At 32.2% G+C, this 222,157-nt stretch overlaps 20 protein-coding genes, 1 long non-coding RNA gene and 5 pseudogenes across 24 annotated transcripts in view; 13 read left to right on the forward strand and 13 right to left on the reverse strand.

The window, feature by feature from the left end:
* Positions 1 to 3,931, forward strand: part of LOC132936462 (uncharacterized) — a 4,480-nt gene extending 549 nt beyond the window's left edge. Inside the window, exon 2 of the mRNA XM_061003197.1 lies at positions 1 to 3,931. This exon is cut by the window's left edge and continues 185 nt beyond it. Coding sequence (XP_060859180.1) covers positions 1 to 1,062 — 1,062 coding nt within the window. The 3' untranslated portion in view covers positions 1,063 to 3,931.
* A 19,253-nt stretch (positions 3,932 to 23,184) lies between these two features.
* On the forward strand, positions 23,185 to 24,585 carry LOC132950409 (uncharacterized). Its single transcript, XM_061021850.1, has 4 exons — positions 23,185 to 23,323; positions 23,847 to 24,006; positions 24,130 to 24,369; positions 24,462 to 24,585. The coding sequence occupies exons 1-4, from the start codon at positions 23,185 to 23,187 to the stop codon at positions 24,583 to 24,585; spliced, it is 663 nt and encodes a 220-aa protein (XP_060877833.1).
* Positions 24,586 to 24,862: 277 nt separating this feature from the next.
* LOC132950415 (uncharacterized) lies at positions 24,863 to 25,886 on the forward strand. The gene is made up of 3 exons (XM_061021862.1): positions 24,863 to 24,871; positions 25,014 to 25,233; positions 25,732 to 25,886. The coding sequence occupies exons 1-3, from the start codon at positions 24,863 to 24,865 to the stop codon at positions 25,884 to 25,886; spliced, it is 384 nt and encodes a 127-aa protein (XP_060877845.1).
* A 12,698-nt stretch (positions 25,887 to 38,584) lies between these two features.
* Positions 38,585 to 39,560, forward strand: LOC132950420 (piggyBac transposable element-derived protein 4-like). The gene is made up of 2 exons (XM_061021874.1): positions 38,585 to 39,330; positions 39,539 to 39,560. The coding sequence occupies exons 1-2, from the start codon at positions 38,585 to 38,587 to the stop codon at positions 39,558 to 39,560; spliced, it is 768 nt and encodes a 255-aa protein (XP_060877857.1).
* A 943-nt stretch (positions 39,561 to 40,503) lies between these two features.
* Positions 40,504 to 41,922, reverse strand: LOC132950429 (zinc finger MYM-type protein 1-like). The gene is made up of 2 exons (XM_061021886.1): positions 41,035 to 41,922; positions 40,504 to 40,989 (listed from the first exon to the last, which is right to left on the reverse strand). The coding sequence occupies exons 1-2, from the start codon at positions 41,920 to 41,922 to the stop codon at positions 40,504 to 40,506; spliced, it is 1,374 nt and encodes a 457-aa protein (XP_060877869.1).
* Positions 41,923 to 42,952: 1,030 nt separating this feature from the next.
* Positions 42,953 to 44,607, forward strand: LOC132950435 (piggyBac transposable element-derived protein 4-like). Its single transcript, XM_061021897.1, has 2 exons — positions 42,953 to 44,492; positions 44,564 to 44,607. Exons 1-2 carry the CDS (start codon positions 42,953 to 42,955, stop codon positions 44,605 to 44,607), a joined length of 1,584 nt encoding a protein of 527 aa, XP_060877880.1.
* Positions 44,608 to 53,719: 9,112 nt separating this feature from the next.
* On the forward strand, positions 53,720 to 54,979 carry LOC132950442 (zinc finger BED domain-containing protein 4-like). Its single transcript, XM_061021910.1, has one exon. The coding sequence runs from the start codon at positions 53,720 to 53,722 to the stop codon at positions 54,977 to 54,979; it is 1,260 nt and encodes a 419-aa protein (XP_060877893.1).
* Positions 54,980 to 57,061: 2,082 nt separating this feature from the next.
* On the forward strand, positions 57,062 to 57,958 carry LOC132950450 (uncharacterized). Its single transcript, XM_061021923.1, has one exon. It carries the CDS (start codon positions 57,062 to 57,064, stop codon positions 57,956 to 57,958), a length of 897 nt encoding a protein of 298 aa, XP_060877906.1.
* A 418-nt stretch (positions 57,959 to 58,376) lies between these two features.
* Positions 58,377 to 59,701, reverse strand: LOC132950456 (putative nuclease HARBI1). The gene is made up of 2 exons (XM_061021934.1): positions 59,459 to 59,701; positions 58,377 to 59,198 (listed from the first exon to the last, which is right to left on the reverse strand). Exons 1-2 carry the CDS (start codon positions 59,699 to 59,701, stop codon positions 58,377 to 58,379), a joined length of 1,065 nt encoding a protein of 354 aa, XP_060877917.1.
* A 409-nt stretch (positions 59,702 to 60,110) lies between these two features.
* LOC132934263 (uncharacterized) lies at positions 60,111 to 61,069 on the forward strand (annotated as a pseudogene).
* Positions 61,070 to 62,087: 1,018 nt separating this feature from the next.
* LOC132950463 (KRAB-A domain-containing protein 2-like) lies at positions 62,088 to 62,981 on the reverse strand. The gene has a single exon (XM_061021948.1). It carries the CDS (start codon positions 62,979 to 62,981, stop codon positions 62,088 to 62,090), a length of 894 nt encoding a protein of 297 aa, XP_060877931.1.
* Positions 62,982 to 70,932: 7,951 nt separating this feature from the next.
* Positions 70,933 to 73,054, reverse strand: LOC132950469 (uncharacterized). Its single transcript, XM_061021961.1, has 3 exons — positions 72,991 to 73,054; positions 71,617 to 72,372; positions 70,933 to 71,573 (listed from the first exon to the last, which is right to left on the reverse strand). Exons 1-3 carry the CDS (start codon positions 73,052 to 73,054, stop codon positions 70,933 to 70,935), a joined length of 1,461 nt encoding a protein of 486 aa, XP_060877944.1.
* A 3,027-nt stretch (positions 73,055 to 76,081) lies between these two features.
* LOC132937157 (uncharacterized) lies at positions 76,082 to 77,787 on the reverse strand. Its single transcript, XM_061003985.1, has 2 exons — positions 77,362 to 77,787; positions 76,082 to 77,139 (listed from the first exon to the last, which is right to left on the reverse strand). The coding sequence occupies exons 1-2, from the start codon at positions 77,569 to 77,571 to the stop codon at positions 77,005 to 77,007; spliced, it is 345 nt and encodes a 114-aa protein (XP_060859968.1). The 5' UTR covers positions 77,572 to 77,787; the 3' UTR covers positions 76,082 to 77,004.
* A 2,650-nt stretch (positions 77,788 to 80,437) lies between these two features.
* On the reverse strand, positions 80,438 to 81,735 carry LOC132950479 (putative nuclease HARBI1; annotated as a pseudogene).
* Positions 81,736 to 86,243: 4,508 nt separating this feature from the next.
* Positions 86,244 to 143,739, forward strand: LOC132934025 (uncharacterized; annotated as a pseudogene).
* LOC132936439 (uncharacterized) lies at positions 104,940 to 105,631 on the forward strand. The gene is made up of 2 exons (XM_061003171.1): positions 104,940 to 104,965; positions 105,122 to 105,631. Exon 2 carries the CDS (start codon positions 105,122 to 105,124, stop codon positions 105,629 to 105,631), a length of 510 nt encoding a protein of 169 aa, XP_060859154.1. The 5' UTR covers positions 104,940 to 104,965.
* On the reverse strand, positions 116,302 to 119,734 carry LOC132935706 (uncharacterized). The gene is made up of 2 exons (XM_061002322.1): positions 118,560 to 119,734; positions 116,302 to 117,957 (listed from the first exon to the last, which is right to left on the reverse strand). The coding sequence occupies exon 2, from the start codon at positions 117,892 to 117,894 to the stop codon at positions 116,404 to 116,406; it is 1,491 nt and encodes a 496-aa protein (XP_060858305.1). The 5' UTR covers positions 117,895 to 117,957; positions 118,560 to 119,734; the 3' UTR covers positions 116,302 to 116,403.
* LOC132935330 (uncharacterized) lies at positions 120,011 to 121,032 on the forward strand. Its single transcript, XR_009663216.1, has 5 exons — positions 120,011 to 120,140; positions 120,298 to 120,386; positions 120,451 to 120,583; positions 120,652 to 120,863; positions 120,941 to 121,032. It is a non-coding gene; the product is annotated as an uncharacterized LOC132935330 (long non-coding RNA).
* On the reverse strand, positions 124,005 to 125,185 carry LOC132935992 (uncharacterized). Of its 4 annotated transcripts, none has more exons than XM_061002640.1 (4): positions 124,693 to 125,183; positions 124,444 to 124,593; positions 124,264 to 124,350; positions 124,005 to 124,207 (listed from the first exon to the last, which is right to left on the reverse strand). In XM_061002640.1, the coding sequence occupies exons 1-4, from the start codon at positions 124,735 to 124,737 to the stop codon at positions 124,007 to 124,009; spliced, it is 483 nt and encodes a 160-aa protein (XP_060858623.1). In that variant the 5' UTR covers positions 124,738 to 125,183; the 3' UTR covers positions 124,005 to 124,006. The 4 variants fall into 4 exon arrangements, with proteins under 4 accessions (XP_060858623.1, XP_060858624.1, XP_060858625.1 ...); XM_061002641.1 differs by having other exon boundaries at positions 124,456 to 124,593; positions 124,693 to 125,180; XM_061002642.1 differs by lacking the exon at positions 124,264 to 124,350 and having other exon boundaries at positions 124,693 to 125,185.
* A 3,042-nt stretch (positions 143,740 to 146,781) lies between the features above and the next one.
* Positions 146,782 to 147,603, forward strand: LOC132950497 (uncharacterized). Its single transcript, XM_061021992.1, has one exon. It carries the CDS (start codon positions 146,782 to 146,784, stop codon positions 147,601 to 147,603), a length of 822 nt encoding a protein of 273 aa, XP_060877975.1.
* Positions 147,604 to 158,572: 10,969 nt separating this feature from the next.
* Positions 158,573 to 162,348, reverse strand: LOC132950502 (52 kDa repressor of the inhibitor of the protein kinase-like; annotated as a pseudogene).
* Positions 162,349 to 177,792: 15,444 nt separating this feature from the next.
* On the reverse strand, positions 177,793 to 178,473 carry LOC132950512 (piggyBac transposable element-derived protein 4-like). Its single transcript, XM_061022014.1, has one exon. The coding sequence runs from the start codon at positions 178,471 to 178,473 to the stop codon at positions 177,793 to 177,795; it is 681 nt and encodes a 226-aa protein (XP_060877997.1).
* A 664-nt stretch (positions 178,474 to 179,137) lies between these two features.
* LOC132950522 (uncharacterized) lies at positions 179,138 to 181,654 on the forward strand. The gene is made up of 4 exons (XM_061022025.1): positions 179,138 to 179,393; positions 180,244 to 180,387; positions 180,473 to 180,620; positions 181,277 to 181,654. The coding sequence occupies exons 1-4, from the start codon at positions 179,138 to 179,140 to the stop codon at positions 181,473 to 181,475; spliced, it is 747 nt and encodes a 248-aa protein (XP_060878008.1). The 3' UTR covers positions 181,476 to 181,654.
* A 903-nt stretch (positions 181,655 to 182,557) lies between these two features.
* On the reverse strand, positions 182,558 to 183,303 carry LOC132934419 (uncharacterized; annotated as a pseudogene).
* Positions 183,304 to 185,220: 1,917 nt separating this feature from the next.
* LOC132950532 (uncharacterized) lies at positions 185,221 to 185,700 on the reverse strand. Its single transcript, XM_061022036.1, has one exon. The coding sequence runs from the start codon at positions 185,698 to 185,700 to the stop codon at positions 185,221 to 185,223; it is 480 nt and encodes a 159-aa protein (XP_060878019.1).
* A 12,315-nt stretch (positions 185,701 to 198,015) lies between these two features.
* LOC132950540 (uncharacterized) lies at positions 198,016 to 201,905 on the reverse strand. The gene is made up of 7 exons (XM_061022048.1): positions 201,786 to 201,905; positions 201,534 to 201,690; positions 200,272 to 201,258; positions 199,053 to 199,125; positions 198,709 to 198,847; positions 198,277 to 198,526; positions 198,016 to 198,056 (listed from the first exon to the last, which is right to left on the reverse strand). The coding sequence occupies exons 1-7, from the start codon at positions 201,825 to 201,827 to the stop codon at positions 198,016 to 198,018; spliced, it is 1,689 nt and encodes a 562-aa protein (XP_060878031.1). The 5' UTR covers positions 201,828 to 201,905.
* Between the last annotated feature and the right edge of the window lie 20,252 nt (positions 201,906 to 222,157).

Genomic DNA, 222,157 nt, shown 5'->3' on the forward strand with positions numbered 1-222,157 from the left:
TATGATCTTAATACACTTCGGGAAGTCAACAGTTCTTTGAAAATAGCTGCTGATATACTGTTAAAGAAACGTACGTGGATTCAAGCTGCTTCTCTAAATTATATGCACGGAACTGATCATCGGCCAGAGCCAATACACAGTGGACATTTTATTGATTTGAGAATTGAACCAAAAGTATTGTTTACTTTTGAAGGTATGGCTGGTGGACCTTCATCTAGATCCAGGCCAAAAATTTGTATGCGTTTACGAGATAGAAACGATAACCGTTTCTTTCCCAGAAGCGACATAGTGCCAAAATCAGTTAAGACATTTGTACCAATTGGCGCTAAAGGTATTATTTATCCAGACAAGAATGAAAAAAATGAATTGATAACTGTTCAGACCATGATGCATAAAAAACTGGCACTTCTCTATTTGCCTACAACTGACAGCTATGATGTAAGTGTATTTACTCGTGTAGTTACATCTGACTCGTTTATACAAGAACCAATACGTGAATTTTTTCATAGTGATCCACGTCCTATAAGAGGAATAATATTTTTGAAAGTCGGTGCACCACATATCGATGGAATGATAAGGTTTATTGTGAAAATGGTATCTAACAACCAGTCTGAACCATTTGCGTTATCTGGAGGACATGTATCAAGCTTAGATTATGATAATCCACCAAAAAAAAATATTCCTGGTGTTTTGAAGGCAATTATATTTCGTGGAGATGGTATACGCTGTGTGTCAGATTTTATTGGCTCAACAACGGATGATGGAGTGCTTGAAGGATTAAAACATACTGCACTGTATGTTAATAAGACTTTTGGAAAATTGAACATTCATAAGACATTCATAATGATGTTCCAGTGTGTAGATAGACATTCATTGCCCATTGAAGATAATACTCATCTTGCAAAGACATTTCCAAATATCCCAATTTTTGGTATGCAAACGTGGGGAGAAATTGGGTTTAGGTCTTTTAAAACACATGAATTGAAATTTGCTCCTAAAAAGAGAAAGTTATCCATAATGCATTCAGTTAAAACCACATACATGATTGTTTCTATAGATTAATAATAATATAACAATAATACCTAATATTAATTTTACTTTAAATATTTTAAAGTATTTTAATAATTTTTCTTTGTTTATAGTGTCTTGAGTAACTTCTATTGTTTTCCTTATTAAACATTTTGTTTTATTTCTGATTTATATTAAATTGACAATTATTTTTATTTTCAATAATATGACTGTATAGAAGGTTAGGTTAAGTATCTATCGTCTGCAGTCTAGTTATGAAACAAAAAAATACCATTTTAAGTATAGATGCCTATTATTTTGCTGTTATTTTTTGATTTTGATTTTATGATTTTTATTTTAGAAAACTATTCATAATTGTGAAGAGTATTATTGATGTGTGTGTTTCATATTTATTAACCTACATAATATTTTATTATTATTGTTTTGAAAATTATTCTTTTCATTTAATGGATTGTAAAAAAGATGATTTTGCTACAATTTGTAATAAAAAAAAAAGGAATATATATATATACTGTATGTTCGAAAAAAAACTGGGTACAATCTATAACTCAGTTACCTACATTACTCAGTACCTTATACATATTTTAGAATTGTGTCTGCAGGAGATTGATTATCCAATAGTCTAGTTTTGTGTTCCGCAAACAGAATTAAAAAATATGTATAGGGTACCGAGTAATATGGGTAATTTAATTATAAAGTGTACTCTGTTTTTGAGGACACTGTATGTATATTGTTATAAGTAAAATAACTTTAAGATAACGTGATACCTGTATGTGTTGTCTTCGTCTTACAAATGCGTAACATAGCAAATTTTAAGCTCAGCAAAACACGTGTAGCTCTGTTAGTTTAAAAATTAGACCTAATTGACCTCTTTTAAAATCTAAAGGTAAGATTATTATTTGAGCAACCTCATGTGCTTTTTATTATATTTTAATTTTAACGCGAGTTATGAGTATTTTAAAATTATAAATTGTTTGTACATCTTAAAATACTCATAACTCGCTTTAAAATTAAAATATATTATAAAGCCCATGAGGTTGCCTAGATAATAATCTTACCTTTAGATTTTAAAAGAGGTCAATTCGCTCTAATTTTTAAATTAACGGAGGTACACATGTTCTGCTGAGCGTACAATTTCCTATGTTACGCACATGTAAGACGGAGACAATACATGCGGGTATCACGTCTTCTTAAATGGTTTTTTAATGTAAACAATTTTACTTAGAACATTTTTTGTGAACAATTTTAGTTCTTTTGATATAATTTTCACAACAATTCTGCATTCACTTTATATATAATTAGTTAAGCAGGTCTTGTTTAGTTATATACTTTTCCATAGGTTTAACTGTAAACACAATATTTAATTTTCATTTGTATTTATTTTATGTATAGGTATTTGGCTGTTTTAAATTTTTTTTATGTATTAATAATTTTATATACACATGCAACTGTAACTTAAAAATACAATTTCAAACAAATGTAGAAGTGTGGAATTCTAAGTATTGTAGTACAGTGAAACCTCTCCTAACAGACATCTCTAAATAGCGGACACCTCCGAATACTGAACAACATTTTAGTGACCAAGAGTGTCCTGTATTTAGAGATTTCACTGTATTTGTAAGTGAAATTAGATATGACATTTTATCACTTGTTATAATTTTATTCTTTAAGTTATGCATATCTTAATCATCAATGCTGTTAATTGTACTAAGACTAGCTAAATAATTAAAAACATGTTTTTATAGCTAGATTAATTATATTTAAGACATAATACACAAGTCTGACATAATCTTCATGTAATTTTTTGAAGTACAGTGATTCATGAGCTGATCTCAAAATGTATCATTCCCAAAGTAATTTTTATCTTGATCCTAATTGTTTTAAAAGACTATAGTGAATATACATTTGAAATTTTATGTTTAATATGCTCTAAAAGACTTAATAGTTATTACTTATTATACTCATGAAAATTTGTGTTTGATGTATTTAAAATCATATAATTGATATTTTATACTATTGCCAAATTATTAATATTATATGATAATTTATGTATATTAATATTTAAGTCATCATTTTATATTTTTGTTTATATTTTGATTAATTTTACAAATATTAAATTGTTATTTTATTTTATGAAACCATTATCTATTTATATTTTGATTCCCACCTAGTAGGTATACATCATACTAGATTTATAACTAATATTTATGTAATATTTTATATAATTGAATGTATATATATATTATGACACTTATGTATTCATTTTTGTTTGCATCCTATAAGACTTAAAAATGTTGGAATAATTATTAACAACTTCTAATTTTTACGAACTTATGTTATGTTATGTTATCTTTCTACAATTTTAACAATAATTATATTATTTTATTGAATTTTCATTTTTAAGTACCTATTTAAAAATACTCTGTATTACAAAATAATATAAAGCATGTTATAATTTAATTTAAAATCCAACTATAATTGTTCTTATTGCATAAGAATAGAATTTGTCAAAATATACCATTTTATTATTTCTTTTTGTATATAAATTGTGAATTACAAACATTGGTTTTATTAAGTCTTATATTTTGATTGAAAAATTTATGAAATTTCTAAAAAGTCTAATTCAATTGTATACAATTTTTTTTAAATACTTCGAAACCGTTGAAAGTAACAGGGTTAAGTAGCCTTTACTAATTATTTGGTCACAATTATTATGTTAAAATGTTATATACTCAAGCATAATAATTTTGTTTATTAAATATTATTGATTATTCTTCATTAGTTTTAGTTATTGTGAATACAACTAGTATACCTACCTTAAATATTGTTTTTACCTATCTAATTATTATTTTCTATGCTAAATTATTTATTGTTTATAGATTTAATAAACTACTCTTATAATTGTGTGATAATATTTATTATATATACAATTAGAAGTCTAACATAAAAATCTTATAAAAAAAAAAACTATTTATTTTTGATTTAAACAAAGTATGAAAAAAATAACATTAATAATTGATCAGTATAATGTCCTTGGAAATTTTATTCGTATTTATATAATCTATGGTTAACTGTCTATACATTATGCTGTTAAACATAAATTAAATTAAATAAACATATTCTGCACCTATAAGACATTATATTATTATTATTATTATTATTATTATGTTAAGTTATAGATTCATTTTTAATATAAATGTATTATTATTTTACTATTGAGTATATCAATTATGTAGGTATTTTTACCTAACCAACATTTTAACAAAAAATATACTTTTATTTGAGAAAAGGGATGCTCAAGATCATAGATAATAGTTATCATATTTTTAAATTGATAAATTATAACAATATACAGTTACGTCATCATTATTTTAATTCAATTTTTTAAAAAAAATTTTTGTGAAAAAAGTAATTAATTTTTTTTAAGTGGTATTATTTTACTTTTTTTTTTTACAAATAATTTTATATTATAAACTCTTAAGTAGTTTTATTAGAAAATAAATGTTCAAATAATACAAACAAACTAATCGTTTATTAAATTAACATTAAGTTTGAATCAGTAACTACTAACTTGTATTATTAATACTTGATGATGGGTACACATATATATATATAAATGTACAGCTCTCTAGCTGTATGTACAAAAATAATGAAAAAGTAAAATTCCAACAAAAACGAGAAATATTTCATTTCTATTGTCTAATTTGTCTAATCGTAAATATATATGTTCTGCTACAAATAGAATAATACCCAATACCTATCTATTAAAATGTATTCTACCATTAATATTCATAATGAATACAGCTATACCTAATTAATATTACCATTAATTAAATATAGATTTATTATATACTTAATTATATATTACCATATTAAATTTAATGAATGGTACTTGCTTAAATATAAAAAAAATGTTATTATTCATCAGCAAATGAATTGAATTGAAAATTGAGATAATAATTTTACTTTTTAAGTTCACTGATGTTTGTTTTGTATGTACAGCTATACAATTTAGAATATATTGTTATTAATCATGTATATATTTTTATCAAATGCCAATGTTAACCTATTTTAAAACAAAAAAAGTAATCTATTAGAGTTCATAGTTCATCATTCAAACATTTCGATTGGAAATATTCTTAAAAATATTAAGATAATTGTTACATCTGAGAGCTGTTTATTCTCACTTTACCAGTCACTAGTGAAATAGTAAAATAGAACTAATAAAGTCAAATAATCATGTTTCAAAAGTAAATTTACTTATACTGATAATATATTTTATAATTTATATTTAAACTAGTGCTAATACTAATTAGAAGTGTATTATGTAGGATTAAATTTTTCAATGATCACTTACCTAACCTATTTTAAATGCTTAAGACTGAAAATAATAGACTAAAAATATTCTTATGGAATTACAATTTTGATTATATATAGTATCTACTCTAACTACAACTTATTAAAAAGAAAGTTTTTATTGTTTTTTTTGTAGTACTCATTTTTTAAAACTTATAATTGACCTATTATACCTTTTTACCCATTATACTATTTGTACCCGTTGATACATTTTTTTCTGATAAGATTATATTATACAATTAGGTATTACATTAATTGTTGATGGCAGAAATGATACCGCATGATTACTTTTTGAAGATCAACTAAAACTGGCTATAATTATTAGTAAAAATGCAATAGAAAAGTTACCAGATAATATATATAGAGTGCCATCAGTCTAATAGTTTTTTTTATGAAGTAGATGTCATTTATGGATTTTATACCTATTCTAAGAGCAATTTAGGAGCATTTCGTAAGCATCAAGCAGCAGTTTTTGATCCTCAACTATGACCTTAATGACACTATGCTTTGTTTACCCACTGTTACTGTAGATTTACTCTTTATGTTGGCAAAATTAGCAACAAAAAAATGTAGAATAAGTTCAAATTTATTTTGATTTAAATTAAGTTTACTGCTAATTTTATTATCTACTACTTATGTATATATATGTATATATATGTATTATATAAAATTATAAACATATTATATATATTATATTTATAATATATAATTATATTATTATTCATTATGTTTTACATTGTAACACAATGGTTACATCTTTATACAGGTACTCTTTTTACAAGTATTTCAACAGCACATGCTATTATAAAATTTTGCTGTCTTTGAATACTATTTAATCCCCAAAAAGCTTGAAAAATTTCTTTTCTCTCGTCCTCAGAAAATTTGTGTACACATTTATTTTGACATTAAGCAGACAAACAAGGATTTGGTTGAAGTGTTTTTCCGGCACCAGATAGTTTTTCTTTTTGTTTACTATTTCTTTTGTTAGATTTCTGACTTTTCCTTAAACCACCTTTCCCAATTTGAATTGTTTCACCTATTCTACTGTTGTGCTCTCCTGTATTTTTATTTATAATTCCTTCATTACTATCATCTATAGTTATGAACTGGAAAATCTGAGGGGCTTCTTGAGAATGGTCAATCAAATGGCTTAAGTTGTAATCTGAATTTTCAACAATGTCATCCACGTAAATAAGAGAAGGGAACGATTCTGTAGAGCAGTTATTAGATTTAAATACATTACTACTAATAGCAACACTGGATATTTCAGAATGACAAGCTAATTTACTATATGAAGAAGAAAGTTCCTCAGCAATAATTGTTTTATCAACCCCCACATTATATTTTTGTCATAATTTCTTCAAATACAAGATTGTTTAAAAAAATAGTTTGTTCATTAGATTCTGTAGATGGCATTTTTTTCCGAGTTTGATATCTATAATAGGTATAAGGTATTGGCTGGTTTAATTGAGCTGCTTTTACCAACTTCATACTATGAGAACATTGACGAGAATCCATTTGTATGAACCTTATAGTAACTACCTATTATAAAAATAAATGTAAATGACTAATATTGTCTTTATAAAACAAGATGTTGCAAGGCATTGATCCAATACATGAATTATCTGACATGAAAACTTGTGTATCTTCAAGTATAAATCGGTCCACATAAAAATATATGTTAATTAGGTAGTTTATGTTTTTATATTATAAGTTATTATAAATGTCATTATACTATTAATGTGAATTAATTTTAAATTAGCCTAAGTAATTTATTTTTATAATTTTATTATAATTATTATTTGTAGAGAATCAATAATTAATTATACCTAAATACCTAATTAATATTACATTGAACATTGCTGTAATGGTATTATGTTCTTTCAAATGTTGAAACACGAATGACGGGTGATTGGAACGAAGAATGGATGTTTATTAACTAAAACTTACCATATTAATGAAAAACAAAAATAATGTATATGTAACCATACGATAACCAACGGCCTACACCCACGTGTTCCTCCCCCTATCGACATAAAAACCTACAAAACAAAAATAGCTAATGGCCTTAGTTGTCGGGCTCAAGATTAATTAAAAAAAATACCAACTGCCATTTGACCAAGATAAGATTAGATAGGTAGAAAATGTACGGCAATTCGACAAAGAACACAATAATAATTATGGAGGTTTATTTAAAATTCATAAGATTTAAAAATATCGAATTATGCAATTATATGTATTATGTTCAAAATATGCAAAAAAAAAAATATTTTATTTAATCGAGAATAATCCAAATCGTGGACATTTCTGACAATTAATCAATTTTGACTCAAGGAAAAAAACATGCAAATGCCTAGAAATTCTAGCCCTAACAAAATATTATATTTATAAACTTAATGCCTATAGGTCATAGCAGTGGCGTAATTTTGGCTGTAAAAGTGTAAACGCTGAGCAACAGTGCAAGTGCAACACCAATCTCGATTATTATTTATATTATAATAAAATAATATTTTTTCTATAACTGTGGTCTGTGGATGTGTGTCTATTGTTTTGTATTATTTAATATATTACTAAATTACATATTAAATTATTAAATAAAAAATGAAAAGACATTCAAATGCCTTTATTTCTTTTTTCCAAAAAAAAGTTAAAGAAACTGATCAGCAGAACAGCTTGTCAAAATGTGATCCAGATCAAGACCAACCTAGCAAAGAACTTGTGGTAATAAAGTTGAACTATTTTTTGAAATAATCTAAATGTTCATACATTTATATATTTCTAATTTCTATGTAAATTTATAAAATTATTTATATAAATTTAAAAATCAATAACACAAGGATATTTTCTTAGGAAAAACATAAAGAATTAGATCAATCTACATCAATGATTTCTGTGGAAATGAAGTTAATGATTAAAAATTAACATTTTTAATTCTTAAGTTTATTTGTATATTTTAATTTGGACATTGCTTCTATTTGGTTATTTAGTTGTATGCAAATATGCAAAATATGCTATTATTTATCAGCACATATTGTGATATGCTTGAAATATGCTACATAATATCATATTATAGCTTAATATACTAAAACACATGCTTTATTCTTCTTACATTTTAAGATTCAATGCTTAAGTAGCAATGCCCAGTACCATCAAAATGATATAGGTTTATTTGTTCATAAACATGCTTTGGCCTATGCTAACGAATGGTATACGAAGTATGATTCGAAACCCTTTTATCGTTAAGATCAATGAGGTACCTACCTGATAATAACCAGGAAGATTTGATGGAGTTACAAAATGATTGAAACTGTAAGAATACGTTTGAATCTGGCATGAATATCGAAGATTTTTGGTGTAAAAAAGCGATTGCGTACCCTATATTTCGAGAAATTGCATTAAGATATTTAGTCATGTTTCCGACAGCTAATTTGTACGAACAAGGATTTTCTGGACTACCTACTCTACATTAAAAATAAACAGAGAAATCGGTTGGACGCCACTAAAGACTTACGTGTAGCTTTGAGCAGTATCAACCCAAGAATATCTTTATTAGTGAACGAGACGCAAGCACAAAAATCGCATTAAATTGTTTTTATAATTTTTGTAATTTACCTTAAATAACTATAATAATGTAATGTACATTTTTTTAGAATATTAGTTTGTATTAAATTTTTAATTATTTTAAACTTTAATAAAAAAAAACAATTATAAGCATTATTAAAAGCCTCTTATAAAGAATTTCATTGTTTTTTATTTATTCATATAATAATAATCAAAATGTTGAAAAAAATGTGAAAAAAAATTGATTCTTATCTGTAAGAAAAAGAAGGTATAAAATTGAGATGGTCCGTGACGTATCGAAAGTTCTCCTAGTGGTCCGTAGTACCAAAAAGGTTGGGAACTACTGCTATAGGTAGTAGCGTTGTTTAAAATATAAAACAGCCGCGCTAATTTACAAGTTCCGAAACCTGGAACACCGCGTGACATTTTATTATACTCTGCAGATATAATAAAGAGATAACCCTAATGAAGGCTCTTAATATATTGTTACAATGACATTTGAAAAATATTAAAAATCAATATTCACAATTTTTTTCATAAGCATTTAAAGTTCGAATTTTGACAAAAAGCTTAAAAATCACGAAAATGTGCAAATTATTTTGAGTTAGAAGTTCCTAAATATTTTTCTTTTTAAATATAAGATTTTAAAATGTAATACAAGATTCCTTATAAGGTTATCTATCTAAATCGAAAAAAAAAAATAAAAAAAATATACCTATAAGAAAGTTAAATTAAATTTTTATGAGCGTTTGCTGTTTAAATTTTTACAACATTGGATATTCACTTGATTTCTCATGTAGCGATTTTCTTATTTTGTTCTAATTCAAATAGGAATAATCGTAAACTCTTGAGATTTATAACATATGTTTATTTCATCACGTTCTAAACATTTGGTTTTTTATTTTTTTCATTTGCTTATAAAAAATAATTGGATAGTGCTATTAAAAAAATTCACGCTGTTGCACAGATAAAGTTCTTCTTTACATGTTGTGAACATTTGGTAGTTCTACAACAAATATGGTGCGAGAAAAGTTGTCCCGCGCAAAACAGTTTTTGCTATGTTGTACATTTGTAAGACGGAGACAACACTTGCAGGTTTGACATCCTCTTAAGGATTTTTTTATATGAATTTAAATTAAAATAAGTAATTTTCAATCTTCCGTAAAATTATAAAAATGGTAAATAACTTATTAATTAACAATTTATTTTATATAGCTAAAACGAAATAAAAAATCATCAATTTCTATAATTTCTATTTTTATAACATTTTATCATAAAAAAGTTTAAAAATTACAAAGTTCATAATAGCCCTAGTCAAAGCCGCATTTAACGGGGGGCAAGGGGGGGGGGGGCAATTGCCCCGGGGCGGCAATTTTAAGGTGATTTGAAGGGTGGCAGATTTTTAGAAAATATATCATATTATAATATTATACGTTCTCCGTTACGAATTTCGTATTAAATTTTTAAAATAATTATTATTATATTAAAAATATTAATACCAATAATAATTGTATCTATCAACGATTCAATAATAACTAAATGCATCACAGTTGTCGCCTGTTTGCAGTTGCGGGCAATGCGGGCTGTATGATCTAATAATAATCGCAAAAATACGTATTTGACGATCATTTTAGTAATCTTATCATCGACTGTCGTCTATCGACGACCACAGTCTCGACGCAATTTCGGTAGACAACAGTGTTGTGTTTGTTAAATTTATGTTATTGTACTATACTATACTATGTCTGGTAAGCGAATTAAATTAAGTGGTGCAGCTTACCAAAAAGCAGCAAAAGAAAAAAGGTGGATAAGTGGAAGTCGCTCTGTTGTACAGTAGGTTACAACTGCAGGGCCGTCCCGAACTAAGATTCATGGGTGGGTGTATATCTATCAATTTGCCGACTCAAAAAATTTTTTTCTCGCTTCCCTCGAATGAAACTCTACACATTGTTATCAATTTATATTATCATTTTAGATTCTGAGCGAAGCGATGAATGTATTGATTTTACAATGATGAGTGTTTTTTTTTTATTTTTTTTTTTATTTTTGTGTCTGTCATCACCTTTTAGGACAGTAAAAGTGCTTGGATTTTCTTCAATAGTAACTTTTCTGATAGGAAAGTGAATCTAGTTGGTACTTTGGGGGGTCAAAAGTAAACATTTCCCAGTAGTTTTCACAAGCGACGTGAAAAACAAAAGAAAAATTAAGGAAAAACGGGAATTTTTACGCAAAATCTGTTTTCGAGAAAATCGATTTTGGTTTTTGGTGTAACTCTAAAACAAATGACCGTAGAGACATGCAATTTTGACTGAATGTTTATATTAGCATTTTCTATACACTATAAAATGTTGAAAATATTTTGACTCTTTTTGAGCTGTTTACGGTCATTGTCAGTTTTCAATTTTTTTAGTTTTTTTTTCTATAAATATCAATAAAATTTTATCTGTTGAGTAAAAAAGCTTGAAAATTTAAGAGAAGGCTCCTGGGTTATTGTTTCAAAGGCAGATAAAAAAAATTAAAAATCCTTAGTGACAGTTTTTATTTATAAGCATTTAAAGTTTAAATTTTGACAAAATACGGAAAAATCACGAAAAATCACGAAAAATAGCAAATTATTTTGAGTTGAGAATTCATAAAAATTTTTCTTTTTAAATCTAAGATTTGAAAATGTAATATAAGATTACTCATAAGTTTGTCTACCTTTATCAAAAAAAATATGTCAAGAAGAAACTTAAATTAAATTTTTATGAGCGTCTGAAATTTATATTTTTACAACATTTGATATTTACTCGATTTCTCATGTAACAATTTTCTTATTTTATTGTAATTAAAAAACGAATGACTGTAGATACTTGAAAATTTCACTGAATGTTTATATTAGCATTTTCTATACACCATAAAATGTTGAAAATATTTTGACTCTTTTTGAGCTGTTTACGGACATTGTCAGTTTTCAATTTTTTTAGTTTTTTTTTCTATAAATATCAATCAATTTTTATTTGTTGGGTAAAAAAGCGTGAAAATTTAATATAAAGCTCCTGATATATCGTTCTAATAGCAGTTGAAAAATATTAAAAATACATAGGCACAATTTTTTTTTATAAGCATTTAAAGTTCAAATTTTGACAACATTTATCAAATTTATAATTTATTAATTGTTTTGTGGTTAAAAATTTATAAAATGTTTAACTTTTTATGGCTAAGGATTGAAAATTTAAAACAAGGCTCCACGTAAATAGGTTATATATAAATTACTTTATTCACAATAATATCATCAAATATAGTTGGTAAAGTCATAGGCTGACTGACCGTTTTCGCTCAGAATCGTTTTTCTTATACAATTATATAATATCATTGAATTCAAATTTAACACCAACCATTACAGTGACCCACTTGTAACCTACTGTACAGCAGAGCGACATCCACTAATCACCTTTTTTTTCTTATCATTTCATACTTCATGTTTTTGAATTTTATTTATAAATTATAAATATATAATGAATAACCAGATAAAAGATTTTATTATAAAAAAAGGTATGTACAATATACTCATGATGGGTAGGTATTCAAATACAAATATTTTAACACATATTAAATATATATAAAACATAAAATAATTCTTATTAAATCTTATTAAAATTAACCTTGTAAACAAAAATCATAATAATATAAAACTAATATAACAATTACTTTGAAAAAAATTAACAGTTAAATTTGTATTCTACGTTCTTTTAAATTTGACCATTGTTGTGCTAATTTGTTAATATTCAATTGGTCTACAATATCTTTCTCTATTCCTAATATTACTAAGGAATTTAACCGGTCATCATTCATTGTCGATCTAAGAAATGTCTTCACTAATTTTAATTTACTGAATGTCCTCTCATTTGAGGCAACAGTCACTGGAGAAGTTAACGCCAAACGACATAATAAATTAGCACACGGTAAAATATGTTTGACTTCTTCAGACTTTTCCATTAAGGATTCAAAATTTTTTGAATCATCTTGTAACATGTTAAATAAAATCTCTAGTTGAGTTTGGGCTAAATCTAGATCTTTTAGATTAGAGCCTGTACTATCTATTTATAACATATTGTTATCGAGAATCGAGTAGCAAGCACATTCGCATGGAACGACAATATTTCATTGTCATTTTATTATTATTTTACTTATCAGTTAATACTGTTAATAGTTATTATTAAATTATGATATTCTTATAAAATTATAAATAAAGTAGTAATATTTATTTTCATAGGAGAATATTTTAACTCATAATTTGACTGTGCAATATAAAATATTTTTTCAAATACTTGAAATATTATTATGATATTATAATTATTGAATATTATTAAAATTGCCGACTCAATGGATCGCTAAGCTATGTGCCGACTGGGCCCAACTAGATGAGTCATGGGGGGGTGGCCCACCCCCTACACCCCCCCCCCCCCACCCGCGGGACGGCCCTGGTTACAAGTGGGTCACTGTAATGGATGGTGTGAAATTTGAATTCAATGATATAATATCATTGTATAAAAAAAACGATTCTGAGCGAAAACGGTCAGTCAGCCTATGATATTACCAAGTATATTTGATGATATTATTGTGAATAAAGTAATTTATGTATAACCTATAATAGTTAATAAATTATAAATTTGATAAATGTTGTCAAAATTTGAACTTTAAATGCTTATAAAAAAAATGTTGCCTATGTATTTTTAATATTTTTCAACTGCTATTAGAACGATATATCAGGAGCTTTATATTAAATATTCACACTTTTTTACCCAACAAATAAAATTTTATTGATATTTATAGAAAAAAAAACTAAAAAAATTGAAAACTGACAATGTCTGTAAACAGCTCAAAAAGAGTCAAAATATTTTTAAAATTTTATGGTGTATAGAAAATGCTAATATAAACATTCAATGAATTTTTCAAGTATCTACAGTCATTCGTTTTTTAATTACAATAAAATAAGAAAATTGCTACATAAGAAATCGAGAAAATATCAAAAGTTGTAAAAATATAAATTTCAGACGCTCATAAAAATGTAATTTAAGTTTCTTGTAGACATTTTTTTTTGATAAAGGTAGACAAACTTATGAGTTATTTTATATTACATTTTCAAATCTTAGATTTAAAAAGAAAAATTTTTATGAATTCTCAACTCAAAATAATTTGCTAATTTTCTTGATTTTTCCGTATTTTGTCAAAATTTGAACTTTAAATGCTTATAAATAAAAACTGACTAAAGATTTTTAATTTTTTTCATCTGCCTTTGAAACAATAACCTAGGAGCCTTCTATTAAATATTCGAGCTTTTTTACTCAACAGATAAAATTGTATTGATATTAATAGAAAAAAAAACTAAAAATTATTTAAATATTTTTCACTTATAGTAGACTCGACTCCTGACGTAACAACACGAGATCAACTCACAGTGTTTATGATAGCGAAAAAAGAGAGGTGAAAATCATATGATATTTTTTTTAAATATATAGAGGCGGCAATTTGGCTTAATGCGGCACTGGCCCTAGTACAATGAATAGATGGTATCTTATAAAGTTATAAGTATGAATAAAATATAATAAAACAAATAAAGATTAGTACATAAGTTCACATTTATTAATGAATATAAATATTTTTTAAAAATTTAACTATTTCATAAAGTAAAAAACAACAAGATATAAAAATTAGTTGACAAAAGATTTAAAAAACTGATAAATTTGACGTTTATTAAGTTTTTATTAAATTTTAAACAAGTAACCTAACCATACCTAACGTAACCATATAAAAAAAAATTCACCATAATACAATGCATTTAAATTAACACACATTATTTTAGATGGAAATGATATCATTAGTTTAATAATCATATTATATTCTATTTTATGTTTTAGTAACCTAGCACTTACCTAATATTTTATTAAAGAATCGATCCATAGACAATAGACAGTTTTTTTGTTCTTCTTTTCCTAATTTAATTTTCCGCTTTGCCGCCCAGCTTAAATATTGCCGCGACATATTAGTTATTGCCTAACAAACTTTCAAGACAATTATATTTAAAAGTCTAAACAATATTCATGAAAAATTATAAAAAGAAATTTCGAATATTAAGCATAATATTCATAATAATAAAATAATATAATTTTTTTTTTTTTTATTATAATATAAGATGTTCCTAGCCATGGCTATCTACATCTATTGATATTAGTTATAAGTTGCATTTTTAACATTTTGAATATGATAATTTAAGTAGTAATTATAATAAAAATGATAATAATAATAATAACTTAATAATAATATATAAATAATAATAATAATAATAATAGCAATGTAAAGGTATAACAGATAATAAATGGCAAGTTGTAAACTTAAGTTGACGCTACGAGTAGCAACAGCTGCTGTATGGAGCTGTTTAAACCAGAAGGTCATGTGGACGTCCACGTTTTAGTCTGCGTTGAGGCGGATGTACATGGAGCTGATAATGAAGTGAGCCAGGAGAGCTGAGTACGGTATGGAAGTTTTTTTATGAGGTTTTAATGTGGTCTGTGATTTCCTGGATCTGAAGGTCTTTGTGTAGGTTTACGTTCCTTATAAACCAAGGTGCGTTGGAAATAATTCGTAGCACTTTATTTTGAAAAATTTGAATTTTATTGATGTGAGTGGTCGCGCATTTCCCCCAGACCGGACACGCATAAGTGAGAAGTGGACGTAGAATTTGTTTAAATATTAGAAGAGAGCATTTTTTCTGTAATGGAGATTTTTTATTGAGAATAGGGTATAACATAGAAAGGCGCTGATATGCCTGTTGAAGTTTGGATGAGATATGGGGCTGCCATGTTAGCCGTTTATCCAATGTCAAGCCGAGGTATTTTACTGTCGAGCTCCATGGTATATTTACATTGTTAAATGTTAATTGTTCAGGGAAGTGGTAAGGACGAAGACTGAAAATAACTCCTGTGCTTTTTGACGCATTTATTTGAATACGCCATTTTTTACGCATTTTTATAATAAGATGATAATAAAATAACAAGATAATAATATTACCATATTATGGTAAGGCGATCAGTGACGTACTGACGGTTACACCTCGAAAAGCCACCAGACAAATAACCACCCGACATAAAAACACATGATAACGACAAAAAACCATTCGACAAAACACCATCACCAAAATACCACCCGACAAAAAACCACCGTACCACACTACCAACCGTAAATTTGCGAATGAAAATCGTACACTAATGAATCTTCAAAAAGCCACTCGACAAATAACCACCCGCCATAAAGCCACATGATAACGACAAAAAGCCATTCGACAACACGCCATCACCAAAATACCACCCGACAAAAAAACATCGTACCACACTACCAACCGTATATTTGTGTACAATAATGTTAGATAACCGACAAATTTATATCGACAAAAAGCCACCTAAATGAATTATCTATTATCAAAATGAATTAAGTGTCTGGCGCAATAATTATGAAAAAAGGTAGGCAAGTAGGTACTTACAAGACTTGAAGTCTTGACTTCCTACCATGCCGCCATTCCTTAAATTTAGTTTGTCTTTTCCTCCCACAACTATTGCTATTTGTACACACTACTATTTATAATCAATGATAATATACATATAATATTCTAATAAAGCCATAATATTATTCAAAAAAAAAAAAGTTAATAAAAGTTTAAAGTTTTTTACAAATTGTTGGGTAACGTTTTGAACTGTTGACCTACACCTAATTGTTAGAATAAAATTGATTAAGAGTATTGTTTTTTAAGTGTTATTTTTAATTTGAGACATAGTACGGGGATTTGGTTAATGCATGGAGACATTTGCATTTGTACATTTGGATTTTACTATTGACAGTAAACTATAGGTAGATTTAACTGCTCTCTATAGCTAAATAGGAAACACTATAATTTGGTTTGAGGAGCAGAATGAGAATGTAATAATTTTTATTCTAATAGTGATGGGTTCATGAATTCTCCAACAATATGACTACTTACCAGTTACCACTTCTAATAATTATTGTAATATGTATCCTAAATTTCTAACAAAATTTTCGAATATTATTAGTTTTATTAAAATTAATGTCGATAAGAAAGCTTGAAAATGTAATATAATGCTCCTAATATATTGTTCCAATAGCAGTTACAAAATATAAAAAATTCATTCATAATTTTTTTTATACATTTAAGTTTGAGTTTCGACAAAATACGTAAAAATCAGGTAAATTTGCAAATTATTTTTTTAGTTTTTTTTTTCTATAAATGTCGATAAAATGTTATTTGTTGGGTCAACAAGATTGAAAATGTAATACAAGGCTCCTGACATATTGTTACAAATTACAATAGCAGTTGAAAACTATTAAAAATACATAGGCACGTTTTTTTTTTTATAATCATCTAAAATTCAAATGTTGACAACATTTATCAAATTTGAAATGTACAAATTATTTTGTAGTAAAAAATGTATGAAATGTTCAACTTTTATAACTAAGATTTGAATATTTAAAATAAGGTTGCACATAATTAGTTAAATCTGTAACTAAAAAAATATATTATATTATAATATATACAATTATTTTTTATAGATATTTTAAGTTCAAATTTGGACGAAATTACATAATAAATGACCAAGAATAATGATTTTAATTATTTTATATTAGTATAGGTAAACGTTATTAATAATAAGTAATAATAATATATATATATATAATATAATATATCCTAAACTAACAAACCGTCTCCGCTCAGAATCGTTTTTTGTATACAATGATATTATATCATTGAATTCAAATTTAATACTATTCATTACACTGACGAGTGACCCACTGTACCTACAGGCGCTACAGCAGAGCAACAACTACTTACCCGCTTTTTTGGAATACATTTTAATATTTTATTTTAACGAATCTATAGTTGTTTCGCATCTACATAATTAATTATAGGTAAAACTTTTAACGCTTGATAATTGATAGTATACTTGTCCAAATTTCTTAAATTGTAAGATACAAGTAAAACTTTTGAAATCATAAATTATTTTTCTTAATTTATTTGCTACTAATTTTATATAGCCTTTTAATTTAAGATATTTTACATATTACACGTTTACACCTAAATATTTAATTTTTAAATAATTTTACAAAAGTTTTGCATGAGCATATTATATTTTGATTTAAATACACATTATCGTCAATACGTCGACCTGACTTACTTGGTAAATTAGAATTAGTGATACTGGTACAAAGACTATATACGTTTTTACCAAGTTCATTATAAAAAAATTATTATCTCAGATATAATGAAGTGTGTAACTTTTTACCAAATTAATAGTGAATTAAATTTAGAACGGTCTGAGGCGTCATTAATTATAATCCAGTACCGGCAGTACTTATATTTTTTAGATTCATTTTAGAATAAATTTGAATTACAACCATACCTATACAATAATGAGCCATGAAAAAATTAAGACATTATCCAATAAAATTCCATATTAATTGTATCTAGGAATCTTTCTCTTGATATTTTTTCATTATTTGGAAATATATTATTTTGAGAATCGGAGTCGGTGCGTTTTTTGGTACAAAAACATGTCTTACAGGAAACACTCTCCACGCCTTGTAGAATAGTCGGATTTCGTTCATTTTTTTTTTTTTATTTAAAAGTACAGAACATTTTGTAGGTCAGCTCAAAGCCCGATGTTGACAGTTGTAATTATAGAAGCTGGAATATGCATTTGAATAATGCGCAATATTTGTTATTTTTCAAACATATTTTTCTTCTATTATTTAAAGTAAAATAAATATTCGAGCTTTTACCAGCAAAAACTTCTCATCTTTCAGATAAAAAAAAAAATTACCAAAATCCGACGTATCAACGAAGCATGAGAGTTTTTCCTGTAAAAGCATTTTTGTTCATCAAAATAATGCTTCGACAATAATTTATAGCCATCGAAGTATACCACTGACTTGTGCATGTACGTGCGTAAATATCTTTATCTGAGCGTGTAATTAAAGCTCACTCACACAGTCACACTAATATTGATTTACATAGTTCTCACATGCATGCATATTCCGCGTGAGGTCGATACAACATGTGAATTGAATTGCCTAAATTTTACTCCTTAATAAATGACCGGCACCAACACCCTAAATAAAGTCTAAATCAAAAACCGTATTCACAACTCTTCTTTAAAATCGTGTATCAGGATGTTCAAAGAAAAATTGGCTTCTATAAATCAATGCCGATTATCATATTAATTAGGTATCTAAATTTATAAATATAAGTAACATAATCGTCATAATTATCTATATGTTATAATATTAATCTGTAATTTAATAATTTGTGCATTATATAATATCTTAGTAATAAAATATAAAAAATAATAACATTTTTTTCTTTTGGCTTCCACCAGTGTTTTTTGTGAAACAAAAGTGAAAGTGTAAATCGGCCCGCCAACTACAAAGGTAGGATCACCCTGATTCACAATAAGCTATACCTACGCTTGTGGTTTGTCTCGGTATAACAGTATAGTATAGACACGTTTGAAATAATAAGTATAACAGTATACTACGCTATTATTAGAATGAAAATACCAAGGTAATCAAAGCAAAGTTTAAAAAGTATCTTTGTGGTAATAGGTTTATAGAATTCTTCGTCATTGAGTAAGTATAATATAGATGTACTCGATAATGGATTTTGTGTTACCCATTTAGCAATATCCTTAATACCTATAAAATACCAAAAAAAAAAATTAAAATTGTTAATAATTAATTAATAGAATACATTTAAATTATATTAATAGCATGTACCTAAATTATATTTAAAAAAAAAAAAAAATAACTTTTATATATCCAGCTGTTGAACAACTTGTGTGCCATTCCAACCATAAAAATGCACGCTCTTATTTAAATAATAGTTTCTATACTTTATAAAAATGTAACAATAAAATAGTTTTTAAATTTGCCTCAGAAAAATGACACAAAATCAATTCGTTGAAAAAACTTTTTGAACGAAAATGTTATGATCCCGTAATGTATATTCTTACATAATTAAATAATTTCGTTAAATAAACGTTTTATTCAGTGACGTAGCCATGGGGGGGTGTTTTGGGAGTTAAAACACCCCCCACCTTGGCCAATTGTAACAAAAAGTAAACAAAATGTACTAAATGTTATCAGAAAAACGATTTAAAAATATACTTATATAATGAGGTATTAAAAAAATCTGAAAAGTTTGATATCAATATAAAAGTCCCTAGTTAGCAAACAATCAAGAGCATAGAACAAATGCGATAACAGACTAGGCTAAATCATACTATAGATACCCTTTATTTATTCCTTTTTTGGATAGTTTTAATCAACAATTGAATGGCAGACAAATAGCACACAAATCAATTCTGAGGGTTGCATGCAAAAACCGCACACTTTTGATTTCGACCACAAAAACTAAAAATGTCGATAGACAAAAACCCCACACTTTATCGGTCATGGTATAACTTAACTTATAAGTTATAGTGGGTTAAGATCACACACTATTTTGTGTGCTAAAAGATAAAAAGATACTATACAATATGCTTACACGTTTTAAAACAAAAAACAAATTAGTAAATACATAATAGTAATATTTTAGATTTTTAATTAAATTATATTTATTTTTAGGAGCACTTGTTTAAATCTTGTTTGTATTATATTGTACATAATATACATTATAAAGTAGGCATTGTAAAGACCTTTTTGGAGTCAAAATCATAAGTATGCGGTTTTTGGATACAACAATTTTAAATTTTTATGCGGTTTTAACTTTTAACCTATTGAAAGTGTGCGGTTTTGGTCTGTATTTTATCGCGAGTGTGCAGTTTTAGGAGTCAACGAATAAAAAATAAAGATAATAGTGATGAATTTTTCAAAGCACTTTTGAAAACTACGTAGTTGACATTAAAGCTGATGAGTGAAGACTATTCTACTTTGGAAAAAAATTTGCATTATGGAAAGAACAAATAACAACCAAACCAATAAAAAATATTTTAACTTGCTATGAAAACATATTATATTCTTCAATATACAGACTTTTAATTATGTTAGCTTCTTTACCAGTTATTACTGCAACTAGTGTAAGATCATTTTCGACCCTTAGGTGGTTGAAAAAATATTTGAGGAATACAATAAGTGAAAATCGACTTAATGGGTTAACATATTATACTGAACATTCACCGTGACTTGGAAGTATCTGTTGGAGAAGTTATAGACAATATGGCTAGAAAGAATCGTCACATTAGACTGATATGAATACTATTGTTTACCTACTATTTGCATTGAATCGTGGACATTTACCCCCGATTGTGTTCGATATAGTAGGACATTTCCCCCCATATAGGTATTTTTGATGTGGACATTTTCCACCCATTTTTTTTAAAAGTTTATTATTGACTAATAATATTTTATTTAAAAAAAACAAAAATAATACTTCATATTATTAAATAATAAATAATATTGTATTATTAAAATTAATATTATTAGTCAATAATAAACTTTAAAAAAAAATGGGGGGAAATGTCCACATCAAAAATATATAAGGAGGAAATGTTCTACTAGACCGAAAACATTCCGGGGAAATGTCCATTTACCATTTTGCATTATAATTATTTATGAAAAAAGTAAAACAATTTATTTTAAATAAATATTTGGAGGTTAAACGCATATTGAAATTTATAAAAACAATTTGTGGCTACATTGTATATAGTAAGTATAAAATCCTTCTCAAGTCAAATGTTATTACAAGAAAAAAACACCCCCCTAAAAAAAATCCTGGTTACGCCACTGGTTTCACTGTAATAATAATGGTAAATAGCAAATACCATTGATTATCAACTTCAATATTTTTTCTGGTAGGAAACTAAATCTAGCTGGTAGGTACTTTGAGAAGTATATTAGTAATAGGTAATTAAAAATGTTCAGTACTTTTTAAAAAATAGAGAAAAAAGTTTTCACAAAAACCAGTATTTTATTGTAAATTAAAAACAAATAATCGTAAAGATATTTAAAACTTGTACCTAATGTTTCTTTTAGCATTTTACATAGGTAGACCAACTTATGAGAAATCTTGTATTACATTTTCAAATCTTAAATATAAATAGAAAATTTTTTTATCAATTTCTAGCTCAAAATAATTTTCATATATATAAACATTTGAACTTTAAATCCTTATAAAAAAAATTGTGACTGGATTTGTAATATTATTCAAATTTCATTGTAACAATATATCAGGAGTCTTGTATTAAATTTTCAAGATTTTTTACCCGACAAATAAAATATTATTGATATTCATAGAAATAAAAACTAAAAAAAATTGAAACTGAAAATGCCCGTAAACGGGTCGAAACAAATCAAAATTTTATCGTTTATAGAAAATGCTAATTTATTTAAATAATTTTATATATCAACGGTCATTTGTTTTAGTTACACCAAAAACCAAAATCGATTTTGTCGAAAACCGATTTAGCGTGAAAATCCCAGGTTTTCCTTATTTTTTTTTTTTAAATTAATAAATAGCACATCTAGACACCTCTACTCTAGGATGGCCGCCACTGCCTACATAATAGTATAATTTTTAAACTATATTGACATTTTTAATCAATTGTTTTCTTCTATAATTGTCGATAAAAAAGATTTTGATCGGTCAAAAACTTTGAAAATTTAATACAAGGTTCTCTTAAATTTAGGTTAGGTTAGGTTAGGTTAGGTTAAATTTATAATCACTACCCGTATATCCGGTCTCTTAAGTATTATGTAAAGATTGATAAAATTAATCGATTTTTGATTACTAATAGGTATCGTTATTATAATAAGTATGTACCTACATAAATATACATACGAACTATATAATAATATATTGTATTTCAGTATATCAAAAAATTCAACTTATAAGCCAAAATTCAACCCAAATGACTTAGACTTATCGAGAAAATTAATCGCACATATTGTAATAGGTTCCAACATTGAAATGCGGGGGCATGAGATTCCTTGGAATTATCGAAAATTCCACTTATAGAAGTTCCATATATAATTATATAAAAATATAATTTACCAAGCTTTGCGATTGAGATCTAGTCATTTCACGTTTATGTGTTCTAAGTTTTTAACCGAATTGACCTATTCACTTTTATTCTTGTTTTCTCTCCATTCACTATAGTATTTAAAAATTTAAATTAGCTACTTAATAATTATATAATGGAATTCGTCACGACTGAAGGCTATAGATCAAACAGTAAAATTGTACATTGTAACAATGGGTATTTTTACAAAATTAAATGTACAAGAACAAATTCTAAATCATTGCAATGTATACAAACAGACTGTTCTGCAACCGGTATTTATGCTAAATTTTATTATATTTAAAACATTTTTTAGTGAATTAGATAGGTAAAAAAATAATCTAAGTTTATTTCTTGAGTTAGTAGATTGTAGGAGTTAGTAAATTTCTTAGCATTTTTAAAAGGACACTAGTGTGAAAGAAATCTGTTTCATTTTCTGGAAATGAAAAATTCACTATATATTTAGTATTTTTATAATGATTGTAACTATAGCCACTAAGTCATTTTTTCAACTAAAAGTAATTTTTTTATTAAGCCTGAAAGTCCCCTTTTTTCATTACCTATATGATAATTGTAATGTAATATTTTTTTAAAATAATTTAATTTAAATTAAAATAGTTGGTTTTAATAAATTCAATTTGAAAAAATGAAAGAGTCTACAGGCACCTAATTTAAATAGTAAATACACTCACCAATTTTAATTATTAAAATAGGTTTCTAATGTAATAAATATGATAATTTCTGTGGAAAAGTCTTGCACATTGACTTACAAATAGCTGTATTACCAATTTCTTAAAGGTCTCATCGTGGAAAATTTATTGTATGAGAAACGTACTCACACTACACATGGCCCTGACATGAACTATTTAGCCCTAGTGACTTTAAAGCAGAGTATTTTACGAAGGTGCGTGGAAGAATGTACTCCACTTCGGGTGATTTATGAAGAAGAGACATCAAGGTAGGTAGTAATTTTGTCTTTTCGTTTAACAATTATGAAGTGGCAGAAGCAGTACTTTTACTTTTAAAAAAATGTTGCACATACTTATTGTTTTTTTTTTTATCTTACACATCAACTGTTTAGAACACAAGGGTTAGAACATCGCCTAGAGTATACTTCTCTTTTGAGAACTATGGAGAGAACTAGAGCTGCAGCACAACCACAAATACCACGAGATCTGATGGAATACGCAGGTAATCTGGTAGATGCTCGATACGTTCATTTATTCAAAACTGCTAATGGACGAGAAATGTTCAGAGGGTTCGTCATGGGTCCTCCTGACACTGGATCAGCAGTCGTTTTCATATCTCCATCCCTGGAAAAGTAATTAATTTTAACTGTCAAGAACACAATGTTAGAATATAAATCTACTCCTCGGTATATTCAACATGTATCTTAATTTAAACAATTTTTAGCCTATTGACTTCTGCTCGAGAACTTCATATAGATGCCACATTTAAAAGCAGGCCCCTTGTTCCACAAACGGAACAACTGTTGATAATAATGGCCATGTACATGGACCAGGTAAACTTTGTTTAAACCTTAGTACATACCTAATGCTATATTTTAATACATTATACCAATATTTTATAAACTAAATACCTAACTATTTTATTTATTTTAACAGGCATTTCCCGTTGCATACGCATTAATGACCCGAAAAACTCAAATGGCGTACACAAGTGTATTGGACCATATTAAGACTTGTGTTCCGGGGATTAGTGCAAGTAATATTGTCACTGACTACGAAGTAGGGTTGAGCAATGCGTTGACCAACGTTTTTTCCGGAGTCAGATTACATAAATGCTGGTTCCATATGGCCCAAGTATGATTTCCTAAAAAATGTAACAATTTTAATTCTGTAAGATAAAATTTAGATACTTTGATTTGTGGAATTGTGCAGTTTAATGATTAAATAATATTAAAATTAAAACAAGTTTCTTAAACGCTTTCTTTTATATAAATAGGCACTCGAAAAGAATGCAAGAGACTTTGGCATACGGAGACAAATATACAGGACTGACAATGCACTGCATACTATGTTTCGTATGTCAAAAGCTCTTGCACTTTTGCCGGCAAACATGATAATTGAAGGCTTCGAAGTGGTGGTCAACGAGGCAAGGCTTTCTCCAAATACTGAGGTTGCAGAAAGATACATTACATATTTTAGAAATCAGTGGGTGGAACGTGAGTTATTCTAAAAGAATTAGTTTTACCTACCTATAATTTTATTTTTAAAATTTGTTTAATAATTAAAACTGTTTAAATAGGTAGTACATATGAGATTATTAAGATAATTAGTTACATTTTAGACTCACGAATAGAATTTCAAAATTCAATTTTTATAATAGACATTTATTTTACAGATAGTAAACATTTCAATTTTCATATTTCAATAATAAATTATGATAAAAATTGAGTTTTAATATCTATTTAGTCACAATTTATTCTTTTAATGAACCATTATAAATTAATGAATATATTGAGATTACTAAGTATCTAATTTTCAGAAGTAATTCAATAAAAATAAATCGTAACTTTGTTTTTTCTGTAAGTTTAAGTGTTCATATTCAGTCAAACCAGTTACAGATTTTTTTTTAACAAAATTACAAAAATTAAACACAAAGTTTATAACCCTACCTTAAGTACCTAGTCTTTATCCATAATAATATTAATTAACATTAGGTGTTGGACCGGAAACCTTTTGTGTACATGGCATGCCAAGGAGAACTAATAACGACCAGGAGATATTTCACCGCCATTTAAACACTATCATGAATAGTCCACGTCCTGGTATTTGGCATTTTACCAGGAAGTTAAATTTAACATCACTAAAATAATGAAATCAACATATTTACATTAATAAAAGTTATATTTTAATATTTTATATGTATAATCATTATTTTGATTACTCCAAAAAAATATTTTCAATATAAAAAATGTATTTGTTTTTATAAATACGTTAGTTTTAAAACACAAAACAAATACAATTTTCGAAAACTTTTTTACAATTAATGAGCAGGTTAGTCCATATGTTCCATACTTCCAAGATATTTTAGAAGATCTAAAATTTATTTAAAATGCAAATTCACTTTACTCAACCATTTATATGTAATTCAAGATACTTATGTTGTAATTACAAATAAAAATATAAATTTTTAAAGTTTTGGTCAAATAAAACATGTCTCCTGAACAATTTCAAAAAGTGGACTTGTGTCGTTGTTGCACGAAGCCCTTCATTTCCTTATTTTAATGGATGGACTTAAAATATAGCAGAATGTTATTATAGAAGTATGTCATGTTACAACACGTTCAATTAAGAAATTTGGAAGTGCTTTTTTGCTTTTTTCAAAAAAATGCTTATTTCAAGTTTTTCTGATAATCATTGCTTTTTTGACCAGTTTTTCTACTTTTTAATGATTTTCTCCTGCAAAGTTGTTTTTGATAGAATTAAAATTAAAAATAATTTTTATCTTATCTACGTTGTCGCGTAGTCCGTCGCCGTCCGCGGCATCGTTGCACTGTTAACAAAAATATTCCAACGCTCAAAATAGAACTGGATTTTGGAGAAACAAATTAATATAATTGAGTAAAGTTCATGTTTATCAGTCTATCACTAATTTCTCGGTAAATAATATTATTTGGCCGTCGTGGTTTTATAGGCGTGATAAATACAAATAATATTATGATTTCAAAGTTTAGTAGTCGATTGTCGTTCGCGTTCGTCGTGTTGCTTTCGTTGCCGTCTTTCTTTCGTCATCGTATGTGTGCGAATACTTCGACATTCAACGTCTTGTTTTCGTTCCTATGTTTTTTTCGTCATCGTTTGTATCCGAGTATTTAAGTAAATTATTTAGAATGGGAAAAGAAAAATCATCCACTTGTACTACTCTAAAAAGATACGTTTCTGAATTTGAATCTGACATTTTTTCCACAGACGGGCATGTTTTATACTGTAAAATGTGTGAAATAAAAATTAATTTTGAAAAAAAATATAATACATCCCAACTATGAAAACCGATAAACATCAAAAGAGTGTCAAACGTCAGAATGATCAAGAACAGAGAAAATTACAACAACTACTAACCAATCAAAGTTCAGCAAAATCTGATTCATCAAGGATTTATGTCAATGGTTTTCTAACAATACATTTAAAGTATTTTTAGAGAAATATACTGGTAAAAAAATTTTTATGGAAGCGACATTACGGAAGGGTTATATTGATGATATTTTTAATAGTACTATGGATAAAATGAAAATGGAAATAAGGCAAAATAAAATTTGGGTGTCGATTGACGAGACACAGTGAAAAAAACCATTGGTAACATTGACAATATTGTCTTATTAAACCAGTAGCGGCTCGCCAGGGGAGGCAAGTGAGGCTGAGCCTCACCTAACCATTGTACAGAAAAAGGAGGTTTATATATTATAGTTATAGTTATTTCCATTCGATTTTAAAAATATTATTTTCAATAATATAATGTACATTTTAAAATACAAAAATTTTTTGTTATTATGTATTATTTTAATGACAAAAATACAAAATAAATTTATTTTGTCTTAAATAATATGAATTATCATAGTACACATGATTACAAACTACATACGTCTTCGTCAGTACGAATGTTATCAAAAATCACGACGAAGACGTTCGTTGAGCGATATAACGATCTCGACGATAGCCGAAGAGTGCCGAGAGGCTAGTAATATTTAGCCGCAGACGAGATGGATGGCCGTACAATAAAAAAAAAAATAATGGTAGAGGGGGAAGTCGGAATTTTATTATGAAATGAGGCTGAACGATTCGGGCCTCAGAGTTTATCAACATTGTCCACATTTAGTCATTTGTCGAAGCGACGTAACTTCTACTAATTGAAACTGGGAGGTTGTCATAGTGGACATAATGTCGTGTAGTGTAAGTGTATACCTACCCACAATACTTTTATCACAAATTAAAGATATTGGTTCATATCAAAATATATCAATCAAATAACAATTAACATTATTATTATTCTATTTGCAATTTTATACTGCCTTACTCCCTTGTAGAAAGATTATCTTCCTTACCTACAATCTATATTGAGAAGGAGTTAATAAACAATTTATCAAAAAATGATGAAAAATTCTATGAAAAAATAATTGACAAATTTGCATTACTCAAAGACAGAATAATAGATTTAATTTACAAAACATAATATAAAAAAAGATTTATTTTTGTTTTTGTTTTAGTAAATAAGATTTATGTGATAAGTATTTTTTTTTATGTATATGACATTTGAAATAAATATTATATGGTTTATTATTTATATGTTTTTAAAGGTTATAGAATTGAATATTAATTGAGTTATATTAAAAGTTAACTAGAAAATCATTGTTATATTTTAACAGCATTTTTTCTCCAATACATTTTGAAAATATCTGCCTCACCCCTCATACAGTTCACGATCCGCCACTGGATTAACAATACTTTTTTATACTACCTAAATCCATACTGCGTTTTTATTTTTATTATTATTTGCATAAAACATTGTAATATTTTTATTTTACAAAAACACTTTTCATGAATTGACAATTTGTGATATTTTATTGACAACCAATTTCTTAATACTTGTATTTTGTTTTTTTTTGTTTTGCTATACATCATTTAAATTCCTACTATATATTATTTTAAAAGTGGGCAATAGATTCAATTAGTTCAGTTATTCTAATGATCAAGGCCGTCTAGACCCCACCCGAAATTTCTTCAATATGTTTTATTTTTAACCAAATATCAAAACCTAAACTTACAATATACCCGTATTGTAACTCCCTCCCCCCCCACCAACCCACCAAAAAAAACGATGATAAGATAATTGTCAATTTAGTGCTAATAAATGATATTTAATTAATTATTTCACGTATCAATTTAACAATATATTTGTCAATAATACAATGCTAATATTCATTTAACAATGGAAAACTGATGACTAAGTAATATTTGTTATTACGGTGATAAGATAATTGTCAATGTAATGACAAAATACATTAAATAAATTTAATTAACAGTTTCAACTATAATTTTAACAATATATTTGTCAATAATACAGTGCTATATTACTAGTATTATTGTCTCATTAACAATTTTATACTTGTTGGTTTGAAAATGATCTTATTAGCTGTATATCAGCAAGATTATTGTCAATCCAACATAGTTTTTTGTTAATACGATCGTGGTTTTTTTTTCAGTGCATGTGACATAGAAGGACGGTTTATTGCCAATGTTATAGTTGGAATTCTAAGACCCGATTGTCCAGGACACATGTTTTTACTGCATTCAGAAAAACTAGACAAAGCAAATCATTCAACTATCTGCAAGCTGTTTGAAAAAGCTATGGGAATTATATGGCCGGTGATATACAGTAGTGATGGGAACAACCAAATAATTGGGATAACCGAATAATAGCTATATTTTACTCTAAAAATCCGACTAATAGTTGGTTACAATTTCCACGACCAACTAACAACAAATTGCTAACTGACTATCGACTATTGATAAGCAACTAACAACTAATGGCCGTTGAAAACGACTAATAACTAAGGGCCGGGCCACACTATCCGTTTTCACCGGTCCGTTTGTCGCGTTGATCAACGGATGCATTTTTACCGGATTGTGGTTTGGCGGCCAGACCATCCGTTTTTGTAATCCGTTTATATTGTCGTAAAGTTTTCCCGCCAAATTTCAAAACATTATTCCCATTTCCCACCAAAATTATGTTAGTGATAGCGTTGTACCACATATCACACAACATATTTTGCATGACAAATTTAATTTAATTTGTCATGATATTTTGTGCTATGCACTGTAGGTACTTCATCGTCTTTTTTTTTCATTATTAACGTACATATTGTTTCAAAAAACAAATTAAACCTAGTTTGAACATCTTTTAACATGAATAAACAAAATAAAATTAAAATCATTTGCTTATTGGAAGCACAAGGTTTTTTAAATGAAGATAAGTCTCCTATAAACAGACGACATTGGGTGCATCCATTAAATCTGCAACGTGAAACACAATTTCAATATTTTTATTCAAATATACGGCAATACCCTGAAAAGTTTTTCGAATATTTTCGTATGAGTATAAAAACTTTTGATGAATTATTTGGACGAATACATGAAAGTATTACAAAGAAAATTACTGTACTCAGAATGCCTATCAGTGTAGAAGAAAGGTTATCAGTTACTTTGAGGTAAGTACCTACCTATTTATAAGTGCATTCAATTTATATAAGTATTTATAGTATACACTAATGTATTATAACCAGTGACTATTTTTTTGTGCACTACAACACACTTTGCAAATTAAGATTTTTTAAGGCATGGTTCCATGTTCAACCGTACTGCGGATGTAAGAAGATATTGTTATTTTTCAAATTGAGTTTTTGAAAACAAAGAATGTTTAAATTGTATTCATTATTGGGTCTAATGTATAATTAATTAAAAAAATATGCATTTTTGTATGCATTTTCAATATTCATATAAAATACTAAAAAGAATAATAATTCTCGATCACAAGGAATTGGTGTAAGAGATTACTTTGCTAATTATTTTATGGGACCTGGAGCTGTACCATTTCAGTATGCTAACATGTAACTTTTTAAAAACCATTGATTTTTACATTTTTAAATTAAAAATAAAGTAGGTAATTATACAAATTGTATAGATAGTTAAACTATAATAATAATCTTAAAACCTTTTATGATTTACAGAATACTGTATGTTTTATTTGATGCTTGAAGTAAATAAAAAAAGTATTAATATAAAATTGAATATGTATAGGTACATTGTGTATAACTATATGTCATTGTCAAATTTGTCATATTATGATGTAATAATATGAACTAATTTGTTTGATTTAATATAAAATATAAAATAAGGAGGTAGGTACCATCTTATTCTGTAATTATAATTTAGTGTTTATAATTTTCTTTGTTGTGTTAAATAAAGTAAAATTGTATTATTACTGTCTAGGCGTATTACTTATTAGGTGTTTTTTTAATTATAACTAACCTAACCTAGAGTATATTATGTAAAATAAGAATGATAATTATGTTTATGCAAATGAATTAAGATATTACTTGTATTCATTTTTCTATACAATATAAATATTAAATATGCATTTTTGTATAAAAACTATGTTTATAAAAAATATAGACTTAACTTAGTTGGTACTGTAAACTAATTGATTTATTATTATTTTTTACTCGATAGGTAATAGGTATATTATAATCTTTGCAGAATGATTTAAGATTTTAAATACCTATTTTATTTAATTAGACATAGTTAGACACAAACCACAAGAATGTAACTGTCTAAAGCTTAACTACCAAAACCATTTTGCGAAAAAAGTAATATAAAAGGATGGACTTTTAACTAAATATTTAGTTATAATTTAGAAAAAAAATGTATTATCACTAAATGTGTGACCTAAAACAGGTGTAAGATATAAAAAAAAATATTAATAACTAACTTTTCCTTAGCTAAGTCGAATTAATATTTGTCTCCACATTAGCATTAAACTTTTAGAGTTATATACACTTATGTTAATAGGTAGGTCACTTAAGTTAATTTTTTTCATCAAATTACCTAATACCCTCTCTCCTAAACATTAATTGTGTTAGTTAGTAAAAAATAAATATAATTATATTTGTTCAATAAAAAATTGTATAATTACCTGTTTCATCTTTTTCCTGTTGCTCTTTTTCGTTCCAATCAGGGTACATTATACAACCTACTTCGGCCCAACTTTTTTTTTTTATATTTGTGTTCATATATTCGCTGGAACCAATTTCCCACAAAGCACTTTGACCATGTACTGCTTGAATTAATTTATCAGAATCCATCATTAATTAATAACTTAAAAAACAATAAAAAAAAATATATATGTGGCCTGGCGCCTAGGAACTTTTCGCGCGGGATGCGTTAAAAACGGATAATGTGTCCACTATCATCAAAAACAACGTGTTTCAATAAATAAAACGTTATCCGGTATCCGTTTTCAACGCAGCATGTTGCGTTGCGATCCGGCTGACGGACGACGGAACGTTGCGCACCGGACAGTGTGGCCAATTATATTCATATCAATGTGTTTCGTTTTTATCAGCTAACGTATCCGTTTTCACCGGTTACCAACGGACCGGTGAAAACGGATAGTGTGGCCCGACCCTAATACCCGTCGGTAAACGACTAATGACTAATGACTAATGACCAATCAAAAACGACTAACGACTATTAGCTATTGGCAAACGACTAATGACTGGCGAAAACCGATTAACAACTAATAACTCGCGAAAACGGCTAACAACTAATGTTTATGAGAAATGACTAACGACTAATGCCTATCGAAAAACGACTACACGACTAACGAGTAACGAGTATCGAACAAATTAGTCCAATTATGAAGTTGTGAGCTTGTGAAGTTGTGAACTCTTGTTCAACTATTGCAGACATAACGTTTCTACTAACTCGCGGTTACTCGTTAGTCATTTTTCTTGATAGTTTAAGTTATAAAGTTGATCAGTATTCAGTGTTATATATTAAATTCTCTAGTTCTTACACATTGCATAGTACATACAGACATACAGTTAAAACAGACGTTTACGTGCTGTTTTATTTTTTTCATTGGGCAATTCCAAAAAATTACATAAAAGCGGAAGTGCTAAACGAAAAAAAAAGGAGAAAGAGTTGCTTAGAAAGGAAGGTCAAAACCCTAATCAAAAAAATTAAATTTTGTAAAATCAAGTAAGTACTCACATTGGTTATATTATATATTATATTGTATATTAACTAAAATTAAACTATATTTTATATAGATATCATTATTACATTTGATAGGTAGCAATTAGCAGTATAAAATAAGTAGGGTTTGTCAAATAAATATAGGTACTTAAAATATTTAAGACACAATTTGTGTTCTGAATGTGTCTATTATATTTATAATTTTTAACATTATTTGAAGTATAAAAACTTAACTTAAACACTTGTATAATTAGATGTACTTAATTGATAATTGATGTTGTTATAATATATTTATATTATAGATATATTATGCATTTTTTATATGCTAATATAACAGACAATTTTTCAAATCATACTAAGCTAGAAGGTAAATTGATGCATTAATTGTATTGTATTTAATTTTGGAATAATGTTAAGAGTTTAGAATTAGTTTAATTAAAAAACAAAATTATAATAATATAAAACATTAGATATATTATGTTTTAACTGAATAATTTTATAAATATACTTTCCACTTTTCATCTTTAGGTGACAATAATTTGAAAAAAATGTAGCAGTAGTGTAATTGAAAATGAAAGAGAAAATCGGCGAAACAAGATGGTGGTCCAAAGATGCAGCATTGACAAAGGTTTTTGGACAATTTAATGAACCCGAAAATGGATTGTATGTTGATCTCATAACTACATTAGATGAAATTGAAAACAATTTAGGTATAACTCCAGATGCTCGATTCAAGGCAAAAAATTTAAAAGAAGGTTTGTTAAAATATGAAACTATTTTAACTGCCCAAATGTACTTGCGAATTTTTAAAAAAACTACTCCTCTATCAAAATATTTACAAGGGCATGGAGTTAATATAATTGCAGCTTATCAAATGGTGAAACAAACTTTGAATGATTTACAAGACTGTGCCCGCCAATTTCAATGTATAAAAGAAGCAGCCAATATTTTTGTTGAATATACCAATAAAAAATTTGATGAAATGGAGAATAATACTTTAGAAATTCTAAATGAGTTACCTCATATTAGAGTAAGAAAAAAAAAAAAAGACAATTTACTGACTATGAATCAATAGATGATCCTATTACAGATCCATTACGTGCATTTGAAATCAATGTTTATAACCAAGTATTTGATACTGTTATTGAAAGTATTTCATCAAGATTTGAAAAACATGAACAACTATGTGCCGATTTTTCTTGTCTCGACCCAAACAATTTTCAACCAGATTTACCACTTCCAATAAATGCTTTAATAAAAGTATATGAAAAAATCAGAAATTTTATTCCGGACATAACTTACGATGATCTTAGAAATTAATATGTTGACTTAACATCTAAATGGAGAGAATTGAAAAAAACCATTGCTTGTGTGTATGATGAACTAAATAATCAAGTTACTGATGATGGTGATGATTCAGAAAATGGTAATCTATATTTATTTTTACATAAATATTAAAAAATAAAATCATCAATAATTATGTTATATTTTATTTTATGTTTTGTTCTAGGACTCAAAAGTGATGATGATATTATAGTATGTGTGCATAGTGCCAGTACCAAGTATTGTGTAACCTGCTGTTTTGAAGTGTTGGTGAAATATAATTTATACGCAAATACATATCGTGGTCTCCACTTTGCATATAAATGTATGCTTACTTTATCCATTACACAAGTAGAATGTGAACGTACATTTTCGAAATTAAAATTTGTAAACAATTATTTAAGAAATACAATAGGTCAGAATGTATTAGAGAGTATGTTGCTAATAATGTAGAGAAAGATATTCTCAACAAAATTGATTCCGAAGACATCATAAATAAATTAGGAGCTAGGAGCCCAGTATTTGGTAGAATGTTACTATTTTAAAATGAAAAACTGAATTTGATTAAATAGCAAAAAACTGTTTTGTTATACATTGTTGGTTATGTGTTGTGCTTTATTTTGATGTGGTACTTAATAAAATTCATATAGTAATGTATTTGCGAGCGAAGCGAGCGACTTTTTTTTTCATGTGTGGGGCCCCTTTGTAAAATTTCCCGGTAGGCCAAAATTGGGGGGCTATAATTGTGCGGAAAATAATTCAACGGGACGTAATTTTGCGGAAATTAAATTTGCGGAGCGTAATATTTTGGAATGTTTAATCACGGAATGTAAAACCTTAGATCGTAATATCTCGGACTGTATTATCGCGGAACGTAAGATTCCGGACCGTAGTATCACGGACCGTAAAGTGACGGAATATAAAATTTCTGACTGCAATATCCCGGACCGTAAAACCACGGACTGTAATATGACGGAAATTTATAGTGTGGAACGTAAAATACCGGAACGTAATATTACGGAAAATAATAATTGGTTCCTAAAATATTAAATGCTAATTGCCTCTAAGGTCCGCTAGGGGTCGCCATCGCTTCTAAGTTGGCGGCCGAGGCGGGCTATTGGAATAAGTACCCGATTTTCGACGACTGTGCTGTCCTAAGACGGAAGCCATAATATTATATTTCTAATTTATTCGTATGCTGTCAGTCAAGTGTACGTTACCGCAGCGCCATCACCTTTTGTTATCACGTTATCTGTTGGTTGTTATACCTACTTAATATTACCTACTTTATAAGCTTTTTTTTACCAAATGTTTAAATGTTTCTTTCGAAAATCGTTTGAAGGACTTGTTCAAAAAATTAAAAAAAGTTGTATCAACAGTGACAAGACACATTTTAAATTGTTCATTATTAAATTTGATTTCATATCCAAAGGTGAGCATTAACTAGTTAGTTAATTTTCTAATCAACTTGTGAATTTAACTAGTTTAATTGACAGTTTAAATAACTTAGCTTTCCTCAGTTTGTTTAAAAATAATCAGCATCAAGTTAAACATTTTTGAAATTTTTCGTTTTTATGGTTTCATACGTAAATATTAATACTAAAATAAAAGTAAAAATAAAAATAAAATAATCCAATACTAGAATAATACAAACATTTCTGTTATTTTTCTAGATAAAATAATTTTGTAAATGGATTTTTGTTATAATAAGTTAGATACGCATAATTGATAATAAGTATTATATGACCTTAAATTTTTATTTGGTATAATAAAATTAATATTTATTAATTTATTTATTATGATGTATAGAACGTAAGTATTTAAATAGGTATTTAATAATCATGTAAAGTAAAATAGATATAATTACTGTACATTACAATGAAAGTTCAATAACATTGTTTATTATAATAATTTAGGAAATTAGAAAGAACGCAGTCATTATTTATGTAATCCACATACTAACTAAAAAAAGTATATTAACTTTTTTTTTTAAACTGAGTTAAGTTAATATTTTGTCCCTATCAACTTTTAACATATCGAGTTAAATGTATGATTTCTTAACTGTTAACTGTCAACTTATCGATCTTATCCTCGCTTAACTGAACTTAGCTTAAGTTAATTGTTTTCATTAATTTACCCATCTTTGTTCATATCCGATGGATATACATGTTCAAATAGATGGATTAAATATTTTAGAAATTTGTAATACATATGCTTATTATTATGAGTAAATTAGATTTTTATCCTGATCCTATGGACCAAGAAAACATCTAATAAAATATCTTTTGAAAAACTCGGAAAACATTCTGAAACAGATTAAACAATTTAAAGCTTTCTATTGAAATTGCAGAGAGGTTAATTAGTCTATTGAACGTATTATAAAAAAATTATAATCGACTTATTTTATAAGTAATACCATCGATTATGAATACTAGTACCTATTTATAATACTAGTTATACCAATAGATTCCGTAAGATTTAAAGGGTGTTTATAGTTTACTTTTTCTACACCCAGGTAGCTAAAATACTGAAACGGCTAACCTAACTAGTATCAAAAACCAAATGCAAAAAATCGTTTTTTGATTCAGAACTATTGTAATAGGTATCACACTATGACATTTTTGTTTGCTAAATCACATATTATAAAATCTGCAAGTGTGATGATGGTGTGATGCGAACCGACTGTGTTTTACCTTACTTAATCTTCCTAGGTACCCAATGGCCAATCCTATACCATATGGTTATTTAAAAATAAATTTTCCATAATTTTGAAATTGAACTCTTAAACCTTTCAAAATTAGGTTTTAGATTCTGAGCGGAACAATGAATATTGTATTGATTTTAAAAAGATCCGTGTATTTTATGTAAATTATAGGTAGGTGTACATACACGATTTATATTTTAAAAATTGGATTTATTCTCAGTACTTATCAAAATTAAAAATAGTCAGGATAAACAACATCCCACCTCACATAATTCAAAATTCTAGCTATACCGCTGTACCAAAGAATATAAGTAGTGAAAGAAGATATCAAAAATAATAAGGTATCAACTTAGTTTTTGTTTTTTTAATGTGGTCACCTTGACGGACATTGACGGACAGTCACGAAAAAGTACTGCTATAGCAGTATTTTTGTTTGGTGATGCCAGTGGACACTTTTGAATAATACTGCTATAGCAGTACTGTAAAAACCGACCGAATAGTGACACTACTGCTATAGCAGTGTTTTTTTCAATGGTACCATATGAAAGAGCTAGTTGTACTGTCCCCATACAGCATAAAGGAATATTGGGCACTGACAAAATAAGGCCGATATAATATTATTTTTCTATAATTATGATGTTATAAATAGATATTAAATATTATCACGTTATTTCTATTGATAATTATATTTATACCGTACGGCGTTTCCATCATAATAATAATAAACGTGTTGTCTGTATTATAACGTACCTATGCACTATAAACTATCAACAAATATTACAATAATACGTCAGTAAACATTTACCGTTCGTGACGACGTGGTCTCTGCAGTTTTGTTATTTAAATTAAATTACATATTTGTATTCTGTGATGGATTCGGAAGAACGAAGAGTACAACACCTACTTGAGGTAAGTGAAAGTGACTACAATTCAGATTTTTCTATATTTGACGATTCAGATGATGACCCAAACTTTTGCCCACCTAATCAGCAACTCAAACAGCCCTAAATGTTCAGTTTGTCAGACGACGATAAATCAGTTGAGTTAACTTCCAGTGATGATAGCAGTGACGACGTATCTGACACAGACTCGTGGTGTGACATTTTAGAAAATATACCTGATTTTTCTTTTGATGCTTCTCGTTCAGGGGTTAAAATTAATGTACAAGAAACAGCTCCTAATAATCCTGTTGAAATTTTCGAAACACTTTGGACCAAAGAAATATATGATATCATTGTCCAGTCGACAAATAACTATGGTGAAAATAGCAAAAATAAAAATCGACCTCATTCTAAAAATGCTCGTAAATCTAATTTCAATAATACGAACATTGAGGAAATGAAACAGTTTTTTGGCCTATGTCTTTTATTAGGAACTGTAAAGTTTCCCTCAGTTCGAGATTTTTTTTCAAATAATCCTTTGTATTGCCACCCTATTGCAAAGCATGTCATGTCTGGAAGGAGATTTGAACAACTACTAAACTGCTTCAGTGTGGAGTACATTAGTGAAGACGTCATATTAGATGGACCCATGAAAAAAATAAATCCATTGTTTGATAAACTTATCAAAAATTTTCAAAATGCTTTTTTTCCAAACTAACAACTTTCTTTAGATGAGTCTTTACTCTTCGAGGCAGACTTAGTTTTAGGCAATATATAAAAAATAAAAAAGCCAGATATGGAATAAAGTTCTATGAGTTATGTACGCCAGATGGGTATGTTTTAAACATTGAAATGTACAAAGGAAAAACAAATGTGAATGCAACAACTATTGGTCAAACTTCTAAAATAGACAGTTTAATTTTAAGACTTATGGATCCTTATTTAGATATGGGCCATTGTTTGTTTATGGACAACTATTATAATAGTTTTAATCTTTCTAAAAAATTACTTGACCGACAAACCCATACTACTGGAACTCTCAGGAACAACATGAAAGGAAATCCAAAACAAATAACTAAAAAAAAAATTAAAAAAGGGGAACATGTTTGGAAACAAAAACAATCAGTGTATGTATCGAAATGGAAAGAAAAAAGGGATGTTCTATGTATTACAACAAAGTTTCAACCCTCCATGGTTTTAACAAAAAATAGATTTGGTCAAGAAAAAGTAAAGCCTGTTGAAATATCAAAGTATAATGAATACATGAGTGGAATTGATCGCGCTGACCAAATGGTAAACTATTATTCTAGTCCTCGAAAAACATTGGAGTGGTATAAAAAAGTTTTATTTCATTTACTTGACATCACAATCTGGAATACATTTTACTTATATAAAAACATTTTTAAATGTTATGATATGAGTTTCAAAGAATTTAGAGATTTAATTATAAAAATTTTTTTGCAAATTTCACCTACTGTAACTGCAACTGATTTATTCCATCTAAAAAATAAAAAAAATCGCAAACAACCAAATGAAGCACCAGACGATAAACATTATCAAGAACCTATCCCAGTACCTGAAAACTTCAAAAGAAGCAAGTATTTTAAAAATTGCAAGCAATGTACTAAAAATAAAACAAGAAAACAAACACAATTGCAGTGCAAAGAATGTACAGTACCACTCTGCGCAGGTAAATGTTTCGAAAGTTGGCATAAGTAATTGGCATTTACTTTTGTTATAAGTTTTTGTATAAGTATATATTTAATACATTTATTATTATTAATATGTTTGTATTTGCTGTAATAGGTGTTACAATATCTTAAAGTAGTATAGGTAAGGAAACCTATTTTTTTTTTACCTTTGTTAAAAGTTTGGTATATATTTAATACATTTATTATTATTAATATGATTTTATTTGCTGTAATAAATCTTATCATCTTTAAAATTATTATCTTTTTATTAATTACTTATTTATTCTTCATTGTTTGTACAAAATATGTGCTAAGAATAAAAAAAATTGTATTACTGCTATAGCAGTATTATAACATTTTTGTCATACGTACATCAAAATTTGATGTAATGGGACAGTACTGCCAGGGCCGGATCTTAACTTTTTAACACCCGGGGAAAATTAAAAATACGCCCTTTTCAGGAAATTTCAGGGAAATGACCAGAAGTAGTATTATTTTATTTTATGAAAAATCAAGCACACTCACATAGGTAGTAGTGTGAGCACCAACCATGTATAAAGCCGTTTGCAATATACTGGACCAATAAATTATTTATCACAAATTATTTGAACAATTGTAGCTTAAAAACCAAAAAAAATAAATTTTCATATGATCAAGTAATATTTTTAGAAGAACTTCTTAATGGTGTATTTAAAGCTAAATATGGTAAATATTTCTAAGTTTCAGGTTTAGAAAAAATAATATTGGTAATAATAACATTTATAAGTTATTTATTAACAAATCTTAATAATTTATTGCTTACTTTTAAGTTTTAACATAAAAAGGCAAAAAGCTTTATGTAAATAAACAATTATATTTTATACATTTTCAATTTTTGTTATTGTTACACTCAAAACTTCATAATTATTACATATTATGTATCTACTTAGGTACAGAAAAATTACAATAAAAGAAAAATATAACTAAGTACTGAAAATTGAAATAGTATAATGATTACCTATAACTTATGTATTAAATGAATAATATAATAAAATATATTATTCTACATTTTCCAAATTTCAAAAATGTTAAACTTAATATTTAAAACTTTATTTTTCTGGCTTTGATTGCAGAAAAATTATCAATAACTGAATCAAAATCAACTGTCTTTGTGATCTCTTTTTCGATTGACAGAAGTGACAAGTTAGTAAGTCTGTTTTGGTTCATCGTGGATCGTAAATACGTTTTTATTAATTTTAGTTTACTAAAACTTCGTTCACACGATGCGGTAGTACAGGGCAATGTTAGATACAAACGAATAGCAATACAAATATTTGGGAATATGTCAGTCATTGAGTATTCGTGTATTAACTCCAGAATATTTAATGGAGTTTGATTTTTAAGGTCAGGTAACATACCTAATGCAAGGTTTTTAAAGTTAATTATTTCCGAAGTAAAGTCTGAAGGTTTTAAATCGTTGTCATATTTTATGGCTAGGTCGGCAGCAGCTTTAATTAAATAATTTGAATCTCTTTCAACGAGGTCAGCTCCATTTAAAAATCCAAAGTCAGAAGATACTTGATTAAGCTTTTCAAATCTCCAGTTCATATTCATAATTAATACATCACAAACATTTTTAAAATTAATAATACAAGTTTTTTTTGAAGTCGCATTCCAGTCGTCTGTAGATTCTTCAAGATCCAATAGTTTTACTCGTTTTATTCTTTTTTGAGGAAAAACAGTTGCAATACCCATTTTTTTAGATAATTCTTCAGCACTTTGAAATAATGTTTCAAGTCTATTATTTCGCAAATCGGTGATTTCATTAATTAATCCTTTAATTAGATTTGCAGCTTTATTTATTGTTAATGATTTCGAATGTAGACAAACATTAACGCGATCAATGCTTGAAAGGATAGCATTCCAAATAGATAACAAGCAAATAAATTCATAGTCAATGAATAATAATAAACTTTTAGCCAAAAATATTGATTCAGCATTACCTATTTCAATTATATTATTAAGGGCATTTCTTACTTCGGGTAGTTGTGTAAAAACCGCTTTTATAGCTACAGATTTAGAAGACCATCTTGTATCAGAAAATGGTTTAAGTGTGAGTTTCAATGATTTCAATTCTTCCCAACGAGAAGGTGAACCCGAAAAAAAATTGAATAATTGTTGAATCTTGCCAAAAAAGTTTTTCATTTGAACATTTGATGATACAGCGTTGACACCAGCTAAATTTAAACTATGAGCAGTACATGGTATGAAAGTAGCTAAACTATTTTTTTCCATAATTTTTGCTTGCACACCTTTATATTTCCCTGCCATATTTGCTCCATTATCGTAAGCTTGGCCTCTGCAGTTTTGTATATTTAAATCATCATCAGATAACTGAGTTAATATTTCACTTGCTAAGCCTTTTCCAGTTTTTTCATGTGATAAAATAAATCCTAAAAAATGTTCTTCTATACAAACTTTCCCATTAGAAATATGTACATATCGGATAACTTGACTCATTTGTTCCCTTTTTCGAACATAATAGTAAAATATTTTGCAGACTTGATTTGATTTATTATTTTTTCTCTGACCTTTTTAGATAATAAATAAATAAATTCATCTTGAATGTGATGAGAAAAATAAGATACAGATCCTTTCTTATGGGATTCAATATGTTGCCTCAATACTCCATCAGATTTTCTTATTAAGCTAATGAGATTTAAAAAATGTCCCGCTGCTGGATTACCTATTTCTTCAGAATTTCCTCTTAAGGCTAGATTATTATTCGCACAATAAAGTAACACATCTAATATTATTTTCAAAACATGTCGCCATTTTTCTTGTTCTGATTTTATTTCTTTCTGTAAAGAGTCACCAATACCCCCTCCTTTCATTACTTTATTTTCAAGCATTTTCCATTCTTAAAAATGTTTTATGTGGTCTTGAAAATCTTCATGTTCTTTTAAGCGCTCCATTTTTTTCCAACACGAAAAACCTCTTTTGGGATCACAGGTTAACTGCCATATGTACCATATATGGTACACTGTTGTATTGCCAAGCAATTAATACAATTTATTACAATGTTTGTCCAATACGCTATACCACAATAATCATAAAATAAGATTTTTAGTTTATGCTTTTAGTATTTGAATGGTTATTATGTAATTATTTATACTAAAAAATTAATTATTTTAACATGTACCAAAAATGGTACACGATTAGTTTAATCATCATGACTAATAATAATCTAATAAATGTTAGTAAAGTACTTCCTAGATGGTACGCATAATGTCCATGTCTTGGAACTATTATCTTATCGCTCATTTAGACATGAAATTATTTTATTATTCTTTAGGTTTTTCCCTTTATATCTTGTTTATTATTTCTGATTATTATTATTATTTATGTCGTATACGGGCTATCGACAAACTATACACGGCCACACGGGTTTGTCTTAGTAGACGGTTGTATTTCATTGCGTTGTGTTGCCTCGTATCAATTTCAAATTCTTTTGTTTATTTTGTATATTTATAAAATATTGAAATCGAAAATGAATAGACAAGAAATAGAAGCTATGCTGGAATCAAATTCGGACTCATATTCGGAAGATTACGACGATACTGACGCTGATCCAAACTGGTCCTCGGAAAGTGAACCGGACGAAAATATTTACGAACGTGAATTATTGGATAATTGTAACGTAACTATTAATACGATTGGTAATAATTGGAATAACGATTTTTCTAATGGACAGCTAAATAGTCATATAATTTTTAATCCTGATGTAAATACTACTGGAATAAATCCAGATATAATTGAAACTATGTCTGATGCCAGTCCTATCGACTTTTTTTATCTTTTTTTTGACAAAGAAATTATTGACATGTTAGTGGTTGAAACAAACAGGTATGCTAATGCTAAAAAAAACACAGCAGGCTTATCTCGACATGCTAGAATTAGAAAATGGGTCGACACAAATGAGCAGGAAATTAAACTCTTTTTTGGTATTGTTATGTGGATGGGCATGGTGAAACTGCCATCAATTGCTCACTATTGGAAAAATTCTATATTATATTCTTGCAATATTCCAAAATGTATGTCCAGAAACAGGTTTGAAATTATTTTGAGTATGTTACACATTTCTGATAATGACAAAGCTCCTACTAATGATAGATTATACAAAATCCAAATATTGATTGATTTACTCGTCGAAAAGTTCAATAGTGCAGTAATTCCTGAAGAGTCAGTTTGTATCGATGAGTCTATGGTCCCTTACTTGGGTCGATTATCGTTTCGGCAGTATATTTCTAATAAACGTCATCGTTATGGAGTCAAAATCTTTAAGCTGTGTACACGGGACTTTTATACGTCAAAATATAAAATATATGCAGGAAAAGAAGCGACAATGGGTGATTCAGTTTCATGTAAAGTAGTAATGGAACTAATGGAACCATATCTCGATTTCGGTAGAACATTGTATGCAGATAATTGGTATAACTCCATTGACTTAGCGGAAAAATTATTGCAACGGAAAACACACTTAGTAGGAACTCTTAGATCAAATAGAAAAAGAAATCCTAAAGATGTAACACAAAAAAAACTTAACCGGGGTGAAATATTTGCAAAAAAGAGTGATCGCGAAATTATGGTACTAAAATGGAGAGACCGTAGAGATGTTCTTATGATAAGTACAAAACATTCAAACACGATGGAAGAAGTCATGGCTAAAAGAGGAATTAAAATAAAACCAAAAGTTGTTATCGACTATAACCGTGGTAAGGGCTACATCGATTTAACTGATCAAATGGGATCTTATAGTAGCTGTCTAAGAAGAGGTGTGAAGTGGTACCGTAAAGTTGCTATGGATATTATTTGCAACACATCATTATTGAATGCGTTTAGTATTTATAAAGGAGTCACTGGAAATTCTAAGACAATTACCCAGTTCAAAGACGACATTATTATTGGATTAATTCAGCAATCAAACAGTGTTCCAGAAGTTCCAGAATTATATGATGAACATAAGTTGGTAAACAATAAAAAAAGAGGTCGATGTAATCAATGCTACAAATACATTTCTCGAACAGAAGGTAATATACTTATACATAATTGTTATATTTTATTATATTAAATAAATACATTTTTGTAAACAAGAACGCAGATGGCAAGAAAGAAAACCTCTCGCGTATCAACGATTTGTCCTAAATGTGATTCCTATTTTTGTTTGGATTGTTTTTTTCGAATTCATGCATACAAAAAAAAAATAAAAATAAAATGTTACAAAATAAAATTTAAAAAAAAATGATTATGTTACAAAATAAAATTAAAAAAAAATATTGTAATTAATTGTTATATTATAGTAGAACATGTCATTAATAAAAATATTGATTAAAATGTTAAAAAATTATAAATTTGTTTCGCTATTTTTACTAAAACATTACTAGGAGGCCACACAAACATAACTCATAGGAAAATCACATTTACGTGTACCCATTTTGGCGCACGGTGTAACTAATGTCAATGAATCGAATGTACCTTATATGGTACATGTGGCTCGATAATAATGTTCAGCCGTGTACCAGAAATGGTACACATAGCAACATGTTATAAACATTAAAAAAAGCCATGGCAGTTAACCTGTTAAAGCAGTAAATTGTTTACCAAATAATATACAACAAAAGCAAAAAATTGCGTCATTTGGTTGAGAATATATCATCCATGATCTTTCAACACTTTCTCCATTAGGTAATTTTTTGTAAAACCAATGGTTTTTAAAAGGCTTATGTTCCATTTTTCCACGATCTGGGCCATGTTGAACAAGTATGCATCTTAACTTGTCATTTATGGTTGGCCACGATTGAGGATTATTAAATATTATTTCAGGAGGTTGTAACACATTTATTTCTTCATCAACAAGTGATTGTTTCTCAACTATATTATGCGATAAATCATGATCAACTAAAATATTTTCATCCAACTCTACAGTTTCTACAGGTATTTCTTGAAAACTAAATTCATTGATATTTGATGTTCCTTCAATCATGTTTGCATTTATTTCTTCATCAACAAGTGATTGTTTTTCAACTATACCATGTGATAAATCATGATCGACTAAAATATTTTCATCCAACTCAACAGGTATTCCTTGGAAAATCAATTCACTGGTATTTGATGTTCGTTCAACTTGACTACAACCACTAGCAATTTCAATTTGAATACGTTCATTTATTTTTTGAATTTCAGAAGCCCCATCTTCTAATGAATTGATTTCGTTTTTAACGTTGAACCATTTACTTTTAGATTTCTCCCATTGTGTTGCTAGTTCTTTGGCTTCTGCTTCTTTTTGCTTCTTTTTGTTTCGGAAATAGGAACCCGGTGGTCTTTTTGACATTTTGAACTTTAAAAATAAATAAGATGAAGAAAGGAGTTTAATAAAAACAACTATAAAAATAGAATATATGAGACTGCAGAAAAAAGCTTAAACAAAACAGAGGAGAAAGTACACCTTTCAAAAATATCTCTATAAATTCGAATCAACCAAATAAAACAAGTCGATTTATAAGTACATGAGAATGTGTGTTTAAAATGCATCAAAATGCATGTAAATGCCAAACCTTTGTAAAAATAGTTAAACTGTAAATATTTAAGTATAGAAATGTATCATAAAATGTATATAATAAAATTGATTATATACATTTTATTTAATGGAATGGCCGCAGAAAATTTGTAATAAATAAATTAAGAAAAATAATGTATGCATTTTAACATTTATCAGATGTCTTAGAATTTATGAAACAAAATAAACAAACATGTTCAGTGGAACCCATCTTTATCTTCTTGAAGAATAAATAAAAATAAAAAATAAGTTTCTTTTTAAATTATTTTATTATAATATGATGAATAGTTAAAACATGATAATTAATAAACCGATCTGACTTAAGTTACACATCGATAGGATAGTATTTTTGTTTTAATTTTGATGTACTTTTGTACTATCAAGTTTATCAAGAAAATAAATAGTATTTAAATAGTAAATGTAAATAACAATGTACTTGGTGTAATCTGTAACAATGCTTAATTTTGTTCTTTTTAATTTATCCAGTGGCTATAGTAATATTTATAAAAAAGTTCAGTTTGTAAAAAGGCATTGTTAAATATAAAGACTTTTATAAACCTACAAATAGGTATTTAATTTAATAAATAATCTAAAAAAATTAAATCAGTAGTAAGTAGCATTTTATGTTCTATTTAAAAAAATAAATAACTGTTAATTAAAAATTACATAACAATTAATTACAATTAATGAAGCCATTTTTAAGATCAAATTTTAAATAACTATTTACATAATTCATAAAAAAGATATACCTATATAATTTATTAATATGTATTTATATTATATATTTATATGCAAGAAAACAATGTAATTTACCATACTTCATTATATCACTAATTGGAGAGTAAATCTACACATCGAAAAATAAAATAAAAATTCCAAAAAAAGGTTGCCCTGCCATCTGCGACTTAATAAAGTTCCATAACAAATACTAGATATTCACAAATGTTCTTAACAAAAAAACTAATGACTACATGTCTACATACAGATTACTAAAACTAGTAATAACTAATATTGTTAATTTTGGTATTTTGGTTGTACTAACCTGAGTACTAATGACTGAGCACTGACGTCTTTTAACTGTTGCGGTGTCAAAATTAAAATGGAATTCAGCAAAAATGTATAAAATAAACTGATTTTATAAACTAATACGGGCTATATTATTATTAATATAACACATTAATATAACACGGACACACGAATCGATGAATCACAATACAATGATAATAAAATCAAATTCAACAATATTTTAATTTCCCACTTATTTGAACAATTAATATTTTATTTTAGATCTGCAACGACAGTCAACCCGCCGACAGTCGCGGACGGGTATTTCCACTGCAATACGTACCTATTTGTCCATTTAAAAATAACATTGTTATTACTTGTTAAAATTAAAAATAAAAATAATATTATTTTATTTACATACTCATTTTTACAAATTTCTATTAAAATATTATTTTGTAGTTATGTGACTTTTGTTTCAATGTTTTAAATTTAAATTTTTAAAATTTAAAACCTTTAAAATACGCCCACGAAAATTATACGCCCGGGGATAAATCCTCGACTCCCCCCCCCCCCCCTAGATCCAGCACTGAGTACTGCTATAGCAGTACTAAAAAACCTACTGCTATAGCAGTACTAAAACACTGTGTTATTTAGGCATGCTTTATCTTATTTTTGACAATCCTCACTGTCCGTCAATGTGTTAATGTGATTGAATATTGCTGGGTGGTATAGATTATAGGCTATAAAAGCTATACTCCGTTCACGTTATAGAATACCTTACTTGTATCGATTATTAGAAGTTATATTGTGATACCAGTGATGTAAGTTGAAACTTAAAATTACAAAATTAAGAAATACGACTAGGTATATTATAAAAACTATATTAATAATTAAATTATTAGGAAAATAATAATTAATTATTTCTAGAGGACGCTATACGCAGCTCATGTGGTGTCTCCGTCTTTCAAATGTAAAACATAGAAAAACTGTTTTGCACGGGTAAGAATCACTCAGACTGTAGTCCAAGCTAAGCAACCAGATTTTCACACTATAAAGAGGAGAACATATTTAACTGTGTAACGTTGATTTTATTTTTTCGATATCAGAACTAAAAAATAAGTTATTCAAGATCGAAAAACTCAAAAATAATAAATTTTTTAACAATAAAAACTTTTATCGTATTTGTGATATCGAAAAATTAAAAATAACGTTGCAGTCAATTTTCTCTTCTTTCTAGTGTGAACATTTGGTTCCTTAACTTGGACTACAGTCTGAGTGGTTCTTACCCGCGCAAAACAGTTTTGTTATGTTCTATATATTTTATAAGACGGGAACAGCACATGCGGGTGTAGAGTCCTCTTAAAAACTAAAAAACGATGATAATATGAAAATATGATAAATGGCCAGTGTTGAAATAAAAAGTAACATCAGAGCAAAAACCAAAAACCAAAAATATGATTAAAATATTAAAAACCGTAAATATAAGCCAACATATTATCAACAAACGCCGATTATCAAATTTATATATTGAATAATGGTAGAGTTTTATTATTATGTAACCCGTTCAGACGTTCTAATTTGAAGTTCGAAGAATCGGGCTGATATTAGAATTTGGAAATAACGTTGAAAAACTAAACAGTGCACTCAGTGCAGTCTTATTAATATTATACTCATATTATAAAAATATACACAACCACATTAATATATTATCAGCTCGTTAATAGACATAGCCGTATAATAGACGTCATACGATTCAATCGATTCGCATACGTCAGTGCTTCTCAACCTGGGGGCCGCGGCCCCCTAGGGGGCCGTGGCTATATGATTGGGGGGCCTTAATAAAAATAATGAAGACGATTGGGTAAAAAAACCATTTTCTATTTCTTTGAAATACGATCATATTTCATGGGCCGCAAAAGAGCAATTAATTGAAATTAGAGAAGACTCAACTCTTGAAACCGAGTTTAATGAAAAAGAACTTACCGAATTTTGGTTAAGACGACAGCAAGAGTATCCTGTAATTTCAAAAGCGGCTTTACTTATATTAATACCTTTCGCATCAACATATCTTTGTGAAACTGCATTTTCACAACTTCAAATTATAAAAAACAAACATAGATCCTACATTTCACAACAGTCTTTAGAATCAAACTTGCGTATTTCAGTTTCGAATATCACACCTGACATAAATATGTTATGCGAAAATATGCAAGCCCAACCGTCACATTAATAAAATTAATTCACATTTTTTATTATTATTATTTATTATTATTATTAACCTAGCCTTTGTTTGAAATCAAATCAACATTATTACTGAATATTTTTGTATTTCTTTATAGTTATTATTACCAATTCTTTTTTTGTTTATAATATATGTTTTTAAGTTTTATACACCTATACATTTTAATAATTTATTTGTGTGAAATTGTGAAATAAGTGCATGTAAGTATAGTATATTAGTATATCATTGAAAAAAATAATACTGATGACCTTTTTTTATTTATTTTTTGCTTTTACATCCATGGAAGGGAGCCTTGACAGTTTTACATTAAATTTAGGGGGCCCTATAACAAAAAAGGTTGAGAAGCACTGGCATACGTTATTGGTACTGCAAATTGTTAAGTGTGAATTTCTGGAGTTTTTTTCCGATTCAATTACAATACATTATATATATAATCATGTTCTTAAATGGTTTTATGTACAGGCATAATGGAAAAAAAATGGACCTAACCTAACCTTTAAATAGGTCTTTTAGTACTTATCAACACTGGTTACAACTTACTAGATAAGATACAATACAAATTATGTCTACTGGCTAGTAGGTCCTAGGTATACTATGTAATACAACCTTAGGTAATATAGGTACCTACTTAGCATTTTACTAATAGCTTAAGCACTTAATACTAATTAGATACTGAATAGTGAATAGGGTCTGCTATTTAGTTATTAGTTAAATAGATCCATGACAACAAAATATAAATACCTACACTTTATATTACAAAATGTCTTAAGTCATATGAAGTTATGTCTAGAATTGTGATAATGTTTGTATTGGCGTTGAATATTCTGTGTCTTTAGTTAGTACGTAGGTACCTAACTTATTATGATTAATTTTGAATTAATAATAAATATTATTTGATTTTCAAGGTATTTTTTTTTCAGTCGAACCTTCCCTGACATCTTCCTAATTAAACTTATGAATTTATTACGTACAAATCAAAACATTTCTAGACTAAAAAATGGTTGATTTGTTTATATTTATATTATAATATGGTTCAAAACTTCAAAATAATTATATTTATTTATGTGGTATATTTCAGATCTTAAACTAAATAGCTAGGTAGGTAGTTAATTAACCTCAAAAATGTATTTTCAATTTATCAAAAAGTCATGTTAGGAGGCACTCTTTGTGCTTTCCATTTAAGATGAAATTATATGTTCCCAACTGTCAGTAATTTTGTCAATAATAAATCATTTGTAGGAGACAAAAAAAAACCGAAGTTAATTCGACCATTTTGTAATTAGAAATACCTATGTTGAGAATCATTGGTTTATGGTATTATAAATTCCGTTATTTTACTTTCCGCAAAATTACGGTCCGTGATGTTACGTTCCTGGATAATACAGTCCAGGGAATTACTATCCATGATATTACATTCCGAATTTTTCTGGTTCCGTAAATTTACGTTCCGCGACATTATGGTTTGAACAACTTAATTCCGTTATTTTACGTTCCGCAGTGTTACGGTCCTTGATTTTACTTTCCGTATTTTTTATCATTCCGGTCAATTATTTTCCGTAAAATTACGGCCTCCCACCCATGACCCCAGCGATGATATTGTGTACTTTAAATATGCACCTATCACATCAGTAGATGTCGAACGGTCATTTTCGGCATATAAAACCATATTATCCAACCACAGGAGATCATTTGTATTTGAAAATATCAGAAAACATTTGATCATTCAATGCAATAATGACGGTAAGACTTAATTAATTATTATTTTTTCAAGTATTGAAAATGAAGTTTAATTTTTTTTATAATATAATATAAAAATAAAGATTAATTAATTAATTTTTAATTTTATTGTTTTTTTTTCAATAAATATTTTTGCTTAAATATAAGTTTTTTAAATGCTTATTTGAGTGCTTATAATGATGTTTTTAAGCGCTTTTTTTAATGATTTTAAGTGCTATAAGTCCCGAGCAATGGTTATTACTTATTACGAGGTAAAAAAGTCCTAGGAAAAAAAGTCCGTGGTTAAAAAGTCCGAGGTATAAAAACTAAAAAGTCCGTGGTTAAAAAGTATGAATTATAAAAATACATCGGTGAAAAAGTCCGAAACATAAAAGGAAAAATACTATGTGATGCACAATCAAACTTCCAATTAGTATTAATATAAATTAACTAAATTATTTACCTGACAAAATAAAATTTTTTTTTTAAATATTATTTTTTGACGACAAATAGTTAATTAAACTGATAAGTCATAATACTAGATAAACATTAATATCATTACATTTTTGTCGTTAAATATATTATATTTTATATGGCGATAGTTAAAAATCAATTTAATATATTATTTCGATTTTTATATAGGTTAAAGGTAATGATACTAAGTACATTTTATATTTTATATTATGACGATAGTTAATACCTCGGTTAATAATCAATTTAATTAAGATATTATTATCATTATAATAAAATATTATGTATATTTTATTTGTGTGTAATAATTATTTCGATTTTTTTTTAATTAATTATTTTAAATATTGTTATGTATATAATATAATATTCTGGACTTTTTAGGCTTCGGACTTATCTACGGCGGACTTTTTATGCCTTGGACCTTTTTTTCCTAGGACTTTTTTACTTCGGACTTTATTACCGCGATTCATTTCAAATATACTTGTTCACATGAACAACTTGTATCGGGTACAATGCTAAACATCAATTAATATTTTAGGGCCCCAATTAAATGACGGTTGGTGCCCAGGCACACCGCACACCCGGAACACCCCGTGCGCGCACGCCTATGTTATGGTAGTATGGTACAAAGCAAAGTAATAATATAAATATGATATCATTACATAAATATCAGTATCATTACCAAAAATATTTATTACAGTTATCGTTATTATCAGAAGTACCAACATTATTGAACGACAAACGTAAAAATCAAATCAACACAGTAAAAAATGTTATTACGAAAATACGAAAACGACAGCTAGGCCGCGATTGCGGCCGGGGCCCAGGGCTTTATTTCTGTCGAGGGGCTCCTATTCACCAGATTTATATAATAGTTGTAATTAATTTTTTTTTTAATTTTAACTTCTACATGTTGCCTTTTGTGCAAGTGCACATGTAAATACACTTAAATACTAATAGAAAATAGTTGACATAATTACTAAATATATTTGTTGTTTTATTAATTATTAGTTTATAATTAAATTGTAACAAACTTACAACTACTTACAATATTATTGATTTTATCAATTAAAAAATGTTATTATAAAATTACTTTTGTTTATTATTTCTTTAATTATATATTTATATAGTTACCCACATGTGATAACTTTTAGTTTTTTTATATCAAGATATAAATAATTATAAGGTTACTATACAATTGGTATAGACTAACTAGATCTAGTTAACCAAAAAAATTGATAAAAATTAAGTAAACATACATTTGTTTATATACATAATATAATATGATATTCTAAATTATAAAAAAATAATCTCTTTATCTAAGAGATTCACATAAAAATGGTATATTAGTACAATTATACAAAAAATGATAATGGGTAATAATGGAGCATATATATTTTTAGATAGATACTGTATATTTTGTCTACATTTAAAACATCTACAACTCGTGTTTTTATTTGACAAAATATTCATTAAGCGAATCTTTTGATTTATTTATTCTTGTGACAATTTCATATTTATTCCTGCAAAAGTGAATAAAAAAATTAAAAATGAATCGTAAAAGAAGTAGTGTTTGGAATCATTTTAGTATGAAATCAAATACGATAGCTAAATGCGGTTATTGTCCCCAAGAAATTAGCTATAGTGGAGGATCTACAGGAAATTTAATAAGGCACCTGAAGACCAAACATATTACTGTACCTTTAAATAGACAGTTGAGGGAGCAAAGAGACAACGTTGTACTAGCTCAAGAAAATGAAGATGATCCTATTGCTGTCACTCCGTCAAATGCCGAGAACGCTGAGAACATTGACGATGTACCTTCTTCGAGTAACGTTCAAAATCAACCAACTCTTTTAAATTATATTTCCTCGGTGGCCACTCAAAGAACAGCTACAGTGAGTTCTGCTTCAAGTATGCCAGTTGTAAGTACAGTCACATCATTATCAAGTCAAACATCTATGTCAAGTTACATCATAGCAAGTAAGCCAATTTCCATTTCTAAATCTAAAGCTATCGACCAACAAATTACTCGTTTCATTGTTAAGCATTTCCATCCTTTTTCTCTTGTTGAACAAGTCGAGTTTCGAAAGTTGATAAAAATGCTTGTGCCAAATTATACAGTTCCAACAAGAAAAACTGTTGCAAATAGCTTGTTGGTGCAGTTGTATGAAAGTGTGTATCAAAAAGTGAAATTAGATGTACAAAATGTTTCAGCTGTGAGTATCACAACAGACGCCTGGACATCTACTAACAATCAAAGTTTCATGTCAGTTACAGTACACTTTATAAATTCAGATACGCAATTATGTTCTCGTTTATTAGGTTGTTTTTCTTTTACCGAGAGACATACTGCTGATGAGTTGAGTAAATTTCTCTTGAACGTGGTGAATGATTGGGGGTTGGAAAATATGGTAGCCGCTGCTGTTACAGATAATGCAGCAAATATCAAGTCAGCAATTAATAATAATGGTTGGAGACATATCCCTTGTTTTGCCCATGTCTTGAATATTGCTGTACAAAAAGGTTTAGAATCAGTTCATCCTATAATAGCAAAGGTCAAAGGTATCGTTGAATATTTTAAACGAAGTACTTTAGCTCTTAATAAGCTCAAAAATCTTCAACAACAAATGGGATGCGAACAACTTAAATTAATCCAGGATTGTAAGACCAGGTGGAATTCCACGTTTCACATGATCCAAAGGATTCTCAAGGTGAAAGATTCTGTACTTGCAACTTTGGCTGTAACAAATAATGAACTGAACAACATTACCAGCCAAGAATGGGAATTGCTTTCTCAGTGCTGCAACGTTCTATCCATTTTCAATGATGTCACCGAAGAAGTGAGTGCTGAAAAAATAGTAACCATTTCAAAGGTAGTTTTATATTATGGATTTTTGGATGAACATTTAACATCAAACATTTATAAAAACGATACATTGCACGAAGTTGAAAAAATGGCAACCGAGATACAAAATGTTCTACGTACTTACTTTGGAAATCTTGAAGATAAATATGTTGTAGCCCAATCTATTATTCTTGATCCTCGCTTCAAAAAACAAGGGTTTTCTTCGGACAGCAAATTTTTAGTGGCCAAAACAGTGCTTAGTAGGAAACTTCAAAGCATTCGAATTGGAACTGAAAACACTGCAGCTGGCCCAAGTACTGCATATCCACAAACGGCACAAACAGCAACAACTTCATCATTATGGAAAACATTTGATAATAAAGTAAATTCATTGATTGGTCAAAATAATCCAACTGTTGCAGGAATAGTAGAATTGGATAAATATTTAGCTGAGACGCTAATACCACGCAGCATGGACCCATTGCAGTGGTGGTCAGAGCGTAAACACATTTATCCACGATTATTTGAAGTTGTAAAGAGAAGATTATGTATACCAGCAACATCTGTACCGAGTGAGAGAGTGTTTTCTAAAGCAGGTCAGGTGTTAACTGACTTTAGAAGTCGTTTGACAACTGACAAGGTTGAAAAAATTGTATTTGTTCAATGTAATCTAAAGTAAAGTAAACAAGTTGTTATTTGTATTTAAGATTTATAATATTATTATAGGTACCTACTAATATACAATTATTATTATCATACTCATTATTATTAGGTATTATTATTATCCTATTATACAATAGTTGTTTATATTAATTAATATTTTATTACTTATGTTCAGTTTTCAGTAATCAGTATTTATACTACACTACTAATGCTATTTTTTTTCTTATTAATATTATGACTTGTTTAAAAAATTAAATATGATATGATGTATAATGTTTAAATATACTTATACAAAATACAAACCAATGTGTCAATTTTTGATTTCCCTTTATTGAGATTCGGATCATGAGGGATCATAAAAATAATGTAAATAATGTAAATTTGTAAAAGGTACTGTTACTGTATTAATGTAATAATAAGTAATAACTAATAACTATAAACTATTTTACAAAATTATTTTGCAAAAATGCAAATTAAATTAAATACTAAATAATAAATAATAAATACTGATTAAGTGATAAACTGTGATTACTGAATACCTACTGATATCAGCTGATATCGTCGTACGACCATAGAACAATACGACGTACGTCTATCGCCCTTGGTGTATAATATTATCGTCAATTGTGTTCACTGATCAGTGCTCGCCTGGTTGATGGTTACTGTCAACTGTGTACTGTGAAGTATGTACAATGTAAACACTGTAAATTGTGACGAGTGTGACAGACCGAAACTATACTGGATCAACGAATCAACGAACCAGTATAATATAGGGTCTACACTACAACTACCTACCGGGTATAGACTATAGGTCAGTTAATCAGTTCACAAGACACAAATGAGTCAACTGATCAGAAGAGCCAATTAAACTATTGAACGAATCAATTTTTACATCGAATCTGAATCGGTTCGGATCTTTGTCGCGATTCGTTCAAAGTGAACGGGTCGTTCGCGAACGACACATCCCTAATTTATGTAGATAAGTGTCGCACAAAGTCCTTACTGCCGACCCAGAGGCATCGACCGACTCGGCTACACTTAAATAATATTTTATCGTGTTGTATTGCTCCACGCTCTGACTGAACAAAATGATAGCGCTAAGCACCACCACGCAAGGCACGGATGAGAGTGGGTCCCTTATACGTAACGTCAATATAAATAAGAATGAAAAACTCAAGGTAATATGTTCTAATGGCGAGCCAGAAGCACCGCCCTAATATTAATATGTAAGATTACAATGTTTTACATTCATATGAAATAGATGGGCGCCCACTAATGGATATACATAGGTAAAATTAACACGTAGGTACAAATGATACAAAATAATAATATAATGATACAATCACCGGTCTCCCTGGTACCCGCAATGTTGCCACTCGTTCACCTTCCGACTGCTTAATTGGTCCATACGGCGAGTCGACGCTGGTGGACTGGGAATCCCAACGATGGCCACTGACGGGTGGCGCACACTTATAATTCGGACGTCGCCGATACTCCACGCAACACAATGGCGACGGCCAACAACCAGATACCGGCCCGCGTACACCACGAGACAACGTACCACAGGTGATCGACGGGTAACTAATATGGACGGATCGACTTAACACACGCGAAACGCCACGGCCGATGAATACTTAACACGACACATTCACAACATCGATCACGCAGAAAAATAGTCTGTCGCGCAACACGCGGACGTGACAAAGGTGCCGGGGCCGTTGCAACAGTTGCAACGAACAGACAGAGGGTCACTAACTAGACGTTGACGGGTTCGCGGTGAGACGGCAGGCAGTGACCGAGATGGTACAGGCGGGGCGGGGGTATCGAATATTCTCGACGTGGAGTCTACCGTAATGACCGACGACAATTATTGTAGATAACAGGCCGGCGGCCAAATAACGTTATCGAGGATTTTACAGATATCCGACAATAAGATTATGAAAACCGATAATTTATTGTCAACTGGCCGTCTGGCCGTATTGAGTCAGTCTTCGCGTGATTTTTGTTGAAGTACAACGTTTTTATTTTACACGTTTAAAATAATACAAAGTTTAGTGGTGTCTTATTTGTTTTGTTTTGTTTATTTTTCCTGGGTGAAATGAATGACAATAAGTGGACGAAAGAAAATATAATTCGTTTAATCGAGCTATATGCAAATGAAAAATGTTTATGGGACACAAAGTCATCGGATCATAAAAATAAAATAAAACGGACCGATGCATTTATAAAAATTGCCAACGATCTTAATTTTGAAGAACAAGAGGTGAGAAAAAAAATGGATTCTCTTCTTACACAATATCGTAGAGAAAAAAAAGCATTAGTATTAAAATCAGGAATGTCAAGTGATGATTTAAAAACACCATGGTACGCTTATAAATATTTTTATTTTATGAACAACAAAAATGATCCTCGAAAAACGCGGTCTAACACTTATGAAGATGTGTATAGTGAAGAGGATTGCGATATACTTGATATTGAATCAGTTAATGAGGATAACGAAAATGACAATGAAAAAAAATCCGAATATTCGGAATACTCGAGTACAGAAAGTCCCAAAACCAAAAAGAAAAAACTATTTATATCACCAAAACCGGCAAAAAAAGTTCCGAGAAAAAAAAACCAAGAAGACGAACAAGTTGAAGAAGCTTATTCTATTATGACGTCATGTTACTCAAAACTACAAGATCAGCAACCAAGGGATGATTTAAAAGTTTATGGAGAATCCGTTGAATTTAGACTACGTAAAATACAAAATCCCATGAGCGTATGTCTACTGAAAAATCAAATAGATAATCTATTATTTCAAGCGGAAATGGATCAATATAAACAAGTTACTATTCCTGTGCAATCAACACCACTTTTGTCTGAATTTCAGCCAACAGCATCAAATTCGCCATCACCACAGTCAGCTACATCAGTGACACCACATCCTCATCAAATACAGTTACAAAACTACGACATGCAAAATCACTTTGAAAATTCTCAATTTTATTAAGTAAACTAAAAGATTAAAAATGTACCTAAGTTAACTTCATCTTTATTCTAATTCTTTATTTTTTAAGTACCTTGATATGCATTTCATATGATTTTATAAACATAATAAGTTTACATAATACAATTACATTTACATTAATTTTTAGTTATTAAAATTAAATTATATTTACCAAGTGAAAAATACGTATTTCTTTTTTTTTTTAAACATAATAAGTTTACATAATACAATTACATTTACATTAATTTTTAGTTATTAAAATTAAATTATATTTACCAAGTGAAAAATACGTATTTCTTTTTTTTTTTAAACATAATAATTTTATATAATACAATTACATTTACATTAATTTTTAGTTATTAAAATTAAATTATATTTACTAAGTGAAAAATACGTATTTCTTTTTTTTATTGCATTGCCTTTATGCATATTTATCTTGCCAAGGAACACTTCCGGTTTCACTTGTGAAGTATGTAGCGAACTCATATCTAATAGCTTTAGAATTTTCTCCTGATTTACGTCCAATTCGTTGAAGTGGTAAGCATGAAGAGTTTTCTGACTGTCTTCTCCATGTTCCTGGTGTAATTTCTCCAGAGCCATCATCAATGTCAACACTTCCTTGTGGAGTATAACAGTTTTTTGATGATTTGCTAGCTCTTAGAAAATTATGCAGGTAAGCACATGCAAGAGTAACTGAGGTTGCTTTTTCAGGACTTAATAATATGGGTTTTCTAAGTACCCTAAAAATAGAACTCATTATACCAAATACATTTTCTGATACTCGTCGTGCTCTGCTTAACCGATAGTTAAATATCCTCTCCTTACTTCCTTTTGTTTGATGTCCAGGGTAAGGTTTCATTACATTTTCACTTAGTGAAAATGCATCGTCGGCCACTATAACGTAGGGTACAGGATTATCTCTACCAGGTAAGCTTATTGGTTCAGGTAAATTAAGGGATTTATTTTCTAAACGTTTCCATAAGTCAGTATTTTTGAAGACTCCACCATCGGATATGCGGCCTTGACATCCAGCATTTATGTAAATGAATGAATAATTCGCATCAACCAGTGCCATCAAAACTATGCTAAAGTGGCCTTTATAATTAAAAAACTCACTTCCAGAGTTGATAGGTGCTTGTAATAGTATGTGCTTCCCATCTAAAGCACCTAAACAGTGCGGGAAGTTCCATTTTTCCTCGTAATCTGCAGATATTTTCAACCATTCATTTGTTTCAGTTGGCATCTGAAATACATTTCAAAGATATTTAGAATTTATAAAATATACTATACAACATTTATTTTTACTGTAAATTTTTGTGAACAATTTTTAAGTAGTTAGGTTTCGGTATGACTAACATTGTCTGTTAAAAATTTAATTTAAAATTTTTTTTTATTAAGTGTCGATAGGTACTAAACCAATTGATAGTGAATACAGTGTGTTTCAATAATAATTGTATCTTTATGTTACAGTATAAAATTTATTTAATTTAAAATTATTCTTACCTTGATGTAGTTTTTAAGACCAGATATTAATGCTTCACATACTTCTGGTACAATTTCTGATATTGATTGTTTGGATACTTTAAATGTGTACATTAAAGAATGATATGATTCACCAGAAGACAAAAATCTTAAAGTAATTGCTAGGCGAACTGATACTGAAATACTTTCACGAAAATTTGTATTTTCTTTTGCAACTTTGGGTCCAATTAAATTTATTAAAAACTCAAAATCGGTACTTGACATTCTTGTAAAATTATTAAACAAATCACTTGCGTGTAAATCCAAAATGAAACGCTCACCACTATAAGTTTTTCGACGTTGTAGTAGTTGTCTTACCCACCATCGTCTCTTACTTCTATACTTCATTTTATTTTTATAGTGGTTATGAATAATTATGAATGCAGCTCCTACACACATGACTTGCTCTAGAGACGCCATAATCGAAACTGTAGATTTATGTATTGAGCAAACATTTAAGCGAACAAATAAAATGTTTGTTACTTTGACAAACTATTTAAAAAACATTTGGCAAACGTTTGACAAACATTGGGCAAACGTTCAACAAACAATGTTTCCCCAAATGTTTGCTAGGTGTGGACGCGGCTTTAGAGATCATAAATGTTTTTTAAACAGGGATAAAACTTCGACTGGCATGGAAGCTGATGGTATAGCTGAGGGGTGTGTAAGAAGTGTCGAATTACATGGTTTGAAGTTTAAAAGATTAATTGGTAATATTGTAATTAATTAATTGTACAACATTAAATATAATTAAAAAAAAAAAATTACAGGTGATGGAGACAGTAGTGTTTCGAAACGGTTGTTGAAATTAGTTCCCTATGGCTCTCATCAATTAGTTAAAAAAATATAATGTCGTAACCACATTTTAAGGAATTACAGTACCAAATTATCAGCTCTAACAAAAAGTACAAAATATCCGACTTATCTAAGATATATAATTACGAAAAATATAACTAAATTTAGCATGGCTATTCGAAAAGCTATTCAATATCGTAAGGAGTTGGATATAAGTGAAGCAGATAGAATAAAAGGTTGTTATATTTTTTCTCGTAGAATAGTAAATAGGTAAATAGTTAGATATTATAATAATCAAAAATTATCAAAATTATTTTTATATGTTTAAGGTCTGAAAAGGATATTTTAAACAGTCCCTATCATATTTTCGGCCAGCATAAAAACTGTGACGTTTATTTTTGTAAAATACCCAAGAATATTGAGAATCATGTACCAGCTACAGAGAAATGTGGTATGATGCTGGAGATTTTATCTATTTTGAAAAGAGTGGTAGAAAATGCTGCTAGTCTTATACTCGATGTTACTAATAATGTGTGTGAACAATTTAATAGTATCATAAATAAATTCATCGCAGGAAAGCGAATAAACTTTTCATTAAAACAATCATATAATACACGTATTCAAGCTGCAATTATTTCATATAATACCAATGGAAATTTTCTAAGCGCAATTCATAAAAATGTTATTGAAAAAAGTCCAGGTAAAAAAATTTTAAATTTATCAATAATATTATTATTATGTTGTAACTTGTAACTGGAGTCTATAATCTATACATATAAAATAATAATGACCTTTATAGGTAAACTTAAATTAAAATAACCATATACTTACCAGTTACCTATTACCTTAACCCTTTGTCGACCGACGGTACATATAAGTACCATCACTTTTAAAATATATATAAAATCAATATGAAACAATTTGTACCTACGTTATTTCCCGTCGGTACTCTACAGTACCACTATATCTATCGAAAAAAAAAAGTAAGATATAATTCTATTTAATAACTACGTAATGTTAACTTTCCCTACGAGAAGAATTAAACACATGTTTGTAAAGGCTTAGAATAACAACAATTTATTAAGTAAATGAGGCAATCGGATAACGTCTGGTCAACCTCGCAACGGCGCGGGTCACCAATCGCTACGCAACGCGCGACCAACTAACTAGTGACAAAACAATTAATTAACAATATCAAAACTAACATCTCTTCTAGATATCATCAAGCACATACGCCGCCATCTAGGGGAGTTAACAGTAACGACTATTTTTGGATGGGATTTTCATGAAATCGGTATCGGGAGATTGCTCGTACAATATTATCGTTTATATTTATCAATAATCATTGTATTGAAATTATAAAACGGAAATTATGTTGGCATGTGTGTGTAGATTAATTATATTACTTGGTTAAAATGTTTTTATATAGATTTCATGTTTATACTACCTATATTGTTTTGTGTATTTGAAACGTAATTTTGATAATACTGACAAGAAAAAAAGGTCATTTGTGCGTATAATATTGATGTATACGTACCCGATTTTGAAATGTCGGAAAACTTAATCGGGTCTCGAAAAAAACCGTAACAACTATTAAAGTTTCCACACGCGGCCGTCCCGTATGTATATGTTACCGGAAAAGATGACATTCAGTCAGTGTTGACAATGACTAGTCAATAACGATAAGGCCTGATTTAGTAAGGAATTAACGTCAATAACTAGTCATTTATGACAATTCCTAATGAAAGAAGACATTGATGATAACATTAAAAATTAAGTTGAAAATCGAATAATATATTATAAATTATAATACTTATTAGCTATTATAAATCATAATCTTAATCTTTATTGTTACACGGTAAACTGCTATGACACTTAGAATTACATAATCTAGTAGATGCACGACAAGCACATCTATTGGTCTTACACTGTGTCTTACAGTGGCATCTCGTAAAACCTTGGAATTTAGAAATAAAGTTAAAGGCTGTTCGTTTATAGTATTATTAACAAACTCTCTTCCATTGTCTGAGTGCAGTATGGCTGGTGCTCTAAATGTTGTATAAATATCTAGTAAATTATGTGCAACTTCTTCCGCACGTTTTGTTTTTAATGGTTTAAGTACAACGAACTTTGTTAGGTGGTCTTGGTAATTCATTATAAATTGGAAATCATTTACGCTCTGTGATTGCATATCTATTAAATCTAGTTGAGCACGTGAGTTGTATGCCGAATGTAAAATAGGTTTTGATACAAGCCCTCTTTTTGGATTCGAAGATTTTTTATGGCTATTAGAACATAGACTTAAATAAACCATTATTGTTTCCTTTGTCACATTCGCGTATTTTAATTTAAGTTCAGCCATCATTCGGTCTCGGCCTCCGTGACCGATTGCTGTATGTGTAGAATGAATTATATCTAACAACTCTTCATTTTTTACATAATAACGCACACCCTCTGACGTATTGGTTATAGTTTTAATAAGACGATCTTTACCGTTGATAATAAGAATATCGTACTTACGAACATTCCTATAGTCTTTTGTACACTTTTTTACTCCAGCCGTAGATAGTGTAATTTTAGATTTTTTTATTTCTTCGATTCGTTCACAATATTCTTCATTATTCAAAAAAAAGTTGTTGTCGTTACGTTTCGATTCAATTAATAATATAATTGCGTTATCACATTTTATGAGCATTTCATTTAAATACATTTTTAAGGAGATTGTTGAAAAAAAAAACAATGTTATTAGTTATTACGTTACTATTCACTACTTCAATGCACAAACAGTACTGTACAGTGTACAGTCACTTTCGGGATGTGACCATAACGATATCAGCTACGATAGTTCTGTATAATCAATTTTATTATAAGTTATAAGCAATAAAAACAATAACATAAAACAGGATTTACCATATTATATACTATAATAACTAATAAGTAATAATATAGATAGCTATGTTTCATAATCAGATCGATCACCGATAAAGCGCGGTGTCGATATTTTTTTCGATAAGGATTTTAAACATTGTCTAATATAATACGGAAATGTTGATAAAACTACGAAATATCATGATATTTATATAGATCAGCAGCCAGGACCATATACAGAGGCGGTTCTTGCCAAGGATCACCTATGCGGCTAAGATTTGGTCTGATGGCACCAAGCTCGTTAAAAGCCAAAAGAAATTACTCTCCGCGCAAAGGCCCCACTGATAGGTTTTTACAAGCGCGTATGAAACGTCGTCAACGAACTGCCTAGCAGCAGTGGCAGGCACATTACCCCTCGATTTGGAAATACAATTCTAGGCCCTAAAGCGGGCGCACTCAAATCTTATGATAACAGCGGAAGCCTTCGCAGACAGGACTGATGATTTAATGACAGAATGGCAGACCCGATATGAAGCAACTGAGAAGGGCAGTTGGACTCAGAAGATGATTTCTTCGGTAAAGTATAGGTGCAACATACCGATGAATCTGGACCACTGGACCACTCAGTAACTAACCGGACACGGGGATTTCAGAGCCAAGCTCCACAGCTTCACGCTGGTTCCGGACCCTATATGCGCTTGTAACCGGAAGTCTGAAACCGTCAATCATGTTTTGAGGTTCTGTCCCAGAACCAAAGTTGCCCGGCTGAAACCCAAACGTGCCCTGAGACAGGAAGGCGTCGTATGGCCTCCAGCAGATGGAGCTTTCCTCAAGAGCAAGAAAACCTACGAAGCAATGGCAACCTTCACAAGAGACGCTTTAACAAACAGATCAGACCGATGAAAACAAAATAAGGACAGTTGATCTTATGGGTTAGGACGCTGCCACCGTCAGAGACGGATGGCGCTGCACTCGGAGTGTCTCGAATGAGTGCGTATGGAGTAAGCGTTAGAAGCTGTGAGACACGCTCATACGCCGGGGACGAGGAGTTCGGCCCTGCTGCGGGGGGCGTTCAGAATTCCGCATCATTATTCCCTGCTTGTCGTACGAGGCGACTAAAAGGGAATAGGCCAAGTCGGGGCTGGCGCCCGGGGCGCGGACGCACGGAAACCTCCGGGGACTAGGGCGTTGAGAGGTTCTGACCGCGACCTCGAGAAGAGCGGGTCGGTCACTTGGCTTAGAACACAGTGTAAGACCAATAGATGTGTTTGTCGTGCATTTACTAGATTATGTAATTCAAAGTGTCATAGTAGTTTACCATGTAGGTAACAATAAAGATTAAGATTATGATTTATAATAAATCGCTAATAAGTATTATAATTTATAATATATTGTTATTATTATTATTATTATAAAGATTAAGATTATGATTTATCCTAAATAGCTAATAAGTAATAAAATATATAATTCGATTTTCAACTTAATTTTTAGTGTTATCAATTTAGAGCTAGGATTCTAAAAAATACACTAAAAAAATGCAAAAATGACCTTAAAATTTTAAAAATTAACTTGAAAATGACCAAAAAATGTACTTAGATGAGCGAAAAAAATTTATTTTTAAAATAAATATTATTATTTTACCTATACAACACATATTAAAAAAGCTAAAAATAAACAAAAATTAGTTTAAATGCACCAAATGAACGTAAAAATGCAATAAAATGCAAAATAAAAATTACAAATTCTAAATTGTTATATCACGAAACAAATTTAATTTTTGGTTAGAATTGTATAGCATATCTCTATTTATCATCAATGCCTTCTTTTATTAGGAATTGTCATCAATGACTAGCTATTGACGTTAATTCCGGACTAAATCAGGCATTATCATTATTGACTAGTAATTTTCAACACTGACTCTATTTTCACAACTTTTCAGGAGGAGCAAAACTATGATGGTTATATAAATTCTAATTCTGTTTTAATTTCTAAAATTTTGGTATGCATTATTTTCTATCACCAATTAGTTGACTCTAAATATTATGTTATAGTTTTTTTTAAAAATATCACATGATCGTGTTTTTTAACTATATACGACCTTTAGAACGAAGTTGTACCTAGTCGTATCTGTACTTACGATTTTTTTCGTTGGAAATTTATATGACTTTATAATCGTATCTATACTTGCGACGTTTATCGTTGGAAATTTATATGAATAATTTATGATAGTAATAATATTATAATTTATTATATTAATATTTTATAATAAGTCATAACTAGGGCTAAGGACTTATAGGAGTTTGCATGTTTTTCAATAATCATTCAAAACATAGCTAAGTAATATAGAAATTTGTTTCATAGTACTAGGAGTTTAAAGCAATCAGTTTTATTTTGCATATTTTGCATATTCAGTTGTATTTTTATTTTAAGTGCATATTTCACATATTTTATTTAAACAAATTTAAAACAATACATGCATAACAGAGAAAAATATTTTATACATAGGTAGTGGTACCTACTAAAGAATATTTAATATATGAATTTTCTAGAAATTGGATAAAAATAGATTAAAATGATTAAATAATCGCTATACCGTGTATTTTCCCAATTATTTGTGTGTTGTGAAATTGGTCGATAAGGAATACGCCGAATACGGTCAGTTGATGTCAATTCGTCTATTCGTATCGTATGTGTGTTTGTCTTCCGTAGTTGCGTCTTGTGTGAATAAAAGTTTAAAATTAAAGACAAAAATACATTAAGTAAAGGCAAATTCATCTAGTCGCCTACAGTCGTATGTTTCAGAATTCGGTAGTTCAGTGTTTTTAGTTGATCACTCAGTGCTGTTTTGTAAACTTTGTGAAGTTAAAGTTAGTGCTGAAAAACGTAAAACCGAAAAACATATTAAGTCAGTAAACCGTATTGATAAATCAATAAAAAGTCAACAGCTTCTAGAATTTAATCCGCCAACTAAAAAATGTCAGTTTAACAAAGATTTATGTGAAGCTATGTTATTTACTAATATTCCTTTATACAAAATAGAAAATTTAAAATTTAAATCATTTTTACAAGAATATACAGGAAAAGAAATTCCAAAAGAGGCCACTCTTCGCAAAGGCTATGTAGATGACTGTTATCAAGGTACTTTAGCAAACATACGAAATTGCGTATCAAATAACAAAATATGGGTATCTATTGATTAGACGACCGACGTCGAAGGCCGCTTCGTAGCCAATATTATTATAGGAGTTTTACGTACTGACGGACCAAGTGAGATATTTTTGTCAAATACAGAAGAATTAGAAAAGGCAAACCATTAAACTATTTTTAAACTTTTTGATAAATCTATGAATATATTATGGCCACAAGGCGTACATCATGATAACGTTTTGTTATTTTTGTCGGACGCTGCGCCGTATATGGTGAAATCGGGAAAAGCAATTCAAGCACTTTACTCAAAGATGATACATGTAACATGTACCTATAGTACATGGATTTCATCGTGTGGCCGAAGAAGTACGTTCATATTTTAACATAGTTGACCAACTTATATCTAGTGTAAAAAAAGTACCTATTTTAAAAGCACCATCTCGATCTTGTAGATTTAAAAATGAAGCTCCTGACATCCCAATGCCACCACAGCTAATTTTAACTCGTTGGGGAACATGGTTGGATGCAGCTAATTATTATTGTGAAAATTTTGAAGTCATAAAAAATTTTATAAACAAGTCAGATGAAAATAACGCGAGCAGTATCAAAAAAGCTAAAGATATTTTTAACAACCCAGATTTGAAAGCAAACTTAGCATTTATTTCTTCAAACTATAGTTTTCTTTCAACTTATATTACACGTTTGGAAAAACAACACATGATGCTTTGAGTCTATTTCCGTCGTAAGAACTGTTAAAGAAAAATTGCTAAGTCCACAAGGAGAAAAAGGAAAAGCTATTTACAAGAAATTGGAAAATGTACTGTCAAAAAATAAAGGATTTGAAATTATTGAACAAATTTCAAATATTTTAGAAGGCATAGACAATTCTATGGAAAATCTTGAAGACTAAAATGTAAACAACTTAAAGTTCTATAAATTCACCCCAGTAACTTCTGTTGATGTCGAGCGTTCGTTTTCGAGATACAAAAATGTATTGGCGAACAATCGCCGCTCATTCACTTTTGAAAATATAAGAAAAATTTTAGTGACACAATGCATTTGGGTAAGATTTATAAAAATATTAAATTATAAAAACAATATGCATTTATATTTGAAATGTTTGTTTTTTTTTCTGTTACAGGCAAGTTTAAATAAGAAGCAATCAAAATAATAATTAATAATATATAACTATATAAGTTTGTAATATATAATGTTTTTTTTTCAAAAATTAAAAAATTTTAAGAGCATATATGATCATTTTTAAGTGCATAAATGCATGCATATTTTAAGGTTTTATAGGGCATGAAGTCCCTAGCCGTATTAATGATCCTAATTCCTGACCTGTTAACAGTTTAGTTCGTTTGAAATTGTCAACATTATTATAATAATTTAACAATGACTTCCGCCAACCATGTGTATATTAAATATAATTTACTTATTTAAAAACTAAAAGCTTTATCCTAAAAACCAAATGGGGGGCGGGAATTGAAACGAGACATCCCATTTTTGTGCATTGTTTTTGCAGAATGTGCACCAGCCAGGTTCCGACGTTTGAGCACAAATACTTCCAGCGCTATCCAAAGATTAAAAAGAAATTAGAACTATTCTAATAATATTAATATTTAAATGATGATTTATTACTGTGGAATGGAACATGGCCGTATTAATAATGTAAACATATAAGAATATCAAGACCATTGTCGGAGTAAATGAGAGATCAGTTAAATCTGATATGATCAGATATAATCATCAGAATATAATACTGATGCTGTATCATGAAATGTTTTTGTTTCAACCTTACATAGGTTAGGTTACATACCCTATTGTATAAATTCTAATGTAGGGGATAGTCAGGTAATGGAGTCACCAAACACGTTTTTATCATTTATCACTTGGATTATCAACAGATTATAAAAAATTCGAGTTTCTGATGTTATTTTCCACCCTTTTTAGAAAGTGATAACATAAAAAATATTAACTGTAATCGATTTGATTTGTTTAAGAATAAAGTTTGCTGTTATTAAGTAAGTAAAGAGTTTTTCGTAATATTATAAAGTTGTTTATTTTGGACCATTACAGATTTCATAATTTATAGTTTTACCTATATAAGTAATAATGTCGAAAAGAGGAAAATACAACAAGTGATCTGTAAAGGTCCTATAAAACTGCACAGATATACAATCTTGCAAAATCATTTGGGAGACCGGCAGTATTTGATCTTAATATCATTGATTATAAATACTATAGATCGCTCACTGGCCCTTATTTACGCGACGCGAAATATTGACGAAAAATGGATGTGTCCGTTAAAAGGTACGGTTTCGTTTACGCAGTCGACTGCATGACTGGTCTGAGCACCAGTAGTAGCACCAGACGACTGCACCGGTATTATATATGAAGCGCTGTCGTCGCACATTTGTTTCTTATGGGCGACGACAGCGCTCTATAACGGCCACATTTTTCCATGACAAATTTAATTTAATTTGTCATGCATTTTTGGTTAATATTTCGTGTCTTGTAAATACGGGCCAGTGAGCGATCTAAAGTATTTATAATCAATGCTAATATGGATCAACAGTTGGTAAACCATCTTTTACACTTAGAATCGTTATTTTTTGGTTTTACAATAGCGCATATAAGGAAATTAGCATTCTGAATTTCTGAAAAATGTTCACTGGTTCATACTTTTAGAAAAAAAAAAAACTGCTGTAAAAAAATGGTTTTATGGATTCATAAAAAAGGTAACTCACAACTTACTTTAAGACAGCCTGAAGCAATTTCTATGGCCAGAGCTAAAGGTTTTAATAAGAAAAATGTAATGGATCTTTTTAATATTTTAGAGAAAGTAGTTGATGAACATAAAATAAATTCAAGAACAATATATAATGTTGATGAAGCAGGTTTTACTACAGTACAAAAAAACTCAAAAAGTGATCTCTTTAAAAGGTAAACGACAAGTAGGAGCTTTAACAAGTGGAGAAACAGGAGTTAATACCACCATTGTTTGCTGTGTTAATGCATCTAGTGGATTCCAATGTTGTCAATTTTAATTGTCTGAGTGACCACGCCGGGTGTATATGAAAATACTATAAAATATTAAAATTAGGTACAACTAAGTCTGACCGCCAAATTCTGACTTCACTATCGATTTTGCATGCTTAACTACATAGGTACGTTCAAAAAATCAAAATTTGTTATAGGCGCTGCCTGCGGCAGTAATGTACAGTAAGCGCATGCGTACAAATGTAAAATCACTATCTGTGGAAGGATTAAAGGATTTAACCCTACAATGCATAGTGTTGCTTGTGAGCAACAATGTTTTTAATAGCTTCTAATACTTAAAATACTTCCCAAATGATGCCTGTACATTTATATCTAAGTATCTAATACAGTATGTATTCATTTTTTAGTACATACAATAAATATTGTTATTAATACTTTAATGATTAATTCAAATATTTCAATTTTTTATTTCGTTATCAGCATTATCAATTTTTTCGTCGAGGTACGCATTTTTGGATTACGATAAATCAATGTTATTTCATATTATAAAACCTTCAGGAAAAATTATTAAATGTTTCCTACACTGTTATAAAACAGTGAGTACAAAATAATTGTAGTGATGGTCAAACCAAGACCAAGACCAAGACTATGGCAGTCTTGGTCTTGGTCTTGGTCTTGCAGACCCGTTTATAGTCTTGGTCTTGGTCTTGGTCTTGCACCCCAAGTCTTGGTCTAGCTGCAAGACTCTTGCAATATTAAAAAAAAAATTTTTTCCCTATTTATGCTATGAGTTTGTAGAATTTGTTAATTGTTTATTATCTCTAAGATATAATTATATTAGTACATAGTTATATCAGTTATATATATAGAGAGAGAGAGCTTATCTTATATATAAAATTCTAACATAACAGTTATTTCATGTTGCACTTTTTTTAAAAAAATATTATGTTTGTTTTCATAATAATAATAAACTTTTTATAAATGTATTTTGTAAGTTTCTATTCAATAAAGTTACTAGTCAATCTAGATTGTGCAGCTTGGATCAAATCTGCAAGCCAACACTCGACAAAAAAATATTTATATGATGTTTAATGTTTATTAATTAATAATAATAAATATTTCCAATAGACCATTATATTATAATCTAAAAATCTTATTAATTTTATTTTTTAAGTAAGTTGTTACTTGGTTGAATGTTTATTGAACCAGATAACAAATATATAGTACCTAATTATCAATTTACTATGGTTAATTTAAAAAGAATATTACATTTTTCAAAAGTTATAGGTAGGTATTTGTTATAACTTACAAGTTATAAGTAAAAATAATTAGAATATTTACTTTAAAATTTAACAATCGTCAATCATAATTAAACTTTTCTTTATGCATATATTTACTAGTAGTATTCAATTTATAAATTTCTTTTGATATAATATATTGATGATGGACCAATCCTGTAAAAACAATTTAAATAATGATTTTAATAGTAATTATAATATATTATAAGATAATATAGTCTAAAAATTATTTTACATATTTAATTAAAAAAAAAAAATGTTGCTTCAAAATTCTAAACATGTATTATAACAAGCTGTAATTAAAGAGAAATATTAAAAAAAAAAATTATGAATATAATAGTAAATTTACAAAAGCTTTTTTGACCATGAGTTAATACAAAGTAGCCATTGTGCAGATTCGTTACTTAATCTATTCCGGTGCTTACGTATAACTAATGATACCTTAGAAAATAGTCTCTCTGCAGGAACTGAAGTGGCTGAAATCGATAAAAAGTCTCTTGCCATCTTAGCTAATACAGGGAACTGTAATTGATTTAGCTTCCACCACTGTAAAATGTCTACACTGCTTGCACTCCTCGGCTGACTTATGTATTTTTCCAATTCTTGCTTACTATTCTGAGAATTTGTGAAATTGATCGGAGTCGAATATAGCGCATTGAAGTCTATAATATCTTCATCGTTACCAATTAAGTCTTCTTCTTCTGGCACTTCTGACACTGGCTCTTCTTTAAAGTATAACTCATAGATTTCTTCAAATTTCCTCAGACTACTTTCTTTTAACTCTGTTCCCCAAGGCGTTAAATCAAATGTTTCTGCCTTATGCCTTGGATCTAGAATAAGCGAGATGCAGTAAATCCAGTTTGTTTTTTTATAATGTTTTAGGATTTTATCTCGTGCCGCTTGAAAACTCAAAAGTAGTTGCTCGTCTATTGCAGTTCTTAAAATGTTTTCATGTAATTGTGTTATGGTAGTTTCTATCTTGTCAACTAAAAGATTAAAAGAAACAACAACTTGTGGTATATTTTTCACCACCAAGTCTTGTTGAGAGACTTTTAAAATTGATTAAAAACTTGTGAACTTTTTCAAATATAAACCATTCATCTTTAGAGATTTGAAATTCTGTTAACTCAGGTAAAATACTGCTTAATGTAGTAATGCCTTTTTTGAGTTTTAATGCTACCCCAAGCATATCATGAGTTGAATTCCATCTGGTTGGGCAGTCCAGTATGGGGCTTAAAGTTTTTGATACACCCATTGTGTCACATATTGAACGAAACTTATTTTTCATCTTTTCGCTTCTTTTTATTTTGCTAAAAATAGAACGTAACTTCATTATAGCAGTGCTTGAGTCTTCTATCTGTACTACATAGTCCTCAGATATAGCTTCGTCATTATCCTGGTCAACTTCTATTTCATTTACACTCTCCATTTCTTCATCAATCTCCTGGTCCACTTCCATTTCATTTTCACTACCCATTTCATCTTCAATCTCATAATCAGTTTGTAATTTTAAATTTTTCATCAAGTCTTGAACACCTAAGTTTAAAATATGTACCATGCATCGAAAATGTTGATTTTCTGGATCGAAATCTGGGAGCAATTTTTCAAGTTCGGTCATAAATTTAGTGTTAGCAGATGCATTGTCAACAGTGATGCCTTGAACTTTGTTTTCCAAGTTGAACTCTACCAAACATTTGTGAAAAATATAAGAGATGTCTCGACCTGTGTGTTTACCATGAGAGGGTATAAAATCAAGGACCATTGATTGATAAATCCATTCATGAACTATAAAATGAATTGTAATACCATAGAAACTTTTACAAGCTATAGATGTCCAGCCATCAATTGTAAATGAAATTTTGGAAGAGCAATTTTGCAGCTGATCTTTAACACGAGCTCTGAGTTGTTCAAATCGGTCTTTAATTGACGTCGGAGAGTAGATCTTTTAGGAAATTTAAAATAGTCCTGTGTTTCATTATAATCAAAAAACGAAAATGGAAGATAATTCCATTAAGGTTTTGTATTGCTATTTGTCACAAAACCACTTTATATTCGTGGTATCCAATATTTATTATCTTGTTTTCAATAATTCAATAATTCATTATTTTCTCAATTCCTGGAACGTGTTGTAAATCAAATGAAATATTATGTTTTTATTATATTCCTAATAAATTATTTCTTTTAACCTACACTAAATGACGTGTTTTCTGGGAAAATTTTTAAAAAAAAATTACAATAAATATTGCAAGACTGCAAGACTCTTGCAGTGTGGGTCTTGTTTTGGTCTTGGTCTTGCAGGCTCAGTCTTGGTCTTGGTCTTGCTGCAAGACCAAGACAATTTTGCCCATCACTAAATAATTGACATTTTGTCGATTCGTACCATTGCAATAGTTCAGTTTTTACTTTGTTGCACGTGAGCAACACTATGCATTCCCATCATGTTATCATGATAATACACAATTGACATGGTAATGATAATCAATGTTAATTGTTTGGCATTTCACAAAGTAACATGATATCTATTATACTTGTAAAATCTTACGGTTTATTATTTATTTTATAAAATATAGGTACTGTTATGTGTAGTATTGTTATTTGTATTACCTAAGTGTTATTAATTAATTATTTAGTATGGCAAAAAAATTAGATGATGGGTACCTACATATTGCATTTATTAGATATACCATCTGATTCCGAAGATGGTTTTGAAAGTGATTCTGATGATGATCAAAAAAATTTATACAATGAATATAAAGATTTGTTAGATGAACCAGATATAACAACCTCCAAAGAGTTACTATCGCAGCAATTATCTTCTGATACTGTTCTTGACGAAGCTGTTGAATTCCCTGTCTTAGAACCCGATGTAGATAATGGTAATTCTTATAATATAAATTTGGCATCACCTTCGACATCCATTCAACCACCAATCATGCCCATAAGACAAAATATTTCAAACCCTAAAAAAACTAGGCAGTCTCGAACAACAGTAAAACCCATAACACCCATTGCACCCACCACTCCACCAGCACTTTCCATTCCACCAATTGAAGTAAAAAATGTTATTTGGACTGAAGGTAATTTTCCAGTAATAAACACAAACTTTCTTGGTAATTCTGATTTACCAAATGATATACTAGAACTAGAAACACCATTTCAAATATTTAAATATTTTTTTACAAATGATTTGATGGATCATATATGTTCTGAGACTTATAAATATGGTGTTCAAAAAAACTCTAGCACCCCCTTGAAAATTAATAATGAAGATTTGCAAAAATATATTGGTGTTCTTATAATCATGAGTGTAGTAACTACATCAAATGTGAGAAATTATTGGTCTCCAGTGTTAGGTAATGACCAAATAAAGAACACAATGAGTATAAATGTTTTTGAAAAAATAAGACCCAATCTTCATTTTAATGATAATTCGTTAACTTCTACCGGCCCTGACAGAGACAAAATATGTAAAATCAGACCACTAATTGAAACATTGATAAAAAGATTTAGTAGCATACCCATTGAAGAAAACTTAGCAGTTGATGAACAAATATGTAGTACTAAAGCCCGATATTCATATAAAGTTTATATGCCAAATAAACCTCATAAATGGGGCTATAAGTTTTTTGTTCTCAGTGGCGCTTCAGGCTTTGCATATAATTTAGAGTTTTTTGCTGGTCAGGAGAATAATACTGAAGGGACAAAAATAAGTGAGCCAGACTTAGGTGCTAGTGCTAATGTTGTTGTGCGCCTTGGTAGAGTTATACCTAAAAACCAAAATTTTAAATTATTTTTTGACAATTATTATACAACTTTACCACTGTTAGTATATTTAAAAAAGAGAAATATATTATCTTTGGGTACTGTAAAGAGAAATAGGTTAAAAAATGTGAAGTTGCCGGATGACTCTGATTTAATGAAACAACCTAGGGGTACTACTGCACATTGCATATCAAATGTTCTAGATACAGACATTGTTGCTGTTACTTGGAAGGATACAAAAATTGTTAGTCTACTCTCAAAATTTGCTGCTGTAGACCCAGTTATGAAAGTTAGTAGGTTTGATAGAAAACAGAAAAAAAGGGTGGAGGTTGACTGTCCAAATATTTTACAAGTATACAACAAACACATGGGTGGTGTTGATTTATTAGATGGGTTGCTAGGGCGTCATAAAATAAAGATGCGTAGTAGAAAGTGGTATATGAGAGTATTCCACCATTTGTTGGATGTTACTATAGTAAACTCATGGCTTCTTCATAAAAGAATCCAAGAACAAAAAGGAGATAGTAATGTGCTACCGTTGGTAAAATTTAGGGAAGACCTAGCTGTATCCCTCTGTAAAATTGGTACTTATACTCCAAAATGTGGGCGTCCATCTAATGATGTGCAAGAAGGTATTATAAAGAAAGCTAAAATGGGCACTAAAATAGGACAACATGCGCCACCAAAGGATGTAAGGACTGATAGAATAGATCACTGGCCAGTAGAAAATAATAAAAGGATGAGATGTAAGAAACCAGGCTGTAAAGGTTTTACCTTTATGATGTGTGGGAAATGTCAGGTTAGCTTATGTTGTGGAAAAGGACTGACATGTTTCACTAAATGGCATACAACATAAAAAATATTATTAGAACTCTTGTTATTTATACAATTTAGGTGTAGGTTAGTTATAATGCTAAAGGTATTGTTTTTTATTAAAAAAAAATATTCATTATGTTTTAATTCTACAAAAGTATGTAGGTAATTTGTTACTTATATTATTTAGTTTGTTAAATTTTGACAGGTCAGTCAATTCAAATTTTATTTTATGTTTATACTTAAGAGCTTACAATTTTTTATTATTTTTATTTCTATAACTTTTTTAGTTACATACCTTCCTATAGACGCCGTGCAAACCATGAAATAGCGCGCGCCGTAGTGGACCACTTACGAACTAATCGATAGCAACGAATGAAATGTGTATATTGTATAATATGTTAGTTACCTACCTAGGTTAGGCAGTAATTATTAAATTATGTTAGTTCTGACTTTAGACTATTGTTGTTTATCGTTGTTGCACATAATAATAGTATCATACCTACATATTGTACATATTAAAAACATAAATACCTTTTCACTTTATTTGTAAAAATAAATAACATATATTTCACAGGTTAACTAAGTCTTAATACATATATTTTTTTCCAACATCTAATAAATATAATAATAATATATGATTGTATAATATGACAACTTCTTATTTTATCTTTAAAATAATATTGATATATAATATTATGTATGTAAAAATTATATTTATATTATTAAACAAAATAAACAAATATGTTGAATAAAACATAATATTATGATACAATTAAAAATTTAAATAAGTAATTTTGGCAAGTAAAAATGAAAGTAAAAATATTCAATTTTGGGCATTAAAGAATTAAGGAAGTATTCGTCTCTATTAATAGTTAACAAAACAGGCTCAATATTATTATAGATAAATAAATCGCAGTATTTTAAACCTGCACAATACATTAATACCAGGACTTGGGTATAGTATACATTAGATTTTTTTAGTTCTAATTTATTATTTACAAATTCTAAATATTTTAAATTAGGTACTCCATTTTTAATAATTTGTTTATTTTTACAAGAGATAGGGCACTTTATTTCAAGAATTCTTTCAATATTTCCATTTTTGATAACAAGACCGTCTGGGCTGGCACACACCCATGGTGTTTTATGATGGATAATAAGTCCTGCCTTAAGTACTATAATATCATCATATAACTCTTGGTATTTTTCAAAAGCTAGAGGTTCATTTAAATTACCATATTTAACATTAATATTACCTTTCATACCTAAGTCAGTTCTTTTTAGGAAAGAGTTAGCAAGCTTATTGAGACCTATGTCCGTCCAATTACGACATGTTTTAATTTTATGTGCCCTCATACTAGCCGAAATACGAAAATGTCTAGAGGTTTTCCAAATTTCTGAAGAAGACTGGCTCATAGTTAAATTATAAATACTTAAAAGATTGTCTGCCAATAAAGCAATATTAGTAAAGTAAAAACTATTTTCATTAAAATTAAGTGGAAATTTCGATGAAGGAGTATTATTTATAAACAATATTTTTTGGTTAAGTAATATAAGTGAGAAATGATTTTTATTTAAAGAATATGTAAAATCTAGTTCTACTTGATCAATGATGGAATTCAAAATTTGTTTACACTGTCTTTCTGTTTCAGTAAGGCTTTCTTCTTTTAAAAGTGTGCTTAAGCTACATGGTATACTTAAAATGTTATGCATTGAAATTAAATCTTTATGAGTTACATAATCTATAAAATGTTTTTGCCTTTTACATGGGAATAAGTCTTGAATTGTTCTACCTTTCTTATACTTCAATTATCCAGCCTTTGAAGGTTTTCCCCATTGTTAGGGCAAGTTTGTTTTAGAAATTAGTTGCTCATTATTAATGTAGTAAATTAATGCACATATATGTTTGCATTTTCCTCCTGCGCCAGCAGGACAATCACAAGATGTATTTTTAACTCTTCTAGTTCCATCAATCTAAATAATATAATATAAAGAATAAATATTAAAAAAGAAGATAACATTTCATTATACATAAAAAAAATATAAGACACATGTATTCAAATACTTTACAGCAGTGAATTTGTCATAAAATTAAAATAAATAGTCTAAAAAATGTGTACATTATCTTCCTACCAAGTATAAACATATTAATTATTGTAAGTCGATATATAATACTGTATTGTTGATTTAACTTACTTCAAGAATAACTGTCCATGGATCATAAGACACAGAAGTTTGCCTTATACATAGTCCTTTTATTCTAGGTGCAATATGATTAGTAGCCGGTTTTATTTCTTCGACATTAATTAAATGTCCACTTTCTACTAATCTTTTGCCTTTGTCATTTGGAAAAATAAAATTATATGTGACTGGTTGGAAACCACATTTAATTTTTAAGTCTGCCATAAGTCATAACACGACATACCAACAAGTTCAGACGTTCAGGGTCTGGTGATCGGGTGATCCATATATGGTTCGTGGTTTAGTTAATTGATTAGTCCCTATTGAAAATTGATAAGCTTTAGAAAGCTTATCATCTCACCAGTTCAACAAGGTTATTATGAATTTCATAGAATGTAGTCGAAACAAATATAAATAATGTATAAATAGGTAAATGTATGAATGAACCACATGTGGATCATGGACTAATAAAATAGGTTTAATGTGACCCACATATGGGTCAAGGACTGATCAGTCCTGATTTAATTAAACAGTGCATATTGTGTTAAGATAAGGTACAATCAGAATTGACGTAATATTTGAATTTAGTGAATTACATACAATAAAATACAACGGTTTTACTGCATGAATGTATTATTTACGCATATTTGTTGCTATCGATTAGTATGTACATTATCTCCCCAGAGCGCTAGTTGTCAGTTTGCACGGTGTCTATAAGACATAAGTTTATAACACAATGTTACATTTCTTTTACTTTATATTTTGTTTTTTAATTGACAAGTCAGTCAATAAGATCTAATAGGGCCTTAGATCAATCAATCAATAAATAATACAATTTCCATTATAATATATGAGTATATTATTATAATAATCCTAAATTTAATACAATATAATTATGTTGTGCGTAAATGCATAGTGTTGCTCACAGGCAACAAACTCAAAAACCTGTTTTTTCAGATACTTAAAATACCAAAAACATTTTTTAACATTTTCCCCATGATTAGGGATAACATAGTGAATCAAAAAAAAAAAAAAAATAAAAAAAAATAATAATAATCATGCATTGTAGGGATAATACTTCCAAAATTATGATTCATTCTATACTCCGCGCCACGAGAGAAGGAACCCGTTTCGCGCATGCAGACTAACGCCTAACGGCAGCTAGCGTTACTAGGCTCCGTTTCCCCCACTTTGTCCTCTACAGTTCGCGCTGTGGTGTGGGGATGCGCAGAGTCGGTTGCTATTTGGTCGGGACACGGGTTCCTTCTCTCGTGGCGCGGAGTATATGAATTTTTTTTTGGTACCAATTTTGTTTAAAAACGTCCCTAGCCTACTGAAAAATACAATATACATGTTATGTAGAGTATTTGTTTTTCAGGAAGCAACGTGCCAAGGGGGGTGCTATAGCACCCTAGACACCCCTCTCTGGATCTACGCCTGCATCTATTTGATGATGACCAAAACTTTTTAAAATTTATGTTATAAGGTCTACACTTATAATTATTGGGCCGTTAAATCATTTTTTATAGTTGTCCAAATATCTACTTGGTCCAACAATATCGCAATTTTCTTTGAATTTAGTTCCTAAATACTTTTAATCAATGTCAGTTGTCGTGTTAATAGGAATTTTCATTTTTCTCGGCATCGTCGAATTAAATATAGATACTTTATTTGTAAGACCTAAAATGATAAAAATACATTTTACAAACTAATTTTGTAGCATTGGGATAATATTAAAATTGTGGTATAAACAGTAAACTTTTTTTTTAAATTTCAGAATTCCACAAAATGTTTTTGATTAATACCGAGTCGTCAAGACTTAATTCAAAATTTGACCGTCTAATACTTGTATATCAACTAAAAATATTTATGTACTTATTGGCTATAATTGTCAGTTTTTTTTTTATTTATATTTTGTTTGTTGTCTTCACCTTTCTTCAAATTTTTACTTGAGTATCATTTTTTGTAGGAAAGTGAATCTAGTTGGTACATTACAGACACCAAAAGTAAAAGATTCGCAGTAGTTTTCAAACTCGTCAAAAAACACTAACATTTTTTGTGCAAAACCAGTTTTTGGCAGTCGATTTTGGTTTTTAGTTTAACTAAAAAAAAACTAAAAAGTAACCATAATTCTGTAGGTACCTACAAAAAAAAAATAGTAACTTAACCAGCATTTTGAATACTCCACTAAAAGGTTCCTTATAATTATTATTATTTGTATAAGTTGTCGAAAGACTGATGTATTTGCTTAATTGTATTCTAAAACGTTCCTTATAATTATTATTATTTATACTTGTTGTCAGAAGGCTGATGTAAAACTAAAATTGTCTTCTAAAGCTTATGTATTATAATACTGTTGGGGACAACATGGAAGGTCAGGATCACGGTTATCTACTCAGGTTGGGAATCGGCGAATAATTCTCTATAGCGAGTTTTGACCCGCGTGGCGTGCATGCGAACTGACAGCGCTGCCTGTCACGGGACCATTGGTTAATGAATAAGTGATTACAAACACTTGTTTATATAATGGTTTTTACGTATTTTTTCGTATTAGTAACATTGTTTTCATGTATTAATTACTATTAAAAATTGTTGAGCCTTTGTATAATTGTATATTAGTGTAAAAACGGTTTTGAGCAGAGACGGTTTGACAGCCTAGGATATTTTATATTATACTTATATTGTTATTATTAGGCCCGGTTTTTCAATCACCCAACTATTCGTTAAATAACTATTCGTTGAATAAACCTATTCAGCAAATAAACTTCCAAATAAAACAAAAAATTATGACAACTGTTTTTCAATTTAAATTTATTATCCGAATAGTTATTCGGAGAATAAAACTAATCAGTAGATGATAATGATAATATGTATTAGGAGTTGTGCATTGTGGAACAAGTTAAAGAGTTCTGATCCATTGTAATTGGTTGAAATATCTCATCAGTGATAATATTATCATTTATCAAAGAAAAATCTGTATATTTTTATTATAAACAATAAACTGTTATATTGCTATTCTAAATTTCTGTATTATTCTGTTATTCATCAATCATCATTATGTCGTCAAATAAAAGGAATATGGCAACTAACTTTACCTTTGAGGAAAAAGAACTGTTATTAAAAGATCATTGTTGTCACAAGCAATGTTGTGTAAAACACAAGCAAGCAACAATAACTGCCTGAGTTGTTTCTAACTTTAACCGTAATCCTAAAGATAATACTGGAAATCTGCGTTTTAGAACTCCATATGACCTTTCTACAGGATTTCTTGTTCTTATAATTGATTCGTTGTACAGCTGTTCAATGCGATTTTGAGGATTAATGAAAGGTGTGACAATGTGACGAGAATTAGCATAACCACTGTCTGCTACAATCAAACCATTTCCCCATTTACCACTGATTAATTGGGTATATACCTTTGATTTTTTAAATATTGTTTGATCATGGCAAGACCCGGGCCAACGAGCTACAATATCCATAATTTTTAAGTTAGGACAAGCAATAGTTTGGACATTTAATGAAAAATATCCTTTTCTATTTCTGAAGTATTCAGCATTATCTCCACCTATATAAACATTTCATTTTTATTTATTTATTATTTATATATTTTATATTTTATTTTTTATATTTATTTATTTATATACTTATTTTTAAATACCTATATACATTCAGTTCCACATTATTTGAAATTGCTTATTACTTATTAGGTAATAAGGGAAAAATATCAATTATATTACAACACTCCCAAAACATATTATAAAAGATTGCCCTTATAATATACTAATATTTTATTACCTGGATTTTGTATTTTTACATGAGTGCAATCAATAGCACCAATAACTCTAGGAAATTTAGCGATATCATAAAAACGGTTCTGTAATGTATTTATTTCTAATTCTGTGTCTGGCATTTTTATGAACCGTGGCAGCAGTCTTGCTAATGCAACACTGACATCACGAACAATTAATGATGATGTAGTTTTGCTTACTCCCAAAAAATCTCCAGCAGTTATTAGAAAATTTCCAGTAGCATAAAATCGTAGAGTTAAAAGCAGTTTGTTTATGGATGTTACGGCATGATTTCTAAAATAATTTTAACATTTACAAATTACAGAATACTACATTTGATATACCAATTATTTTACTATTGTATAGATAATCACCTATATGCTTGTGAAGATATTTGCTCATTTATCTATCCTAAAACTTCAATAACTACTTTTTTGGAGATTCTAAATCTAACTTTAAAGTCTTGATCATCCCAAAACTCCATATGGTTAATTCGTACACGAATTGTGTACGTACGTCGTTGATAATTTAAAAACTCAACAATTTCAACATCGTCATCTTCGATAATGTCTAATACCGGCAATACCAATAATTCCATCATTGTAATTAGGTATCAAGAATTTTAACGAAAGCGGGACAAAAGAAAAGACACAACGAATTTAAATAATATTATTGAATACTCAAATATAATATAAAAGAATATTTCTTGATATTAGATATCAATTTTTGGTAGTTATTAGTCAAATAAGTTCTTATTCGGTAGAAAAAGTACCAAATAAATTATTTGTGATTTATTCTCCAAATAAGACTTATTTAAATATTGAAAAACCGGAAAAATACATATTTTTGTTATTCGGCAAATAACTTGAGTTATTCGACGAATAAATCAGATTGAAAAACCGGGCCTTAATATAATAATATATGTGCATTTTTAGCTACAAAATAGAAAATATTACAAGATATTACATTTTCGTGATTTTTACGTAATTTGTCAAAATTCGAACTAAATGCTTATAAAAAAAAATTGTGACTGTATTTTTAATATTTTTCCACTGCCATTGTAAGAATATATTAGGAGCCTCGTATTAACTTTCAAGCTTGTTGGCTCAACGATTAAAATTAATGACTCTTAACAGCTGTTATAACTAATAAATGGTTTTTTGTAGGTCGGTAAAAAAATACAAAGAGGGGGGGGGTATAACCCCTATCCTCCTCCCACCCCCTGAGTACGCCACTGTGACAATTCCTGATTTTTATACTTATTAATTAAGATGGTGTTGGCACACTGTTTATGTTCTCAGTCTGGCTTATGCGCAACTTATAGACAAAACACATTTACGCAAAATCATTTTTTTTTTCGAATAATTTTCGAATATAATAACCTATTACAAAAACGATAGAGAATAATATTTTTGAGGGTATGATACATCGATTTGCCTAAATATTTATAACATCTTTGAATAGCAAATTTTTATTTTTATTTGAGTCGAATACAAAGTCAAATGATAAAAAAAATTAAACTGATATTATGTCATACCTTCAAAAATATTATTCTCTATAATTTTTGTTAATAGGTAATTTTACTTTCTCCATCGGCCGACTTTGTATCAGAGTTCTCCGGATCGGGCCGAGGATTCGCCTGGATCCAGGGACGAGGCTGCTGCATATACAGCTGTTACAACTCCCGGAACGACACCCACGAAAACTTCGTCACCTTTCTCGACGAAATCCACCAGTCTGCGGGCGAATGCGATGCCCGGATTCACGTTCTGATTGGCGGCGACTTTAACGCGTGGTCGCAAGAATGGGGTTCGCTCCGCAACGACCGGAGAGGAGATCAACTCGCAGATCTCGCTGCGAGTATGAACCTCGTTACCGAAAACTCCGGTTCTACGGCCACGTACCGGCGGGTCAACGCTGAGTCCGTGATTGACGTGACATTCTCCCGTCTCACAGCGCCAGCCACCGTAGTGGGATGGAGAGTCCTCGACGAAGTCGAGTCAGCCAGCGACCATCGATACATACAATTCATGCTCGACCTGACACCGGACGCTGACGACGACGGCGGTGATCCTCCTAGAGGCTGGTCATTCCATCAGCTAGACCCAGTCGCCCTAGCCACTCACCTGGCTAACACGGCTCACCCCAATGTCAACGACGCTACCACCGCAGCTCAGGCAGCCGATCAACTCATCAAATACCTGGAGTCCGCCTGCAACTCCTGCATGCCCCCTAGGGTCCCTCGGAGAGCAGGCAGAAGAGAAGTCCACTGGTGGTCAAAGGACTTGGCCGCGCTCCGTCAATCCACAACGAAGTTACGAAGAGCGCTCCAACAGTCCGCTTGGAGGCACGACCTCTAAGACGCCCACCGCGCGGCTTACACGGAAAAGCGAAAAGAGCTACGCAACGCCATCCACGACGCCCAGGCCAAGAGCTGGTCCGAGCTGTATAAAGCCGTTGACGACGACCCTTGGGGCCTACCTTACAGGGTGGTGACTAAGAAGATCGGCCGCCGCCGCCCCGGCATCGAAGTGCGCGGCAGAGAGGACTCGATCGCCAACCACCTCTTCCCGGAACCACCAACAACCGAATGGTCACTCGAGCCCCTGCTGATCGACGACCCCGGCGAACCGCAAGCACACCGGTTCTCACCCGAAGAGCTGCGGGAAGCGTGCACACAGCTGCCGGTGGGCAAAGTCACAGGACCAGACGGGATTGCCAACGAGGTTCTCCTGCGGGTCTCCAAAACCGCCCCACAAGTTCTCCTGAACACCTACAACTGCTGCCTGTCCAGGAACAAATTCCCCGTACGCTGGGAGACCGCCAGGCTCGTCCTTTTCCACAAGGGACCTGGAAAGCCGATCCTCGAGCCTTCGAGCTACAGGCCATTATGCATGCTCAACTCCGCGGCCAAGCTCCTGAAGCGACTGCTACTGACAAGGCTCAACCAGCACCTCGACTCGACCGGACAAAGGTCCGAGAACCAGTACGGGTTTCGGCAAGGACGATCCACCGACGACGCAATTGATCGCGTAATCCGCGCAGCCCGGGGAGCCGCATCCGGTGCAGTCCAGTATCTGTGCGTAGTCATGTCTCTCGACGTGCGCAACGCCTTTTACACCGCCCCGTGGCCGCGGATCGACGCCGCTCTCCGTGAAAGGCTGGTTCCCCCACACCTGAACCGCATGATACGGTGTTACCTGGAGAACAGGACCCTCCTCGTTGGAGAGGCACAAACAGTGAGGAGCGTAACGTGCGGCGTCCCACAGGGCTCGGTCCTCGGCCCCGCACTATGGAACATATTTTACGAGGAGCTTCTCGACACCGACATGCAACCCGGAGTTCAACTGGTGGCTTTCGCCGATGACGTGGCCGTTATTGGAACCTCTCGGATCGGAACATCTGCATCCGAACTGCTAAACCCAGCGCTGGGAACGGTCTCAAACTGGATGCGTGACAACGGTCTCACGATAGCTCCGCAAAAATCCGGGGCCGTCGTCCTGACCAGGAAGCATAAATTTGACGTGGAGGGCCACGCCATTCCGGTCAAGCCGGTTATAAGATATCTTGGAGTGGAGTTGGACACCCGCCTGTCGTTCTCGACACACTTAGCCACCGAGTCGGCTAAAGCCATCGGACGTCTGATGCCCAACGTAGGCGGCCCGGCCCAGGCAAAACGAGCTCTGCTGGGGTCGGTCACCAACAGCAAGCTGCTCTACGCGTCCCCGACCTGGGCGACAGTTGGCATCAAGACAGCCAAAAACCTGACCGAGATGGCCAGGGCGCAGAGGATCACGGCACTCCGCATCATCAGGGCCTACCAAACCATGTCAGCCGACGCATCCTCCGTACTGTCGTGCATGCTGCCCACCGACCTCCTCGCCCACGAACGGGCAAGAGTCAAGACCCGGCAAGAAGAAGAGGGAGAATTAGTAACGACCTCCACAATCAGGAAAGATGAAAGGGCGATCTCCACATCGTCGTGGCAATACAGATGGGACCGGTCAGCAGCCGGCCCAGACGCCGTCGGACGCTGCTGCCTGACATCGCACGTTGGCTGGCGAAGCCCACGATGAGCCTCACCCTCCGGCTGACCCTGGCTCTGTCTGCGCACGACTGTTTCCGCAGCTACCTGCTGAGGTTCAACCGGGCCGAAGACAGCTACTGCACGTATTGTATGTACCCCCGATTACACTGCGGAGCACACGCTCTTCGCGTGCCCCAGATGGGAGGACGAACGAGCTGTCCTGTCCAGGATTCTCCGACGCCCATCAGATCCCGGGGACGTGCAGGAAATCCTGTATGGCCACGGAAGTATTGCGAAAGCAGTTCCCGTGGCGTCGTCGGTTCAAAACGAAAAAAAAAGGTAATTTTACTTTAAGATTACTCAAAATCATAAAAAACGATTTTAGATAAAAGCGTTTTAGCTAATATGTTGCTTGTGGGTCTGAAAAAAAATAAATATTGCGCTGACATCCTCTTAATATATTATACAAATACGTAAAGACAATTACACTTACATTTGTTGTCTCTATATAATTGAGAGATATCGAAGGAGAAGAAAATGTATTAAGTTTATTATAAGACAGTGTATATAAATAATAGGATAATTAAATTTTAGAAACAGTGTGATGAAATTATAATATTATAGTTTAATTTATGTATTTTATTTCTGGGAACTAATTATCATTGATTTGTAGATTAATTAAATTATTTAAATAAAGGTACTGACATTTTCTAATTAAGTAATTTAATGTACTTATTTTGTTTGTATTTTGATCATCAATCTTTATTTGGCCACTATAGAAAAAAAAAATCAAAATCAATTAAGGCTAGGTTCACATGGACGCGCGTACACGCGCGCCAGTTTTTCGCGCGTATTACGGATATCTTATTCATTGTTCATATGGCGCGCGTACACACGCGTACACGCCCGTCGATCGCGATAACGACGCAAGAATCTATTTCCGCACGAACACGCGCGTGACTTCGCGGATTGAAATTCTATATATCATTATCGGACCGTTCAGTTAACACGCGCGTTTCGATGCGAATGATCGAATTTTGATCATAGATTCATAGTGTTTGAAAACTAATATTTTTTTAAGTATGGAAATCGAAATAGATATGTTAATTAACGAAGTAGAAAAAAGGCCTGCCATATGGGACATAAACAAGCATGAGTACTCAAACCGGAACGATGAAGAGAAGAAGTTGGGAAGAGTTGGTGCTTGTCTTTGGTGGTCCTGAAGATTCAGAAGAGAAAAAGAAAAATTTAGGTAATTAATCTTTTATTATATTTATATTTATTTTAAAATTTTCAAAAGAATAAAATTGTTTAAATCATTTTGTCTTGCCACTCTAATTTTCCTTCATTTGTAAAGTAGTTGGTAAATTTATTTCGAATCATATCAGCATCACGTACTTGACGGCCAGTATAGGTTGAACTAAGATTTGATAATGGTGGTGTGTATAGTGTATCTTCGTAATTAAAACCATCTCTCACTCTAACATAGTTATGTAAAGCACATATGGCTTTTACAATAGCTTCAGCAAAGTCAATCTTTACATCTATCGGTCTATGTAATATTCGCCACTTACTACACATAATCCCAAATGTGCATTCTACATATCGACGTGCCAACGTTAACCGATAATTAAAATTTTTTTTTTCATAGGATAACATTTTGCCACCATAAGGTTTCATTAAATATTCTGTCATACCAAATACTTCGTTAGCTACAATTACGAATGGGACTTTTGTATCTTCATTATCAATTATAAGAGGCTTGGGATCAGGAATATCTAATTTCTTTTCATTTAATTTGTTATATAACGTAGATTCTTTATATAACCCTGAGTCTGGTTAGGTTAGGTTAGGTTAGGTTAGGTTCAAAAAACACAATATGGAAGTTAATAACAGAGATATTGTTACCACCCCAGGGGCCAAGGAACCCCAGGGGTCGGCAGTAGTGGGTGGATCCGGTCTAACAACCGGGTCCAACGTAACGGGCCCACTATGGTCGTCATCACACGACCGTGAGGGTACAGGGGTGGTCAGCCTAGCCCCTGCAACTCAACCATCTACTAGCGCTGAGACAGGTGCATCCCAGAGCACGAAGGATGACAACAGTAAACTTCATTCGAAACTGATACAAGCATCAGTAAGCAAGCGCTCATCAGACATCACGTCAGCTATGACAGCTCTAAAAAATAAGATAAAACAACAGAACAAGTTAATAAGCACCCTTATGTCGAGCCTAGACGATCTGAATTTGGCGAAAGAAAAGACCAAATCCCCGCAAGTTCAAGGAGCCATCGAAAAGGTAATCGAGATCGCCGAGGAAATCTCCAACAACCGTAACAGCTTGCACTCTGCTTTCTACGAAGCGGAAAAAACAGCGACAAAAATCAGCGCGGAACAGGCATCCACACACGCGGCTGACCAGATGTCGATCAGCCTATCGAATCAGGACGCCATACTGAAAATATGCCAAGAACTGAAAACGACAGTTGAAAAGCAACAAGCGGGCATCGACACACTAAAAAGCAATCAACCAAATCCGACGCTCACGTATGCACAACAAACAAAGCGTAACCCACAGGAGAAATCAAACGCCTTAAACCCCAGCCCAGTCAACGAAGCTTCCTCAGGCAACGACTGGAAAATAGTAGGAAGACACAAGGCTAACCCAGATAACTCTGAACGGCTTGCAGTTCCCGGGACAAGGAAAAATAAGAGAGGCACGGACGGACAACCAACGCCGATAAACAGAAGACGATTGAACCCGGCACTCGCAGACGCGATTGCAGTGAAACCAACAAAAGGCGAATCCCCAACGGAAGTTCTAAAAAGGATTAAACAAGGCGTAGACATCGAAACAATTGGAGCTCAAGTATCATCCATCATAGAGAGCAAAAACGGGGAGATAATCATCCGGCTACACCCCAAGGACTCGAAAAGACTAGAACTGGAAGACGCACTAAAAAAGCAGCTTGGCGAAAATGCAACCGTAAGGGGGCTGATCAAATACGAAGAAGTAGAAGTTCTAGACTTGGACTGTGCAACAACAGAAGCAGAACTAGAGACATGCATTCAAAAAGCCCTAGGCCCAACTGAGAATGACCAATCCATCCAAGTTAAGAGCATCCGACAGTCTTTCAGGGGAGTACACAGAGCTACGGTAAAATTGAAGAGCTCAGACGCCAACGCTCTGATAACTCAAGGTCGCATCAAAGTGGGGTGGATGAGCGCCAGAGTCAGACTCAAATCGAGAACCATAAAGTGCTACAGATGCCTCGGCTACGGACACACCAGACACGAGTGCCAAGGACCTGATCGCTCTGAAAAGTGCGTGCTATGTACAGGGACGGGACACAAGGCGCTCGACTGCACAGCTTCCCCAATCTGTGCAGCGTGCTCGGACCTAGGAGAGACGACCGACCATTACCCGGGCAGCGCGAAGTGCGCAGCCTACAGAAAAGCCTCGACGCGCAATAAGACAGCAAAACAATCGGAGCGTAAGGTGTCAGCCAAGAGTTGCGGCACCTCAAACGACAAACAAGATGCCTAAATACATTCAGATTAACCTGAACCGCTGTAAAGCGGCTCAGGCTCTGCTGAGCCAAGTGGCAGCGGAGAAATCGGCAGACTTTGTATTTGTCTGCGAACCAAACAGAAGTGAAGGGCCGAGTTGGTACATGGACAATTCTGGCGATGCAGCAATCATCAACACAAAAAAGACCAGACTAGAAAATGAAGGACTCGCTGAAGACGGCTACAGATGGATCACCGCACAAAGCATCAGACTATACTCATGCTACTGGTCCCCTAACTCCACCTTCAAAGAGTACCAGGACTTCCTAACAAGTCTCGAAGCAAGCATAAGAAGTGAAACCACGGAGGTACTTATTGCAGGGGATTTTATTGCCAAGCACTCGGACTGGGGGTCACCGACAAATGACAAAAGAGGGGAAGCTCTAGTAGACCTTATCAACTCCATCGGACTCGTTACATGCAACAAGGGGAAGAAAAGCACGTTCCACAAAGGCTCCATAATCGACCTCACCATAGCTTCGCCCGCGCTGGCACAGAAAATAAAGAACTGGAAAGTGCTAGACGACGTCTCACTAAGCGACCACTTCTACATCGAATTCGAGCTAAGCCTCGATAACAACAGAAATAGTGGAATCACCCCAAAACACCCAAGACTGGACCTAGACAAACTAAAGGCAGTACTACTATCGGACAAGCTGACCCAGGAAAAATCAGAAAACCAGAACTCACAGACGCGGAGCAATGCGCCAACACCCTAGTATCGGACATACACGAGTGCCAAAACAACAGAACCCTAAACAGCAGAAAACAAAGGAAATCGGTACATTGGTGGACACCAGAAATATCGAGACTGAGAAGAGAAGCTAACCACCTCCGCAGGATTCACCAACGGAAAAGAAAAAGATTGGGGGCAGAAGCGAGCACTGCTGAAGCAAATGACGCAAAGTCAGCAAAAATGAAACTAGTGTACGCCATAAGGAAAGCGAAGGACGAAGCCTGGAAAAAGCTGTGCGACGATGTTGAGCACAACCCATGGGGTCTGCCGTACAAAATAGTTATGGGAAAGCTGTCAAAGCCTCCGCCAATTCCAGAGCTGGACACTCCTGGTCGCATACAAAACATTGTTAATGGTCTGTTCTCACAACACCCCATTAGAGATAGGTACCCATGGCCACTCACTCCCTCCGACGAAAACATGCAAAACATAGACACTGCAGAACTGAAAATCGCAGCTAGCAGCTTGAAAAACAACATAGCACCGGGTCCCGATGCCATCCCAAATGAAGCGGTGAAAATCATCGTAGCCCTCAAACCCAAGGTTCTAGAAACAGTATATAATAAATGCCTCACCGAAGGAGTCTTCCCAAGACGATGGAAACGGGCAAGACTCGTACTACTGAAGAAAGGAGACAAGCCACTCGACAAGCCATCCTCTTACAGACCGCTGTGCCTACTAGACTGCTTAGGCAAGTTATTTGAGAAGGTCATCGACAACCGCCTAAGGTGCTACCTCGACGAAGCAGGTGGCCTCGACGATAGGCAATTCGGCTTTAGAAAGGGCAAATCTACTATTGACGCGTTAAACTCGCTGAAATCCACCGTGAAGTCAAGCGACAAGAAAGTCGGCATCCTAACAATGGACATCAAGAATGCTTTCAATTCAGCTTCGTGGTCAGCAATACTGAACGCAATGAGAGATAAAGAAGTTCCAACGTACCTACAGAGGATCATAAGCAGCTACCTAGAAAATCGCGTCATCATAGTCGAAGCAAGCGGAGTAACTGAGATTGACGTGTCTAGCGGCGTTCCACAGGGCTCAGTCCTCGGGCCAACCCTTTGGAACATAATGTACGACAGCCTACTCAAAACTCGTCTCCCGACGAACGTCACATTCCTTGCCTTCGCGGACGACGTCGCCCTAGTAGCAACGGCTAAAGATAACATCGCCCTTGAGCAAATGCTAAACACGGCCGCTGAAAAGGTACACAAATGGCTAACCGAAACAGGTCTGGAACTCTCACTACACAAGTGCGAGGCCATGATCATTACCAAGACAAGGACACACAACGAGATGAACATCACCATAAGTGGCCACAAGGTAGAAACGAAAAATCAAATAAAATACCTAGGTATACAGCTAGACAGCAAGTGGTCGTTTAGCCACCACGCGAAGGAGACCTCAGAGAAAGCAAGCAAGGTGTCGCAAAACCTGTCAAGGATTCTGCCAAACATCAGCGCTGCGAAGTGGAGGAAGAGGATATTGTACAGCAACGTCGTGCACGCAATTCTCCTCTACGGAGCACCAATGTGGGCGCACGACATGAGCGCTTCAGGATGGGAAGAAATGAAGAAGGTGCAAAGACGAATATGTCTGAGAACGGCATCAGCGTACCGCACCGTTTCCGGAGATGCAATAGCCGTAATATCAGGCGTCGCCCCGCTGGACATCACGGCAAAGGACAGAAGCGACAGATACAATGACCGAAGGGAACCAGCAAACGGACGCACTACTGAAGACCCCATGTCCATCTGGCAGCGGAGATGGGACGAAAGTAAAAAAGGCAGATGGACCCACACCCTCATCAGAGACATAAAACCATGGGTCCAAAGGAAACACGGGGAAATAAACTTCCACCTAACACAAGTTCTCAGCAACCATGGATGTTTCGGGAATTATCTAAATAAATACGCAAAACTGGCTAGTGCGGAATGCTGGTACTGCGGCGACCAAACAGACGACGCCCACCACACATTTTTCAAATGCGATGCATGGTACGCGCTCAGGAATAACGCGGAGACCCACCTGGAGACCAATTTGACACCCGGGAACCTAGTTGCAACAATGTTGTCTTCGAAGCGGAACTGGGACATAGTCAATGAGCTGGCACACAACATCATGAGCCGAAAAGAAGCGGAGGAGAGGAGTAGACAAGCAGCTCCAGAACCCCCTACATAGTTTAAGTTTAAATTGTATGCCGAAGAAAAAAATTGAGGGGATAGAGCCCCTCGTTATTGTAATTTAACCTGTGAGGCCGCGAACAGGGGTATTGTCCCTGCGAGCGACCACCATATGTTGTAACTTTGTTTAATAAACGATGGCATCTGGGGGTGAAATGATCGAAAGGTCAGTACCACCCCAGATGTCGATACCATGTAAAAAAAAAAAGGTTAGGTTAGGTTAGGTTAGGTTAGGTTAGGTTAGGTTAGGTTAGGTTAGGTTCTCCCCCGAGGCGGGGTAAGGTTAGGTAAGATCTGAAACCTACCTTAAAACGTCCACCGTCACTGTAGAAATACGGGGCTTAGACACGGATGCAACTCCAGAAGACCTGGCTGCTGCGATATCCGCTAGAACAGCGCATGCTCTGACGAAGGAGAGCATCAAGACGATTAAACCCGGTCAAGGAGGCAAATCAACAGCAGTGGTTCTGCTTTCGGCTAGAGCTGCCAACGAGTTGGTTACAGGACCACGGCTGCGTATCAGCTGGGCATCATGCTCAACGAGAATACGCTACCCCATGGTAAGATGCACCCGCTGCTTTGACTTCGGGCACAGAAAAAACGCGTGCACCGGACCCGACCGCACAGGAATCTGTCTCAACTGTTGGGGGCCTGGACACACAAAAAAGGACTGTGACTCGAACGCACGGTGCGGACTGTGCGAAGAAGACGGTGTTGAGGGTACGGGTGATCACTTCTCCGGAAGTGGAAAATGCCCGGCTTTCAAACGATTCCTAGCTAACTGCAGGGATAAACGATGATAAGAATATTACAAGCAAATATCAACTGCTGTAAGGTGGCGCAGCAACTGCTTCTACAAACGGCCACCGAAAAGAAAGCTGACATAATTATAATATGCGAACAGAACAAGACATTACCTCATTGGTACGCAGACACGTATGGGAAAGCCGCGATTGCTATGCACCAGGCGATAACCCCATAGGAAATAGGTCACTCAGGTAGAGGGTATGTGTGGGTCAGGATCACAGGAATCCGAATATACTCTTGCTATGTCTCCCCAAACATATCTATAGACGACTACAGAGATTACCTAGATCAGTTAGAGGCAAGCATACGGGCAACATCCGGAGAAGTCATACTGGCAGGAGACTTCAATGCCAAGCATGCGGCGTGGGGTTCAGTGGTTAATGATCCAAGAGGAAACGAACTCGCATCTTTGGCCGCTTCCCTGAACTTGAGCATATGCAACGTTGGAAACACCCCAACGTTCGAAAGAGGATTGAGGATTGAGCCACTCCATCCTCGACCTTACGTTCGCCTCACCACACACGGCGCAAAAAATAGTTGGCTGGAGCGTCTTAGACGAAGAGACCAGGAGTGATCACAAGTACATCTACTATAGTATCGGAACGTACACGGAAAGACGTGGTAACTGTCCCACAGGATGGAGCCGGAGGAAACTGGATCCGCAAAAGCTGAAGCAATTCTTAGATGGCAAAGATGTTCCAAACGATGCTTCACAACTTATGGAACACATCACGGGAGCGTGTGATGCGGCTATGCCGAGATTAAAGCCGGCACGCAGCTACCACAAGCCTCAATACTGGTGGACGAACGAAATAGCCGAACTAAGAAGAGCATCGTTAAAAGCAAGAAGGCAATACCAAAAAGCAGTCAAGAGAGGTCCAGCCGAAGAGCAAAAGCGAATATGTAAAGATGCAAGGAAAAGCTTACGAATTGCGATAAAGAGGAGCCAGGACAACTGTTGGAAGGACTTATGCGCCCAAGTAGACCGTGACCCGTGGGGGACACCTTACAGAACGGTTATGAGAAAGTTAGGAAAACGGCAACCGATACCAACGGCAATGATCCCTGCGATAATAGCCGAACTATTTCCTATTCACCCGGTCATTGAAGAAGAAGTGCAAAGGGCACCAGTGCCAATACCAACGGTCACCCAACAAGAACTCCAGTTAGCGAGCACAAGGTTATCCCCGGGAAAGGCACCAGGACCGGACGGCGTGCCGAACGAAGCGTTGAAGGTGGCGGTCAGAACGAACCCAGCGATGTTCCAAAATGTTTTCAGCAAATGCCTAGCCAACGGAATTTTCCCGACCCCTTGGAAGCGAGCTAGACTGGTATTAATGCGAAAAGGAGACAAACCTACAAACCTCCCGTCAAGCTACCGCCCCTTATGTATGCTCGACACGACGGGGAAGCTGTACGAGCGGATTATCTCGAACCAAATCGAGGAGGCAATGGCCAAGGAAGAAACAAGCTTAGCGGATAATCAGTACGGATTCAGAAAAGGTCGATCCACCATCGACGCTATCGACAAAGTAATGAATGTGGTGAAGGATGCTGGTAAAGGGACCATACATCAAAGGCAACTATGCGTACTGATCACGTTGGATGTAGCTAACGCATTTAATTCGGCGTCATGGAGAGCTATAATACAGGCAATGACCTCAAAAAATATACCGGAATACCTCATATGTGTCGTCAGGAACTACTTTTGCGAAAGGAAGATACTCCACGGCGTAGACCAGGACGCAGTGGTACTCTCAAGCGGCGTACCACAGGGGTCAGTCCTCGGCCCTCTGCTGTGGAGCATAATGTACGACAGCCTGCTCACCACAGAAATGCCGGAAGGAGTCGATCTGATTGGCTTCGCGGACGATGTGGCCGTAGTAGCACGATCATGGAGAGTTGAACACCTGGAAGAAATCGTCAATACATCGCTTGGTATAATATATGACTGGATGAGAGAACATTGGTTGAGGCTAGCCACGCACAAGACAGAAGCCGTTATGCTAACGAGGAAAAAGGGATATCGGAGGCCCACGTTCACGGTTGGAGGCCAACGAATCATCACCCAAAACTCCATCAGGTATTTGGGTGTCGAAATAGACTCCGGACGGAGGTTTAAAGTTCACGAGCAAATGGTCGGCGCTAAGGCAACCAAAACGGCGCAGGCACTGTCGAGGATTTTACCAAACATTGGAGGGTCATCTACAGCAAAGAGACAACTGCTATCTAGCGTGGTACACAGCCAGCTCCTCTACGCAGCGCCGCGCGCCGATCGGGCAGCCACTGCTAGATCATAGAGCGGACAGCGACATACCGATCAAGGGAGACTATGCGGTCCACATGAAGGCGGCGCAAAGGCTGATGGCACTGAGAGTCACCAGAGCTTATAGAACAGCATCGTTTGATGCGGTAACGTTGATAGCGTCGATGCCCCCTATCACGTTGATAGCCAAAGAGCGTTGCATAGCGCATAGAGCACCGAACAGGCAAGAGGCACTAAAGAACGCCAGGAAAGAGACGATCAAAGAATGGCAACGCGAGTGGGACTCATCGAAAAAAGGAAGATGGACGCATGCACTCATAAAGGATGTCCAAAAATGGATTGAAAGAAAGCACGGAGATATAGACCACTACCTGACGCAGATACTAACGAACAAAGGGTGCTTCAAATCGTATCTCAACAAAATAAAGAAAGCAGATTCCCCGAGATGTGAGCTGTGCGATGCACCGGTCGATGATGCCAACCATACCATGTTCGAGTGTGATGCATTTGAAAATTGGCGAAGACAAATGTATGGAGAAATTGGACAAAACCTCACCCAAGAAAACCTTGTGGACGTTATGCTCCAGGAAAAATCCAAATGGACAATCATCGCTACCTTCATTAGCCGAGTCATGCGGTACAAGTGCGAGGATGAAAGAAGGCGGCAGGCTGGTTTACACTTAGTTTAAGTTAATCTGTACGCTGAAACGGCGAAAATTAGAAGGATAGAGCCTTCATAACCTGTATGCTATATGTAAGAGGCGGTGGATAAGGGACTGTCTTACCACCACTCATTTTGAAATTGTAAATTGTTTGTAATAATAAACGATGGTGGCGGCCTCTACGTTTTGCTAACGCAGTTCGGAGGCCGTTTACCGATACCGAAAGCAAAAAAAAAAAAAAAAGGTTAGGTTAGGTTAGGTTAAGATGGGACAGCGCGGAGACAGGGCAATGGACCAGGAGGCTAATTCCGAACCTGTCTGGCTGGACGGACAGAAATTTCGGCGAGGTGAATTACCACCTCTCGCAGTTCTTATCCGGACACGGGTGCTTTGGGAAGTACCTGTATAAGATAAAAAAAGCAGAGAGCACCAGCTGTGTTGACTGTGGATCGTTGATGGACGATGCCGAACACGCGTTCTTCGAGTGCGACAGATGGGAGAGGCAAAGGAGGCAACTGGAGGGGTGCATTGGTGTGTTTAATCCGCAAACAGTCGTCGAAATGATGCTCAAGTCATCACTCAACTGGACCGCAGTAGACGATTTGTAGACCACGTCCTGACGTTGAGGGAGAAGGAAGAGAGGGAAAGGCAACGAGCACCTATTAATTAATTAATCAATTAAGACCAATTTGTTATAGGCCGAAGGCCAGTTTTTTCTATGACAGTGTAGGGCTGTCTAGTATTTGTAATGTATTTGTATACTATGTATTTGTAATGTATTTTTCTTGGAATAAACGATGTGGGGGAGCTGGCGAATTGTCACACAGGTATTTCCGGCCCCCTGCGATACCGTAAAAAAAAAAAAAAAGGTTAGGTTAGGTTAGGTTAGGTTCCCGAAGACCGGAACCCCCTACCCCCCCCCCCCAGGGGAGGAGTTAGGGGAAAAGGATAGGGACAGTGAGCTGGGATAGGGACAGTGAGGCAAACGGCAACCATAGCTAGTGCAGGCTCCGATACCTTCGGATTTGGTCCCTGCACTGCTTCACCGCCCGCTGCTGAGTGGAGAAGTGGTAGAAGCAAAGGGGGCAAGGGTCGCCGGACCTCCCTCTTGCCATGGAAGACTCATCATCCGGCCCTACTACGGACGCAGCCAGGACGACGCTAGCCGACAAGCTCATAGCAAGTGGCAGCAACGCCCAGATGGTCCAGACTGAGAAGCTGTCGGTCATGTCGGAAAAACAGCTTCACGATACGCTAGAGAATATGGAAAAGGTGGAGGGAGAGTCGTTTGACAGAGTTGGTAGGAGACTTAACACCATGCTTGAGGCTATAAGGGTAGCCAAGAGTGTGGCGAAACCAGTACAAACGGCACTAGCAGATGCCGTGACTGCTTTCAACCAAGCAGCAAACGCTCGCAAGCTACGGCAGAAGGTGGCTGAAAGGCTGAAAGCGGTATCGAAGGACGCACCGACAATCGTGGCAGTAGAGGATACTTCAGATGCGGCTGCGCCGGTCTTAGCTGAGATCAGATCCATTAACTCGAAGTTGAACGATTACGGCGTGAAAATCGAGGCACTTACGGCATCGATAAAAGGAGATGATAAGGAGGCATGGACGGAGGTCGCGAGGAAGAGAAGTGGGCCGAAACAAAAGACCGGGACGTCAGCAGGTGGCACCTTGACTACAGGCGATTCACCAGGAGAATCAACTAAACAAAGAGCGAGAGTACGCCCAGCAGCTATCATGATCGACGTTGACAATCAGGAGGAGTTTCCCGCTTTAGCCCAAAAAATTAAAAGCGGCATTAATGTAGGCGACAACATCACCAGTATGCGTAAGACCAAAAGCGGAGGCCTTTTGCTCGAAGTACGCGGTGATCAGTCTGTAGTAGACACTGTGAGGTCTGAGGTAGCTAGGGTGTCTGGTGACGCCGCCCACGTCAGGCTGCTACAACAAAGATCCCTTGTCGAGATTCGGGACATAGACTCTTGGTCCTGCAAAGAGGACATCTCCGGCACCATCTCTCGTGACGCAGGTATCCCAGAGGATTCCGTCAATGTCGTTAGTCTCAGGTCTACATATGGTGGCTCGCAAACAGCTCTGGTGCTTTTGCCTATGGGCCCCGCCAACGGCATCATAACCAGGGGGAGGATTAAGATCAGCGTGGTTAGCTGCCGTGTCCGCCTAGCTGAAAAGAGGAGGGCAAGGTGTTTCAACTGTTGCGTATACGATCACGAGGCCAAGGACTGCAAGGGGATAGACCGCAGGAAGTGCTGCAGACGATGTGGCGTAAGTGGCCACTTCGCTAAAGCTTGCGAGGCTGCGCCAACATCTGCAGCTGAGTTCAGGAAAAAACTCGAGAGTGAAGCTCTCGGTTACAAGGAGACACAAACCGCAGTTAAATAAGATGCCTAGATTCATTCAGGCCAACCTCAATAGGGCTAAGGCTGCTCAAGCACTCATCATGCAAACAATATACGAAAAGAAGGCGGATGTTGCCATAATCAGCGAGCCAAATAGGATTCCTGATAACGGTTCCTGGTTTTCCAGTAGCGACATGTCATGCGCTATATACATTGACCCAGACACACGGGTCGTAAACAACGGCCAAGGCCACGGATTTGTGTGGGTCGACATCCCTGACCTCCGGGTATATAGTTGCTACTATTCACCTAGTCGAAGACACTCGGCAGAGTCGTACATAATGTATCTGAGCCGAGTCAGTGACAGCGTGCGCCAAGGCCCCAAGGAGGTAATACTTGCTGGTGACTTTAATGCGCATTCCCCCTCCTGGGGTTCCCCAAGCACCTGCGCAAAGGGCGAGGCCCTAACTGACATGGTGAGCTCTCTAGGTTTGTATGTCAGGAACCAGGGTGACGCCCCCACCTTCGAACGGGGTGGCAGTTGCTCTCACATTGATGTGACTTTTGCGTCGCAAGCTGTACTAAGGAACATGCACGTGTGGGAAGTCCTAGATACTGATATCGGTAGCGACCACAACTGTATCTTCTTCACCGTACAAGGCAAAGCCAATCATCAGGCTTCCGCTCTCAGTGGATGGTCGTGGAGACGGATGGATGCGAGTAAACTGGAAGCTTTTGCCAAAGCTTACCACGTCCCTTCTGAAGGGATTGTGTTCGACGACCAGGGTCTACAAAATTTTCTTCAGCAAGCATGCGACAGCTGCATGCCTAGGAGGAAAAACTGCCAAACCAACCGCAAACCGGTGCATTGGTGGTCCTCTGAAATTGCATCTCTCAGAAAACTGAGCCTGCAAGCAAGGCGTAAGTACCAAAAAATACGCAAGCGCCTCGGTCCTGAGCTGTGTGTCGTGGAACATCGAGCTGCTAGGGAGGCGTCTAAAGCTCTTAGACTAGAGATACGCCGTAGCCAGGAAAAGTGCTGGAGGCTCCTGTGCAAGGAAGTGGACAATGATCCGTGGGGACTCCCGTACAGGATTGTCACAAAAAAACTGATTGGGAGAAGATCCATCCCTGGTTTGACGTTGCCGGGAAGGCTGGACGCAATAGTCAATTGGCTCTTCCCTCGTTGCCCACCACCCCAGTATACCCCAGTTGACAGTCAAGTGACCGTAGCGGACACGTTTGCCGTTGAAGACCTGAAACAGGCGGGTCTCAACCTACCTCGAGGCAAAGCACCGGGTCCTGACGGCGTACCCGACGAGGTCCTGCGGGTGATCGTCAAGGTACGTCCTGAGCTGCTCCTCCCGACGTTTATTGCCTGTCTTAGGACCGGCCAGTTCCTGGAGAGTTGGAAAACAGCCAAACTAGTCTTACTCCGGAAAGGCAACAAGCCTCTAGAAGAGCCTTCTTCGTACAGGCCACTGTGTCTGCTCAATTCTGTGGGCAAGCTGTACGAAAGGCTAATCAAAGTCAAAATCGAATCCCACCTGTATGCTCAACCGGATGGCCTTTCTAGTCTGCAATTCGGCTTTGTCAAAAGCCGCTCGACTACCCAGGCGGTGAGTCACGTGATGAAGATTGTAGAAAAGGCTGGGACAGGACAGTTGTACAACAGGAGGCTATGCGCCTTAGCATCCCTAGATGTCGCTAACGCGTTTAATTCCGCCCCTTGGGACCACATAGACGCGGCACTAATTGAGAAGAGGGTTCCGGGCTACCTCATAGCTGGCATCAGATCTTATTTCGATGGCAGATCAGTGCAAACAGACGCTGGAACGCGGGAGGTCACGGCGGGCGTTCCCCAAGGATCCGTCATAGGCCCACTGCTGTGGAACATTTTTTATGACAGCTTGCTAAGGATGGAGTACCCAGAAGGGGTACAAGTTGTATGTTTTGCCGACGATGCAGCGATCGTTGCCACCGGGAAAACAACGTGGCTCCTGGAAAGTGCCATGAACAGTGCTCTTGATATGGTGGCAGACTGGATGGATGAACATCAACTGACCATCTCCAGCAGCAAATCGGCGGCGGTGATGCTGACCACCAAAAGAGGCTATGTCAAGCCGGTTTTCAAGTACAAGGGCACCAACATTGAGCTCAAGGATAGTATCCGGTACTTAGGGATTGAGCTCAGCTGCGTCCTAGGGTTCAGAAAGCACATCGAGGTGACAAGTGATAAAGTCACGAAAACGGCTTCAGCTTTGGCAAGATTAATGCCGAACGTAGGCGGTCCTATGCCTGTCAAAAGGAAATTACTAACATCAGTGGTGCACTCACAGCTTTTATATGCCGCCCCCATATGGCATAGTGCTCTTCTGTATGAGAGGAACAAGAAGACCTTGGCCTCTCCGCAACATAAAATGGCCTTGCGGGTTATTAGTGCCTACTGCACTGTTTCAAATGAGGCTGCCATGGTGGTTGCAGGAATAATCCCCATCCACATTCTGGCAATGGAAAGAGCTTTGATGGAGCGAAGCAAGTCTACTGGTATCCTAAAGGATGTGGCCAGAGCAGACGCAAACGCCCGCTCCATGCTTAAATGGCAGTCAGAGTGGGAGGCTGCTTCAAACGGGCGTTGGACGTTTAGGCTAATACCAAACGTTCAGCAATGGACAGAGCGAAGCTTCGGACAAGTAAGTTTTCACATGACGCAAGCCTTGACCGGGCATGGCTGCTTCAACGCCTACCTCTGCCGCTTCAAGAAGAGAGATGACTCTGTATGCATGTATTGCCAGCATCCAGTTGACGACGTGGAGCACACAGTCTTCCTGTGCGAAAGGTGGTGGCGCCAGAGGAGGGAATTGGAAGTCATGCTGGATGGAATGTTCACCCCGGAGGCCATGACTGCAACCATGCTCAGTTCAAGACGGAGATGGGACGCGGTTTCCAAGTTTATTGAGACGGTGCTAACCACAAAAGAAGCGGACGAAAGAGCCATCCAAGCTGAGGCGTGAATCCACTATTATTTAGTTAAGTTTACATTATTGTAGCTCAACGAGCAAAATTGAGGGGATAGAGCCCCTAAGAAATAGTTGTCCGTTTTTTACGCGCTAGGTGTCGTTTGAAGCGTCTTATCGTTCTGCATCCGCACATCCAAACCGTGTCGAAATCGGTTGCGATTTCAGCTAGAAATCCAGTTTTTCCTGCCTCCGGGCGATTGCTGGCTACTGTGCTACGCATAATCCGTAAGTTGATAAAAAGTGCGCGTTCGGGCCGGTGTCGGTGTTGAGTCGGCCTGACTAAAACACATCACACCCTCCCGAAGGGTTCGGTGCATCGCGCACCCACCTCGGACCCCTAGGCGCCGTGAAATCAAGGGTGCCAAGATCCAGCGCCGCCGTGACCTTTGCGGCTGTAATACCTGTGGCACGTTCGCGCGCAGTGGCCCAAAAGGTGCGTCAAGAGGAGACAGATTCGGGGACACCCTGTCCGACGAGGTCTGCCAAATATCGGGTGAGTAATCGTCAGTTTTACCTCATCCCTATAGTATAACACGGCCGCCCAAAACCACCTGCGCGAAAACAGTTAAATCAAGTAACAGCTGATTAACAGCTGTTTCCGCGTAGGGAAGAACTGCCCCCACGTGATAAGGCGACGGGGAAATAGTTGCGTTGTCTCTTGTTCCCCAACTAGCCACCGGCGGGAAATTCAAAAATACCCCCATCACGGAGGAAAGCTATAACTCAGGTTCTAATACCCGCAGAAGATCGGGGCATAGTACAATATAGTTTTTTAGGGGTACTGCGTGGTTTCCCACCACCAGGAACGAAATCCTCAAACCCCCCCTTCCACTTTTTTGGTCGGGATAGGGACAGTGAAAAAGGATAGGGACAGTGTATAAAGATAGGGACAGTGATTAAGCTAGTGCAGGCACCGATACCTCCGGATTGGGTTCCTGCACTGCTTCACTGCTCGCTGCTGGCCAAATGATGAGCGGGAGCCAAACCACAAATGTAGCGCAAAACGATATAACTCCACCAGAGGATGACACGCTCCAAAGCGCTGTAATCCATCTCCGTAAGAGTATCGCCTTACAGGATGCTGGCTACAAATTACTTCTCCAGAAAGGAGCTGCTTTGGAAGCATTGTCGACTAAGTCGAGAAGCCCGGATGTCAAAACTGCCATTGAAGACTTGCTGGCCGTTGTCTCAGGACTTAAGAGCAGCCGCGATGGCGTTATCAAGGCGTTCAACTCCGTGTCGCAACGCGTTCCGAAGGGCGAATTGGCACCCAGAGCCGGTAGTGTGGAATCATCCACTCAAACGGAGGGCCCACCAAAAGCCCCTTCTGCAGAAGCCGGCACGCAATGTCCATGCTGGTGGGACATTGGCACTGTTCCAGATCAGACAATGACTCGGGGAGACGCAGGACAAACAACGGCTGAGCCACACTCATGGACCGAGGTGGTAAGGAAGGGGAGGTCGAAAGGACAGACTCCCCTGCCATCGGCAACAACGGAGGAAGCAGCCAAAATGAAGCCCACCAAGATCGTTGACAAGCGCATGCGCACAAGGAGGCGCCCGCCTGCTATCATGATTGACGTGGACAGCCATGAAGACTTCCCAGCTCTTGCAAAGAGAATAAAGAGTGGCATTGAGGATCAAGGCAATGCGATATCGGGTATGAAGAAGACGAGAAATGGAGGAATGCTTTTAGAGGTGCGAGGCGATGACTCTGTTGTGGAATCTATAAGGGCAAAAGTAGCCATAACCGTCGGACAGGATGTCAACGTCAGACTTCTCCAGCAGAAGACGCTTTTAGAAATCCGCGACATTGACGCATGGTCGAACAGGGAGGACATAGTGGCCTCTATCGCGAGTGAGGCAGATGTCCCTAAAGAAAATGTTAGAATTGTTAATCTTAGAACATCCTTTGGTGGCTCACAGACAGCTCTAGTCCTTCTTCCGTTAAGTCAGGCGCGAGACGTCATCAAGAAAGGGCGGCTGAGGATCAGTGTTGTAAGTTGCAGGGTCAGGGAGGCCGCAAAAAGAAACACTAGATGCTTCAAGTGCTTAGCCTTTGGGCACGAGTTCAAGGAGTGCCACGGGACTGACCGTCGCTCTAATTGCAGACGGTGTGGAAAAACGGAACATATGGCTAAAGACTGTACAGCTGACGTGATGGAAGCGGCGGCCTTTAGGAGCGTCCTTGAGAAGGAGTCTCAAGACCTGCATTCGTCTCCGCAATGATTGGTTTTCTACAGGCCAATTTAAACAGAGCGAGAGCGGCGCAGGACCTGATAATGCAATTGCTGTTTGAAACCAAGGCTGATGTAGCCATCATTAGTGAGCCAAACAAGATACCAGCAAATGACAGTTGGTATGGTAGTACGGACGTCTCTTGCTGTATCTACCTATCAAAAAATGTTAACGTAATCAATAGCGGGCAAGGTGCAGGCTACGTGTGGGTGGACCTCCCTGGACTGAGAGTATACAGTTGCTACTTCTCACCGAGCAAGAGGCATACCATAGGGGATTACAGAGCATATCTCAGCCACCTGGAAGACAGCATTCGTCAGGGTCCTAGCGAAGTGGTAGTAGCAGGAGATTTTAACGCGCACTCGCCGTGCTGGGGATCCCCTTCGACGTGCCCCAAAGGCGATGCTCTGACGGACTTCTATAACACTCTTGGCCTGATTGTGGGGAACCAAGGAGGTGCTCCTACCTTCGAGCGGGGCGGTCGGTCATCCCACATCGACGTAACTCTTGCATCTCCGAGCGTATACCGGTTATTGGATGAGTGGAGGGTGCTTGACGAGGATGTCGCTAGCGACCACAACCCAATATTATTTAGGCTACGGTGTGAATCCCTAGTTATGCGCCCGAGCGTTTCGGGCTGGTCTTGGAGACGCCTAGATGCACATAAATTATCTGCCTACTTACAGGCGTTCTCCCTACCGGACGGACAGAAGTGTTTCGGTGAAGCTGAACTTACAGATTTCATGGCAAGTGTCTGCGACAGCTGCATGCCGCGGAGGACCTTTCGTGGTCATGGTAAACCGGTATACTGGTGGACGCATGAAATCGCCGCTCTCCGTAAGGCCAACTTCCAAGCCAGAAGAAGATACCAAAAGGCTCTTAAACGAAGAGGCCCCGACGAATCCCACGAGGAGCAGCGTTTAGCCAGGGAGACCTCTAAGGCTCTCAGACTAGAAATCAGGCGCAGTCAGGAGAAATGCTGGGGCGATCTATGCAAACAGGTGGACTCTGACCCATGGGGCCTGCCATATAAAATAGTGGCTAAAAAGTTAATAGGTAGGCGACAAATACCGGGCATGACGATTCCGGGTCGTCTGGATGCTATCGTCAAACACCTGTTTCCGAATTCGCCAACGCCGGTTTACCCTTTGATCGACTCACAGTTTGAAACTGCATGTCTTTTCACGCTTGATGAATTGTGGGAGGCGGGACGCAGATTGCCGAAGGGGAAAGCGCCCGGTCCAGATGGCGTTCCAGATGAAATCCTGCGCGCAATGATCAAGATTCGACCAGATCTCCTTCTCCCAACGTTCAACGAGTGCCTGAAGACTGGCAGGTTCTCCGACAGTTGGAAAACGGCTCGCCTAGTGTTACTACGCAAAGAGACTAAACCGCTAGATCAACCGTCTTCTTACAGGCCACTGTGCCTGATCAACTCAATAGGCATCTCAACATCTCAACTCGAGAGGCTGCTCAAAGTAAGGATTACCACGCATCTAGAGCTACAGCAGAATGGCATCTCTGAACACCAATATGGCTTCATGAAGGGGAGGTCAACTACACAGGCGATCGAACAAGTGATGTCCATCGTAAACCGTGTTGGCAGTGGCCAACTATATACCGTAAAACGGGGTGAATTGCAACTGCAAGGTGAATTGCAACAAGTCTTCAGTAATTTGTTTATTATTGATGACGAATATTCAATTTATGTGTTATCACTATGAAAAAATAAGAATTAAATTCTTTGTGATAAATGTTATCTATTGGAAAAAAAATTATTGTTATCGGATTATTTCTACCTCCACAGCATAATATTTCCTTCGCGCTTATCAATTTACTCATTTTATAACCGCCAAAATCCTAGTTCAGTTGATATTGTTAAAATGTCACTATCACAGTAATTTTTTTTTTCTGAATAGAAAATTTTGTAAATTTATAAGAAATTTACAATACAACAACGTAAGTACATTTTTCAATTAATTATAAATTTTTGAATCAAACATTTTTAGTAGTTAACCAAAAATGGGGTGATTTGCAACAAAAACATAAATAGTACCAAAAATGTGTTGTTTTACACTTTCATGAACCTACTTTTAAAATACATTTTTTTTTCAGATGCCCAGAGTATATATTTCTGATCCCAGAGGGAAACAGTATAGAAAAAGAAATGAAGGTGATTTAAATGCTGCTGCTACTGAAGTTAAAAATGGAATTTCTCTAAGGAAAGCTGCTGAAAACCATAGTGTACATTACTCAACACTCCAAAGATGGGTTAAAGCTAACGGAAAAAGGAGAACAATTGGAGGTCAAACAGTTTTAGATGCAGACATGGAAAATATGATTGTTGAAAGATTAGTGAAATGTGCTGAATGGGGCTATCCCATGGACACTATGGACCTACGAATGATAGTAAAACATATTTGTGATAAAAAAGGTATAGTTATAAAACGGTTTAAAGACAATATGCCTGGTCATGAGTTTGCACTGTCATTTTTAAAAAGACATGCAAAGAGCATTACTCCCAGGATTTGTCAAAACATAAAAAGGGCAAGGGCTGCTGTTTCGCCAGAAGAAATTGATAATTATTTTAATAATTTAGAAGTATCAATTGAAGGTGTACCATAATCAAATATTATTAATTATGATGAAACTAATTTATCTGATGATCCTGGCAGATCAAAGGTAATTGCTAAAAAGGGAATGAAATACCCGGAACGAATCATGAATTCAACCAAGTCTGCAACATCCATCATGTTTGCCGTATCTGGAGATGGTGTTGTTTTACCTACTTATGTAGTTTATAAATCAACATATTTATATGGGCCTTGGAGAAATGGTGCTCCAAAAGGAACACGATTTAACTGTTCTAAATCAGGTTGGTTTGACACAAGATGTTTTGAAGACTGGGTGTTTACTGTTGCTATTCCATACTTGAAAAAGTTAGACGGTCCAAAAGTGCTTATAGGGGATAATCTATCTTCCCATTTATCTTGTGATGCCATTAATATGTGTGCTGAAATTGGAGCAAAATTTGTATTTCTGCCAGCTAACTCAACGCATTTAACACAACCGTTGGATGTAGCATTCTTCAGGCCTCTAAAACAAGCATGGAGAACGATTTTAAAAGAATGGAAAAAAGGCCCTGGTCGAAAAGAACCATCAGTTCCAAAATCAATTTTCCCAACCCTTTTGAACAAACTAATTACTGCTTTAGAACCCAATCGTAGATCCAATATTATATCTGGATTTGAAAAGTGTGGCATAATCCCTTTAAATCGAAACAAAGTACTTAGCATGATACCAAATGCAAATACTCCTGAATCAAGTATTGTAGATAGTTTTGTGGTTGAGGATTCTGTTTTAAATATATTAAAAGAGCTTCGATATGAAACACCACCTAAGACCAGATCCAAAAGAACTAGATTAAATGTTGAACCTGGTAAAAGTGTGGGTGTATCTTCATCAGAATCAGAAAATGGCGATGATGAAGAACATGTAGACAACCCAGATTTTTTATTAACAAATATTGATGCTCCAGATATTATGAATGTTGATGAAATGAGTACCGATACTCATGATAATACTGTTCCTGATGAAATAAATAGTCCAGATACTCAAGATAATATTGATCCTGATGAAATAAATAGTCCAGATAGTAATGATCAAACAATTCCAGTAACAATTGCTCCAAATGTTAAGTATGTAGAGATTAATAATTCAATTAAAACTGTTCAAAATATATATGACATAGACATATCAGACATTAATGTTGGTGATTGGTTGTTGGTTCAGTACCATTCAGATATGTATATTTGTAAGGTAAGTAAAGTTGGTGTCATTGAATTTGAAGGGGAATTTTTGAGAAAAAAACCTTCTCTCAAAAAAGATTCAGATTTTATGCTATTTGTTTATCCACAAGTCCCTGATTTATATGAATTTATGTATGACCAAATAATTGGGAAACTAGATCCTCCTGCTATAAAAAGAGGCATTCATAAATTTAATGTTATTTTTTAATGTTATTGCAAAAAAATTGTAATTTTGTTATACTATTTACTTACATGCTCATTTGTTCTTTTATTTTATAAGATATTACCTACCTTTTTAATTTCAAAGACTGAAATTTGTTAAATTTGTTGAATTTGTTATATTATGTTAACATATAATTTTGATTTATTACTTAGTTGCTCATTTATTTTTTTTATTTTATAAGATATTACCTACCTTTTCTATTTCAAAGACTGAAATTTGTTATATTATGTTAAAATATAATTTTGCATTATTACTTACTTGCTCATTTGTTTTTTTATTTTATAAGATATTAATAAAAAAATAAAATTTTGTCATATTACTTACTATATGGTAATTAGGAGATACACTTTTATATAAATGTATGAAATAATAAAGTGATTTCAAAGACTGAAATTTGTTAAATTTGTTGTATTATGTTAACATATAAGTTTGCTTTATTACTTACTTGCTCATTTGTTTTTTTTATTTTATAAGATATTAATAAAAAATGTAATTTTGTTATATTAGGTACTTACTATATGGTAATTAGGAGATACACTTTTATATAAATGTATGAAATAATAAAGTGATTTCAAAGACTGAAATTTGTCAAAGTTTGTTATATTTTTATGTTACTAAAACTTGAGATATTTATTATTTTGCCTATAATAATCAGAAAAAATTGAAAATTATATCAATAAATTCAAAAAATTGCCTATTTAAAAAAAAAAAAAATGTATGTAGTGTTTCAATTCACCATTAATTGTTTTAAATGAATAAAACATGATTTTTAATGCAATGTTTCAATTCACCCCATTCAAAGGTGAATTGCAACAAAGTCAAATAAAAATATATTATAAAAAAACTTTATAAGTTATATTTTTGAATTATACTTATAATGATGAAAAAGGTAACAGCAATTCTAAAAAAGTGTTTTCCTTAACAGTAGTATAAATGCCTGATTTTTAAATGAAGATCAAAGTTGGGTAGAACTCAAAAATTTTTGCAATTCACCCCATTTTACGGTAATCGAAAGTTATGTGCCCTGGCATCACTAGACGTGGCAAATGCTTTCAATTCTGCCTCTTGGGTAAAGATAGATGCGGCACTCATTGACAAGAGTTTTCCCCCATACCTCATCAACATGATAAGGTCATACTTCGATAATCGCTGCATTATCACGGACGAAGGACGATACTCGGTCAGTACTGGTGTTCCGCAGGGTTCTGTCATCGGACCCATATTGTGGAACATTTTCTACGATGGGCTAATGCGGTTGGAGTATCCGGATGGCGTTCACATTGTGTGCTTCGCTGATGATGCGGCTATAGTGGCAACCGGACACAACACATGGCTCCTGGAAAGAAAAATGAATGACGCATTGCAGATGGTGGCGGCATGGATGGCTGGACAAGGCTTGACATTATCCAGTACCAAATCAACGGCGGTTATGCTCACCACCAAGCGGGGATACACAAAGCCGGTCTTCCAAATCAACGGCACGGTCATTGAACTCAGCGATAGTGTCAGGTATCTAGGGGTCCAACTTAGCTCTGTCCTAGGGTTTAGGAAGCATATAGAGGTGGTTAGCGAAAAAGCGTCAAAAACAGCGTCGGCAATTTCGAGGCTAATGCCGAACGTAGGTGGACCATCAGCGGTGAAGAGAAAGCTGCTAGCCACCGTGGTGCATGCGCAACTCCTGTACGCTGCCCCAATTTGGTATGGAGCACTTGGTCACGAGTGCAACAAGATTGAAATGTCTTCTCCACAAAGGAAGCTGGCGCTCAGAGTATCAAGCGCTTATTGTACGGTGTCCAATGTAGCGATAATGGTGGTTGCGGGCATCGTGCCTATCCATTTTCTGGCTGAGGAAAGGGCAGCAGTCGAGAGGGACCGAAAGACTGGCATCGCGACGGATGTTGCCAAACGGGAGGCGAGAAAAAGGACGATGGTCAATTGGCAACGCGAGTGGAATGAGTCAACCAACGGTCGGTGGACCTACAAAATGATCCCGAACGTCCAAGAATGGATGAAAAACCAGCAAAGGAAAATAGGGTACCACATTACCCAGTTTCTAACTGGACATGGGTGCTTCAATGCATATCTTTTTCGATTCAAGAAGCGAAATGACGCAGTATGCATGTACTGTGACCATGTTCAGGACGATGTGGAGCATACATTTTTCAAATGTGACCGGTGGTGGAGACTGAGAAGGGAAGTTGAAGTCGCTCTAGGCTGTGAAATTACGCCGGAGAAGATAGGAGCGGCCATGGTTGCTTCCAAGTCGAAGTGGGATGCGGTGGTCAATTTTGCAAATGCGGTACTGACGAAGAAGGAAGCGGACGAACGGGAGTTGCAAGCGGCTCAAGCAAATTAGCTCTACTAATTAAGTAAATTAAAATGTGGCTCGAAGAGCAAAGTTGTGGGGATAGAGCCCCACAGTAATATGTACATTAGGTTGCTATGTAAGAGTTAGTGAGAGGGAGATTGGCCCTCCACTTCTCATATAAGTTGTCGTTTTCTTTATATCAAATAAACGATGGTCGGCAGGGGCGAGTAGTGTGTCGCGCAAGCAAACAGTTCGCCCCTGTCGATCGGTGATAATAAAAAAAAAAAAAAAAAAAAAAAAAAAAAGGTTAGGTTAGGTTAGGTTAGGTCATCGAGCAACCTCCCCCCCGACGGGACCCACCTTGACGTGGTGGGGGGCTCGCGGGACATCATTGTTTCGTGCTAAGAGGTTTCCACCCATAGCGCCGTCCCTGACCTTAAGTGGTTGGTGCCGGCAGGTCCGGTCCACCTGCTAGCAACAGCCAACGGACTCAGAAGGCAACTGTAAATCCGCTGGCAGTAGGTAAAATGCAAGTGAAGGAAATCACTATAAAAACCCAGTATGGAAGTCAACAACGAAAATATTGTTACCGCATCAGGGGTTCAGCCGTTCAGGAGCCCCAGATGCCGGCAGTCGAGAGTGAGCAAGCGGGCTCCCGGCGGTCGTCATCCAACGACTGCAGGACTCCAGGGGTGGTCAGCCAGGCCCCTGGTAGCTCCAATGTTACTAGTGCTGACAAAAACACATCAAAACTGCACGGCAAGCTGCTAGAAGCGAGCAAGCAACCAAGCCCACAGACAGCCTTGGCAAGTCTTAAGAATACAATCAAACAACAGTACAAAATAATCAATGGCATACTAGCAGCCACAGACCACCTGCACCTTTGCAAGGAAAAAAGCAAATCTCCAGCGATAGTGGATGCCATCGAGAAGGTCACCGGGGTAACTGAGAACCTCAAAACGTCCACTGTCAGCCTGCACAGCGCGTTCTATGAGGCAGAGAAGGCACTAATCAGAGAGACGAACGCACAGAAAACTGGAGCAGACGCGGTCGAGCCGGTTCTAGCGGAGACCCGAGCCGCCATCATCGATCTCCGAGGTATGATAGAAAAGCAGGGATCGCTTATAGAAGGACTGTCAAAACAGGTAGAGCAACAACACCAACAGCAATCCGCGGCGGCTAAGACACCCAGGTCGGACGTGCCCACAAGAAACGCGTGGAAAATTAAAGATAAATCCCAAAACCCACTAGACCAACCTCAGTGTAGCAGCCGGGCCACAGAAGAATTCCCGCCAGTAAATGAGTGGAGGACAGTCAAAAAATCCAAGAAGACAAAAAGGGGGCCAACAGAGAACAAAAACGATACAAACAAGAGAAAGAGACAAAAGCCTCCGCCCCCAGACGCTATAGCGGTCAGGCCAGCAGATGGGGAAACGACTGCTGAAATACTGAAGACAATAAAGCACGACGCGGAGATAGATAAAATAGGCGCACTAGTATCCACCATAACAGAAAGCAGAAGCGGGGAGATCATTATCAAACTAACTGCCAAGGACACTAAGAGGGCGGCACTCAAAGACGAGCTGAAAAATAAACTCAGCACTCGGGCCGGGGTGCGAGGACTAACGAGATTCGAAGATGTAAAGATACAGGACCAGGACTCTGTCACAACGATCACGGACGTTGAAACATGCATCCGCCACGCTCTAGACGCACACGAAGACGATCAGACGATCCAAGTCAAGAGCCTCAGACCATCATACATGGGGACCCAGAGAGCTACAGTGAAAATGAAAAGCACGGACGCATACAAACTCGAAAAGGCAGGGAGAGTAAAAATAGGCTACGCTAGAGCAAGGATTAAAATAAGGGCAATCAAGTGCTTCAGATGCCTCGGCTACGGGCACCGGAAGCAATCATGCACTGGAGTCGACCGAACAGAAAAATGGTGCCTATGCACAGGCACAAGACACAAGGCTACATCATGCAAATCCCCACCGAAGTGCGCCGCATGCGAGGACATAAAAGAAAAAACAGACCACTATCCAGGCAGTGGAAAATGCCTAGCATAGAGCGATGGTCTCAAACAAGTTGAACCCACGCGAAAAGGAGCGGAGAGGGTCGACCACGGACGGTGTCACCCAAACGCACAAGTAGGTAGTATATGTAGGTTCTATCCCAGTTTTTACAATTACAGGGAGATTTAAAAACGGTTATCCACGACTTTCCCCCTTGAACGATCAGATTTGTGGGTGCTTACTACCCCAGTTTTTTACTGTTCCAGGGTGATTTAAAAACGGTTATCCACGACTTTCCCCCTTGGATGAACAGATTTTTGGCTGCTTTCTATCCCAGTTTACACTATTTAATTTTTCCAATTTAAATTTTACCCAAAAAAAAAAAAAGATATTTACTCAGTTTCACAACAAGTGATTATTATTATTTTTTGCCCATACAAATATATTTACTGTTTCCAGTTTTTTACTGTTCCAGGGAGATTTAAAAGCGGATATCCACGACTTTTCCACTTGGACGATCAGATTTGTGGGTGCTTACTATCCCAGTTTTTACAATTACAGGGAGATTTAAAAACGTGTATCCACAACTTTTCCGCTTGGTCGATCAGATTTTTGGCTGCTTTCTATCCCAGTTTATACTGCTTAATTTTTTCAATTCAAATTTTACTCAGTTTCACAACAAGTGATTATTATTATTTTTTGGCCCATACAAATATATTTACTGTTTCCATTTTTATCTTACTTTTTAATTTTTTCATTATTTTAACTTATATACAAAAATAGTAATTAAATAACTTGTAGACTCATGGCCTAGTGGGCTAAGGCGTTGAGTGTAGAGTTTGATAAATTTAAATTTAGGGTAAGTATGTATGTTAATACTACACCCAGTGTCATAGTCCACTATACCATGGGTCTACATTTTTTTTGTTTTTTTTTTCATGTTTTTATTCATAAACTGTAATTTTTAATTTTATAATATATTATGTTTCAATTTTCGGGTTATTAGATTTTGTAATAACTGTTTATAATATGTTATATAATAACGCACAACTTAATCTGTATCAGTTTATTAGTAACCGTTGAATTGTGCGTTATTATTTACAATGGACTTATTAAAAGAAATTGAAAGAGACATTTCAGAAATGGGTATAATTCATCCATCACATTTTTGTTACAAGGAATTAGCTGAATTGTATACATTATTATCAAAATTAAAAAGCCACGCTATTAAATGTGGAACAGAAAAAAACAATAATCATTTTACTTTATGTGCGTGGTCAAATCAAAATTGTGATTGCGGACCTGATACATGTTTGTGCATTGTTATCAATTATCTGTTTACCGATTTGAAAAAAATATTGATCAATAAACAAAAATCATTAGTTAAATAATCACTTTTTAACTTTCATAATGTGATCAAACTGTTATCCAACACACTATATTTGACTTTTTTTTGATTTTATTTTAGTTGTGTTTTTACAGTGTAGTAGTGTTGACTATGCTGCATTTTATTTATTTGTTAAGGTACTAATAATTTAATTAAAATTGGAACATATATTTCAATCGATAAAAATCAATCAATAGGTACGTCAACTCTGCCAAACATTGAAGGCACATAGAAGATTCACTATACTGAAATCCAAACCAAAATATTATCATCTTGAATTCAATAATTAAATCAATACTGCACACATCATGGACGCCGTAGTAGTCAAATCAATATTCAGCATACATCAACAGAATAAAAAAAACATTTATATTGGATACCTAGTTGATCAACCTTTATCTGTTATTATTTTATTCATGTGTAACGTAACTAAACGATATCTAATACTAAATGTATTTCAATGGAATAAGTTTATATCTGATGATAGTTTTAATATAATTGTTTGTTCTTTATCCACTGTTCAACATTCAAAACGATTACATTTAGATAATAATTTTTATTATAAAATATGTGCAAAATCTGAATCAGTTAATTTACATCATAATAATAACAGAATCACATTATCCAGTGATAATTTAAATCGATTGAAATTATTGGAAACATGTATAAATGCAAATATCATAGAGTTATCAAATAAATTAGTGGCGTATCAGACTGTTTTCAATAATGCATGTATAATTATCAAGTATGATATTTTATATTTATCACCTGATTGTATTAGAAGTGATTTTATCAGTACATATATTAAAGATTATAATTTCAAAATGAATGACCTGAAGGATGAAGAAAAGTCATTTTTACTTGAATTACAACAAATCCATCACGAAACGTTTGCAGACATTATACTAAAGCCTGATATAACCAGCCAATAAACCAAAATAATCATGATATACGACAAGCTTACTATTTAATAATTAGATTATACCTTCATAATAAACATTATTTATTTTGTCAAATGCATACCTTTATTTAATAATAAATGATAATAATATAATTAATATATTTTATATTATAAATAATCTTAAATGTTAACTGGTTAAAATAAACCAAAATATTTTCCATAATATAATCATATTGTATAAATTATTGAATCAAATGTAAGCTTTCTAAAATAAAATTGAATACAAATATTTTAACCGTTTGGTAATAAATAAAAAATACACAAATATTAATGACGGGTTTCATTTAGTGAAACTATAATAATATAAACATATAGTTATTATTTATAAGATTCAATTTTTTTGTTGTTGTTACACATAAATTTATCCATTAATAAATCTTGCAAATTATTAAATGCCGATATTATTGTATTGTCAGCTTTATCTTTTTCGTTCAGCATAGTTTTTGCGTTGAACGTTGAGGTTTTCCATCTATTAAAACAAATTAATGATTGTATATTATAAATGCATATATTTTCATATTATCATAAATATTTTATCAAATAAACTAGATGACACAATTGTTGAGCAGTTAAATATTTTACATACTGTGTGAATATTATTAGTATCAACGACGAAACATCATCATACCTATATTCACAAAATTGCTTGGTTGTAAGCATCGTGCCTATTTAGGTTATAAAATAGTACTATGGCATGATATGTTTCCCCAATAATTTACAAATATTGTACTTAATTTTTTTTTTTTCTTATTCATTTTAATGATACCTAGTGTAAATCTTAAGAGGACGCCACACGGGCAAAAATACCGTACAAAAACATGCCAATTTTGTTCCAATAATACGGCTTACTGAATGGTTTTAGAGCAAAATACCTTTATTAAAAGTTGTAGAGGAGAGTTATATCGGGTGACGTATAAGACTCGATTTTTGATATTTTAATTTTTTATACCAATTATTTGCAAGTAAAAAAGTGAAAAAAAGTCAAAACGCAAAACGATTTTATCGATTTTGAGAAGGAAATATCGAAAATCGAGTCTTATACGTCACCCGATATAACTCTTCTCTACATCTTTTAATTAAGGTATTTTGCTCTAAAACCATTCTGTAAGCCGTATTATTGGAACAAAATTGGCATGTTTTACAGTAAAAAAAATTTAATTACGGCCGTCATGTGCTGCTTTTGTTTCTAGCGGCAGCGTTTGTCCCCTCCTAGCTCCGACATCCAGACTCGCCGGCCGCCGGCAGGTCAAAACCGGTCTGTTATCGGCGGTCCGCGCTTCGCACGTCGTTGCATTATTTTTATATATACCTATTACGTTCATATTATTATTTACGTGAAATAAAACATAGTATAATTATGCTCGATTTATTACGATGCCCGCGACCGTCCTTGCATTACCGTATTGCCGTGACATCCGCGGCTGTGAGTAAAAACTTATTTTTTAGTTCCAAAAACACGGCTGACTGACTGGGTTTAGATCAAAAAACCTCTTATAAAAGTTGAAGAGGAGAGTTGAATCTGTTAACGTATAGCACTAGATTTTTGATATTTTAGCTTATTATACCAATTATTCACAAATCAAAAAAGTGAAAACAAAAAACAAAAAATGCAAAACGATTTTATATATTTTGAAAATGAAATATCGAAAATCGAGTCCTCTAATTTTATATAAAATATTCATAAGAAACTCTTCAAAAACATTTAAAACTAATTTCTATATAACATATAATATTTTTTGTGTTAAAAATATAAGAATTTATAAAAACTAAAACTCATTATTTTATTATTATTTATTTATTACGGGCAGTGAGCCCAATATAATGTACAAAAATATATAAATTCAACCTAAGTGGGTGTTTTAGTTACCCAACTTTACAAGTAGCAATTTTATAGAGATAATAGTAATAATAAAAAACACACGATATAGTATATAATGAGACATATATATTAAAATTTTTAGGTACATAATAGTAATAATACAATTTTTTTTTTAATATCTAATAAACAAGTGAGGGTGCTCATTGCCAAGGCAAATCATAAAATAATTAGTGTATTAGATATCTTTACAACACAACTATACAAATTAGTAATTACTTTAAAAGTAACAAATAAAATTGAATTTATAAAGGTGATGCATTTCAATCCGATTATACATTCGATTATTTGAACAATTTCATTAAAGTATGTTATAAAATAAAATATATTTATACAAGAACATTTATACAATATATAAGTGTAGAAAAAAGTAAGATAAACATATACCTACATACTAATTATTAACTTCCGAAAAAATAATATAAATGTTGTGAATGGTATTTGACAATTATATAATAATATATAATATCAGGTATACGTACTAAGAACCTTTACTAAATTAATTTTTAGAACTTGGAGGATTGTAACTTAAATTAATGTTTTCTATAGCTAATTTTTTTGCTTTCCTATTTAAATAAAATTTTGCTATAAAATATATTAAAAAAACTATTATTATGACAACTAAATATTTGTTTGTGTATATAAATTCATACGTTTTATCTACAATAAGCGAATTTATTAACATATCTTGTTGGTCTAATTGCTTATTTATTGTATTGAACGCATCTTTATTAAATTTAATATTTTTTATTTCATCGAAGTGGATAGGTTTGGGATAGGCCTGATTAGAAAAATTGAATACATTACAGCATGAATCATTTGTAAGAGATAAGTCTACTGGAATCAGGAATTGAGAAATATGTTTGATTTAATACTTGTTCAGTTTTTAGTACACCTTTCGAGGTGTAAGCAATACACCCAGACTTCAAGTATAACTTTCCAGAACTTTTAACTTTAATTTTTTGAGTGAAAGACTGTTTATTACAAATTATAGTAATTGTAGTGGGTTTTTCACATACGAAAAACCAATGATTTTTGAAAAATGAGGGATACCACATTTCTGTTTTGAATTCAGAGATATAAGTATCACATTGAGGTGGTTTAGTTAAAGAATTTTTTAGTAATTCTGTTACACATGTGGGGTCCGTGTCACAATTATGTATAATTTCATTAAATCCACAAACAAATATTTTATCCACTACTTTACAGTTATTTAAATCTGGCCATATAAAATATTTGGTCATTATTTTGTCCATTAACAAATACATAGAATTTTTAGTCATATGCAGAAATTGACCATGTTCATTAATTGGAATGTAAATAGGTAATATGTAATAAACGTTGAAATTTTCTATAAGGCACAGAGGAAATTTTAAAGAAAAAATAAATCTGTCATTTATTGTGTGCATTTCAATACTTAATATTTTGAATATTTCTTGAATATTATCCTCATCAAATTTAACAGGGATTTTCAAATCATCCGGGAGTATACTCTGAATATTTTTTATTTCCGAAAGCAATTGGTCAGGTGTTATTATAAACGCATCTACTACATTATTCTGTACGTTAGAAATTATTCTTTGCAACCTACTAATAAACATGTCCAATTCAAATATAGTGTTTTCTAAAAGAGTTATCGAACTCAGAATAATGATTTTTCTGTCTTCCTTAGCTATCTCAATAATCAATTCGTTCACTTTTTTCTCGCCTTCTTTCATATTTGCATCAAATATTTTCTTATTTTCATTAAATGATGTAACGGAATCATTAAAATTAATTACTGTGCTTTTTAGTATAGATATCTGATCATGAACAATACGCATAACATCTTTCTCATTGTTTTCTAATTTATCGATCGTACTATCATATCTTCGTACATCGTCAGCATCGGCTACTCCAAACATCCATTTTAATGCCGCACCCCCAAACTCAATAGATCGCTTAACTTTTTTGTTATGTCTACCCATTTGTACAATTAAACCTATCTCGTTTTCCAATCTGTTCGCGTGTTTTTTTAACTGATACAAAGTTATAGAAATGTCTTTGAACGCAATTAGTTCAATTGAGTTTAACATTTGTCTAATATTTCTAAGACTGTTATTTAAAAATTTTAAATCCATATATGTGTTTACTGTCCAACTACTTCCGCAAGCTCTACCATTACCTATGAGTTCGTACTGCAAACCCGGGCTATCGCTGGTTGATGTTAATTCGAACAAGTCTTCTTCATGGTTACCAAACGTCGTAGAAATTTCTATGGTAAATAACAACAGCAGTATTTGATAAACGACCTTCTGAAAGTCCATTTTTTTTTTTACTTTTTTTCTTCTGTGTCCAATAATTATATTTGACGTACTATGATCGTATATCTACAATAATAAGATAAAGTCAATTTAGATCATGTGTAATAAGTATGAACAAATAATGATAATACAATAATATCAATAACACTAAGGTCATGATTACATTTTTTTAAACATAAAATTTAATTTAATAATATGAAAATTTGTTGCATTTTTCTTTTTATATTTTTCAGTATATTTGGCTTTGTTTGTTTTACTTGTAAAAAATTAAATTTATTTATGAAAAACACCTCTAAAGAAAAACCTAGGAAATCTAGGTATAAGTATATAAAGAGTCACCAATTTCTATAAATCAGGCCCCAATTGTGGGATCGACATGTATAACAATTAATATTGAAATCAGAGTTTGGCATCATCGTTCGAATACAATTTTATTTAGATGATTATTTTGATAATATTTTATTCGAATAAAAAATTATTTTGATAATTATAATTTTACAATTATTCGAATAATTTGAAAACAATATTATTCGAATAACAAATGATTCGACTAATTTTTCATTCGAATAATTATCTAGATAATATTTTGCTCAACTCTGATTGAAGTACCAAAATTAATTAAGAATTGAATTTTAAAAAAAATTGGTAAATAAAATCAATTTTCTTACCTGTTTCAATGTTTGAATTTTGCTTGACGAATGCTGTCGAATACCAAAGTCCGTTGATCTTTTAACTTAAAGTAGTAGAATGGCGTTATATGTTTATAAGAAACTATTCAAATAAACACGGAAAATAAAGGATTGTCGAAACACTGTGTATTATAACGTACAAAAAAATTGTTTATTCTATCTTGAAGGCTTGCATTCGATGGTGTACTATGAAGTACTGATCAGTAAAATGTATTCGATAACGCGCGGGATATTGAATATTGTTTGTTACAATGATATTATTATTATATTATAATTGATATTATATAGACTAATATTGTATTGTATTATAATTAGTATATTATTTTCATAATATACTTATTAAGCATTCTAAATTATTAACTTTTTAATGCGTTTGATAATAACCAAATGTCTAATGACAAACGCAATTTTTTTATTTTTTAATTTCTTAGATTGCAACTCAGTAAGTTGTAAATCCAATTCAAGTAGTTTATTTATGGCTGATTAAAATGTAAGAAGAGTTATACCGAGTGACGTATAAGACTTGATTTTCGATATTTCATTCTCAAAATCGATAAAATCGTTTTGCGTTTTCAGTTTTTTACTTGCGAATAATTGGTATAAAAAATTAAAATATCAAAAATCGAGTCTTATACGTCATCCGATATAACTCTCTTCTAAAACTTTTAATTAAGGTATTTTGCTCTAAAACCATTCAGTTGGCCGTATTATTGGAACAAAATTGGCATGTTTTTGTACGGTATTTTCGCTGGTTTAGCGTCCTCAGTGTAATATAGAATAATATAAATAATAATATGTATTATAATCAATGGTTTTATGGTAATACATTCGAAAATATGGGTAAGTATAAAAATTAAATACATAATAGTTATGTCTATATTGATATTTTTACAAACAAAATGTAAATCGTAAGTTATTGTACGTGTAAAATATTGTCAACTCGAATAACTAAAAAGTTAGTACTAATAGTACTACAATTAAAGGTACGGTAGAAACTAGATTTTCTTGGCAACATAATATTGTTATATACAAATAGGTATACAATTGGGCAGACAGTGGCTTTAATTAAAAGATGGTTAGTGCATAAGAGCGAATATTTAAAATATTATGGTGGCAATGAATTTAGGTGTATGCATTTTATTTCGATTCGACACATCACGGACGAACGTTCATAAGATAATAAACTAGGGATGGGTAATTCTTGAATGAATCGATTCACTGAATTGATTCAGCTAGATGAACCGATTGAATCGATTCAGTGCTGTAAAATGAATCGGTTCATCGGTAACACTGTTTGTCTGTTTCAAAACTGAATTAGGTAATATGGTTTTATATCTATGGTTAAATTTTGTTCAATGTTCATGAAAACGACATCTAGTATACAATCATTATTTTATGCCAAAAAGCAAAAATACCTGTGCCCATGTTATCATTATTATTTATGATCAGTTATCATAAACAACACATACAAATTTAACAACATTTTGCAATTCATTATTTTATTTAATAAAAAATAAAATATTTATGACTTATCGACTTAAAATCAAAAACAAAGTTATGGTAAGTACTAAGTATGCTATTCTTATAATTACATAATAATAATCAACTTTTTAGTGTAAAATAATTTAGTATTATAATTGTATAATTTATTTTAAATTGAAATTTAAAAAAATAATTTACTCAACCCTTTTACTTGATAATCTGTTTCGTTTTTCAGTTACAACTTGTCCACCTTTGGAAAACACACGTTCACTCGGAACAGATGTACCTTGTATGCAAAAACGCCGTTTCATTATTTCAAACAAAGTAGGGTAAATATTTTTATTTTCATTCCACCATCTTAATGGATCGTTTGATCTTGCAATTAAAGGTTCTTGAAGATACTTATCTATTTCGATAATCATCAACGCTTTTGGATCCTGAGACTGAACTATATCAGTAACTTCCAAATCAAAGTCGTTCCAAATTGAATCTTCTTTATTACTCGCTGTCGGTGGTATCGGGTAAGTTGTCAAGTTACGTTGCTGTACATTTTTTTCACTTATTATAATTTTTCCTTTATTGACAATAGATCTTTTGGTGTCTTGAAAAGCAAAATGATTTTTGAATCCATATTTTTTAAACCGAGGATCCAAAAATGTTGCCTCAGCTAACAGCATATCTTTTTCTAAGTGACCAAATCTCTTATTTGTTTCTTCAGTTAATTTATGTATAAAGTTGTCTATGCATGGAATTGACTGATGTTGGGTCATTAGTTTGTTACAAAAGTTAATTAAAGCCTGGGTAAATAAAATAGTTTTAGATATTGTTACTCCTTTTTCACATCTCATTTCAAGAGTTATTTCTTCAAATCGTTTCAGAATATCGCAAGATTTACTTATTATCTGCCAATCATCTGAAGTTAAACTGACATCATAATTAAGATCTGCTAAGGAAGACAGTATTGGAGTTTTAAATTCAAAAAACCGTTGAAACATATGAAACGTAGAATTCCAACGGGTGACTACGTCTTGTATAAGTGTATGGACTGGAGAGTAACCTAATTGCTCCTGCATTTGTTTCAATTTTTCAGTGGCGAGTGTACTTTTTTTAAAGTACTCGACAATGCTTTTAACTTTAACTCTAGTTTCTTTGATTTGTTCCAGAGAAGATTGAACAATAAGATTAAGGCTATGGGCAAAACATGAAACATGTCTCCACTGACATTGCTGAATCGCTGAAATTATGTTTGAAGCATTGTCAGTAGTACAAGCTGCTATTTTATATTTTAAACCCCATTGACTTACAATATTTTGAAGACAGTTTTTAATATTTTCACTTGTGTGTCTCATTGGAAATTTTGCACATGAAAGTAAATATGATTTTAATTCACAGTTCTGATCTATGAAGTGTACAGTAATTGCCGTATAACTCTCATTTTTAAGTGATGTCCACGCATCTGTAGTTAAGGCAACATACTGTGCATTAACTTCAATATCTGCTTGGACTTTTTTGTATATTTGATTATAAAGAACAGACAATAATGATGTTGAAAGGGTTTTCCTAGAGGGAAGGGAATAACCAGGGTTCAACATATTTACCAGCTTTATAAATTCAACATCTTCAACGATACTAAAGGGGTAATATTCTTTAACTATCATTTTAATTACCTGTTGGTCAATTAATTGCCTTTTTGATGCAGTTACTGGTTTGCTGAAATAATTAGAAATTTGACATTGCTGTGGACGAATTGATGATGACGGCTGGCGATTAAGAAGAGGATATCTATCTTTATTATATGTTGCAGTCGATACGACTCCAAAATTAGAAGATGTTGATGCTGATGGATTGCCATTATTACTAGAAGGATCATCTGGGTTATTTTCTTCTACATCAAAATTAGGTCTTGAACGTTTGGACAAATCAGTTGTTGGATGTTTAGATTTTATATGTCTTAATAAATTAGTTGTCGAAGATTGATTAAATTTAAGCACTGTTTTACAAAATCCACACTTAGCTTTATCACTTTCAATTACTGTGAAATAATCCCAAATCACACTGGTCTTGCGATTCATTTTTATAAAAAAAAAAAGAATTTAATTAAAACACCTGTAATTTTAATTTAATACACAAACGTATTCAAAAAATATGAATTGACATTTGACAAGACACAGTACAAACTTCAGTGGTCACTGGTGTGTTGTGAATGATGATTATTTATACAAAATATAAACAAAATTAAAAGTATCTATCAAACAAATCTAGCCTGCAGGAACATGATTAATCATGTTGCTTATTGTATGTAAACAAAGACATAATTATATATGTATGTTCTGTAATATTATTTTGTGAGTATGAAATAAATGATTTTGATGTAAAAATATATATTATAGACTATATTATTTTATTTATAAATAATATACACCATATCTCAAGATGTTCTGACGTATTCAATAATTTGTCTACATTAAATATTATAGTTATTTGTCGTCGTCATGCAAAAAGCGATCAAGTGAACAATTTCATAATTAATAACTGCACAATTTGTATTTTTTTCTCTTGGTCGATTTTTTATGACTGCAACTGAGTTGCGATATAGTATAGCAATTATTGTGCAACGAGTAAGCAATTAAAAAAACTAAAATTGTTTTAAAATTAAAAGTAAAGTATTGTCAATCAAACAACTCGATTTATTTCCAATATAAAAATATATATAAATTATAAATATTTTCACAAGTGATGATTCATAACCAATTAACTTTTATTTATTTAAAAATATTTTAGTTAGTAGCTAATTCTATTGAAAAATGTATTCCATAAATGTATTTAAATTAGTCGTTTCGTTGTACCCAATCAGTATATATCATGCATTTTTCATGAATTGTAATAATAATATTTTCTTTTTGGAAAAACAATTTAAGTCTTTATTCTTTAGTTATGTGTAGAAGTTGCAATGTCATGTTGGCTTCAATAGCTATATACATTACACAGTATAGATAAACATCCATATATTTAATATCTATAACTTTTTCAATTATTTTTACTTATATTTTGGTAATACGTATAAAATGAGTAAGAGTAATATTTTTGAGGGAATGATATATAGATTTTTTTAAATCATAAAAAAATTTAAAAATGTCTAAAGAATTAAAAAATTTAAATTTACAACATTTTTTTGTTTATTATTAAAGTCAACCACATATTCAAAAATAACAATAAATTATATTATCGATATGTCATTCCTTAAAAAAATATTCTCCTTTATCTTTTTTGTAATGGGTGTTTTTACTATATGATTACTTTAAAACTTATAAAAAATGATTCTGTGTAAATGCGTTTTGTATGTTGATCGTGGGCCGGAGAGAGAAAACAAATAGTGCGCTGACATCAACTTAATGCGAAAAGCCCTACATTGCAGTGGGAAGATGAATTTGTTACTAGCGTAATTAACCAGGATTCGAGACGCTTTTTTTAAATATCTTTATTCATTTTTATTGATTTTTATCCAATAATGTTTTGTAGCGTCATGATGCTTTCTTATATTTTGATTAAACGTTTAGGTACGTAATTACGTTATAATCAAAAGATTCAGTTAAGTAAATCATTAATGTTTTGATTCATATTTTATCTGAATACTTTTAGGTGAGTAGTTGATTGAATCGAGATGAATCACTGAATCGATACATTGAATCGATTCATTTAATTGAATTGAATCAAGAGAATCAATTCACTCAAATGATTCATATTTCCCATCCCTATAATAAACAACGCTCCCGAACGAGCAATTCGTCGGTCGTTACACGGCTGTGTGTAGTGGGCGCGGCTTGAACGTCGCGTGCTTGCGGATCACGAAAACACCTAACAGCGCATTCTCTTGGTCATTGCATGGTTTCGTTTGCCCGTGTGGCGTCCTCTTAATATACTCTGTTTATACAAAATATTAATAGTTACCTGTCTTTTGACTCTACTTTTTCCATGTCCGATGTTTTGTATTTTTGAATAACCAAATAATCACTTGCTGTTTTGATTTCGGGTATTTTGATACAAAAATTTCCACCATCTGATTTTTTTACGCGTATGCAGTTTTCATTAACCATAGTTGTTAAACCATTATATTCTTGTTCCAGTTTTAATAAATGCGACTGAAACTAAAATCAATATTAAATTGATAAATATATTATTATTAAAATATGGAATATTTTACTTTCTGTTTTTTTGGTTTAGGTTTTATAACGGTTTCAGGTTTTTTAGAATTCTGCATTTGCTCATTTTTCCGATGATTATAAAGTTCCTAAATTTATATACCCATGTTTTTAACATATTGATGTGTAATGTAAGGAAATTAAGAAAAAAGTTTATGATATAATAATAATAATAATAATACCGGTGCACATACATCAATTTCTTCATCATCTGAATTTTGATCGCTTGTGTTGACCATTATTAATTTCTGTTTTTTTGGTTTAGCTTTCATAGTGATTTTGGGTTTTTTAGAATTCTGCATTTGCACATTTTTTCGATATGAATAATGATCCTAAATTTAAATGATTATGTTTTAAACTTATTGTTAATAAATGGTGTTAAATTAAAGTATATTAATAATATATTATAATTATTATAATAATGTACTTACATTGATTTCTTCATCGGCCGAATTTTGTACACTCATGTCGGACATTATTACTATGCACTCGTATTGCTTAAAATTAATTGATGAAATTCACATTAGGTCTCTTTATTTTATATAAATTAATATCTATGATATATAGTAATAGTCATGTCAATGCCTGTTACACATGGTGTTGGTAATAAATAAAAACTGATATACACATTGTTTTTAACGATAAACAGAGAAATTAAAAGATATTTGGCATTGACTAATGTGTGGAAAAGCAGATTATAAACTGTATGCCCAAAATCGTTTGATATATCCATCACTTATTCGCACTGCACTATTTTTATTTTTAGTATTTTGTACATCAATGATTATAATTAAAATTTGATCGCATTTTATGTTTACATTAAGATATAAGGTGCCGTGTTGGTAATAAATAAAAACTGATATACACATTGTTTTTAACGATTAACAGAGGAATTAAAAGATATTTGACATTGGCTAATGTGTGGAAAAGCAGATTATAAACTGTATGCCAAAAATCGTTTGATATATCCATCACTTATTCGCACTGCACTATTTTTTATTTTTAGTATTTTGTACATCAATGATTATAATTAAAATTTGATCGCATTTCATGTTTACATTAACATATAAGGTGCTAATAATAAAAATAGTGCCGTGCGAATAAGTGATGGATATATCAAACGATTTTTGGCATACAGTTTATAATCTGCTTTTCCATGTTACTTAAATAGTGGGGTTCATTAGATCAATAATAATAATACTCAACAAGCTGGTATGCAAGAACGCCGCATGCAGCGAGCAGAATATTTCATTGTAAGTTAATTAATTATAACATTTTAATTTTTAAAATATAATCATTTTATTCATTTTTAGCAAAGATATGATACCTGACGACAACCTCGATAATGTAATTAGTCATATACCACCGATCACAGTACAACATATTGCAAAATATCCATTTACTCACAGTGAACGTGAAGTTTATGAATATTTTCGCCAGTTGCATTCAGCTTTTGTCGTGAGGGAAGTTCGATATTCATTTGATGATAATATTATCGATATATTTTGCTCATTCGAATGTGCCAATTATATCAATCAGGCGTATTTTGTGTCGAATCTTGTAAATTTAAGTTTAAAAGCGTACCATGTTATGTTTAAGGATATAAATGTGCTACAAATGTATTGTCAAAGACGAAGGTGTTTGGCATGCCAAAAATACGTCACTGTCTGTGACAATCGCAATTTATATGCTGAACCCGAAGAGGATTATGTAATACAAGTATTTCCAATAACCAATTGCACCGTCAATCTACTTCAATCAACAGTTCATACATAACTACATAAGTGATATTTTATTTTAATACGTTATTATATATTTTATTTTAATGCGGTTTTGAATTAATTGTTAAAAATGCCAAAATTTAACCGCATTAAAAAAATTAATCGATTAAACATCACTGGACAAAAATTAGTAGAAATTGAGAAATTTAAAAATAATCGCTCAAAAACTTTTTATTATAAAAACAACGAAAACCTTATTGACTTATTGTCATTTTTAAATTCTACTTCTTCTTCATTAAAATCAAAACTAAAAGAATTATGTTCTTCATCCACATATAAATTTAATTTATTTGTAGACTTAGTATATGAAAATTTAATTACGGGAGAAGTTCGGGATGTTGCATTTAAAACAACAAATGTTTTATGTTATTTTACTTCAAATTTTTCTACCCTTTTTAAAAACATGTTCGATAAATTATTAAATGAACAAGAGTCATTTCTGTTGAAGGGTTCTTCTTGGAGACAAATTAGTTTAGATGGTCTCCAATTAAGAACAAATAAAGTAAATTTACTAGGGGGTTCCTCATTTATAAAATTACCCCAATCAATTTATAATAAAAAAGCAATAATAAACGTAATGAATTATGACAATAGATGTTTTAAATATGCAATTTTATCAAAATTTAATGAAAAAAAAAATAAAAATAATTTTAGTATTAAATATTTTAATTTTTTGGAAAAAAAAAGTGGTCTTAATTTTAATTGTATTGATTACCCTACACCAATCAATCAAATAAAAAAATTTGAAAAAATTAATAACATATCCGTTAATGTTTATAGTTGTGATGATAAAAATCAAATTTACCCACTTCATATAAATAATAACGAAAAATCCGATCATTATGATTTGTTTTTTTTCTCAAATGAACCAACAACACATTATTGTTACATAGCTAATTTCTCACGACTGATTAGATCACAAAGAACAAAACATGAAAGTAAAATAATTATTTGCAAGCGATGTTTTACGACTTTTAATGTTAAACCAAATAAAAACAAGGCATGGGGGCAGCATGGTCTCGATAGGCATAAAGTAATCTGCCAAAAACATAAACTTTGTAAGCCTGTAATGATTGATCCACATGATGACAAATTTATATATTTTAATAAATATAATCGGGCTGACCGAATTCCTATTGTAATTTATGCCGATTTTGAATGCTTTTTAAAACCCACTAATAATATCATAACGGTCAATACTAAAAACACGCATTATCATAAGCCCATGAGTTATGGGCTATATGTTAAAATTGATTACAACATCGTCCCAAAAAAATTAGTAAAACAATTTAAAATTCCTAAAAATCCAATAATTTATAGAGGCAAAAATGCATCAAAGCATTTTATGTTAACTATAATTGATATTTCTACCAAAATTTATTATCTATATAATACTAATAAATCAATGCATAAATTAACAAAAAAGGAAGAAGGTCAATATATTAATTCGAAAAAATGTGAACTATGTTTGAGATCATTTAATAATGAAACCGTATTTAAAGTTAGAGACCACTCACATCTTACAGGGAAATATTTAAGGGCTTTATGCTTAAATTGTAATTTTTCGGCACAAAACCCATCATTTGTACCAGTATATTTCCATAATTTATCGTATGACGGTCATTTTATTGTACGCACCTTAGGCTGTAATGATAATGACATACGCATTATTCCAAACTCGGGTGAAAAATATTTGACCTTTAGTAAGCAAATTTTTGATAAATTTTATGTAAAATTTGTAGACACTTTTATGTTCATGTCAGAATCACTCTCTAATTTAGCTACTAATTTAGCCGAAGATAAAACAAGATTCCGTGAAATTAACCATCATTTTCCTTTAGAAAACATTGATTTAGTTATTCGGAAAGGTGTATTTCCATATGAGTATGTAGACTGCAACTCAAAACTTAAAGATACCTCATTACCACCTAGAATTAAATTTTATAATTCGTTAACAGATGATCATATTTCAAAAAAAGATTACATGCATGCATGCAATGTTTGGGAGAAATTTAATATAAAAACATTAGGTGAATATAGTGATTTATATTTATTAACGGACATATTGATTCTGGCTGATGTATTTGAAAATTTTAGAGATATTTGTTTGAAAACTTTTAATTTAGACGCCTCTTATTATTTGACAGCACCTGGTTTTGCGTTTGACGCAATGTTAAGTTTTACTGGAGTTAAACTTGAGAGATTAACAGATTATTTGATGTTACTCATGATGGAGAATGGAATAAGAGGGGGGGTATGCCAATCTGTAAGACGCTATGCCAGAGCTAATCTACCAGATGTTGATGGGATTAATTATAACAAAAAAAAACCACACATTTATTTGGCATATTTTGATTGTGTAAATTTATACGGCAAATCAATGCTTGCAAGTTTACCATACAAAAATTTTGAATGGTATAATGATTTGACATTAGACGTTACTACTATAGATGACGATGCACCTATTGGTTATATACTGGAAGTGGATGTGGATTACCCCGAAAAATTACATGATATTCATAGCGATTTACCTTTTTTGCCACACAATAGTTGTCCACCTAATTCTAAGATTATTAAACTGCTGACAACTTTAAATAATAAATCAAATTATGTCGTTCATTATAGATTGTTAAAGCAGGCAATTCACAACGGATTAAAAGTTGTAAAAGTTCATAAAATAATTAAGTTTGATCAATCAAAATGGTTAGCCCCTTATGTTGATAAATGCACTAGTATGAGGGTCTTGGCAAAAAACAAGTTTGAATATGAATTTTGGAAATTACTCGTGAATAGTGTCTATGGGAAATGTATGGAGAATCCGCGTAAAAGATTGGATATAAAGTTGGTATCAGATGATCGAAAAGCTCATAGGCTAATGAGAAAACCTAATTTCATAGATAGAACTATATATAGCAATGAGTTAATGTCTTTACATTTTCAAAAAGAAAAGATTAAATTTGATAAACCAATCTACGTGGGATTTTCTATTTTAGATATATCGAAAACCTATATTTATAATTTCCATTATGACGTAATGAAAAATAAATACGGAAAAAAAATATCACTATTATACACTGATACCGATTCATTAATATATCGTATTAAAACAAATAATTATTTTAATGATTTAAAATTTGATTTATTGAGTCATTTTGATACTTCTAATTTTCCAATTAGTCACTTTTGTTACAGTGATAAACATAAGAACACCCCAGGATATTTTAAAGACGAATTGAAGAGTGAAATTATGACGCAATTTGTAACGCTAAGACCCAAATTATATGCTTATACAGTAAGTGGTATTGAATACAAAAAGGCAAAAGGTGTAAAAAAGTATGTTAGAGACAAGTATATGACGGTCAATCATTATTTAGATATTTTATCAAAGTTCAGTATACAAAATTCCTCACATTTGGATGCACAAAATGGTGAATCTAGTCAAATTAATGCATACTGTGATATTAACTCAATACAGGCAACAAAACATAATGTTTATTCCAAAACAACCAGAAAAATAGTATTGAGTGCAAATGACGATAAACGTGTCATATTAAAAGGTGGTATTTGCACTTTACCATACGGACATTATAAATTAAACTAATCAAAAATAATTATGAATATGTTTTATTACAAACGTATTTTATAAATAGTAAATCATTTAACTAATTAGCTATTCGACAAATCGTTATCGATGATAAAATTAATTAAGGGAGCTATAGTAACCTAATCATGAAGCAAATTGTTTAATTTTTATATTATAATATATTAATGTACAAAATATAACAATAATCATTGTTTTTCAAATTTAATATTTCTAAAAGTGTTATAATATTTAATTCATTGAACATTTTATAAATTGTAAAAATGGAAAATGTATGTTATTTAATTTGGTTACAAACTTTTTGTTAAAACTATGTATATATTTTAATATTCTAACATTGATCATTAACTTTTATGTATGATTCATTTCTATTTATTTTTTATTATTAAATAATAATATACATAATTGTATTGTGATTGACTTTGGTCGAGATTCATTATGTTAAATTGTAAGTAATATGATTTATGATACTGTAATTATTTAATAATAAATTAAAAAATTGTAATATGCCGGTTCTATGAAGATGATGAAGCAAAATGTATATAATTTTACTTTTTATTGATCCTATTATATTAAATATAGAAGTCTATTTATGTTTATATACTTTAGTTATATTGATTTATTTAAAATATGTTATAATTGGTAAATATTATTATACTTTGTTAATATCGTTATTCTATATTGTAATTGAACATTGGCCTTGTAAATATTAAATAAAATTAAATAAATAATATATAGAATAATGATGCATTTTATACTTGATCATTCAATTTTGAAATTTAGTGTTATAACTTATAAAATTATGTTTTTAATTTTTTTGAATCTTGTATAACTAAATCATTTGAAACAATATTGTACTTAACCAATTGTGTAATTTTTATATAAACCTGATCGCTTATTATCCCGTGCTAGTAGTATACATCTGTATGTTTACAGTTCATTGACGTGTTGTAACGTAATGATTAAGACTTAATCTGGATATCCCTCCGGGGGGTCACCGATTTACTGAGACACACATTACTGAGATTACACACATGTTGTAAACCTATTTATTCATTACACAAAATTATTTAGTGTATATACATCAAATGTTTACACTATAGTCAAAATTATTTTTTATCAAACCTTACTATAAAACTGAAATAATATTTAATGAAAATATTACAAATTAATAAATAATAGTTTTTTTATTGTTATAAATTAATTCTTAATTATATTTACACAAGTTTTCTTACTTCTCTAGTAAAAGGTACATATTCTACAATTCTATCATGAATTAATAAACAGTAAGCAGTCACACCTGCTAGTGATTCTGAAGCTTCAATTTCCAATTGAACATCTACTGCTGAAGCAGTGGCTGAATCGTTCTGTTTCGAAGTATCGATGACTATAATTGGTGCGTTTGTCAGAAAAGTAGAAGGACTCAATATGGGGTTACGAATACTTTTTTCATAGTACGATTCTTGAAACGATGTATACATATTATATAATAAGGTGAAATTATTTTTAGTAAAATCTAAATTCAAATTATTGTACGGATAAGCTATCGAGTTCAGAAACACTTTAACGTTTGTTAAATTACAATGGTCAAATATACTACAATCTTTTGTTATCAAATTTTTGCGTCCTTTTTGTAATCCAATTATGATAAATCGGGGTTTTTCTAATTTTGATGCAGTTTTCAAATTCCATACAACTTTTTTAGTGGTACCAAGTTCAGGATATTCAAAAGTTTCAAAAGATCTAAAAGGGATAAATAGGCTTTTTTCTTTTTCTATAAGTTTCAATAATTTTAATCTTTCTTCATCGTCAACAGTGATATGTGGTACCAGACAATTTTATTTAAAACGACTTTACCTTCAGTAGCAGTTGCACCAGTTTTAACTTGTAAAGCATTTAAATCACTATGACTTCGGGTTAATATTAATTCCAATCTAGAATTCACTAATATTCTTTTATAGTCTTCAAATAAACCTAACCAATATTTCAATGGAATGCAAGCACTAAATTCACCTTTATCATTTTCCGATTGTGTTGCGTTTTTAAAATTCCAGCCAGCATTTTCATAGCAATTGTAGTTGTCTGGCGTACCGGATAAGTAACCTTTCAACGAGCTAGTGATTCCAAGAACACGTGCGCTATCTACTTCTATCCCATTGATTTCCAATCGTATTTGTTCGAAGAGGTAAGAGTAACCGTTATTAGATAGTTTCACTTTGGTAGGATCAGTAATTGTTCCTTCCAAAAAAATGAAGCTTTCGTGTAGGTATGGATAAACATCCGTTTGCTGGATTGATATACGTATTTCATCATTATTATTAAATGATGTTGTATACGGTGCGTATGAATGATATTCAATTTTCGTAATTTTAGAATCCGTTTCGTACTGTGAAGTTATATCCAAAATATCACTTTCAGGCATTTTGCTTCAATTGATAACCCAGAGCTTGTAAAATTTTTTTATTCTTCACTGTCAATTTTTTTATTTTATTTGATGTTACTGGTAGCACTTTAGTCTTATGACTAGTAGTTCTGATCCGAAGTAGTGGACTTATATTGAATTTTAATCCCATCTCAAGACCCGTAACGTTTAATATGTAACACAATTGTCAATGCCTCATCAAAATTATCAATCGGATTATGATCTTGATCTACTAACTGAACGGTTATCGAGTCAATATTTGTTTTATTCAATTTGTAATATATTAAGTTTGGTGGTGACTGTATAACTTTAGATCCTGTTTTTTCACTCGGGAAAAACTCATAAATCGAATGACTTTGAAGATGGTTGTTGAATGATCCTTGAGCTATATTACACATTACTTTTATAGAATTAATTGTGTTTAAATTGACAGCTTTTTTTGATCGAAGAATTTCATTGTATGGGTTATATACTCGTTTTTCAAAACCGAATACAGGTGCTATACTATGCGGATACTCAAAGTGTAGTATCCCATTACATTTTATATACGATCTGAAATCGTTAGGATCAACCGTAATGTCGAATGTTAAATTGGTTAAGTTTTTACTATTATAGGTATCTATTTGCTTCTTAACTCGTTGCTTAATATCTTCAATTTCATAACAACCCTCTTCCAATGTAATAAAACATATCATAGGATCATTATTGTTTTCATTCTCAGCTACTTGTATAGAAAATTTATTATTATTATCATTAATATTTGGAAACGAATTAAATGACTGTAAACATAACAAAGCTATTTCTGAGTCCTCGTAAAGGCCTATAGGTGGAAAATAATTTACAGATAATATGGTAGCATTCCCAGTTAAACTTAAAGTAACTGACTCATACATTACAAAATCTAAGATATAAATTTAATGATGAGATCCGTGACGTTTAATATGCAGAACAACTGTTAACGTTTCGTTAAAATTGTCAATTGGATTATTGTTTTGGTCAACTAACTGAACAGTAATTGAATTAATATCTGTTTTGTTTAATCGGTAATATATAAGGTTTACCGGAGATTGAACAACCTTTGTTCCTCTTCTCCCACTCGGGAAAAACTCATATATCGAATGGGTTTGAAGTTGGTTGTTGAATGACCCATGTGCTATATTACACATTACTTTTATAGAATTAAATGTGTTTAAATTTGCAGCTTTATCCGATCGATGTTCTTCATAAAACGGTCCACAATCTTTCTTTCTATACCCAAAAACAGGTGCTATACTATACGGATGCTCAAAGCGTAGTATTCCATTACATTTTATATACGTTCTAAAATCGATAGGATCAATACGTACATTGAATGTTAGCTTTGTTCCGTAGACTTTATTAGCTTGAGGTAACTCTTCTACCATATATTTGTTAATATCTTCTATGTCACAGCATTCGACTGGCACAAAAAATTGAATATTTACTTTTCTATCTGGAGGAATTGATTTTATTCTCAGCCGGTTATTAGTTAGATTTATAATATTTGGAAATGAATTGTATGTTTGCAAAGATAACAAAGCTATTTCTGAATCCTCGTAAACGTTTAGAGATGGAAAATAATTCGTGGATAATATAGTTGTATTTCCAGTTAAACTTAATGTAACAGATTCATACATTGTAAAAATTCAAGACATAAATGACCACAGTTAAATGTATTGAAGTCTTGATAGTTGGAATAGTTGTATACTATTTTGAACTGTCTGAAATAATGTTGTAATTCAATTGGTGGTGGTAAATCACCAAAGCTATCAAAATATACAACTTTGTCCTTATTTTTATAAAACGCTACCCAATGGCTTCCGTCGCCTGAAGATATATCCAAGTTTAATATACCACATTCAATCGTATGCGGTTTTTTAGGTAAGTTATCACGTGAAAAGACACCACGGAAATGATTGATTTTCAACTTCCCGACGTATTTTATAATATCCTGAGACGAAAGCGGTCTGTCAGGTAGCGTAATCATCAGTTTTTTTTTTTTCTTGATCTATTCTTGTTTGAATTCAAACCACTTCCTTTTTTTCTTTTTCTATTTTGAACCGCATTATACACACTAGCACCTCCAGACATCAAACTACCAAGTGCTGACAATCCTGCAAATATAGGTATTAAAGGAATTACACCTCCTGACTGTCTCGGTGCTAAAATCAGCCTTTTACCACCATTCTTTTTCTTTGAGATTCTTTTTTTCTTCGCTGCTAATATACCATTTGTTTTTATAGCACGTTTCCGTTTACAACCCATACCTATTTTTCTTTTAGCTTTCATCGCATTTGTTACTGCATACGCAACTAGTTTCTCTTTTTTAGGAGTATCTTTTGCTTTAAATCTTTCCCAAGCACGATTTTCTAACACTTTATCAGCTCTATGTCTATCGTCTAAATTTTTACTCGCTGCATACACAATATCGTGATCGCGACAAGCAGCATCCAATGGGTTTATTCCTTTATCACCACGATCTAACCTCTTTTTTAATTTCGTACCTGGACCGCAATACTGATATCCTGGTACATGGGCTTCAAACGGGAGACTATTTATAAGGGAGTTTACAAATCCTTTTCCAGTCTTGACTGACTTACACTTACGAGTTGAACGTGTCATCGATAACTGATTACAAATTGGAAAATTCTAGCGTATTTATAAGAAAAAATGGATTTGATTGAACAGAAAGATAAATTGGATGTTATAAATGTGGATGTTCGGACAGTTAAAAAACCATCAAGACACGGTTCGTTATTTCCTGATACTATACGTGCTATACTAGTTGGTCCCAGCGGTTCAGGAAAAACAAATATAATGTATAATCTGATCACACACGCAAACGGGTTAAGATTTGAAAATATTTATTTATACTCGAAAACCTCCAATCAAGAAAAATATGTTTTATTAAAAAAAATTATAGATGATATACAAGGTGCTAATTTTTTCATATTTACAAGCGCTGATAAGGTTATAAAACCGAACTTGACTAAAAAAAATTCTATTATAATTTTTGATGATGTAATATGTGGTCCACAATCTGTAATCAGAGAATACTTCAGCATTGGAAGACATTCAGGTGCTAGCTCTGTATTTTATTTAGCACAAACATATTCTAAAATATCAAAACAATTAGTAAGAGATAACTCAAACTTTTTAATGCTGCTGAAACAAGATGATACAAATTTACGACATATATTCAACGATCATACGTCAGCAGATATGGATTTCTCAAAATTTCGGGAAATTTCCCATTTATGTTGGAACCACAGTGATTACGGGTTTCTGGTTATCGATAAGACTCGAGAAATGAATGAAGGAAGATATAGATGTGGTTTTCATACGTTTATTAAAATAAGATAAATTAGTATTGTATTATGTTAACATACATATCATTAATTTTCTGATATTATAATTTACAAGCCATTTAATGATGAACTTTGTAAAAATTATTGTAAACCTTAATATTATTTTAATAAAATACTTTATAAATATATATATATACCATAGTACGCAGTTATTAACCACATAGTGATATCAGTAGTCATACGATACAGTTAAATTGTATTTATTATTTACAATGGATAAAGAAAAAGTTTTGCTGGAAAATTTAATAACATCAAAAAAAAATATTAAACGAAAAATAATGGAAATGAAACGGGGCGTTATAGATTCTGAAAACTATTTCCGTGAAGCATTTAAACCATTGAGTACAAGTATAGAAAAAAATAATCAATGCAACTCGCACCCAGCTGATCAAAAAAATACGGAAACCTCGCATATTAGTGACGAAGATGACGATGTATTAAATTCAACATTTTCAAATTTTTTTAATAATCGACAGACAATACAACGTTATGATAAATCCTATGGTATGTATTATGATAAAGCTAGTGATTCGTACAAAATAGGAGATCACACAATAACTTTTTGTCATGGTAACTTACAGTTGGTTAATAAATACTATAAATGGACTAAAGGGCTATGGTCGTTATTATGCGAGAAGGAACCAAAAAATCACACTATAGAAGATATGGAATCTTATTATGATATTTTAAGAACAACACATGTTCATTTAAAACCCGATGGGAAACCCAAAACCTCAAGATACTTTAAATGGATTAATGTTGTAAAACCTCTGTACGAACGAATGAAAAATGAGGATCATCAGTTAAACAAAGAAATAACTAAAATTAATACCCCTAAAACTCCTCAAATTAACTTATTACCATTTAACGAACATATATCTAGGTTGAGCGCTAAACGTAGTAATATTCATAATAATACAACCATGGGAAATGCGCCGTTTGAATTTCAACCAACAGCTAACAGTTCTATGATTTCAGAACCTGTTGTTGAAAATATGTTTAGTTTTACTTCAACACCGCAGACTAATAATAAAGGTGCTGGTTTATATAAAGATGTAATACCTCAAACCCAGTTAGTTTATTATGACGACCCAAATGAGCTAGTGACTAGATTAAATCTTTTAGCATCATCACAAAGTGCGGGTAATACTGGTGTTAATAATGAAATTATATCTATTTTAGAAGAGCTACGTGAGAGAAATATTATAGTATAATGGTAACCTTAGATAGTATAGCTAATGAACTACATCGGCCAGCCAGAAAAATATTTCCTAGACGATGCGTAGTAACACGGTTTATTGATGACCTCTGGCAAGCTGATTTAATGGATATGCAATCTCATTCTAAAAAAAATCACGGCTTTAGATATATTTTAGTTGTTATAGACACGTATTCAAAATATATTTGGGTTGAGTCACTGAAAAATAAGTCCGGTTAAAATTGTACAAAAGCCATGTCTAATATATTGAAAAAAGCTAATCCAAAATTGTTACAGACAGATAATGGCACAGAATTTTATAATATTCAATTTCAAAATTTAATGAAAAAATATAAAATTAAACATTTTAGTTCATACAGTGTTATCAAGTGTTCAATTTGTGAACGTGTTATACAAACCCTTAAAAATAATATATATAGACATTTCACTGCAACAGGTACATGGAATTGGTATGATAAAATATCAAAAATTATACAAAACTATAATAATACAAAACATAGAACAATCAAATGTACACCCAATGATGCTCGGTTGGACGCAAACAAAATTAAATTTAATACCCATATAAATGATAAAACATTATATAAACCGAAATTTAAAGTTAATGATAAAGTAAGAATATCTAAGTATAAACATGCATTTAGTAAAGGATACACCCCAAATTGGACAACGGAAATATTTACAATTTCAAAAGTCTTACAGACAAACCCAGTAACTTATCGACTAAAAGATGGAACAGGCAATAAAATCTTAGGTGGTTTTTACGAACAGGAAATTAAGTTAACGGATTATCCAGACACTTTCCTCGTTGAACGTATCATAAAAAAAGTTGGGAATAAAATGTTTGTCAAATGGTTAGGCTTTGATTCGAGCCAAAATTCATGGATAACATCATCAGATATTTTAAAATAAAGATATTTTATATGTTATACTTTTTAGTTTTTATAATAAAAAATATAAAAGTTTTTTATCAAGGCAAATTAATTATTTACATAGGTTATCTCCTGAAATAAAAAAAGATTGATTATTGTATACAAAAAAGTTTTATTTATAAAAAAACAATAATTTATTATACTAATAGGTCTTGTAATATCATATCAGACATTGTGTTAAAATGAAATTGCAATATTTCATGTAAAAATGATGTGTCATCGTTTTGTAGATGCGAATAATAACTAAAGTCATAGTTTTGAATATATTGGTTTGTAAATTCATTCCTCTGGCAAGTGATGGGAAGACCGCGGACATCGTTTTTAATCAGTTCGTAAGCTGTGTCAAATGTAACCTGATAACTTGACAAACGTTTCTGTTTTTCTACAATATACAAATCGATCAAATTTTGTATTTGCTTGAGACGGGCGAAGTCAATGTTCGTCAAACTAATGTAATTGTCGTTTATATGCAAGGTAATTAAACTATGTTTAACATTGGTTGAATATGAAAAGTTATCTGTTATTTTTACACGTCTACATCTGATATGTAAATTATTCATAATTGAATTGTAATTAGATTCAGACATAAGTGTAAACCATTCTTCCAAACTTAATGTAATAATTTTCTTTGAAAGTTTACACTCCAATAGCAAAATAATAGAAATCTGATTATTAATTAATAACCCCACTGTAATATTTTTCTTGCTAAAAGCACGGATGTCAAAAGTAGACTTACAGACAATTATTGGTGAATCCATTGTTAAATAATTTTGTTAATTTTTTTATAAGTTAAAAATATTTTGACCACTATAAGCATAAATATAAAGTGAAATATAACTGCTAGAAGTCCTACGTTGAACTGTGAGTTTTTATCGTTTGTAAACATATTATATACTAAAATCATGGATAAAAAATACAAAAAATGTAAAAAAAATATATATTATAAGCAAAAACACATGATTTAACAAATGGTGTCGTCCGGATCGGTTTCACAATTACAAATAACATCGGTTTTACAATAATTACTTAAGACTTTTTGTATATACTGATTTCCCTTCATTAATAATAGAAATACACATTTTGGTGAATAACGAGTATGTTCTATAAAACAATCGTCAAAAATTTCAAAATTATGTAGAATTATCCCACACCAGTGACATTGAACTGCATCCCCGATGTTTAGATACTGGAAACCACACTGGGCCAATTTATATTTGTTCTGGCCCGTATTTGATGGGTATGTTTGAAATGATCTTAGCCTTGATGAAAATGCGGTGAATTCTGGATAAGCCGGTGTTGAATTGAATCGTATTTGACTAACCAATGACCGGATATCATTTGTACATTTTTGGAAATTCATTTTTTTTAAAAAAATTAAAGAAACGACGAGGAAATTAGAAACTACAAAACACAACTTGGTAAAACAGCTAATCGCAAGCAACTGAATATATTTAAAAATTATTAATAATTTGTTTACCAAATTTTGATAAAAAATACAGTGCAACCAACAAAAGTAAAATTTAAGTTTCTCCGGAAAAACAGTCTGTGAATGAACAAATACATCAATGAAAATTTAATTCACATGTTCTCCTGGTACACCATAGTCTGCTTTAAGCAAAAAGCGATATCTAGCAGTGATGAAAAAATTAAACAGTATAAACTGGGATAGAAAGCAGCCAAAAATCTGTTCATCCAAGGGGGAAAGTCGTGGATAACCGTTTTTAAATCACCCTGGAACAGTAAAAAACTGGGGTAGTAAGCACCCACAAATCTGATCGTTCAAGGGGGAAAGTCGTGGATAACCGTTTTTAAATCTCCCTGTAATTGTAAAAACTGGGATAGAACCTACATATACTACCTACTCGCACACAAACAATGCCTAAGTATCTGCAGATAAACCTGAACTGCTGCAAAGCAGCTCAGGCCCTGCTGCACCACGTTGCAGCAGAAGAGGCGGTCGACTTCGTCTTGACAAGCGAATACAATAGAGAAGAGGGTCCAAACTGGTATGCCGACACAACGGGCAAGGCAGCCATAGTAAACATCAACAAAACGAGACTAAACAAGGAGGGACTGGGAGAGGCAGGTTTCAGGTGGGTGGAAGTACACGGCCTGAGGCTATACTCATGCTACTGGTCTCCTAACTCCACCATTCAGGAGTACAAAGACTTTGTGAACAGGCTAGAGAGGTCAATAAGAAGCGAGGCAACTGAGATCCTAGTCACAGGAGACTTCAACGCAAAGCATGCGGAGTGGGGCTACCCGAAAAATGACAAGAGAGGAGACATACTATTGGATATGATCAACTCCGCTGGCCTAGTGATGTGCAACAAAGGGCAGGAGAGCACCCACAACAAAGGAGCGATCATCGACCTGACCATAGCAACACCCCGAACTGCCCAGAGCATGACCAAGTGGAAGGTTCTGGACAGGGAGTCACTGAGCGACCACTACTACATCCTATTTGAAACCACCCCAGACCTCCAAAAAGCGAGATGCACAGAAACAGGATTGATGCCAAAAAACTGGAAACACTACTCAAATCAGACTACCTCTCCCGGACCCTAGACAAGTGCACGGACGCAAACCAGAGCGCACTGGCAATCACGGACGCGATCAACGGATGCCGCCCGACAGGCCAAAGTGGAATGAGAGCCAGGAAATCGGTATACTGGTGGATAAACACGCTCCGGAACACGGCAAACCACCTCCGAAGAGTCCACCAACGAGAGAGAAAAAACACGGCCTAGCAGGCAACTCAAACGCGAAATTGAATGCAAAAGCAGCCAAACGCGCACTGGCAAATGCAATAAAGAGGGTAAAGGAGAAGGCGTGGAGGGACCTGTGCCATATGGTACAGAACGACACGTGGGGTCTCCCGTATAAGCTGGTGATGGACAAACTGACCAGACCCCCCCCCCCCCCCCCCCCCCCAATCCCAGAACTAGACACGCCAGGCAGGCTGCGTCATATCGTCTACGGACTTTTTCCACAACACCCCCTAAGGGACAGGATCAGTTGGCCCCCAAACCTGAGCAGCCACCCAAGCTGGAAGATCGACGAGGCGGAACTGAAGGATGCCGCGAGGAGCCTCAAACCAAAGATCGCCCCGGGCCCAGACGGGATATCAAATGAGACGGTCAAGAGCATAGTGACACTGAACCCGCACGCACTCCTCAAAGTCTATAACACATGCCTTAAATACCTGGGATTGCACATCAACCAAAAGTGGAACTTCACCGAGCACGCCAAGATAACAGCAGCCAAGGCAGGAAATATCGTGAGTAGGCTGTCAAGAATAATGCCAAACATAAGTGCCGCGAAGCCAACGAAGAGGAGGCTACTGAGTAATGTCGCCCACTCTGTAATGCTGTATGGAGCACCAGTATGGGCAGGAGAGATGAGCGCGGAAGGCTGGCAGGAACTGCTCAAGGTGCAGAGGCGCATATGCCTAAGAGTCGCCTCGGCCTACTGTACTACATCAAGAGATGCGATATGCGTAATCTCGGGGATAGCCCCATCGAACCTGCTCGCCAAAGAGAGAAAAGAAATCCACGACAAGAAGAGGAACAGGGAACATGGAGTACAGACTGGGAACATCCTAGACTCATCGCAGGCCGAATGGGATAGCAGCAAAAAGGGCAGGTGGACACACGTCCTCATCCCAAAAATTGGTCCCTGGACAGGCCGTCGCCACGGTCAAATAAACTACCACTTGACACAAGTTCTTAGCGGACATGGATGCTTTGCTGCAGATCTGAAGAGATTCGGTAAACTGGAGTCCTCAGAGTGTTGGTACTGCGGCAACCCAGCGGACGACGCTGAACACACGATATTCGCCTGCGATGCTTGGCACGCTAGAAGGAGGCAGGCAGAAATGGCGATGGAGACTGAGCTGAACCCGGATAACCTCATCCCGACGATGCTGGCTTCCAAAGAGAACTGGGACATAGTGTCTGAAATGATCGTGGGAATCATGAGGAAAAAAGAAGCAGAGGAGAGAAAACGGCAGGCAACCGGAACCACCTAAAGAGGATGAAGAAGACCTGATTGACACCTCAGCTACTGCCAGACACAACCACGCAGGACCAAGCACGAACGCGACTCGAGGGCGGCGGACTCCGGATCGGCCCGCCAAGAGGACGTGACAAGCAGCGCTGGTCAACAATACAAACGGAATTATAACCGATTAGCATGTAAGATGGTAAACCGGGGGATTGTCCCGGCGAGCCATCGTATGTAATTTGTAATCAAATTGTGAGGGATCAAACAGGGAGATTGGCCCTGTGCGATCCCAAAAATCGTGTATGTTGAAAAATTTTAATCAATAAATGATGGCACATGGGGGTGAAATGACCAGTTGGTTAGTACCACCCCCGATACCATGTTAAAAAAAAAAAAAAAAAAAAAGGTCCTCGAGCAACTTGTTGACAAGTATTTGAAATATAAAATAAAAAAAGGGGGTCAAGTGGATGTCGCTCCGCTGTACAGTAGGTTACAAGTAGGTCACTGTATAATGGATGGTATTAAATTTGAATTCAATGATATAAAATCATTGTATTTTCGAAAAACGATTCCGAGCGGAGACGGTATGTCAGTCTAGGATATTTTAAATTAGGTATATTGATATTGTTATTATACGGTAGCTGGTAAGTTGAATTAATATTTTTAATATATTTAATTATTAACCTAAAATTATCAGTGATGCTGGAAAAATACCTATTATATTAATTATTAATTTATATTAAAATAACCAAAATCGTTAATATTGATTTAATATTTAATATTTATTAATAATATGTAATTTCGTCCAAATTTGAATTCAAAATGTCTGTAAAAAATAATTCTGTTGATATATTTTTCACATTTTTTGGTTACAGTATGAACTATTTATTAGAATCTTTGTCTTAAATTTTTAAACCTTAGTTATAAAAACTGATCATTTTATAATTTTTTAATTACAATGGTTGATAATTTTCGAGATTTTGATGAATATTGTCGAAAATTGATCTTTAAATGCTTATAAAAAAAAATTGTGACAATAGATTTTTAATATTTTCCATATATCGTTGTAACGATATAATAGGAACCTTGTATTAAATTTTCAAGCTTTTTTACCCAACAAATAAAATTTTATTGATATTTCTAGAAAAAAACTAAAAAAAAATTAAAAATGAAAATGTTCATAAACAGTTCAAAACAAATCATAATATTTTGAAAATTTTACCGTGTATAGAAAATGCAAATATAAACAACCATTATTTCGATATTCTTGATACTTTTTAATGCATAAAAATACATGGACACAGCTTACATGAGTCATATATACCTGTACTATATAGGTGCAGTTTACAATCCGATTTTTTGTTTTAGGATTAGAATTACAAAAGAGATGGAAGAGTATTCGAGATGCATATGTAAAGGAAGTAAAAAAAATGAAACAAGTTAAGTCTGGATCGGGAGCAGTGAAGTCGTCATATTTATATTATAGAAGGTTGCAATTTCTACAACCAACAATAAAAAAAATTTCTACCGAGAGCAATTTTGAAACTGCAGATGTTGGCGGTGATACAAATTTAGAATCATCGACTGAAAATTCGATCAAGGAAAATAGTTCCAGAGTTTCAAATGAAGAAGGTACTTTCAAAAGTCCTCTTCAGCAACGAAAAAAAATAAAACTTCATCCTGCTGATGAGCAGTTTGCCAACATCATAGAAAAAAGTTTAAATCACAGGAATAATGTAGAAAAAAAAGAAGATGATGAAGATAAATTATTTTGTTTATCTTTATATAAAGAAATGAAAAAAGTACCAGATGCAATGCGTTTAAAAACTAAAATCGAAATTTATAACCTACTTTTAAGAAATCAAGCAATACAAGCTAATCCTCAACCTTCAAGTACAGATATCTCTAAATCCAACCATGTATCCACATCGTACGGCCAACAAAATATGTAACGATATGCATACCCACAATATGATCGTCCAAATTATACAACTATTCCATACGATACGCTTCGTCAAAATCAAATTTACACTCAATTTAACCAAAATATGGAACCTCTACAAACTCCTTCACCTTTATCTACTAATAGTGAGATTTCTCAAGAGTCGTCAGATCTTGATTTATTTGGATAAAAAATAATTTACTTAATATATAAGGTGATTCTTTTGTATTGTTTTTTAATGTTTTTACAGTCTACAGGTTGATTTTTTATTTTGTTTCAATATCAAATGTAATTTTGTTTTATTATTTATTAAGTAGTTCAACAAATATTTGTCATGTCTACAGGTTGATTTTTTATTTTGTTTCAATGTCAAATGTAATTTTGTTTTATTATTTATTGAGTAGTTTAACAAATATTTGTTATAAGTCTAAAGGTTGATTTTTAATTTTGTTATTATTTTGTAATATTGTTCAGTAAATAAAAAATTTAATAAAATTTAGACAGACTTACCTTATTGTAACAATAAGTTTTTCTTGTGGTGAAATGCAATATCTTATTGCATTTTCATCAGCTTCTAAGGAGTCTTTAATTATCTCCAATAGGTCATCGAATGATTTAATGGACATTCTAAAGTAATTGAAAAATTTTTCATCGTGTTCTCTAAGTTTAGGATATAACGTGACATAAAGACTATGAGAAAGCCTTGTTTTTAAAATAGGATGAACCCAATATTTTCTTTCCCTCATTTGTCTGCGTCTTCTCATCCTTCGGTGGACGGCCCACAAACACACAGCATCTATCACATCCATTCTCGATGACCGTCTGAACTGTACTATATATTGTTTTTTAAATATAGTTTTTGACTAGAACATTCTCGTACAACGCGCGTGACACTCAGCCATCTGAATGGTAAACGCTCGTTTTGTGGCGTGCTAACGCGCGTGTACGCGCGTCCATGTGAACCTAGCCTAATAGTAAAATAAATACTATAATATTGTAATTTGTAATATTCTTTATACCTCACCACCACCGTTATAAATAATTGCATAAAACAAAATTTCTAGTGGGCGATTGTCCCACTAACTCTTCCACAATTTTATAACGCCATAACCTTGTTTACAATTATTATTTGAATTTTTACATAACGAAAAAGTTTTACATTTTGTAAATTCCCGTCCATAACGATATAATATAATTATTATTATGGTCCCGTGATTACTAGCGCTTTAGTTCATCAAAACACAATTTTGGGGCCAACATTCTTATCTCGTCTTCCAAACTGAGTAGATAATCGTGGTCAGAAAAATTCAGGGTATCCTTTTATCGCATCATAGTATCCTATTCTCTACTGATCGGCTGTCGCGTAATTAGTATACCTCTAAGATTTACAAACTAAAGTGTCAATACTTTCAATATACACCCTGACACCCACCACCCACCTTATAAAATACTGGGGCGAATCGCCCCATAAAAATACACTTTCGGCGCCACTGGGTCCAGGGGTTAACCGGTAGACCCTCCGCACATGAGGCGATTACAACGCGACACGATTCTTGTGCGATTTATGCGATACAATCAATCTCTACGATTACGGGGGCGCACACGATGCGATTGTTGTGCGATTATTATTATCGTTGTTTACGTATTATTCGCTTGTTATCAGTCGATTACTGACGTTTGCGCAGTTCTTTGGTTATCTTTTTTAAAATGTCGAGTTCATCTAGTGACGAAGAAGCAATTGTTACGTACTATTTGTACAAAAAGTTGGTTGGTAGAAAACAGCAAGAAAAGAATAGAAGGAAATTTTGGATTCATCCTTATATTCAAAGAAATAACCACTGTCGACTTTTTGTTTCGGCTAGAGAACTTCAGGAAACCGATGTTAAATTTATAGCATTTTACAGAATGTCAAAGGAATCCTACAAAGAAACTGTAGACATTATATCTCCTGCCATTTATCAGAAGAATACTAACATGAGAGAATGTGTGAGCGCAGAAGAACGAATATTAATCACATTAAGGTACGTCAATGATGTTTATAATTATAGTTTTAATAATATTTTTTAATACCTATTTATAATATAATAAATCTTATAGTATTAATTATAACCAAAAACATATCCTTATTTAACATTAGTCTTTATAATTTTAATCATAATAAAAACATTAACTTCTCATAATAAAAAACATTAACTTCTTATTTAATACTAGGCTTTATATTTTAATCATAATAAAAAACATTAACTCCTCATAATAAAAAAACATTAACTTCTCATAATAAAAATCATTAACTTCTTATTTAATATTAGGCTTTATAATTTTAATCATGATAAAAAACATGAACTTCTTATTTAATATTAGACTTTATAATATTGATTAGTACAAGTTTGCGTAATTTGAAATTACCGTGCTTTCGTCGGATGAAAACGAAGATAAATAAGTAGCAACTGAAGAATGACTATTCATAGGGGGAGGACTTAAAAGTATTTCGTCAATAAGTTCAATAGATTGGCGCTTATAGGTTCTCAGTTGTGAATTTGACATTGTTAAAAGATCTGGTATAAGACTATTTAGAAACTGCTTTACTGAATCTGTCCTGGCATCAGAAGCAGTAGTGGCTATTTTAGATTTCTTGGTTTCAAAATATTCGGTAAAGGCTTTGTCAACATCAGTGGAAATATTTTTATTTCTTTTTACTCTTTTTCCTGGAGTAGATTTCGATTTTAAAAATGTTGATTCTGGAGTAGTAACGCGTTCAGTTTCAGATTGTGTCATTATTAGTGGTATGCTATTTGAAGTAGATGGGCGAGGGGATAGTGGTAGAAGCATATCTGGTGATGAGACTGACATGATGTCCGTCTGGTTTGATTCAGTATACTCCGATATATTTTCTGAAGTTTCCCACACATCAGCGGTCTCAAAGTCTTTATCGGGAATAGGTGGTAAATTTCCACTAGGCATAGCACATGTTTTGACAAAAGGTAACGTGAACTGCATTGCCTCATTCAAATAATACGGCTTTTTGGCTTTTGATCCACTTGTCGAGTTTTTAATTCTTCTTACAAACGTAGTCCTTATATTCCTCCATTTTTATTTGCAATCGTTCACTAAAACATAAATTATTATTCTACAGATATTTGGCTACAGGGAGTACATTTGTGTCGCTAGGCCTGTACTTTTGTCGAGGAGAATCAACAGTTGGGCAGATCGTGGCAGAGACGACACAGATAATATGATGAATGGATATTGGATGTCGAAACCGAATAAGGATCAATGGGAAAATATTGCAGAACGTTATAAATCGTTGTGGAATCTCCCAAATTGTATAGGCAGTATAGACGGTAAACATATTCGAATAGAGAAATTGCCGAATACAGGTTCCAGTAATTTCAACTATAAAGTCTACAATTCGATAGTATTATTGGGATGTTGTGATGCTGATGGGCTTTTTACGATGGTAGAAACCGGATATGCAGGTAGGAACAGTGAGGGTGGAATATTTCGAGCTTCAGCAATGAAATATCATATAACTCACTCACAACTTGATATTCCGTTACCTTCAAAGCTACCTCACGATACCAATAACTGTAACTTTCCCTATTATTTTGTGGCAGACGAAGCGTTTCCATTATCGAAATATCTAATGAGACCCTACCCCAGACGGACTCTCAACAACATTAGAAGAGTATTTAATTACCGATTAAGCCGTGGAAGAAAGACGATTGAGTGCACATTTGGTATGATGACGGAAAAATTTCAAGTGCTGAGTACTGCTATTCGTTGTCGTGATGTCAATAAAATCAATGATATCGTAAAAGCATGTTGTATACTCCACAATTTTACCCGTAAAAGGGAAGGTACTCGGTATGCAAAGCGAAACTTTGAAGAAAGCGTTGATATACGTAACACCACCAACTTCACTACAGATTATTCAACATCAAATGAGAGGACAGTAAACTATCAATCGTCATGTTATGACTTGAGAGATTATTTATCACAATACTCTACTACTCCACAAGCATCACTTCCATGGCAATGGAATAATTGTATATAAATTAGTAACATTTTGTCTTATTTAATAAACTATTTTTCTTATAGATATTCTATTCATATTGTTTTTATTAGATACTAAAGTATTATCATTATTTACGTATTATATATTATTATTCTGTTCAATTTATTAAACAATATCGCTTTCAGCTCTCTCACATTTGTGTAGATAAATAACTATCAACTAATAGCCTGATAAATATATTTTTTGAAATCTATTTAAAGACTAGCCATCACGTTTGTGTGGGTTATTCAGTATAGCCCGAAGGATATGATAAGTGTTAAAGTAGAAAAAAAATGAGAAGAAAAAAACCAATGATATTCTTAATATAGATTGATAAAAATAATACTAATTTTCAGGTGGTTATTCACGCTGATAGAAAACCTGCTAATGGACATAAAGGCTGTTACAATGCTGCAACTACTAATGAAGTAGCTTTAGTTATAGTTGGGTAATTTTGTAATAAGATTGTTGTCATACATTATTATTTTTTATTATATACGTCTGTCTTGGTCTGCAGCTGTCCGATTAAAGTTGGGCTGTAGACATTTTTTATACTTAAACCCGGCAACGACGGTTAGGTTAGGTTAGGACGGTAATTCAGCTAGTATTATATATTTGGAACGTGTTTAGTGTTTTGTGGAATATAATTATATATGTAAATTAAAAGTTTGCGAATACAAACAATTAATTAATTAGTTTATTAATATTAATATATTAAAATTAAAATAGCATCAATTTATATACTTACCAGATAAATTAACTTCAATTGATACGTCATGCCAAGCTTTGTCTTGACAATCTCTTCTTGAATACTCCGACGTGAAAAAATCATTAAGTTCAGGATGTTTTTCAATTTCGAATCAAACAATCGTCTTGTATGACAGTTCGACTGATGACTGATGGTTGAATATGATTGACAGTTCTCATTTATTCTACACAGCAGTTTGTGTTTACTTTATTCTCTCTATACTGTTTAATTATTTTACTAATTTTACCAGTTTTAAATAAAAATTCTTTTTTAATTTTTCACTCTTTTTATTACAATGAAAGAAGATGCTCTTGTCGCTAATTACAAGACTGAAAATGATGAAAACATGGAATTAGTTGATTTTTTCAGAATTTCAATATTTATACCATATATAGATAATTTTATTTCTCATTTAGCGTTAAGATTTGTGGATCATAAAAAAATTTTCGAATGTAAGTTATGACGTTTAGTAGTTTATTGTTTTTTTTTTTCATAACATTTGTTTTATGTAAACTAATGCTTCATTAATTTTGCAGGATTTGAATGTTTATTTTCTTATCAATCCTCTAAAGAAGAATTAGAATCATTCAACAGTTTATTAGAGTTTTATACACCTTAAATAGATTCCAAAAATGCAACAGCAGAAATAATGCTGTGGATAGTTGAACTCTCCAGGCTCAATATTATTCCAAAAACAAGTCTTGAAGCATTTTTGCTTTGTGATTCAAAAATATTTCCAAACATTAATAAATTATTAAAAATTCTATGCACATTACCCGTTTTGACAGCAACCCCTGAGAGAACGTTTTCAACACTCAAACGAGTTAAAACATATTTAAGGAACAACGGCTCAGGTAAATTTTAAAATAAATTTTACACTTATTGTTGGTTATAATGTGCTAAAATTTGTATAACATAGTATACAAAAATATTAAATATACTAGTATATTTTAATTCGTGGTTGTGAGTGATATTGTAGTCTGGGGATTTTTTTTCCGATTACCGAGCATTAATATAGTAATAAGCAATACATTATATTTAAATCATGAATGTAACAACAATAGAAATACCTAACGGCTAATTGTTTAGATAGTTACCCATTTTAGAAATAATCAAAATATGTAATAACAGGTAATACCTGGTAGTTATGCAATTGTTTTTGGTATTATTAACATTGTTATAACACATTATTATTATTACCTATTTAAATCTTTTTTAACATAAATAATATGTGCTTTTGAGCTGGACATACGTTCTTTTGTTTTTCTGACCGACTTTTCGTAAGGTTTTGGTTGTCATGGTTACTTATTAACAAGAACAAATTAATGATTCACAGATTTTCTTTGTAGAGGAAAAATATCGAGTAGCGTGCTATGGTTTTTCTTTCAGCCATTACATAAAATATGCAAATACATTAAGTCCTTAAGTCAATAAGTTTTTTTCTGAGTAAATTTTCATGATCATTATTAGTGCTAGGATTTTCTTCCCTAAAAAAAATGCTTTAATGCCCTACAAATTCTGAACAAGGCACTAAACAAATTTATTTTATTTTTAACAATTTTGATATAAATTCAATTGACTTGCCTAGCCTTACTAATAAATCTGAAGTCAGAACATTAAGAAACATTATTTATAAATTTTGTGACAGGTATTTTATATACTTTTAATTAATTTAAGTTTTGTGAATATTATTATACCTATTTATTATGTATTAAATACACGCTAGGAATAAAAATTACATTCAGGATTTAATTTAGATATTTTGTAATAAATAACAAAGAATTGACATTAAATTGTTTTTTTCATATATTTATGAAATATTATATCTTTGATAAGTGTTTGTAAAAACAAATAGATACAAGTATATAACTGTATATTTTCTTGAACATTTTTATCTAATACTCTAATGGCCGGGTAGAATGAAAATTTATTAATTTAATGGTTCAATTATGACTAATTTAGTCATTTGGTCAATAATGGCCTACTTATTGTTTAAGGGACCATTTGCTCACTATTGATTCGTTAAATGTTTAGTGATTGTTTATGCAACCCAGCATAAAAGTATCTAAAATTAAATTGGTACAGATAAGTATAATTAGTTTAAATGATAATATTTAGTTAGGACTAGAGCTCTCAAATTTGTTAGTGAATTATTCATGTTATCACTTGCCTTTGGGTCAAGGTTATTTAAATTTAAAAATCCGAGAATTTAATTTGTGTAATTAATTAGTAAATCACAGATATTTATTTCAGATATTAATCTATAGTTAGGACCAGTGCTCGACTTAACAAAATTAAATTAGGGGGACTCTGTTAAATATAAAAAGAGTCCCCATCACTTTTTAAATGTTATTGAACACACATCCCCAAATACCTCTCATTAAATTTATAAATAATCAATTTCAAAAGTTAAAAAATACAAGTTAATATATTACACAGGTATTATAATTTACATATTTAATTCTAAGCTAACCAGTAGCTATAGATTATTTTAATTAAAATCATTCCTAGGATTTCAAATCCTCAATATTGATTGATAGAGCTATCCGGTAGTCACATATCAATTCTTGATTTTGGCTGTTTAGCCTGAAACAAAAAATCTTTGCCGAAGTATCCAATTCACAAATAAAGTTGTTAATAAAAAATATTATGTAATAATATTATATAATGGCTATTCATAGCTTAGAATATTTTTCTTTGTAAAAAAAAACATTTTTATGCACATCATACTACCAGTGATCTGGCGCGGATTCAGGGAGGGGCTATGGGTGCTTGGGCACCCCCTGTTGTTCGTTTAAGCCACCAACAAAATAAATTTATAAATTTAAAATTACATAATATCATTTGTGTTATTTTTAAAAATAAGAATTTTATCATCGGTGTTTTCTGCCGCCGTCGTCTCAATGTCTCATGCGACGATAACAGCAGCTATTGTTAGTTTCTATCGTCGTATCTCGTATAATACCCGTACATTGTAATGACGACGTGCTGCGGCGGAAAGCACAGATAATTATTATTATTAGATTGCTATAATAATTATTATTATTCGGCATTCACTGTCAATATTATTGCCATATTATTATTTAGTTTATGAGCCTCAGTCGGTTCGTGACTGCCTGTCGAATATAATATCATATGAATGTTAGTAAAACACGGTTTCTTATTATACCCGGCTTTAAATATATAATTATTATTTTACGATGTCGGATTCTAGAAATGACTCTGAATCTCTCAGTAAACGTGATCGTTCTGTCAGTACTCAGAGATCATTAATGTCTTTTTTTGTAGAGAAAATTCGTTCAGATGAAGTGCAAGATCGATCTAAAGTAAATAATGAAGAAAATGTAAGTACTAGTAATGTTATTTCTGCAGCTGTACATGATAGTAGTTCTAAAGATTTACAAACCGACGTTGACAATCATGTACAAAAAAATATTTTTGGTGATGCATTAGATATTGGTAACTTTATTGACAGTCAAAGTTCAAAATTAAGTAATGATAAAGAATATCTTGCATTGACAAAAATATGGAGACCGGATATTTTATATAATTTTCCCAAAGATAAAGATTCAAAAAAATTTCAATTAAAATGGCTTAACGATTTTCTGTGGTTATCTTATAGTCAAAAATACGAAGGGGCTTATTGTAGAACTTGTGTGTTATTTTCTCGTGATGTAGTAGGGAAAAGTAAAGAAAATGCAGGTCAATTATGCACTAAGCCATTAAATAAGTACAAAAAAGCTCTCGAACTGTTTAAAAAACATTCAAATAACGATTATCATACATTTTCAATTATCAAAGCGGATAATTTTAAAAATGTTGTCGAATCTACTGAGAAGTCTGTAGCTGTTAAATTAAATTTAAATATTCAAAAGCAAATTGAAGAAAATCGAAAAAAACTTATCCCGATCATCAATACAATTTTTCTTTGTGGTCGTCAAAACTTTCCCTTACGTGATAATAGAGATTTGTTTCAAAGTAATGTAACTAATGAAGAAAATTTTAGAGAGCTTTTGAAATTTCGTATAGATTCAGGTGATGATGTTTTAAAAAACCATCTTCAAAATTGTCCGAAATATGCTACTTTCATTAGTAAAACAACACAGAACGATTTGATCGATTGCTGTGCTAGTGTAATTCTTGGTAAAATTGTAAATGCTATTAAAGAATCAAAATATTTCTCAATACTTGTTGATGAAACAACCGATATAAGTACTAGTGAACAATTAGTTTAGTGCATTCGCTATGTTTTTCATAATAAAGTGCAAGAAGATTTCTTAAAATTAATTATTGTTGAAAATACAACTGGTTATAATCTTTCTAAAGTAATACTACGCCAATTAGATGACTTGGGACTTAATATAAAATATTTGCGTGGTCAAGGCTACGACGGAGGGGCTAATATGTCCGGAAAATATCAAGGCGTACAAGCTCAAATACTAAAAATTCAGCATCTTGCTTTGTATACACATTGTGCTTCACATTGTTTAAATTTAAGTATATCAAAAGCGTGTTCTATAGTTTTGATTCGGAACATTGTTGGTAACATACAGGAGATGATAACTTTTTTCCGCGCGTCACCAAAATGAATGTTACACTTAACGACTACATTAACGAAAGTGTTACCTAATTCTAAATCATGTAGACTTAATTCTGTATGTGAAACACGCTGGGTTGAACGACACGATGCAATTCTTCAATTTCTGGAATTATACGATGTTATTATAAATTGTTTGGACGAACTTGGAAACTCTTATGAGGAAACTACGCTCACTACTAGTAAAGCTAATAATTTACTAAATTGTATGTTGAAATTTGAATTTTTAATTACGCTTCAAGTTTTGGCAGAATTATTTTCAATTACTTTGCCTCTTTCTAAGCAACTACAAAATCAAAATTTGGAATATTTTCAATCTTTGCAAATGGTTAATACTATTTTAGAAGAGTTAGAAAATAAAAGAAAAAACAATATTCAAAGTTTTAATTCGATTTAAACTAAATCATTAATATCAGCTGATATGCATAAGATAGAAGTAAAAAAACCCCGAACGTGTTCAAAACAAACTAATCGCGAAAATATATTGACCAACGACCCAAAAGAATATTTTCGTTTGACCTTATACTTACCATTTTTGGATTATTTAATATCGGAAATTAAAAATAGATTTGTAGGTCACGGTCATGAAACGATTATGCATTTACAATATTTAATACCATTTTTTTTACATGAAAATACGGACATTGAAAAAATTATTGAATCGGCCAAATTTTATGTTGATGATCTAATTGGATCAATTGAAGAAGTTAGAGGTGAGATTACTTTGTGGAAACAATTTTGGAAATCCCAATCAGATAAACCGAAAACTGCTATAGAATCATTTAACCAGGCATCTGCATTTTATCCAAATATAAAGGAATTTCTAAAAATTATTTGCATTATACCAGTTACCACTTGCACTGCAGAAAGAACATTTTCCTCACTTCGACGAACAAAAACTTATCCAAGATCAACAATAGGAGAAGATAGATTAAATGGACTTATGCTCCTTAATATCCATAGGGATATTAAAATTACTCCAGAGGAAGTTATTGAAGAATTCAGTAAAAAACACACGAGAAAATTACAGTTACAATATATGTAAGAAAAAACAAATTAATGTTTTTTTCAAGTTTATATTTAATAAATATTGAATACTGATGATTGACAAAAAATGTAGCACTAATAAATGTAATATAAAATAGAACAATAAAAAGGTATGACTATTATTATTTTTTTTTTTTTTTAAGCACCCCCTATTAAAATTTCCTGGATCCGCGTCTGCCAGTGATAAACATAAAAATAATATCGACATTTATATAAATCTAAACTATGAATACTATTCATAAGCAAGCAACACTAAAATTTAAAACAAATATTTTAAATGTTAAGTCAAAGATGTAAGTGATAAATATGTAATGTACTAATGTATAGTACAGTCGAGTCGCAATAACTCGAAGTTGAAGGGGGATAAAAATACACTTCGAGATACGTATTATTCGAGATATATAACTCGAATTTATCAAAATTAAATCAAAACTTCGAGTTATGTAATGAAATATAATAAAATATAAAAATTATAAAAATGTATGATAAATATATGTAAATAAATGTTGTATAACATTACTAAAATAGATTATAAGTATATGTACATATGTATTATTTATTAGATACAGTAGAAAAATAATTTGTAATTAATTTTTGGGTTTTCGGCTGTTTATTGACAAAATCACATACTAACATTATTAACCATACATACATACTTACTGTTATTGTGAATGCGCTAATAATCAGTTTCTATATCTACTCATTTTATCTTAAAGTAGATAAAACAAAATATTACGAAATACCCAGATACCCATATATCACAGATATAAATCATATACTTCGACTAAGCTATTCATTACAATTTTATATTCGAGTTAACAAGACTTATAATACATTGAGTGTTATGAGAATTTCTAGGGGAATAAAAAAAAATCGAGTTGTCAAGTTTTTCGAGTTATCGAGGTTCGAGTTATCGCGACTCGACTGTATATAATCTGATATTTTCTGTTTGACACTTTTCCAGCAATTTTTTTACTTCATCTGATAGTCTTCATTTAATTAACCACTATCATGTAAATACCTAAAAATATACTACTATATTGATTTATAAATGACAATATAACTATTAATATATTATTTTATATTAATTTTTAGTCTCTAATGAATGTATCCAAGGAATGTCTAAATTCAGAAATGACAGTGGCAAAAAATGTTGTAGTTCAAAATATTGTTTCTGTTATGAATATTGACATAACTTACTGATGTTATAAGAGTTTTGTCAGAAAACCAAACAGTATTCCCTAATTTGCAAAAACTATTTACCATAGCATTAACGTTACCTATCAGTTCAGCAACTTGCGAAAGAAGTTTCAGTGCAATGAAAAAAATAAAAACTTGGCTAAGGACATCGATGCTTCAAGATAGATTCAGCAATATTTCTATACTATATATTGAAAAAGATATGTCCAAAAATATTAATAGCAATGATATTTTAAATATCTTTGTTGATAAAAACAGATATTTGTTATTAAAATAAAATTAATTATTAATTATTTTTAAATATATTATGTTATTTTTTTTTTATTATAACAAACATTTATATTTGTATTAGTAATATTATATACTTATGTATAGGAAGGGGGTGCGGGGGCGAAGCCCCTGCGAGTCACTTTACATTTGATTGTTATAGCCCCCCTAAAAATTTAACCAAATGTCCGCCTATGAATATCATTCTGTTAAAACTTGAAATAAATGTTTTGATAAATAAAAAATAAGCTGTACATATTTTTTTCGTACATGGCCACTGCTTAATGTCATTAGCTAATTCATTTTAGTATCCAAACTTAAAACCATCACATATTAAAATATAATGGTCTTACCCTTTTCGCTGATCACGTTCATTTTTATAAAAATATATGTACGTATATGTATACTATATTATAATAACGTGTTATTTATCATGGTTGCGAAAACGAACGACTGTGTTGAACTGGTGATGCTAGACTAATCATTAACTGATAATCACTAATCGCGGATAAGATTATTGCATTCGAAAAATTAATCTGTCTGGGAAATACTGCCTTACACATTTTATTTTTGACCATTAAGGAATATTATAATAGTCGATAGTACACGTTCGATTTATCGATACATTAATTAATATTCCAGGTATGTCATGTGAGGCAATTCGAGTAGACCGTTTGGATATGCGCCCAATTCAAGTATACCCATTCAAGTATGCGCCCATGTCATGTGAGGCAATTCGAGTAGACCGTTTGGGTATACTTGAATGGGCGCATATCGATTCCGCCGGCTACCGTTTACAATATTTACGCATCGATTCCGCCGGACACTATTCATCCCCCCTTTGTATATGTATTTTAAAATGTATATTTAGTATAAACTATAATTTGGACAATATATACAACTATCATGTAACGACAAAAAACACCAAGATTTGCTTTTTTGAAATATATAAGGTGTTTTTATTATTACATGTATTTATAATATTTGTAGTGTTCGCATACAATATTTTCTTTTATATGATATTATTATGCTTATTCAAGCCACAGCAATATTAGGTATGAGTTATATAATGGTATTCAATACAATATTTTCTTTTATATGATATTGGCTCTTCGAGCTACAGATATTTTTATTATAATCGGATTGACTCACGTAACCGACGGGAATCGACTGTCTCCGCGATTGATAACAATGATCCTCGGCTCTTTGATAGTGGGTGTAATCCTTGATGATAATTCGGCGTACTATATTCAACAAATGGCTGCGATCGAAAATGTTGGCGGCGGCAGGCACCCTGCACGCTCTGACCCAATGAATAACAACGGTGTGATCGGCAGCAACAAACAAACGTCGCACGGTGAACAAAATACCGGCGCGTATAATATTATAATTAGCGGCAGTATAAAATGTCGGCGATAGAATCGGCAGCGACAAACAAACGTCGCACGGTGAATACCACAGCGGCGTGGGTAATCGGCAGCAACAACTGTCAACGGCGGCGGTACAAAATAAATGTTAGCAATAATCGGCGTGATAACAGTGCGCGTCAGTGATCATATGATTCGGCGTATTATCACGTTTCAATAACCGCTGCTAAGACGGACAGGTAGCTGGTCAATACGTTTGATAGCGTATTACTACCGATCCGGCGTAGAGGGTATGGCGGTAAACCCTCTCCGGCACTGTAGGCGTGAGTAGCTTGCCAATACGCACAAAGACGTATTACTACTCACACCGTCCAGGTAGGGAGAGGGGTACAGGCGGCGGTAGTCGGAATTATATTAAGCGAGAACGGTATCGCATGAAAGAGAGACGATAGCAACAGTGCAATTGATCGGACTAGGTGCGTGAATTTGTTCGTGGCCCTGAATCAGGCCTATATATTTGTAGTTTGTTGCAATCACGTGTTGATTAATACCTTGATTTGCATCGACCATGTTTGGTGATCTTCTTGTATGATGCGCATGATTTTGTAATGGGCGGCTAGGTGGAAAAAATGTTGTTTTGTATTCTTTATCCATTCCTGGTAATGGCAAAGCGATTAAAAGCTTCTCCGATGAGTAAAGTTGCCGTAAATGTTCCCGTCGCAGAGCGCGCACACCGTCGCGCACTCTGTGCGGCGCATGTGCGATTAGCATAAGTTTGTCGTTTCGCGTGTTTTACAATATAATTGTTATTGTCGTGTTACGAATAGCATGGTATACGTCAATAACACTGCCTACAACACTTTACGCGGCCGGTAGTTTAGGTATTTATGCGTAAAGTGTTAAAAAAGACGTACCTTGTGCAATAATGGTACCTACTCCATTGATACTAGCATCGTCCACCAGATGGCGCATGCAATACCAATTTTGTCTCGTTACAATCAATTAAAATATTAGTATATCGCGGTGACCCGACGGCCGACACACTGTCACTTCAATTATTATCGAACAATATTAATTGCAGATATGTGATATTTGTACATGTGATCGGAAATCTCGTATTGGGTTTCCAAAAAAGGAATTGGTTATCATACTCAAAAGTATTTGACGGGGCATTTTGTAAATATTGCGTTTTGATTTGTAACGACTAAGTAGGAAAAAGATCCCAAGAAAAGATTGGTTCACTAGTTGCCAAACCGTTTATTAAATGGAAAGACGCTATAAAAAAAATGTACGTCCCATTCTAAAGCGGGTTATCATCGATTTTGTATAAATGCTGCAGATAATTTTAGTAATGTGGTTAATGGTAAAATGGATGATGTTGCAATTAATTTCACAAAGAAAACAACAGCGAAACGAAAACAGATTAGCTCTCAAGCCTATTATAGAAACTATAATTTTTTGTGGCGAACAAGAAATTCCTCTCGGAGGTGATAACGACAGTAGTCCATTCTCACTTCAAAAACCAGCAAATAAGGATGGTAAATTTCGTGCTTTACTTCGGTTTAGGGCTAATTCTGGAGACAGGCGCGGCTCCAGAGACTTACAAAGGGGGGGCCATTTTTTTTCAGCTATCACTAAATTGCAAAGGGGACTTGGAGAATATTCTAACCGGGAACCTGTAAGTTTGTCAATAAATAATGTCTTGTATTTACACATTATATTTGGTTTTATTTAATAAAATATTTATACAACAAACTCCAGCCTTCTTTTTTTTTGTTTAGAAAATACTTCTATTATTTCGTCCACTTTATCATACATATTAATATTTTGATGTACGTTTAGCAAGCATAAACTTGTTAAACGATCCTCGTCCATCCTTGATCGAAGCCAAGTTTTAACTCTGCGTAGAGTCGAAAAACTTCTCTCAGCCGATGCAACACTGACTGGGAGTGTTGCTAATATTTGCAAATACAATCTTATAGTAGGAAATATTTCATTATCACATTTTGTTAAGGCATCTAATGCTGTAATCGGTCGTTGGTCTGGTGTACATTTCTTCCATTTATGGATCCATAACATAACTTCACCTAGACATAAAAAAAAAATTAAAAAAAGCATAGGTATTGATTATGTTTGGTTATTTGTTATTAAGTAGATACCTTCTAATAAATCAGGAGTCATCAATTTAACTTCTGCATTTAATTTAGAAAATTTAGTTGCTACGTTTAAAATTCTTTTTATTATATTTTTTTTCTCGCAGAAATCTTTGTCAGTTAACACTACAATTGTTTTAGGAATTAATAAACGTAAATCGAAAGCTTCTAAAGTACTGGTTGATAATCTCAAAGTCATATCTGTTTTCACAGTGTCCAATAGTGGTATGTAAATACTTCGCAAATAATATTGTTCAGTATCTTTCGCTTGATAATTGCTACGATTTATTTGTTTCCCAACTATTCTAGGCATTCTTAAGTCAAATCCAATAACTGTAGCTAAGTCACTTGCATTTGAAAAAATTACTTTAAATTCAGAAACACAATTTTTACGTTTTTCCTCTAAAATTTCTTTTACCCCATCTATTGATGAAGAAGCATTTGCTAAGTCCAATGACGTTGATTGCAAAAGTCGTGATATTGGCATTGTTAGTTTAAGTACATCAACCATAGCTAATATACATATAATAAACTCACAATCGTTTATGGCTGACAACAAAATTGAAGCTTTGCTAGATGATATTCTTTCTGACCACATTGATACTTCAGTTAGTGCTTCAACAATCTAAACAAATTCATATTAAAAATAATTAATAACCAATATACATATAAATGTATGAATATAATATTACCTTAGGGAGAGCTGATTTAAATTGCAAGATACCATCATGCATCTCAATCCATCTGGTCTGGCACAAACCAGTTAAGGTTTTGCCAAGGATATTTTTCAAAACTAAATGTCTTTTTGCTGAAGCATTAAAAAATGAAATTATTTCTTTTAATGTTCCAATCGTATTTCTTACTGAAACTATTTTAGATGACTGGGCCAAAGAGTTGTTTAATGCATGGTTATAACAAGGGCAACGAACAGCATTTGTACACTGTTTTAAAATGTCTGTTACCGCTCCACAATCTTGCGATATCATCACACTACACCCATCAGTACCAATTCCAACACATAATTTTAAGTCAATCCCAAAATCTTTAGTTAAAACATCAATAACAATATGTCCAAGAGCATGTCCAGTAAGCTTTGACTCCCCGGAATTTGATTTATCTTCTTGTCTAATAGATTGGTAAGCATCCAAAAATGTCACAAAATCTTCATGAATTTCATTATTTATCACATACCTCAATACTAAAGTAAGTTGCTCTGTGCATGAAATATCCGTAGTTTCATCAAACATTATCGAATATACACCAGCCATTTTAACATTGTCCACAACATGTGTTTTAATAACTTTACCAATACAGTTTAAGATATCATTTTGAGTATTTTTCCCAATGTATGTTGAACGAGATGAAGTGGTTTCAATATGTTTTTTTAATTTTTCATCACCCGGACGTATTCGTAATCGAAGTAGTTCTCTGAAATTTCCTTCATTTGATGTAATAGATATATTGTCATTCCCATCAGTATCTATTAATGACCCATCATCTCTATGACCTCTCAGAGGAATATTCTGCCGACCACAAAATATTAATGACTCTATAATTTTGCGTAACCTTTCACGATTGTCTTTGATTTGTTGCACTCTTTGTGAACATACTTGATTAATAATGTCTTTTTCCGGACATAAGTAATTTTGTAGAAAGATTTTTCCAGACTGAACAGCATTATGATGATATTTATTTCTTTAATGCATATTAAGCGTACCATCTTGGCCATCTAGTTTTGCAAATGTTATCAATAGTTTTTTAACAAGTATATTTAATTGATTATTCGATGCGGTAGAAGGCGCAAACAGAAAACAATATTTGCAAAACAATCCTCGACATAGATCTGACAAAACTAACCAGTTATATGATTTTAAATGTTTAAATGATGGATATCGTTTACGGGCTTTATTATTACGATTATGCTCAGAGTGTGGAAAAACATAATCTTCAGGTGGATACCAGTGATTTTCCAATATTGCTTTTTTTGTGTAATCATCAATGTTTGTTTTTCCAATGTAAAATCCAATATCTGGCTTCAGTAAAATTATATCTTCCAACTGCAAAATATAATTGTACTAATATTGTAGTTTTATAAAACATTTTAAAGTACACTGTGTAATATTATTGATTGTACATATTTACCTTGTTTTCACTGTTTGTTGGTAAATGTGAACTGCCTGAACTGGACGGTATTGATAATTCCTACAAATAAGTAATATAAGTAATAACTAATTAGTAATTAGTATATTAGATGCATTATGCATGTTAAAGGGTTACATAGGTAATAATTGTTATAGATTTTGAAAGATTGAATTTTGATGATGATTATTGAAAGCATTTTTTCCGTATAGGTATTAGGTATTTTTTTATTATTAAAATAAAAAAAAAATATTGAAGTACAGATTTTATACAAAGCTTGTTCAACTTTTGTCCCGGTAATCCAGTTTTGTAAACAATGTTATTAGTGCACTTTTTTTAATTCTATACAAAGTACATTTTTAAAAATTATTTATAAACCACTAATTTAAAAATAATAAAGTATTATGAATTATGATATACACTTAAATATGATAGATATTTTAACATAGTAGGTACGTCGTACGTTGACAAAAAATATTTATATAATATATTTAATTTTATAATAATAATCTATGCTATTGTCTTTTAATGTTGATACATGTACTATGTTAAAATACCTATCATATTTAAGTATAATATATCATATTTTTTTTTTTTTAAATTAGTGGCTTACAAATAATTTTTAAAAATGTACCATGTATAAAATTAAAAACAGTGTAATTATAACATTCTTTACAAAAATTCAACTAGCTTTGTATAAAATGTATAATATAAATATAATTTTTTAATAAAATATACAATATACATTATGTTAACATGTTATAATGATTATGATGTGTTTTTTATTTTAAACAACAAAAAGTATTTTTTGAGTGCTAAAATAATCATTTATTTTTGATCTTTTTAATTTAACATGATCATATTGATCTGAATCAATTTCTTCAAATTTGTTTTTAACACTTTGGTTTTCATTAATATGCTAAAAAATTCCAATTATAATAAATACACTTTTTACACTACCTACTTTCAACTTTCAAGTCCAATCACTGCTTATGATTAATAAACGTTAATGATATTAGAGGACAAAAACTATGTCCAGAAGGCCCCAGAAAATTCGTAACCACCACTTCTTTGATTTTCGATCAACGCAATATAAAGCTCGCAGTCGGTCCACGTGGTCTACTCCTCCCATGAACGCATTGTAGTCTTTTACCAATGTCGGACACGTAAAATTTGATTTTGAGCCATCTTTTGAAGTTCGTTGCACAGTCGTAGTTTCATTACCATGATAGTTTTATGCCAAGTACACAACTTTATTATCTTTCCATTTAAATATGACGATTCCAGAAGTAGAAAATCTATGGTCGAAATCTCCACGCTTAATATCCGAATCTTTTTTTAGATTTTGTGGCATTCCTTTACGATTATTTCGTATAGTACCACAAGCCAATGTTTGTTCATTTTTTAATCTTTCCAAAAGTGTAATTGATGTAAAATAATTATCAAATATTATGATTCTTTGTTGTTTCCAAAAAGGTTTAGTCAACATACGTACTACTCTTTCACCCAAATTATACTTATCGAACTCTTGTTCCAAAGTTTCATTTTTGCCTTGGTATACTGAATATTTCAAAATGTAACCGTTTTGGTCAGCAATGCACCATAATTTATAACCGCGTTTAATGGGCTTCATGGGATTATATTGCTTAATTGTGCTTCGACCCTTAAATTTTATCATTGATTCGTCAACGCTTAATTCACGAGTTCCATAATATGCTTCGGGAAAAATTTTATTTAGAGTATCAATCATAGGACGTAATTTATATAATTTATCTTAATTATTATTTGGTAAATTCGCATTGTCATTAACGTGAATATTTGACAATATTTCTCGAAATCGATCCCTAGACATGGCTTTGGAAATCGAACGTACATGTAAATCTTCACTAGTATTCCAATATAACTTATATGATGGTAATTTATTGTACCCCATGCAAAAATTTATTCCCAAAAAAGCATATAATTCTTTTTCAGTTAGCTTCAAATTTTTATCATTTTGTGTTGCATAAAGATTACTTTGGAAAATTATATTGTCGACATTAGGGTGAATAAATTTTAGAAAAATATCAGTAGCAGTTTTGCAACCAGCAAACATATTTTCATTATATAATAATTGTTGTACGTCATATTGGGGCAGTTCAACAGTAATTACATCTTTTTTTTTCCACTGTCGATTTATTTCGATATTAGGTTCTATAATTTCAGGAATAACATCTCTTTCAACCGGTACATTTACAACAATAGGCATTTGAGAAGTTTGGGACGTCAAAGTTCTAGTATCTACTATAGACGAACCTGATGAAGTACTTTGATTTTCATTATTGCTTTCAGGAAAATCAAAAATAATAAAGTCGTCATTGTTAACTATTTCAGTTACTTCAGAAAGCTGTTCATTATTCAAAAAATGTTTATTAAGTTTTTTTACCTCATTTTGAGCTTCTTCGTTAGTCAAGATGTCATCCAAATAATATTCATCTTCAGAATCTTCACCGTCGGGTATATCCATTGCTAGCCATTCCTCAAGATCCGATACTTTTTTAGCACTCATTTTGATTAAAAAAAAATTAAATTTACACACAAATTAATAAGACATAATAACATAAACTTGCGAAATAAAAAAAGAACACCGAACACGAGATGATTACACAACTTTGATAACATGAACTGCGACAACGAGAACGAGCGACAGCAAGAGCGCACGACACACGTACGGACTGACGCACAGTGGTCGGAAATACAAATTTAGGCGGACAAAATTATTTTATTAACAATATGTGTTCCTAATGTTATTAAATTTTAATTTTAATTATTGTAAAATTTCAAATATGATGAAAACGCGCGAAAATGAAAGAAAATGTATTTTTATTTTTATAAAAACCATACAGAGTTATAATTTTGATTTTCTGAATATTCTACAATATTTCATTCGGAATCATCGTCTTTGTCACTGTCACTGTCAGAGTCACTATTTTTATCTCCCTCAACAATTAGTAATGCCCTAATATCTTCATCGAATGATTTTAAGTTCATTTTCGATGTTTTTTTTAAACTTGAAATGTAGGGATCTGATGATACAAGTAGCATATGGCCTAAATCTTCATTTTGTAAGATTCTGTTTATTTGCCTAGTACTATTTTGTCTGATGTTCCTGAAATCTTTATTTCGGGCCTCTTGAGCCTCTTCCGATAACTGGCCTGTAAAATAAACATGTTCGTTGTTATTTAACTATATTATATTATAATATTATTATAACCATATTAAATTTTAAATATTATGAAAACTTACCTATGGGTAATAAGGCAGAACGTATAACATCTGTACCATGAATTAAAATTTTGTGAACCGAAGCAGGCATATAATACCACGGGTACAGTGAAACATAAAGTTCCGCAGTCTCTAAAGTATAGGCCTCAAACTTTTCTAAATTTATCTCATAACCACTGGACATTGTCTTTAAAATCACTCCAAATCGTTTTATGAGTTGTAAATCTACATTTGTTATAGCGGATGTTAGTTCAGCATTTTTGAAAAATCTACGAGCGGTATTTCCATCATTAGTTGTTCCTTTGCCTATATAATAAAAACACAATTTTATTTAAATTTGTTTAAATTTATTGATTAAATGTATAACCTAAAATAAATACCTTGCAAGACTACATCTATAAGTAGACCTGTTTCAGTTCGAAATCGATCTTGAATGTATTTTTTTCTTTTTTCAAAAATAACTTTATCATCAGATGTCCGAGCCTGTATCAACAAATAAGAAAGTTGGAAGTTATTGAACATATTTTTTATAAATTATAGTAAAAAGTCATTACTCATTGTACTAACCTGCCATTTTTTGAACTCCAATCTATATGCAATGTGTATTAAGCATTCAAAAAATCGTATGTACGCATGAAGCGTTGAGAGTCCAAATTTGAAATGCTCAGGCTGTACACTTAAATTTTTCGCCCTGGTTATATCATTCATGTCTTTTGGAGAACACTTACAAATATAGCACTTTTGGCTTGATGAACCAGTCATTGTATTGCAAAACTAAAATTAAGTTTAAAAATAAATTTTTCATTTTGGTAATATTGCATCTTTATTCATTGACTTATTTGAAATTTAAAATATTATATTTAATAATTGTGATAAAACTTTTTGAAACTTACTTTTCCGTCTACCATAGTGAACATTAATGTGCTTTTAACACGAATTTCAATATTATTTTTAAAAACTAAAGTTGGAATCAATGACTTAATTTCTTCTTCGACAGCATTTACCTCTTCTAATGTCGACTCAATAGTTTCCTTTTTATATTCAAATTTTATTGGACGGCAGTAACGAGTTGAAGATGGACGAGGATTTTTCCATAACAATATCGTTTTAGGATTGTTAATCTTTGTACACCTTAGCTGTAATGGCACTAGTGAAAACATAAAAATATCGGAATCATTGAAATTACTAGACGTAATTTGCTTGTAACGAGCTTGACTACTGCTTCCATCACATCCCCATTTACATAATATTTCAAAGTTGTTCATCGTTAAATCTACAGATGGTATATCAGAAATTAAAAATAATCTTGTTATTGTATATTGTATGAGGTGTTGTAATTCAATTTTAAAATAAGATTCTGTAACATGAATTTTTTCCGGATAGCATTTTTTTTTTGCTGTTAAAACATTATCATAACTCGGGTATATATTTGCTCTACGTTCCTTAGCAGATTTCCGAATATTTATATATTGTTGTTTTGTAACTTTGTTTTCAATGAAAAATGCCAATGCTTCGTCAAAAGAATATGGCAGATGGCATTATCAATTGATAGTGAAGCCATGTATGATTTTTTAATTTTTGATGCTCGAGTTGGAGAGGACAGTGATTCGTTGACTACACTACAAGCTGCTCTTTTTCCTGACATGTGTAATTTGTTTTTGGCGGCAAATAATATTTCTGGAGAAGTATACGATTTCGCGAGTTGTTGAATTTTACGTCTTTTATTTCGATCAGAACAATCAGAAAACAATTTTTGAGGTCTGCCGAAATTTAATGATGATGGTGGTGATCGAGGAGGTAATACAAATAGTTTTTTTAGCCAATCAACATTTGATTCCTTAAATCTAATTATATTTCGTGAACTTTTTATCCAAAGTTTGCTTAAAACAGCTGTGAAATTAGAAATTGTTGATTTAATTTTGTTTTCGTATTCTTCTTCCCAATTGTCAGCATTATATTTTTGTTTAATATATTGTAGTAAATATCGGTTAGATACTACACTTCTTGGATTCAAAGGCCCCTTTGTTCTTAAGAATACAAACAAATCATTGTATACGATTTTTTTATTTTCATCAATAACTGAAATGTGAAAATAATAATTGCTAAACAAACAAAATTTAAAGGAAAATAACAGATATGCTAATCACAGACGCAACTCGACGCAGTTAAAAATTATGTCATTGAAAAGCTAAAGAGTTTTTGAATAATACCTATATATTTTTATATGATCATTTTAGATCTCTTCTTATATAATATCTATCAAAATGTAAAACCACTACTAAAAAAATGTTTAATAGTGATGCAATACATATACACCATGTATTTATTAGAATAATATGTATGAATTGAAATTAAACTTACCATTTGTATTGATGTCCATTTTAAAATAATAATTAAACTTTTATAATATTGAACAAATACTCTGAACACAATCGACGAAGAAATGAAGTAAAATTCTTAATCAACCGTAAATATTGTACATTTGGTCTCTAATCGTTTTACAGTTATCGCGTTTTTAAGTGGTTATTGTCGTTATAATAACCTAGAGTTTATTAAATTGTGTTATATTTATTATACTGATATAATATTAAGTGCTAAATATCTCATTTTTATCTTTTTTTTTTTTCATTTTGTCCGCCTAAATTTGTATTTCCGACCACTGTGTGACGGCACATTTGAGTCCCGGTTCATAAATCTTAATTATTTTCGTAAATACTGATAATATGACGATCAAACACATTTTATTTCGTTTCTAAGAAGTATTGAAAAATAAACCCACGATTAGCATCGTCCGTAAACAGATTGTATGCGCGAAATATATATACAAAAATACCATTACTAGCAGATAAGAGTACGGTTAGGTTTTCCCAGCTATAATGTAAAATTACAAGTCTGAGAATAAGTATATTTCACTTTTTTTTTTCAACGTGTATTAGACGGGACTCTGATGTCCCGCCAGGCCAGAATATATCAATAAATAAAGGCATTTATTTTATATTACCGATTAAAGTGCCCGGGACTCAAACGTCCCGATAGTACCGAAAGGGTTAAAAAAACCAAATGTCAACTATAGTTGACATCGAGTTTGTTTGCATCAATCGTGATATTAACTATAGCAAATACAGTGAAACCTCCTCTGATGGACACCTCTAAATTTTTTAGGTTAGGTTAGGTATCGGATCTGCAGAGGTGCGACTGAACATACAAATGTCGGGACTTATAACTTAATATTGGTAATAATTATATAATAATAAAGGGATGTGTTCGATCGCGGACTGTCGAACCACCGGTTCGCGCCCACCGACTTCACCACAAGCTGCGCCGTCTGCGCCGAACATTCTCGAAGCCGCCTGGGTGTTCTAGCGCTTCGATCGCACGACGGCGAAGCCAGCCCAGCTTCGGCGACTGCGCGCTCTTTTTTTTTGTCTTTTCCGAACCGTTGGCACGACGCCTTTTGTCTGCGTCGCCGTGCCTCAAGTTTGTATGCGCGTCGCTACCACGTGTGCGACGAGTGGTCGATTATCGAAAGCAATTGTTTTACCGTGTGCGTGGCCGAGCTGAAAGTGCGTTTTCGTAGCGGACCAGCTATATACCTACATCGGTAACTTCGGTTGAGCGTTGGTGCCGCGACGTCTTGGCCGCCCGAAACCTCGTGGTTTTCTGTATACCCAAGTGGCCTTTACTATTGTGTGCTGCTGCTAAGCTGATCGAGTGCGGCCCGGGGCTTGTGACACCGTCTCGACGTCAACTGCGTGTTGTTGCGCCACGATTATTTCATACCGACGGTTGTGTTTAGTGTGTTGCCGTTCATAGTTGAGCGAGCCGCCATTACGTATTGTGTGCCCCGTGAGTGTGCCGCCGCATCGATCATTTGCGTGCTGCCGTTCGAGACTACGATCAACGTCGGAGCCACATACCACCTACCGATTAACTATCGACAGCGGACCAGGTTATTTCTACATATTTTGTAATCGTAATTTTTGTTTATTTATAATTTATACCATTGTATATTGGGGCGCCCTTAATTATTTAAATACTCTGTTCATATAATCATATATTGCTTTGTTAGGCGTTTCGTACGTCGCTAATATATATATATAGCGTTATATTTTATTCGCCAGTATTATTCACCGGTGGGTCACCCTTTCTGTGTTTACCTACTAAGCTCTTTACACTGCGAGTCGACAACGCCAACCGCCTAGGCCTAATTCGTAGGAGCGTATCGGCGAACAAACATTGGTAACAGACCGTGGTTACTGGGCTTCTACGTAGGTCTCAGTAGTGGTGTATTTGAGCTGGTAGTTCTATTGACTAGACGTTAGTACGTTTTTTTTCGGGCAGTGCTGTGGTCGGTTCCCCGGTAGTTATGGGTGAAAGGAAAGAAGAGGAGCGCATTACGCGCTTACTGGAGCATGCTACGGCAAAGCGGACGGTCGTTGTGTCCCAAATCCACGGCATCCACCCGATAGCTTTACGTGTCAAAGATGAGCCAGATTTGGCCGCTGAGTTCAGGGTTAACGCGGCTGATCTCGACGGGGCGTGGACGATGTTTAAAGTGGAGAATGAATCGGTGCTAGAGCATTGCATTACATTAAAAAAGATGGAGTCGTTTGCTCCGGACTTACATTATGAAGTACGGGTGTTAGTAAATGCGGCCAAGGCAATAGCCGACGCGTTAGCCCCGAAAGGTGCCGATTTGGTTGACTTGTCATACTTACACGAGAGATTGTCCTCTAACCCGACGCGTGTTGAAGAACCAGTCAAAGGTCCGCGGTTACCGGAGATCCCGCTACCTACTTTTGACGGGGATTGTCGCTACTGGCCCTCCTTCCGTGATAGGTTTATAACAGTGTTAAGTCAATGGCCCCACCTGTCAGATTTTGACAAAACATATTATTTAATTGGCAGTTTAAAGGGTAGCGCAGCCGACGTCGTTCGTGGCATTTCTGTGTCCGGCGACAACTATAATTTGTTATGGTCCACGTTAGCCGCGCGTTTCCATCGACCGCGCTTAGTCGCCGCCTCCTTAATTGATAAGATGTTAAGCGCGCCGGCTTTTACTCAAGAAACCCACCCAGAATTGAATAATTTCGTGAGTGTATTTAACGAGAGTATGTCGTTGTTGACAGCCCTCAATATTCCGGACTTAGGGTCATTTATGTTATCTACTGTTGCGTTTCGTTGTTTGCCGGTGTATACTCGTAAGCTTTTTGAGTCGTCTGTCAACGTCGACTACCCGTCGGTACAGCAGTTATTAGACTTCGTGCAATCCCGAGCGGCGGTGCTCGAGCTTGCTGGTGAAATGCGAAAAACCGGAGGCGTATCAACCGCTTCAAAATCCGGACAGGCGACCGGACAGACCCGTAAAGGCGGCGAGCGCCATGCGAAGGTAGAGGGTCCCCGGCCCACGTCGTTAGTGACTTCAAAATCTAACAATAGTGCCTGTCAATGTTGCGCGGATCCTCATAGTTTGACGACATGCGCGAGTTTCAAGTCTTGGTCTGTCGATGCGCGTGCTCAATGGATTCAAGGGAAGCGGTTGTGTTATATTTGTTTTAGTAGCAGCCATTGGGCTCCAAAGTGCAGATCAAAACTCGTTGCCGAGAATCACTTCGGTGGCTTGTGGGAGGCGGCCGTACGGTCAACGAAACGACTACTAATTCGGGTCATTGGGAATCACACCTTTACATACGAAGAGTTTACAACGGTTCTGTGCCGTATAGAGGCCGTTCTTAATTCCCGGCCGTTGACACCGGCGTCTACTGACCCCCATGACTTCGAGTGCCTAACGCCGGGGCATTTTCTAATAGGGCAACCGCTACTAGCCGTACCCCCTCGGTCAAGCCCGGACACAAGTCGCACATTGACCAATCGTTGGAAACTCTTGGACCAGTGTCACCAAGCCTTTTGGCGGCGCTGGTCCGCCGAATATTTGACCACTCTCCAAGAGCGGTCCAAGTGAACCAAAAGTAGCCCTCCCGTCAAAGTTGATGACATGGTGGTCATTGTCGATAACCAGAGCCCCCCTCTATCATGGCCCATGGGCCGAGTCGTTAAGTTGTTACCAGGATCTGACGGGCAGATACGCGTCGTCCGCTTGCTGACTAGCGCGGGCACCGTGATACGACCAGTGGTAAAAATAGTACTGTTACCTACTGCTGACTAACGGGGAGCGTTCACACAGAATACTGTACCCCAGGGGATGGCTGGTCAAAATACACCGTTAAGCCACTCATTGTAAAAAAATATATGTTTGCTTTGGTTGAATTAAGAGGTTAACCCCCTTGGTGAATTTTACTGGTTCAATTCTGAATATTGTGTAATAATGTCTTGTTATATGTTGAAATTTATCTTTATTTTTATGTTAGTAAATTATTAAAAAAAAATGTAAAAGAAAAAAAAACCTGAAGCTACTCCACTCCAAGTTCCAGATCATCGACCTGCCCCAACGTCTATCCAGTGCCTCGGTCAACTTCCAGTTCATGGTCCGGTTCTCTCGCCTTCTTCTGTGACGCACAGCTCACGGGGGGGTGTATGTTCGAACGCGGACTGTCGAACCACCGGTTCGCGCCCGCCGACTTGACCACCAGCTGCGCCGTCGGCGCCGAACATTCTCGAAGCCGCCTGGGTGTTCTAGCGCTTCGATCGCACGACGGCAACGCCAGCCCAGCTTCGGCGACTGCGCGCTTTTTGTCTTTGTCTTTTTCTAACCGTTGGCACGACGCCTAGTCTCCGCGTCGCCGTGCCCCAAAAACCTGTACGCGCGTTTTTCCCACGTGTGCGACGGGGAGTCGTATCATCATTGCCGTTATTTTGTGTGCCGCCGCTGGCATTGCCGTTATTTTGCGTGCCGCCGCTGGCATTGCCGTTATTTCGCGTGCCGCCGCTATTACTTTGTGTGCCGCCGTTGGCATTGCCGTTACTTCGCGTGCCGCCGCTGTTATTATGTGTTGCCGTTAATCGCTGAGCGGGCCGCCACTACGCATTGGGTACCCCGTGAGCGTGCCGCCGTGCAGGACTACGATTCACATCGGAGCCCCATACCACCTACCTATCAACCGTCGACAGCGGATCAGGTTTTTTCCTACATAATATTGTGTAATCGTAATTTTGTTTGTTTATAATTCATACCATTGTATATAGGGGCGCCCTTAATTATTTAAATATGCTATTCATATAATAATATATTGTTTTGTTAGGCGTCTCGTACGCCGCTAGTATGTACATATAGCGTTATATTTTATTCGCCAGTATTATTCACCGGTGGGTCACCCTTTCTGTGTTTACCTACTAAGCTCTTTACACTGCGAGTCGACAACGCCAACCGCAGGAGCGTATCGGCGACAAACAATCGTCTTGTATGACAGTTCGACTGATGACTGATGGTTGAATATGATTGACAGTTCTCATTTATTCTACACAGCAGTTTGTGTTTACTTTATTCTCTCTATACTGTTTAATTATTTTACTAATTTTACCAGTTTTAAATAAAAATTCTTTTTTAATTTTTCACTCTTTTTATTACAATGAAAGAAGATGCTCTTGTCGCTAATTACAAGACTGAAAATGATGAAAACATGGAATTAGTTGATTTTTTCAGAATTTCAATATTTATACCATATATAGATAATTTTATTTCTCATTTAGCGTTATGATTTGTGGATCATAAAAAAATTTTCTAATGTAAGTTATGACGTTTAGTAGTTAATTGTTTTTTTTTTTCACAACATTTGTTTTATGTAAACTAATGCTTCATTAATTTTGCAGGATTTGAATGTTTATTTTCTTATCAATCCTCTTGTTCTTTCAGCTTGGATTAGTGGACTGTATGGTTTGGTTAAAAACGGTGACAACTGTATTTTGATTTGCCGCGAGCGGCGGACTACTATTTTTAAAAAGAATAACGAATATATAAGGACACAAATGTGCCGGCTGGCGTAGGGCTCTTAAAACTAATTTTACAATAATTCAAAGTTACAATAATAATATAATAGAATATAATTCAATAAAAACCGTAACGGGTACGACGTTGATGCCGGTGCTAATTGACGATGAAGTGCCTGGGTGCTGGTGAATTGACGGTGAGGTGTGGGTGACGGTGAATTGACGGTGATGTGCCTGGTAGATGAAGTGACGGGGAGGTGCCGGTGGTCAAAACTAATTCCTTCACTTTGTCCGTGCCGTAAGTAAAAAAGAACGTAAAAACAACGGTAAGACGGTTCACGGTAACGCACACAACTGACGACGGCTAGGTGCGGGCACGAAAACTGCTGATCCGGTTACCGAGAGTAGCGGGTAGGCGGCATCTGCTTATCACAGTGTTGGTGTCGCTTACGTAACTACCAAACACCTCTAAAGAAGAATTAGAATCATTCAACAATTTATTAGAGTTTTATACACCTTAAATAGATTCCAAAAATTCAACAGCAGAATTAATGCTGTGGAAAGTTAAACTCTCCAGGCTCAATATTATTCCAAAAACAAGTCTTGAAGCATTTTTGCAGTGTGATTCAAAAATATTTCCAAACATTAATAAATTATTAAAAATTTTATGCACATTACCCGTTTTGACAGCAACCCCTGAGAGAACGTTTTCAACACTCAAACGAGTTAAAACATATTTAAGGAACAACGGCTCAGGTAAATTTTAAAATAAATTTTACACTTATTGTTGGTTATAATGTGCTAAAATTTGTATAACATAGTATACAAAAATATTAAATATACTAGTATATTTTAATTCGTCGTTGTGAGTCATATTGTAGTCTGGGGATTTTTTTCCGATTACCCAGCATTAATGTAGTAATAAGCAATACATTATATTTAAATCATGAATGTAACAACAATAGAAATACCTAACGGCTAATTGTTTAGATAGTTACCCATTTTAGAAATAATCAAAATATGTAATAACAGGTAATACCTGGTAGTTATGCAATTGTTTTTGGTATTATTAACATTGTTATAACTAGAGACCGGATTTTCATGCAGTAAAAATCAAAAAAATGTGCAGTTAATAACTTAAAAATTGCAAAAACATGCAATTAAGTGCCTAAATAGTGCAAAAATGTATTTTTGGCCTAAAATCGCTTAATACTTACCAACATTTTGTAAACATTCAAAGTACATTGATTTAAACCCTTAAACCCTTAAAACCCTTAAATTATACTTTATTTATCCAGTTTTTTACTCTAATACAGTATGAGCAATTAATAATTTAAAAATTTAAAATTTAAAAAATAATTAAAATATTGATAAGAATATACACATTGTGTAAAAAAAAACATAACAACAGAGTTAAGCTATTTAATTTTAATTTTAACTATTATACATACATAAAAAAATTTTTATTGAGTTAAAATTTACAATGTTATACATTTCAAAATTGTTTGCAGAAAAATTGTGCCTTCTATCACTCAATATGTCTTTTAATTTGGAAAATGTTCGTTCTACTTCAACAGAAGTGATAGGACTCATTTTGTAGCAAGCGACGATTGCAGGCTGTTGTTCAACATTCATATTTTTCGTACCATTCATGCAGTCGTTGTATTTTTTTATGAGAGCGTAACCTGTGTATTTTTCCACAACGGAGTTAAATTTGTGAGGCTCCGGTGGTAGTTCACATTCCATAATATTTTTATATATCTCTACTCGGTGCGGTGATTTAAGCAATATTTTTTTACCATTATATTTACTAGCTTGTTTACTTCTGGAAAAATTTCGCGGACTTTTTCTAATACTCTATTTAACCCGTGGGCTACACAGGTTACATCGATCATGTTTGGGTAGAATGTTTTCAAAGCTTGTCAAGTTTTTATCATATAAGGTGCGGCATCTGTTACAAGGAGAAGCACTTTATACTGATACTCTGAATTTTGTAAAAAAAAATTCATCAGATTGTCATTAATAAATCGAGAGACAGTGTCATAATTTGTTTTAGGGAGAACCTTACAAGCAATTAAAAATGGTGTGGGATCAATTTCTTGGTGAAGAATTCCAACCAAAAGGTTACATATATAAAGTCCTCTAGCATCAGTGGTCTCATCGACGATGATGTATATATAATGTTCTCCAATTTTTTGGCGAATTTTAACCATAATCGAAACAAACTTGCAGATACTTTTTTCTGAGTGTGCTCTCGTCAGGTATACTTTTATTGGTATATTTTTGTAAAAAGGATCTAAACGGTAGGGACTGCAGTTTGAAAAATGGTATATTTACTCCTACTAAAGCCTGGCACAAATCAATATGAAATTGGTTTTTGCTGTTTGATTTAAGAATATATTATCAGCTTGAGTTCACTTTTTCCTTTTGTATAGTTGAAAACTGAAATATTATCTAGTTTAATTTTAAAAATGCAGAATATGCAATTTCATGCAATGAAAATAAAAATCATGTAATTTATAATAAAAAGTGCAAAACGTGCAATTTCGTGCAAAATAAAACTACGTTTAAATTAATCTACTTCTCATGATTCGCATTTATAATTTGTTTTTATATGTTTTAAAGCAAAGGAAAAAAAGTTGCAATTGCACGAGAATCCGGTCTCTAGTTGTAACACATTATTATTATTACCTATTTAAATCTTTTTTAACATAAATAATATGTGTTTTTGAGCTGGACACGGTTTTTTGTTTTTCTGACCGACTTTTCGTAAGGTTTTGGTTGTCATGGTTACTTATTAACAAAAACATATTTATGATTCACATATTTTCTTTGTAGAAGAAAAATATCGAGTAGCGTGCTATGGTTTTTCTTTCAGCCATTACATAAAATATGCAAATACATTAAGTCCTTAAGTCAATAAGTTTTTTTCTGAGTAAATTTTCATGATCATTATTAGTGCTAGGATTTTCTTCCCTAAAAAAAATGCTTTAATGCCCTACAAATTCTGAACAAGGCACTAAACAAATTTATTTTATTTTTAACAATTTTGATATAAATTCAATTGACTTGCCTAGCCTTACTAATAAATCTGAAGTCAGAACATTAAGAAACATTATTTATAAATTTTGTGACAGGTATTTTATATACTTTTAATTAATTTAAGTTTTGTGAATATTATTATACCTATTTATTATGTATTAAATACACGCTAGGAATAAAAATTACATTCAGGATTTAATTTAGATATTTTGTAATAAATAACAAAGAATTGACATTAAATTGTTTTTTTCATATATTTATGAAATATTATATCTTTGATAAGTGTTTGTAAAAACAAATAGATACAAGTATATAACTGTATATTTTCTTGAACATTTTTATCTAATACTCTAATGGCCGGGTAGAATGAAAATGTATTAATTTAATGGTTCAATTATGACTAATTTAGTCATTTGGTCAATAATGGCCTACTAATTGTTTAAGGGACCATTAGCTCACTATTGATTCGTTAAATGTTTAGTGATTGTTCATGCAACCCAGCATAAAAGTATCTAAAATTAAATTGGTACAGATAAGTATAATTAGTTTAAATGATAATATTTAGTTAGGACTAGAGCTCCCAAATTTGTTAGTGAATTATTCATGTTATCACTTGCCTTTGGGTCAAGGTTATTTAAATTTAAAAATCCGAGAATTTAATTTGTGTAATTAATTAGTAAATCACAGATATTTATTTCAGATATTCACCTATAGTTAGGACCAGTGCTCGACTTAACAAAATTAAATTAGGGGGACTCTGTTAAATATAAAAAGAGTCCCCATCACTTTTTAAATGTTATTGAACACACATCCCCAAATACCTCTTATTTAATTTATAAATTATCAATTTCAAAATACAAGTTAATATATTACACATATATATTTACATATTTAATTCTAAGCTAACCAGTAGCTATAGGTTATTTTAATTAAAAATCATTCCTAGGATTTCAAATCCTCAATATTGATTGATAGAGCTATCCGGTAGTCACATATCAATTCTTGATTTTGGCTGTTTAGCCTGAAACAAAAAATCTTTGCCGAAGTATCCAATTCACAAATAAAGTTGTTAATAAAAAATATTATGTAATAATATTATATAATGGGTATTCATAGCTTAGAATATTTTTCTTTGTAAAAAAAAACATTTTTATGCACACCATACTACCAGTGATCAGGCGCGGATTTAGGGAGGGGCTATGGGTGCTTGGGCACCCCCTGTCGTTCGTTTAAGCCACCAACAAAATAAATTTATAAATTTAAAATTACATAATATCATTTGTGTTATTTTTAAAAATAAGAATTATATTATCGGTGTTTTCTGCCGCCGTTGTAACAAGAAATTCCTCTTAGAGGTGATAACGACAGTAGTCCATTCTCACTTCAAAAACCAGCAAATAAGGATGGTAAATGTCGTGCTTTACTTCGGTTTAGGGCTAATTCTGGAGACAGCAATTTGAAAGAAAAAAACATTTATTAAGTTTTCAACGAAATGCTACCTACTTAACACGTTCACGGCCACGGCATAATTTGTAGTCTGTTAAAAAAACCACAAAATAAAAAAATATTTTTTAGTTACCAAATGACTTTTAAGTATGCATTGTGGTAATATGGTACACATTTATGCATTTTGAAGTTTTTTTGAAGTTTTTCAAGTGATGTCAACTATAGTTGACATCGAGTTTGTTTGCATCAATCGTGATATTAACTATAGCAAATACAGTGAAACCTCCTCTGATGGACAGCTCTAAATACCGGACGTTTTTTAGGTTAGGTTAGGTATCGGATCTGTGAGGTGCGACTGAACATACAAATGTCGGGACTTATAACTTAATATTGGTAATAATTATATAATAATAAAGGGATGAGTCCGAATCTCTCTCCCACGGTCTTTTATAAGTTGTGTTCGATTTGATACTGTCTCACAGTGATGTCTTAGCAGGCACACTGAGGGTGGGAGGTCAGATTGGTGGTCCTGAAAAGGACGGTTTTATGTGGTGATGGCTACTCCGTTACAGCGTGTCTCGTATTTAGAGGTTTCACTGTAAATAAATACTAAATCAAATAAATAAAAAAATCACATAAAATTATGATAGCAAATATGAATGACCTTTATTAATTTTCGTATCAAGTAATAAAAATGTAAATTTCTAGAAATAAAATTGTCTCTTCAATTGAATAAAATAATAATAAAAAAAATCTAAAATAAAATAGACAACTTCTTATAAAATATCAATAAAACAACCTTGTAAATTTAAAAAATAATTAAAATAACGTAGAAAACGTAGAAAAACAAAATATAAATCATACCCTTAATAATAAAAAAATAATAAAAATAAAATAATAAATTACGAATGATAACTTGCGAAACAGGGATCAGCGCATAAACCAATTGTTTTTCCCTGATCATCTAGGCATGTATTGCACACATATAATGTAGTTTTCCTTATTTTTTTACTGTGACATAATCTACATCTTTTTCTAATTGGAACTTTCTGAATTAGGTGAATGGGTTTGTTTAGTGTGAGCTGTTTGAATACTAGAGCGCTTTGTGTTCGAAACGCCAATTAAAGTGCTAGCTTCATCTCTTCTAAAATCTAAATGTGACATACTTGGCTTTTGCTTGTTATACAAATAATTAGCATTCCATAAGCATATGTCCATAGTGTGGAAAAAAACTTTAATGTACCACCGTAAACATTTCCTTGGAGTTGGGTAATAACTAATCATCTGATCTGCTCCGTCTATACCTGACATATTATTGTTATAATCAAAGACCATAGTTGGTTTAAATTTATTCCTTCCAAATGTGTCAATCACAGAAGTAAAATTTAAATTATGTTTGGTTGAAACCATAAAAACATCACGTTTGTCCCTCCATTTTAAAACATGTATATTTCCTTTCTCTGCGTGAGCTGCTTCCCCTTTTTTTAAATTAGCATTCATTATTTCTTTTGGATTTTCTTTCCAGTTTTTCCTCAATGTACCCACGACATTTGTTTTATTGTCTAATAAGTGTTTTGTCAAAGGTATACTGTTATAATAATTGTCCATATATAAAGTATCGCCTTTTCCAAAATAGTTTGACATTAATTTATCAACAATCCCAAAAGTAAATGGTGTGTCGTTTTCAATTGTTCCTTTGCCTTTATAAATTACCATATCTAATACGAACCCGTCGTTAGTACATAATTCAAAAAATTTAATACCGTATTTGTGGGCCTTGCTAGGAATATACTGGCGGAAACTCAATCTCCCCCTCCATAATAACATAGATTCGTCAAGTGAAAGGTTTTGATTTGGATAATAATTTTGTTGAATATTTGTTGTTATATGTTTTGTGATGCTATTTATTTTATGTAAACGGTTAGATCTATCAACCGAATTTGGATTGTAAAAACATAAGCAGCGCAAAATATTTTCAAATCGGTGACGACTCATTGTATTCCCAAAAATCGGATGATAATCTATTTCATTCTTCGACCAGTAAGAACGAAGTGTTGGAAATTTTAAAAATCCCATGATAATTGTTAAGTCCGACTATACAAAATGAAATAATTGAAATATGCGGAAACTTAATAACAAAAAAAATAGTCACTGACATAAACAAAGCTGGTTGTTTTACAATTTTATGTGATGAAACTTTAGACGTTTCTGGAATAGAACAACTTTGTCTGTGCGCTAGGTACATTTTAAAAACATACATTTTAAAAACCAACTACGTGAAGATTTCTTGTTTTATTCCAGCCTATGATCTTACTGGAGAAAATTTGGCTAATTTAATTTTGGAAAAGTGTGAACATTAGGTTTGGACGGCGCAGGAAACATGAGTGGACAATTCAATGGGGTTCAGTCTAGAATACGGAAAAAATATCCGAAAGCAATGTTTGTACATTGCGCAGCTCATAGATTGAATTTAGCACTCTCGTCAGCTTTATCAATATCAAGTGTAAGAAATAGCCTCGGCGTTATAAAGGATGTTATACATTTATTTAGAAACAATGCCTTAGCCGGTCATACTCTTAAAAATAATATTTCAAAGTATGTTCCTGAATCTAAAAGAACTCGTTTGGTTGGTCTATGTAATAAACGCGTTTAATAGAACGACACGATGCTATTAATGTTTTTGTTGAACTTTTTGAGCCAATTATAATCAGTCTTCAACATATTCAAGAATCAAACCTCTCAGTATCCTCAAGCGCATCTTCATTTTTAGCTGCAGTGGAAAAAAGTAGTTTTATTATTACTTTGTTAGTTTGCGAACATCTGTTAAACTTTACGCTTCTGTTATCGCATTACCTACAAAATCCTGCACATGACCTTTCATCTGCTATGAACTACGCTCACGACATTATAAATAAACTAAAACATATAAGAAATAACTATATTAAAACATTCTCATCTATTTTTCAAGATGCTAATAAATTGAGAAAACTATATTTTGATTCAGAAATTGTATGTCCACGCATTATAAAAAAACAAAAACACAGAGATAATATTATGATTGTAACACACCGGAAGAATACTATAGAACATCGATATTTGTACCATCGATAGACGGTTTCATTTTAAATTTGGAAAACCGTTTTAACACATTAACTGCCACGAGCCCGCCGGCGACCTAACACGGATACATTAAAGGTACGTTTTCCAAGGCGCGACATGTCGCCGCGACCTGTCGCCACGACATGTCGTCAATATCTGTTTATAGGAAAATAGTATCAACTGTTTTGCAAGACGCGACAGGTCGTGGCGACTGAACTTTGGGTCGCCGCGACCGACGACACTACTGCTCATGAAGCAGTACAGCGCGACACGACGTGACGACCCTATGGTCATATTAATTGTTTTTAATTTTTATTTGTCGTCATATTTTTCGGTTATTTGTCGTATTTGTACAAATTTATCATAATATTATGGCGTCAAAATTAGTATTTTCTCCATCGGAGGATAAAATTCTTATTCAAGAAGTACAGGCCAATTCTATTTTGTATGATTTGGCCGATGCTAATTACAAAAACATTATTATGAAGGATAATATCTGGAAGGAAATATCCCTCAAGATTGGAAAATCTGGTAAGTAAATAATTTCAAATATTTTCGATTATTAAAAAAATTTAAAATTTTAATGTAATTACTTGAACCCAATTTTATAATTTAGTAGACGATACAAAAAAGCGCTGGAAGAACATTCGCAATTCATATTCCAGAAATAAGAGAAAGCCGGGAACAGGATCAGCAGCAACTAAAAAAAAATGGAACTTGGCACCTCACCTTAGTTTTTTGGATCGACTTGAATATGAGCGAGCGTAAGTAATAATAGGTATTTTGTTTTAACCCGATTTATACACATTATTAAATATTTGAATTCATAAAAGTTCAAGAGAGCAACAATGTAACGTACATACAGGGGCATCATTTCAAATTTTTTTTTGTTGGTACCAAAATGTTTGTAGGCCATTCAAATCATTACTGGGCCACATAAAATTTTTTTTGAGGGGGGGATCGAGTGAGGATAAAAACTGTAGAATATTTGTATAATTTATTTAATATGTCACTATTATATTAGTATGAAAATATCACAATATTGTTACTATTTTTGACGAACTATGTGTAGGTATTTTTAACCTGTTTCTCAGCCAAATAGAACTTGACTTTAGATAATTTAAATTTTCAACAAATACTTATATTGGCATCTATACATGTTATCACTTTTGAAAGGTTTTGAAATTTTTTGTGCTGTTTATGAACAATAGAAATTTTTGATTTTTCGTAGTTTTTATTTTAGTCTCGATAAAAAAAATTAAAAACAAAACAGTTGTAATCCTGTTGGATATAATAATATAAATAATAAAAATAACTAGTTATGAAAAAATAAATACCCACACTAAAATAAACAGAATTAAAAACAAAAACAATTTTAAAATGTTATGAATATTTTATTTATATTATTTTAAATTAATAGATCGACTTCCAACGTCACCGAGGTTCAAGAAATGGATACCACTCACAATGAAAAAAATGACGAGGTTTTTAGTGACAGAGAAAATAGTTTATCAACTGAAACACCGCCAACTAAAAAATCCAAATATATACCTGCACAATATCTTCAACGATCAAACGAACGAAATGAATTAATTAAAAAAAATACAAGCTCGCAATGAGCAACTTTAACGAGGGAGGAAGAAAAATTGGACGAAATTGACATGTTTTTCAGAGGTTTAGCTATAACAGCCAAAAAATTTCCGAGTAAGGGAAGAATTGAAGCAAAAAAAAAAATATTTGCATTAATGACCGAGTTGTAGGAAAAATACTTAGTTCAAGAACAACCAGTTCCTCAATTTCAAGCTATTCACCAACCTCATCATCTTCACATTCCGTCAGAAAACTTGTATTTACAGTCAGTGTCTACGAATCAATCATCTCCATCAACAAGTGTATATTCGGATACTACGTCATGCTCACAATTTAATCTATATAATATGAATGATGCAACTATGTAACTATTTTAATAAAAAAAATATTTACTAATGATTTAAAAATATTGTTTATTTTATGGAATAATACATATTATTTCGTACAATAGGTTGGTAGATATTATTTTTATTTTTTTTCCAATGATAAGTAAAATATAAACAGGTAATAATAATAAAAAAAAAATATACTATTTGATATATATATATATATATATATATATCAGAATGCAGGTACCTAGTAAAGATTACGTACTTGATGAATAAAACAGGTAGTTTTTTAAATATATGTAAACAAATTTAAACATTAAACGTATAGCTGTTATAGTTATAAATCATTTTGCCATGATACTGCTTCTTCATTGTTGAAAAATGATTTGAACGTTTCCTTACACCAAAACCTTCTGCATTTGAGAAACCACCAGATCGTGAAAATGAAATTATATTGTCAGTAGGAGGCGTTTGTTCCGGTTCATATTCATAATAGGGATTTTTATTTTTCTCCAGATATCCTTCTCTGAGCATATTATGCAAACAGCAAGCCACCCATATAAGATCATCACATGTACTTGTTTTTAAATGTATAGGTTGGTAGAAAATTATGAATACTTGGCTTAATAAGCCAAAAGCATTTTCTGTTACTCTACGTGCACGGCTCAATCTGTAGTTGGAAATAGCTTTCGTTTTATCGGCTGTAGCCGTTTTTTTTGTATAGGGTTTCATAATATGCTTATCCAAACGAAAAACTTCGTCACCCACAATGACATGAGGCACTACTTTATTTGACTCGGGAAGTGCACATTCTTCTGGGAAGCCAAATGAGCGATTAAGTATTTGTTTTCCCATATTCGATTTTAAAAAAATCCCGCTATCCCCTTCTTTCCCGAAAGAGCCGATATCAACTGCGTCAAATTTATAATTGGCATCTACCGTTGCCAGAAGCACTATAGAGAAAAAATCTTTATAATTACGATATAGTGATCCCGATTTACTGGGACATCGAATTCGTATGTGTTTCCCTTCAATAGCCGATATACAATTTGGAAAATTCCATTTGTAAGAAAATTCCGCTGCTTTTGACATAAAGTTAATAGTTTTTGTATCAGGCATAAAAATTGGAATTAATTTCGTTTTTAAAGCAGCTAACGTTATTTTGATTATCACACTTATATAACTATAGTTTACTCGAAATCCAAATGATAGTGAACGCATTGACTCACCAGTAGCTAGATATCTATTAAAAATTAAAATGTAAACAGAACCAGTTAAATAAATGTCTGTGTAATATATTAAAATTTAAAATTTACCTTAGTGTGATCGCTAACTTTTCTGCTGGTGAAATTGGTTTTTTATTTTTATTACTTGGTGGTAAATTTATTTCATTTTCAACCATAGAAATTAAAAAATCAAATTGTTGAATATTGACACGAAAAAATTCACGAAATTTTATGTTATTATTTTTTAAATGTCTATTAATTAACACTTCGTAAAAACCTTCTGTATCGCGATACTTGAACATATCATCTGTTCGCTTTTTTTTTGGTTTTAGATAGGAAAATATAAAATCTTCTTCATCTTCTTCTTCCAGTAATAAAGTCAAAATGTCATTATTATTAATATACATCTCCATAATAATTAAAACAAAACTGTATTAATTATTAATTATAATTAAAATCACACGCGCGTCTGTATGTGGACAGGTTTGCGAGTGAACTGAACATTATGTACTTTGTAGCTACTAGTTACCTAAATCGTCGCGACATGTCGCGTTTAGTAAAACACAACAGAAAAAATGCGTCGCGACGACAAGTCGCGATGGTCGGTCGCGGCGACAGGTCGCGCCTTGGAAAACGTACCTTAAAGTGGAGCTATTTAGGTTGCCGGTGACCTAAACCGAATTATTCTTCAGGGGCCGCTTAGGTCGCCGGCGGTTAAAACCTATCATTGTATTTAATATACTATATTTTTTTATGGCGTAGAACTAATAACTTAATAATTACACTATGGCGTACACGAGAAAAAAACGAACAATTTAAAAAAAAAAACTAATTGATTCCTTTATTTTAACCGTGTTTAAAAAATATTTTTAATTGTACATAAATTAATAATGTAAAAAAGTATTAAATTACTCTTGTATGAGTTTTTATTGATTCTTCATATAATATGATCAGAGAAACATGATAGGCAAATGAATGGTTGTGATGGACATGTACTGCAAAACGTAGTGACTTTTTTTGTTTTATTTAATGCTTCTCTAAAACATAAACATATATTTTTATAAATTTTAATTAGTTTATAAAGAGGATAAAATTAAAAGATGTAACAAAGTATCTAATTACCTAAATCCTTTTTCTTGTGATATTTTCTTATAACACTCTGAACAACGTTTTCTGAGTTTTCTATTTCTCCGACACTTTTCTTCCGTTTCCTCTATTTTATGTTTAGGTGCTGCTGATCTTCTTTGATTTCCTGTTGATATTGGGGTGTTAGGCACTGTCATTTTTTGAGGTAATTTTCGGCTGGTGGGTCTTAGGTCAAGCATTTTATCAATTAACGACTCGCGAAATTGTTTTACATTCATTTTTGAATCATTATGTTTTATATTATGTATGATTTGAGCATTTATAACACTAGTATTAAGTAATATCTCAGTCATAACTTTATGATACCAGCGGATGCTTTTTCTGACTGGAGAAGAATAAGATGCGAGTTGGTCTGATAAATCAATACCAGCTTTTCCTGCATTATAAAATAAAATAACATCTGGCTTTCTTTTTTTCTGTATTGTTTACCTGTGTCTACAAAATCTAATTTATGACGTGTAGATAGTAAAAATATATCTCTTTTATCTTTAAATTTTGACACTACAATTCCGTTATCGTCTTCTTTTCCAAAAATGTCACCTTTTTAAATTTTTTTGGTGATAACTTCTTTAGGTAAATAATGGCGATTTTTCCTAAGTGTCCCTACTAAATGTGTTTTTTTATTTCAAATTTGCTTAGCGAGTGGAACAAATGTATAAAAGTTCTAAATATTGTTCGCATAACGACAGTACGATTGTTTCACCTAAAGATTGACCTGATATAGACTGTTTTCCTTCATAAATAATTATTTTGTATGTAAAACCGTTAACATCACATATTTTGAATAGTTTAACTCCGTACTTGTGTCGTTTACTTGGAATGTATTGTCGAAATTTCAATCTCCCTCTGAACGGAATCATAGACTCATCTACTGCAATGATTTCTCCGGGTTAGGTAAATGTTCGAAATTGAAATTAATTTTATCAAGAATATTCCTTATTTTGTACAGACGATCGGATTTATCACTTGTTTCATTATCGGCAAAATACCAGAATCGTAATATTAGTTCAAATTTGTTTCGGCTCATTTTTGGAGCTACACTATTTTCATATCTTTCCGCTTTACTCCAGTTATCAGGAATTGTGTGGATATTTCACTACACCCATCCAAAGTAATGGTCCAATAAATTTCGTCATATCATCGAATACTATAGGTTGCCATGAACGGAATCTACTACTACGCGACAGTCTAATACTTTTTAGATATTGTTCAGCATTTCTATTAGTTTCCAAGACCATAATGTTTAGTTTATCGTCAGTAAGAAATAATTTAAAATAATCATATGGCTCATTATTTGCCAATAACTCAATAGGTAACGTGCAATCGTTTTCATAAGTAAAATATTTTTGGTAATTACCTGTAACAGGATACCCATTTGATGATATATTATCATTATCAGCATTAAGTTGTACTGGAAGGGATTCATGATCACTGGATTCGTCATCACTTTCTGATAGTTGAAAAAGAGGATCGGCATCGCTGTCATCAATACTTTCATCCGAAAATGAAAAATCTGAATCACTAAGTGCATCTTCGATCTGCTTTTGATCCATTTTAATAAAATAATAATAGTACACGTAATATTCAAACGAACAAGGAAGCAGGCACAAGAACGCGTTATGATTGATAAACTATTAATGACAATAATGAAACATATTTTGATAGACTGAAAAATATAAACAAAAAATTGCCCATATATATATTATGGTAGCCGGCGACCAATCCGGCGTCATAGTAAAAACACATATAATTATCACGCCAGTTAACCGCCGGCGACCTAACTATTTTTATTTTAAATTCATAATATTCGGATTTTTCCAATCATAATGCTATAATCAAAATTACGATTAGACTCTCCTATTTATAAATACACACACGAACATTACAGTAATTCCCTGTTATTTATACCATGGCTCCACAATTACATATCCGTGTTAAACAAAACAATGTTGTTTTGTCATAAATTGAAATCCTATTGCCAAAATTTGCCTTAGACGAAAATGTTTCAAAACTTAAAGATTTAAACATATTTTACGAAGATCGTATATCTGAAAAAGTGGTTTGTTCTGAATTTTTATTATGGTGTGAAAAATGGGTAAGTGTAGAAAAATAACCCTCTGAAATGATGGATATTTTGGATGCATGTGATGCAAAGTTTTACCCAAACATATATTTTTATTGAAAATCTTGGCAACACTACCAGTTTCTACAACAGCAGTTGAACGCTTATTTTCAACACTAAAACGCTTAAAAACATTGCTTCGTAATAAAACTAGAAATGAGCGTTTAACGGGACTTCCTCTTCTGTCAATACATTGGAAAGTGTCTATCTCTACAGATGGAATGGCTCAAAAAAAACAGAAAATTAATAATAGATTGTATTGTAACTTGTAGCTTGGTTTTAATTTGTCAGCTTATAAAAAAAATAAAAGATTTTCTATACATCAATTAAACATAAAAATTGTACTAACATTTATTTCGACTATAATACATAATTTTCTGTTATTTTCAATGATATCTTCACAAATTTTAATCCTCATTTCATTTGTAATATGATCAATTATGGTGGCACAGGATTTATCAGATTGCAAAACTCTACCCATTGAAGTACCATTTAAAACTTGTAGGTCAACCAATTTTGGCATGTCGACAAAGGGACGCTGACTTTTAGCAATAAAGTAAGCAGTGCGAAATATTTTTTTGTAGTTTCAAATTGCAATTTTGTAGTTTTTAAAACTTGCAATTCAAAAGTGTCTTGCTTACTACGTTCAACTATGTTTTCGGCAGTAATATGTGGCTGACTACTTTTATGTTTCGAAATTTTCTTCCATAACAACAACAACAATAAGATACAACCTTATTTTTATAATTTTAACACAACATATTAAATTATCACATTAAACACATTATATTAGAACATATTAGTCATTAGTCGCACACCTAATATCAAAATGTAATATAAATATTATTTTATTAATAACATACAGTCAACTCGCGATATAACGAATTTCAAGGGACCGAGAAAAAAATTCGTTATATCGAAAGTTCGTTACATCGAAATTCGTTGTATCAAGAGAATATACCAATTGAATTCGTTATAACGAGAATAAAAATAAAAATTCAAAATTTTATTATTCGTATACATATGTATAAAATATATGAGTCATATAAGTATATACATATTTATTGTTTAATTTCAATATAAATGTATGTAATAATATTTCTAATTAAAATATGCTATAATAATAATATGTACATATAATAAATCGCTATACATGTGTGCATTTATTTTTTAAAAAAATCAGATATTTTTGATTGTTTGCAACTGCTTGAGTTTACCTTATCAATAGTATTGTCCAGATTTAAAATGCTAGAAAACACATTGTCGTCAATATAAAACGGTACCGATATGTTACATAGTATGTTATGTACATTTTGCGTGGAGCCACTAATCGACATAAGTCTTATCTTAATTGCGATACTGTACTTGAGTGTACTATCGCATGATAATCATCAGAAAAACTTCGTAATCTATTATGTGGTAATAGCAACATACTTATTTTTATATATTTTTCATAGAGTTATACACTAGAGACATGTATCTTATCTTAATTAAAATTAAAAATTCGTAATAGAAAGCTCCAAATTTATAAAAATTCGTTACATCGCGAGAGTTTTGATCAAAAACGCTTCGCTACATCGAGGGGACCAAAATACATTACATTTGTTCGTTATACCGCGATATTTCCAAGGGACCGGTAGTTTTATTCGTTATATCAAGATTTTCGTTATATCGAATTTCGTTATATCGCGAGTTGACTGTATAACTATAAAACACATACCAATTTAATTGTATTATATTTGAAAAAACTAAATACCTAAATTTAAACCAATTTCCTCCAAATCAGCTAAGAACTTTTCTTTTCCTAGAAAAAAAATTAATATACATTTACTTATTTTTTTGATAGGTAACATTATAAATTACAACAGTATAAAAAATTAAAAACATGATCATATATTCATATTCATAATAATTTATAAATAATGACAAAAAATGGTCTTTTAACCTGGACAAAATGTATAACTTATAAGACAGAATACTTTAATTAAATTTTGTAAATACTGAAAAACTATAGTATTACCTTCTCGAGATGCAGCCAAAGGAAGAGACTGATCGTCTTGGCAATTCAAATCATCTATTTAAAAAATTTTTAATAGACAATAGTTTATTGAAATTTATCTAGCCAGTGGGTTATTTACTTACCTGTTGTATTCCCAACAATCACACTATCACTAATGTTTTTCACTCATTGTGTTAATTTTTAACGACTCGAAAATTAAACAAAAAGTTCTCAAAAGTAGAATGTATAAACACGTATACGGCTATACAAACACGGCTATAGATAGTATGGTTGCCCTTCGACCCATGATTCCCATACTTGAAGTGTCTACCTCTACCGAAATGAATCTCTATCATCAGTATTAAAGTTAAATTAAACAGCTAGAGACTTAAGCACTAGCGCTTATATGTCTAGTGGCTATCACGGAACTACAATTTACATTTGAAAGGTAATTGCATTTATAGTCACTACAACAAATAATCGCTAGTGCGTAAGTCTCCAGCTGTTTAATACTGATAATGGAGATTCATTTCGGTAGACACTTTTCTAGATTCGTTGGGCAACCATACTGGGTTGCAGTGTTTTTTTTTTTAATTGCTACGAACAATTACAAATACGGCGTTAAATTACTCCAAAATTGTATTATCGGGCAATTACAACGAAAATCAGATACTACAAACGTACATTTACCGCTATATTACAAGTACCACGATAATATTTTAGTACGAACAGACAACAGTACTAAGTAGAAAAATTATGTCCTACGAATTACAATATCACTTTTTTTTTAAACAGAGTTAATAATTTAACATGTAAATTTAATAACAGTACTGACAGTAAGTAGTTATTATGAAATATACCTATATAGCTCACTTATTTTATGGTTAAATTCAGTCACTTCACACTTGAAACAGTTTTTTAAATAGCTATACCTTCAATTTAATTTTATTAATAAATTAAGTTGGTCAAGTTCACTTATTTTAGGTAAAATTTACCGTAGGTATATACAACGTTAAAAGATACAAATATACAATACTATAATATTAGACTAGTCTTTTACTCTACTCAGTTTATTCCATAATTTCCAATAATAACACAATAACACATGAGTAATAAGTAATTACTAAGAGGCACGCCTTAAAGAATTCTACCTATAAAATAGTAGGGTATTGCAGTATTGCACAGATATCAGACTTGTTAATTTAATTGTTGGTGAATTGTAACTATTGTAAGTACCTACTGAATACTAATATTCACAAGAGAACTCTATTGACTATTCTTTTATAGTCTATTAAATATCTATATGATTATATTGAAATGTATTATTTTTTAAGTTGCCTACTTAGTAGGCTGTAGACCAGGAGCTTCATAACTCCTAATATATTTCATTAATCAATATGTAGACTGGCCATATTATTAATAGGTATTCCAAATTTGTACATCAAGCAATATGACTTATCAATAGGCAGGTATGTATCAAAGCATGTTATATTTTTTTTTATATAAGTATGCAACTCCAAATTAGTAACAAGAATATTTGTATAATTTATAAGTTTAACAAATAAATATTTGGATGACATCATCAACAGGGTCATCACAAACTTCACAGTTGTTTGGACAAAGGATAGCACAATCTTCACATCTCCAACCAAGGCCACAACATCGGTACACATACGTATGCCATTGGGTACATCTCTAAAAGCCATCAAACAACAAAGGCAGTTGCTGCCTGTTGGGTCCAATAAACTGTTCAAATTATTCATCCATTAAATGTTTATTATATACTTATACCTAATTATTTGCTTATTAGTTATTAAATAAAAAAAATAGAGAAAACAAGCTTTTTCACTGGGTGGGCCCCTACAATTATTGTACTCATGGCTAGTCATACCTACCATATTATACTATACACGAGGTTGGCAATAGGCAGTGGTTTGAATTTGGCATGCGAAGGAGGAATTAATGAACCGCCAAAAATATTTTTCTTAAACTAATTTCCGTCCCCTGTAGTAATCTACTGTTATAAACTAGCTGTTGCCTCAACTGCTTAGTCTATAAAGTTGCAGGTAGCACGACCGATGTTGATTGGATTTGTAGGATTTGTTGAAATAATAAGTCAAATGTTGAAGATTAAGTTGAATTTATTAGACTGTTTCAGAAAATTCTCCAAATCCAAAATTGACACAATGTTTACACAGTCTAGCGTGAAGGTGCTCGCAAATAAGCCGCCTCCAACCCCTCTTTGAGACGTCTGAGCACTTTACTGTTCACTTGTCCGCTCTAATCCCGAGTACTGTCCTCTAATTTGGATCAATAATACAGTAAAACAACATATCTATCGAGTCAGTTCAAAACAATCTCTCTTAAATTTAATATTCCTAGACCAATCCATGGGTCATACCAAAATGTTCTTAATTTTTTGAACTTGTCAACCCTTATTGACAGGCGTTCACTTTTCCTTTCAAAAGTCTTACGCAACTTAATATTGGGTTCTAATGATTGCTCCGAACTTCTTGATCTAATCAAATTCAAAGTAAATCCATTTAATACCCGAGATCCTAAACCATTTTACCAAATTCATTCCAGAAGAAAAAATATCCTGAACAGCCCTGCCAACCTTCTAATGACCGCGGGTAATAAATTTGTTTTCGACTACAATTAGCAGTCCTTAAGCGCTATATACTATTTAATTCATAAATTACGATCAAAATCTTTTCTTTGCCAACTAATTATGTGTAAAATTATTTTGTAATTATACACTACCATATAATTTTTATACGTTTTAGCTTACCATAGAAAGTCCACAATGGTGGATGTTGACCAATTGTAGTCTGTATCATGCTATGGAAGCTTTCCAAATAATTATTAGTTCTAATACTATACCCAAAAACTGAAAACCCAACCGGTTCAATTGTGTCTAGCCAATAATTTTGAACGTATCGAAAAACATCCATAATATGATAGTCGACACTCATACTTCTGAGTTCTGGCCAATCTTTGAATTTCTAAAAATCATCCCCCTCGAGTATTGAAGTCGGGTGGCAAATGTGGTAGTGCCATCAGCTATTGTCAATAAAATATAGTATTTCTTAATTAGGTTAGGTCTTAATTGCATAGTAATAAATTATTAATTATTAAATTTAATTATCTTTATCATTCTGACAATAGTGGCAATATATTGGTTGTTGCGTACTAGTTGCATTAAATTGTGCGTTTGAATATAGCGCACTATACACTGAAAATAAAATAATATCTTGTAATTTAAAATTGTATTTACATTATTCAAACTATTATTTTCGTCTAATATTTGTTACGATTAACATAATAAATAAACTTATAGAAAAGAAATTAATTAATAATTCTATACAGTATTACATAATAAGCGTTACTATCAAATTAGTGGTGATTTAGTTTTAATTTAGTATAGTTCATTGTTTTCCATATTCGAAAATGATCAAAATATTATGTTATGAATATAAATATAAAGAACCTGATTAAAATGGAACCAGCACCCCACCAACTAACATTCTGGTACAACCCTTCTGATTGCATTCCTTAATGCAGTTTCATAGTCTGTGATTATCTGCAGATTATTCCAATTCAGAAAACTGAAAGGAAGATTATTCTTTAGGAATTGCCATAGGTAGTCTTGCATATATATTCTCTGCCCTTTGATTCAGTATAGCATAGACTACAGGAATGGACTGAAACAAAAATGTTTACAATATAAGTATTATAAATAGAAATCATATTTTTCTTATATTTTGAATGTAAGTTGTAATTTAATTTTTTAAAATAGCTTTATGGTACTAAAAAAATGATTTTTAAAGATATTTAAAAATAAAGAATATTATGAACTGGTAGGAATATTATTATACGATTTAAGACTCACAATATTGTCCAACAGAACGTGATCACTAATTGATCCATTTCGCTTGGACTTCTTGGTAGTACTCCAAACGTAGCATCAACAGCTATAACCGTAGACTGTCTAATTAATGGTGCATAATTTTGCAAAAATTTCAGATTTGCAAATCTAATCCGCCAAAGATTGATTCTGTACCTTTCAGGTACTCTAATGAGCCTTGGAAAAAAGCATTGTTGTTATTGTCATCCAATGTGGGGGGAGGGGGGGGGGGGCAATACGGTGAACAAGCAGGGCATTTATCATCAGTCTACGTTCAGCGTTCAGAGCAGCAGTCTCTTCAAACGTTCTGCGCATCAACAATACATGGTTCACACCACGACTCAACTAACTCCACCACGAAGCCCCTGCATGCTGGTCAACACTACACGTAACTGCGTAAGTAGAATATTTTAAATAAATTCCCCCACTCTCGAGCCCGAGGCAATTGCACCCGAGTTGTCACGCGGCCGGGTCATCGAAGCAAAGGTAAACCCACAACACATCATGGTCCGAACCAGGAAACGCCCAAAATACCCCCTATCATTATTGATATTAATACATGGCCAACAGCTTCAAATTTCATCATTCCCTTGTTTCCAGGTAAAGACCTTACAGCAAAACTCATAAAAAATGCTATATATTTACAAACTATCGACATCGATACTCTCCGGAAAGCTTCAAATCTCTCAGATAACAACATATCATTCCACACTTTTTCTTTGGCTGAAGAACACACTCTCAAAGTACTCTTCAGACGTATCCCTCCATCTTTCTCTGAACACCTGGTTAAAGCTGAACTTGAACTCAGAGGATTCGAAATCCGAACCATACGCCAATTTCTAAAAGACAGCCGCAAACTACCTATGTTCATGGTAACACTCCCAAACAATTCGTCCAGCAAGCTTATTTTCAACCTATCCGCACTATTCTATATTATAATCAGAATAGAACTCTATAGCTCTTTCGGGCCTGCACAATGCTTCGCATACCAAGGCTTCGGCCACTCCTCAAATCACTGCAATCGCACCCCAAAATGCGTAAAATGCGGTGACAATCACGAAACTAAAACCTGCTTAAAAGCCGGAGATCAACCACCTAAATGCTGCAATTTCGGTGGCCCCCACATGGTAAACTACCACAAATACCCAGCATACATATCCGCTCTCGTTGATAAACAATCAAACCCTACCCATCTGAAATAAAACCACATCGCTCCAGCACCTACAAGTACAGAATCAAACACATCACCAAAAAACACTCAGTCAATCTCTTCATATACATCAAACAAACGATTGGAACCAACAGTTACAATCCCGAAGCAGTTTTTCACAAACCTCCTCACCGAGGTAATTGGGAAAATTTCTGAATCACAAGACATCAAACAAACCCTAATGACGGCCATTTCAGCCATAATCTCCATCATCTACCACCATGAATAGCTCCGTCCAGATTTTATACTGGAACTGCCAAGGAATAGGAAACAAACGCCTTGAACTCACCCAGCTGACAAATCAACTAAAAATTGATATTCTTCTGTTAAATGAAACACATCTTCACCACAAGAAGACATTCAACATCCTGAACTTCCACACCTACACAAGCAACCATATCAACACAGGACAATCAAACTGTGGAGGCACAGAAATTCTCATCCACCACTCTATTACTCACTCTTCAATATATATCAATACTATCTCAATTGAAAATACCACTATTCATATCCAGTATAACGGAAAAGAAACTAGACTCAGTGCTGTATATAAAAGCCCCGGCTCAACCCTACTTCACACAGACCTAGACTCCCTACTTAACACAAACACATGTGTTATCGTAGAGGGAGATATAAATGCCAAACACCCAGTATGGCACAGCAACACCACAAAAACAGCTGGATTAAGTGTATTCAACCATATGGACCAAAATGACTACTTTGTGACAGCTCCCGTAACACCAACTCACTTCTCTGATAACCATAACCATGGCCGGGTGTTCTAGATGTAGCTCTAATGAGAATTGCTAACATGCAATTCGATATCGAAAAGCTAAATGAACTATCATCAGATCACAACTCTATACTACTAAATGTATAAAACCAATCATTTTCTCAACCTTTTAAAACAAAAACGCTGAAAAATTGGAAAAATTTCTCGGTTAACCTCCACGAATCTATAACTAACCCAAATCCACCTATCTGCACAACAACAGATCTCGACTAAGCTGCAATAGACATAGCTAAACTATTAAATTCAGCACTCTTAGTCAACTCCACCACTCGCATCTGCAACCCTCACAAGAACCTTCCTCAAGCCATCAAAATCGAAATTACCAAGAAGAAAAGACTTCGACGAATTTGTCAACATACCAGAAATCCTGATGCAAAACGCCGACTGAATATACAAACAGATGTAGTTAGTGAAATGCTTCGAGTCCATCGAGAGGACGAATGGAATAATCTACTTGAAAACTTGAAACCTAATGACCCTAAAGTATACAAAATTGCCAAAAATCTAACACGCAAACAAGCGGCCACAGAACCTCTTCTTGGCCCAAACGGTCACATTTTTTATCAAAAATCCAAATCCGAACTATTTGCTAACTCACTTGAAACCCAATTCACCTGTCCAGCTGGTGACATCATGGCTACCCAAATGGTAAAGGAGAAATTAAAGATCAATTAAAGATCAAATTAAAAATTAACAATACAACCCATTACTCCAAACGAAGTCAGATCCATCATAAAAACCCTTCCGAGGAAGAAAGCACCAGGCCCAGATGGGATATCCAACACAGCCCTGCGATATGCATCCAACCGCACTATATTGCATCTTACCAAAATCTTTAACAGCTTCATACGTCTATCACACTTTCCTAAAGTATGGAAACATGCTAATGTTGTCATGATTCCGAAGCCGGGGAAAACCAAATCGAATCCAGCAAACCATCGACCCATCTCGTTACTCAACACAACGGCGAAATTGTTCGAGATTCTTATGCTAAAACGTCTTAAGTCATATGTTTCCCCATTCATCCGACCGGAGCAATACGCTTTCCACCCAGAACATTCCACAACGATTCAACTAACCAAACTTGTCGACGATTTGGCAATCACCTTCAACAGAAAGGAAAGAACAGCGGCGATCTATCTAGACTTTGTGAAGGCATTTGACAAGGTCTGACATCAAGGCATGCTGTACAAACTCCTAACCTTAAACGTACCAATCCAACTCATTAATCTGATCATGGGCTTCTTATCAGGTCGAACCTTTGCTGTTAAATTATCATCATTTACATCGTCCCCCAGGAATATCAAAACCGGTGTCCCACAAGGTTCTTGCGTGTCCCCACTACTATTCAGTATATACATCAATGACTTACTAACGAATCCCGGGATCAAAATTAACCTCTTCGCAGATGACACAATGTTTTTCTACTCTTGTATGAGCAAAAACTACGCTATGGAAAAAATTCAATCTCAAATAAACAGATCGATTTACTAGTTGGAGATGGAGGATATCGATCAACCCTAAGAAGACAGTCGCAATATTATTCGGCGATAAAACGGCAAAAGACTTGAAAGAGCTCCGCGTAAACAATCACCCAGTATCCTGGAGCCAACAGGTTAAATATTTGGGAATAACTTTAGACTCCAGACTAACGTTCCATAAACACGTCTTGGCCATCCAAAAAAAGACCAGGCAAATCAGGGCTGCACTTTACCCCTTATTGAACTCTCGAAGTCACCTCTCTCTCCGTCAATTTTAACAATTAAAATAAACTATTAGTATTTTCACTTTATTGTTTTCTAGTGTAAATTATAAATATTCAAATATAATGTAACAATAAGCAAATGTATTAGTTTAAAAGAAAGGAAGGGAAAAAAATGTTCTTATAATAATAATTTATAGTTATTAAATTACCTGGCAATCAAGAAATAGCTCACATACAAAAATCCAATTAATATAAAATAATGGTCGTGTTTGGCAGTAATAGATAAAAAAAAATGTATGTGTAACTACTCATTTTTTCGATCAAGTGCGACTTATATATTACTAATTTGCCCTTACTTAGGCCACAGTATTTAAGCTTTAAAATCTAACATACATGAAAATGTGATAATTAGTGAAGTGAACAATCTCTGGATTCCCCAGTATTTGTACTAATTGAAGGCATTCTGCAAACCAAACCACCACCTGAACACATGTTCTGTTCTAATGTTTGAGGAGCTCACTTCAAAATATTAATTTGATTAAATAAAAAAAAAAAAAATTAAATATAAACGAAATAATAGTAAAAATGTTGAATATATTAGTAAAAACTAGATAAAAATTGAAATAAATTGTGCACGGAAGAAAATATATAGACAATTGTTTTGTTTGAACATAAAAATAATAATAGTAATTTATTTAACGGAAATAATTTCCAATTACAAGTAATACATACAATTTTAAAATAATATAATAGTACAATATAGTAGCAATAAATGGATAATACAAATAATAAAATTTATAATAATAGAGGGAAAGATAATAATAATGAATAATGAATAGGTACGAGATCAATGGATATTATGGTAAACTTATTTGGGGACCATCATTGGTTGTGTTCAAATGCGAGGTACATGGTTGAAACTAAAAGTAATATAGGAACTCCGTTCCACGAGAGAGTACGACCGTCACAAGCATCGAAATGAATTAGTTCCGACGTCGCGAGTTCAAATTTCCTCCACCGTGTAGCGTCCGCTTACTGTACACAACGGCTCAAATAACGCAGATACCTAATGTTATCAAAACCAGCCAAAAAATGTTTGTGTATACCGTCAACATATACTCCACTGCAGGAAACATTATAACTTCAAAAATAAATTGTCTAGCTGGTGAAACAGCCAAGTGGTTAATATTTCTTTCACATAATGCTAAATTATAATTTATATATTATTTTATTTGTTGTTGACTGTTGTAATGAATATTAAATGTATGATGTATAATGTATAATAATTCGCTCATTCGCCTGAATTTCTACAAGTTCAACTATACTAAGGTGTAATAAACAACTTTCTATCAAACGTGACAACTTGAACAACTAATGAATAAACAACTTTCAACTTCATACTTCTATAACTTTTTGATTTTTATAGTTTAAAACTAAGGTTGTTATTACAATTTAGTCTTGGTGTATATACCTATTTTTTTTTAGTATTTAGTATTTAATAATAACAATACTGATTTTATTATTAATATTAAGTAGCACCCTCGAAGGGTAATGAGGTACAGAAATACATAAGTACAAACTACATAAACAGAACTATACGAAAATAAAATAAATAAAAAAATTTCTATGATCAAATTACAATGTGCGTTAAATTGATATTACATACAATGAGATAAAGATACTTAATGATTAGTAGGTAATACCACGAATTATACAGGATACCGAACGAACGTATGATAAGTGAGGCCCGAACCTTCTCACTTGTTGGCAGGGCCACTAACACCATCTAGTGCACTATTTACAAACTATGTCAATATTTATTTTCCCTCTGATTTTGAATTTTGAAATTATACAATATCACGAATTGAAATAATCTACATAAATCTTATAAATTCATGATAATTATCACTAGGGTTAGGATTTATATGCTCTAAAAAACTATTAAATATTCCCTAAAAAATATGCTGATATGTTGTAAAAATTACTTAAATATGCTCCAAAAAAAGTTGGTATATGCATTTATAAAAAAAAATTATGTAAAAACGTTTATTCAAAAAATTAGAGGTTAAAAAAATTTTAAAGTGCTAAATATTTAAATTATAAGTAAAATAATAAAATAGTATTTATATATATTAAATTTTTGATGGTTTTGATAGTCGATTTTGTTCTTTTTCTGTAACAGAACAAAATAAAAAATATATTTACAACGTTTAAAACATCATTTTTAATTTAACTGACTTACCAACCAAATTAAATTGAATTCAATCTTAAAAATGTCGATGAATAAAAAATTGAAGAAAAAACATTTCATTCATTTTCTGTAACAAAATTGAATAAATTATTTACTTTAGATATTTATTTTATTTTAAAATTAATTTTTTCAATTGACTTACCATTAAAATGTGAATTGCATTGGATAATCAACGTCTTTTTCAAGTTTTCGAAGGTAAATCTTCGTCGATTGTCAGCTAAAACAGTTTTATACGTCGAAAAACTTCTTTCGACGTCCACTGAAGACACGGGAGCATACTTGAAATATGGAATATCTGTCACTGTTATATTTTGGTCCATATTGGGAATTGATTCACGTGTACCGGAAATAATATCTTTTATATTTTTCAATAATCCATATGCAGTATTTTTCTTGAGAATTGTGTTTAATTTATTATTGATTAATTTTCCTATACTCCCAGGTGTCTCAGATATTTTTTTTACAATTTCTTCAAAAGACGAAATAGAATCGGCCAATAAGACGTCTTGTTTTTCCAAAAACGTAATTTTGTTTGGGATAAAACTAAAATGAGTTTTTATAAAAATTAAATTACTTCTAATGTTGGTTCTTGAATAAGTTTTTTTACGTGTTCAATGGATACTGCATCTTCTTCATTTAACATATTTATAACTTCGCAAAATGCTTTGTAATTGTCACAGTAATATGTCGCAGCTTCTAACCATGTACCCCATCTGGTAATTATAGGTTGAGGAGGTAATGGTATTCCAGGAGCATTATTTTTAAAAATCAATACCCTTGAAGGTGCTTTTAAAAATATTTTTTTTCCATTTGAAATCAGTGAATCAATTTTTGGGAAATTTTTTCGAATTTCTTCGCAAACTATGCACTGCATGAGCGAGACATGTGATATGAATCATTTTTGTGTATAAAGCTGACAATGCTTTTCCCGCTTTCACCATGTACGGCGCTGCATCAGAAACAAATAGCAATACATTATCTCGTTTTATTCCTTCTGGCCATAATAAAAAATGTGTTTCATCAAATAATTTACAAATTGTTTTATGGTTAGTTTGATCAAGAACTTCCGAATTAAAAAGAAAAGTTTTGCCTGGTGCATCAATTTCTAATGTTCCAATGATAACGTTTGCCACATAACGACCTTCTACATCAGTAGTTTCATCAATGCAAATCCAGATATTTTTATTATTTACGTACCTTTTAATACTTCCGATTTTTTTTTTATGTGACGTAATTTTTTCTTAATGTTGATTCATTCGGGATATCTTTGTTAGTATATTTTATTAAAAATTCAGACAAAAATTTATTATTTAATTTGCTCAATGGAATATTTGCAGATAACATCATTTTACACAGATCTTCGTTAAAAACTGAATGCTTTTCACAAATTGCATTTGACACTAAATTTTGGTTAGTTTTAATCGCATTTGTTTTTAAACGATTTACAGCGCGTAAATGTTTGGCGGTTTTTAAATGTTGATTTACCGTGAATCTTTTTTGCGAGTTTACTCGTATGTCACATAATTTACAAAAAAGAATCTGGTTATCGGTAGAAAAAACACCCTCGTTTTCGGAAACGTATATTTTTAAACGTGCAGAATTAGATGCTGGAAGTTTAGGCATATTGATAAAATTTATAAAATTTATAGAAAAAATAAACAAGACTTTAACACGCGTTGGTCGACTAACTCGTTATACGCGAACCACAGACCACAGTTGTACTAATATGACAAAAACATTTTAAACATTTAGTTCAATAAAATGGTTGTAGGACACTTTGTACGGTCACCCACAAAAAATGAAAACCGCGGACAGTTTGTACTATTTCAAAAAGTAATAAAATGTACATGGCGGACAGTTTGTACTATTTAAAAAAGTAATAAAATGTACATGGCGGACAGTTTGTACTATTTAAAAAAAAATGTATTATTTGTTATTACAAAACACAGGTAGTTAACATATAAAAAAAAAAAAAAATAATAATAATAATATTTATGGTAGTAAATTCGTCAATAATTATTCGTGGTATGTATTTTTAAAACATTCACTGTCACATAAATCATAATATATGTATATATTTAAAAATTAAACGTATGGCAAATTATTTCGAGCAATTGTAAATTAGTTATTATTTTACTTTCGTGCTGTACACAGGCATCATGAATTTTATTTTGTGTATTTTGGTTTTTTTGTCTTCTGTTTTTGTTCAAATGACTAGAGCATTCGTCTAATTGCAAAGACCTCAAAACACTCCAGAAACTTGGATTAGCCGATCCAACCAATTTATTGAACGAACTGTTCCATCCTTCACTAAAATTATTCGTCCTGTGTGAGTTCTTAATTGTTTGGTGTCTCACATTCCAAATTTCAAGAGGGAATCTTGGTGCACCATTCTTTCCGTTAATATATGTTGATTCAAAATAAAATATTAATGGAAATAGTTCTGGAGTAAAAGTTAAATACATATTAACTATTTCATTAGGTATTTCTTCAACTGGTAAAAACGCTAAAGATGTTATTATTTTACATTGTTTTGCAATTTGTTCGTTATCTTTATACATTTTGGATAATCCTAAGTTTTGTATTTGTCTCCATACACTTTGACACAGATGGAAAAAACAGCCCTGAATTTTTACTTGATTAAAAACTAAGCTTATGGCATTTATAACTCCTATCTCAAAATCAATGATTATAGTTTCTGGTTTAACTGGAGACCTGTTCCGAATAGAAGCTAAAATAACATTGGTAAGCATTTCTTCGTATGTTGTTTGTAATTTATTTGGGAGGAATGCATAAACACATGTAAATACGTTATCTTCAAATTCAGCTCTTATAACGTATAATTGAGCGAAAACACTCGAACATTTAAAAGTTCCATCCATAAACCATAGTGAGGCTGATGACAATATAGTTAAGGCTCGAGAAGTTGCAAATATCAACATTCTATTTTCACTTTCGCTGTCGTAAATTAAAAATTCTTTTGACTCACCACCCATAGTTGTTTTCCATTTCTCGGGCAATACAAATTGCATACTCCTAGGTTCTTCAGGAACATTTTTACGACGTGCTCGACGGATAGTTCTACGTATTGAATCAGTATTTCCTATTTTATTACGTACGTCTTCTGCAATACAAGCAAAAATCATTTTAAAAATCATATTATATAATCATTAATCATAAATCAAATTATCAATACAAGTATTATCTATATATTGATTTGATTGTAGATAGTAGATATAAAAATTATCTCGAAAAAATATTTATCTTATAATTTTCCAATGATTGACATAAATGCCAAGACGAAATAAGAAGAATAAGTATTGTATAAAAGTGCGAAGTATTAAATATAATAAAATACGCAGTATGTATAATTGTTTTTTAGATTAAAATCATACTAACCATTATTTTCATGAATTACAGATAGAAGAATTTGATTTGTTGATTCTCTACTATTAACAGATCGGCTTTTCATATTAGTTAATGCAAGGTTTTTCAGCTTCAATGTTTCATCACTCGATTCGTGGTTATGATCAGTCCATTTTGTAAATAATTCATACTATGGCCGAAACATACAAAAGTATTTTTTTTAAATATAATAATAATATGATTTAGGTATTATGAAAATAATATGATGTTTAACTTATAACTCACCGGTTCATTAAGGTTTGTTGTTACTTTCCCCGTACACGTCATTTTATTACACTTCCAACGGATATTAGATTGGTTTTTTCTTAAAATAGTATATTCATACCCATTTTTAAAAATTTTTGGCTTGAGTTTGCTAGTTTGATTTTTGTTCATTTTATAAAGTGAATAAGTTAATATTTTAATACTTTTAATGCTGTGGCCTGTGACACCAAACACATGTCTCATACTAATCGCGATCATGATTCGCAATCTAAAGTTTTGAGCAATTTAATTTTATCTCATCTTTTAAGATATATTTCCCGGTTTATTTATACCGTACAAAACGTCCGCGATCGAATTTTACCAATTTATTATCACCGTACAAAGTGTCCGCGATCGATTTTTACCAAATTATTTTCACCGTACAAAGTGTCCGCGATATGCAACTTAAACAATAGATAGTACAAACTGTCCGTTTACCCAATAAAATACGATTTATCTTATCGGTTTTATGTTCCACTCACACAGTCACGCCATAATTTGTAGTGTTACCTAACGGTCCTAACAATGAGCGATAGATTATTTAGACATAAAGACAAGTTACGATAAACACAAACAATTAATATCTTGCCATATCTGGCAATGCATATCTGAAAACAGATAAGATGAAAATTGTTCTTGTCCGCTATATCACGCGCGTTTAACATTGGGTGAACATTTACGGCGATTGAAAACCAAAATTTTTACAAATAAACTCAAAAATATGCATTAAAAATCCAAAATGCTAAAATAATCATGACTTTTAAAAAATCTTCAAAATATGCAAAAATATGCAAAATAAAAATAGCACATTTTTAATTCCCAGTATATGAAACAGATTTTTATCTTACTAAGCTATCTTTTGGACTCACTAAAAAAATATGCAAAATGCTACAACATCCTAACCCTAATTATCACGAATTAATATATATATTAAGATAATTATAGACATTATAATATGGCTAAATATTCCTTTATAGGTCTATAATAATAAATAATTATATTATATTATATTTTGTATTCATCTTTAATCGCTGTGAGCTACGAGAGTATGGGATTCCACATTTAGTTGGAGTTTTGCTATTTGCTTATAACTTGCCTAAATATGCCTTTTTTAGACAAGTGCTGTGTCGAAAATTGTATGGGAATATCTAAAAGTAGATTTAGTGTTCCTAAACTTTCCCATGAAAAATGGGAAAAAGCTTTAGGAAAAGTTTTAAATAAAAGGTCTAGAGTTTGTGGAGACCACTTTGAGCCACAAGACATTATAAATACTTGGGTATCAGGCGAAGGAAGTAGCAAGTACACCGTAAGTATAATTAATATAAAATAATTAACTTATATAATACATATTAAAATATAGGTAAGATCCTACAATATCTTTATAGCCTAATTAATAAAAAAAAAACCTAAATTGTATTATTTTTAAATTGTGTACAAGATATGTTTAAAAAAGCCTCGTTTGAGATCTGGAGCTGTACCACTATTAAGCAACTGCTCAAATGAAAACATTATAAGTGAAATTGAAAAATCATATTGTGAAGATACATCTATTGCTTCTAGTTTATGTGCTCAAGATATATCATATGTGAGTGTGAATCAAAGTTAGTGCTAACCTATTAATTAATATACAATTGTTTTCATTATTTATAGATTCACAGTTCTTCTAGTGAAAATCAATCAAATGAAATGGAAAAATCTAATTCATGTTGCGAAGATATATCCATTGCTTCTAATAGCTCATGTGCTAAAGATATATCATATGTGAGTATGGTTTAAAATTAGTGCTAACCTTAATTAATATATATTTTTTTTGATATTAATAGATTAGCAGTTCTATGAGTCAAAATCAAACCAGTGAAATGGAAAAATCAAAATCATTTTATGATAATATTTCAAAAGAAACAGTTAAAAGCTTTACTCAAGATTCTTGTTATGTAAGTATAGCACAATAATTTTACAAGTAAAACCAATATCAATGTACTATTATGATTTATGGTTTTGGAATTGTGCAGGAACCTATATTTGATGTCCTCACAAAAAAAAAACATGTTATACAATTGCCACATAATTGGTCTCAAGATCTTTCCATGAATGAGTTTGATGAAAAATTAACCGTTTCATTTTTTAAAATAGGAAATTTTAATACTAACTACCAACGTAATATAGAAAAACAGTTGATAGTTACTGAAGGTATGAAATTATTAAAATGTTGATTTTTAGTACTTTTACATTTTTCTTTTTTGCATTTAAATTAGTAAATCATTGTTTAAATATAAAATGTTATATGATATAATATCTAATTAATTATACTTTAATTTGTATAGATTCACATCTCATAGTTCAAGTTCATAATGAAAATGTGTCTCTTGATCAACAAACAACTTTATTTCCTCCAATATTAAATAGAAACATATCCATTGAAAACATTGAAGAAATCATTAATATCTTTGATTCAGTGAATATTTGTTATGGAGCAGTTCTAGCAAGTAAATATCCACATATGCTTCATTTGGCCATCAATACCAATATGAAAATGGTTATTGGAAACATTCAAAATGTTTAAAAATCATTTCAGATAATGGGTAAGTGATAGCTTTTAAAGTAGGCATTAATATAAATGTACTATATACAATCATTGGTTTTACTCAACATTTAATCAAAATATATACATCATAAAACTTAAGTTATGCTGATATTTTTAATTAATTATTGTTTAAAGTTCTAGTTGTTTATGGTGTAAGAGATTGAAGTTTTCAATAAGAAAAAAACTTAATCAAATTACTAAAAAAAAAACAATAAAAGTTTATTTTTCGCCACTAAAAAAGGCAGCTATGCAAAAATTAAATAAATCAAGAAGAAAAATGAGGCAGAAAATCAGTAGAGCAAATAAAAAAATCTCACAGTTGCAGTTAGATATAAATGAAGCACAAAATAAAATAAATGAAATTTCAGAAATTGACTTATCAAAATCAATTGAAGATTCTAAAATTCCAAAATGTCAATCATCTTTATTGCATGAAATTTTTGCAGCAGCCAAGTATAAAAATGCTAAAAGTAGACGTTATTCCGAAAGTTGGATTATTCTTTGTCTTCTATTTCAGATACGGTAGGTACAAAACACTTTCCTTAATAACTGTTAGTTAAAAAAAAAATTATATAAAATTTAAAGTTTGTAATTTTTTATAGGTCTCCATCAGGTTATAATTTTTTAAGAAGACAAAACTTGTTACCGTTACCTTGTGTTGAAACCATCCGCAAACATTTATTGGCAGTTAAGCATGAATGTGGATTTGACTTGGGGTTTTTTAAACTGTTAAAAAAAAAATTTGAAGAAAAATCCCAACAACAAAAGAAAGGTGTTTTACTTTTGGACGAAATTTTCTTGAGAACAAGTCTTGATGTGAAAACTCGAACACTAACATATAGTGGTTTGGAAGATTTTGGAGGAGATATTGAAAGTAAAATTGGAAGTTCAGAATTAGCGGATCATACCCTAGTATTTATGTTCCAGAGTTTAGCAGACAATGTGACACAACCTATATCTGTCTTTGCCTCAAAAGGTCCAGTTAAAGGTTGGATTACATTTTAAATTATTAACTTTAATATATTTTCAGTTAATAAGCTTTAAAAACAATTATTTGTTTCATAAACAGGAGTAGATTTGGCACAGTTAATAATAAAAGCGATTATTTTATTGGAAGATGCAGGTCTACAAGTAATGGCACTCACTTGTGATGGAGCCTCAACTAATAAAACAATGTTAAAACAATTTGGAGTCAGTGGTAAACGCGCAGATTTAAAAAATTATTTTTCCAACCCTTATGATGGGAATAGAAATGTGTATGTTTTTTCTGATGCACCTCATATCATTAAAAATATCAGAAATCGATTGTTCCAAAATAAACAATTAAAGGCAATTATTACAAAATATTTATTCAATTCAACCAACTATATATGATATATCTATAACCATTGATTTTGGAATAGATTATCAATGCAAAACTTATTAAACATGAAATTTGATGTTAATTATTTAATTATTTCTAGTTACATCCGTCTAATAGTTTTATAAAATGGGAACATTATCGCCAAGTATTTGAAAATGACTCTAAGTCTATGCTGAAAGTATGTCCCAAAATTACAAAACATCACATAGTCTTAAATAATTTAACAAAAATGAAAGTTAAATTTGCAACCCAAGTAAATTAAGATTTTTAATAAAATATACATTAATATAATTGATGTAATTACATTCTTCTATATTTCAATAGATTTTTAGTAACTCCATGGCAGTGGGCTTACAATTTTATCGTTCACAAAATTGTAATGGTCTTGATGATTCATTAGAAACTCAGCTATTTACAACTAAAATTAATGATATGTTTGACGCATTGAACCGAACATTTCCTGCAGAGGGCATTAGGGAGAATAGCAAGGATTTAGAGGTTTTTTTTATGTTAATGTCTGTGGATGAGCTTTTGTGAAACATAAGTTAAAACATATTATGTTAGTTTTGATTAATATAGTAAATGTAATCATATTATGTAAGTAATTATGCCTGTGAATATTTTTATGTTTTTAATGTTTAGTTTGTATAGCAAAAATCTTAATTTTTAATTATGTTTATTTTATGCCTGTGAATATTTGTGGTTATAGTTTGGTTTTGTGTTAAGTATCTTATTTATATTAAATGTTTATTACATTTTATAAACTTTAGAATTAATAGTAACTACTCTTATTTAAATGTTGTACCTTTGATTTTGAAGTATATGAGAAAGTAAAATTAGTTAGTCAAAATGTAATAACATTTTATGAATTAATTTAATTTTGAAGATTTTAAATCAAAGTTTGCAATGGCTGGATCAATGGGAACATATGGTAGAACAAGGGTTAATTGAAGAAAAAGAATTTCTGACAAAAAATACAGTTGAATCGTTGAGGATAACTTTAAAGTCCACTATAGATTTAGTTATGTATCTATTGAAAGAATGTGATTTTAAATATGTTCTAACTTCAAAACTAAATCAAGATTCTTTAGAAGTAAGCTGCTTAGTAATTAAAAACTTCACGATAAAATACATTACATTTTGTTTCTTTTACATTATAGACATTTTTTGGAATTATTAGGCAAACTTCAGGCCCTAACGATCACCCTTCTACACCCAACTTTCTTCAGCTTTATAGATTACTATCCATCTATTCATTAGTAAAACCACCAAAGAGTGGAAATTGTACTATTTCATCAGGTAAGCATAAACAATTTTAATATCTGAATATCTGATAGTAATAAGAAATAATTGAATTATGAGTAAACAATGCCCACCACTTGATATTTCAGATACAGATTATATCCCATTAATAACTGTTCAAGATTTAAAAAATTCAATAAAGGAAAATGACGAATCATTTGTTCGAGAGAAAAAAATACTAAATTTAAAAAACCATATTGATGAAATTATTGAAGAGGGAAAATGGGATATGGATGATGTCTTCAGAGATACAGATTTTAAAGATGATAGGACGTTTGACTGTGTAGTATATTATTTGGCAGGGTACCAAAATGAAACTGAAACTTTTGATGGCAATATTTTTAATTTATAAAGCATTATATTATGTACTTTTTTTAGATATTTGGCCAGAAAATTATCTAAAAAAACCAAATGTGAAATATGCCTGTCTGGAATAAGAAATATTGATGGTAAAACATGTAATCTAAATGAAGCTCAATTGATTCACCTCAAATCTAAAGGATTTTTAACTTACCCAGATGGAAATTTTATCATGTTAATTAGACTGATCGAGACTTCATTTGAAATCCATGCTAAGAGTCCTAACGTTTTTGATGACACAGTAGAGCATTTTTTTAATAATAATTATATAATACCTTTTCCATGCAATGATCACAAAACTGAAATTGTTGAATATATTTTCACGTCATATTTGACAATGAGAATGAGACAGTTTACATTTATGAATAATAAAGAAAAAAAAAGTGAAAATAAGGTAAAAAAGAAATTATCAAAGTTATCTGCTACCTAATTTTTTAAGTTGTATCTTATTAAGATATTATATTACATACCTATAATCTTATGTAAATTTATTTAAAACAATAACAGTAACATTTTTAAAATATTATGCTTTGTTTTCTTGTTGTACCTATGCTTCAAAGTTCAAAGCTTCAAATTTCAATTTTTGTATCAGACATTCAGGTATAAGTATCATACAATTATATTCAAGATAATACTGTATTAGTATTATTAATTATAATTGTAATTTGTATTACGTTGGTGGCTATTGCTATTGGTGTTATAAAACTTAAACTAAATTAATTTACATGGTTTTAGTTGATTTTTATACCAATATTGTCTTTGAGCGCTAGTTATCATGCCAAACAGTGAGAAGCGGGCGGCCTCGGAAAAACATTGATAAGACCTTTCCGTTCCGTATCCTGTATATCTTAATTCATGGGTAATACCTAGAATAAAGGTAAATATTGGTTATAATATCGAGTGGCGTGTAGAACTTTTTTTTATGGAACAACAGTAAAGCTAGGAGTGATTATAAAATGTTCGAATAAAATAATTTGATGGACAAATAATGATAAAAATATAAAAGTTATATGTAAATACCAAATACTAATAAATAACAATTATAACTGTATTATGGATTCAAAAATAGATGTCTAGCTTAATAGAAACGTTCAAAAATATTATGTATACAACTTTTTTATTTTTTATAAATAAAAATACGTAATACGTCCAAAAATAGAAACTTCGAAAAGCAAATTAATATATCGGTAGTATACATTTATTATAATAACATTAAAAATAAATATTTCATGCTCGTAATTATGAAATTATGTTAAGTATTTACTATTTTGTAGAACCTATAAATAACAAAACACAATGGTAGGTTGACTTTAATTAATAGTTGTATAGATAAAAAAAAATTATTAATTAATAAGGATAAAAGGTTTTACGATGTTATTCATATGCCATAATATTATGGCAAACATGTTACAAAAGAACTAGAGATCATACGTAAAAAATATGAAGTATATTTTGGTATCCAACTGCTTAAAAACTATACTTAAATGTTAAATTTTATTTCACATTTAGGTACATTTTTCTGTAATGAATAATGATAATAATCACAAACTAATACCAAATTAAGTGGACATTTGCAAATAAAATATAATATGGATAAAAATCATAACACTGTTGCATTAGTTGATGAGAGAAAAAACTGTTATTTTAGAAAAATTTGTAGGAGAGTTTAACCTACCCCCAACCGGTACTGCCCGGATTAAGATAATTTGGGGGCCCATAACCATAATCAAAATATTGGTGACCCACAAGGCCACAAATCAATATATTTCAGGGACCAAAAACAAAATTATATTTGAATTTATAAATTTATCCTTTACTTTGTTAAATACAAAAATAAAAAGTGTGTAAGTGGATGTCGCTCCGCTGTTCAGTAGGTTACAAGTGGGTCACTGTAATGGATGGTGTTAAATTTGAATTCAATGATATAATATTGTATAAGAAAAACGATTCTGAGCGAAAACAGTCAGTCAGCCTATGATATTACTAAGTATACTTGATGATATTATTGTGAATAAAGTAATTTATATATTTACCTATTTACGTTGAACCTTGTTTTAAATTTTAAATCCTTAACTATAAAAGTTGAACATTTTATACATTTTTAACTACAAAATAATTACCTATTAAATTTTAAATTTGATAAATTTTGTCAAAATTCAAACTTTAAAAGCTTATAAAATGTGCGTATGTATTTTTAATATTTTTCAACTGCTATTGTAACAATATATCAGGAGTCTTGCATTAAATTTTCATGCTTTTTACCCAACAAATAAAATTTTATTGATATGTATAGAAAAAAAACTAAGAAAATTCAAAACTGATAATGACCTTAAACAGATCAAAAAGATTCAAATTATTTTCAAAATTGTATGGTATATAGAAAATCCTAATATAAACATTCAGTGGAATTTTCAAGTATCTACAGTCATTCGTTTTCTAATTACAATAAAATAACAAGACCGCTACACGAGAAATCAATTGAATATACAATATTGTAAAAATATGAATTTCAAACGCTCATAAAAATTTAATTTGATTTGCTTGTAGACATTTTTTTTTTGATAAAGGTAGACAAACTTATGAGGGATCTTGTATTACATTTCCAAATCTTAGATTTAAAAAGAAAAATTTTTATGAATTCTCAACCCAAAATAATTTGTTAATTTTTGTGATTTTTCCGTATTTTGTCAATATTTGAACTTTCAATGCTTATAAATATAAACTGTGACTAAGGATTTTTAATATTTTTCAAATATCATTGTAACAATAGGAGCCTTGTATTAAACTGTCAAGCTTTTTTACCCAACAAATAAAGTTTTATTGACATTCATAGAAAAAAAAAGTGGGTAAGTGGATGTCGCTGTGCTGTACAGTAGATTACAATTGGGTCACTTTAATGGATGGTGTTAAATTTGAATTCAATGATATAATAACATTGTATAAGAAAAACGATTCTGATTCAAGACGGTCAGTCATCCTATGATATTACTAAGTATATATTTTGATGATATTATTGTGAATAAAGTAATTTATATATAACCTATTTACGTGGAACCTTGTTTCAAAAACAACATTTTTGGCTTTAATTAAAAATTTTAAATAAATGCAATTATAATTAAAACACACATGTACACTAGTTGCCTATGTAAAATCATAATTTATCAAAATAGACTTACACTTTTTACGAGGAACAAAAATAGATGAATATATGGAACGGCCGTTTTTTTAAGTATTCTTTTTCTATTGTAGTGAAATAAATTGTTTATTCATAGTGTTCTGAACATACCAAACTGTTTTTATTTACTTTGTCATGAGGTAATGAATTGCTCAACAGAAATTCATACCATTTTTTTCTAGTTACAACATCAGTAGGGAATCTAAAACAAATGTATGGATATAGTTATTAAAATTATAATAATCATGTTAATTTAAATAATAAAATAGTAACACACATTATATGTTTCATACAAATATGTGTCATATACGTAATATCAACAATATAATATGACATATACATATACAATAAAATCTGTATTACCTACGTAATTACTTAATTGTGAAAAGTTATATTATATTGCTTAGAGTTGTGGTTCAAGTGACGATGGTTTAATCTCTGCAGATAATGAAGACATAATAAAGGAACTTTTAACAAACTTGGAACAAGAGTTTGAGGTTAAAAATGGAAATTTAGAATATTTTCTAGGTATGCAGGTAGACATAATGAAAAATGGGTAATTATTTGTGTACATCAGACAAATCACATACGATTGAATAACAGGAAGAATCGGAGATATTGAGTGAAGAAATTCCTTACAGACAAGCAGTAGGAAGTTCACTGTTTTCACAGGTAACAATACTAGTTAAATAATTAAAAGTTAGTTAGTTAATAATTATAGAAATGAGATATGTCAATAAAATTGTGTGTGAACAGGGATAAGTTTACTTATCTCATTTTGGACAAAATTAAAATATGAGTAATAAGATACTAGACAACTTGGCTTATTTTTCACAAAACTAGTAAGTGCATAATGTTATAATAACGAATAATATTAGTATAACGTTATTATAACATTATTATAATATTATTAAACAAAAAATGGTTGTCTGGGATGGTACAACTGAGTTATCTTGTTTTGATCAAACTAAATTGCATCCTAATTCATAAGTGTTTAGTCCCGTTTTTCACAAATCAATTACTACTGAATTATCCCGTTATGCACAAACGTAACATGATAAAGATGTAGAGAATTTTTTTTTACGTTTGTTCATAACGGGATAACTTGAATGACGAATGAAACAGTTGTAATTGATCTCAAAATACACATTTTTTTACTTATCCCCTTTACCCAAACACCACAGAACTATACAAGTTACACTACACGGTTTCCACTAAAGTGTAGCTTGCACTTTTTTACCAAATATTGTGGATGAAATTCAATAATAATCATTAGACGAAGAAAGTTCTAGGGATAATTTTCCAATAAATAAATTCGGGATGTAACGCCACACGAATCTATGGTCTCTTCTGCCTAAATCCAAATTTGGTTCTTTCTAATTTCACTTCTAATTTATACATCTCTATAAACGTCTACAGTGTAATTTTTTCGTAAAGTGGATACCTCTAGTATGTTTTGGTTCGTGCAATATTTTTTCAGAAATTACGGAATTTCGGATTACTTAGATTTTTCAAAGGAATGTTACTCGCTACTTTATGCCTCGCATAAATCATTGCTGAAATTATCCTTCCTGGATAATTACCATACTGTTAGTATGAAGCTGTGATATTAGCGCCTGACTACCAGAATTATGGGTGGTCTACTTTTTTTTTTCAAAGGCCGCTTTATGAGTTACTGTACGTATATGCTAATTCGAAACTTCTTTAAACCCGGCACATTTGTTTCACGTCAGTAGTGAACGTGCTGGATATTAATTTATCCAAACCTGAATACTACGTGTATTTTTAATAGCAAGTATCTTATAAAATAAATTCTCTAGGTTTATAGTAAGGCTTATAGTATGGGACATGGGAAATAATAAATATTATAATAGCGCATATTATACATTATCATTAATTAACAATTATTTGGAAGTATTCGCGCACAAAGAGACATGCGGAGTGTTTGATGTAATTATTTTTCCGCTGTCGTTAATAATATACAATATTATACGTGGGTAGTGACTAGTGGGTACCTACATATACATATATTATATTATGCATTGCAGTCTTTTATGGTACAGCCGGGCGCCGACAAAGTCAACCGAAGTGCCTACGTCCGTTTGTGTCCCGTCTCATCGTACACCGAGGGGCACTTCTGGGGCAAAGCACTTGTTTACGGTTCGAGTAAAAATTATGCGTCTGTGCGCAACTTATTATTATTATAATATTATTTACTCGACCTCTGCGATAACTTTTCCATATATTTTCCGATCTCGAGAGTTTGATTATTTTCTCATTGCACGCATAAAAAATATATATTTCAACTGTATATTATACTGAGTACCTATAAAAACACAATTTTATTATTTTTCAAAATATAAAATACGTAGGCCTATTATTAAATAGAAATGTGTAGGTATTATATATTTGATATTGTCATAGTCGTAAATACTCATATCGTTACATACGTTATCCCACCCTCCACAATATGAATTTTGCATATTTTTCGCGTGAATACGCGTAGTACCTATTCAATTTGGAATTTCCGGGAATATAAAACTTAAGGTTAGTTTTAACTATAACACGTAAAGAGGCCTATTTCACAAAAAAAGGAGCTAAATATTCTGACTTGTAAACGACGGTCTCAAGAAAATTGCTTGGTAGGTGTATAAACTAAAGAACAATTACAGTGGTGCCAGTCAAATTTTTATTTGATTCAGTTTAAATAAAAATTATTTTTCTATTTTTAAAAAATTATTCATTAAACTAAAAATCTTATTGTACAATAAAAATTATATAAGAATAATTAGTTGATAAGAATCATTTAAAATGATTTTATAATGTTTATTTTAACTTCTATAGCAATTATTTACGGAAACTATAAAGTGTTATTAAAATAGCTATATTTTATAGGTACCTATACAATTATAAATGTTGACAAAATAGGTAAATATGAGATGACTAAATATAACATTAATTTTTTTTATGTCAGTACCTATCGTTAGTGTAAAAAGCTGCATCCTATAGAACAATTATTTTTAATCACAAATGTTTAGAATTACAACTTTCTCTATGTGTGACCTAGATTTGATTAAAATATAAATATATAATATATTACAAAGTAAGTAAAAACTAATGGCCTTTGCAGCCGATGCAGGGCTGAATTTAGGGGGGGGGGCACGGGTAGGCATATGCCCGGGGGCGGCATGTTTCAGGGGCGGCAAAATATTATTTTAATATTTTAATAATAAAATTGCATTTTATTTAATATTTTTGTAATTTGTAATTTAGAAAAATGTTAAGAACCACTGACTATATAGCTGTATTATTGCTACGAACTAAGATAATATATAGTAAATATTATATATATTATAGTATAATCTCGGTCCGTGATTATTGCCTATACTATTGATAAAAATATTCAGAAAAAATCTAATTTTAGAAATTGGTTAACTATTTTACCGAATAAATCAAAACAATGATAATTGTATAGTGATATCGATATTCAATGGTTATTGCACTGTAAATACTAATATGTGATATATGACAGTATTAATATATTTTTATTAATACGTTATACACTCGTGACTTATATTTAATTGTTATGTACTCTTGTGTTATGCTTATGCTCCATGTGTTTACCGTGTATACTGTAAAAAGTATGAAATTGTGATGAATTGATACATCGATGATTGTAAATTGATATAATATATTACATTTATATTATATTATATTATATTATATAACAAGGTAAGTTTTATTATTTTTACCTATACGGTTTAAACTATTTGTAGTTGTTACTAGTTTAGTATAAATAGTATAATTAATAATAATTAATACATTATATACCTACAGATTGTATAATTGCACAATACCTATACATAGGTAAATATTTTTTTTTATTAATATTGATTCTTAAATTGTTTATTGAACATTTGTGATATATATCTATAGTTTATAATATTCATATATTAATGAAAAAAGAAATCTTTAATTTATATTTATTTAGGTAAATTATACTACTCTAATAATGGCACCTATACCTAAAAGAATTAAACCTAGTGGTGCTTATTACCGTAAGATAGCTAAAGAGAAAAAAGAGAAGCTAGATAAAACAATAAAAAACTCCAAAAGGGTTGATAAAATGTTTCATCAATTGAATAACTCAGTGAAAAGTAAATATAATGTTATTACCTTTGATACTAATTCAATAATTATTGATATCTTTTATAAGAAATATTTTGAATTTAATAGATAGTTACACAGATGGTTCAGCCAATAACAATTGTTCATCATCTAATATGCAGATGCATAATGAAAATGAGGTACTTCAAAAACATGGTGAAAATCCAGAAGATTTTATATCATTACAGTAGGTTTTCTTTAACTTTTTTTATCAAAAAGAAATTATATTATATAAATTATGAAAATATTTTATATTCTTATTATAGTGCCTAATACACAATATTTTTAATTAAATTATATTATGTTACTTTGTTTTTAATATTTTAGGTCCAAAAATAGTGAGATTCTTTTAAATAAAGAAAACAAAATAATTCAGAAGTGTGGTAACAATTCAGATGATGTTAAATCATTAGATGCTGATTTCTCTCATGATTTTAATAATACCAGGGTAAAGATCCATATTTTTACTATTATTGAAAAGATATTCTAAAACATTTAAATTTAATTAAAACAAACAATTGGTAATGTTCATTATTTCACAAGTTTTTTTTAAGATTATTTGTTTTTACTTGCTTTTAGGACTGATCCAGCTGACTGGAATATAAGTGAATTTACTATTGATTATGTATGTAAAAACGGTTACAGTCAAAATTTAGATTCAAATTTTAGTAGATCCAAACGACTTTATCAGACGGTTCGTAGAGGTTCATTTAGGAATGTTCATAGATATTTAAATAAAAGTTATTTTGAAACTACTTTAATCAATGGTGAAAAATGTAAAAGAAGTTATCTTGTTTATTCAGAAAGTAAAGGTGCAGTTTTTTGCGCTCCTTGTTATTTATTTCAAAATTCTTCAGAATTTTCAAGAAATGGTTTCTCAGTTAACAATCAGTTGACCTAAACACGTTAACCTCACGACTACACGAATAAGTACCATACGACGTTCACAACATTGATAGTTGATTCTAAGAAAAATGCTGGTGAAAAACTTATCATACTATAACTTATAGCTATATTTATACTTTATCGGTTGACATTAACGGAAACGAATGTAATTTGAGAAGCTTCTTTGTACCAATTATCAATACTGTGAATTTACGAAAACGGTTTCATTTATTATTTATATTATTAGGCTTAAAAATAAAAATATTATACCAACGTTTTAAATTTTAGCCGACCCATTTCAAATTATTGGCGACCCATAAATTGGGTCGCGACCCTATGGTTAAGAACCGCTGAAGTATAACACTATTATTGTCACTATTAGTACCATCAAGTTGATAAATATTATTCAATGAAATTTCTTGAGGAATAGAAACTTCAGTCTAAAAAAATAAAATACGACACATATTAATAAAATAAAATAGATGTAAGTTAACAATAAATAATTTTAAGTCGATAAATCGTTTATTTATTTTATAACATATTGCAAAATTGGGTTTCACATGAAACAAAACCTACACTATAAATTTAAATCGAATTTTAAAGTAAAATAAATAATACATTTAATTACCTGCACTTCATGAATTGTTGGAGGTTTATTTATAATATTGTTCACGCAAGAAATCTTTTCATCTATCTCAATATTATCACCGCTGAACTCAATATCATAATCCACTCCGTTTAAGGTTATACAACCACCAGCGTTATCACTTTCATTAAAATTGGTTTGATTAACCCAGTTCTAAATTAAAATGAACTTTTTTAATTTAAAAAACTGGAAACTGACTCGGCTGTATAGTAGATGTTGGACTTACTATTGTTTTTTGTCGTTTGTATTCAGATTTCAGATTCAAACTGACGATTTAAATTTTGACAAAAAGCTTTTGGTTTTGGTTTAATGTTTGAGACTTCATCAGTTTGATCTATTAATTTAAATTTTCAAATAAAATAAAAATTATATTTTCGAACATGTAGTAATATTAATCAGTCATAAGTGTATAATATCATTAAGTAAAATAATTGTAATAATATGAAATACTTACCAATGACCATTTTAAATAACTGTTCAGTTCTTTTAGATGTCATAACTAAATATTATTTTTATAGTAGCTATTAGCTATTTTTAATAATAATATTAAAATTTATTAATCGAATGATTAAAATAATATACAATTTAAAATAAAACACCATACACATTGGACTGATTTTAGTATAATGATTATGCATAATATTATTGACCTTTCTCACAAACACAATAGTTTGTATTTTTATCCATGTCTAAACGCACATAGATGTATTTTGGTAACAAAAACAGATGGACAATTCACAGTAGTACCAAACGACGTGGCTTGAAATTTCCTACTAAATTAATGTACAACATGAAAATGTCAAAAATTGACTTATGCCCTTTATCACAAACACCGTCCAAATAAATGTAATAAAAAAATCAATAAAAAATTGATTAAAAAAATGAGAAAAAAATGTAATTAAATAAATTATATAGGGGAACCCAGGGAAGAATGGGATACTTAATGCTTAACATCGATTTTCCAGTATTCTACTTAATGTAAGGCTCCCAATCCTCAATCAATAAATGTTTAACAGTATACATATCAATTCACTTCAATGATCAAACGAATAACTCAAATATATTTTACTTTATTATTAATAATACAAAAAAAATAATTTGCCCCATTCTGCCCCTACCTCGGGGTAGAATGGTGTAAACATTTTAATATTTTAACATAATATTTTTTTGAACAGAAATACTTAGTTTTATTCATTTACTTTTTTTTTGAACAATATTTACATGTATGGGTTGTTTCATCGTCGCTCTCAACTCCTGCACGAGAGTTGTGGGACCACTTCCTACATTCTAGACAACTAAGCCATCCTTCATTGGACTTCGAATATAGTTTTTTACAATACAGACACTTGGCGTCCGGATCATCTTCACTTGAAGTTGAATCTTCTATCTCTCTTTGAACTTTTCTTTTCTTTTTTGATACAGGTATAAATAATTGTCTCTTCGCTGACTTGTTTTTTTCGTTGATTTTCTTTTCTTTTTCTTCTTTATTTTTTTTTTTTGCTATTTTCAAAGATATTTGCAAGTCGTTTTTATAAGGCGACTCCGTTAAAATAGCTGTTTTACCTCTCTTTTGTGAATTTCTTTTTTCTGTTTGTTTTACTTTAGGAATAGGTAGAATATTTTCAGGCGATTCAATCGGAAATGTACTCGTACTTTGTTGATTATGAAGCAAAGGTAAACACTGCGGCTCATTCAAAACAACTGTAAATTGTTCGGTCGTTTCCGAGTTAAAATACGAGATCATTTACGTTTTAATTTACTCCAGTATCTTTTTCATTTGACGAAGTAGTCGGTACAATGTCAGTTACAATCGATGGCAAAAAATCTTCATCACTAAAAACATTATTGTTCGGAGGCCATATTCCAGTTGCTTCAAAACCTATCATTGCTGTTTTCATGGTTGCAGCATGTATGAAAGTTGCACCAAATAAAGATGAAATATTTCCTAAAGTAACTACTTTGCCCGGATTACAACGGAGCCATTTTCTAACTTCGTCTTCATAGTATGTGCTCAATGGTTTCATGAATGATACGTCACATGGCTGTAATTTATGAGAACAATGGGGATGAAAGCATAATAAAACAACACCATTTTCTCTAGCTGCATTGATAACGGGAAAATTTTTAGTATGTGAATGACCATCAAAAAGTAATAGAACTGGTTCTTCTTTCGTTGCCCTCGAAAATGCAATAAATTTCATAAACCATTTAAAAAAAAGCGCGGAAGTAATCCATCCTGTTTCATGACATTCAACCCACGATTCAGATGGTAATCCCGTAGAAAAATGTGGTTGATTTCCTTTTCTCGGGAAAATTAACATTGGAGGGACATAAGCGCCACTAGCTGAAAAGCATATTACTGCAGTAACCGTTTCTCCACGTTCAGCTGATGTTAAAATACCAACTAGTCGTTTCCCTTTAGTAGCTAATACTTTTGACTGTCCTTTTGCAATTGTATATTCTATTCGCGTTCAGCTTATATTTATCAATGCAACCAGTTAATAAATTGAAGAACTGAGTATAAGCTACTTTATTAAAACCCATAGCGCGAGCACTAGATGTGGCTTCAGGTTTTCTTATGCTCAAATCTGGGTGTCTTAATAAAAAACTATTCATCCAATCCTGACCAGCCATTCTATCAGTCTGATTAAAACTGTGAGAACAACCATTTATTTCGGCAAGTTGGAAAGCCAATTTACGAAAATCTATCATCGTTAAACAAAAAAGTATTTTTTCCATAGACTTCAAATAATCAACTAATTCTAATTCCTGCTGTTCATTAAAAACACATTTATATTCCCGCTAGTTTTATCAATTTATTACGAAATCGAGATTTTCTTTTTTACATACCGCTCCAGTGTTGTCTTTGGAACTGCAAATTGCTGAGCAGCTTTTTTGAAACCCATTTCTTTTTTAAGTACAACAGAAATTGTTTTATCCATACTTTCGGTTGACCATGTTTGCCTCTCCGTCTTTCGAACGTAATTACGTACTATTTCACTAAATAAAAACAAAAACAAATTATGAATAGGTAGGTACAGCAATTATTGCTATAAATAATTTAAAACCGTAAAAAAAAATGGGGCGGAATGGGATATTACATATTATGTATACCTCATTCTGCCCCGTTTCATTGTGCCCCGATATGCTATTTATATCTTAACTACGATTTTTTAAACAAGAATAACAATCTAACAATAGTATGTTATATGGTATGTTTATAACAAAACTCAGGTTATTGAATAATATTAAATTCCACTTACCTGCAGTTAAATATCGAAGAATGTTATAAGCGATCAACATAAAACAATGAATTGTCAATAACCGAAAAAGTGTGTGCGTTTTGATTGTGATAACGTTATCTATGATAACATAGAGGTAAAAGATTATTATTTCAGGCGGGACAAACCGATACTAAACGTTACGTATTAATAATATCTGAAATCCCGTTGTGCCCCGCGTCCCCATTCTGCCCCGGGTTCCCCTATATACAATTTTTTATATTATTTTTATTGATTTTTTTTATCAATTTTTATACATTTTTTATTAATTTTTTTATACATTTTTATATTATTTTTCATCACATTTTTATCATTTTTTACCACATTTTTTATCATTTTTTTTATATTAATTTTTATTAATTTTTCAATAAAAAATAATACAAAATCAAAAAAAATTAATTTTAAAAAATGTGATAAAAAATTTATAAAAATGCCATAAAAGCACCTGTAGGTATCTGTCATGCCCGGATGGGGGATGACGGCCTCTCTCTCCGGACACCGTGACTGCCCGAAAAAAATGCCACCGTGACTGAGTTCAAACCATTGACGGTGAGCGTCGCAACCAACGCCTTAGCCGCCTAGGCCACTTCGTCCCCCTAATTAACATTCGTTTAAACTTAGATCATACAAATTCATAATTCACAAATTTACATTTCGTAACAAGTATTAATATCTAAAGCAACCTACTAACCTAGAATCACAAAATAATAATAATAATAATTGCATCTCGATCATCCATGAATAATTTGATATAATAATCGTCCAATTACAAACACATACCAGCATTATATGGAAGAACACACCAGACTTCAATACTTACTAACTCCAGCATTTCTCTTCCTTTGTTTTTATTCTACTACACCTAGGAGAAAAATAAACTTTTAAGTTCATAGAAAATATATGAACAAATTTAAAAATCGGTCGATTTGAACAAAATACATGAGCTTGATTTATTACGTTATAGTACCTATAGATTTTTATCTTCAAAAGAATAAACGAGTTAATTTGACCTTTAAGAGGACGTGATACCCACATGTGTTGTCTTCGTCTTACAAGTGCGTAACATAGTACATTTTTAGGCTCATAGAACATGTGTAGCTCCGTTAATTAAAAAATTAGATCAAATTTACCTCTTATAAAATCTAAAGGTAAAATTATTATCTAGGCAACCTTGTGGGCTTTTTAGTATATTTTAATTTAAAAGCGAGTTATGAATATTTTAAGATGTACAAAAAAATTACAGTTTTAAAATACTCATAATTTGCGTTAAAATTAAAATATAATAAAAAGCCCATATGACTGCCTAGATAATAATATTATCTTTAGATTTTATAAGAGGTCAATTTGGTCTAATTTTTAAACTAACGGAGGAACACGTGTTCTGCTGAGCGTAAAAATTCGCTATATTATGCACTTGTAAGACGGAGACGATACATGCGGGTATCACGTTCTCTTAATGTCCGATCAAATCAAATGAATGTCGCGGGAATAACAACTGTCAACTACTATCGACTTGACTCGTCGTTACGTTACAGTTATAGTTACAGTCAATAGTCAAATAGTAATATCGGTCACTATATTATTATTAACTGTGTACCATTTTAGTCGGATTTTTGTTCGGTCATACACCGAGAGTTTGCGAAGTGTTTTCGTCGCCGCGACCGGTGGCGTCGAATCAATTAATCATGTAACACTGCAGGCGACTATTATACGTGTGTAGACTGTACATATTGTATATTATATATTATTATATTGCTTGCCGAGCGACATCTGGTCAAAGGCCTAGCGTTGGACCGGATATGCACGCAGATAGGGTGTTGCATATGTTGTACGACTTATATAATATACATTTTACATACGTATTATACACATCGGCGGAGTGTAGGTACTCTATACTATTGTACATGTATAATAGACAAGGAGATGATAGAGGGGGAATATACGGAGATACTGTATACGTGTTGTCCGATGATTATGATCATCACGCGTATATATACACATTTCTGTTTTCTGTTTTTTTTTTCTAACACGCGCGGCATGTTGTTTATTTTATGAGCTTATATAATAATCTCTTTTTACCATCGGCGCGATTTTCGAGGACTTTTGCCGCCTCGCCGGTCCATTGTGCGTAAATAGTATAAATATAATATACACCGTCGTCATCCGATATATTATTATTATTATCATCATAGTCGTCAACACTTTGATCACCGAGTGCAAACACCGCGGCGTGTACAAATATAACATACGCTGCTGATACGGAAATATCTATATTATTACATAAAAAATAGCTTCGTGTTTGCAACTCTCAATCATTTTTAATCAGTTATAAAAATCGCAAGATCCATATACACCAACTAAAGTATATTATAACGCGTGAAACCACTATTGTTTATTTTATTCTATAATTATAGGTGTCAAATGTCAATCGTGTTAATTGTGTTCATATAACAATCACGGTAATACAGAAATCTACGATAATGCCAAAACAACGTGATGACGGCTTTCGAGGAACAATAAAATGTAACTAGGTCAAAATAAAATAATATAAAGGTAGGTACGCAAGCCGTAGCCATAATAGGTATATTATA

The sequence above is a fragment of the Metopolophium dirhodum genome, chromosome 1 (assembly GCF_019925205.1).
Source record: "Metopolophium dirhodum isolate CAU chromosome 1, ASM1992520v1, whole genome shotgun sequence".
In the NCBI taxonomy this organism is placed as follows: Eukaryota; Metazoa; Arthropoda; class Insecta; order Hemiptera; family Aphididae; genus Metopolophium; species Metopolophium dirhodum.

Bases quoted from the DNA above. Each gene is read 5' to 3' on its own strand.
- LOC132950409 (XM_061021850.1), top strand. From the start codon at position 23,185: ATGGAATTCGTCACGACTGAAGGCTATAGATCAAACAGTAAAATTGTA. The intron at 23,324-23,846 runs GTATTTATGCTA...AATTTCTTAAAG, and splicing joins AACAGACTGTTCTGCAACCG to GTCTCATCGTGGAAAATTTA. The intron at 24,370-24,461 runs GTAATTAATTTT...AACAATTTTTAG, and splicing joins ATATCTCCATCCCTGGAAAA to CCTATTGACTTCTGCTCGAG.
- LOC132950415 (XM_061021862.1), top strand. The intron at 25,234-25,731 runs GTGAGTTATTCT...AATTAACATTAG, and splicing joins TAGAAATCAGTGGGTGGAAC to GTGTTGGACCGGAAACCTTT.
- LOC132950420 (XM_061021874.1), top strand. From the start codon at position 38,585: ATGTACAAAGGAAAAACAAATGTGAATGCAACAACTATTGGTCAAACT. The intron at 39,331-39,538 runs GTATTTTAAAAA...TTGCTGTAATAG, and splicing joins GAAAACTTCAAAAGAAGCAA to GTGTTACAATATCTTAAAGT.
- LOC132950429 (XM_061021886.1), bottom strand. From the start codon at position 41,922: ATGAGTCAAGTTATCCGATATGTACATATTTCTAATGGGAAAGTTTGT. The intron at 40,990-41,034 runs GTTTGTGATGTA...AGATTTGAAAAG, and splicing joins GTATTATTAATTTTAAAAAT to CTTAATCAAGTATCTTCTGA.
- LOC132950435 (XM_061021897.1), top strand. From the start codon at position 42,953: ATGAATAGACAAGAAATAGAAGCTATGCTGGAATCAAATTCGGACTCA. The intron at 44,493-44,563 runs GTAATATACTTA...ACAAGAACGCAG, and splicing joins ATACATTTCTCGAACAGAAG to ATGGCAAGAAAGAAAACCTC.
- LOC132950442 (XM_061021910.1), top strand. From the start codon at position 53,720: ATGTCAGTTACAGTACACTTTATAAATTCAGATACGCAATTATGTTCT.
- LOC132950450 (XM_061021923.1), top strand. From the start codon at position 57,062: ATGAATGACAATAAGTGGACGAAAGAAAATATAATTCGTTTAATCGAG.
- LOC132950456 (XM_061021934.1), bottom strand. From the start codon at position 59,701: ATGTCAAGTACCGATTTTGAGTTTTTAATAAATTTAATTGGACCCAAA. The intron at 59,199-59,458 runs GTAAGAATAATT...AATGTATTTCAG, and splicing joins GTCTTAAAAACTACATCAAG to ATGCCAACTGAAACAAATGA.
- LOC132950463 (XM_061021948.1), bottom strand. From the start codon at position 62,981: ATGTATTTAAATGAAATGCTCATAAAATGTGATAACGCAATTATATTA.
- LOC132950469 (XM_061021961.1), bottom strand. From the start codon at position 73,054: ATGTCAATTGTGTATTATCATGATAACATGATGGGAATGCATAGTGTT. The intron at 72,373-72,990 runs GTAAAAACTGAA...TTCATTTTATAG, and splicing joins TGTTGCTCACGTGCAACAAA to TTCATGAATGGATTTATCAA. The intron at 71,574-71,616 runs GTGAAAAATATA...TTAATCTTTTAG, and splicing joins TCTCTCAACAAGACTTGGTG to TTGACAAGATAGAAACTACC.
- LOC132937157 (XM_061003985.1), bottom strand. From the start codon at position 77,571: ATGGCAGACTTAAAAATTAAATGTGGTTTCCAACCAGTCACATATAAT. The intron at 77,140-77,361 runs GTAAGTTAAATC...TATATTATTTAG, and splicing joins CATGGACAGTTATTCTTGAA to ATTGATGGAACTAGAAGAGT.
- LOC132936439 (XM_061003171.1), top strand. From the start codon at position 105,122: ATGCCCAGAGTATATATTTCTGATCCCAGAGGGAAACAGTATAGAAAA.
- LOC132935706 (XM_061002322.1), bottom strand. From the start codon at position 117,894: ATGGACTTTCAGAAGGTCGTTTATCAAATACTGCTGTTGTTATTTACC.
- LOC132935992 (XM_061002640.1), bottom strand. From the start codon at position 124,737: ATGTCCGACATGAGTGTACAAAATTCGGCCGATGAAGAAATCAAT. The intron at 124,594-124,692 runs GTAAGTACATTA...ATTTAAATTTAG, and splicing joins CGGCCGATGAAGAAATCAAT to GATCATTATTCATATCGAAA. The intron at 124,351-124,443 runs GTATTATTATTA...ATATAAATTTAG, and splicing joins AAATTGATGTATGTGCACCG to GAACTTTATAATCATCGGAA.
- LOC132950497 (XM_061021992.1), top strand. From the start codon at position 146,782: ATGATGAATGGATATTGGATGTCGAAACCGAATAAGGATCAATGGGAA.
- LOC132950512 (XM_061022014.1), bottom strand. From the start codon at position 178,473: ATGGTAATTTATAAAGGCAAAGGAACAATTGAAAACGACACACCATTT.
- LOC132950522 (XM_061022025.1), top strand. From the start codon at position 179,138: ATGAGTGGACAATTCAATGGGGTTCAGTCTAGAATACGGAAAAAATAT. The intron at 180,388-180,472 runs GTAAGTAAATAA...TTTATAATTTAG, and splicing joins CCTCAAGATTGGAAAATCTG to TAGACGATACAAAAAAGCGC. The intron at 180,621-181,276 runs GTAAGTAATAAT...TTAAATTAATAG, and splicing joins CGACTTGAATATGAGCGAGC to ATCGACTTCCAACGTCACCG.
- LOC132950532 (XM_061022036.1), bottom strand. From the start codon at position 185,700: ATGGATCAAAAGCAGATCGAAGATGCACTTAGTGATTCAGATTTTTCA.
- LOC132950540 (XM_061022048.1), bottom strand. From the start codon at position 201,827: ATGACGTGTACGGGGAAAGTAACAACAAACCTTAATGAACCG. The intron at 201,259-201,533 runs GTTAGTATGATT...CTTGTATTGCAG, and splicing joins TGTAATTCATGAAAATAATG to AAGACGTACGTAATAAAATA. The intron at 199,126-200,271 runs GTAAAATAATAA...TATGGCCAGAAG, and splicing joins TGCCTGTGTACAGCACGAAA to GAATAAAACGAGATAATGTA.